Source organism: Simochromis diagramma, unplaced genomic scaffold (genome assembly GCF_900408965.1).
Source record: "Simochromis diagramma unplaced genomic scaffold, fSimDia1.1 OVJJ01000602.1, whole genome shotgun sequence".
Classification (NCBI taxonomy): Eukaryota; Metazoa; Chordata; class Actinopteri; order Cichliformes; family Cichlidae; genus Simochromis; species Simochromis diagramma.
In genome coordinates, this window is record NW_024387040.1 from 3,708,062 (window position 1) to 3,936,018 (window position 227,957).

A 227,957-nucleotide genomic window follows, 5' to 3' on the forward strand; every position below is an offset into this window, starting at 1 on the left:
AACAGTAGACCTGGGTTTGTGTTTACCCCCCCTCTACCCGGACAGGCTTACTTTTCCACCAGGGGAGGCACAATGTTCTTGTGTTTTACAATAAACTGCAGGCTGGCCAAGACAAGCATGTGCAGCAGTTTTTCCCCTGCTCTCCTCCCCCCAACACTAAGCAAATCCCCTTGTTTCTATGACTCCTTGATGTTTTTAGCACTTACACATCAGGTGTATCAAGCACTACACAGAAAACTCAGCTATGTGTGGATGCCTATGAATTTGAAGTTGTAAGATTTATAATCTGTGCCAAATTTCACAACTGATGTATTATAAACAAATGTAACGCTGGGCAGGATACACGTTTGTGTATTAATAAGGTGTGGCATTGCACTCAAAGCTATAAACAGTCTGGCTTTCAAGAAACAACTTGTCAGTGGACTAAAGTATCATTTTAATGAAACTATGAAGTTATGAAACCCACAATTAGCTTAAAAGAGTTATAAGTGCAGTTTATCTTTGCATAGAAATGGGCCTGTGGCTGGTGTATTATTATTGTTATTATCATTATTATTAAATTGTATTGTTAATGTGTAAGGAGTAGCTTTTCAGAGGTACAGCTCATGATTTTACCTTTAAACTTTGAAATACATTTTTTTATGGAAACTGCAACAGAAGCATCTCGTAGTCATGTTGTGAAACAAGCCAAGCTGACTGTGCACGTCTGGTTCAATCCTAAAAAATGCATTTTGTTAGCTGTCAAATAAATAGTGCAATAGAAACAAAACAAATAAATGTGTGCTTGAGTTCCTTTACTTTCTTCCACCACAGCCCCCAGCTGATGAGCTATCAGTGGGAACTGAGAACAAGACGTATATAAAAGCCTTTCTTCCAGGCTGCCTCTGCTTGTCTAACCTACTTCATTAAATGTGATACAGAGCTCACTTTGGTGACTCACTCTGAACTTCCATAAACCTGGGGTTCACTGTCTGCTTCCCGGGTCAGTTGCGAGGGGTCCTCGACCACGGCTCCAGCGTCAGCCACCTCTCCGCTGTCAGACCCAACAGGACTTTCCCAAGTCCTCATCACAGCAGCTGAAATAGCAATGTTCTTCCTTTGCTCACCGCTCCCAGGAGGGATCGCAACTCTGAAAACACTCATTCATCTGCAGCAGAATAAAATGCTGCACTACATTTAGATAAAACATGTGCCTTGAAGGAAGAGAGCTCAGTGGGTGTGTGTTTGTCTCTGTTTAACAGGAGGAGAGTGAGAGGTGAGGCGGCAAAGTGGTGGCGTCGTCCGTTCATCTGTGCGTGAGTGCGTGTGTGTGTGTGTGTGTGTCTTGGCACAGATGCCTTCACAACTTAAATATGAGCCGATACATAAAACATACAATTATTTTAAAGACTCAAAATAAGTTTTATGGGCCGAGGGTGTGAAAGGACCTAAATCACATGAAAGTTGCAGCTGAGTTACACAAAGTCTGACTGTGAAAGGATGCCTCTGACCTCGAGTATGAACATTAAACTGTGTGGATAAAGGAAATATTTACCAACTGTTCAGGGATTTCTATGATTTATAGTGTGGTAATTTAGGTCGGGCCATCTGTAACACGCAAGTCACTCTCTGATTAATGTTATTACAATGCCTGCCAGTAAATATACACTATTTGTGCCAGCAGTAGAGCAATATAAATGATTTCATGCCTAGGCGTCTTGTGTTAGCAGCCTTTCTTTCTTTTTTTATTTTCTTTCTTCTTGCATCTGCTATCTTGTACCTGTTACTGGGTTGTTTTTCTTATGATTTCATATTTTTTCCCCTGTTTTTGTTACCTCTGCTTTCTCTACCTGAAGTTTCTGCCTGCCTTTGTTTTCACGCCAAAACATTCACTTTCTCCACCTATGCTTGCTCCTCTCTCTCCTCGCACTTTCTGTCTTACCCACACAGCCATTGTGAAGCCATGTGGGCCCAGATGCTCCATTCTGTACCTCCTCCATTCAGCATGTGGTCTTGCGAGAAACCCCGTGAACCCAGGAGAATGCATCGGTCGTGCCAGGCCCCGCATCTACACAACAGTAGCCTCTGGACACAGCAGCAAACCACACAAAGAGACTCGAAGAACACTTTTTGTTGGCCCATGTTATCTGGCACATTGCTCTCTAATGGTTCTGGTTGGGCTCAATTGAGGTCAGAGTGTTGGAACGGTCTTGGGGTGAAAGTGGGAGTAAAGAGCATCAAGGTCATTTGGCTGCTGTTCTACATCATTGCTTTTGTGACATTATCAGCAGCGTTCAGCAGAAGGCTGCCTAAGATATCGCCTGCAGGCCAGCTTGGGATTAGTTTGTCTGTGTCTACCCTCTTGTGGTCAAGAGATGCCAATGCATCTGTGAGTGGTGCACAAACTGTTCTCTGTTTTCCTGCCAGGTCTTTTTGCAGGGTTGTAATCAGGGATTTTGCTAGAATGTGTCCAACTGAAATACGAAGCCGTTAATACACAAATGTTGAACGATCTGTTTTAAATCCACTAGTCTTCTGTTGGTGTTGGATTCAAACTTCTTTTCTGCGAGATGTAATTTTATTTTTCCTGTAACTTTCACAAAGATGACCATTTTTAATTTCTGTTGTATTTTTTTCCTCTTCCATCCCTTCCTCTGTTTCACTTTCCATTTTCATTTACAGGAAACTGTGTTAAACCACGCTGCCAAACTTCACAGCCCAGGACATGTCCAATTTACCGCACAAAAGTAAAAGTAATATAAAACAGTGTCACTTAAGTCAAAGAGCAGAAATACTGTCAACAGCGTGTCAAAAGTACTCATTATGTGTAATTTCAGCTCGGAGCCTTTCGCTGCTTTTTAATGGTTTTTAAGAGCCCTGAAAGTCTGAAACCTTGCATCATCTTTGCTTGTGTCTGTAATGTGTTATTGGTTTACAGTACACCCAGTACACTCTCCTGTAATACTATACTAAGCAAAAATCTTGAGCCAGTTATTCATGTTTTGCTCGGAAAATAGGAAATAGGTCCAGTGATTTATTAAAACGTGCAAACATTCATGGAAATACAGTAAATTAGGCAAAAGCAGCGTCTGTACAGTTCTTCAAAAGTCTAAATTTGGTATGACCACCTTTATTCTTCAACACAGCCTTAACTCTCTTGGGAAGCTTTCTTGTAATTTCTTTAAGTAGTCTTCAGGAATACTTATCCAGGTTTTCTGTAGGACATCCAAAGCTCTTCTCTGGATGTTGGCTGCCTTTTATTCCATTCTCAGGGAATAGTGAACGGATCAACTGAAGGGCTCAGGTGCTGTATCAGGTCTTTATTTGATTTGTTCTTGTTTCTTTTTTGACATGACTTTCAGATGCTACTGCCACTTCTTCTTTTGGGACAAACTGCACACAATGCCAAGATATGCCAGGCTTTCAGCTAATTTGGGAATTTACTTGTTGGTGCAAAAATACTGTTATGTGTAGACACAACGTTGATTGATTGAGTTAGGTTCCTTTTTATGCTTGAATCTTTGAGAGATCAGTGATAAGTGGCTTAACGAAGAAAGACCACTCATCTGAAAATGGGGAGGTACAAGGCATGGACCAAAAATGTCAGAAAAAGCAGCCAATGTCCAAAGAAAAACTTGGAAATGCTTTAGAAAGCCTGGAGAGCTACTGCACATTAAAACATCATAAGAAAGCCTGGCTCCTTGGAAGCAAAATATAAAGACACAAAGTCTTTTGCAGAGTAGTGAACATTTAATTTGCTTTGTGGGTGTTTTCTTAAGTCACTTGTGTGTGACAACTTGAAAAAAAACCACCATGCCTTGTTCCATAGGTTGCTCCATATGCTTTCATGCATGCAGAAAAATGAATGCTGCTTTGAAATGCAGTGAGCAATAATATAGAGCAGTTTAAAAAGCCAAAATTGAGAAACTCTGTATGTCACACATCACTACACACAGTATTATTCAAGCTTTAAATTGCAATCTGTAAACATCCTGTAACTGCCATTTAAAAAGATACTGAGGTGACACCGAGCAGGCTTTTGAATCACAAGTGTGTGTTGCCTCCTGAACAATGCTGGCTCTTTCTATAATATGTAGTATCTACAAACATTTTGACTTGCTTGTAGGGAAATGCATGACAAATATCAAATCTTCCCTTAACCACCAGGTGTCAGTATCTTTTTATATACAATGTGGATCTCTCAGTCAACCTCAGTTCCTGATGACAGGCTAAAATGCTTCAGCTCCCCCGCTGTAACACCACAAAAGGAGCTCTGGGTAAACTGAGGCACTTATCCATCGCTCAGGCTATTAGGGTAAAATCCTGAGCAAACAAAAAACCTAAAGTGATGATGTAGAGACAATAGACGCTGGGGAATTGTGGGTATCTAAATACACCCTTGATTCATGTCAGATTTCACGATGTTACCGAGTAATCCTAGCAGAAATGTGGCTCCCTTGAACTGAATGTTTGCAGATTACTGCTTTTGCCCACAAACCGACTGAAACCAAAAGAAACTCAACACAGTGATGCCAAATACACTGCGGTCTAATGTCACCTTATATTCTCCTCGGGAGAGAATCCCATAATCATGCAGTTTCTTGCGTTTGAAGCGAAAGTTGGTTTGCCACATTGGATGTCGAAACCCTTTCTCAGTGACCAACTCAGTAATACAAAAAAAGAACAGTTGACAGGGTTATTTTTATGAATTTAGAGGGTTTGGGGTTTATTTAACCCTGAATAGAAAATGCGACGCATAATGTGGGAGCAAAAGGGTCAGTGTACCATGAATTGATATCAGCATCAAAGCCACGCTGAGCTTGTTTGGCTGAGTGTGTAAAAAAGAGTTGAGAGTGAAGGAGGAAGCCCATCTGATTAGGCAGCACTTTCCCAGCACTGTGCTTCTGGGAGGACATTGATTTTGGCCCGTGTTTTGCAGCTGCAGGATGTCGCTTGTCTGAAGTCCCTGCTAGGCCCTGCGAGGAGGCTAACTCGGCCCCATCCAAAACAAAGACTACAATAGGATATGGAAGGCAAACACCAAACGCGGGCAACCTTTGCCTCAGTTTGTGTTCCTAGACTAAGCGAGATGGGTCAAGTGAAGCTTGTTTCAACATTAGACATGTTGTAGATTCAATGTTATGGCCACTGCGGGTCTGAGATGTCAGTTTGAAAGTATATAATTACTTTAAATGTTGCATATGGTGAATATAGACTATACAGTTTTATGACAAGACCCTGCTTATGCGCTTTGTTGTAAAATTGAATATCTATGCTGAAGTATGCCAGATATGCTTTATTTATATTTTACTAGTCCATGTTAGAAACTTACTTTGCCAAGGAAAAGTCACCAGACAAGAAAAGTGACCGTAACACAAGCCAGCTCGAGCTGAACTGGTGTCTTATTTCATTGCGGCTGATTGCGAGAAACATCAGCATTCGCTTGGGTACTTCTAGCGTGGTGAGCATGTTTAAACCCAGCCATGAAAACCTTCTGTGAAATGAAATGTTTCCCACCCATATTATGACAGCTTTGTCTTGAATATAGACAAAAATAGATGCCTGAGACACCGCAAATGATTTGTGTACCTGAAATGCTTTATTTTTTACTCCTTGTTTGAAGTAAGGGCATCCAGCAGAAAAGAAGAAGTCACCCTGCATTTAACTCCCCAAGACATTTATGGACACAATGGGGTTTCAGCACGGACATGACAGCGTCTGAGGAGAGCCAAAAACATACTTCGAGTAGCTGATGTCAGTCTTTGGGAAACAGGTATGTCAACAGGCTCATCCCTGACCTGTCGGAGGTGTGAATATGTACTTGTGGGTGATTATTTGATTGATAAGGATGTTCAAATTTGACCTTTGAAGCAGCTGAATAAACAAAAATTCCACGAGTTTGTAAAACTGAGTCTATCGTCTATTTGCAAGACGATAGACTCAACCCTTCTGTAGATGGTGAAGTAGAGTACAAATGATGACTGATGCACACTTTGGTTGCAGCAGCCTGAAGAAGGTAGATGGCAGATGGCTCACTGGAAAAGTACTCAGTCACTTACTCACTCATTCACAAAAGGTTTTGGAATCCAGCTGATGAAAAGCATCTTATTAATTTAAGCCAGTCTCTCCTTCAAGGTCAACACCTTGTGAAGCAATGCACCACCACATATCCTTGCTATGTCTGGGTTGCTCTTTGGAAGATTTGCTTGCAAATGTTTTCACATTTGCAAAGAATTCATTCCCCAGGGTAACATCCTGACATGTGTACCTGAGTTATGGTCCATGTCTGCACTGAAGGAGTTTTTTTGCTCACCATCCGCCATCCTGGCCTGACTCCCTTCTTCCTAAAAACTACAAATGCACAAGTGCAAGTGGGCAAAAGAGAACTTCTACCAGGAAAAGTCTTGGATGTGGTGCAGAGCTGCATAAGAAAATGACCTTGAAGGGAGCCAAATTTAAATCAAGTTCCATTACTTTTTCATTTCACCTTGTAAAGAGGAACTGAGAATGAACGTGAGCAAACAGAGCATGAGCTTGACTCTTGTCTGCAGGTTTTATGAAGCTCAAAATTAGAGAGGCTGTTTCTATTGCATTATTTTATCGTTCCTGTTTAAGCCAACATAAACAATAAAATCACTGTCTTCTGACCAATCGAATCCCAATGAGCCGATTTCATGATGGGCCTTTCATTGAGTTGAAGGACAAAGTCAAGCATCAAGGTAGTCTGTCAGTTTTAATTTCTGATAATTTATATGCAAAACTTTCCTTATCATCCAAAACACTTGTCTATAGGGCTTTCTGGATTAGCTGCATTAGCTTTGTAGTGAGTGTGGTTCTCAAAGATAATGATGTGTCTATCTCAGCCTACAGCAGCCTAACGTCTAAGCTCCTGAGGGTGACAGATCTTTATTTGGCAATAAAACTCTGCTGACTTATTTATTTTCCCCTCGCCCCATGAGCACAAGGAAGTAAAAAATCTATGCAGACACTCTTCCTCTCTCTAAGCTCACTAAAAGCCAGTTTCACCCAACCTGTTTATGCTTGCATTACAAGGTGATTTATGATCTTGTGCGTAACAGAATTTACACTGCTGGTTTTTTAAATTCACTGAGCCCTTATTTTAGCTTTTTCTTTCCTAATAGCAGCTCCATTTTGATGTCCTCAAGCTGCTCTGCTGCTATGCCAGTAAAGGATTTTTTGGGAGGTTTGCAGACAGAGCGAGGCTTGGACAGGGCACGGGGTGCATTTCCGATGGTTGACCTGCAAGGGGAACAAACTAAACATAGTTGTTGTGCTTCGGGGGGACTGAAGAACAAGGAAAAATACACTGAATAAAAACGAAGTCTCTCCCAATATCCCCTCTGAGGCAAAACGAAGCCAAGTTTTCAACCATTCTGTGCAGTCAGGGAGGGCACAGAGGTTGTAGAGTACAGAGACGATAAAGTGGAGGAGACTTTTTCTACAGCTGTGCACCAAATATATATTTAAAAAAAAACCTTCTAACCATCCACACAAAAGATTTATCCCTCTTCTTCGTTATTATACTCAAACTGTGACAAAGTCTTTCTCATACTTCTCGCCATTATTAGATTTGGATGGCTCTTTGCACATTTGGAAACTGACTCCTCGCGCTCACCCGCTCCTGGTTCATAATCTATCAACCTGCCAAGGTCCTTATGAAGTCTCCATCCTCTTTGTAAATAAACATTTCACCACCTTCACACTTGAGGGAGACTTAAATGTTTCAGCAGTTACAGTTTATCCGACAGGTCGGTAATTCACATGTGTTATTAGGAAAAGTGGTGCACCTTCAGACGAGATTGCAGATGCATCATCATCGCCTCGGTAGATGCTGGCACAGGCCGACAGTGTAAGCCAGTTGAAGTGGATTTATTGCTGCAGCATCTGGGGACTGAACATCTGTTTTACTTCTCCAGCTTTCTGATTGTGTTTAACTCGTTTTTTGGGGAAGTCTTTGAGTGGGTCCTCATAAGATTTTATTCTTCTTGCTTAACTACCACGTGCTGGGTGAGGGATTAGCAGCATCATACTAAAAAAAAATTCTTGCTGGTTAAAAATCTGAATCTAAATATAAAAACAGTTGAAGCTTATTTTCCTGAATGAAGTCAACTGAAAGACCACGTGTGGGTTGTTATGATCATGAGCCCTAAAAAATCACAGGAGAAACGTAGTTTTAACCAAAATGTACCAATTTATTAACCAAAAATAAGCACAAAAAAAACCCCAGTCATGTTAGTTAAAGTGTCAGCAGCTTTTTGGCTGTTTGAATGTAAGGTGTATGGTGTTGTATAAAATAAAACCTAAAATAACCAGGCTGAAGCCATCAAAAGAAAAAGTATTTAAAGAGTCAGCAGTTAGACTGGCCAGGTGCACTGACAAAGTTTGGCTACCAGAAACCTGCAGGCTTTCCTGGTAAAGCACTAAAAAGCACTAAACATGCCTCTGTTATACCTTTCTATACTCTCTGATCATCATCATCAGAGAGCAACTTGTAGACTGGAAGAGCCAGTGAACTGAACCTTTAGGATAGTAGGCAACCTGCTCAACCACCCAAGGTACAGCCATCCCTACTAGAGTGAGGGCTGCCGTTAAATAGATGTTACCACAACACCCTGACACAGAATCAAATTGTTTACAAGTTATTTAGCACCAGATTCTCGATTGGGGAGAGGTGACCATCATTCAGCCGTCCTCCAGCCCCGTCACAAACAGCTGTCCTTTACCGGCAGGCCAGCTATCTGAGACAAACCGAAGATCCACAGCGATACAGTATCAATGCATCTAGACATCATTCTGACTTAGAGGCTTTCATTTAAGATCCCACAGATGGTAGCTTTGCATGTTTGGCTCCTCAGCCAAGCACACGCACCAAATTTCTGATCTTAAATTGGCATTTGAAGAGTAACAAATGGGCCAGTATTTATAAAGCACCTTTCAGTTTGAGTACTCAAAATGCTTTCTACTACAAGCCTCGTTCACGTTTTTTTCTATACTTACAATAACATACTCACACAAAAGCAGTGGGGACAATTCCAACTTGAGTATCTTTCCCAAGGATACATCAAGGTACAGACTAGATAAGTTGGGACTGAACTACTGACCTTCCCGTTAGTAGATGACCTACTCAACCTCTTGAGCAACAGCTGCCCACAGAAGCAGCTAAAATGTCATTTGATGTGTCACTGCTAAAAGGAGTTGAGGGGTCACGTTAAGACTAGCCAGTCTGTTTTGTGGAACTAGCAAGCTGATAACAGTGTCCTTCAGAGTACTGGGTCTGCACAACGATGTCAAATTAGAAATCTGAAAAAAGCTTAAAAAGCGTCACTACAGGGAAAAAAAATGACATAAATGACAAACTCCAACAAACGCATCAGGTTTCAAGTGTAAATCAACTGTCAAGTAGAATTTTTCAAAGTGTTTCCACTCATTCATTAGTAAGAAGAAGGGGGAAAAAAGCTGAATTAAGTCCAAACTCACGAATGTTATGGACATATTTGTTCCCTTTCCAATTTACACTTCATTTGCAGGTGTTTTCTTGCTCATGCCCTCGAGCCATCACAAGCTGCTTTCATCCCAGCCCAAACCCATGTCCTTAACCTCTGCTCTGCTTCAATCATTGATGGATAACATCCACAGCACACTGTCTAACTGGTCGTCGCATCGCGCTCCGCATCCTGATGATGTGACTTTTTAAACACTCACTATCATCTGTTTGGCGCAGGACCTGGCATTTACACAGACGGGAGATTTTTTTCCCATGCATACTAATGTGTTCCTCAAAAACTCTCTGCTGTTTAGTTCCAGGGAATGGGCTGCTCTTTCTGGCTGCAAAAATGTGCAGGAAGTGGTTTGCAATTGTCACGCTAAGCAAAGGTTATCATGAAAGTGTTTAATAGTGCAATGCTGCTGTGCACACCAGCGCCTTTACATCCTGACTTCTCTCCCTGTGTTTCTACCTCTTACAAATTTTTCTGCATCCACTCTTTAAACCATCTCATTCTTACAATTTGGCTACGTCTCCGATGACACACCTCTTTCTACATCCAGCATTCTTGCTGCTCCTTGCTTCTCCCCCTCAGTAAGGTCAATGGTTTCATTGGAGAAACCCAAACATGACAGTCCCCTGAAACCCTATCAGTTATCTGTTCATTTATGTAGACACAGACCGTCGGGGCCAAAGTCAACCTTCTCTTATTAGGATTCGGTTGTAGCCTGAAGATGTTTTCTTTTCTCCTCGTTTTTGCTGTTGATATGCAGGATGTGGGGCTTTTCAAGGGCACTCTTTAATTGAGAATCAAAGAGTCAGAAAGATAATCAATTTAAGACAACACAGAGCAGACGCTGGATAATGATACTGCTTTTAGCCAGAGGGACGACATGAGCTGTCCAAAACATACAACGGAACAAACAAACAATCAAAATAGAACATTTTATTACAAGTACAAAACACAAACGGAGAAAAGGTTCACAATCAGTGCTGAAAATGTTAATTTCTTTTGTTTTTTTAACTCTTTTTTTTCTGATTGATTAAAAATGATTTCATTGCACTCCAATCCTTTTACAAAACAAAAATTAATATCACTTAAATATATATATATATATTTAATATAAAAATGAATAACTTACAGTATATTTGAAGATAATCAAAGTATAATGATTATCTACATATACAAAAAAATAATAATTTTTGAGTATTTTGGAAATTTACAAACAATTAAGGTGCACTCAAGTGCCTAAAGCTTGGCTACATCAGTGATTATAACGAAATACATAAACAACATCAATAGACTGTATATAGTGGTAATATACAGTAGGATACCAATAACAAATATGACTATATAACAGATATCTGGGTCAAATGATTTTATGTGCTTCTTAGAATACAAAATGACATGAACACTGTATGAAACCTGTGAAATGCCCAAACGGATGAAGTCTCTGTAATGGTACACAGAGAAAATGCATTGTTTTGCACTTTAAACAAACGTCCAACCACTGAGGTGTTGTGTAACTTGACAAGTTGCTTTCCCACTCTAACTGATGTATATTCTGCACTTTTGTCAACAAACTTGCTGCCGGACACAAGCTGGAACTGCAGCACACTTGAGCTTATAAGCTGCTGACACTGTCAGTGTTGGGGGTTTCCCCTCTGAGGTCAAAAGCTTTGATCCTTATATCAGAGCATTCCTGTGAAGGCAGAGCACACAGCATGGTGGTGTGATGCCCGTAGCACCAAAGTGAGCAGCTATGAGAAGTTGTGATGGTAGTAATGTCCTTTATTACCACACTGTCAGCTGTAAACTGGTATAGTAAAAACCACGCACTGTACAGTCTGCGCCGTTAAAAGGACCCATTTTACATTTAAATATATTGCATCAGTTAAAATAGTCTTTGCAGTTTTGGTATAAAACAAATTAATTTACAGATTATTTACAAGTGATCAAAGCTAAAATTTTACGCTGCCTTTAAATGCATGTTTCTGTCTTTAAATAAGCCCATATATACAAATTAGCGTGGTCCACGTCTATTGTGCAAATCCTTACTGGATTAAAATAATGTCTCTGTGGTACTGTAGGTTGTCAGCTTATGTTGAGAGGAAACCTTTGTTTATTTGAACCAGTGCAGGTAGTTTGTCTTGAGAGCGGGGAAGCACATGTTGTTGCTGCACGAGCCCCCGTAGCTGGGAGGGCATGCGGAGCAGGGTACGCCTACTTTGTAGGGAGCCTCTCCGATCCAGTTACCCCTGGAAGACAGTAACATCTAGTGTGAATGAACCACAAAAATAACCACAGAGCTAGAAAGGAAGTAGCAGTTGCCTAACCGATAGATTTTCAGCCATTTTTTCAGTCATTCTGTGGTCTTCATTAGCAGAAAGACTACCTGGTGTAGAAGATCTTTGGGTATATGACTGAAACATTGAGTACGATCCCTAAATGGAAATGGGTGTGAAATAGCTTTTTTACATGTGTAAAAAACATAAGGTTCAGATTTCAGTGACTATTGCATATTCCAGAGCCAGCTGGCATCATGCACAGAACTTCTCGTTGTAGACCGTGACAACAGTGACCTCTGCAGGACCGCACAAGAGCACGGAGACCACATTCCCAGTTAGCAAGCTAAAAGTGGGTCATGAGCCAGTTCTTCTCACACGTATGTCTCAAACTAGTGAGATTAAAGAACCTTGGGTCACAAGTCAGTCACAAGTCTGGGTGTTCTTTGATTCTCTGAAATATTTAGAGACTTTTTCTTTTGGTTCGTGGCCCTCCGGTGCTTTGGTGCTCCTACCATAATGGGTGGCATTTCGCAGCTAAGCACAGAACAGAGCAAACTGTGTCAGGATTAAGCCTGTCGTCAGCGCGTCGTCATCAGGTTAACAAGTTCATTAGAAATAAAAGGTTTCCTTTCAGCGTGAAAGCTACACTACGTGAGATTGTGTAACATGAACCACACAGTTAACTGTCAGGTTAGCAAGTACACTTACTTAGGAGAGTAGTTGCAAACTAAATATGTCGCCCTCTTCCACACCGCACCCCACACATTCATGTTGTGGCACGTGTGCACGGCACAGCCGACTTTGTTGGATGTTGCCCAGACCATCTGCATATTAAAAAGAGCAGCTGTTACTTGAAGTCCCCCCAGCAGCATTTCTACTGTAGCCTGAGTAAGTGTGCGACTACTACCTGTGTGTAATGGGTACACATGGGTCCGTAGCATCTGAGTGGGCACCGAGGGTTGCAGTCACGGGGGTAGGGGAAGGCGTAATCTTTCACCTCATCATACCACGGCTTCACCAGCTGAAGAATGGATCGATATCTGTGAACAGAACACTTAAAGTTCAGCAAGACTCATATTATCAGTTGTGACTTGTGTCATTATAATTTTTTCAAGCAAATGGGAGATCACAGCATTTGCAATTACTAGCAGCAGGGGAAATGATGGGAAAATTATGAAAATCTGTTATTTTGTTTGGCAAACTGGAAGAAGATTAAAGAACTGTTTACTATAGCCCTGATCTAGTTTTGTCCAGGTATGTGTGAAGATATTTTAGTTTCCTCCATCGGCTGACATCTCATATCTTAAACCCTTTAGTTTTCCAGTTTAGTCACTCACCTCGGTATGACTATAATAACTGACTTTCAATGGTTTCCATGGTTTTCAATGGTTCAGTGCCACATAAACAGGAATCGTGAATAAAGCACCTTGATATATTGTGATATATATAAGTGTCAGTATAATGATTTTAAAAATCTTCTTCTTCACATTGAGTTTTAGATATGTTTGTATCCTATACACTAAGATACTGGCAAAAAAAGTAAAAAAACAAAACAAAAAGGGTTTTCACCAATTTTTGTGGCTCCACAAGAAACATCAGTTTCCTTGTTTTTTTTTTTAGAGATGTATTAATGAGTTCAGAAGGACATGTTCAAATAGCTTGTACTCCATGTGGCTCATCAATAAAATCTAAAAGTAGGAACACATGAAGGTGCCCTCTGTTTCCAAATGGAAAATCAAGACCCAGTAAAAGGGACAGGCTTTTGTCCTCATGGGTCATGGCAGAAAGCAAGGTTTTTGTGTTTATTTGAAGGGTCACAGGAGCATTCCTTAGCCAGTCACCAGGTCACAGTGGAAAAACCTTAAGGGGAAAGAAGAAGGGGGCAACAAGGCAACAACCATGACTGCTGAGAGAGGGTCAGCAGATGTCAGGGAGGGGGGGGGGGGGGGGTGGAGTCAAAGGTCACTCACCGTCCTGTCCTGACTGAGAGGTTTTGACCCAGGAACCTGAGGAGGTGAGGCGGCCCATGCTCCCACAGGCAGGCATGAGCCCAGTCCTCGGCCGTCTTTGCCAGTGTGTCGTCCCACACCTAAAAACACACAGAGATTAGGTGGAAGCAAGAAAACCCATTACATAACCAAGGGGAAAATATCAGCACAAGATCTTCATTTAGCAGCGCGATATGAGATAAGAGTTGGCACACTGAGCTCTTAGCAATGTTGCAGGCGTTACTATGGCAAAACACAAAAATCATCCATCGAATTAGTTGCATAAGAGGAGACACTTTGTTTCCTAGTCACCCTTACTGAGTGACCCTTTCGAGGAATACATTTTTTATTATAATGAATGAAGCCTGAACAGCTTGTTGTACACTTGCACACAAGGGTGCCATTAGGAATGGATCATGACTGCAGCCCTTTAAGAAAAAGTAGTCAACTGATTTTTTAGAGGAAAAGGACAGCACTAATAATATTTTACTGATAACACAACGTAAGAGCTGGAAATGGCAGTTTTAAATCGAAACACATCAGTCTAAGCGCTTATGTTTGTCAGCCAAAACAGCATATGTCCAAATGAACAAAATGCAAGCATCAAGTCTGTTTTTGGACTTGAAACTCTTTAAAATCTAACAGGTCAACTGGATGTTTCCATTACAGCAGGCTTCTGGTATCATACATGACCCCTCTTCTTTTGGAAGTGACTACCTTGGTGGTCTGCTGCAGCATGATCTGCTAAACAGCTGATGATGTCAAGTAGACCCTAAAAACGCTTCCTAAATAAAGTAGTGCGACTATTAAAATGAGCTAGCATTACTTTCATAGCTCTTATATTTCATTGGTGCATGTTGGAGGTGAAATATCCTGTTCATGGAACACATGGCTGCAGTAAAATCGTGCAATAAATATATGTATATATATTTTTAAATCAAAATCTGTCACCTACCATGTATTCCATATTGGATGCCGGAGGAAACACTTTGCCTCTCACTTTGTTGTGGTAATCAAGAATTGCGAGCATGTCGTTCTGACTAATGTACCGCTTCCTCCTGGTTTTTGAAAAAGTCACAGTGTCTGTTCCAAAGTCGAGCGCTGCGCCAAGGCTGGTGATATTGGCGGCTGGCGGGGACGTGGACACAACAGGAATAGTCACTGCCAGTGCACTTGCTCCGCAAGATATGCACAAGAGTACTAAGTCTAAGGTAAATAGCTGAGGTTTCATGTTTGCTCTTTAGCAAACCGCAGAAGAGAATATCCCACGTCCTGGAGGACTCTGAAAAATTAAAAAAGAAAGAGAGAGAGAGAGAGAGAGAGAGAGAGACTTAATGGATTGTCGTTTAAAAATGCGATGCACTACAATCCAGGTACGCTTACATCAAGTTTAAAACCTCCCTCTTTGTAACAATACAGTACAGCAACACCGGTCGCATTCCTCTTACTTTTCCTTGCGCGGTGGTACCTTGTCCCTGCGTTGCCAAGGCGGTATCACCTCTAAAGCCTCTGTGAGGGATCGGAGAGAGGGAGGGCTGCAAGTGGGTAGTTTTTGCGCTTTGCAAACTTTGTGAGTGTTTCAGGAGAAGTCCGTTTTTTCGGGCTTATATATGGTAATGGGGAATGCAGGAAGTGAGCCTGCCTCGGAGGTAGACGAGCCCCTCCTTGACACCTGAAACAGAACATCACCGAGAGGCGTTGTGTTTGTTTCCTCTTAATCCTTTCCCTGTAGAATTTGCCTAATTTCCTAAAAGCGTTAATAAAGTAAAACGACAAGGAAAAACAAGCTGTGGCACAGGTCTTTATCATGCACGTGCTTTAATGTGATTTATCTACAGATTTATTGGAGGGAGAGGAGGTTATCTTACTAATACCGAGTAAATGGACTGGACAAGAGGGTTAAGTTGTTCTTAATAACCAAACTGGCACTTTAGCTCCACATTCAGGTGACAGATTGCCACTGATCACATATTCAGCACAAATGCAGCACTTTTATCAGTGAAATCAGTGTGAGAGCTGGGTCTCGTCCTATCAGCCTTCTTTGTGGTATTCATCATACTATAAAGATTACACTTGTTCAGAGTGTGCCTCCAGCTATGTGTTTTGCCAGTGCAGATTCAGTGCCAAGAGAGAGGAAGAAAAAGAAAAAAAAACCTTCTGCAGGTCATCATTTTCATTGGCAGCTGGTGAACAAATTAAAGCAACGTGACGCAGGAACACTTTTTCTCCCCCTTCTCACTCTCTTTCTCTCCCCCTCGTCTGCAGTCGGCAACTGGTGCTTTCCCCAAAAAAAATCTTCTTGGAAGTGATGTCCTTTTCAGGTGGTGCAGTTGGTGGAAGGGATATATCATTCAAGCGGGTTGCACGGCAAAGACTTTCTCCTTCATTTCACTCCATCCATACATTTCTGCTCCTGCTCTCCACCGCTGTGGTTTCACTGGGATGGAAAATCGTCAGAGTAAGAGGGTGAATCATGACAGATTAGTTTAATTACTTCCCAGCACAGATCCAGCACTTTGTTTAATACTCAGATGTGAACCCATTTTTTTTCTCAGAAATAAATCAGATTTTTTTAAGAAGGCTATGACAGGTTTTGAGATGTGAGATTGACTCTAGTAACTCAATGAGACCTGTACTTACCTTTGAGTGAACTGTAGAAGCTAGTCAAAGACGAAAAAGTACATTTAACCCCAAAAATATTTTCCATGCACATATTTTAAAGCCATTGTGTTGGAATTATATCAGTCTACATATAATTCTATTTAGCCAATTCAGTACCTTTTGAGATAAAATGTAATTAGGTTTCCTTTTTTCCTGTTGTGACTCTGCACCGTCACATCTGCTCAGTATTTTGACTCATCCTCTCATATGGTATCAATAGTCAGGCCACTCTCCAGCCAGCTCAGCCCACCGGCCAAAGATTCTAATCAACACAGTGCTGAGATCTTATCCTTGGGTTTATTGCCATATTATAATCCATATCATCAGATTATCTTAAGATACACCTGCTTCGCTGAATTTCACACTGTTTAATCAGCTGTGTGCCTCTGATCCAAGACTAAATAACAGAGTCAAAAGTTCAGTTTCAATGTGCAAAAGCTGGCAATGGGATTGAATAGAATACTGTACTTCTACAGTAAGTCTATCCCCCTTGCTCTGTTTCCCATACAAGCACACACACACTGCAAGCACACACACACACACATACACACACACAACTCCTTCATGTGCAGCTCCTCAAGGCCCCAGATGATATTCCCTCAGTCTCAGAGTGCTGGTCCTTGTTTGCGCAGTGAACCCAGTGACTTCGAAAGAGGTTGAAGTATATTATCATATTATCAGTAGAGTAATTGGGGCATTATTTGGGGCACATGCTTCTTCAAGGGGGCCTGGGTATGTTTTGAAAAGGCATTCTTTTTTAGACAGCGCATTTATTTACCTACAACATATTGTTCCAAGTTTCCCTCATGCTTTTCCCCCTCTCCAGAGGCCTCCTGAATCCTAGAGCTGATGCCAGTACTGCAGAGGGGATGAGGTGCACTAGTGAGGAAAAGGGAAAGCAAGAAAGAATAGCCTGCAGACCATAGAAAGACTCAACAAGTGTTTCATTACGTTTCTAGATGGCAGAAGGTTTCAAAACTCAAGTACAGAGAGGAAAATGAGTAAATAGAATTTGCATGAATAGTGCAGAGCCTCACGTACAACTATGCACTCTCTGTTCATAAAAGTTTAAGCAAATTAGTCTTGTTGGACACTTTTTGACCCATGGTCTGGAGTACATCGCTCTGACTTGGACAGTTCAATAAGTAACACAATCTCCTGAGGATGCCTCTTTGCTCTGTCCATGATTCCAGCAATCAAAGCACGTGCTGTAGACTCCAGCTCAGCTGTGCACTCCACCCAAGGTTATTGTTACTTCGCTGGCAGAATCCACCATGCATGGGAAAGAGATCGGCAGCATGTGAATAGGAGGACGTATGAAAAAGAGGCATAATGACTTAAAAGACCAACACTTTTCAGAGCAGTTTGAAAAGCTTTATAGCAGTGCCTATGTGTATAATTTTTTAACAGGGCTATCCTGAGAGTTTACATTTGGGTAAGGAGTTACGCTCTTAACTCTTAAATGTAATGTGAATTATGGCTCGAAAAATATGCATATTTGCTTTCTTTCCCATAGTTAGATTCAAAGATTAATACTACCTTTCATTTCTTTTTCGATATAGAGCTGTGTAACAGATAGCACAAAGTGGGTTGGATAAGCATAGAATCAACAAAGCAATAAATTCAGATTAATATCAAAATGTATATAATGTTTGTTTATTTAATGAAAAAAAAAAGCAAAAATGTCGATGTCTCTAAAGCGGGACTAACTGAGCTGTCCTCTCCCAGCTCATAGGTTATCATCTTAAAATTCCCAACTTTACAGCATTAGAAGCATTAAAGCATATTACAAAAAAGGTTTTGACCTCTCTGGATAGTTTCTCACATCATGAAAGCTCTACATGGGTGATTTAATAACTTATACCAGCACAGGCAGTATTTGTGTCTGTTAAGACCAAGTCGCCAAACTCACATTAGCTCCTTTTGAAACTTTTAAATGGGCATATCTGCCTAATATCATGATTTTGTTTGGTAAATAACATCCAAGAAATTGGTGCTTCTGTTTGCTCAGCCTGTTTCATAGCACTACTTAGTAGTTATGTGTCTGTGCAGTTTGTGAATGTAGCACGCTAACCAAGCTAGCTAGCTGGAGGTAGCTGATGACTTAGGTCTGCACCTTCTTCAAATATGGTAACTTCTGGATTGAGAATACAAGCAGAGAGTAACACTGAGGATTTAAATTTTAGAGTCCAGAACCAATAGGTGACCTAACATTGGTTATATCTAAGTTTTATACAGTCTATGTTCTCAGTTTATGGGCATCATGCTAACCTAAGTTAACAATCTGCAAGCTCTCGCCTCGATATCAAATTCCTCAGAAAGTCAAGTTATTCGTTTCAATCAACCATGTAGACTAATACATGTGACTGAAGAGGTCATATTAAAACCTCTATACTCTGAGTTTTATAAAAGAAACTTTAAATAAACCAACAACTTTATGCTAAACATTACCTTTTTGCCATTGGGGCAGTACAAGGGTGGGGAAGTTGTGATGTCATGAGTTGGTTTTTGTTGGCTATGGGGCAGAAAGAAATAGTGACATTTCAAGACTAGTTTACATTGGTAAAGAGCCCAGCCTCTAACTCCAAGCTGTCTCGGCTGCTTTCTTCCACACGCAGCTGTTAAACATTGTATCAGTGGAATATACAGTTACATAGCAAATAGTATACGTTTCACACAGTCTGGTACCTTTAACAGCAGTTGTTACAGTGAAAAAAATCCCAAAGGGTGAGAAAACTTCAACCCAGTGTCCTCATCAGAAGTTCAGGGGTGGATTATTACTCCTTTGCTGTCCAAAGGGAAACAAGCACAGTAATTAAGTCAATAAATAATTCAGTCTTCTGTTCAGAGAGCCCTTACTGAGCTCTAGTTTGATTTTAAATTAAATCCCTGCTTTGTTTAGACTGTGTATACATCGTGGTGTTATAATATCACTGATAAAGTAACTTTTTATGGTGTCTAACCCACAAGAGGATTGTTGCAGTGCTAGTTGGTACTGAAACCACTTATTTCTGAGAGATAACCCAATTTAACAAAGTCATAGCCCTTTTCTTTGACTTCTCAATGAAATCTAAAGTGATTTTGTCCTATCCCAGAAGGGAAACAGACTATAAAGGCCATCCAGGTAAGTTAAAGACTATACGTCAAGTAACGCAGAGAGCACCTGAGGTTAAGATCAGCAGCATTTAAAGACCAGTGTGATCCCACGTAAAATAGGTAATAAACCTGAGAGGCATGAGAGACAATACACAAGCTAGCAAGTTGCTGTACTAGCGACTTTGGTCAATGGCCTATAAAGTACTAGAGACAAACTTAGCAAACATTATGTCAGCAGAGCATACAGAATTAAACACCCCTTTTCCCGTAACACTGTTTAGAGTGTGGGAAAAACCTGGCGATTGCTCGAGCGGAGGGGATTCTTCAGGAATAAGCCACTCAGCTTGTGTATCTATTTTTGACATGTTACATTCCTTTGCCCCCAGATATTCTCACCCATCTATTAGACATCTACAGCCATTTTTGATGCCTGGGCCTTGTCAAACTGGACAGAGACATGGCTGTGGTCACAGACAGATTTCTCACGAGGTTCAGATGTCAGCTGAGAGCGAGACAGGCAAACATGAAAAACTCCTGCAAGAGCTAAATTTAGAGCTGAGATTTTCTATGATGTATCTTGACAGCAGCCACAAAAAACTATCACTTTGAACTCAGCCGTGACCTGGCAAAAATCAAAACGACCAATATTTCTTCTTCGAGACATCGCCTAATGGTAAATTTTGTGAATATTTTTTGACAAGAGTATTTCAGCGTTGTGTTGGCATCCGTGATTTTTTTTCCAACAAAGTCTGCCTTTTATTTTTTAATATTTTCAGAAGTTGTTCAGGTATTTGTTAATTTAGTTTCTTGCTAAATTAGATGAGATAAATGCTAGCAGTGTTGTCTGTATTTTATGATGTGTTGAGGTTTTGCAGATATGTGACAACTAATCATGTGAACTTGTCCACCATTTCGTAACAATCACAGTGACAATGTTGGATCAAGTAAATAAGGCCTCCATGGTCACACAGGCCTAGACACTGGTCAGTGACCATCTGGCAACCAGCTGTCCCAAGGAAAAAATTAGTATTCCCTGTCCAGCTGTGAGTGGTTGCTGGATGTTGATGGCAGTTACTGGAAAATGACGCGAAAGCCCCAGTTACGCAGACCTACAGACCAGTCAGTGATTCCCTGGCAACCACTTGTAACCAGGGAAAAATTAGTATTCTCCAAAGGTTTGCAAAACCCCCTTGTTGTCACGGTTGAGGATAGAGTGGACTCAGGCAGGTCGACCGGTCGGGGCACCATCCGACCCTGACACTTGTGATTGCTTTGGTCACTAGCATAGTGGTGCAGTCACAGTTTGAATGGAAGTGATGGAGTTGTCTATTAACACTGTCCTGCTTCTCCACACAGTGAAACTGACATGTTCAACAACACAGGAAACAGTTTGCCTTTAAAGTAAAACGCTTTCAAAAGTGTTGGCTGTAGCTTTGAGGCACAACTTTTACTTTGAAGGTGAAGCTTCCTAGTGAAGTTTTTTTGAGTTGAACTACCACTTGGCTAGGAGTTAGCAAGTGTTTGCAGAAATGCATAAAAACTACAGGCAACTGCTGTCATTAGCTATAAACCAAAGCAATCTGTAGGAGGTTTTTGGTGAAGCAGTTTCTTTCTCCTAGCACCAATGGCAACCGGTCAAGGAATACACATTTCCAGTGAGTGGTTGGCTCAAATCTCTTACAGCAGACAGTATGTATGAGGTCAGGGGAGAAACCTCAATAGGTAATTAGAAAGTATCCACGATGTGGCTACTGGCACCATGTTTTACCGTGAGCTGAATCCAGCATAAAGATTAAGTTGTAGCACTATAAGAAGTATAAGAGCCAAACTGTTTCCTGCTGCTATAGCTTTTATAGCTTTTAAAATCGCCCCTTTAATAAAGTTCAGCCACTAACCTGTTAAATCTAGTAAAATCTGTTGTCTCAAAGTAATGGGAATGAAATTTATTCTGATGAACCTACATATCGTACAGTAGCTTTTATAGAGATGAAAAGCAAGAACAAATACCTACCACCTGCATGCCTTACTGAAATTATGTGCTGCAGTTCATACAGTTATAATGTTGCTTAGGATTTGTAATCATCTAACAGTCCTAAAGAAATGCTTTTTCTCAAAAAAGAAAAAAAACTGCTGAAAAGGCTTGAGTATCAGAACCTACGTGGGTGGTGAAAGACTTGATCCTTGCTTATTTGGCACCTGGAAAGAGCTTTTATGTGGCTGGGAAGCACGGGCCTGCAGCTTGGAGAATTCCTGTTCAGAGTGCAGCGGTGACATCTGGTGAACTGTACCATTCATCATTAAAGAATATGCAAATTGTTATGTGGGATTATTTTTTATGTCAGATTTTCTTCCTTGATCCTATTAGAGGCCGTTCAACTAGCTACCTGCCAGCAAACTCGTGCAACAAAGTACAATAACACCAGTGATACCATTGTTACACTCTTGATTGCTCCGATCTTAGTTGTTATGTAAGCTTTCCCTTTACAGTGGTTAAGTTTAGGTTCTGTATTAGATATTTAACCCAACAGAATCATCAAGATGCTACTAAACTGTAAGCTTGTTTAATGCTGAAGTGCTGATTTTTTTTCTTTTCAAGCCACAGAGTCCGAGGAGAGTTCAGGAGGTTGTGTACTAAAAGAACTCAAAACCTGGAATTCAGCCTCTCAGCTTCTCACATTTGTGCGTAAAAAGATATCGTAAAAGAAACGTAAGAATTCAGTATCAGACAGGCTTCTTGGGGTTTTATCTCACTTAAGCTTGGGCCAGTGACGTTGAATGAATAATCATCAATCCATCATTAGCAAGGTCTTGCCAAGGCCGTATTTATGATGACATCAGTGCTTGTATTGGCTCCAGCTTATCTGTAAAGCTTGAGCTTTCTTGTGCTCTGTGTTCCATGAAAGTGATGGATTTTCAGTAAAGATCGAGCAAAGTCTCTGTGGATTTCTGGGAGTCCCCTCTTTTGGCCCCATATCTCCGTCATCCTTGCAGTAGACTTTATGTTGTTTCTAGGTTTTTCAAAGTTCTCCAAAGCACAGTTTGGACCGGTTACAGTGTCTCATACTTTACTGAGTATTTCCCAAAAACGTAGCCAGAACCCAGTTGTTTTTAGGGGTCAGTGATGGGAATATGTTGGAAAATATCCATTTAGAGGAAGAGTCAAGGTTTAATGCTGGATGCCCACTCTTAGTCATTTCTCCAAAACTCTCTGTATGTAATTAAGGCAGCCTCTGATGTATTTCAGCACTCATTTTATAAGGTTTAAACGCTCTATGGCAGGTGGCATCCCATGTAAGAATTTACGGTTTGGTTCTTCAGGTCAGTGCAAACGAGGCAAGTTTTATGAAGCAAATACTGAGCAGTTGTGGTCACCACCATGATAGAGAAACATTGCTTTAATTATTCTGTGGTAACTGTGATATGTTTTTGGAAAATATGAAACTCAGGGAAAAGCAGTTCTACAATTTCCCACCTACTGGTCAATCAAACAGTGTTTATTGCCACAGATCAACTCATTTCCATTCTTCATAATTCATAATTACATCACAAAGCTTTGAGTGGATCTATAGAAAGTCAAAAATAAAGTTACAGTGTGAGCAACAATTTTTTTACCACCTCCTACATGGGAAAGGATTGTACTTTACCTTATGTTGAACTGCTGGTTTTTGTAAAGTTACAGAAATTGTCAATGATGGATGCCAAGTCCATTAAGACCCCAGTCGCACAGGCCTAGAGATTGATTGGTGACCTCCCCAACAACAGCCATTCACAAGGGAAATGTATGTTGCCCAATCAGTTGGTAAGTGGTTGATGGAGAATGCTGGTTTTAGCTATGAAATTAGTCATAAAGGTAGCCCAACTGATAATCACAGGTTGATAATGAAAAATGTGGAAAAACTGGAAAAAGTACAACACAAACTGGATGCAGAGAGTGTTCACCTTCAAAGGAAAAGTTTCGCCTATCCAGCAACACATCACAAGTTTTACTTTGAAGTCAAACATTCTCAGTTGCCAGTTTGAGTCGTACTTTTTCAAGTGAGTGGCATCATCTATGCAAACTTTGAGCAACTACAGCAATCTACTAACAACCAAAACAAACAAAATTGGGTTTTGGTGCAGTACCCTCTTTGCAACTTTGCCAACCAATCAGGAATACAAAGCTTCCCTTAGAGACCAAAGGTTGCCAAGGGGTTTCTGAACAGTCTTTGAAAACATGTTGTTCTACAGGCGAGAGCTAAGAGTTCATAGTGTCATTTTTCCCTTCCTCATAAATAAAAATCCCCATGTTTTTGTAGACATGTTCCTTATGTCTTTCCACTTATCCCGTTAGTAGAATATGACGAAAATCTTCTTGAGCCCAGGTGAAAAAATTCCAATATTAATGAGTTCTGTCAAACTTTAATTCAAAACTTCACATCATGCAAGGGATGTTTTTGTAATTCTACTCTTTTGACTTGCTTCACATAGTAAACTTTGTCTTTGTTTCCATAAACCTCTAGCCAATGCGGTGTAAAAATAAGAGTGTAAATCTGACTGTTGTGGATTGTGGTGGTGGTTTTAACCTGTATTGCATCAGCAAGTGTTTTGACTTTCATGCACATCTTGGTAGCATTCCCATTTTCTTTCTTCTTCTGGCGCTGCTTCTCATGATAATCCCATGTGCCAAATAGTTTCACACGTTAGAGCTCAACTGGCTCAAACCATTGGGCCAATTCCGAGTCTTCCTATGCATACACATGTAAACACGATCAGAAGATTGACAATACTACTGACATACACTCTAACGTCTGCCAATGGATTTGATCAGTCAGATTCTAAAAAACAACAAATTACTACTTCACTTCCTGTGATGACTTTCCATTGTACTGGCGGCAGATCTTCTCATGTTTCTCCACAGCAATGGTGCACATTCAAAGTTCAGCATATCAGAAAAGATGAAAACTAAGCCAGGTTACTTCAGGGACAATCCAAAGGTCACTGTTATTTTTCATGACTGTGTAATTGAAGACCGCTCCTTTTACGTAGCCCTGCGCCTGATCTGAGGAACGTGTTCACTTGTGCGTAATGTTTTGATGCGATTGGCAGCAGTTTAAGCCTTTTATGTTATCACTGTTGTGATTGTCATTCAATCTGTATGGTGTTATTCATAAAAGTTAGAAAAACTAAAGCTTTCACACACTCATAAAGTCATGCGAAAGTGTTCACTTTTATACGAAACTAGACACCGATCATTCAGAAGCTTGTTGTAACTAGTAACTAATTTATATGTTTTGACTTTATCAGTCTCTCACAGCCTTATGGAGGAAATTTGGCCCACTGTTCTTCAGAACATTGCTTTAGCTTACTGAGATTTGTGGCCATTCATTTGCACAGTTCTCTTAAGGACCACAGCATTTCAGTAGGTTCAGATCTGAACTTTGACTCAGTCATTGCAACACACTGATTCTTATTTTCTTTTTCAGTCACTCTGGCCTCACATTTGACTCTAAAACACTAAAGGAGTTCATAGTCAACTGCAAGGTGGCCGTCTTGTGGGTATAAAACAAGCTCAAACCATCACCCCTCCACCACTATGTTTGACAGTTGGTATGAGGTGTTTGTGCTGATATGCAGCATTTGGTTCTCACCAAAGACGGCACTGTGTATTATGGCCAGACATCATCACTTTGAAATTGAACTTTGCAAACATAAACCATGATGCAATGTCCTTTGTTGAGATGAGTGAAGAGGCTTTCTCCTGGCAACCCTTCCAAACAAATCAAACTTGTTCAGTCTTTTTCCTGCTGTACTATCATGAACTTTAACATTACCATACTTTTTTTCCCCAGTTTCTCTGAGCATTGCATGGCCCGGCTGCAGGGTGAATTTGCTGGAACGTCCAATCCTACGAGGACTATAGCATTGCGTTAACACACACCTGAATGCTCCAGACCAGAAAACAGTCAAAACCTCTCCAGGTACTCACTTCATCAGCTAATGAGGTACATTTGATTAGCAGCACCTGGTTGCTACTTACCATCTTAATTCCTATGGAAGCATTGACCGTATACTTAGTTTTTACCATGACTGAATTTTTCGTTTTTTGCATGACTGTATATAAATTTGGGCTGATAGAACTTTTAGAACTGTGGCAGAAACTGTTTGTTATCAGTGAGGACATTTGTCTAGGTCTTGGTAGGCCCTGAGTTGGTCAGCCCTGGGCCAAAACAAATCCAACCAGCTGCTGGATTTCTGTTCTAGCTTGTTCAGCAGTGAGTCCAATGTATCCCAGCGTTGCAAAGCCAGTGCACATTTCCTGTCCCTGTTTCCTGTTGAATATCAAACTGCTATAGAGACTCATCAAGACACACGGCTGCTGCACGTGCAGCTACAGCTCCCACCAGCTGCACATGGTTGCAATTAATGCAAGAACTTGTCTTAATATCTGTTTTTACTGCTTTTAAGCAGATGAGCAGCACCTCAGGATATAAGACTGCAGTGTAGGCCATAAGAGAAATGAAAATAAAGCAAACCTAAACTGCAGATACTTTGGTTTCTGGAATTGTTGGCAAAAGAAACCAAAGAATTTACAGCTCTTGGAGCAGCTGTGTGAATGTATTGAAAAACCTACAGCTGTCGGTTCAATGAAAGAAAATTCACAGTGGCAGGGTCCAATGAAATATGAAAAGGCATGGAATTCAAAGCCATACTCATTTTTCAATGCACTAAATCAAACCATGTCTGTCCTTTTTCAGTTGATATTTGTCCAAAAATGACAAAAAACGGGGGGGAAAGTAATGTTGATTTCACTGACAGATGTGAAATGGTGATTTCCCTTCCTCCAGGCCAGACTATCCACAACCGTCCTTGCAGCTCATCAGGGAGTCTGAAATGTCCATCGCTGTCCCACCCTAACACACAAAAACACAGATAGACACATGCACACAAATGAATAACTTATTATATAGTTTGTCTCTTTATCAACCACTATTTTTATTGTAAGTTTAGAAAGTGAGATTTTTTTTAAGAGCTCAGGCAACTTTTGAGAAAAAAATATCAGCTGTCATTTTAAAGCTGACTTTTAAGGCTTGTTCTTTTCTTTTCTTTTTCTTCTTCGATGTCCTTCACATACATTATGAAAATCAGGACAGTGAAGGATATATGTCTGTCATGTATTCTGCTGGTTTATCCTTCTCAGTTTTAGTTCATTCCCTTATTTTTTCAGCCTGAAGTTATCTGACACTTTAGACACGCTACAAAATTCCCAATGCACTCAACCTTCCCTTTAACCCCTAGCTCACCTGCCCCCTTGAATTTGATCACATTTGAGCATTTTCAGAATTTTTATTTTAGCAATTTAACTACATGTTGCACGGTGGGATTATCATTTTGCTTGTGTTTTTTTTTCACCTGGGTCATCCATCCACTGTGTGCTTCTGTTAAACTAGTGTCACTGTTGAAGGCTTCTAAAGCCCACTGGTACTTATGCAATATGATAATGGGCTGCAAATAAACTTTGCTGTCCTTGACATGAAATTAAATTAAAATTTAGACATGTTGGAACATCTCCTTCTTCCATTAAAGTACTTCTAGTAATACTTCATGACATAAGTGGTTAATATATAGCTTTTCCAGTGACTCAACCGGGTAACAGATGATGCCATCATGCTGTTGCACTAACACTTGGACCCGTAGAGGTTTACAGCAGTTTCAGTTTTTTCATGTGTGTGTGTGTGTGTGTGTGTGTTAGGGTTTCTCTAGCTTTCAAGTGACAAGACTTGATAAAACCATGGACCTTGTTACTAGTGGATGTCCTTTCTACTTTCTGAACATCGGCCAGTTTCAAAGGACTTCTAGAAGGACCATTTGAAATATTGATCATCAAGAGCGCACAACGCAAACATGTGTACAGGTGTCAAATTCAAATTTTAAGTAAGCACAGCCTTCTAGCTTAAGCTGAAGAACTTGGCAAAAATCTTTCAACGTCAAACTGTAAACATCACACAAGCAGGTCAAACATCCAAGAGAACTAACAACCAGCGGGAAAACATCTGTAAAACTTCTACAACCACTCCCGTCATCTAACATTACACCTCGCCTTCTATGTCTGTTGTTATTATTGGCTGGGCCACGTTTCAGAAGAGTAGCAGTGTCCTTCCGAGGTATTTCTCAACACTCTTTTAATGACAAACCTTTCCATGTCCTCTGACCCAAACAGCTCAGTCCCCAGATACACAGTAGCGGAGTGATTCCAGATGGATGGAGTCTATGGTTGGAAATTCTGTCACTGTTAGAGCATCATCGCTACAATTTCCTGTATTAATTTCTTTCCAAAACTAGCAAGCTTCAGTCAAACCAGTCACTAAAGAGTGCGGGTGCTATTTGCCCAAATTTGCCTTGAACTGTTTTATTCATGACCATATTTACTGTGACCTATTTGATTGATGCAGACTAGCAGACAATCGAGTCCATTACCAAACCAGAACCAGGTGTTCTATGTAAAAGAGCCAACTTCACTTTTCTTCTCTGAAAGCTTTTATAGCATCTGTAAAAGTCATTCCTATCAATATGCAATGCACAATGCATTTAAGCAGGGATAGTGTGTCTGCTATCAAATAACTTCTCACCCAGTTACATTTCCCCTGTGCCAATAACACAGTCTGTGAACTTTATTCAGAATCTGTCCAACAAGTGTGGATATGCTACTGGTATAAACACGGCCGTCAATAAGAAAAACAGGTGTTCTTTTAAGCGCTCTCCATTCACATATCAGCATCCACTCAGCTGCATGATTGCGGATGGTGGGAGAATAAGGTGGTCCGAACTCTGTGTTGGACACAGAACCCGGTGGTGTCAACTGCTGTGAGGACGCATATGCTCAACAAATTATGTAATATTACCTACTCATAAAATTCGACAGTGAGATCAGCTGGCAAAATTTTCTTTCTTTTTTTCACTGGCTTTTCTTGATGCATGGTAAGACACTGAGCTTTGAATGTTTCCATGAATCATACAGCAGCTGGACTACTTTTTGCTTCCACGCTGGGTGGGATGACCAGATATTTGAAGTCTTTGAAAAAAGCACATTGTTGCCAAGATATTGCAAATTAACTATCTTGAAAATGTTGGCGTGAGCTGAGCCTATCTAGTGTGGTAATAGAGGAAGAGGAAATGGGGATGTGGTGTGAAGCAGAGCATGCACTAAATGCTAAAATGGCCCAACTAAAATACACTCACCAGCCACGTTGTTAGGTACACCTTGCTAATATCAGATGCCTTTTTGCCTTCAGAACTGCCTCAATTCTTCACAGCATTGATTCAGCAAGGGGCTGGAAACATTCCTCACTGATAGTTGGTCCATATTGACACGATAGCATCACACTGTTACTTGAAGCACTCATCAGAAGATGGGTACACTGTGTTCATAAAGTGATGGATGTCAGCAATGATACTCAGGCAGGCTGTGCTCAGCTGGTTACAAGGAGCCCAAAGTGAGCCAGGAAAATATCATCCACATCATCACCCCAACACAAGCTCTAACAGCTGATACAAGGCAGGATGGATGCTTTTATGTTATTCATGCCAAATTCTGACCCTGACATGTGACAGAAATTGAGACTCATCAGACCAGTCAACGTGAGCACCTGATAATAATAATTACAGTTTCCAGCTCTTAGCTAACAGGAGGTGCACTCAGTGTGATCTTCCACTCACTGTTTCATGGTCAGAAATAATGTGCATTCAGAGATGCTCTGCTTCAAACAATGGTTGGAATGATTGGCTATTTGAGTTAGTGCTGTCTTCCTAGCAGCTTGGCACAGTTTGACTCTTCTCCTCTGACCTCTGAACTGCCTGGCATCAATAGGGCATTTTTGCCCAGAGAACTGCAGCCCAGTTGATATTTTCTCTTTGTCACACCATTTTCTGTAAAGATGGTTGCGTGGGAAAATCCCAGTTTCTGGAATACTCAGAAACTCAGGCACTTAAATCACTTTTATTCCCATTCTGACGCTCAGTTTGAACTTCAGCTGGTCATTGTGACCATTTCTACAAACCTAATGCTGACTGGTTGATTAGACGTTTGCATGAACAAGCAGTGGAATATGAGCGACTGATTAAGTTTCCAGAATTCATGATAGCAGCGGCTGCATACTAATAATTATCTGGTAGAAAGTTTAAAATGAGCTGCAACTTGGTTCAAATATCAATATCCACATTCACATATCAGCGGATCATCAAGTTGTGTGGATAAACGCCATAACCAATACTAGTTATTTTATTGCTAGTATTGAGACATCAGTGTCAGTAGTTAAGTTTTGTATCCTTATACTGTATCAGTGTTAAAGGATTTTTCAAATGAGAAAATCTGCAGTTGCTATCTGCAAGAACACCTACTTCTGGGATTAGCTGATCCTTCAAATGTGGTCAAAAGTCTGGAAAGTGCAAATACCACAGTATGTAAATAGAGGCCAAGTGTACATAAATATTTCAATTTAGCATTCAGCTGCATCCAAGTGGCATCTAAGTGGGAATCCACAGGCTGCTTCATTCTGTTTTAACTGGAAGGCTTTGAGCTTCAGATTTGCCTCAAATCCTCTGCAGCTGGATGCAGAGACAGCCTTTACACCAAGAACCACCGGGTGTGAAATGGATTATTTAATGAAGATATCTTTACTTTGCATATGCCACCTATCCAGACTTTTTTCAGCATCGCAGATATTGCTATAATATGGGAATGAGGCAGATTCTGGCTAACAAAGTGTCAAAGTGTTAGTGTGGATTTGATTTAAAGCCCACTAAATTGGGGATTTCCACCCTTCAGAAAGGGTCGAGTTTTATTTTGATAGTGTCCCTCATTCTGGGATTTGCGGTATTTTTTACAGAGAGTATAGTGAAGGAAAAAAAGAGGCATCTAGCCAATGAAAGTTAAGTCATTTATACTGCTTGTCTTCTTACATCTCTTGTGTTTGTCTACCTGTCATGGGGGGAAAAAAGCCAAAATGACATCAGACAGCTACTGTGACATTATTGCCTAAAAGATTCAAGACCACCTTGACATTTAGAGAAATTGTTTTATTTGCTTTGTAATCAAGAGCTGAGAGAGGATACCTCTCTCTTGCCTCTAGGGTAATTGGAAACTCTAGCAAGGAAAAAGCTACTAAGCAACTAAGGGTGATGAGGGTAAAGTGGAGACACATTGAAACTGGACACAATGAAGTAAACTACAGACCCATGACTATCAAAATAAAACAGGAAGTCATGAAACAGGGACTCACTAACATTGAGACAGAGAATTAACTTTATATTGGAAATTCAGGGAAGGCTAGGAATACCACAAACACAACAGTAACTGTCACAAAAGGAACAAGGCTGAAAACACAATATGCAACCAAAGAATCAAAGTGAAGACGATTATTAAAAAGGAGAACAAAAACACAAAAACCCTGTGTCAAAATCGAGGACCATAACAGAAATGACACACAAGAAGTGCACAGATAACGTGTTTTTTATTCCTTTATTCCATCATTAACTGTTGCTTTATATGTTGATATTTTACAGGCTATGCAAATGAGACATAATGTTTGATTTGTGTACTGGGAGGCAGATTTTGTTGCTTGTGTTACCTTTTCCTTGTGTGAAGTGCTGTTAGCTCTCATACCCAGTATATGAAAGGAAGCAATCTTTAAGCTCAAAGCAAAAAAATAAAATAAAAAATAAGAGTGACTAAGCCTATTTGCTTTTGATGATTCTGCCACCTTGCCAGAAAACATCTGGTTTTTTTACAGGCATTAAATATAATGCGCTAAAACCACCACTAAAACCAGAGTAAAAGCTCTTAGCTTTGAAAGTTCATGTGCATCGATCTTTAAGCCTTTTTACTTCTTTTTTATTGAAGATTAGGACATAATCCAACACTAAAGCCAACAGTCACCCTCCAAGTGTTCTAAGCCTTGAGCTGTTAGTCCATCTCTCCTCAGCATGTGCAGTGTCAGTGATGTGACCCATGTCATCAAGAACAGGCTGAGGAAACAGATTCCTGGAACCTCACCATATGTGGAGGAAAAGCTGTGGGTGGTAGTGACGTAAAACACACTCAAAGGACATACTATTAAGACCCTCAAAACAACATTCCTTTCTTTTCTGCTTTCCCTTTCAACCAGGTAGACCTATCTGCAGCATTTAGAGCATAAATGTTTACCTCCAAGTACTGGTAAATAGCAAAGAAATGTTAGTTGGCATTATAGAAAAATCAAATGCTAAAAATTCTCTCATTGTTGTTCAGCACTGGTTTCAGGGCTGACTTCAGAAAACTAAACAAAAATGATGTCATGCAGGAGAAAACTGATGCTGTTTCTTTGTATTAATGCTACAACAGCCACACAATTACTAGTTAATGTGCTTTTACTGAACCCAAGTGTGTTCATGACTGGTCCTTTGCCCATATCTTTGTAAATAATGATTCATGTAACGTAACGCTGCCAATGTGAAAGCACGGAGCCATTAGAGAAATGACGTAGCCTGGCAGAAAGACCGTAAAATGCACCCAATTCAGAGTTCACACAGTGACGCACACACACACACTCGCACACGCAAACACACGCACACATGTAGGAGCATATGATATGAAGTTTGAGGGAGGGAGATTGTTAAATAGGCCTGTGGGGATTGTTGGCAGAACTCCATCCAGCAGAGCAGGGATTAAAAAAAGTGTGCACATGCCCATATTTGGCTGTACATGCACCTGTTATGCATTTTATACTTCTTTCTTTTTGTGAGTCTCACACAGAGACCAACTGTAGCTTCTCTAACTCAATGCAGTTGCTTTTTCTGAAAAGAAAAAACCTGGACTTTCTATTTTTCAGCACAAATCATCATCCTCTACACCCTGATTCAGTCCACCCAATGCTTTCACTCACTGTATGTGCAAACTGTCTGGTTATGATACCCAGTAACACTTCAACGAGTTACCAATACAACGCAAACAAAATGAATTTGTCTTGAAAGGTGCTGTATAAATAAAACTGTACTTTTACTTACTTTCTTTACTCACTTTGTATGTTATTGCAATAATACTTCTTTTTTTTTTTACAAAAATAACAGGGATTGAAACTTTATTGGTAATTTTCCAAGTAAAAAAATTATCCTCATTCAAAAGTCATGTAAGAACCTCATTGGCTTACAGAATGTTGATGTTATTTAAAAAACAATTCATACAAAAATATGACCTTATTGGCTTATGGAATTCTGATGTCACAGGCTTCTAAAGCATTGATCCTTTGAAGCTTTGATCCTCATGAATTCTTAAGTAGGGGTGAGGATGTAGAACTTTTAGTCCGTTATTTGCAGCACTTGTGTTAGCAGCATTCAAACGTTCACCAGTAAAGCATTTTCAAACATTTGGATCCTTCTCGTACTCACGGTATACAGACTCCAACATGTCTCAGAAACAGCAAGAAAGACAAGAAGTTGACCCCAGCTCTATTCCATGGTATGAGTCCCTAGACCCTTATATCAGCTCTCTTCCTTGGGATGAACAGGTAGAGTTAGAGGAAAAGCGACTGGAAGAAATGGAGAAAGAAAATCTCATGAACAGAGAAAAGATTAAGATCCTGACGGAAGAAAATGAGAGAAAGAGCGCTGAATTAGAAGAATTATCCTACCAGCTTCAAGAAAAACAGGGTATTATTGAGGAGAAACAATGGGCTCTCCAAGACGAGAAGAATCAGGAGCTCCAAGAAAAGCTTGATGGAGCTCTGGAAAAAATTAAAGATCTGCTCCAAAGGGAGAAAAAAGAGAGCATTAAAGGGGATAAAATGCTCAAGAAGAATCAGGAGCTCCAAGAAAAGCTCGACGGAGCTCTGGAAAAAAATAAAGATCTGCTCCAAAAGGAGAAAAAAGAGAGCATAAAACAGGAAAACATGCTCAAGAAGAATCAGGAGCTCCAAGAGAAGCTTGACGAAGCTCTGGAAAAACTGAAAGAAATCCACCAAGAAGAGAAACAACAGTCCACACAGCAGAGAGACATGCAGCGCAAACTCCAAGCCATGGAGGAAAAATACAAAGCGCTGCAGGTGAAACATGATAAAACTCTGCACAAAAATCAACAGTTGCTTCAAGACAAGAAGCAAATGGAAATTAAACTGAAAGAAATGGACTCCAATGTTGACGAGATGGAGGAAAAACACAGATTGCTCCAAATCAGGCTCGAGAAAACAATGCACAGAAATAAAGAGTTCATTCAAGAGAGAGAGGAACAAGAAATGCTCGAGAAAGAAACGGACTCCAAGCTTGAAGTCTTGGAGGAAGAACTGAAAATGGTGCAAATAACTCTTGAGGAAACACTGCTCAAAAATAAAGAGTTGCTTCACGAGAAAGACCAACAGAAAATACATCAGGAAGAAATGGTTTGCAAGCTGAGGGACATCGAGAAACAAAATGAAGGCTTGCAAGTAATTCTTGATGAAGCTCTGGAGAGAAATAAGGAGATCCTCCAAGACAAGAAACAAGAGCCCGTAGAGCAGAGAGACATGCAGAGCAAACTCCAAGCCATGGAGGAAAAATACAAAGCTCTGCAGGTGAAACATGACAAAACTCTGCACAAAAATCAACAGTTGCTTCAAAACAAGAAGCAAATGGAAATTAAACTTAAACAAATGGGCTCCAATGTTGACGAGATGGAGGAAAAACACAGATTGCTCCAAATCAGGCTCGATAAAAAAGTGCACAGAAATAACCAGCTGCTTCAAGAAAAAGACCAACAGAAAATACAACAGGAAGAAGAAAAACTTATTCTTCAGAGAAAAAATGAAGAACTCCAAGAATTGTATAATAAAACAAAGTACAAAACAACTGTACTGGAAGGAGAAAAGAAAAAATGGGAAAATCAATGCTCAGCGATGCAGAGTAGCATCAATGAAATGCTGAGAAAAAATACAGAACTTGAAGAACTTTCTAAGACCTTGAAGCACAAAAACACTGAAATCCAGGCGCAAAAGCAAGAACAACAGAAAACACATAAAGACCTGCAGTGTAGACTTCAAGATATCCAGAAGAGAAACCAGCAGCTGGAAGACATGCACACAGATGTGCACAAGGCAAAGCAAATAGAGGAGGCAACAGTTAAAGAACTGAAAGACCATCTTAAAGAAAAACAAGAACAATTAGAAGACATGGTGAAAAGATGCAACAAACTTGAGAAAGAAAACACAGAAACAATGGATGAGCTGAAAACCCTCATCATTGAGAAAAAAGTGCTGGTGGAAGAATATCTGAAAAAGAAGAGAAAACGTTTCCACTGGTTCTGGAGGAGGGACACTGCTGCTTCTCACCTGATGTAACCTCGTCTTCTTCCACCTCTATTCCATCTTCATTTTCCCCCTTCCCCTCCCTCCTTTTTCTTTTTTCACCCTCACCCCCCGACCAGTCCCGGCAGTTGACTGCCCCCTCCTGAGCCTGGTTCTGCCATAGGTTTCTCCTTTAGGTTTCTTTCACTTCAAAGGAGTTTTTCCTATCCACTGTCGCCTGGTGCTTGCTCAGAGGGGATAGTTGGGGTTTTCTCTCCTCTCTCTTTCCTTCTTTCTATCCTCCCTTTTCCCCCTTCTACCTTTTCCTTTACCCAATAAACACAATTGGCCACATTTTACATGTGTTTGAAAAATGTCTTCATTCAACAATAATTCATCTTAGGTATAAAAACAAGAAATGGGTAATAGCAGCATGTGTGTTTGTGTGTGTGCATAATATACATACTTGTATACCAGAAGGAATTAATACTAGATGGGTAGAGACAGGTTTTAAAGACTAGAAATGAAAACATGTGAGTCCTGTCTTTAAATAAAAATATAGAATTCCCTATATTCCTATCTATTCCAAACAACGGTAGTAAGTAACAAAGTTTCAAATTTGTCTTTCCCTTTGACTCTTAATTTATTAACCATGAACAAGAGGTCAGAGGTCAAATGTGGCACGATACCTTAAATCTTTCTATGATACTTTCTGTATTTGGACCAGAGATGGGCAACACCGCATAGTCTGATTACTTTTTTCAAGTAACAAGTAAATTAAGGGATTACTATTGCAAAAAAGGTAATTAGATTACTGTTACTTTCCCATAAGCAGGCTACATTACTGCGTTACTAATCCTCGTCATTTTCTTCGCGAGAGTGTCTCATGACAATGACGTACAAGCGTGCGACGTCCGTGGCAGCAACAGACGTGTGTAAATCAACAAAGGATAATATGGAGTGCAGGAGAGAGTACGACCATGCAGGGTTTAAAGCTTGGAAGTACTGACATTACTTTGACTTTGATTCTGTAAAAAGTGACAAAAACATTGAAAACATACGGTAGTGAAGTCGAGTTTTTGTGATTAAGTTCTTAGCTCCCTGTTTTAGTTTTGTTGTTGTCCTCCCCGGTGTTCCCCTGACACTCTTGGTATTTGATGCATGAAGGCTTCCTCGGCTCAGCTCCCGTCTCCACACCCTGCCGTCACTTTTTTAAATACTTCCATCACACCAACAGGCACTTTAGAATCACCAATTGACAAGCATGTCTTTGGACAGGCTCAAACCGGAGAGGTGATCAATCGACTACAGCGCTGCACACCCCTGGCAACTTTGGGGGTAAAGCCACTGGTTTGTGGTGGTTGCCAGGTGAAATCAGGGTCTGCTGCACCAAAAACATAATTGTGATTGCTTTGGTTGCAATCAGATTGCCATAGTCATCTGCAGTTTGCATGTAGGATGCCAACTACTCACCAAGCGGGAAGATTTAATAACATTGCATGTTTCATTTCAAGACTCTGTAGTCACAGAGCAGAGAGTAGAAAAGGTGATAATAAAATGTTTTTTGGAGCTTTACTACCAAGTAATCAACATCAGACTTGTGAACAATTAAAAGCAAACCCAACATTTAGAGTCTTAGGAAGATAATCACAGAGACAGAAACTTTCCACTGTATCATCTCAGGTTTCTTAAAACGAAGTATTCAAAGTCTGAGGTAGGGTTGTTATTTGAGGTATTCCTGGGGAAATCTTTGAGGTCTATTTTAAAGCTCCGGATTCTTTAGATTGACTGTCTCATACTTTAATTGTGAATATAGAGGATTGTAGCTCAAGTTAACATGGAAAGATACAGGTCTAAAGTCGCTAAAACATTTGGATGCTCTAGGAAATAAAACATTAAAGGCTTTCAACCGTTTTCTTAATTGAAAGACCATCTTTACACTCAATGGACACTTTATTAGGTACACCCTACTAGTACAGGATTGGGCCCCCCTTTGCATTCAGAACTGCTTTCGTTCATCATGGCACAGATTCATAGACTTTTCACTGGAGTCTAACATTCTGGCACTGGTGACCAGTAACAAAAGACAAAAGTGGAACAAACAAAAAAAAGAAAATATTCCCAGAACAACTGGGGATATTTCTGAAATCACAATCCTACTGAGGCTTTGCAGACACTTTGCCAAATTAGTCATCATTTGGAGCAGTTCAGCAGCCCTTACAGAAGTCTTTTTAGTGTACAAACCAAAATACTTTAGATGGAAAGCATGATTCTGTTTACAGTCCAAACCAGTTTATTGCATATTTATGGAGTTTGGAGGCATCCAGCAGCAAAGTTGCTCAGATAATTATTTGGATTTGGTTAAATAGAGAGGCTTTCTTTCAACATGAAGCCTTGAGGCAGAAACATTTTTATTAAAACCCATTATACTTAATGTGGCAGGCTCTTTACACAGTGTAGTCCCTGTGACCTTATTAATCTGGTCGTTAAGTGATGACGTGACGAATCCTACTTCCGGGCCTAAAGTAGTCTGCGTTTAATACGGCTTTTGTGTTGTTAACATGTTTAATGTTTTGTATTTTCTTCTATTTAATCTCAAAAAGCTCCTAAAACAGTCAGTGATCACTGTTGACCTCCCTCGGCTTTTATTACCACTAATCATTTATTTAAGCTCAGTTTTTAAAACCTTAGGATGTAACTACAGCCCAGCCCATGCAGCAGTATATGAATGACTAACCTCGTATTGTGGATGGATTATCTCAGTTGTTCTCCTGGCTGAAGTTTGGTCCTTTTACAGCATCCTGCCATGCGATTACATTTGTTCCTGACCACCGAGAACACTCACGTTAACTTTTATCGAGTGGAAAAAAAGTTAGCTTGTTTATATTATGCTAACATAGCTGTGTCGCTAGCGGTCACGTAGCACATCATTATATACCAGCTAGCCAAACTTCAGTAACCCTACAAACGTCACTGCTGTTTAGTTTTCTGTCTTCATTTATTTTGGAAGTGATAACAGAGCTGTACGTTTTAATTTGTTTCCAAAACCCCGCAGTCAGGACATGCTATATTGTATTTAGATAGAAGCTAGCGAGCTAACTTTCTGCTAACTTCTAACTCCGTTAAATGTCATAAATTCCGTTTTCATGGATGTCTGGATGTTAAACCCAATTGTTACACCTGGTAGAGCAGAATGCTGATCATTTTATTAAAGATGAAAGACTTTAGACAGTTTTTCAACTCTCAGTAATGCCATAGTGATCGTTTGATATATGGACTATTGTACAGCAGTAATCCGTTCACCATAAGCCAATATAACTGAGTAAAATACACCAGATAGCACTAACCACAATTGTAACTCCCTGATATACTGTCCCTTCCTACCTTCATTTTACACTTTGGAAGTTCAGCCTTATTTTCCTCAATAGGTTGCAGATTCCCTCTTAGACAAAAATACTCTCCAGCTGTGTAGGAGTTTTTCTTTGTTTATGTGGAGCATTTGAGTTTCAACTCATGCATGTGATGATGGAATTTATTTTGATTTGCCTAAAGCCCCTTTTCATTTCTGTGGCCACAGCCTGAACTTCTGGTCAGTGTGGTCAGCTTGGTGTGGCTGTCTATTAGGTGAGCTGCAGAACGCATGACCTGTGGTAATGTGGGGCTCTGCTTGGCTGAGCCTAGTCTGAATTGCTTTTGGATTGACAGAGAAGAGCAGGGCAGGGACAAGCAGTGGTCAAACTCTCTAGCTGAATATGTCTGCATAAGTGAACTTAAAAGTCAGAGGTGTGGGTGAGGGTTTTATAGTGGATAGTTCCAGCTTCTTTGTTCCTCCCATGTCTGTCTGCCTCTGCTCTCTGTTATATACTTTTTATTCTGAAATACTCTGAGTACTCTGTCTGAGGTAGTCTGAGGCATGCGTTAAGTGTAAAGGAAGAAAGCTAAACACATAACCTATAACCTATCATATACAACTGCTGAACATTTCATTATGTACACCTTTGCTAGTACCAAGTTGGACCCCCTTTCACCTTCAGAACTGCATAAACTCTTCATGGCACAGATTGAACAAGGTGCTGGAAACATTCCTCTGATATTTTGGTTCATATTTATAAGATAGCATCACGCAGTTCCACCACATCCCGAAAGTGCTCTACTGGATTATGATCTGTTGACTATGGAGGCCATTTGAGTATAGTGAACTCAATGTTATGTTCGCGAAATCAGTTTGAGATCATTTGTATTTTATACCACGGTGTGTTATCCTGCTGGAAGCAGCCATCAGAAGATGGACAAAGTGTTCCCTGAAAATATTTCCCCCACCATTACACAATAAAGCAGCCTGAAGCATTGATAAAAGGCAGGACAAATCTATGCTTTCATGGTACTTAAGAAAAATTGGCAGCAAAAATCAAGATTTAGGCAGGTAAAGGAGGCAGGTAAGACACCTGTAATTTTCGTTTGGGGTTTTCTGTGAAGGTAAGCCAGCTGCATTTCATTTCTAGAGTTTTTGTTTGTTGTTTTGGCCATGCTCACCCTGATGCCTGCTACCTTTTGGGACTCAATAAACTGACCGGCTGTTGTGAAATCCGTGGTAGCTGTTTTTTGTTGGTTCATCCTCCTTGAGAGCAGGGAGTGTGGGGGCATTTTTCCTTATTTTTATTTTCCTTATGTCACACGCCGGTTCCCTGGGCTGGGGTGTAACACATTGTAGCCCACAATATGTCAGATCTTGAAGCAGTTACCTTTCTGCACCATTCTGATGCTCAGTTTGAGCTTCAGCAGGTTGTCTTGCTCGTGTCTATGTGTCTAAATGCACTGAGAGCAGCTCAACAGGTAGAGCTAACAATGCAGCTAGTGAGTGTGTAAGTTTTAAAGGTCTATAATCAGTATGACAAGGCTCCTTTCAAATAAGTCCTTGGTAGCATTTGTAATGAACCAATAGATTATCACCATCCAGCTTCACTATGTCTAGTTTTAACACAGCTTTTAACTGAAGTCAGTTCAGAGTACATTTAAATGTAATACTTCCAACTTTAAAGATAATACACTATTACGTAAGTGTAACATTTGACTTGCAAAGAATGGAAAAGGCTGTTTGTTAGGAGTTATTATGATAAACTTTGAGGAGAGTGGGCATGAGTGGTCAGGAGTGATGATCAATCCATGTCATCCAGGACGTATAATAATTCATACTCAACACAACAAACAGCAGGGAATCACTCAGATGGCATCATCTTCAGAGAGGTTGCACTCAAAGGAACGAAACTAAGCATTTACAGTTTGTTGGTGTGAGTAGACTTCCATATCAGTGCAAATGTTTGTTAGTACAGAACTGCCATCCAGAAATGGAGTCTTCACACCAATCCTCCAAAAGCATGAAGCCCACGATGCAGTTCCACTTCGCATCTTGAATGCCATGGTAATAAAACAAGAAAACACAAGAAAACACGAGAAAACGTGACTAATTCATTTTACTCGTGTTGCTCTGAACACCATTTTTTTTAAAGATAATTTGTTGCCTGAACTAAACAGCTGAATTCAGCATCAGATTGGCATGACTGGAACTTATATCTCAAAATGACTATATTGTATCAGTGTGTGGCACATTTTCCAGTTGTGGCCCTCACCTCACCGGCTCAACAGTTTTGAGTATCGGAAACATCCGTGTGGCAGATAAGAGTGTAAAAATACAAAGTATAACTGTAAAAGGTAGATGTCCCTGCGCCATGCAATTTCAAACACAACCCCAATTCCAAACTTCAGCGCTGGATAAAGTGTAAATAAAAATGTAAATAAATACATTTTTAAAAAGTACAGTCATTTGTAGACAGTTTTTAAAAAATATATTCAATTTACAATGAAACATAGAAAACATAGCAAATGCTCGATTTCAGAAATGAACCATCTTAAAAAAAAAAAAAACTCCCAAAAAGTTGGGACAGGATCATGTTTACTGACTTCTGGACAAGCAATGTTCTGTCATTCAAGTATAGCAAAATTACAGGTTTAAAGCTGTTGTAATAGATGCAAAGTGCAGTTTGGCGTTGTCTTACTGAAAAATGCAAGGCCTTAACTAAAAAAAATATGTCTGGATGTTGCTCTAAAACCTGTGTGTACCTTTCAGGATTGATGGTATCAATACCACAGGTACTAACACACCTCCGTACCATCAGAGAAGCAGGCATTTGAACTGAGTACAAGGTGGATAGTCTGTCTTCTCTTTAGTCTCTTTAGTCAAGCCATCTGACATATATATACATATATATATATATATATATATATATATATATATATATATATATATATATATATATATATATATATATATATATATATATATATATATTAGGGGTGCAACGATACACAAAATTCACGGTTCGGTTCGGTTCGATACTTTGGTGTCACGGTTCGATATTTTTTCGATACAAAAAAATGTTCATGCCGTTTTAATTTGTCATTTATTAAAATTATAAATATATATTTTAACTCAAAAGTACAGTTTTTAAATTTAATGTTGCTGAAACAAAAGTAATTAAAAAAATAAATATATCTCAGGGCTCTCAAAATTTCAAAATCCCTGGTAGCCCTTCGGGCAGGGACTTTTGGTAGCCCAAAATAAATGTAAGTAGCCCGAATAAAAAAGAGAGGAATTTTTGATTGATGTTTTGTTTCCTGTTTTGTTTCCTTTACAATATTATACATTAAAGTATAACATTGTAAAGGAAACAAAACATTAATCAAAAAAATTGTTGAAAAACAAATTACAACATTGTATAAAAATTACAATCATCAACTCAAATACTTGGTTCTAATTTAACAGAAAGTTCTATGAACTTGTAAGAACTGTGTAGGACATGAATCAGTCTGTGTCAGATCCTGAATTTGAAATTTCCGCTGAAGTCACGGGTAAGAGACAAGTGGAACCAAGATCTAGGACATTTGCTTTTTGAAGTTTGCAGACTGCTAAATTGTGCCAGTGGTAGTTCACTCTTTGCAACATAGTATGCTGATCTAAACAGATTTTTCAGGTTTATTTTTAGTATGTTATTTGCAATTGGTGTTTGTTCTGGGAAAGATATTGCAGACTGAGCAATAATGCGTTTCTTGCATTTCTCATGGGTTCTAATGGGGGCCTTTCTTAAAATGACTGGTCCCAGTAACAAAGGCGCTTGTCGACTCAGAAATCGAGAGAAAACCAACAACACACCCGGCAGAACATTATGTTATTTACACGGGTGCACATAAGTGGTCCGCATGTGCGCATTCGCTGTCAAAATAAAAGACGCGCACCAGATAAGAAGTTGCAACGTGCGTTTGCGTCCATATAAAAGGCAGTGTTTTTGTCCGCTAGAGTGGGATTTTCACGGCACATTCCGCACCACATCTCTGTGCGTTCATCATTTGTTTGAAGCCAGCTCACCTCCTGCAACCACTTTTCCGAGAATACGCGCTTCTTTTGTGGTTCAGACTCCTTCTGACATTTGTTTGGGCTAGCGATTTTGCGAGCGCTGTATCTGATTGAGGAATCACTCATCTTTGGAAAAGAGAGTTTATTACAGAGAAATGGCTCTTTCCAAAATAAAAGCTATACTATACGCTTCTTCTGGGCTATATTCTCAGCAGCATATTGTAGCGGGTCAGGGCTGTTCGGGGTTCTGTTTGTACAGTTATGTTTTGTTTATGTTGTCATAGTGACGGGTGACGCCCTCTCGCTGCGATGGTGTGTCCTTCCGGGGTCAGAGGGCGCCCTGTGTGTTGTTGTTGTTGTTGCTGTGCGGTTGCCGCGCTGAGCAATTAGCTAGCGGCAGTGTTCTTCTGCAGATGTCAATAAACGGCTGTGCTCCCTGGCTAGCTCACGTGAAGCAAGACCAAACGACACCTCCGTCTCCTCCTTGTCTGAGCTCGTCACACTGGTGTCAGAAGTGGGATGATGGTGGCACCCCATGTTCTGACCCGAGTGACTTTTCCCCCGCCGGTCGCGACCGGCCGGTGCGCCAAAAGAAGGCACCTGGACATTTGCAGGACTTTGTGTGGGGTAATGGGGTCGTCGGGGACGATTGACCCCTTAGGTGGGGGCTATGTAGCGGGTCAGGGCTGTTCGGGGTTCTGTTTGTACAGTTATGTTTTGTTTATGTTGCCATAGTGACCGGTGACCCCCTCTCGCTGCGACAGTGTGTCCTTCCGGGGTCAGAGGGCGCTCTGTGTGTTGTTGTTGCTGTGCGGTTGCCCCGCTGAGCAGTTAGCTAGCGGCAGTGTTCTTCTGCAGATGTCAATAAACGGCTGTGCTCCCTGGCTAGCTCACGTGAAGCAAGACCAAACGACACCTCCGTCTCCTCCTTGTCTGAGCTCGCCACACTGGTGTCAGAAGTGGGATGATGGTGGCACCCCATGTTCTGACCCGAGTGACTTTTCCCCCGCCGGTCGTGACCGGCCGGTGCGCCAAAAGAAGGCACCTGGACATTTGCAAAGTGAAAGCAAAAAACAAGCGCAAATTCAAACGCGATTTCAATATGTCACATATTGACAGTGGCTCGCAGATGCTAATGACATAATTACCCAGCTACATTTCCGAAAGAATGCAAAAGCATTGACATATATTTTTCCTTCCTATGATAGTCCGACGGGCAGGGCAGAGATAGATTTTGGTAGCCCGACTGGAAAAATCGCTAGACCCGGGACGTCGGGCTAGCAATTTTGCGAGCCCTGTGTTACAGGCATGGCCCTTTAAGGATGAAGCCTGATGGGAAATGTATTCGGGATGTGTGTAGCGGGACTGCCTGGTGTGTGTGTGAAGAGAGAGAGCGGAGAAGGGGGAAAAGTAACGGTTAGCTACAGAAGAGACGAAAAGAAAAGAAATAAAAGGAATATAATAGCTCCCTCGACAGCCAGAGTTGTGTCGGCGATGCTCGCTGTGAGTAAACTGTTTCAGCCCACTGTACGCGGTGTTCGTGCCTTAGAGAAGAAATAAAGTTCGGTGAAGCAGTTTCCTATGCCTCCTTCGATCTTTTTGCTAGCGAAGTTGACCTGTATAGTAAGCTGTTGCCGGCTACGAGTCAGTTACGGAACCTTCAAGTAACTGCCAGAGGTTTCCTTACTACGGTTCGGGGCCGCGGATCTGGCGCGGTAACACCTGTATCTGATTGAGGAATCACTCATCTTTGGAAAAGAGAGTTTATTACAGAGAAATGGCTCTTTCCAAAATAAAAGCTATACTATACGCTTCTTCTGGGCTATATTCTCAGCAGCATATTGTAGCGGGTCAGGGCTGTTCGGGGTTCTGTTTGTACAGTTATGTTTTGTTTATGTTGCCATAGTGACGGGTGACGCCCTCTCGCTGCGACGGTGTGTCCTTCCGGGGTCAGAGGGCGCTCTGTGTGTTGTTGTTGCTGAGCAGTTAGCTAGCGTTCTTCTGCAGATGTCAATAAACGGCTGTGCTCCCTGGCTAGCTCACGGGAAGCAAGACCAAACGATACCTCCGTCTCCTCCTTGTCTGAGCTCGCCACAATATTAAACATATCAGGTCCCCATAAGGAGAATCATGTGCTAACGGCTGTCTAAATGACTCGGGTAAAGGTTGTAGCATGCATGCTTGTTGTTTTTGTCTGCTTCCACTTGTCTTTGCACTAGGATGATGTCAGCGTAAATGTGCAGTTATATTCGTTGTGTTCCCACTAGTGCTGTCAGCGTTAATCTCGTTGAAATGACGTTAACGCCACAACACGGCAAATCTCCGTTAACGAGCTACCCCTGCCTGGGGCTAGACGGCCAACATGTTAACGAGCTAACTGCGCTAACACACTAGTTCCCACCCATGTAATTGAGCATTGCGTGGCACATCCAACTTACTGTTTTACTTTAGTCCATGACACGCTTACCTTCAGGGTCATACCTCACATGAAAACCAAAATAATTCCAAACGCCAGATCTGAATGAGGGTGGGAGAGGTTCAATTTGCCATGTTGCAAGGAGAGCTTAACTTCTGTCTTGCTAGCTTGCCCTGCGCTCTTCCTTCTGACGATGCTGTCTGTGTTGAACGCTCAGTGGATCTGCGCTCGACAGTGCAGCCTAGGCGGAGTAGTCGAACGCAGATTCACTGAGCGCTCAACACAGACAGCATCGTCAGAAGGAAAGTTGATAAAATAAATTACAAATTTTGTATTGTTCGATACATATGCGCACCGAACCGAAAGCACTGTATCGAACGGTTCAATATCGATACGAGTATCGTTGCACCCCTAATATATATATATATATATATATATATATATATATATATATATATGTAAGCGTGTATGTGGAAATGTGTGTGTACGTATGTATGCATGTATATATGTATGCATATATACATATATGTATGTATGTGCGTGTCTGTATGTATGGTTGCATCCGTATGTATGCAGGTGTATGTATAACTTGTACATATCTTTCTTGTGTAAATGTAAATTTGTCTGTGTTATTGTGTAAATACTTACGCTATTGTGTACACACATGGGGAGATGCTGAACTGCCTTTCAGTGTTTTTGTAACAATGACAATAAAGAGCTATTCTATTCTATTCTATTCTATTCTATTCTAAATACTAGCCTAAACCAATAACAACTGGATTTAGAAGAGGTTGACGCCAAACTACCTGCCAAAAAAGTAGGCCTTGATGAAATGAGACTAATAAGAATAATTCAAAAGCATTTTGCATTTTGGAGTCATTAAAGTGCAAAAAGAGTTTTTCAGTTATTAGAAATGAAAACATGACCATGTTAACTTGACCTATCAAAGATGCACGCTTTGTGCAGTGACTGCAGTGGTTGATCGTACATGTCAGGCTATGGGTCAGATTCTGTGGTTAAAACTGAAGTCATCATAATGCAGTCCATACCAAACCACCATGTACTTTGTCCTTCTTCCAGAGGCTATAACTAACAATTACTACAGCTGGGCAGTGCTGTGAGTTCTTGCTAACGCTAGTGTTTTGTGACAGATAAAGAAACATGTCTCATTTATTTCTTGCCCATAAACCAAAGGAGGTGCAGGAGCTTCAAAATATAATAATAATGGATTGCATTTATATAGCGCTTTTCAGGAACCTCAAAGCGCGTTACAATTCCACTATTCATTCACACACTGGTGGAGGCAAGCTACAGTTTTAGCCACAGCTGCCCTGGGGCAGACTGACAGAAGCGAGGCTGCTATATCGCGCCATCGGCCCCTCTGGCCAACACCAGTAGGCAGTAGGTGAAGTGTCTTGCCCAAGGACACAACGACCAAGACTGTCCGAGCTGGGGCTCAAACCGGCAACCTTCTGGTTACAAGACAAACTGCCAACTCTTTGAGCCACGATATAAGACCTTCATTCCCCAAAGTGTAGCTTGACAATTGGGAACTCGGAGCAATGGGGGGGAAAAAATGGCTCTCCACTTGGCTAATGTTAGTGGGTTCAGGCTAGTCAGAGAAAACAGACCTCTCCAATCCTCCATGAATACAGCCGTGTCAATAAAACCCTCTGCCATTTAATTCTTCTCTTTGTATCGCACTGCTGAGATACACAGCTAAATAAGAAAATTTTAAAGCTCATTTTGTTTTCAGTTTTGCTTTTTTTTTTTTTAAACAACAGAATTGAAATGGGCTTCAAATAAACAGACACGGGAGGATTGTGTATGGGTCTCTTTGTTTCTGGTTGAAGGATTATTGCCATGCAGTTTTCCTCATCCCTACCCAACAGATGCATTCACTTTAAAATCCCAGTGGTGTAGTTACAGTACTGTTTCATAAGAGATGGAAAGAAGAGCATTAACCTTTGGCATCACAGAAACCCCCTGATAGACTGACTGTCCTTTAGCTATTTCTCCTCTTTTTCATATTCAACATGCGGAGGGTTTTGTGATTAGAAAGAAGAAGCTGTCATTTTATTATGGCTTTTTTTAAATGTTTCATTTGTTTCGCTTGGACAACATTTGGTCACACAGAAACACATTGTTTATTCATTTGTTCTTTCAGTAACAGTATCTTGTGTTAGATGGGCTCCACAAGACAAAGTATTCATCGTAAGACAGCAATAAAAAGAAAAGCCAGTTTCCTGTGAAGCAGTTATGAATATGGTTTGTGTTGCAGCCCTTTCTCTTCATTTCCTTTGAAATGTTTTGTTTCCTCCTCAAAAATGCTCTACCGTATAGACTACCTCCTGTGTGCCACTTGCGATCTACACCTCGAGGGCATTTATAAAGCCATATATTTTTATAGGAGTTGTCACATTGGGATAACTCTGCGGCTGCGAGCCAAGGCCACCGAAAATAATCAGTGTTAATGACACACAGTAAAACACGAGCTCGCTCGGTTCCTTTCGAATGCTGTGCGGCTTGGTGGATTGTTCATGCCGAAACAAGTGTTTCTCATTATGTCGAGTATTGTGCTTGGCAAAGAGGCCGCAAAAATCCTGCCAATGCATAATCTGCTTTTCCAGTGCCTGCTTAGAATACCATATATAGTTTCACCTGTTATCCTGCTCACTTCTCAGAGATAATCCACAGAGTCAGCATGTTTTCATGTCTTTGTTAAGTTTTTAGGGGTATGTTATGGCTGACATCCTGTGAAACTAAGTGTGTCACGCATGTGTTTAATTTTGATGCCGGTTACAACGTGTTCTTTTTGTTGTTTCAGTTTCATAGCATAATCCTCTGAGCTTCTTGGTTTGTCCCCTGTGACCTCAAGAGTCCGATGGTAGTACCTCCTTAATTGGCCTTTTGTACAAAAAAACAAAAAAGAAATGCATAGTTGATACGGTGGAAAAGAGAAGAACCTTATTAAGATTATGAAGTATTCTTTTAAAGAACAAAAGCAGATGTTTTGTGGCAGCAGCAGCAATTTGCATTCACTGTCAGCAGTGAATCACCTTGAGCTTGAAGCTTGCTCAAGTCTCAGCGCACTCCCAGTAAGGCTCCTTTCCTGGCAGCCATCTTGAAAATAGCATGTTGGTTTGTAACAGAGATGTGGAATTTGGGACACAAATGGAACGTCTGTGTGAAGATAAGTGGACATTTAAAGAACTATACCACCAGTTCAAAGGTTGCAAGATCAAATATAACCCCAAATCCCAAAGGCTTCTGTCCCAGTGAGAATCAGATGCCCACAAAAAACATCCCACCCGCCCCCTTCATCCCCCTCAAAGAGGATTTGTTTTCAAATCTTCACTTTGTCAAAGGAAATTCCCCTCAGGAAAAGAGTTTTTGCAACAACAGTCAGATTGTATTATTGTGCTCAGTCATTGCCTTTACAAGTTCAGAGAGGACAAGCTGCCATCAGAGCGCTCCAGCTCAGCTGATTTCACTTGGATTTTTCTCGTTGCCTTACGTGTAGCATTCACAGCTATCAGTATGAGGAAAGGCTAATCGAGATCGCATTGATAGGGCAATATATAACTTCATTACAATCTCATTGGCATAACAGAAGGAGACAATTACAATCACATTATAAATTAATGACTAATAATGGCATTCTAAACAGAAAGGAGAAATCAGACAAAGACCAATGGGCAACACATTAGTGTTTGTGTGTGCTTGCTTTATAGACTGCAACATAAAAGGATGTTTGTGTGTGTTGTTGGTGTGTGAAAGGCAAAGCCGAAGCAGAAGCGTGTTTTTTTTAATGGTCTGCTAGTAGGAAGTCATCAGGTCCTCCTTCAACTGATCTATGATTGCAATATAAAAACTTTCCTGGTGGGTGAAATAATTTTGTTCTATTAAATTAAACAACTGAATATAACATGATGGGCTTTTTGGTGTTTTTTAAATTACGGTACCTGTTACAATGATGATAAAGCAGACAATGTTTTAGGGCGGGCCTACAGTGTCACTCGGATTTTCAGTTGAAGCTACTCATCCCTCATCATGTCCAATTTCAAACCAGCAAGATGGCATTGAACGCTCACCTTGAGGATATAAATGTGCTTTTACTAACCGAAGTGGTCATGCCCATCTTTTATTTACAGTGTATGGCTGTGTGCACAGAAAACTGTTAATGTGGTCATGCTAAGTTGTTGTGCTCATAGACTGGAAGGTTTTGAATATGCCAAGCAATGCTCTCTTTTGCTGTTTATATAATCATATAATTTCATATCATATGACATCATTACCTGGTGGATCCATAGTGTAGTCGTTTACACACATTTGTGTAACAAATAAGAGATGCCCAGTTTCAGATGAAAAGGGCATCTGGTGTAAAAAGTCTTCTAATCTGAACATTGTGAAGGGAGCAGGCAAGTGTAGGTTTATTGTATGATATCATTGCAACTGCATGCATCTGACATCTTTACAGTCAGTGTTACAACCACTAACAGTTCAATAAAATTTCACAGCAAGTGAAACCATTAATATTTCTGATATTTCTTCTGTGTGCTGACAGTCAGTAAAAATATCTGGAATGATCCTTTCCACTTTAATTTATGTTTCTGCATTACTGTTTTATGTTTGTCACCAGTCCGAGGCATGGCTAAGAGCGAACCCAAATTAACACTTATGGTCAATTTAGTATCACCAGTTTGCACTGCGTGTCTTTGAACTGTGGGAGGAAGCCAGAGTGCTCGGAGAGAACCCAAGCAAACACGGGGGGAACTAGTGCAGAGTGCAGAAACATGGTCTTGTGTGAGATGTTGCTAGTTCACTGGCTTGCTTAAGTCACAGTTGTAAAACCAAACTGAGAACCTCAGAGTTGAGGGATGTGTGTAAACCTCACATCTTCTTTCAGAGTTGAGGACTCATGTCTGGCTGTAGCATGCATCCAAACCACAGGCTGCCAGGTAATGCAAGGTTATACGTTTTATTTACAGAAGATGAACACACACGTGTGGGAGTTGTGGGTTATTTAAGGGCACCTTTGAGGGAACTGAAGGGATAAATAATACACTATGCGCCACCTGTCACAGAACCCATAAGCATAGAGTAGTTCTTATTCAGCAGTTCATGCTCATTACTTTACTGTCTTTCACTGATTCTGATATCTAAGGACAATTTCAAGTCTTTTCTTTGTTGTGGCATATGATAGGTGTTATATAGCATTTTAAATCCCTTCGGGTAAGGTCACACCCTATCGCCAAGGGGGGATCATGGGAGTGGAAGTGTTCTCTGTGTGAAAGATGGACTCCTCATGGACTCCTTGTGTTGCTCCTCATAGAGTTTTTTCACAGGCACAGACTGCAGGTGTAGCGACCTCTGTTGCAGTATACTGTGTCCATTTGACTCATGGATGTTTTACCACTTCAAACCAACTAACTCCAACACCGCCACAGCTGCACTGAAAATGCTGCTGAGAAATAATTTCCCACATCACCTTAGATCTCCACTGAAAGCAGTAGTTTTTCCTGGAAATGGCAACCTCATGATACACAGAAAATTCATTTGCACAATAAAAACCTGATGGTGTGTTTGACCTGGCCACATCTGGCCAATTGAACCGAGATTTATAATGCGGCAGGTCGGCTCCAAAAGGCGTCGGGTACCATCTCCCCTGCACAGCAGTGTTTATGTAGGCCAAGTTTAAATATTTGAGGAGCACATGTGGGGATGAATAGTGGCACAGGGTTTCATCATAAAGCTGTGAAGGGCGAGCCAGCGGGGGGTCATTTTAACAGTAGTGTCAACATCATGAGGTCCCACCTCTGTCGACTCAGCAAACAGTATATCGCAGATGCTCTAAAAGAGGTGGTGCCGGCTGCTTTCTGGAAAAGGTTGGTGGTTTTTTAGAACGTTATTGATAGCGCCAGCAAACCCTGGACATCTCTCCCCATTGGTTCTAAACTGTGTGTCCAAAGTAACCATCAGAGAATGAAATAGAAGACAGGAGGACTGACGTGTGATGCAACAATAGTGATAGAATTGCGGTTGCACAAAGAGCGAAATAGCTGCTGTTCTATTGACTGAGGTAGTCTTTCTTGGCCTTGTCTACAGTATTATTATGTAATCTCACTGTATATACAAGGAACAAATGGAGGTCATCATCTTCTCCAACATCTTCGACATTTGTCTGGACTAATCAGAGAGCAAGACACGTTTTGTTGCTCTGGTTTTGCAGATGTGATGGAGGGTTTGATGATTAGATGATTCCACTTTTCTGATTACTTCACTAGTTTCTGGAAAACAGTTACAAAGAAGTTTATATCACCACTTTTTCTTTGCTGTCATGACATTTCCTTCTGCATCCCACATTTCCCCAAATCTAATGTTACCCCAGCTCACAGTCTCTTGCTTTAAAAAGTCATGATCCCACTCTCTCAGTTGGCAGTGAAGGAGTCACGGGGAAGTCAGCTCAGCTGCGAGCTACTGCTGCGTGGGTTGCTGTTTACCCAGTCTGCCTGTCTGCGGACATCCAGCACAGCTCTCACTTCAACACCCCAACTGTCCACCTGTCTCCTGTTTCTGCACAGACACTTGCAATCCTGCAAGCAAATCCCTGCTCTAGCAAGAATAATTATCACTCTTATCTCTTTTTTTTTTTTTTTTTTTTTTACTGCTTTCGATTTTGACAACCCTAATTTCAGGTCATTCTGCAGCTTTCACATTGCTCCGTGGTCTGTTTTCCAAGTCGTTTTAGCCCTGAGGTCAGCAATGTTCTTGACCCCTCCCTTGTCTTGCATCACCAAGCCTCTGGTTTCCATCCATCACTTTCAGCCACCCAGATGCACTGTACCGCAAGCCTCTATTGCGCTCATTTCTGCTCGTCTTTATGTCTGCTGGGGGTTTCCATGCAACTTTCCGTTTCCAAAACAGACACCTGCTCTACTCCCTCCCAACACACAGACGTTCCCTACTGAGAAGAGCAACAGAAAAGAGAGCGAGAAGAACTATGTTGAGAGAAAAGTGATTTCATGGAAGAAAGGGGGATGAAGAGCTAGTGGGAGCTGGTGATGCAGTTAATTTTGTTTATTTGAAAGGCAGCAAAGAGGCTCCATACAGCTCTGCTTTAGTGGTCTGATTTGATGCCAGTCACCATCTTTAAAGTATCCCAAAGAGGTTTAAAGAGGCACTAAACAGAGATTCAAATAATCTACGGGTCTACGTATTACAGCACAAAGGAACCACCAGGTCAAAGCAGCTTCCACTGCAGTGCCACATCATCAAGGACATCAGCCACAGCATGGTGCCTTATTTTTTCTATCCGTAATAGTCTTCTGCCAGGTAGATGCATGAAACCTTACATGGATTCTGCTCACCTCACAACCCCTGTCAGTCCCTGACCTTACACAGCCTCCAATCATTAGGTGGTACCATTAAAGGCATCAGTGCACTTGAAAAGGAGGTGTTTATTTTAAATGAAAGGGTTGTGTCTGACCACTTTTCAGCCTTATGTTTGGTTCGTCGGGTATTCAGAGGTAGGGAAGTATGCAAAATCTGACCTTCTCTCTAAATAATGTTTCATTCTTCACGCAGTTTGCATTTTGGTGGGCATGTGGTGCAAAGTAATGGAAGCTGTTACCTTCAAGGCCCGACTAGCTTAAAGTGTGTGTGTGTGTGTGTCAGCTTGTGAAAAGAATCTTATCCTTGAGTGTGATTCAGTTCACCTACAGTTAAAGCCTTTTAATACTCTTAGAAACCCCCCTTGTGCTCAGACAAGACTTCTCTCGCATTTATTAAGCAGGTAAATGCAATGCAGTTCAAGAAGGAAACTATTTTATCTAAAGTTTTGACAGAAAACAACCGCATACTATTAAAAGCCAGGGAAGAGAACATTTACAATAAAATACTGGAAACAGTTCATTTAAATGCACCTGCTAATTTGTCAAATCCAGTGCCTATAAACACATGACCCTGTGTTTGGAGCAATCCAAATATTTTGGTGCACATGTCTGGGTGCTGAGGGTTGAGCGATACACTCGTATACTCACTGCTCATAATATATCATAATGAGTCTGCAACAAAGAAAACAGTCACCATTGTTGAAAAGTGCAGAGCTGATTCTTGTGAACCACCTGCTGGATTTTAAACAAAGGAATGCCGAGATGTCAGGACCAATCGTTTGAACAACCTGTGATCACAACCAGCACCAGAAAGGGGTTTATTTGGTCAGTGGGCTGAATCACATTTGGCTTCAAATATTGCCCTTGTATATAGAAGTCCTTAAGAAAAAAAAATATCAATGTATCTGAACGCATTCCACCACATATGTACAAAGTAGCAGTGTTATGTGTATTTTGGAACAAACAGAAGTTTACTGAGCATGCCCCACTTCCTGATGACTGTTCTGTGTAGTATCATGAAGTTGGCTTCTTGGGTCTGCAAGGCTGCATTTGGACTCTTCCCATAAGAGTCACTGGCATGAGTAGGTTTTTGACAAAACACTGCCCTCTAGTGGTAAATATGCATGCTTATAGGGTCAGAGTACTGCAGTTTTGTTGCAGAATCAGGGTTAATGATACCATCTTCTATTTAATAAATAATATGTATAATCTGGCATGCTTTTGTTTGGAAAGCAGTCTTTTTACTCTTCCTTTGTTAGTGTTTCCTGTAATCAAATGAAAATTTTAATTTTAATATGGCACAAAAATCTTGTAGGTCACTCACTTTGCTAAATGTTAGCAGAATGTATGCATTCAGAGCTCCCAAGAGAACCCATCTGCACTCTGAAACAAAAATGATGATGTCATTATGGTTGCCATTCAAAAGAGCAGCATTTTCCAGACTTGTACACTAGTCCTCACTTAAGTCTTTTGACATCTTTGCTCACATGTGGCTTTAACACGTGTGAGGCATGTCTTTGACAGCTACACTACCCAGCTCCGTGCAACAAAGGCCAGACTTTGTTGAAAGGTCTAGCATGTGTCTGTTTTATGTGGGGGCTGAGCTCACGTGAGGAGGAGTTTAAATCAAAGGGGAGCATATGTTAAATGTCAGCGTTGGCCTGGAGGTTGCGACTGGGCAAACAGATTACTGTAGATGTTGACTTGCATCCAGGTTCTGGGAAATGCGAGTGGTTTCTAGCTGTTTTCTCTTTGAATAAACCTGTAGGATATACGATAGCTTATTAAGCGATGGTGTGCCGTGAATTTTTAATGGCACTCCTAATTATATTTGAATGACAGGGAACACCGGAGGTTGTTTGGGAGCAGTTTAATTTTAGACAGATGTTGAAAAGGATGGTCTGCATATTGACTGTAACGGTACTCATTCGACCATCGTTACATGGTGAATCTATCAAACACAGAAGCATCATTTATACAGAAAAACATATGCAGATGTGAAGGCTGGGGATACAGTGAAAATGTAGGTCAGCTTCCTATGTAAATTTGAAAAAGTTGCTCACAGAGATTTTCATTTATTTTATTTTCCTAACATGCAAATATTGCCATTGATTAAACAGCAAATGAAAAGCACACGTTAAGCAAAACTGATCCTTAATTTAAAAAAATACACACAATGATGCCTTTATTCAGCGCTTGTGCACATCTTAGTTCATTAATATATATCAAGTATGCCTTTTGTGCAGGATTTATAAATATGTTGCTTTCAGATAGTAATTGCTTTCATCACTTTAGCTACAGTATGAAAGTCTACTCGTATTTCCTAATATTTGCGTCACTGCTGTGTTATGATTGGATGGTCCAGATTCTTCCAAAGAGGGATGGCGCATTCATGTGCAGCCACATGTGCTGTAAAAACAATCTGCCTATTAAAATGGCCTTTTTGATGCAAGACCCAATCATATTTCCATTATTATCTGTTTCAGGCCAACTACTTTAGCATTTGTATATGTTGGCATACTTTTCATACTGCCTACCAAATCGTTGCTGGTGAATATGCACAGTGCTATCCAGATGCATACTCATCAGATGTGGCACCTTTGATTAATGGCAAAACATGCAAAAGCACTGGCTGGACTTTCTAATCAATCCTTTGGTGCGTGATGCAGCAGTGTGTTTTGTGCAACCAGCATCCCAAAAAAACAATTTCGGGCAACATATGTTTATTAATTGCTCGTATGCTGGGTGTTATAGCGTTAGACACTTTGAGTTTGTTTAAACCCCTCTTTGGTCTCAAACCAATTCAGTTTCCCTCAGCTGAAGGCAGTCAGCCTCTTCTTCATGTAAAGAAAAGCGAGGTATGTGGCTCCTCCTAGAACGCCTATCAACAAAGTGGTACCAACAATAGCCGGTGCATTCTTCCTGGCCACGCGAAAGGCCACAGGAAGGACAGCAGAGATCAGGATGTTGTTGACGTGGCCCAGTACTCTCCTGAAGGCTGGGCGCTCCACCACACGTTCATAGTATGTTTCCACGTTCACGCGGTTACCGTTGCCCCAGTAGCGACGAGAGAGGCCGAGAAACTTCAGCCGGTGTAAGGTGACTGCCAGGGAGACGTCAGCCAAGCTGAAGAAGTCACCGCACAACCAGGGCTGGCTGCCTTCTTCTGCAAGTGGAAGAGGAAGGAGAAGATAAGAATATACAAGAAGATAAGAAATACAAGAAGATAAGAAAAGCATCCTACATGTTATTTAAAAAGCTACAGCTCTCAAATTTTGACTGATTAATACAGTATCTGCTATGTGACAAACAGCTGTGGCTACCTGGTGTTTCTTCCACCCTTCTCTGTAGCTCTGTCTCAACCTGATCCATCACGCTTTCCAGTTCATCAAGAAGCTTCTTCAGGTACTTCATGTTGTCATGGTCAAATAACTTGGACTACAGAAAATATAAACACATAGCGTATATTTACTTCAAGTGGACGTACAGAAAGTGACTAAAATGATCAGATAGGCCGCTACAACACAGAATGATTGTAATGTCTTCATTTTGGTACAACTCCAAGTCCAAAACAGCTGGGATGCTGTAAACGTTAAATAAAAACAGAATAAATTAGAACTGTAACTATCGTTGACTAAATATTTTATTCATAAGAGAATATATAAAACATAGTAAATATTTAAACTGAGACATTTTACTATTTTATGAAAAATATTAACTAATTTAAAATTTGACGCCAGCAACGGATCTCAAAAAAGTTGTGACAGGGGCAAGAAAAGACTAACTAATCAGGTTAACTGGCAGAAGGTCAATAACATGAATGGCTATAAAAGTAATGTGTCATTATTATCATCATTTACAGTGAATAACATCATCAAAATATTCCGAGAATCAGGAAAAAAGCTTTAAATCAATTTTTTGATGCCTGCGATCTTCAGGTCCTCGGGCAGCACTGCATTAAGAACTGGGGTGATTCTGTCATGGAAAGAGAAATCACTGTGTTCATTGTGACATTCCCAAATGCATATTAAAGCTCTATTATGAAAAGAAGAAGCCATATGTGAACATAATCCAGAAATACCGCCATCTTCTTTGAGGCAAAATGGAAAACTGTTATTTGGTCAGATGAATGAAAATGTGAAGTTCTTTTTGGCAAACACAGACACCGTGTCCTTCAGACTAAAGAGGTGAGAGACCTCCTGGATTGTGATCAGCGCTCGGTTCAAAAGTTTGCATCTATGATGGCATGGGGGTGCATAATGGCAGCTTCGCATCTGGAAAAGCACCACCAATGCTGAAAGACATATATAGCTTTAAAGCAACATATGATCCCATCCAGATAATATTTTTTCAGGGATGGGCTTGCAAACTTCAGCAAGACAACATTAAACCAAATACTGTGTCTATTACAAAAGCATGGCTTTGTAGTAGAAGAGTCTGGGTGCTGAATTGGCCTGCCTGCAGTCCAGATCTTTCCGTGATTAGATATATTTGATGTATAGTGAAATGAAAAATATGATGAAGAAGATCTAGGATTGCTGAGAAGCTATAATCCTCTGTAGGACAAAAATGGGACAACATTCCTCGCCTAAAGGTCCAGCAGCTGTACATATCAATTCCCAGACATTTACATACTGTTATTAAAAAGAGTGGATGACACACACAGTTTTCTGTTTACGTGTTGCTGCGATCAAATTCAAAATTGGCCAGTATTCTTCTTTTTCATTTTTAACAATTGCTATGTTTTTTGTGTTCTGATGAAAATATGGGTTTATAAAATTTGCAAAACATTTCATTCTGTTTTTACTTATATTTTACACAGTGTCACTGCATTTTTTGAAATGTTAATTTTTTTGGTCTATCTAGTTTTTTGGTTTATCTGTTTTGTTTTGGGTTTATTTGTTTTTTTGTTCTAACTGAAACTTGTGCTACTGCGGAAGTTAGCTACATCTGCCTAGTGATTAAAAGAACATGATTAGCAAGGAGGTTGGTTCCTCAAAAATGAAAGGCCTCTGCTGCAGATAATACTGCATGTGTGGGGGGGAAAAGTAAGTTTTTACATTTTACATTTACATTTCACATATTTACATTAGGAGTCTACTAACAGCAGTATTGCTAAAGCTAGCTAGCTAGCTACCACTTCTTTAGCTTATTAGTTAGCTTCTGTTTACTTTATGGTTTACTACATTTGATGTGCACTATTTTGTTTGTCTGAATTCTTTAACTTATATTTCAGAATCTGAATACTTTATTAACCCCTAAGAAAATTATGTGGTTACAGTTGCTCCAAAACAATAAGAACCGTGACAGGCTAAACTAAAGTAAATAACACAATATATTACCAAATTACAAAATATAAGAAATGGCTCTAATATATATGAATAGCTCAATTATAAATATCCAGGTTTATTTGATATGTGTTCACTAAAGTTTTATTAAAAATTGCAAAATGGAACAAAAATAAAGTTGTACACTTCTTGCAATGCAAGACCAGATGGCATAATGACACTCACTAAATTACAGAGGATTAGTAGGTGTCTGAAATCTCACTACTCAGTGTACTTCTGAGTGACTCTTACATAATTTGTAGTAAATTACTTAACAAAAATATGCTGTGGACAGTGTGTCTCTATAGCCAAGGCTCATTTGGACACTTGATAAAGACATTTGGCTCTCTGGTAATTAGAGTAACTTACTTTCAGGCGCTTTTGTTTTGCTATATAAGCGTCTTTGAGCTCTGGGTTCTGCTCTGCCAGTTTCATCAGCTCTGACTGTGTGCTTCCGATCTGTGCTGTCACCACAAAAAATAGTAATAAGAAAAATATTAGACATGATGAGGCACAAAATTAATCCCACTATTACAGAGTTTTACAGTGAAATAAGAAATGCCAGTATCAACATGTGCGAATGAGAGGTTTTAATCTAAATCATAAAAAAGGTTACATTGCACATCAATGTAAAGTTACAAAATATATATTTTTAGCTTTTATCTGATTTTAAGTACAATGATTCAGAAGGCAGAAATTGATTTAGAATAACTAAGGGTATAGTGTACAGTCTCTTTGATATTCAGTTGAAAATTGTACAGCTATGAGGCTCAGATCGTCTTACTTCGTACACATGTGGCAGCATATGCTGGTATATGGGAGTCCACAGTGATTTCAGGGTGGAGTAGGCAGCCATGGGTGTAGGCATCCATGGGTAGTGAGTCCAGCAGCTCTCTGTAGTGCTGCACTCTTAGGTAGTAGGTACTGCCCTCTTCTGGGACCAGCCTCGGAGTGCCCTCTGGAGACAAACAAGTCATGGAAAAGGATCAAATTTTGGAATTTAATATTTTTGTTTCTTATGGGTTTTTTTTTATGGGTTTATACACTACTGACTTAGGTTAGGGAGAAGACATGATGACAGCAAAGCCTTTATGTTCACTTTCCTCCCTGAGGATTTAAAAACATTTGGGTATCTCCTTAAATGACTTCATGCTTACCAGATGTCCTTTCCTTCTAAGGTGATTTGATGCAGACCCTTAGCTATTATGGATCAGTGCACACCAAGGGAAAATAAAAATTTAGAAAAAAAACAATGAAATTATTGAAAAATCAACAAATGTTTGATACAAGGAAATGCATAAAAGCAGACAGAAAATACAATGAAATGAACCCTTTTAAGGTTCTAAGAAGCTGAAGCTTGATATAATATTTTAGTTTTGGTGTCATAAATGAGAGCTTTGGGCTGCAGCTCCTCTAGAGACTAGCAGCTACATCTGCATCAATCTCACCATCATTGAAGTTCTGCTCCAGGTAGTCCATGATCTGCGTTGGGTCACAGATGACATTGTCGTTGTGAACTAAGACTGGAACCTCACCACCCGGATTCAGACGCATGAACCACGGCTCATTGTGCTCGCTGAGAGGAAGGCTCACGTCGTACTCTTCACAGTGCAAACTTTTCTCTGCTATGGCGAGACGCACCTGGAAAACAACAACTTATTGTGACTGGGACTGTGGAGGAAGCTTGTTTTTATTTCCCTGCCAATAAAATCTTGCTCTCTTTTCTCCTCCCACAATTTTCAAATAAATCATTGGCTTCTCTTTTATCCAGTCAGCACCTGCCTTTAATTAAAAATTACAGATGCATTTTTTACACCAATAGTGCATGAATAGTTAGGTGGGTGGATTGAGAGGAAGCTGAACCTCCTTATGATTCTGTTAAGAAGTAATGGAAATGAGAAGTGAAAATAAGCTTGTCTGAAAACCTGCTGTATTTCTGAGAAACACCCTGAAGGATGCAAAACTCATGTCTATACACTGAAATGTGCTGCTGAGCTGCTGTTACACGTGACAGAGCTGAAAGGCAGTCAAGCTACTAACTGTTTTAATTATTTAAAAAAACAAAGAGGAACGGGTTTATACAAAGCCTAAACCATCTACAGCAGCAGGGCTGTTTTTGCAGTCCTACAGTGTCATAATTAACCCTGTTATGGGGAGCTGTCCACTAAACTGTGGTGCTGAAAGACTAATGACACTCACCTTCTGAGAGTTGAACGACTGCGTCCAGTGATACAGCGTCAGTTTGGATTCGCGCTGTTTTGCGACTGTGCCGCACTCCTGATGAACATCTTCCTCTGAGTCCGGGTTTATAAGAGCTGCTTTCTCATCTTGAGATTCAGAGCTGTTTTCGGACGCCATTTTATCCGTTACTGTTGTAGGAGGGGGCGTCGCGGTCGACAAAGTACTCCCCCCTCTGGCTCGGAGTGTAACGCGAAATTATTGTTTTATGTATTTATTTTAAATTAAAAGATAAAAGTAATTATTTTTTTAAATACATTCTCGCATTCACGTGTTGGTATTCATGTGAAACCTGCGCTTTTCCTTCTTTTTGTATACCTGCGCTCTCTTGCACCCTTACCCCCCTCCCTGCTAGTTCACGTTCTTACTCCTTATTGTTGAGACTAGCAAAGTAGAAAGTCAGACAACAAATAACACCCTTTAAAGTGCACAGTTCAATCCTTTACTACGTCACAGGCCACCCTTCCTCATCTGAGGCAGTGCAATGAATACGCTGGTACAGCAGAGGTCGCTGTTATCTAACACTGTGGCTGCTACTGGTGCACTCGAGTCTGAATATTATCAGCCTGATACAAAAACTGATGTGTGTTTTTTGTTTTGTTTTTAAGTCAGTGCTATAATATAAAGCGATACTGGTTCTTACTCATTAAACGCAGGTAAATTAAACTGGTTTCTTTCATGTTCTACATAATACATTGAACCATTTTTATTAGAATTGATTTTTTAATACTTATGAAATCAGGAGTTGTTGCCTGAAATGCATGCCCAGCGTATGATTGATCTTTTTTAAATAATATAATAAGTATAATAATATTAATATTTAATTTAGAAAATCAAAGTATATGGCTACTTAATCCAGGATGCGTATCGAATACAAGAGAAAAGTGATGGGTGTGTTAAAGAATGAATGTCTAAAACAGCATCAGACCATCGCCTCACAAAATAGGCCATATAATAATATTATGTAATATGGGTGAGGATTTAATCATATGTGGCCGAGCTTATATTTTTGTAATGGGGGCATTATGGGAAGTGATAATTGAGGAATTTAGTCTGTGTAAAGCGAGGCGGGTCTTTCAAATGTAAAGTTTGGCAGTGGCGCGTTATTTTGGCGAAGTTGAGGCGTTCGGGCGCTTTGCGGAGGGGGGAGAGGAGGAGAGTGGGAGGTCCCTGTGGCGTGACGTTGCGATTGGCCCAGCGCCTTTCTTCAACAGGGGCTCGGTACATCTCTCTCTCTCTCCCTCCTTTGATCAGTGGGTGAGAGGGGGGAGACGAGCAACACACAGCGGAGAGTCCAGCGTGCGCCTCCGGTAAATGACGCCCACCATTCATACCTTTACACTTACCGTTACGCATGCCTTTTGTATTACATGTCAGTGTCTGGAAGCGCCAGTCCACCATCCTCACCTTCCTATTTTTTGCTCTTGTAGTCATCATCTTGTTGGCTCATCCTTTCATCACACCACCGGTCCTGGATCCTCCAGCCCAGGTCCTGGAGAATCCTGAGTCTGCAGCAGCGCACCATCTGCTTTATTTCCAGTCTATATCTGAATGACGGGCGGAAGGTTTGACTTCGACGATGGTGGCACATACTGCGGGGGGTGGGAGGATGGCAAAGCCCACGGACATGGGATCTGCACCGGACCCAAGGGCCAAGGCGAGTACGCCGGGTCCTGGTCGCACGGCTTTGAAATAGTTGGCGTGTACACCTGGCCCAGCGGGAATACCTACAAGGGTTACTGGTCCCAGGGGAAGCGCCATGGGCTGGGTGTGGAGAATAAAGGAAAGTGGATCTATCGAGGAGAGTGGAGTCATGGTTTTAAGGGTCGGTACGGCGTCCGGCAAAGCCACAACACACCTGCTAGATACGACGGGACCTGGAGCAACGGTCTACAGGATGGATATGGGATCGAAACCTATGGAGATGGCGGTAAGGCACCAGGTTTTAATAGATATGGCACATCGCTTGTTTAGCGTGCGTGTCGCTTTAACGGCGGTGAGTGGTAATGTGTTATGTAGCTCGTGTGTAGGATGCTCAGACTCAAACTGAGGAAGGCTCACTGTAACACACCAGCGCGTGAATCTCCATCCGATATGAGCTGAGTATAAGCTGAGATTGCGCACTGCGCATCGTGGTCAGTCACCTCGTCGTTTACCCAGCATAACTGACTCTTTACCCCGGTGGTAACGTTAACTTTTTGAATACCGTTTAAGATCACGGTTCCTATTTTATTCCAAGGGACATCTCTTTTGGCAACTACCGGTTGCTCCTCATATGACAGTGGGAGGAGAGTGACTGCTCCTCACTGGAAACATGCCTCCCGGAGAAGGAGTTTGGAAAGCAAATCAGTCCATTTAAAGTCAATTAAAGACTCAAACTCAAATCACTTGCTTCACTGTCATTTTCTCCCTTTGAACCTTAACTATAGAAACACATGTCCTGAAGGGTGCACATGCTCCCCTTTTAAATGAAGTGTAATGTGTATAAAGCACGAGAAGGTGCTCATTTTTGGTAGCATTTAAAGTTATTCTTCATGTGTCTAGACTAAAGAACTCACACATCTGTAGTGGAAAGAGCTAAGTCCCACACAGGACTTGTACTTGCTGAAAATGAGAGGTCAGTCATCTCACTAATCATTGGTGTGTTCACAGATTGCGTTTATGTAAGGACCTGTGTCTGATGAGGGAGACAAGATCGCAGGAAGCCTAAAAAACAAGCGCTTGCCTGTTGTTCAGGCCTCTCCTGTTATAAAACAAGCAAGTCTTTGGGTGATTTGTGAGCATCATCCTCCCCTAATGGAGGCCTTATGGTGCAGAATAAATGCCTCACATATGATGTTACAGAGGGCTGGGCTTTGGGAATCAGCTGATCCTAGAGGATCTACAGAACATCTGGCTGTCTGACTCCGCAACATCCTGATAACTTGATCTGCAGGGTCACCAAATTGAACTGCAGCACAGAGCCAGCCTGTTAATCTCACCCTGTTTATCCATCTAAATTCCTCCCCTGACTAGTATATCATTTTCTGTTAGAATCTGACTGTTATGGCTTATTTCATTGCATTGGTGAATGAGATTCAGGCACTGGATTAACAAGCCTTTCTTATTATTAGGCTTAGGATTGTAATATGACACTTTGAAGAAGCAACAGTAGGGTAGGCCGACAACCTGCTCATTGGGCTCAGCAGCACCAAATGGGATTAATGAAGTATTCTCCTCATTATGTGACTCATAGCAATTCCCTGTCGTCACAGACAAACGGATGGTGGTGAATGTGCCTACTGTCAGTGGGGGAGTTAGTGGCTGCCTGAAAATAGGCCCCTGGCTAAGTGATTCACATTCATCCCAAGCGATCTTTAGTATCTGTACCTTAATCAAATCTCTGTGATTGGGTTAGCTATGCTCACAGTCCCATATCTGAGTGGAAGGAGAAAAAACATTTCATTAGCTGACATACTCCTGCACCAACAAAGCAAGGCTTCAAGGTCTTGTTGCTGATATAGAAAGTTACTGGTCAACAACACGCAGGTTGTGCATGAGGAGCACAGAGGAGCTTTCTTCTGACCATGAGTAGCCTATTAAAATTTTTTTACCCTGCTTTGGCTTTAAAGTTGTTGTAAAACAAAATGAGCTTTTCAGGCATGTATATAATCACAGATTATCATCGGTTTTATTGCAAGCAATAGAAAATGGACATAACCAGCTTGTTGTCACCCCACTGGTTTGTGGAGGTTATCATCTAATGTTAGTGTTAGTTAGCCAGCTTGGTTAGCAAATTAAATATAGGCAAACTGAAGTATTAGCTGAAAACACATTGCGCATGAGGCAAACTTTGAAGATGACAACACAATGCTCTAATCAAATTTAGGGATATTTATAGTAAATGCATGTCGTTGCTATACTTGTGCCCTATTGACCAGTCACAACTTACCAATCACAAGGTCACCTCAGCTTAAAGCATTATCTTATAGTTAATATTAGTTTACAAAGTCATGAAGAATTATAGGCTCGAAGTAGCGATTGAGACTAAGTGTTTACTCATTGATCTATACCTTCCTCTTACTCAGGAACTTATCAAGGCCAATGGATGGGTGGTATGCGACACGGCTATGGTGTGCGTCAGAGTGTTCCCTATGGCATGGCCACTGTCATCCGTTCTCCACTCCGTACGTCTATGGCCTCCCTGCGCTCTGAGCAGAGCAATGGTGCAGTGCTCCAGGACCTCTCCTCCCCAGCAGACACTCCAACGGGCAGCCGCGGTGGCTTCGTCCTCAACTTCCACTCGGACAGCGAAGTTGTCACCGGCAAGAAGAAGGGCCTGTTCCGCCGCGGCTCGCTCTTTGGCAGCCTGCGACAGTTGCGCAAGTCTGACTCTCGGACCTCAATCTCCAGCAAGCGCAGCTCTGCAAGAAGTGACGCCACCATGAGCCGCATCAGTTCAAGCGATGCCAACTCTACCATATCCATCGGTGATGGCGAGCTGCCAGATGAGGACCTACCTCAGGAGGACCATGTGGACGCCACCACAACTGAGACGTACATGGGCGAGTGGAAGAATGACAAGCGCAATGGATTTGGTGTATCAGAGAGATCCAACGGGATGAAATATGAAGGAGAATGGCTTAACAATAAGCGCCATGGTTACGGGTGCACGGTTTTCCCAGACGGCACCAAAGAAGAAGGGAAGTACAAAAATAATGTGCTGGTGCGTGGAATAAGAAAGCAGTTGATTCCTCTTAAGAACCCCAAAACCAAAGAGAAGGTAGATCGGGCTGTGGAGGGGGCACAGAGGGCTGCAGCCATTGCGAGGAGTAAAGTGGAAATAGCAGCATCCAGGTACTGTGTTTATGTGTGGGTGTGTGTTCATTCATGCTCCTGCATGTACCTGTGGGTGTATACTGTGTAAATACAAAAAAAAAAGCCCACACAGGATGAAAATCCTCAGGCATTTATTTTCACCACTGAGGAGTCACAGCAGTGTCCTGTTTGACAAATATCTCCTGGTCTGATTGAAGGTTCAGTCTTGTATAAGTGAAGTCCCATGACAACAGCTCCGACCTTTATGCAACATCAACAGTCGAGGCTTTTGTGTTGCCAGTGTGATCATCCCTGGAAAAGGTTCTGTTTCTATTCTCTGCCCGTGTCTTTCATTCCTAGGGAGAGGGGTCAGGCATCTTGCACGCGTGTCTTTGTGTGTGTGTGTATTTGCGTTGTAGCCGAGTGTCTGTGAGTTCATGTGCGTGAGCTTTATAGCCATACCTGCTCCTATGCCAAGCTCATCTTGTGCGCCCAGTACCAATACCTGCTCCCACTGCCAAGCATTGCTCTGATGTGGCATCTGCTCTTTAACAGGTGGATGAGATGTGACCTTTTCATTTAAAGCCTCCCTCCTACTGGGACACAGTTCAGGGTATGCGGCATCGCTTTGACATCCTCTGGTTTCATTGCATCAGGGAATTATTAGACTGAAGACTGAGGGGATGTGTACAAGCTGTGAAAAGGTCTCTCTGCAATCAACCATGTTTTGATTTCTCCCTCCCCCACTCTTCCCCACCACCGAACCCCTTTTCAAGTCGTGTGCATGAATTTGCATCCCTGAAAACACATCAACAAGCATTTTAAAAACTTAAAAGCACATGTGGGTTTCTTAGTTCACAGCATAATGAACCATCATTTGACTTTTACCTTGATGTACCAGTCAGTTCAGTTGTGAGGGTTTTTTTCCTGCTGGGCACAGGTTCACAATTTTGCAGATTTTATGTTTTAGGTGATTAAATAAGTTTAAAATGCCCATGTTTTATAAATACGCTAACTACAAAGTAGCAGTAGAGGGTGTGGGGAATGTAATTTTTATTTGGATATAAAGTAAAATATTAGATAACCTATTACTCCTGTTTATCCATGAACATTTCCATTGGATTTCATGGGCTAGAACCCCTCCACAGGGATTGCTTTCCAGTTTAAAACACCTGTTGGCATTGGGCTAATAAGCATTTTTTTAACTTACTAATCTATTAAAAATAATTTCACCTGAAGGTTGCTTGACTCCCACAGCTTGTGTTGAGGTTTACTCGTGTTTGGCTTTTTGTTTCTATCTCCCCTCCCTCTTTTTTGTCTTGCCTCCTACACCAACCAGACTCTTTTGCTTTTACCGGGTCGTTTCCACAGCTACTGCTGTGCTCCAGCGTCTACCAGATTGGTGTTCAAAGCTACTGACCAGAGAAAACAAAAGCACTGTACTCATCTCGTTTTGGTTGCAGAATCAGATCTTCCTTCTTATTTCATTAACGTGAGCTTATTATGCTCACGAGCTTCACATTTTTATTCTTGGACTGAAACCTTTGTTAACTACCTTCAGTCATCTCTTAAATCATATAAGAATACATTATTTCTTTGACTTAACTAACATTAATAAACACACTCCCAGATTCCTTAATCCTGCTCAGTCTGGATTCCCAGCCACCTCCTCTGACGATACACAAATTCCTACATTTCTTTGTCTACAGCATCAGTGGTATCAGATTGGACTTCAGCCCTGGAAATGATCTTTTTTTCACCAAGCTAGTCATCCTGCTCAGTTTTCTGAGTTTCTGAGCTAGCCTCTCATTTCCTTGCTTCCATTCATTGCCTTCCAGTGAAATCCACAGGTGTTCATTTTAATATTTTAGAAATCATGCAAAAACCCGTGCAATTCCTTTCCAGTGCTATAACAGAATTGCCAGCCGTCAGTCTAATCAATCATCTAATCAAGCATTTTTTTTTAACTGTTCAACACTCCTATTTTAAAATCAGAACCAGCCACACATTTGGCGTTGTAGCAGCAGCCTTCCTCAGCTCATCAGTGAACTAAATCAGTGGTTCATTTTGTGTGTCTAGTGAAAACTCATTTTTATAGCTGTGGCTATGGCTCACACTAGCGCTTGCATGAGCTGTGTAGTGGGATATCCATGCTTCGCTTTAATGTGTGTATTTTGAGAAAAAGCTCTTTGTAGCACTGTGTTTATTAAATCATTAATTATTGTTTTTACCTTTTACTGAGCCTTGTCTTACAAAAGGACTTCCTGATTGGCTATCCCTTACAAATAGAAGGTTTGAACTCCAGTTGCCTTTGGCTTTTGTGCGAGATGACCCCATCAGTGACATCCTCTCTCTGTGAAGACCAACACAACCTCCCATAAAAGTAGAGACTGACTAAACGACACAGGAACACGGCCACGATTAAAGCCCGACAATTAATCTGGATAAAGATAAATGTTTTTAACATGTTGGGCTGCTCTACAACTATACAGTATTAAACTGTCACCATTGCCTTGACGATTTACAAACATATTCATTATTTCAACATTTTGTGGACTAAATGAATAATCATCAAAAGCTTGTTTTTTAACCAGGAAAAAATTCAATCTTAAGGTTAAAGGTAGAGCATTGCTACTCAAATGTGAACCCAGTCATTCAGAGCGCCACAGTGCACTGAATAGTGCATTCTATGAGCAGCTATTGTTTTTTCCAATACAATAGATCATCTCCTGCGAGCAGGAAGGGAAGATGCTTTATTGTGCTGTTTTCAAGGATATAGAATGCAGAGTACATTAGTTGGATTGAACATACTTTATTTTGAAACTGTGGATATTTGTTAATATGGGACTTCCATCTATGTAAGTGACAGCCAATAAGACTGGGCTTAACCTACAGTGAAAAGATTTAAAAAAAAGGGATAATGTTTTGATAAGAATGAGCCATTTGAGCTCCTGTCCTGTTGCGCATTAGAGCAACAATTTACACAAGGAAGCACATGATCTAATTCATAGCAATAAAGCAACAAGAGCAAAAGCATTCGAGCTTATGCAAAGCGTTTACGGCAGTCAACGAGGTCCCCTGAAGTAAGCGATCAAATTACTGGATGCCATGTGCCACTACTTCATGTGCAACTGGAAATCTCAAAGCAGGTTCCTCTGCGGCCTGGTTGGCATCTGGATTTTTTTTTTCTCTTTCTTTTTAAAAGTGCAGTTGTGTTATAAAGAGCTAGAATGGCAGACTGTCACTGTTGCAAGCAGGTTATGTAAGTATCGTTATACAGTACAGTGCCGGGCAAAAGATGCACTCGTATCGATCCACTTCCAGTCACATGATTCTCTGTCTTTGAATGTGGAGTGTACCCAGCGGATCCACAGGGAATGGGAGGAGATGGGCTCGTAGAGGATACAGGGAGTGAAATGGATGGAAACGAGAAAGCCGGGGATAGATGTTGATTGAATGAAATCGGAAGTGCAGCACATTTGCTGAGCAAGAGGTTTCTGAAGAGTCTGGAGTGGACAGAAATGAAGGGAGAGTATAATAAAAAGGGCATAGAGAGGACACACCGGCCTCTCCCCTGTGGATTACTGTACAGAAGAGCTATCCCATCAGCCTCTGGGGTGGAGCCAATGACCTCATGCTCGTGATCAGCCAGTCAATAGAGAGCTAGTGCGATGTGGTAGAGTGGAGTGGAGTTCTGTGTCTCTCATTCACAGTTGTCATTTGCCCTTATCTGTGTAAAGTGACCTTCTGTACACACACAGCTCTTTCAGTGTGTCCATGCATATATGTGTGTGTGTGTGTTTGTTTGAGTGGTGTGGTCTGGTTGTATCAGGCCTGTGAACTGAGATAAGTGAGTCTATGTGCCACTGAAGAGTTTACCGAGTCATGATGCTTCTCCCATAAATTGTTTTTTTGTTACAGATCAGCAGTTTGGGAACTCAGCAGTTTGTCAGTATATCCACAGAGCAGTCCACCCTGATTACACACCCCTGGCTAAACTGTTACTCTGTAGGCTATCTAATAAAAGCAGAGATGTTAAATTGACCTTACAAAAGCTGCTAAGCACAGAAATTCAATAATGCTTGCATATTAGTTTAATTTGGCTTACTGCCTCTGTAATGCTAAGAATGAGAAATACGAGCAAAAACACAGTGCATTCATAGAGACCTACTTTGTGTGTTATGTTCAATTGCACTGTTTGCTCTGCAGGCTCCAGTAAAAGGTTAACCAACACCTTATATGTACAGATGATATTTTTATATCTGTTTTTTCTTCACACTGGTGAGCAAAACACTCAGACTAACTGTTTTCCACATTACAGTTTCACTTCTGACAGGGTGTTTATAGTGTCCATAGTGCTCTCAAATGCATCTATAGTTTTTCATGAAATTTAATAGATATGAGTCTGGATTTGTACTGGATTTATGGGTGAACTAGCTCTGAGATTGCTGGCAGCAGATCTTTGGATGTATATATCTTTTCTTTCCATGGGTGCAGTCGATCATCAGAACCAATAATTTAGTGGATACTGTTGGATTCAATTCAATTCAATTTTACTTATATAGCGCAAAATCACAACAACAGTTTCCTCAAGGTGCTTTATATTTTAAGGTAATTAATCTACAGTAATACAAATAACACAGAGAAAACCTCAACGATTGTATGAGCCCTTATGAGCAAACGCTTTGGCGACATTGGGAAGGAAAAACTAATTTTTAACAGGAAGAAACCTCCAGTAGAACCAGAGTCAGGGAGGAGCAGACATCTGCTACTTTCGGTTTGGGTTGAGGGGAGGAAGATGGGACAAGGACACGCTGTGGAGAGTCTGATTAATCTAGTGTTATATACAGTGAAAAAGATGGATGTAGCCACCATGACATCACTCATTGCCTCCTTGTATATTTCTCCTGCTGGGAGAAGCTTAGATTTGCAGTGCGTTATGGGATGAGTAGTTCCTTCAGTAATTATGTCCTCACTCTTGTACCTTTGCCGTTTTCTTGGTCATGATCCACGCAGTGCCCAATGGGATTTTTAGAAGAAGTCTTTTTACAACCACAAGGTCAGTCCCCTGGTGGCAAAGAAATAGAATGCATCTGTATGGTAATTCATTGGCTCCAATTTTCCTGGAAAGTGTGCCCAGCTTTGATACCATCTGAGATCATTATAGCTGTAGTCAGTAATAGTAATAGGACTTGGTATAATATAAAAACTAGCCATAATTACTATCATTGATTCAACATATTTAAAATGTTTCAGGATCATTGTGTATAATACTCTGTGGATTATTTGACTGTGCGTGTTAAACTTGCTTAGTTTGTAAAGAGACGTGAGAGACAGAGATAATTGATTTGTTAAAGGTGCAGTATGTAGCATGTCTTACTCCAGTAGTTGCTATTGTTTCGCAATAAACAACCACCAGCTAGTCCGGATTCCAAGTAGCGGTTGGCGATACATCGAATATACTCGATGTATGGCGAGTTTTTCACGTACGATGGTTAAAATAGCTTTATCGTAACCACTGAGTATAAATTGCCATGGCAGTATTAAGCTGTCTGCACGTTATTCACTGTGAGTTTTTTTCCTCCCACATGCTGCAAATGCATCGTTAACCCCTCCCTTGCTCCCAACGGGAAAATTTTCTACCTGGCGCCCTGAGCTGGGCATGCGTGTTTATACCCCCAGATAGGAAAACATATGGCGCCAGCGGGAGTTTCAGATGAGCGAGGGAATGAGACTTGTTTTTGATTTCACATGGATGATGTCGAACAAAACGCGCCAATTTGCAAAACATGTTGTAAATCTATTGCTGCAAAAGGTAGCAGTCGCACAAATTTATTCCACCAGCTGAAAAGGCATCCATTGCAAAATGGGAAAAAAAATATTGAATGGTTGATTATACCAGTAGAGTATACCAGTAGTAATTTAGGCAATTTTAGGCCTCCAAAACCAAAATGACATTTGGTTTTGGAGGTTATTTAATCATATCGTGGTATAAATCGTCTATTGTTATATAGCCAGAAAAAAAAACTGATATTAGATTTTCCTCATATCGCTCAGCCCTAATTCTAAGTGATGCTACTTTTATTTTTTTGCCCTTTAAACTTCTATAATTTCTGCAGTACGTGGACAGAGTAATCTGCACAACCTTAAGAATCCTGGATGTTACACTTTCTCAATATTTTCTTCTACTTGGAGCCTATCCCAGCTGTCATAGCATGAAACGCAGGATACACCCTGGACAGATCGCCACTCTGTTACAGGTTGGCGATCAACTCATAACCCATTCACACCTACAGCCGATTTAGAATCACCAATTAGGTTCCTAGTTGGAGGAAGACAGCTGCTTTTCTTTTTGAGTTTATCAGTTTAGTTCATCTTTTTTAGGCCTTACATATTCTACCTTTAAGCAAAGGAGTTGAAACTAGAGCATGCTACCTAGAATGACAGACTAAAATCAGTGTACTACATATTTTTGATCAAATACATAGCAGATACAGTAGATATGCATGTGCACAGGTATCCATGTAACATCTCACCCTCTGTCCATGTATATCTCTCTCTCAAACACACACACATACACACACACACTTCTGTCTATATGCATTCATACTGGGAGCCTAACTATCGCCCCACAGGAATGCCTCACATACATACTCCAGCTCACATAAACTGCTGGACAAACACATACAGTCAGAGTACAAGCAGCGTGTGCTTCTCTGCTAGTGTGTCAGCAGCGAGCACTGCCTAAATAAGGCAAGGCATCAGTTGGCTTATCAGCACCAGCCAGGAATATATACCCGTCCCAACACTGATATAGCAGCCCACCATCTCACTCACACTATCATTTCTTCCAAATGTGTGTGTGCATGTGTGAGAATGCTGTATGTGTGTCCATACCATATAAATGGGATTTCAAGTAACACGTGTCTGTTTGGGCATAGAGAGATCAGATAAGACGACCATCATTTTGCTAGAGAACAAAGAAAGCGCAATGTGTGCCCCGGCCTGTTTGTTTGTCACCTGCTGTGGGATGACCTCAGCCACTCACCACCTGCCCTTTTTGTAGTGAGTTATAGATCATCCGGTGTTTCAACAAGTGAACAAAATAATCCCAACAGTCAGTACATCATGTAAGATTCATCTTGGCTGTCCCTCAATGCTGCTTCAAATAGTCGCAGTGGTAAAGTTAGGTTGCTTCTTTTTTTCCCCCCCTGTGTCTGCATTCGCATACATTTAATGGGGTACCGGTGCCACCCAGCTTCACACGCCTTTTAAAAAGCAAGTCAAATTTGGCTCTTTACGAAGTGACGGCGTGTACAGTAGCAACTGTAAGCATGTGAGGGGCTGCCAGCGATCCGAATCACGGGTCAGAGTAAAGCGAGCAGGATCATACATTATATTTATCCCACATTAAACCTCTCCCTCTCTTTTATTTATGGCAGTGCGATGGTGTGACGTAACACTGCGTTTTTGTTTGGTTTTTTTGCTGACAGAATCAATGCTCGTGCACTCACACACATAAAATAACCTGCCACGTGTGCCTCAGGTTATCTGCATCGTTATCATTAATGACCGGAGTCATTTCCCAGCTAGAGCTATTAAAGCTCTATAAATAATGTCGCTGAGGCAACGGCACATATATCATGACTTAGTTGAGCAAGTTTCACATGACCCATGGACCAAATCAAATTATACTGTGTAATGCAATATTTGTCTGTACTTCAACACATTACCAATATATTAAGTCACAGTAAGCGCTTCTGAAAGATGCCGGTGGATGAAAAGCATGCGAGCAGTTGAAGCAGGGGCTGAGTTTTTGTTGGCCGGACAACGTGGTTGAAATCATTATCACAGTATTAGTAAGGATATTAATATAGTGGACAATAGAGCGCTCCAGCAATTTCATTTATCAAAGTCAGTTTACTTACTTACTCAAGCTGTAAAAAAACAGCTGTTTGATGTCTTATGTGGCTCGGAGAGCTGAAAAACAATCCTGTGGATGTCATCGGGGTTATGTTGAAGTGGAGTTTGAAAGTTGTGGGTATAAGAAAGAAAAGGAAAAAAGTCAAGAGTGAGAGTTGAAAGCTTCTTTTCTCTCTCTCTCTCTCTACTTCCTTCTTAATATTTTTCCTCCCTGGTGGGAAACAGTAGGAAGGCGAGAAAGAAAGATTTTTGGCACAAAATCAGTCCGCAGCCTCCAAGAACAGGAGTTCGTACCGTTTCCTGGCACCGTGAAGATACATCTTAACAAGAGTAGGAGGAATATGTGTAAATTAGGACTGGGGTAGACTAAATTTGCTGACTTACTGTAAGAAAGCTTTGTTCCACACATAGCAGAGGCTTGTTTTGCAGGATTGGGGTGTTGGGCTGTGTCCACAGCAGTGGCGATAGGATTGGGTTTCACCTACATGCCAGAAGTGTGTGACTGTGTCTTGTAATCTCTTGGAGAATGGCACATATTTCTGCAGCTTCTGGAGGAAGACTGAGATGAGTCAGCCAGCCAGGCAAAGAGGCAGGCAGTAGAAAGGAGTCATGTGGAGGCCGTGGCTGTTAGAGGTTAACTCATGTAGCTGTTCACCTGCGGTCATTAAATATTTAAAAGTACTCCCTGTACAGCTTATTTTTCCCATTCCTCTATTTCCTGTTTAGCTGCTCCTTAATTTAGTTTGTGATGAATGTCCTAGAATACTACATTTGCTTGGTTATTAACCAGCAGATAGATGGACTGCTTCTTCATTGTGGTGCATCATCTTGTCTAATTAATAGTGTATGTAATAGAAGTTAATGAGGGTTGGAATCAGTGGAGTAGGTCAGGTTTTGTATTACACACACACAGAGAAGCAGTGTTTCTGAAAAGTGAGCAACTTCAGAGAATGGCGCACTGTGTGTGTGCGTTAATTTAAATAAGCTTTCCTGGGAAATATGTAAATGGGATCGTATGTAAAATCAGCATCAGTCAGCTGTGGTTTATAATTCTTCGCTAGATTTCAGGAAGGCATCCTGGAGAACTGCTGATTGAGTGTAAATTAATGTTCGTGCAACTGAGTTTAATGCACTGATTTACGGGTTAACATCACCAGCAGGGAATAAACTTAACAGCACCTCAAAATAGTATCCACAGCATGTGGACTGTGACAGTCTCTCCAGTGCATTAATAGACTTTTACTCCGAAAGTTCAATGCTTTTGCCATATTTAGCCTTGCAGTATGTACGATACAGACAGTTCTGACTGTCTCTATTGGATTTTACAGTCAATGATATAAATCCCTGCACATACAATATTTCTTTTACTTATTACATTAGAACACAAAACCAACAACAAAATGCAACGTTGAAAACCAGCACAAAGATGCTTAAAGTGATCCTACTTTTGAAATGTGTACAGGCTACAATGCTACAGGGCTGACTGCTTATCCCTGCCTTGGTTACGAGTTGGAGATTAGGCTGTGGCTGCTGGGCTGGTGTCGGCATGCTTTCAGCTTTGTCATCACTCTGGGTTCTTCGCTAGGTTTGTGTTAGCACGCTGTCTGTGCAGATGCTTGCAAACAGCCAAAGTTTTGTTAGCCACGTAACAGTTGTTTCCCCCTTTGATGCACTTTACCATCATGTTCTAGTTTGGTTGTTTTTTTGTGCAATAAAAATAAAAGTAATGTCTATATCCCGGCTCCTGAAAAGTTTTAGTAGTTTTCCTCCTCTGCACATAAAGTGAAATCAGCTGATTGTACTTTAAGAGCTCTGGAAGAAAAAGGGATGCTTGATGATTTTTTTATTCTATCAGCCCGAGGTGCAGGTACCTGAAGAATGATTGTAACACAAGCAATTACATATTTTGATTAATAATTTTAGTATAACACATCACATGACCGTGTTGCTGAAAAATGTAATGTGATTACAAAACACGTCACTTTGGATCACCTTAAACCGAACCCTGAGTACGAGTGCAGCCACTGATATTCTTAACAGCTTATCCATCAAGGTCGTGTGGATGTTGGAGCCTATCCCAGCTGTGATAGAGTGAGAGGCAGGGGTACAAAAGGAACGGCTGTCATCCTATTACAGGTCCATTCTGGTCACTTTCTTCAACATTTGTATGGATTTTAAAATGACATTAAAATACATTAATCCAAAGTAAGATTTTCAAATGGGTTCAGTTGGCAGTCTAGTTTCATCTTTAAGGAGCTGGAACTAGAAAACAAAAGAATCAAACATCATTTATCAAAACTGCAAGTAATTCATCAGTAGTTTGCATTAAAATTCTAATTTCTGAGAACTCAACTCATTAAGTAACAAGTCAAAGTAATTTACATTACGTTAAAATCCTTAAAATTCAGTCCCCAATTACGTGGGTATGGCTGATATGTTTATATGCCAGACACATTTTCACATGTATTTATATTTACCCTAAAGTCACATAAAAAACAGGAATAAATGCTTTTAATGATAAAGAATGGCAGCAACAAATATTTAACAATAATTGCAAATGTCTGTTTATCTGTGGCACCAAGAACACTACATCTGTCATTTAAGTTTGTCTGAAGCAAATCTCAAAATCTCTAAAAGCATCTTTTTGTCTTTGTACCTACAGCTAACACAGCCATGGGTCTTTAACCTCTGGATACTGATGTGCCCCACTAAATCTGTTCAGCCACTCTGATTGGCTAGCTAGGCTGCTTTCACTCCAGCTGTTCACGGATTGGATTATAGAATTATCACTTCTATTGCTGAATAAGAGTGTTGCTTTTCCACACAGCATCTCTTCCTGAAGCATGCATCCACTGTTGTAATCACATGTAGACATGATGCTGTGTGTGTGGCCATACCCATGATGCATTTCTTTTAGTAGAAGGGAGTCTATAAGGACATTTCATCTGTTTCATCGCACTCTGGGAGATGTCAACAAGTTAAAAATAAGTAGATACTGGGTATTTCATTTATTTGCAAATGTATGATGCATGTGTATTCCCTATATTAAATGACTATGATGATTTAAATTCTGTTAACTTCAATTCAATTCAGTTTTTATATATACCTCCAAATCACAACAGTTGCCTCGAGGTGCTGTATATTGTAAAGTACAAACTGCAATACAAAGAAAACAAAGAACACCCCAACAATCATGTGACCTCTATGAGCAAGCGCTTTGGCGACAGTGGGAAGGAAAAACTCCCTTTTGACAGGAAGACACTTTCAGCAGAAGCAGTCTCGGGGAGGGGTGGCCATCTGCCAAGACCAGTTGGGAAACATTTAACAGGATTTTCACAGAACAGCGTTGCAAGGGTGGGGTTATCGGGGCATGTTTGTAAAACTGCTCCTTATGAGATGAATCATATCAAATCAACCTAAACTATGGCTCCAAATCCCATTCAAGAAGTCAAGGATCTTTAATTTCATTGCACAGCTGCAAGGAGAATAGTATATTTTGCCCTTGAAGGTAGCAGATTTAAATACTTCCTGTAGGATGACATGCTGTGTGAATTATGTGAATTAGTAGAAGCGGAGAATGAATCACATTTTTTTTCTGTACCGTCAATATGATGATTTCAGGTCTACATTTAATGAAATGTCACTGATAATGACAGAACTGGTTGTTTAATCATTGAGATGTTTACAACTTAGCCGCCTACTTTTTCTAATCTGCGAAAAGACGGCAGCATTATCTGTTTACTACCTGGAAGTTATGGTGCTGTTCTGATATCGGTCTGGATAATTGCTACTAGTGTCCTGTGAGCTTCTTTTCATACACTGGGCATACTATTTCATGCGTGGCACGTTGATAAAATCGAATCAGTCAGCCACGTCTGTTTTAATGCACTCAATTAGATGATTTAACTGATGCAGAGATTGACACTTGTAACATTAGCTGTTGTAGTTGCTGATAATGAGACAAGATTGCTGCAATAGGAGACTTTATGTGTCATTATCAGGGTTGGGGTTTTTTTTTGCACAGGTCTTCCGGCTAGTTCATGAAACAGCCAGAACATGCAGATTGCGTGAACCTTACATCACAATTTATTTAGCAGTGGGCAGATGTAACCTAATGCTAATGCTCTGCTTGGCTTGGCTTTGCACTGAAAAGGAAATTGATGGGTGTGTGTGTGTATGTGTGTGTGTGCAGACAGTGGGGTGAATAGTGGCAAGAGATTGGAGGAAAGAGAGAACAGACCATAATTAAAACTATTCCTTAAGCTCAAGTGGTTGCCAGGCAATGTGACCTTTACTCGTGCAGGTTCAGCTTCGGATGTTGAGCGTCGTAGTTAAATTAGACACACCGTGGAGCAGTTGTTTGTTTGTGGGGAGGGGGGTGTTTTGTTTTTTTGTCAGCTATGTTACAAAGCTATGCATTATGCGAGTCAGTTTAAGTGCTTTTATTTCTATAGAGTTTAAAAATAGCTGTGTTGTGTCTGTTTGCACGTGCATAAACGCGTTCCCATACATTAGGCTGTGTGCTCGTTCATTTGCAGATTCATTAATACAGACCAGATGCCTGGTTGGACAGCTCGCTCAAGTGTCTCTGGTGGTTACCATGGTTACTGCCTCACCGCCGTCATCGTCATGTCAGTCATTTGATGATTTTCTTATAAATTAGCCGAGTGAAGAAGCGCCGTTAGTTTAACACAGTCATCCTCCAAGGCTTGTGCAACACGCCTGTTTCCAGTTGGAGATTTACCGTGGACTCCTATCAGCCATGTTTTCTTTAATGCAATAATGCAAGAGCAGTTTATAGTTGCCCTTTCTTTACACTTATTCCCAATAGACCTCATTAGGGCACATCTCATTAATTGGCCTTTAAGTTTTTCTTGCAGGTATAATCTGTGTTTATATGTGAGAGAGGGAGAGAGAGTAAACTGGAGTTAACGCAGTCATTTGTATGGGAGGTTGCTCGTTTTATTTAAGGTGCAGGTCAAAAGCTTTTGCATGTATATGTTTGAATGTGTATATGATTGATGTGTATGCGTGCATAATGTTTGTATAATCGCCATGGCTTGATTTGCATGGGAGCCTTGTATGTGTGTTTACAATGTCAGTGTTGGAGCAGCTTGAATTCATGTTAAGCAACAGGAAAAACTATTCTTATCAGTTCTTATCAGTACTGATTATTCTGTAAAGGTTAATAAATATAGAATACTTTCCTTATTTTATCTCATATTATTTTAATGTGAATTTTAATGTTCAATGCACATTTGTTCTCCTTATATCTAATACAGCAACACAATTTAAATGTCAGCACTAATTCTTATACCAGAATCGTCTTTGTCCTAAATTTAAAATTGTTACACCTACTCTGTAGGACCATAGAAGGTATGTAAACTTTATTTTGTGTCTACTGTTAATTAAGGCAATTGCCTAATCAGCCACTCACATGCCAGCAACTCAGTGCATTTAGGCATTTAAACATGGACAAAATGACCCTGCTGAAGTTCAAAGTGAACATCAGAATGGGGAAAGAAGGTGATTTAAATGACTTTAAACATGGCATTGCATTTCAGAAGATGTCGATCTACTGGGAGTTTTCACACAATCCATCTCTATGGTTTACAGAGAATGGTCTGAGAAAGACAAGATATGCGGTGAGCGTCAGTTCTCTGGGTGAAAAATGGCTTGTTGGTGTCAAAAGTCAGAGTAAAATAGCCAGACTGCTGACAGGCAGCATCTCTGAACAAACAACACTTGAAGCAGTTGGGTTACAGCAGCAGAAGAGCACACTTCTGTAAACTAAGAACAAGAAACTGAAGCTTTGATTCACACAGGCACACTGCGATTGGAAAGAAGATGACTGGAAAATCGCTGCTGATGAGTCTCGATTTTTTTTCTGCGACATTTAGAGGGTAGGGTCAGAATTTGGAATAGAAAGCATGGATTCAACTCACTCTTTATCAATGGTTCAGGCTGGTGCTGGTGGCGGTGTGGTATTGTGTGGGATATTTTCATGACACACTTTGGGCCTTTTAGTACGCGCCATGTCACCAAGCTCCAATCACCATTGGATCACCTTTGGATTGAATATGAAAATACCTCAAACTTTTAAATATCTAACATTTAATTGATATAGTGTAAGATAACCATTAATGAAATAGGATCTTGGTTCCATTGCTAACCTTTTCTAAAGATTGTATGTCATTCTTATATACAGGTTAGCTTGTGAGATATTTAATAACTACTTTGTCTTTTTACTGGAATTTTTTTTAAATTTGATGTCCCAGTATTTATTAGTAACTCATATTATTAGTTCCCGATCTCTTTTATGAGTTACTTGTCACTTTATATGTATATAATATGTATAAAATAAATATTTAGGAACACATAGGTGAACTGAGTGAATCTGAATTGACATATTTGTCAAAAGTCTTTTTTTCGTCATCAAGCCTCTCATATTTTCATTGCTTATATTTGCTTTTGCTCAACTGGAAAAGCAAATATAAGCTGTTTCTCTGCTGCGAATTCTTTAGCCAACATCACTCCCTCCCCCTCTGTGTCATTAGCTGTATCAGCTGTGGCCATGTTTCACCAACAGTGTTGACACAGAGCTGAGGTCTGAATCCCCGCCACTGCCCTTCACCAAAACCAGAGGGATCATCTCGGTAAGAGATTCTGTGTCACTCTCTCAACACGCCCAAGGATTCATAACGGCACGAAGAGCGTATCAGGCCTTCAACATATCAGAGGTCCAAACATGTACCACAGATCAGTGCCGTGTTGAGAAGAACACGATAAAATCCTGATAGATTCACATACCTGCATGTTACGTCCGTTACCCGATGAGGGTTAGGCGAGGTGGAGGGTTCACTTTATAGCTCTTGAGTAGAAAATACCAGCGGGAGATTAGGTCTGTTTGTAATCCACAGCCAAAAATGTTGGCAGAGTTTGGGGATTTTCCTGTTTAATCAAAACTGATTCTACTCATTCTTCTTCCCAGAAATGAAGTCTGTTTGGGAACAGCTTCTCAGTTTGTCTCTACCTGTTAGTTCAACCTCTATGAAAAATACAAAATCTGAGGGGGAGGAAAAAATGATGTCATGATGGCAGAAATCAGAAATTGGCAAATAGTACAGAATCATTGCTATTTTTTCCACACATATTTAACCCCATGTTTACTCGATTAATTGCAGGACTTTATTTTACATACTCCTCTTATTGTACGCATAGTCAACAGGTGTTAAACATTGGTTGCCTAAACACTGTCACATGCTACCTACATATCACACCAACGGGAGCTGCTCTATCATGGAAACCCGTGTCATGAAGCTCCAGGCACACAGTTTTTTTCGCTGATGTTAATTCCAGAGGAGGTTTGAGCCTCTGCAGTCACTGAGTCTTTGTAGACGTGTATGGATAGGTCTGTGCATACTGTGGCATATCAGGGAGTACAAAGCTTTCAGTCTGACAGTGAAATAAAAACAAAGATTTCTTTATTTGTCCTTAAAAAAGAGTAACAGTACAAAAAAAAGGCAATACAAAACAGAAGAAAGGACTGAGCACAGAGCCCATCCCCTCCAAACATCAGTACAATACATGTTATCGGTCAGACATGAGCGTGCATAAATATTTCCATTATACAGCAACACAGCTGTCTCTTCAGCATAATGTTAGCTTATCTCATAATAACAGCCACTCCATCTTTCCCTTTGAACCTAATTTGCAAAAGCTATTGTGTCCCCCACTGCTGCAGCCCTTGGTAATATGAGCCAAGGCCTCAGTCCGAGAATAATTCCTGAATAATTTCAGAGTCGGTTTTAGCTAACCGCTAATGGTGTTAGTCATGCTTGAGTAATCCTGAATTAGCACCAGCCGGGAATTCAATAGCAGCCTTGCATGGATATATGTGCGGGGCAAGCTAAGTGCTAATTTGTGCAGACTGTCTGTGCTGCTGCTTTGGAGTGGGGATTGTTTGGCCAAGATATAGGACAGCAGTTTCTGTTAATTTATTATATCCTTTCATGCACTGATTTGTGCACTCAGAGCAGACAAATGGAACATGACCCTTGTTTTGTAGTAGCAATAGTTTGCTCTTGGTTGTGGGCAAATAAAGAGAGTGATGGAGTTTAAAGGATAGCTGTTGTCTATCACAGACAAGGTAAAGACTCATCTAATATCTTGTACTAGTAAGCATTCCAGTTAAGCTATCAAGCTTGGATTGAGGGGGAAGGGGAATAGGTTAGTGTGGTAAAGAGCAGAAAAATGACAGAAAATAAAAACAGGATGGGTGCAGAGGGGACCGAAAGGCAATAGAGGGGTTCAAAACTATGCCAGCATATGTGAAAGAGATTTCTCAAATAGGCCATAGCCTAGGGAGTGATGGACTGAAGCCTTACTATTGGGAATTTGCACACACACACACACACACACACACACAACAGGCGCATACACACATAATACTGTATTCAGCACGCGACCGAGGCATAACAGCCCTTATAGCGTGATGCACCGTGCTGCCTGTGGCCTGAGGACTGAAATTTAACCCTACAGTAAAATTAGAGGGGCTGAGATGCATACCTCAGCAGTTCTAAATGCCGAAGAGTCTTTAAAGGGGCAGCCTCTCGCCCCCTCTTTCTTTCTCTTGCTCCCACTTTTCTCCTTTGGCTCAGTTATTCTCTCCTTCCCCCCCTTCTTTTTCTCCCCCATGTTTCAAATACACACAGACAGAAAGACCATCCGCCACACTCGCTGCCAAACTGACTCAACTGTTTTCACACTCTTCATTTGTCACATTAATGAAACAGCCAGCCGCAAGGCTTTATCAATATCATCTCACAGATGACGCTCCAGAAGGAGTCACTTCAAGGTTTTGCACCCTTTTAAGGCTTTGTCCAAATGTCTACAAACTGCCAAGTGTGTCTGTGCGTGACAGCCTGCGCGTGTGCAAGCAGGCTCCCCAGCATCCCCGCACAGGTCTGTCTGCACAACCCAAAAGCTAGACGTGAACAGGTGTTGCTTTGTATTCATGGGCAGACTGTCTTACAAGTCGCCGCTCCAAAAACTTTATCCAAGGTCACTCCTGAGTTTGCGTTTGTTTGTTGTTTACCCAGGTTTTTTTTTTTTTTTTCATTTCCTCTACCATGGCAAAGACAGTGCATTTCATTTCATAATGTGTGAAGAGTTTGTTTTCATGCATACTTTGGCTCTCTGTTGGAAGGATTTGCATGCCACTAACTGGCTGGGGTGATGCATGCTGTACAGAGAGCTATCATCTGCTCGGTGAAGCATTTTGCTGTCTTTCTGCTCAGATTTTTATGGCTGCAATTCTCACAGCTCATTACCTCATCGGAGCTCCTATTGGGGAAAACCCTCTAATATATCTACAGGGTGATCTAGATGTTTCCCTCGGAAGCAGGAAGATAAATGAATCCGCAAAAAGTCACATGTAAAAAGTGAACAACAGTGAACTGTCCATGTGTACAGTGCAAGTTTAATTAAGTTGCTATATGTCAGGCAAAAAAAAGAACCATGCATTTCATCTCCGTCTTCTACATGCCCATGTTTTCTCACCTTCCATTTCACTCTCCTCTTGTCCCAGTGCTCTATCACACCTCTACTCCCATCATTCTCCGCCTGTCACCTCCCACCACCAGATATCCTGTCTGGGAACAGTCTGCATCACTTCCTCTGTCTGGCCATTAATTAATGCCCACTCCTCTGTGAAGATCCTTAGGACATGCCATGGGCATGCTGTATACATTCGAGGCACATTCATGCTTCCATTCACATAGCAGGATATTTCACACATTGCAGAAATAGAAGCCTCGGTGTCCTTCTGATAGCATGTGCGGCGAGCAGTATGCATGTCAGTGGTGTGATGTAACTGGAATACTTTATTGTCAATTTTTAGCTGCTGTAGCTTTCCTGAGGAAGACAATGAATGCTACAGTGTGCCTGGTATGAGCCACACCAGTGAAATTCCTGTAGCGCAGCAAGAACCGAGGCATTATGAGTTATACTGTTAAAGATTCTTGAATCCGAATTTTTATCTGCAGCTGGTCAAACATACCCTCAGCATGTCCTTTGTCTGTTTGCTTATTTCTTGGTTCCTCATGAATTTTAATATCTTAATGTTCCTGTCCTCTGAAACAGGACAGCCCCAGAGTCCAAGGACAGAAATAGAGACATCTGTCCGGATGGGGTCACTCTAACAGCAAGACGGGGGGAGGGAGGGGAGGAGTAGGGATGCAGAGGGATGATGGCATGAGCCAATAGGCGGATGAAGCAGGATCGGGGGAAAAAACAAAACAGGAGCATTGATTGAAAGAGAGAACACAGGACAGTGCGAGATAGATGGAGAGGAAGAGGGATGAGTGGGGTTAAGCAGGGCAGCGGGCACAGCTGTCAATTCTTAAAGTGATACTTGAACTTCCCATCTAGATCCTCACGTTCCTCGTTGCACTTGTCTCATATCACTTGAGCATTTTTTTTGTCACTGTCATTTTTATATTTAAGTGAGTAATCAACTTTAATTGATGATCTTTATGTGTTTGTTTGGTGTCTTTATTTTTAAATAACCGCAGTGGTAGAAGAGAGAGAGAGAGACATCTTCATTCCCTGGCACAGAGATACTGCCTATAGCCATGGTTTGCGTGTTTTCACATGTGGACACGCACAATACCTCTCAGCTGAGTTTTTTTTAAGGCTTTGTTAAGCTGGTCACCCTTGGCCTCTCTCTGCTTCATCACAGCACATTTCCATAATACCCCTATATTGATCTCAAAACATGTTGCTCTTCTGTCTCTTGATTTTTTTTATGTTATTTTATGTATAGATCTGAAAAAGGTTTAAATACAAGGTTCTTTGATGATTGATGACAGATAAAGAGCAGCAGGTTACGCTGGCACTGCTCACCAGTGTGCCCGTTATATGTCTGTGTTGTTACTGTGGACATGGTGGAGAGCAGCTCTTCATTGTTTCCATTTTTCTAACGCTTATTTTTGTTTATGCATTAACAGAACAGCCCATGCTAGGACAAAAAGTGAGGCTGCAGACCAGGCCGCGATCTCTGCGGTGCATGAATCTGAAATTGCCAGGGCGGTTGCCCGGGAGCTCTCACCCAACTTCTACCAGCCAGGTAATCTTACTTGTGTCCTTGTTATGCTTCATGTTCCCATCACAGGCTTTTAGAGTGTGTTAATTATCTACCATTACTATTTTATGGTCGGAATAAAAAAACAGACTGCAGGTGTGCTAAACCAGCACTGAATCTGCAGTTAAAGCAAAGACTGTCGCAGGAGCCCAAATGTGATTCACACCCATCGGTGGGACATTGAAAAAATCAAGCTGATCTAAAATCCAACAACTAATTTGTCCATGAAAACACATTTTTGGGACTGGGTAATGGGTAAGGGGTTGGGTACTGTGTGTGAATGATGGTATTTGCATAGTTTTAGGGTTGTTTACACTGACTGTGTGTGAGTCAGTAATGAGCTTGTTCTGGGTGCACAAAAGAGCAGGGACTGGAGTTCTGGGTCTGTAATCGAAGACTAGAGGTACTGAAGATGATTTGTAGCACCACAATGGAGGACTGTGTTTGTGCTTAGACAAAGCACAGTCGGCTACTGTTTTCTGGCCGAAAGCTTTGTCTTAGCCCTCAAAGGCCTGCAGTAACAGCTCAGATATGCCTGCTAAAATTTGCAGTGATAAACTCTGACCAAAAAAAAGTGTGAATGTAAAACATTTCTGTTCTTTGTTTTTTGCATTACATAAACTCGTCCTTTGGTGGAGTGTAGAAATGGCTTATGGGTGGTTGTGAGTTAAATCAATAAAGGTCTTTTGTTCCTAATACCGGACAGGAATATCTTCTATCTACGTGAAGCATGACCAGCTAACCCTTTCACACTATACACTAGTTCACAGTTGAGACGTCAATTCAGCTCTTTATGTAATTTACAAGATAAGCTGAGCTTTAGGGTCATATCCTACTGTATTAATAGTCAGAGAGCGAGGTGTGTTTTTGCTAAAAACCTTGTGGTGCAGGTGGGCTCCAGGTAAAACACTGAATCCCAGAGAGGTGCTATTGCACACCTTTTTATTTTTGTTTTGTTTATTTATATTTACAGTGTAAGACCTATACTATGCTTTCCTCTTCCACTTGGTGTAATATATTTACGCCTATGAGCTAGTGACCTTGGGTGTTTGCCAGAAGCCACCGCAAAATAGAGGGTGAGAAATAGATTGACAATGGGACCCATTCAAGCATGTCCCTTCACTAAGCCGCAGAAATGGCCAGCCAGGGAGCTAGAGACATCGGGAGACTTGTTTGTGTTGTGGAAAACAGTGGTCATGCTTGGCAGGCTGGGTGATCTCCGGGTTCACAAGTCTGTGCGGAGAGTGTCCTTGCCTTATAAGTCAGATCATGAATGAGAGAGTGGCCGATGTCATAATAATGTGCGGCGCAGGGCGACATCTGAGCCGCAGCATTTAAACGTTCAAGTTACGTAAGCGTGTCTGGTAAACCCAGCTGACAGCCAGAGGGGCACCTGCAAAGAGTCAAATCGCGTATTAATTTATATCTTGTTTATGAACAAGCTGGTTTTTGTAGAGTCTAGCTCAGATTTTCTAGGATTGTTGCTGGTTTGTGCTCTGCCCTTTTGCTAATTAGGTCATGTTCGAGTGTAAATAGCTACCCCTATTTGCAGCTTTTTTGTAAGGCAACTACAGCAGTTGTTGCTCTCAATTATGGAAAAAGTTATTTAGAATATTTTTTCTGTTATAACCTTGTTTGTCATGATGTTACAGTGAGGCAAAGATGTTCAAACTCAAATCCTCTAGGGTAGCAACAACGGGCCCAAGCCCCCTGTTGTTCATAACTGGCATTTTGTACTCATAGGAGATTATCACCAAGATTAGGAGTGTGTACTTCAAAAGCAATGTGAGGGTCATAGGGAACGGGACCCTGACCTTTATGATTGATTCACACACAGCACCCTGGAGGGGCAGTAGAGAGGGTTAGCTGGGCGTGGCCTGTGGCGTGACGTTAATTGGGCTATATTTGGTGCCGATGTGTGCTCACTGGTGTCTAATGGAGACATAGCTGAAATCCTTATGCACTGAGACGAGCTCAGTCCCACACTCGCCCCCTCCATTGGGCCGAGGCAGAGCAGCTGTTCCTTCCTTCAATGGGTCGAAGAGGGTGTGGAGTATGGGGGGATGGGGTTGCTGGAGAGTGAGGGGACCAGCAGGGGGTCCTGCTCTGCCCTGTTTGACCCGGTCAAGGTGCACTTGGACCTGGCGGAACCATAGAAGCCTCGACCTGTCAAGGCTGAAAATCAGACGTGGGCAGGTGCTGCTGTTTATTCATAGCAGCAGGTGTGCAGTAAGTTTTACCGCAGTAGCTCATGTGAAGTTTAAAGTAAATCAGAACCTTCTTTTGACTTTCAGGGATACAGGATATAAATTACCTTACGTGACTGACCAGATTTCAAAAACTATTTATGTGTCCCACTTTTTTGAAATGGTCGTAATCAAAAAGTAGAATAAGGCAGACAGGCAGAGACAAAACATTGCATTACGGTGGTGATATATTACTGTCAGTCCCTCCTGTCAGCGTGTGTGCATGTGAGGCCTTCAAGGTTCTTCTTTGCATGTGGGCTTTTGTAAACAAAGCGCAGTCAGACAGTGATCACATTCACCCATTAGCAAATGACAGTAGGGAAATCTTTTATTTACATAATTTCAAATGCATACAGATGGGTAACAAATCAAAAGGGAAAAAAAACCTAAAACATATTAGCAATGTGTTGAGCCTCTCTGGAAACCTACTGAAGGGATTGAACATGATTCGTCTAAAATATATAGAGAGAGTAAAGAGGCTAATATCTGGTGACTGTAAAAACCATAGCATAAAATATTCATCCCTTTTTTATACTCATAAAAGCATTCAGTGACCCCCTTAATGCCCTGTGAATGGGGTTACTGTAATCCTAGAAAAGACCACTTTCTTTATCGGATAGGTGATCACGGAGAAATGCCTTGTATTGATTTGCAGTGATCCTTCCCTCTAAGTGGGGGACAAGTGGATCCAAGCCTTGCCATCAAAATCCCCTCACAGCGTGTCCTCATAGTGCGGGGTCAAGGGTTCAGCTTTTTCTTTAGTTTGTCACTAATTTCTGCATGTGTCTGCGTAGGCTATGTAACCGTAGTGAATGTAATCTGGCCAAACAATAACAGCTCCCTCTGCCCATCTGCCAGTGTGAGTAGGAGGAAGAAAGAGAAAATCTCAAAAGCTGCAAATGGAGTTATGAATCTTAAATCTAACCGAGCAAGCTGAGATCCCAGCACATAGAACAGACTTATACATGTGCAACGCATGTATAACGCAGTATATCCAGTATATCAAACAAAAGCAAATGAGTCGTCAAAGCAGATAAACCAGGAATTTTCATTTAACTACCGTGTGGAAAAATAAAGCTAGGTGGCAAAGTTTACTATGTGGAAGTGTGCATTTCCATGTAGACCTGTCATCATTCATCCAAAAACTCTTGACTCCTATGAGCCTTAAGCTGAGGTGTACTCAGATGCACAATGGCAGCAGATGTGTAATCGCATATACTGTACTCCACCCCCCCCCCCCCCCACCCCCCGCCTCCCCCCTTTACACTTAAACATTGATGCCCACACTTACCCCGGCCCCAGGCTTTTCCCCCTGCTACCGCTGTTCATCTCATATTAAGGACAGGGGTGGTTAGGTCTTAAGCAGCCAATCTGTTGTGTTTTGTGTGTGTGTGATCTTGTGCGTGTGGGTGCCAGAGAGAGGGAAAGAGCGTGTGTTTTGCTAAGAGTGCAGTGGAGCAGAAAATGTGCTGTGGATTAACATAAACTGAACTGGCATCCTGCAGCTTAAACAAAAGCTCACATTCAAATAAACCTCAAAGATACAACAGTCGTGTGAGAAGAAAGTAAAGTGTTTGAGTTATTGAAAATAAATAAGTTGAGGATACAAAAAAAATCTCCCTAATGCTGAAACTTGCATTTTTATCTGTGTTTGTATCTCAAGTATTTTTGTTTTGGTCATGGCTGGGTATCATGGCCTATTTTAATGACCCTCTTTGAGAAGGCTGCAGACTCAGCCCAGTTGATCAATGTTCGCAACGGAAAGAAACACCACAGCCATTTGGGTAACCAGTACATGTTCCAGCTGACCTGGCAGGATTCCTTGGAAGAGCAGCTCTAATAAATCTTCACTAACTTGTCAAGAGGATGCAGACTTCCTGAAATATCTACAAAACAATCATAAATATATCCTGTACATTCACAAGTCTTATTTTGAAACAGGAAAAGCATGATCGGCATAGTTTGGAATTGAGCATGGCTGCAGAAGTGTAGATTTTCCTGACGCCCAGTGTTGTGGTCCTCTATCTGTTTGAGGCTGTGGTGTTGGGGAGGGGGGAGTGTTTAAGTGCCAAGAACCATTCAGAAAATGCCTGGAACCTCTTGAAGGAATCCGTCCCCATCCATAGTGAAATTGCCTGGATCCGCCCACGAGGCCCTAACTCTTGTTGAGCTATGGTGTGAAATTAAGCTCAGCAGATATATTAAGCCCCACAGATGTTCAAATGTCCCCATGTCTGTTTGTAGTGGGTCTTATTGGTTGTGGTGGCTATGAAACAAATTAGGCTGCCACGCAGCTGAAAAGTACTTTGGGCTTAAGAGTACTGAGGCCCGAAAGATTCCCCAGTAAGGCCGATTACACTCATATGAGACTGGATAGACTTGTTACCTTCTGGATTTGCGTAATTGTTCCAAGAACTGATGAGTGGCAAATGAATGTTAACTCTTTGAGACTAAATCGTACTGTGCAAGCTTAATTGGTGTCAGGCATGTATGAGACAAGACTGATCTCTGAGATCAACCATTTTCCAGCTCAGTGAGTCTGTGCTGAACGAGTCAACGTGCAGATAGAGCATAACAGCCAAATTTTTTTTTTTTCTCTATAACGCCTTTATTTATTTCTATCATATGGAATGCAGAGAATCAATTTCTGCTCATACCGCCTGATATACTTCAAACAAAGCAACATTATCCCTCCTCTTAGTCACTCTGACACCATCTAATTCAGGCGAAGGGGAGAAAAACAGGCGAACAAAGAGCTTAATGTCTCTAATAAATGTTAATTCAGCAGGAGAACAGAAGGGACAGATAAGGTGTCACTTTACCCACATGCGAAATTACATTTACATTCAGCTATATTGTCTGCACGTTAAAAAGGATATTAGAGGAGATTTCAACATCTACATAGTTGAAAGAGAAGTATTCATTTAGTCTCAAAGTCCATGAGCGTCCACTAACCCAGGCAGTCCAAAAGCTCTTTCTGTAGTAAAAGGAATGATCTTCCTCGCATCAAAGTGTGTCAGTGCTGTACCTCGGGGTCACCTCTCATTATCTGCGTGGCCATATTGGATGCTAAGAACTGAAAAGACTTTCCAGGAAAGCGACATACTGATAAAAGAGAATGACTGATGATGAAGATGAGCATGCAGGGGAGGCTTTCTTTGTGAAATGGTGTTTGTGACCTTGCATTAATCAGTCCATTTCTTTCTGTCTCCCCGGGACCCTCTTTTCTAGGCTTTGCGGAGTTATTGAATTTCAATATAATGGTGATGAATATTTTATTTGAAAGTTTAACTGCGCTTGAGGGTAGATGTGGTTTAAATTTCATCTGTGTGTTGAAGGCAAACAGTATGTCACGTTAATGCGTTTTACCTGTCTCCCCCATTCAGGTCCCGACTATGTAAAACAGCAGTTAAAGGAGCCAGTGGAGATTAAAGAGGTCCCTGTTGAAAAGAAGAACAGCTCTCCGAGAGATTCTCCCCACTTTTACCGAAAAGGCACAACGCCTCCCCACTCTCCTGCGACCAGCCCTGCAACCACACCGCCCCCCTCACCTCAATCCAGCAAGAAGAAAGGACAGCTCACCAACAACAGCACCAGCCGCAAAACCAGCAAAGAAGAAAAACCTTCCCGCAAGATTAGCAAAGAAGAGAAACTAAGTCAGAAGACCAGCAAGGATGAGCGGTCTAGTAGGAAGCTGAGTAAAGAAGAACGGCAGCCCTGTCACCGATGGGCCCAAAGCTTCTCAGGCCCAAATCGAGGCTCCACCTAAACCCACTAAAGTTCAGCAACCCACCCCAGCATCTGTGCCCCCTTCACAGCCTCCTGCAATTCCAGTCAATGGCCAGCTCCACACTGAATATCACAGTTACTACGTCAAGGCCCCTACAAGGGTCCCTCCACCCCCAGAACCTGAGGATCCAGAAGAAGAGCCTAGTGCCCTGGCTTTGGCACGTATGCCCCCACAACCCCCTAGATCTTTTAGTACACCCACTCCTAAGCCAGCATCTATACGGGAGAGCAAGAGCGACCAGAAACTCAGGAAGCAGGATTCTCTAAAGCCAAAGAGCCTCGCAGACACAAAGAAAGCGAGCATGGAAATTGCAGAAAGCACGGAAGAAACAGTAAGTGACAGGATGGGAAAGTGTGCTTTAAAGCAAAGGTTTTGGAAAAATATCTGACTTAAACACACATTTGTGCGTCTAAAGCAGGTTTAAATATCAGACTCATTCTAGGTAGCTTCTGGAGTAGTTGTCTGATGACTAATTCCAGTTGAAAGTATGAAATAATCACTGATTACCCAAACTTTTAATCTTGTATTGTACTAAGCTAGAACTATAAATCTGAACTGCAACAACTCTTTGAAAGATAAAGGTAGTGTGATACCCTCAATACCACTTTATTCTTTGTATTTTATTGATTCAAATTCATGTTTTGACTTTGAAACATGGCCTGTATATAAAAGATGGATGTCTGCAAACGCGAAAGAGGATGAACTTTTGGAACTTGGAAACTGCAATATGACAGTTTTTCTTCCCACATGAGTTGATGACTTTATGACTTGAATAAACATTTACCTAGGAGTTGATGAGCTCAATTGCTAGTTTAAAGTCTTATTTAATACAGCATGACGTTCATTTAATACTTGTGTAAATCATTTAAAATAAAATAGATGCTAAATCAGGATGTGCTTTAGGGTAGACTTTCCTGGATTTTTTAAAACTTTTTCATTTATGTCACTTGTGACATTTGGTTTGAAAAGTCTTAAATGTCCACAACGCTAGACTCTAGGTTCAGTGAATCAGTGGGTGGTGTCATGGTGGCTACGCCATCTTTTATATACAGGGATGCTAACACGTTACACGTTGAGGTCTCATTACAGTACATTTGATTCCCTACTGTACGATTTTTATATATTTTGTCATTTTTTGCAGGGTCCTAACTCAATCCTTGTTGCTATGGTAATGCTGTTGAATATTGGCCTCGCAATTATATTTGTCCATTTTCTGACATGATGATGCTGTGTCTCAGGTAAGCTGATTTACTGTATTGTTTCATCCCATATTTGCTCTCCAACAGAAATCAATGATCACAGCATGAATTAATGTCTCGTCTCCTTGATGCGCCTCAGCGTGCATCTGAAATGTGACAGGGCTCAATTAAATCCAGAAAGTTACAAACAAACTGTCTTATGTTCCAGTGGAACCATGGCAACTGGTACAGTTGCATCGTCGGCCTTGAAACATGAAAACGCCGCCAGTGAAACACGGGGATGGCCAAAGGAATCAGCATGAAACCGAAGAGAATCGAGAGGAAGGCAACGATAACACCAACCTGACACTGGCCTTGTTAAGGGCCAGCCCCGTGAATTAGCACTCCTTTGGCTTCTCTAAAAGCTAAAGTGAAATGTTGTGTCTAGTGCGATAAAGAAAATGTTTAAAAATTGCAACCAAACATACGCAATCTAAAAAAAAAAATACATAAAATGGAAAAAAAAAAAAGAAGACGTAATTGAAACCCACACATGTGCTGATCCAAGCACGGGTCTCTGTAGCCCACTTCCACTGCCTTGGCAGCGATAGCAGTGGGCTGACGGACTGTGCTGGAAGAGTGTGGAGATGCACTTTTAGATGACGGGAGCAAACAGCTGCCTTTCTATTTTGCCATCTGACGTTTTGATGGGGAGATGTGAGCCCGGCTCGAGGGTTGGGGGAAGGGGTTGAAGAGGGGGGACGGTCGCAGCAGGAGTGCGCTTTGGGTGTTTGGAGAGTTTTCTGGGGTTCTAGCCACTCTTGCAAGAGGAAAGTGGGCATGGCCGCTGCCAGCAGTCAGTGCTAGCACGGTCACTAGCCAGTCTTACTCTGTTAACCCAAACATCACTGCACCTTTCTCAAGCTCCGTCCTTTGTGATCCAGGATACACTGCTTTGAAACACTCCCCGTGCATGGTACAGTTTTGAACACTTTGTTTTTCTTTCTTTTTTGTTCTAACGTAGTTTTTTGTTCATAGATGTTCTATCAATGTTGGTTACCTGCCGTCATTTGCTTGTAGAAATCTGTTCTCTTCTCAGAACTAATAAATACATTTTGCTTTCCCTTTGTTCATTTCCAACAATTGAGCTGTAATTTGACGTTACACAACCACGTAACTGAAAGTGCAATATGTTTATACTTTCAAAAGGTTCGAGTATGGCCATTATGAACATCCTTTTTTATTTCCATTTATTTTGTGAGACTCGCATCTTTTTAATAGGCTGGTTTTGAGAGAAGTGGTAATTGACAGCAGTCATTATGATTAGGAAAGCAGTACTTTAGAAGCTCGCTCACTCTGAGGGTAACAAATGTCTTATTTATGAAATCGGAAGGAAAATTATTTCATTGTACACGCGTAGACCATTTAGCTTGGATTTCGTCATTATTCTTTGCTTTCACTATACCGATAAGATGCAAAAACGCAGCTCGCACAGCTGCTTGTGTAAGCCCAGAAATGCTTGCTTGCTTATGAGACTGGATCGAGACAGTTTTGTGGACAGTTTATTCAGGTCAAGGCCATGGGGAATGTGGCTGCAGGGAGAAGAGAGATGCCTTCAAAAGTCTTTAACAGTACTACTGTTTACCTCAAAAATGATGAGGAAGCGGGGGGGAGGGAAAGAAATGCCATCCTTGTCTTAACTTTGTTGTATGTGGGAAATACTCTGACTGTTGTCATCACCTGAACCATGCTTTTAACTTGCCTCATCGTAGCTGCTTGTAGTCTTTGTTGCAGGTATGGCATGAGTTTCTTTGCTTTTCAAAGTGGTTATTTATATACGGCGGACATTTACTGTCACCTGTACCAAGATTAATTATTTATTCATTGTATAGCTGATGTGTTTGTGAACACTGGTCATCACAGAAAGGGCTTTAAAATGTCTAGATTTTCTTTAATGCAGTCCTTTTTTTTCTTGGTAGGTCAACTTTACTATAATGTCTCTTATGAAACTAGTTGAGCGCTCATCCTCCACTAAGGCCAGCAGCCTGTTTCACAGTTTTAAAGGAAGTGATCCAACCTGCACCAAAAATTCAATAAATTCTTCCTTTGCCCATAGTCCACCTCTCCACCACGTTTCATGAAAATTGGCCTCAGTAGTTATTGCATAACGTTGCTGGCAAACACACAAATGGTATCCATCACATCCTTCTGCCTTGGTGGAGGAATGAGTAGCACGTTACTTTTCGAGAACGCTTCAACCAGTTTGATGTTTGCAAACCGTCCACAGAACTACTGAAAAACTAACTACTGACATTTATTTAAAGAAAACTATGGTGTAGACAAATAAAGGTTAAGGCTGGAGTTTCAGAGGGTTTACCTGAACAGTCTGTTTATGGGATATTTTTTGAATTGCAACATTGCATGTTAGAGACATTTATATAGATTATTATATACTATTTATAAGGATTTTTACAGAGCACAATCCAGAATCTGGTATGAGTTGGTATTTTTCTAACAATTTGCACACCTATTTTGACAATGAATATAACTTGTTTGTAATTGGTAATGTAATGCACATATGATAATGTTTGACAGTGGAAAAAAAATTCTTTATTTCTAATTGGATGTACTGTATGTACCATTGGGGATGTGGAAAGCAGATGTATTTGTTTGAGTATTTTAGGAAATAACAAGAAACTGTGGGAGACTTTTGATATCGCAAGGTTCATATTACCCCACTGATTTGTGCAAAGTCTTTGGAGATGAAGTTATGTGTATAACAATAAAGATGTTATGCCTTGTTAAACAACATTATGCTTTCTTCTTGTATTTTGATCCTCGTTTACCATTCAGTTCACCTTTCAGGTATCATGGTATACACTCAGTGCTATCCCTAAACTGGGATAGCACCATCTCCGGGGTTCAGAGAATGGTCCAAAGATGTGAAAATATCGCCTTAGCAGCCGCTCCTTGGGTAAAAAGGCCTTGTTGAGGCCATGGATCAGAGAAGAATGGCTAGTAACTAAAAAAAAGCTGTAATTACAATCAAAGCATCTTTAAATGTGCCACATGTCAAGCCGTGAAGTAGATGGGCTACAGCAGCAGAAGACCACTAGCTAAGAACAGGAAACTAAGGGTAAGATTTGCAGGGGATCACCAAAACTGTACAGCAGAAGATTGGAAAAATGTTGCCTGGTCTGATGAGCTTCGATTTCTGCTGTGACATTCAAATGGTAGGGTCAAAACAACATGGAAGCATAGATTCATCCTGCCTCGTATTTACAGTTCTGCCTGGTGGTAGTGTAATGGTATGAAGGATATTTTCTTGACACACTTTGGGCCTCTCAGTAACAACTGAGCATCATTTACACGCCACAACCTGCCTCAGTATTGCTCCTGACCATGTCTACTTTTATGACCACAGTGTACCCATCTTCTGAAAGCTGCTTCAAGCAGGATAACACCCGACAAAGCTCAGATCATCTCAGACTTTCTTGAACATGACAGTGAGCTCGCTGTGCTCAAACGGCCTCCACTAGTCACCAGATCTCAATCCAGTCACCAGATCTCAATCCACATTTGAGCACCTTTCAGATGTGATGGAACAGGAGACGGCCATCGTGCATGTGCAGCTGACCAATCAGCAGCAACTGTGTGATGCAAGCATGTCAATATGGACCGGAATCTCTGAGGAATGTTTCCAGCACCTTGTTGAATCTATGCCATGGAGAATTAAGGTGGTTAAGAAGGCAAAACAGGATCAAACCTGATACCAAATGAAATGGCTGGTGAGTATATTATAGAGGACAGCATACATGCAACACAAGTAATTCCAAATAAAATCAACAGATAGATTTCATTGGAAGGATACAAGGATTTCTACTTGTCTTGTAAAAATGTTTTAAATTCTAGTCTCATGTTCACTCCTACCTATCTCCATGCAACAGTGACCTCATGTTGACCTTCTGATAATGAGATCCAGGGGGAAAAACACCAGGCACGAAATCAAAGTATCTTAGTCAGGGTCTCACATTAGCTGTTCAGAAGCACGCAGGTGCCCCAGTTTGTCTCGAGTCAGTTTATACTGTTTCCACCACTGATCAGCCCTGGATTAGTGTCATGTTACGCCAGCAGGGGCACCTGCCTGGAATCAGCAACACCATGTCGTTGCACTTGCCGTGGTCTCTGCCCTGACTCCAAGAGAAAAAAGCAAAACTGGGAGATTTTTTGTTTTGTTTTTAATTTTATGGTTTTACGGTGTCGTATTGCTGTTCAGACTGTGTCCCTCTGGAATATTCTGGAGGGTATATATTCCTGGCAACTAAAACCCCTATGTGAAGCAGAACTTGTCAGTAATAGTATAGAATATCTCTGTTACTATTCTAATAAGGCAGAGCAAGTGGGACAAGATTTGGTTGCACAGGCTGAGTTGGACAAATATAAACCAAAACCTTATAAGCATATCGTACCTTCTTATAGAGGCCATTTAACAAAATTCTTTGACAGCTATAATTTTGAACCAGGGTGGAGATTCTACACCCAGTTTAGTGGATGTGAGGTGAGTGTGCGACTCAGTATGGGAGAGCAGAGAAAATACACAAGCAGACACCTGACATACATTTTTTCCCTTATATTTAGCCTTTCTAAAACAATATTTATATAGTGCTTATAATTATGTTCTAAACAGGTAGCCTTAATAGAAACTAAGGACTTGGGTAGCAAATTGAAATTTGCTGCCGATTGGTCAAACAAACTGAGACCAAGCCTCCACCTTCAGAGCAAAAACCAACTCAGTTCTAAAATTGGATTAATGCTAGTAAGCAGTGAGGAGATATCAGTGGGCAGCGTTTTTCAGAAGTGTTGCTAAGACATCAGTATTAAGCAGATCCCCTTTCCATGCTTGGCATTGCTTGCCTTGCTTAGCATCACCTCATCTGTTCCTCATATTTACACAAACAGAACCAAATAGCAGTTATCAAACTGTAAACTTGTCACTTTTAAGTAAACAATTACCTGCATTATTTAAACACGCAGCAGATTCTTTTTTCACTTGTCGAGCCTCAATGTGCCACTTCTTTGGGACCCTAAGAGAGCAACGCATGCCATTTAAGCACAAGGACCTCCATGTCCTGTTTATTTAGTGACATGTGAGTCATGGTGAAGGTTTTATCACAGGGGTCTGTAGGGTGAGTCATAATAGTTCAAACAAGCAAGCCTCAACACAACGCATTAGCCTCAAGCTACTCAAAGTAAATGGTTGTCACATCCACTTATCTGTGTGCTGAAGCTTTCATTGTGCGTGAACTACATTAAATAAATATATAAACTTGAGGCAAGCCAGAAAAGACTTCTCAAAGATTTGGAGGATGCTATTTTTCCTCATGCATTATTTGCTGCGAATGGCTTCGTCTTAACGGATGCATAAGTTGGGGTTTTACACTCATCGTCACAATGCCAGGAGTGTACCATTAATGCATGGCTCGTGATAATTGTGCTTCACTGACTCGGAGTGCATTGTTTCATCCTACTGCTTTCACCATTAGCTGCAATTTTCAAAGGCATTTTGGCTGAATACTACTATGTCAGCACCTATTTCTCCTCAACCCATTTGTTTGATCAACAGCTCTACCTGCTCACCTATTTATCAAAGGAGCACATAAGAGGACCCCACCATCGTACAAGGTAAACAAAGACAGGATATCAAAAGTGGCACTTTGCCACATATGATACTTTACATTCTCACTAATTTTCTGGTAAATCCAATTACACAAACACAGTTATTGTGGAAGAAATAGAAACAAATCCTTTTATATAAAAAAGTTCATATACAATTTTTATTTCATGGATTTTAAGACTTTTTAAACAATTAGCATAAATTGATATTGAGATGCTTCTGTTTTGAACCATGTCATGGGCTGCTGATGCTGAGCTTCATGGGATTAAGACCAACATGAGAAGTGCAGGGCGCTGTGGCTGGCTGCAGGCTAAAGGAACAGTACACTCAGATTCACTGTGACAAGACTCCCCTTCTTTTCACTGAAGAAGAATTGCCCAAAGACATTCATCCCCCATCTCTCCCTATCATGACTATAATGCTGACCTGGTTTCATTCAGGGCTTCTCTACCAAGGCCATTGTACTGCTCCTAAAATGGTCCTAATGTATTTACATATGACCAACCGATGTGGAATTAAAACTGTGGTATAACGAAGAGGAAATTGTGTGTGCTGGTAAATATAGACAAGTGAGACAGAGTCTTCCCACAACACCATATCCACTTTTGCCATTTATCATTAATGATGGAAAAATCAGCAGATAAATGTTTAAAGTATGCCCACTATTGTCATTTCCATATGCATATTTTCTTTATTGGACTTCATTAGAGTAGCATTGAATTATTCACAGTTCAAACTCATTTTTAATTATCTTATACTCAACTTTGGTGTGGCCACTCAGTTGAAGATCTGTCTGAAAAAAAGTTGCTTTAGCTCTTTTCCTTCTAAGACCACTGCCTCTTTGAGTCTCTACTGATTGGCTATTTAGCAAAGAACCAATTTTAAACTGTATTTTTTAGTCAATTTGTTAATAGCAGTCTCTCACAAAAACACACTGCTTATTCCCATTTCTTTAGTCGATTTTATTAAAAATGGCAAATGTAACACAGTTTGAAGGGTATAAAGTATTTTTGCACCAACAAGGTGATTCACAAAGCACTATTAGCTTAAAAACTAAGGAAACTGTTCTTAAGAAATGGGAATAAAATCCAACAAAGACCCGAGAGACACATCTGGCCCTTTAGTTTATCCATCCACTATTCACTGAAGCTTCATAAGAAATGGCCTCAGTGGAAAATTGGCTGTGAAGAAGCCATTCTTAAGGAAGAAAAACAGGGAGGAAATGCTGAGGTATGCCGAATTTTACAAGAACTTGACTGAAAATCAACGCCGACAGGTCTTTTGGAGTGATGAATTAAACCTGACATGGCTTGAAAATGATTCGAAGCACAAAAGCATGCCTTGATAGGAAAAGTCTGGAGAACTATTCCTGAAGACTACTTCAAGAAATAACAAGAAAGCTTCCTCAACAGAGTTGGCTGTGTTGAAGAAAAAAGCTGTATTTCAAGGTTGTTAGAATTACACAAACTCAGATTTTGCCTTATATACTGTATTTCCATGTATGTTTCCATTTTTCAATAAATAGCTGCAGCCGTTTCTCATTTTCCTAGAAAAATACAAAGAAATAATTGGTGGCTCAAGTTTTTCCATAGCACCAGAGGTGGGTACAAGAAAGTGTGATCTGTATAGAGTTCAGTTGTCACAGGGATGAATGGTATCACTGCACATGACACGAGTGTTTGCATGTGTTCTGCGTGTTTGTGTGGTTTAAGGAAGCCCTGTTGTAAGGGCCCACAGCAGCCTCCCCAAAATAGAGCCGAGAGCAGCTGCAGCCGGGTGGGTCGTATCAGAGGGACATCAAAGAGGCCGCCGCCACCCGCCCTCTCTGATCATAAGCACTAATGGTGTAATGGGGGACTGGAAGGTCAGTGATTGTTTTTGGTTGTGTGTCTGTGTATGTAAGAGAGAGAGAGAGAGAGAGAGAGAGAGAGAGAGAGAGAGAGAGAGAGAGAGAGAGAAAGTCAACAGGCAACAAAGGTGATGGAACCTTCTGGAGCACAAAGCAACAGCATATAATCCTTGCAATAAAAAATAAATATCAGATTTGGTGTTGCCTCTTCGCTGATATCTATGGCAGAACCCAGCACAGCCAATTATAAATAACTGGCTAGTGATGTCTTGGAAAATGGATTCCTTCTCCCACTGGTGAGTGAACCCTGGATCCCTAGATATCAGAATAAGTGGGAAAAAGTATATCACAGTCCCACAATATTATCCGTAAGGAACATACACTTCATCACTCTTGCATCAAACTGTACAGTTTCCAGGCATGCTCAGTATACTACTCTTAGTGTCCCAGCTCAGATAACTCTGCGTCCATTTATGAGCCTCAGATTTCAACAGTCATCACTTTTCCTGCATGAAGACCTCCAGGCAGAGAGGTGCAGGCAAAGACACAGTCTGAATCTGAGCGTACGACATCCCATTTGCTGTAATGTTGTCCTTATGTATTCGATATTCTTATGATATTTTGTATTCTTATAATATTCTGTACTGGCTGGACTTCAGAAGATATAAAAGCACAGAGTACATGTCTCCCCCGCCTCTTCTTTCTTGAATCCAGATTTATGGCCCTATAAAATGTCTCTGTCATGTCCAATCAGCACCTGCTGTCGCTCGTCACAAACCCAGTGGAAACAGTCGGAGAGGTTAAGCTTGAACACAGGCGCTCTCTATAGGATTAACAAGGCATTAACCCGTAAACCAATTTTAGTCATCTGAGCTCTTGATAAAATAATAATAATAATAATAATAATGATAAAATACAATAAAAACCCAGAAAATGTCTTACTTCTTCTGCTTATTTAGCCTTATCTGTTTACCTTAATGTATTATTTCGATATGCTGACTCATATACAATAGCGGACAGTTAAACGCTCATTATCCTGACACGTATTTTGTGATCGTAGAAGACAATATTTTATTTTTAAAAAGAAAAGGTTTCTAGCCATAGTAATATGAATATTATTATTTATTTATTTTTATACACATAACTGGCAAAGAGCCGGGCAGTTTTCTTTTTCGACTCTACGGAACAAATTTACTGCGGACGTGTGTTCGCCCATACTGGTTCCGGGTTTCAACATCCTGGTAGCTAACGTTAGCTGAAACACAATCTTCTCTACGCTAAAAGGTACATAGTGGTAAGAATCCGTGTATCTTTTCCGTTACGTGATTTTATGTATCGCCGTATGTCAAAGTCAACTATGTGGTTTGAGTTTTACATTGTAAAGAAGCGGTAAAATAAAAAAGCTATATCAATTTTTTGGAAAGGTTTTAGCAGGCTAGCCAGAGCTGACTAACCCTGACGGCTGCTTACACGTAAGATAGAGGAATAAATTCACAGCCATTGCTGTGTGATTTAGATATGATGGATGAAGAGGATTTACAGGTGAAGATGTTCATATATCTCTGAAAGGAAGCTAGCTTTGTTTTAACGGGCCTAACTTTACGCGGCGTTTGTGATAAATCATATTCGACGGGATAGCCAGCGTTAACATTTAACAACCTGCAGTTTGACAAACACAGTGGCAACCGTTGTGTAATCTAGCCGATTAAATGTTGAGTTGCAAGTTATGCCCCAAAAAGAGTGATGTTTTAATGTTTTTACTTTTCAGGATTAAAGAAATCCCGGAACAACATGGGTGAGTGATGGCTAGAAATCCACAATTCCCATTTGTCCACATTAAAGTAGCCACACTGAGGTCTCATTTCTTCGTCCCTCTTCAGTAGCTGTTGTCGTACACCTGTTTAAAATTGTTGGTTGTCATCTCTGTTACTTCACAGATGGTGAAGAGAGAACCTATGGTGGCTGCGAAGGGCCAGATGCCATGTATGTGAAGCTGATCTCGTCAGATGGCCACGAGTTCATTGTGAAACGAGAACATGCCTTGACATCTGGGACTATCAAAGCCATGTTAAGCGGGCCAGGTGAGAATTCAGACACTGACATTGTTAAAAAGGAGCAAATTTAACTTTTTAACTTGAATGATTTGTAATCTAATGTTATCATACATACATACATTCATTGGTCATGCTCTCCAGTAATTTTGTTGCACTTTGAAGGTCATGCCAGGTTTTTTTTTACAGTGGTAGCTTGTTTCTGCCAATCTGCTTCAAAAAAAACGAAACTAAAAAAAATTTTGTGTGTGAATTTTGAGGTGTTTTCTTAGTGTTTTGAGTTAGTCTCTGACCAATGCTAACTTGTAGCGCAGCCCCAATTGGATTGCTGTCCACTTTAATCCAGTGTGAGTAGTTATTTGGAATTTGGAACCAAATGTATTTAAACACTGAAGAACATAACGTTTGTTTTGCTGCTGTTTTTACTGGAGGCTATTTTTAAAAAAAAAATCTTTTTGCAATTAAAAAAAACCCCCACATATAGAAATCCCATTGTAGTACCTCAACCACATGATCATCATGTGAACTATTATTTGACTAATTTTGTTAGAGGGTGTGTGAGGTTCTGTAAAATATGTGCATAGTGGTGCTTGTAGAAGATGGTGTTATTGCTTTCAGTCAGGTTAATTCTGTTTCTCCAGTTGATGGCACTGTGCTCCCCCTTTGTTAGCAATACTATTAATAGGATTTCATTGGTGCAAATGCCATTATTCATTGCCTCATTTATCCCTGATCAAAAATATCTTTGTAGGTGCATATAATTACAATTAATTGGACAGTTTAATGCTTTTTTTTTTTAAATTAATGATTGTTATCAATATCCATTATATGGTCTGTTTTCCAATTAACTTGTAAATATTTTTGCCCGACTTTACTTGATTACCTATCCTGCTCTGATCATCATGCAGAATTCTGTTTATTGGCTCCATCTAGGGGTGGGCAATATAAACGATATATGATAGAAACGATATAAATTTGGCCAACGATAGAGATTTTGACTATACCGCTCTACCGCGATAGTGCATGTTGATGATGTCAACATGCGCCTCTTTTGGTCAAAAGCATTGCAGCAGCTACAACCATTATCATCTGCAAATTATGCCGGGCGACAGTAATCGCAAAGAGATGAAGCACTTTTGAAATATGGGGAAAGCCAAAAACTGAGCTTCCACCACTTCCATACCATTGATTCATTAATGTTGAATTCTCTGGCAGCTGTTTTATTCCCATGTTGTTGCAGTGTATTAATAACTAACCTCGTATTGTGGATGAATTATCTGAGTTGTTCTCCTGACTGAAGTTTGGCCCGTGTATAGCATCCTGCCTTGCGATTGCATGTGTCCCTAACCACCAGAATCCCTCACGTTAACTTTCATCGAGTGGAAAAAAGTTGGTGTTCATCCTCCAGTTTCACTGTGCTAATGTTATGCTAACATAGCTGTGTCGCTAGCGATCACGTAGCACAACATTATATACCATTATATTATAACATTATATTCAAAAATCTCTCAGTCAGAACATGTTTAGGTGGAAACTAGTGAGCTAACTTCCTGCTAACTTCTAGCTCTGTTAAATTTAAATAAATTCTGTTTTCATTGATGCCTGCATGTTAAACTTAATTGTTACACCTGGTAAAGCAGCAACGCTGATCATTTTATTGAAGATGAATGAATTTTGACAGTTTTTAACTCTCAGTGTTCGTTTGACTTTTGGACCTGAAGCGGACAGAGATTTGGACCCAGATAATCCGCGAGGCTCCTGACTACAGCAGACGTAATGCTCTGACAGTCCATCAAGCAGTGCGGCTTCGTAGCTTACCAAAGTTGTACTAAAGCATTTTTTGACAGATTTCTGCACGTTGTGTATTACATAAAATCGGTTCGAGGTCAGTAAACGCAACCAGAATTCATACATAAGGCGCACTCTCGATTTTTGAGAAAATTAAAGGATTTTTAGGGTGGAAAATACGTTATACAGAAAAAAAAGAATATATCGCAATATATATCGTTACCGCACATGCTTCAAATTATACTGCGATATGGATTTTAGGTCATATCGCCCAGCCCTATTCCCTACCTCCTGATTTAAGAAATATCTCTTCCTTCTCTCTCTTTAAGTCCCAACTCAAAACTCACTTGTTCAAAATAGCTTAACCCACATAACCTCTCCACTCTGCTATTTTAAATTTATTTATGTCTTGTGCTTTTATGATTGTGTAAACTGCTTGCTTTTATGTTGCTTTTTATTCTACTGTGTACAGTGACCTTGAGTGTTTTAAAAGGCGCTTTCAAATAAAATGTATTATTATTATTATTATTATTACTTGGGCCAGTACACTGGAAAGCTTTCAGAATACTTTTTTGGTTAATAAGGTGTTTTTAGGTGTTATGCTCAGTGCAAGACTTAAATTTATGTTGAAGCTCTTTACTTGACACTGTAGGCTGATGTGCACCTTAACAGAAAAGTAACTACAGTGGCATAGACATGAACCACTGTGATAGGGCTGTTTGGTAGCAGTATCTGGTGTAAACACATTAGCAGGATAATACCTCAGTAATTGTATCTAGCTTGTTCATTATGCTATTCCAGTAGCATCAGTGCAAAGACATGCTGTTTTTCTTTTTTTCCTAAGTCTAGCAATATGTTTATAGATTCAGTTGGCTCCGATATCGTTTCTCCTTTCACAGTTTCTGTAAAAGTAACTGTTTAGTTCCAGATTCATCAAATCCATGACCAATATTAAGAGTTTTGCTCACGATGGCAGAGCAATGGCAGAAATTCAACACAGCCCTATAAATTAAGCTTACATCATTGAGGAAATCCCTGTATATGTTCTTTTAATGTATGAACATGATATTGTCTATCTGCAGGACAATTTGCTGAGAATGAAACCAACGAAGTGAATTTCAGAGAGATTCCATCTCATGTCCTCTCCAAGGTCTGCATGTATTTCACCTACAAGGTCCGTTACACCAACAGCTCCACAGAAATACCCGAATTCCCCATCGCGCCGGAGATCGCACTGGAACTACTCATGGCTGCTAACTTTTTGGATTGCTAAAGTTGCAAAGATAATGGAAAAAAAGCTTAAAACATTTTTAGTTGTTTTTTTTCTTCTTTTTTTTGAGTATTTAACTTGTTTTGCTATTCACTTCATATGAAAAATAATCCTTTTTCTGTGGTTTGCTGTTGTTTCATTAGTATTAAAAGATGACATTTTAACATGTTAAATGGATATAGCAGAATGTGACAAATGTGCCCCCCCAGAAATCTCTCCTCACCACACCATCTTAATAAAGACGTATTTGGTGAGCACTTTGTTTCCAGTCTTTGGTACCTTGTGCCTCATGAAATGAAGTACCATCTCCACAATGAACATGCTTCCTATTTTTATTTTCTTTTGAAGTTTAAAAAAAAGATATTTGAGATAAAGGCAACAGTGGGGATGTTGTATACACTAAAATAGATAATTCAGTGTTTTGTTTTGCTTTTTCACATCAGTAGTTGGAGATCTACTAAAAGGGTTTACTCTTTATACGGATCAGATAAGGATGTTTGGAAAATGAATGAACCTCAGATGTCTGTAATTTAATTAGCATGGCAATGCTGAAATAAAAATGTGTATTGAATCTGAAAATACTGCTTTTTTTTTTTTTTTTTTTTTTTTTTTTTTTTACACTATCGTAGGAGAACTGCAGTAACTGCTGTGGTTTAAACACTCTTAACATACTTATCAAATAACTGAAAGGACTCACTGTGTGCTCGTACTGCTCCAGCGTGACACTGAGTCATCAAGAAGTGAATTTATGACTCTAGGATAAAACAATTGGTACAGACTCCTTAAAGTCCCATAAAGTGGTATGACATAAGGGCTTTGCGTTGCATGTTATAGAAGAAATTTCCGTGTTCATAAAAAAGTCAGTGATCACTTAAACTACATAAAAATGTAAAGCTGATAGATGTGATCTTATTATTCTGAATAAACATTGCCTTGCACATTCAAGTTTCAGAAATTTACGTTGCCTGTGTCCATACATTTGACTGGTGCCTATATGGAGTGCTTACCAGCCATGCCATGTGATACACCCAAGTATTAATTCCCATGGTGAGGCGAGAGCTTATATCACATCTGATGCAACTCTGGCTACCAAGAGACATTTTCTCTGTAGGAAACATTAGGAGGTTAGATCAAATTGCAGTTCAAGTGGATGAAATGTTCAAAAATTTTGCTTACACAGATAAATGAATATGCTTCCTGTGCTTAAGCCACTGACACCTAAAAAAAATGACAGTAAGATAACATAACGAGCTAAAGCAGCTCAAATAATAATAATCATCATCAGGAAAACGAAAAATGTAATTAAATACTCTGATGATCACAGGAGGTCTGTTCTTTGAAGCATTTTGTCATGATGAGTCATTACTCTCACACTTAGAGGTTGTAGAAACCAATGTTATTCTCATTTTTAGGCACGGTTACTCCACCCGAGCGTCTGATCATGTTATACCTCAAAGGTAATAAGTTTCTGTCTTTTAATAACTAAAATACATCCTTTAGCAAAGGTCACTGGAGGTGCCCGAAGTCCCCCATATTTAAAGAATATTTAAAAATATTATGTTGTCTTTATCGCTGGTGAAATGCTGTGATAAATCTGCTAAATGTTACGGACATCTTGGCGTTGACGGTGGCGCGCACACACACACACACACACTTTCGTGTGGATTTGTTTTCTGCTGTCAAAACAACTTAAATCACGTGACCGCCTGACGTACGTTTCTACACTCTGCGCTGAGGCAGGAGGAGGGGGGGGTTTCCATCATGGCGTCGATGCAGGTAAGAACACAATTGACAGCGATCGCTTATTTTGTGATTTTTACCGGACCTCCCGACTATTTTTTTCCTGGCACTTTATCGACCACTTCATTTACCTACGCGTATTTGCCCAAAGTGGTGGTGACGTTACTGTAAAATCGATGACATTTATCCTCAACTGTTCAGGTTTAGCGGCTGCTCTTTGCTAGCAATACAACTAGCCCATCATCATCATCCACAGCAAGTCAAGGCTAGTAGAAGCTAGCTTCCTGGAACTGTATGTCGATGACTTGGCCCGTGTGTAGGTTCTTCTCAGAAAGGCGTGATAATTGAAGGATCTGAGGTGGAAAAATTTCCGATGTTTCCCGTAAATGTTGGCGGTTAAGTGGCCGGGCTCTCACCACAGTGAGCTAAGCAGACGGTGCGCAGATCGAACAGTTGCAGTTTCCTCCTGAACAGCTGAACAGGTGCATCACTTTCACAGAAACTGCGTTGTTCAGTTGACTGGCTGTTAACGTCTAAATAAATCAAACCCGTAAAGCAAATTTCATACATTTTTTTTAAACACTTATTCTTTGAAATCGTTTTGTTTGGGTCACGTTTAACTACTAATAAACATAATAAACGGTAACCCCTCATTGGAATATCATTGATGTATCAGTGTTTTTCCGGGTATGGGCCTCTTAATAAAATTGATGAACACATGTGCTAAATTTCTCAGCCACTACTCTGTTTGATTTTACTTGACTTGATCCAGTATTTCAACTTTTTATTTATTTATTTTTGGGGGGTATAAACCCAATCATGTTTTCTCCCACAGAAAAGGCTACAAAAGGAATTATTAGCCTTGCAAAACGATCCACCCCCAGGAATGACGCTCAATGAAAAAAGTGTACAGAACACCATTACACAGTAAGTCTTTCTCTCTCTCTCTCTCTCTCTCTCTCTCTCTCTTTTTTTTTTTTTTATTTCTTGTGACTCATTTGTTTCAGAGTGGCAGCACTTCTGGGTTTTTATCACCGATATGCCTATCGTGTTTGCTCAAATACCATGTGGCTTTGTGAAATGCCAGGTTTCATCCCTGTAAACGGGTAGCGTGGCAAGCATGCCGCATGCCATACAGGTAGCTGCGGCTGGAGGTAAGACACCACAGCCTCAGCAGTGTGTAGTGGTGAGGAATTGGGGTCATTCCAGCAACTGGCAGCCACAGGCCCTTCGTAGAGTGTCTCTAATGCACAGTGTCACTATTCATCCTTATAAAATATTTAATGGCTGGCATGCAGGAGTTGGGCTAGAAACAGAGGTTGCTTGGCTGACCTTTCTGTCTGGTTGTTGTGATGTATCCCCTTAAACCCCATGACTACTGTTGCTATTTCATATGGTTTCTGATAAGCAGGAAATATGACTTGAATTGTAGTCTTTAAATGGATTTGAGACTAGTTTCTAAGCTGAAGCATGGACTTGTTAAGTTACTAACTTTTCGAGTTGTGTGGCATGGTTTCTGGCCTCCAATGCCATCTGAAAGAGAGGGTGCACATTGGAGTGTTTGTCACTGGTCAGTTATGGTGGCATCTTCCTCATTAGATAACAGTCACCTGGTCTAACAAATGCCTTGCATGACTGCCAAGTCTCCTAACCAGTCCTGCTGGCTTGTGATCCTTGTATATAATTTCTTTGACAAGGCATGTGTAGGTGTGTCTTTTTCTTTTTCTTTTTTTTCTTTTTTAAACGCTCTGCTCTGATGTCACAAGGTGTCTTTATGCTACTTTCTGTTGTCACGATTGACTGTGGTCATGAAATGTCTTTATTATCCTGACTGGAGTATGACATACTCTTGTTCTGCTTGGCATAGAAGCACACAAGCTGGTATGTTACCGCAATAAAGGGTCAGTGTGTTTTCAGCTTTGCACCTTTTGTTTATATAGTACACTTTGTACTGTAACGAGCAACACTGAGAGTCAGTGGTTTTGTTTTGTTTTTTTAAGTGTATTGTGTGCTGGTGCTATATTGGTTAGCTTGATGGTGTAATGAGTCACTTAATGTAAACAGGGAAACTGCTGCTTAAAGGCACTGTTGGGCCTCTCAGGTGTACTCATTTGTCCTTGTCCCTACACTTTCACTAAATGTCTCAGTGTTATTTTTGTTGACTGGATCATATAATCACCAGGCTATAGGGAATTTGAGCACATTGAGCGTGATGTCCTTGAAGTCCCTGACTGTTTTCGGCATGAGTTGGTAGCACAATCAGGCCTCGCTCTGAACTTCTTGAAGGAAAAGTGGAGCTTCGTTTAGACACTGTGACTGACCCTTTCCAAGGGCAACGTTTTAAGGAGAACAGACTTTATATGTAGGTTTAAATGATCATGTGTGCCAGTCTAGATTTGAATGAGGCATGAGGCTATAAACCTGGATAACAGCCACAAGACTCTCTGGTGTCTTGTCTGCACTGCTTGCATGGGAAAAAAATAGGGCAGAGATTGTGATGCTTTTTTCTTCTAAGGATTCTACTATGAGCCCCACAACTGTTCTGCACTCAATTTGTTTTTGCCACCAGTGAAGCTACATTCAGCAGTCTTGAGGTGTGTGTGTGTGTGTGTGTGTGTGTGTGTAAAGAGTGTGCGGTGCAGGTAGGCTTTCTTTCATCCCAGAGGCACAAGGCTCTGTATTTGCAATCATCTGAGCAGGATTGAATTGCTAGCAGCTCAGTCAGCAGAGTTCTGTAGCCTGGCCACCGAAGCGAAAATAGATTTTGTCCAGTAGATCAATAGAATATCACATTATTACTAAAGCACTGTCATAACCCAGATGAATATTGAATGTCACTGAAATGAGTCAGACTGAAAGCTTTTGATTACACACACTTACTGGAGAACCGGCAGCTCACATTGTGTATGATTTATTATTTTTTTTTAATGATAATTACATGTGGTTCTGTACTTGTCTCTAGCTAATCTGCTGCCAAATTATAAAACGGCACATTATTAACAGAAATAATGTCGAAGCTGTCATTGTTTCCCACCTACTCCAGAATTGTAAGATTGAACACAGAGCACATTATCACTCATAAACCAAATTTTGCTTTTATAGAAATGCCATTTTCTCCCAAAGCACTGAAGGTTTATGTTCACTGTCAAGTACACTATGTATGAGGAAAAAGGAAAAAGCCTGAGTAGTTTATCCTGTCAAAAATTTGCAAGATCTTTACTCCAACCCCCCAAAACCACAAATCAACTGATTCTTGCAATTTGGATTTACACACAGGGTGTGTGAGGGTCGCAAAAGTAATTGGTGCACCTCATTCAAACTGTGCTGTTTTTATCTGTATGGGCCCAGGGTCCCTTAAAGGCGCAGGTTCTTCTGCTAATATGGTGAATCGAGGGTAAATTTGCTCATTTCCTCCATGCAAATTGTGGGCAACCTCGCAGGGCTTTGTGGTTCCTTGTGGTTTCCTCTTTCCTCTGATTTGTGTAAATCTCTAAAAATGTGTTTTGTTTTTTCGTGCAAGTTAATGAAATTTTAAGTTTTACGTTATTGTAAGTTGTAATTTAAGAGAGTTAATGTTGAAATTTAATGACATGGGATCTCCCTCCACCAACTCCATAAATTTAAAAGAAAATGGCCTTTTTTCATATTTACATCACTCTGATTTGTAGTCAGAGACTACTAGACCCTGATTATCTCAAGGTGATCTGTGTTATTTTATGTAATTTTTTTTTTGTTTGACATACTTTAATATTGTGCTTTTTATTTTTTAGGTGGATTGTAGATATGGAGGGAGCACCTGGCACACTGTATGAAGGAGAGAAATTTCAGCTGCTTTTCAAATTTAGTAGTCGATATCCTTTTGATTCACCTCAGGTAAGCTCAGCTGTCATTATTGTTTGTGCGTAGGTGTGTGGGTAAATGTTAAACATTTTAAAGCACTTTGTCTGAAGCTATCTATAAGTTCACTTTATTAACCATCTTGTCTTATGGATCTGTTTTGTTTGCACTGTGGGTGCAGGAGATGCAGATGAACAAAGGATACCGTTTGCTACTCTGATCTAATGTCCCACATCCATTCCTAGCTTGATATCAAAGATTGATATTCCTGAGTTCATGGTCCACAGTGGTGTTCCGATTGAAATAAACTGAAGAGCTGTAGAAACAGTCTTTTATATTCATCGGCTAGATACCTGCTGTAATCTCATGAAACATCTTGGCTCTATGGTCATTAGTGCAATGAATCTTGGCTTGGAATCACTGAGAGACAGCAGTGCAGAAGTCTCACTGAAGCCATGTTTGATGGGATTAGTTTGACTCAACAGTCTTGTTTCACTGATTAGGAGCCTGCCCGTCTAAAAATAGGTAGAGAAAATTAGATAAATTGAGCTACTTAGCTGTTACCCTCTCAAATAGGAAGGACACACTATCAGATTTATCCACTGTTGAAGTCCTCTCCTGGGGCCTCGGAGGAACTTCTCTTTCACCTTATATCCTATTATTGTCGTGGAAAAGAAAATAAAGTCTGATCAAAATCACTTGACAATTTTTGCATAACAGCTTCAGTTTCTGTTGAGCCTTTTCACAGCTACATGCGCACAGGAGAAACTCCAGATTTCCTACCAGAACTTTAACCCTGTGCAGCATCTTCTAAAACAAAGATGTCAAATTTTAAATAGTGTTGTGTAATCTTACAGTTTAGATTGTTACAATTGTATAAGGGCTTTTTATTTTTTCATTTACTCATTTTTTGACATGTTTTAGCCATCCAAGCTCTGCACATCACTCCACCAGTCATTTGAACATTCTGTGTCATTCACATGGGGAAAATATAAGCTTTGCAATTAAAACTAATCATCATTAGATTGAAATGTGGAATCAAAGAGTATTCTCTAGAATTTTTTATTTTATTTTTAATGCTTACAAAATTTTTAAGATTAGAATCAGTCTCCAATAATAACTTCAGCTTTAAATAAGACAGAACTGGAAAACTTTGGGCTCGACCTAAAATGTCACATCTGTTTTTTGGCCTTCAGACTTTGCTTTCATCAAAGAACCGTTGCAGACATCGTTGTTTCAAATTTGTTGAGGTAATCTAATGGGTATGGTTGAGATCTGGTGACTGCAGTAACGTCTCCATTAAAGACAGACCCCGAGCTGACCAGTTCTATAAAGAGTTCTTGTGTACTTCGGAGCTGTTCTTTAGATCACTGTCCTGCGTGCGGTCCAGTCATGCCGCTTCCAGCAGATTACAGCATGGCATTTCCAAATAGAGGGCTCACCCTTCTTTATTCGACATCTCGTTTAATCTTATATAAATCTTTTCCTTTACCCACTACAAAACGAACCATCTCAATTTTTGTTGGAAACACTTTAAAGGTGGAATTGTTAGATCTTACCACCATTTTCCAGCCTTTCTCAGTCAAATGCATGCAGCGTTTAGCAGTCTTGGCTTTCTTTTATTGGTTAGTCTCAGATTTGGCCTTTTCCATTGAAGCTCTGCCTAGTGTCATTAAAATCACCTCTTCACTGTCACATTGAGATGGGTATTGTGTTCACTGGAGCTGCATACCTTTTTTTTTTTTTTCTGTTCTGGTTAGAGACACTTTGCTGACAGAATGGTACACACACTAGTATGAAATTTCCTCTGTGTGTTTTTTCCTCATTGAACTTGAACCCACAAAGGCTGATGTTCCAGACACTGAACTGTCAAAAGTTGCTGCTTCTTCACAGAAATGTTCAGTTGTGGTAAAAATGATTGAGAGTTTAATAAAAAGCTTTCAATTTTTATTTTTTGTTTTGTTTTTTGGGGTGATTCCGATTTCTGAGCAGTTGTGCACATGCAAATTAGAGGCCCACCTTATGAAACAAAACAGAGGCTACTTCTGTTATTCTTTTTCTAAAGTTAGAAATATTGAAACTTGTGGTGAGCACAGATTCAGCACTAGAACAAGGCACAGCATGGACCCGAGACTAGATATCTTTGTGAAATAGAAGATTTAGGTTACCTACAGACGCTGTTGGCTTGGTGTGATTTGGAGGTTTGAGTAAATATTTTAAGAGATTTTTTTATTTTATTTTTCTTTGTCTTGATCTTTAGACTATAAAGCTAGCTGTGCTTTCTATTCATATCAGTCACCCCCCCCCTCATGATGTGGAGCCTGCACTCTCCCGTGAGGCCCGGTCTGGTGCCAGACTGACTCAACCCTTCATTACCCTTTTTACCCGCTCCCCCTTCTCTCTGCTTTAGCACTTCTGACTCTAGCTTTTTGCTTCTCACACTTCCCATATCTTCCTGCTTGGCCCTCACTCTTGTGCCTTTTTCAAAGTCAAATGTAGCCCAGTGCTTTTTATAGAACGTGTCTACTTTTTTATAAAACATGCTGTATCTCCTCTCTAGCTCTCCCTACGCTGTTCGCTTTTCCTCTCTCTCTCACCGTGTCCCGGCCCCTCTGTCCTAATCCGAGAGCCTCATATCCCTGTAGCGCAGTGGTGTCAATCATAAGGCCCGGGGGCCAGAATCAGCCCGACAAAGCCTTCAGTCCGACCAACTGGACAGTTTAGTAAGATGTGAAAGAAGGCATAAGTTTTGGACTAACTGTGTTTACACAGTCCTACAGCTTTTTAGTCTTACAGCTTTTCCTACTGATAAGACTTCCCCTGTGCTCTATTATCCAAGTAAGGAAATCCCAGAAAGCTCATGCTGTTTATCTGGACATTGTGTTTTCAGTGGGGGAAACATCTCATTACTTTTTAAGAAGTCACTTGGATAAGTGAAAAAAACGTTTCTCCCACTGAAAACTGGACATCCAGATGAACAGAATCTGCTTTGTGGACTTAAACGACAAGGTTTTGGTTTTTCTTCCATTAAAATATCTGAGATTAAATCCATAATTAAGCATCTTTACATCGACAGAAGTCAAATCGGTGTATTTATATAGCACATTTTAAACAACGTCTGTTGACCAAAGTGCTGTACAAGGTATACAAAATATCCACTATGTAAAACGGTCACTAAAATCAACAATAAAGAAAGGGAGAGCTTCACTGGTCCAGCTCGCTACATGTGGCCCACAAAGTAAAATGAGTTTGCTATCCCTGCAGTAGTGGGTTAACCTGCAGCAAGTCTAATTATTTTGCTGTCATTAATTGATGGGAATGAATGTTTTAGCTTTCTCCAAAGTTCATCCCCGAGCTGGCTCTTTGACCACACACGTAACCCCCAACCACCCCAAAGTTGTTTCTTATGCGTCTTCTTTCTTTAGGATCTTAAAGCTCGCCAGCCTCGTGGGATTTTCATTTGTACATATTCAGTTGTGTTGATGTGGTCTGCTTTGCTTTCATTGTGCAGGTAATGTTCACAGGAGAGAATATACCTGTCCACCCGCATGTGTATAGCAACGGTCACATCTGTCTATCTATCCTAACGGAAGACTGGTCGCCAGCGCTCTCGGTGCAATCAGTTTGTCTTAGCATTATCAGCATGTTGTCAAGCTGCAAAGAAAAGGTAAGTGTGCGACACCCGGTGTGGGCGGTAGCGGTTTGTGGGCACGTGTTAAATGTTAAATCTAATTGCTGCTTTTTGTTTTCTGCAGAGACGACCGCCCGATAACTCATTTTATGTAAGAACGTGTAACAAAAACCCAAAGAAAACAAAATGGTGGTATCACGGTGAGTTTAAAAAAAGAAAAAGGTCTTATTTGTTTTCAGCACTTCCTGAACTTGAAACTTTTTTTTGTCCGTTTCCTGTTGTAATTCTAATCTTCATGCTGTTTTGTTTGCCTTCACAGATGATACATGCTAATGTACAAACTTTGTATTAATGGTAGAAGAGAGAAGTCCTACTGACCTACGTAAAGCACTTTTTAATCATTCAGTCTTTGAACTCTGACCTTTGACTGGAACAATGGACACCATGCGCTGGAGGCTCTTGGCTGCATGTTTTAGTCTGTTGTAAAATAGAAAATAACGGAACGTTTAGCTGCACCCAAGATGGAACTTCTTCCTTTTTTGTGTGTGTTTTTGTTTTGTTTTTGTTTTTTATCCGTTTTTTGGGGGGAGGGCAAAAAGGTCACAATGCAGCGAGCAAGTAAGGCAGACTTGTACTGATACTTATAATTCCTCTTTTAAGATTATTATTGTTACTTTTTTTGTTTGTGTGTGGCTGCATTTTAAGGTCCTTGTGTTGTGCAATAATAACCGGTGGATGCATGCTGGGGCCTACAAAGAGAGATCTAAATCTAACAGTCTTCTGGAAGGGATTTGACCATCAAAACCCCAAGAAAATGCTTCATCTGTTTTTATTATTATTAGTAGTAGTACTACATGCACTGTGATGGTATCTAGTTTAAAAAGGCACTATTACGTTATTCCCAACTTGCAGGTGTACTGTAAGCAGTCCTCGATGCTTATCAGGTTCAAGGGTTTAAGTTTTTTAACCACTGTATCGACAGCACACGCGCTCTTCATCTTCCAACTCTTAAGACCTGGTTGCAGTTCTTCCTGCCATCGGACTGAAATTTGGTACACACGGGAATAGCACAGGCGTGACGGTAGATCCAGGAGTCATCCAGTGACCTCGGCGTTTGTCTCCTCATAAAGTTGGGCTGAACTTTTCTGGTCCAGCCTTTTAAGACGTGCATCAGCCTCTCTTCCATTCAAAGAATGTCATCGCATGATCCATTTGTATTTGTATGATACATATTTTTATTATTATTTCATGCTTTAATCTTCTGAAATGTTTGAATTTTTTTTTTTTTTTGGCATTTTGTTTTCCCAACTAGTTGATACTTTGAAAAGGGGGTGCTTTTGACGGGTCAGTATGTTTTTGAATTTATTTTTTTTTTTGTTATTTAAATCTTCATTTTTATCTCTAGAATGACAAAGTCTTTCTAGAATATATGAAGACAATACGTTTTTTTTTTTCCTTCTCTCTCTCTCTCTTCCCCCTGGTCAGAGTTTTGGCTCAGGTACTTTTTCAATAAAGAGATCACCTCTAAAAAGACACCTATCAGAGATTTTGAATTTAACTATATTTTCACCAAAAGAGACTGTTATGTTGTAAACTTGTAACATGTCTGAAACTATTCTGTACATACATGCGTCTTTAAATTGTTAGATGATGTGCAAGAACCTGGCAAAGGATGCATTAACTTTATAGCAGAATGATGATAGGAGTGCTTTATTTCATTGGAACTTTGCATCTTTTGCCAATTAGGTTGTGTACGGTCAGCAACAAACATGTAAAGCTGGTTTTGGAAAAAAGGAAAAAAAAAAAAAAGGTAGTTTTACAGTAGGGGTGCATGCAGTTTCAAACCCTACTTTTTCTTATTGGCATCTAACATTGTGGCAACTTTTAGTCGTTCCATAACTGAGGTCACGGTTTATAGGATGGATGCTAACAGTGCTCGCCTCCAGAGGCTGTGCTCATTTCAAAGTGTAATCACTCCATTCCTAAAGACATGTTTATCGCCATCCAGTCAGAGATACTTGAATTTTTTCCATCTTGAGTTGTTTGTATCTACTACTTTTTTTTTTCTTTTCTTTATTTCTTTTTTTTCCCTTTTCCAGGGTCTAGCTGAGTTTCTTGAATGAACATGCGTGAATGTGATGATGCTCTATTCTGTAGAGGAGATTACCACAGCACACGGCTATCTGAAGATTTAAAAACAAAAAACTATATTGATAATTTAAGGACATCTATTTAACCAATATTTTTTTTTTTTTTATTAGTTTCATTGTATAAGGTCGTATCTGCTATCACTGCTTCGAGAATAAGACTGACTGAAACACTGATTGTGTAAATGTAGTCACAGCAGCATCAGTGCACAGAGACGCCTAATGGATCAATAAAGGCTTTTTTTTTTTTTTTTTTTTTTTTTTTAAACATGCTTGTGGTTATGTTAAAGGGTTTGGCTGTTCTTTTTTTGTTTTGTTTTTTCCCCCTTAGGTTACTTTTTTTTTAATGTGGTTTGAACTCTTAGCTTGCAAGTTGTTGTGAGTGGTCAACACTAATAAGGGTGTGTTATTTATATTTGAAATTTTGTTCTGGGATGTGCAAGCTCCATGTAATAGGTGCCTGTTCATTTTCATAATCGATAATAAAAACAAAGATTCACTTTTATTCAACCTCAGTCTGAACAGTATGGGTTTTTTTTCTTCTCCTTTTTAAATAGCTTGCAAAAGACTGAGTAGTTCTGCTCTGAAGGCAGAAGGATGATGACCAAATTGAGAAAGAAGATAAATGTGTGACAGTGACACATTACATAAACTGCATATTTCAGAAGCATGTAATTCCATCTGTCTGTAAAAAGTGAATGGCACAGATCTCAGGCGTGCCTGTGAAATTGCACTAGGTTTGTGAAACATGCGCAAAGATAAAGATGTAGTGTGGCAGGAAAACTGATGATCTGACGCTTTTGAAAGCAATGGAGCTTTCATTTGAAGCTTGTGTTTTGTGTTTTGTTTTTTGTTTTTTAACTGGTCCGTTATGGTGTGAGAAATTATTTCAGCCAAAAACAAAGGGGGAAAGGGTAATTTCAGATTGTACAATAGATATACATGCGTTTGGCCAAGTAAAATTACAATCTGTTATCAAGTTACTTCACTTATTTTGCTTGAATTATGTTTTTTATACTGCTCTATTTGTTGTTGGATATTTTTCTGTCTACAATAACACAGGGAGAAGTGGTTTAGTGACGCCCTCTATTGGAGACGCTTTAGCTGTCAAATCTGGGGATTAGCAGTTCGTGATATTTTCCCTTTATGGTTATCTATTCCTTGTTAAATATAAAGTGTATGTAGGTTACCCACCCACCCCTAGCCATCTTTTCTTTTTCTTTTTTTTAAATTTCTCATCTTAGTACAATACCACTGCCCCAGCGTGGACTTTTCCAAATAAAGCTTGATGCAGAATTCTGACTAGATTGTTTGTGAGACACTCATAGTGTTTGTTTCAATTAATTAATCAAATAGAGAAAATTCCCAATGGATGGTTGGGGAAATATTCCAAATAAAACTATATTTTATAGCATTAGCACAAAACCTTAAGTTTCACTGAAACACGGACCTGTAAAATGCAAAACTTACGAATAAGACTAAAAATCCATTTGGTGATACAAATGTGCACAAAACAACTTTGGGAATATTAATTTTGTTTCTGAATCAAAAGTTACACTGTGGGATCCGAGGAAGCGCACCAGGACTGAACCATCCTTACCGCGGCGGGGGTGGCTTCATTCAAAATTCACCTCAAACTCCACTCATAGTACGTTAGCGATATGCGATATGCAGCCACAACAAGGTTAGCTAAACACAAGCTTTATGCGTGAAATATTACATGGATACGCCATGTTGAGTCCAGTGACACGTATTTTCATTTCTTTTTTTACCCAGACAAATAAGGTGGTCGGTTCCTCTTCCATCCAGTTCTCTTTAGTGTTTGCCAATGTTGGAGGTGTAACTGGGGTCTGGCCCTGGATAAAGGTAAAAAAATGTCCTGAAATATTTTTCCCATAGTTGTCGGATACTCTGTGGATTATTTGCCACGTTGTCGCCAACTCGTATATGATATTAGGGTTGACTGAAAATTCCCAGAATTTCGAGAAGGATGGGGCGGTTTGGAGATGCTAGCAAGAAGGGTGCTCGGCCGATCAGCCATGATGAGCTTTAACCGGCTAAAGTATCGCAACTGGGGGTGGCTAGATAGGATTTATTCATCTGGGGAAACCATAAAGGCATATTCATGACAGCATGCATGCTTGCCTATTCTGTCTGCGTGTTTTTAGGAGCTGACATTGGGAAGAAACGGCGTATATCTTGTTGGCAACGTTAGCTTCCTGCTAAGCTGGACACAGTAATAAATGTTCAGGGGTTGCAGACAGCACTGAAGCTCTGCCAGTCAACCCCAACGTAACACAACCCCCATGTTCAACTTGCAGTGAAAGACAGCCGTGCAAACAGGCAGCTGTTTGCCGCTGTATTTGTGCGTGTTGCTGTGAGAGCGTAAAAAGAAAAGCAAGAGGGACTATCACCACAAGTACCCCACGGGCAGGCATGATGCACCTACGAATTAAACAGGAATAACTTCATGACATGCAATGAATAAAAGTCATATTACAGTAAGAGATACATCAGTTGTGGTGCATTTAAACCTTATTAGCTATTTTCTGACCGTGCAAACTTGGCTGATGTTTACACCAGTTCAAACATGGTCCCTAAACAATACAGAGAAGTGACACCTGCAAAATCAGATATGCAATATTTAAAAACCTGAATGTGCCATGTTCAAAGCTAGCATTTCATGCAGTGTCCAAGGGATGACACTGAATTTCTCCAAAACTCCAGGGGTTCAGCTCAGCTTTGACCTTTTGTTTTGACCTCTGTGGGGATGCTCAAAGTATTTCCTTCATTTCCGATCACTGTCTGCCACTTATTTGTGTGACTCAAAAGTGGGAGCCATTTTGGAGCAATTGTTTTTTATCTTATAGACTTTTTTTATCACCTTAATCATGATTTTGTTTTAGACAAAAACACACAGTAGCATATATGCTTATGTTACATAAATTACACAGTCACAGCCTGTGTACTGTGTCTAACTGCATTCTGCTAAATATTGCATGCATATTTTAAGAGATAAATAAATACTACAATTCATTCTGCTGTTTGATATTTGTTGACCCTTATTTGTTTGATAATGGGCTGTGTCCCTCAAAATGTGGTTTAATATAGATTGCATTGTTCAGGCTACAACCAGCGGATTCCTCCTTTTTGCCAGGGAGTTTTTTCAGCCGTAACATGAGCAAAGCTCCTTCAAATAAAGGTTCATTGTCTGGGTGTATTAGCTGCCAGTGGATCAGAATGTGAGATAGGCCTAGGGCTGTTCAGTTTGAAGTCTGTTCTCCAGGCTTAGCCCAGAGAAATCTGTCAAATGACATTTAGCTTTAAACTGTGCAAGTGCATTTGTGCTCAGATTCACAGATGCTTAATGCAGTATTGTGTACTGCTAGTTAATGAATATTGATTTTCTTCTATTTTTAAACTACTCAGTAGTATTTTTAAACTACTCAGTAGTTATTACAGTGTAGTAAGTGTATTTCTAACAAAAGCTTTCAAATTTGTTCTGCTTTCAGGAATAGAGCATGGCTCAAGTGAAAGTACAGACCTCAGCGCCCCTGGCTGGTCCTGGCCTCTCCCCTGGAGTCCCTCCAACGGCCATGGCCAGTCAAGGATCCCTGGGTCTGCAGCCCTCCGTCAATGGCACAGGCCCGGCCCCCACACCCGCCTGCCCTGCTCCTGCAGTCGGATATGGGGACGCCCCTGTGTCTGTCACACCGCCAGGTAGAATTTCCCCCAAGTTTGTCTTTAGGGGAAATTAGTTATTATTTTGCATCATGTGTGGAGTTGCTACTTATCTATGAAAACTAAAAACTGTTACAGTAGGTTAACAATTTTGCAAATAAAATCCCATCACCCACGGCAGTGGTTGGTATTTAACTACTTATCTGTAAAATTGTGTTATTAAATTTCTGCTTATTCAAAAAATAGAGTGTTGAAGGGCTAAAATATTTGATTCCTGGTTTCACTCTTGCAACAGGGGGCAATGTGATTTAAAAAAAACTACACATACGCACACAAACAAAAACACTGACTATTGGCTTTCCATGGCCAGTACATGCTCAGCGATCAATAGTTTCTGCGATTTCCAACAAATGATGGACTACATTTCATTAGTGTGTTTTCATTTTGGGGGATGATTCAGTGAGTTATTCTGTGAAAATTACATAACCTCAGTCATAATATATTATGACTCTATAATACTGATATAGATTTGAGACCTTAACAATGATTCATACAGACAACTGCGTGCATGATGAAGGTTATAGTTGTACCCAAGTGTACAATACAATGTGTGTGTTTGCATAGTTATTCTATAATAAAAAATTGACTTTAGGCAATTAGGTAACTGGCCTAAAGGGCTCTATCTCATGTTCCTTTTACTGCTCATTATTTCTCATGACCTAACCTAAATTCAGAAACGTTTCGGTACCACTGCTTCTTTAATAATGATTTAGGAACTGAATTTCTGCCAACACTTCCTGTCATATGTTAGCTATAATAATAATAATAATAATAATAATGGATTGCATTTATATAACACTTTTCGAGACCCTCAAAGCGCTTTACAATTCCACTATTCATTCACTCTCACATTCACACACTGGTGGAGGCAGCTACAGTTGTAGCCACAGCTGCCCTGGGGCAGACTGACAGAAGCGAGGCTGCCATATCACGCCATCGGCCCCTCTGGCCAACAGAGGGGTAGGTGAAGTATCTTGCCCAAGGACACAACGACTGAGACTGTCCGAGCCGGGGCTCAAACCGGCAACCTTCCGATTACGAGACGAACTGCCAACTCTTGAGCCACGATTGCTGCACTATAAAGCCAGTAGCTCACGGACTGACCACAACACGAAGGAAAAAACACTTTACAATATTGTCCTATAAACAGATTCATTTATTAGTTATTTATTAAGTGCTTGTTTACTGATTTTTCCCCTTAATTACATATAAAAATAAAACAAGTTTGCATTTTATTTGCAAGTTAGAAGTGTTCCAGTGGCTGTATCCGCTGCTAATATCTCATCCCTTGTCACTCAGTGGAAGTATCCAATTCTTATATTAAAAAATGATATTTGTTCATGAATATAGGTGGAAGAAGATGGATAGATGAGTGCTTTAGTTACCATGTTTTTAAATATGTCATCTTCTGATATGATTTAGGCCCGCCCCAGGAGAACATGGCAAACCCTAAAGAGAAAACTCCAATGTGTTTGGTGAATGAGTTAGCCCGTTTCAACAGGATCCAACCACAGTACAAGCTCCTCAATGAGAGAGGCCCTGCACACGCTAAGGTAAAAAAAAAGTTTTTCAGATGTAGCGTTATCATGTCAATATGGAATAATATTTAATAAATCTCAGGAGGTAGTTCAGTGTAATTCTTGTTTTGACACACATCCACATGTGCTAAGTAAATAAAGCATTTGCACTTTTTGTAATTAGTAATTAGTTATTGGCTGTGCTGAGAGCACCGAACTCCTGCCAAAAGTTCTGTAAGAAGGATATTGATAAAAATGTTGGGTAATGTCTTCCTCTCTGGGTGTCACTTCCAGATCTTCACCGTGCAGCTGACTCTTGGGGAGCAGGTGTGGGAGGCAGAGGGCACCAGTATTAAAAAGGCGCAACACTCCACAGCTGCCAAAGCACTGGCTGAGAGTGTCCTTCCCAGGCCAGCGCCCCGCTCCCCTAAAGCTGACATCAACAGTAACCCAGGTACTGCAGCCACAACTGAATTTCTTTTAACTGTTAAAAAAGCAAGTGGCTGGGAAGGATTACAATGAATTGCACCTTTTACTGTTTCTATGGCTATGCGTGTGATAGCTGCTATAGTTTCAAGAAGAATGTTTGAACCATTTGGAAAAAGCTGCAAAACAAGTTGATGCTTGGTTATAATCTGCTAAACTCTTAAAAATGGAGGTGTCTTTTTTTTACAGGAAACATAGACAGCACTCTATTCATATATTATTAGGTATTAAATTAATGATTAACACTGTATGTCTTATAGAAGAACTTAAATGTTAACTTGGGCTGTGGCTCAGCTGTAGCAGCAGAAAGAAGATATTGCCTTTAGATCCAGGGAGAATGAGGCCGCCAAGAAGGAGGTACTTTTACTCCCTGTTCATTAACTAAGAGTGTCAAGATTTCTCAAATCTTTGAGGGCAACAAAGCAGGTTTTCATCCTCCAAAAGTTTTACAGTATTTTTTAACCTTGTTGTAAGGAGGAATTTTTCTCAAGCTAAGCTTGTTTCTTTGGTCCACTGTTATCCTAAAGCACAATCCGGGCCTATCTTAAAGTTAGTTGCTAGCACTATGTCTAACATTTAAAAGCTTAACCTCTTCACTGATACTGTTTGAAGTTGGAATCATAGACCAGCAAATATTAAAGCTATACATTGCTTCTTACTTACTTCTTAGGATTATTGAGAGGCTGGAGCGTATCTGGGCTGTTGAAAGGTGAAAGACAGAGATAGACAGTCACACACACACTTGTAACAAATTTAGAATCACCGGTTAACCAAACAAGCATGTCTTAAGACTATGGGAGGAAGCCAGAGTACCCAGAGACAACCCACGCAGGCATAGTCACTACCATGCTTCCTGGAATAGCAAATACGCGCCAATAATCAAAAAGTTAAGAGTGTAACAGAGTGAAGATCAGATAAAAGGACACATTTTTTTCATCTTTTCTTCATTGGACTTACTGGCAGTTTAAAAGGCTGTAGTGAGTTACTGACTTGTGATGCTAGTGATACATGGATAAAAAGGTTAGGGTCCACATCCTGTGGACAAGAGTATCCAATGGAATAAATGGCAAATAAACAATGGATGAACTTGATAAAGCTGCTGCAGGGTCAGGTCTTGGGATTATACACTCCACTTTACTGTCAAACTGTTAAAATACTTCAGTGGAACAGAGCCATTGTCAAGAATAGGCTCACAGTTTTTAAAGTCTGGTCACCATATGAAACATCTTGTTGTAATTGTTCCATCTATTTTTACTGGTCATGGTAAAATCACTCCCTAGTTTCCACGTAGGAGATGAAAGACAAAATCTACAGTCATCTGTCTGTGCAAACATAAATTTTGCAGTTCATCTGACATAATATTAGACTCCAGCAGTTTACCCTAGATATTTGCAGACACGAATCAATCCTGTGCTTTTTTTTATGGCAGTTTGCTGTGAACAAGATCTAAAATTACGACAGCACTGTGAACATTTTTCAGTTTTTTAACCTGTTTACCAGAAGCAGTTTCATTTTCTTGCAGATGGTTAAAACCAAGTTTGTGCTGTTCATTTCTGTGTGCACACATCTGCAGGAATTTATAGTTAGCATTAAAGCCCATGCATTTACACTTCTAGTAGCTCGCCTTGTCTCATCCTCCTAAAATTGGAAACAATGTTTAGATTTTTTTAATTGAAACTCACTAATGTTCATTCATTTTAAAGTCTGGTGTTAAAATAAAAGTATGGATTGGATGTTAGCACACTGGATAGAACTAAAAAGTCCATTTACAGAGGAAGTTAATTTATACCTGTCTGTACAATCATGAACTTAAAGTGCAATGCATTTATGTACTTAGGGGGCATTTTGGTTTTTCATCTAAGTGACTTTTCTTCCCAGCATTGCTGCCAAGCAACTGGGAATATTCAGATAATTGATGTTCACGGAAACAACAAAAAAACAGTATAAAGTGTCTCAGTAAAACCTAGGAACAGGCTTACAGTTTATCACTAGCCAAATTAATACCACTAGTCTGGACTTACCTCCCTTGCCCTCTGCGACTTTGTAGTGGTAAAAGGCCCCAAAGCCAGGCTTTTAATGGGATTAAGAAAGTCCAAAAAATCCTGTGATAAATTATGCAACATCACTGAGAAGTGGTGGTATTAGTGGTGCATGCATCCTGGGGGTACTTTTTACTTAGAATGCAGTTTCACGTGGCAAATGTTAGGCTGCACAGTGCAGCTTTCTGCCTGTGTGTCTTTTCTAGAAAATATTTTGTTTCCATCTTTTTAGACTGCTTGGACCATTTTAAGCCATTTTGTTTGCTGCTGCCAGAAAAACAAGTTCACATCAGTGTTTATAAAAACCTCCCTGTCTTGGTTTTAATCTTTTCCGTGCTTGCATCTGCAATCTCACTCACACAGGCAGTATAACACCCACAGTCGAGCTGAATGGTCTGGCCATGAAGAGAGGGGAGCCGGCTATCTACAGGCCTTTGGATCCCAAGCCGATGCCCAACTACAGAGCCAATTACAACTTCAGAGGGATGTTTAACCAAAGGTGAGCTCCCAAAAATGAATGATTTGATTGGCTCAGCTGTTATTCATTTTAGTTTCAAAGCTACTTGCTGATTGGTTTATTGTTCAACCTTTAAGGGTGGGGGAAAATTATTCATGACAAGATGAGCTTCTTTTTTTTTAAGTAAAGTCTTTTATACTCACCTTTCGACCTGGAACCCCAACCAAAGTTAGATTTAGGTTTTCTTTGTTTTACCATCACTGCTGCATTGTTTGTAACAACATCACATGCTTGCTGATTCTAATGCAACAGCTTTTGCTTTATCCAACCACCAAGATTAGCATTTCTCTTTGTTGTGGGTGTCGATAATCTGCGGTAATATACAAAGGAAGAGAGGGTCTTTGACATTCATCTGACTTGGTGTGGACATGGTCTTGATAAATTTTAGATGATGTTTCTTTGATCCCAACTGGCTTAAATGTGTGTCAGGCATGGCTCTCCGCTCCATATGTTTTCTAAACTGATGAACGTGGTGCCCTCATGGGTTCCCTGTGCACTCTGTCTCTGTCAACTTTCTTTCGTTGTTTTTTCTGTGCTGGAGCCACCCGACCATTTCCTAAACTCTGTAAAAGTGCCACAGAGGTGCAATTAATGATCTCCTCTCCCCCAGGAGAGAAATGCTATGTAGGTCTGTGAATTTGCTGAGCTAATCCAGGTATACCCTGTTACTCCCAGTTAGGAAAACAATGGGAAATCTGTTTTCTGTTTTGGACAGTGCACAAATAGTTTGTTTGGTTTTTAGTTTTATCCCACAAGCGTATCTTCACAATTTTACTCAACTGTCAGCTTAGGATAAACATTACATTTAGTTATATTAATTAGTCTCCTAAATGCTATATTATTTTAAATACTGACATAGTTTGTGATTACAACTTAACAGAAGTTGAGTTATGCGGCTCCAAAGAGTGCACTGTTCCTAATAAAGTTAGTATTCATCTAGGATTGTTTGACATACTTGGTGTTATTTTCAGGACAAATTATAATCCCCTCAAGGTGGCAGTGTTTCCTCATGTAAAGTCCCATAACACTTCTTTCTAGGTGCCTAGTGAAGGCCTTAGATCCCATTTTGTAACCTGCAAGTTAGGAATGTGGTGAATTTATGAAAGCTTTTCTGTGTGTATGGGTTCAGTGTTGTAATCATAAGGATTTTAAATTAACATCTTCAATATTAAAGCACTAAGCAAAGTGAAATGTCATGAAGAAGAGATTTTTTTTCCATCTATATTTTTGTTCATTAATGTTATTAGGTGCAGCATTCTGCCATCAGTTCTGCTGAGCGCAGTTTATTTTTTAAAAGGTGTCAGTCAATCAGTTGCACTGTTGGGTAACCGAGTGTAGTCAGGAGACAGTCTAGCATCTGGCTCACATCTTCTACTATTTGATCCATGCAGGAGCAAACAGGGGTGAAAGATAAATGGGGTAGAGAAGAAAATCTGTTTTCCAGCATCTGTCTGTCAATGTCATATGTCACAGTGAGGAGACAGGCAGTATCTATTCCTCATGGCCTGTTTTGTTTTCTTATGGCACTGTGTAAAGGAAGCAGAAAGGGGGTTGGAGGACGTGTGTGTCTCAAACAGAAGTGACATAAGAAAGACATTTATTATTCCAAGGTCATTATGTTTCCATGAGGTCTCTTTCTTTCAGTGTAGTCAAGCCCCGATTAATGATAGTAAGACCTTCTGAATATGAATTCTCTTACTTAGATGACTAACTATGTGGCAGAGTGACAGGCCATATCCACAATCGGTCACCTTAATGATGGTGCAGGGAAACGAAGGTTTCCTCATGCCCATGCCCTTACCTATTATGATGAATAAGAGTGATCCAAAGTCATGTTGATGGAAAATCTGACCATTAAAAGGGCAGTCTGGCTATGATCTATCAGCGCGCTAATCACCGCCCAGACCAGTATTGATTCATTCAGAAAGTGCCCTGATGAGAAAATACAGCGATAATATGAAATGTACATTTATCAGAGTCTTAATGAATCTTATTTATGGCGAAGGACTTATGCATAATTCTTTCCCATCCAAGTCCATCTTTAAATCAGTGATTCATCTCTGCTATCATCCAGACGTGACCACACCATTGAACAACAGTGATCAGCTCACTCAGTCAGTTACTGAGCTGCTATGAAACGTGTGGAAATTTAGCCCGAGTGATTATGAAAAAAAATGATCACAGAATTGGAAAATATTTGTGTTATCATGAAATCTGGTTACATCAACCGTTTTCACGGACAACCCCTGTGTTATCATTGGAACACCTGATTCCAGTGAGTCATACTGCGCTCCTCCAGTTTATCCACGACGCTCCCAGCTTTCCTCCTGCTGCTCTGATCTCAGGGGGGCGGGGCGCCTGCATCCTGCATTCTGTCAGAGTTGGAATTTGGATAGGACTTTCCCTGTTAGAGCAAAGCTTAGCGGCCTGAAGCCGCCTACCTCCTCCCAGTCCTCATTTGGTTATGACACCAACATCATGTCTGTTGGAAGAACAGTGGGCTGAAATACTGGGGGTGCTTTGCACTGTGACATTTCCTCCTGTGATGATGTTCAGATACTACGCTGGCCATTACTGCTTTCTCTGTAGGAAACTGAGAGGAAGAGTGACTCACCTTTACTGCTGAAAATTCAGTGCCTGTTTTATATTATATTGGCCAGTCTGCTGTATGTAGGAGAATAAGTAAAGACCCAATTTGCTTTGGTTTGTAAAGCATTTTTAGATCAACTGTGAGAAACATTACTGTTTATTAAATCTCTACTTGTATTGAGAAACCCACAGATACGTTTTAGTGGCCTCTAGCTCATTGGATGGATGTAGTGGTTCGATGTCATTGCTCCTACTGACCTTGGTTCCAGTCACAGCAGGCACTTGTTTTCAGTGGAATAACTTTGATAAATCCACTACATTTTATCCATTTTGCAGTTAGTGAGCATTGAACATAGAGCATTTAGCAGATAAAAGGGGGCTTGAATAATACTGAGCCTACACTGAGGGTTAAATGGGATGTCTCGTGTGTTTGGTTTCAGGGTTGAGTACATGGGTGCACATCAGCAATAATTACAGGGAATGCTTTTACACATAAAGGCCTGCTTTGAATATATTGGTGGACTTATGATAAAAATAATTTGAAGTGTTATACAATACATAAAATTACATGAAATCAGGAAGGGCAGAATATTTATATTCACTATTAATGCCACTGGGTTATTTGTACCAGTGTCCCCCTTTGAATAGTCCCGCAGAGAGTTCACTTATAGCTCAAATATCCCAACTAAACTAATGAACTATTTATAAGGGCAAAACAAAAAAAGAAAAAAAAAACAATTAAGTGAAAATTCTTTATATTCATAAATCATCCAAATAATTTTTATGGTATAATAAAATCCATTTTCATTTTTAATAGGCTGCTTGCTGCTGTGTTTTGTTAGTCACTTTGATGATTAGAGAGGTTACATCTGCATGTTGTTTTTGAAACGCCTCCCTGTACACAATGATGCCACTGCTAAGATGATCTGCGTGGGAGCATAAACAAAAAAGACTAACTCATGGTGAATTAAAAAATCATCCTCAGGATGGTTGCTATAAAAAGATGGTTTATTCTGTGATGCTTTGTATGACGCTAACCTCTTTCGGGTAAAAAGAGTACATCTTCGAGTGTTATTTACTGTTCTTGTTCTTTATGCTGTAAGAACAGTAAGAATGCTGTTGTTCTCACTGTTCTTGATCAGTTGTACCTCCATGTCCACAATTTATTATAAGTAGACTACAGTACTTGAACATATTTAAAATGTATGCAAAACTTTAGCTTTGGAGGTGCTCATATGGATCCTGCTGCTGTATGATGCTTAAAGGTATGTAATTAACACAGAAGAAAGACTCCTACAAACAACTGGAGGGAACAAATTTAACTTTAGGTCCTGTGAAAAATTACATTCAGGGTTTACAAATATATCAGGTATAATTTTATATTTTTTGGTCTATACACAGGCCTCAATAAATGCTGCATATTCCTCAATTGTTGAATGTCACATCATGTAAAGGGTTAATCGCATTACAATTGTGCTCCAGACTTGGTCTGTAGCTGTATGGAAATGTCAGTGTAAAATCACTTTCATGTAAGAACTATAAGAAGAGACAGTTGCAATGGAAGGATATTTGAGTACCCTTCCCATGCCTTCAGGAAAACGGTATAACATCAAACAGCAATGACAGCAGCACAGACACAAAGGGCGCACACAGACACACAGGTGTACTTTGTCATCTACATTTCTAATTGGGGCAACCTGTCCCATTGAAAAGGCAAATCTGCCCATGAGCGCTTTTTTATATTCAACATTTCATGTCATCTCCTCTACTGTGGAGGTATTAGATATCCTCCGAGGTTCCCTTTGCACACACAGTCATCTTTTTTTCACTCACTTTCTCCCACTCAGGTTTATTTTTCTGTAGTGCTCTCTGGCCAATTGGGCTTTGTAGTCTCAAACGGCCTAATCGGGACACTGTGTGCTCTTTTGTCCAGTAAGGCATTACAGATACAGTTTTCTTGCCCATCCAAACCCCCCAAGGTAAACTTCAGAGGAGTTACTCCTATTGCATTATTCCTTAAAAATTTTCCACATATTCGTGTGTGTCTCTAAATCATAAATTACATAAGTAGATAAATTAACATTGGCGGAAATCCAGTCTAAAGGATAACATGTCTTAATTGCATAAATGGGTGTAAACTCATAAAGCAGTGTTTTATTGAAGAGACTGGGGGTGGAGGAGTGAAATACAGATCCAACATAAACAAATGCTTGGAATGATTTGTGCTCAGCAGACTCACTGACAAAGAAGTCTGGGCTCTCCTTTCATCTCCTCTCTTCTGAGTGGATTTTCTTGTTTGTGTATCCCTGTGTGTCCTCCTCTCCTCCTTTTCTTTCTTGATGCATTGAATTTAAAAATGGAACTGAGGCCATGATGTACAAAGTAGGCTAAATCAGTGGAATCACCTTTCATAATGCTGCCTTTTAGGATGTTTGTCAGGGGGAGTCAGAGGACTAAATAGGCATTTTTACAAAGAACTGACGTCTGTGCATTTTTCGCAAAAATAACACTTGAATCTCTCCTCAAGAAATTGTGCACTTTGCTGCAGCACTCAAAGCGATTAGCCTTACCTCCTTAGTTGCTGTGCAATATCAGTACTTTGCAGTAAACATCTGTCAAGAGGAATGGTTGACGTTCCTGGCTGTTTGCTGAGTAATTTGGATCGCTCTTTATTTAGGGCATTAGACACCAGAACCACATAACACGCATCATAACATCTGCACCCATTGTTGGCATGGTTCATCACGGGTTAATGCACATCAGCTCATAGGGACACATTACTGTCCTACTTTCTGGTGCTGCAGAGTATTAACAGCAGCAATTTCATTATGTTCACCCATTATGTCTGTAAATTGGAGTGCACCTAGTGTAGTCTCCAGAAAAACTCCTGTAGTTTTTTGTGATCTCATTTAGACTGTTAGATTATTTCTTAAACATTGCCACCAGGATACGGATTGGCAAATTGCACTTAAAGGTGTTATACCTGTAAGAAGTGTTTCAACCGTTTTGTAGATAGACATTTCCAGTTTAGTTTATATTTCAGGGCTACACCCAGATGTTCTAACCTCAGTCGTTGTAGGCGGATAGGTTCCTGTTTCTGGGAAAACAGATTCAAAAGTTTTTTAAACCACATTTTGAACGAGGTCCACATCACAATCATCATTCTGCTGCAGTTGGATCCGTCACTGGAAGATGTGACGAAGATTACAGAAATATCACAAATCTATTACAAATTTATCCTTGGTTTACTTTGAATTGAATAAAGCCAGCAGCAGACACACGGTTGAAATATGCATCTCCCCCTTTTTAGGAACTGTCATCTTGCATCATTATAATTTTCTTCAGAGCGTGCAAAGTCAAAACAGAGTTTGTTTTTTAAATGATTCTGCATTTCTTCTTTGGTGGTCCTACAAGTGGAATCATATCATCCAGTCTTTATTTTACATCCTGTACAATAAGTAATTGACACTGTGTTTCTTTCTCAGCATAAGCAAACCACAGTTCAGCCAAAAAAAGGGGAAAAAAACACTTTTAAGCACACATCAGCAGGATATTTGCTTGTTTAAACAGCTTTGTTCTCATCTGGTTGAAAGACTCAAAGAGCAGTAAGCAATAAAGAGAAATAAATAGTATTGCCTAGAACATTGCCTTTGTCGATAAATTAACTAGTTAGCCTGCTGCTAAATCACTAAATTTGCTATTTTTTATTTCTTTATTAGTTGTATAGTATGCAAATATTCATACATACTGTCTCCTATCTGATGCCTGGAGCACTCAATTAGAGTGCTTCATTAATTTTTAGATGCATTAAATGGCAAAAATTGTGCTGCATATTGCTTTAGAGATGTTGGTATAAAAATACAAAGTAAAAACTGTGACAGGCATAATGGCTGACACAGAAACCACATCGTAATAATCTGGCCATAAGAAATTCGTAGTATTTATTTTCAGAAAATGGCATGAGATTTTTTTTTTTAAACAAAGCAATTAGTTTTTCCCTTTTAATGACAATGAACATAAAACAGCAGGTCTCAAAGTAATATTCTTAATGAGGACAGAAGGCTCTGATTTTATGCTGATCCTCAGCCAGCCATTCCTCTCAGTCAGCCAAGACTTAACAATTGGCACTAAAAGGGCACAGGGGCTAAGAACTGTTTCTTGCTATGTCACATAAATGCACAAGTGGTATAATTGGTTTGCGCACACTGGCACAGTCTTCTGTGCTTAAGAAGTCAGAATTATTCACGCGATGCCTGTTTTCAGTCAGATTATTAACGAATAGACTATTTTCCAGTGGTTGCTTTTATTACTAACCTAATGAAATCAAGCCTTGTTTTTTGTTTTACTCTAGCACATTAATATTTTTCCCTGGAGTATGCTACCTGTCAGTTTCGCTACTATAAATGATACTATCATGTATGGAAACAGTACTTAATGCACCACTGCAGCTCAGCAATAGAGCGGGCAGGACCTACACACAGCTGTGATGGGAGTACAAGGAGGGCACCAAGACAGCACGCTGATTACAGAGCATGCACAAAGAGAGCTTTAATCTCTTGTAGAAAATGAAAACCACAACAGTAAAAACAATGAACACTGTCATTTTTGACAATTTAATTAAAATAAGTCATGAAAGCTTTGGTTTATGCACAGCGCCTGTTCGTTATTCCAGATTAATATCTTCTGTCCTTAAAGTCGGTGATTTGAGTTGTCCATAAGAGACACCAGCTGTCTGCAGTACAAAGACACAGCCATGCATTACACTGGAGGAATATGAGGGAGGAAATAGATTGCTCCCATGGTGAGCTTTAATGAAAATCTACAGAATGTAAGGTTTAGTTATATTAAATCTCTGATTTAATGCAACGGAGAGACAAACCAGTCGATGAATCTTGAACAAAAATCTATGGGAAAATTTTATGTCACTGAATGTGGCAGTTCTTGTGACATATTCCACCCCTTCCCCCCAAAAGCCAGTCATCTGCAGAACCTAGAAGCACTAGCCAATCATCTTGGCGTCGTGAAGCATTCTACATTCGCAGTAGAAGTTCAACCTATGGGGCAAAAAAGCTTTTTGAACCTTATTGTGATGGAAAGTCACCAAGACTATTAATTGTTTCTTATCAGAGTTTACTGGTGACTCTACATGGACAGCTTTTTCTCTCCCAGTTATAATGAAATCTGCCGTTATGGCTCCGTCAAGGGCTAAGAGTGGCAAGACTAGCTTTTAAGGGATGCTAAATGAACTATAAAATGAGAGCTTCAGTCTTAGGTCGACACTTTATTTTACTAAAGTTCTCTCACTGGACACCTGAGTGATTTGACACGTTGTTGTGTGTTTGATGTTTTTATATTAAAATGCCACGAGATTCTAAATTCTATAACACTAAAGGCTTGACAGCAAATCTGTTTATCTCTGTCACAGTTGCCTAATGGAACCACTCACTGAGTAACACTTATTGTGGCTTTTGTGAAACTGACACAGATCCTACACACACTCTCTCTCTCTCCCATTATTCCTTTCTGTTTCTGTTTGTGCTTTCAAAAACCTCCCTTTGTCTATATAGTATTAAAAACAAAATCTAAAGCCAGACATTGTTTTAAGCTACATTTTCAAGCCCCTTAACCAAAAGCTTATTTTTCATTTGTATAGATTTAGATGGGTTATAAATTGGTGTTAGGGAATAAACAAATGCTTTCCATTGACACTTTCAAAGCTCTGGGTGGTCTTTGGCTGTCACTGTCTTTGTCTAATGATCAACATAACAGAGAGCATTTATGCATACTGGACACTTTAGTGGGTACGCCTTGCTAGGTCTATGTTGGACCTCCTTTTCCTTTCAGAACAGTCTTAATTCTTCATGGCTTCAACAAGGTACTGGAAACAGTCCCCATTTTGCTCCATGTTGATATGATAGCATCACACAAGCACTATTTTACCACATTACCTAGAAGTGCTCTATTTGATTGAGAGGCCAAAATGTTCCAAGAAAATATCCCACTCTACACCACCAGCAGCAACCTGAACCATAAATACAAGGTAGGATGGATCCATGCTTTTATTTTGTTTACGCCAAATTCTAACCCTACCATCTGAATGTTGTGGCAGAAATCAAGACTCGTCAGACCAGGCATCGTTTTTCCAGTCTTTGTCCTGCTGTGCTCTTCTGCTGCTGTAGCCCATCTACATCAAGCTTCAACCTGTTGTGTATTTTGAGATGCTCTTCTGCATACTTTGGTTGTAACAAAGGGTTTTTTGAGTTACTGTTGCCCGTCTTCTGTGGTCAGAGCCTCAGTTGTGTGCCTGATATAACCATATTAATAATAGCCACTCTTAGTGACATCAGACAGAGCCCAAAGTATCAAAACTTGTAGAAACTTTGGCTTCTATATGTTGATCCATTGATCAACATCCATCCATCGCATCCATCTGTATAACAGTATATATGGGAGAAAAAATAACCCTGAATTACCCAGCGGTTTTAGATGCATTGCAGATCCCCCTTAAAGAACTTGAATATATAATAAAAACGTCTGTAGTGTTTCATACAAGTTATTAACAAAAGAAGACATTGGCCATGGACATATTTGAGTTAAGCACCCATAATCTTTGTTTTTGAGTTTCATGTACAGGGGGCTCCAGAAATCATGCTTAATGAGCAATTAGAGCCAAAAAAATACTTTCATTTGGAACCACTCCTCGAACATCACACTGGATCAGCTTCTCCCATGTGGATTAGTGGTTTGTAACCTCAGACAGGGTCCAAAGAAATCTTAATACACAACCTAACACCATGACACTAGATGTTTTGAAAACTGTGTTTACTTGACAACATGGGCTATTTTCCTCACACCGCTTTGTATTTTGCATGTGCAATCGCGTGAGGCTGAAGGGAAGGAGAGCAATCAATGATGGACACAGGGAATGAAGTATGGAAGTTGGGAGGGAGAGAAAACAAGTAAAGGTCTGGCAGGAGTTTGGAAGAAAATGCAGCTGGTGGAAGAATGAGTCTGTCCAAGTTTTTGTATTTTTTTCCCCCCAGATCTCTGTCACCCTTTTGCTTCCAGTGCAGTCCCATCCCCCTTCAAAAGCTTAGTGTGTGTGTGTAAATGTGGTTCCATACATACCGCTATTCATGTTTGTATGTGTGGTTAGCAGATCTTGGTATTAAAGCTCAGTGACCCTGGAAGACAAGTAGGCCAGTACCCTCCCTCATTCATGCTCTGTCATTTATCTGTGTCTGATTAGCCCACTTTTTTCTCATTGCAGCATTTTGTTGTAGCAGAATTGTTACCTTTTCATCCCATGTATAAGAGGAACACATAAACGATGCTTTACTTACTTTAAAGCTTTTGGTAGATGGGCTAAATGGAATGGGTCTCAGTATTTTTCCTTTGTTAAAACAGAGCTTTTTTGATTTTCCTTATTTTCTGTCATGACTCTTATAATCATTAATGCTCAAGTTATAAAAATAACAACATCAATGAACGTGCAAGTGATCTTTGATCTTAAAAATGCTCTAATGTTGAGTTTCAGGAAGTTTTTTCGAACCCTTTCTCCCAGTGATGTCAGTGAGAGTAGAGAGGGCCCATTATGGTCGCCACATTGGTTGTTTTGTGAGCCAACTGTGACATCACCACAGCCCTGCCACCATTTATACAGCCACCGAGGGCGCTCCAGACTTGCCGCTGTGAGCACAGAGGCCCCATCCACCTCCTGTTGAAACCTTCTGTTTGAGAGGGGCATCCAGTCAGATGAAAGCTGGCTAATAAGGAAGGTGAAGGATATAAAAGAGCTGGTTTCAAATAGTGGATGAAGCGAGTGTCTTTGTAAAGATCCACTTTGAGTTAAATAAGGTTTATTTTGAACTGTGAGTGAAGCAAAGCTACATTATTAGAGTCTAAGAATTATTCTGGAAATGAGCGTAATAGATTTCTTTCAAATCTGTAAAGCCCATCTTTGCTCTCACAATAGCTTTAACTCATCATGTCAGAGATTCCACAAGTTGTTGTAAATATTCTTTCTGGTGAATACTGACTTGACAGCGTCACTTCCTTTCTTCGGAGTCATCAGCTGCATTTTCATGCTGTAAATCTTTTTTGTCTGCCATGTCCCAAAGGGCTTCTTTTGGATTCAGATTCTGGACTAAACTCATTGCCTTGTGAAATTTATGACACCGGTGTGAGGAAAACAGTTTTCCTTTCAAGCTGTAGTGCAATTTAATATTAAAAGTAGTAATTTCAAGATGGTAAAGAAGTGAGAAGGTGATGCAACTTCTATTTAAACTCAAAACCATGATGATTGGTATTAAGGGGCTCATAATTTGCCACATAAATATTTCGCTCACCATTAATCACCACTTCCACCATCTTGTATTAATCTTATATTAATGTTTTGTTCTGCACTGTTTCCACTGAAAGTTATGAAGTGTACTTCCTATAAGAGGGCTGGGGGCATGGGGCGCACCAAATTAGGCTTTGTTAGTCAAACATGTTTGAAGAGAGTACGGGTCATCTTGTCTTAGCCGTCGACCAACAGCTGATTTAGAGCTTTTGTAGTAAAAAGACTTTTGTTAGAGAAAAAAATACTCTAATGTGAAATGTGACCTATGACACCATACTGATACTGGCTAAAAATACTTTATCCCATGCAATACATGTTTTTTTAACCATAGTGTAGTGGTTAACACATTCAGTTAACACACAAAGGACGTGTGTCTCCTCCCTGCTTCAAGACCGGCCTAAATATTTATGCCAAATCACTAATATAGATCCATCTACTGTTGCGACCCCTTAGAAATAAGAGACCAGCCAAAGGAAGCTTTTTTAAAAGCATATTTTAAAGAACATGTGTGTTATATTTAAGATGCATAATCAAATGAACCCAGCAGCATAGATCTATGCCCAACTGTAAAAATGTTTTCAGAGCAACAGCTCAACACAGAATCAAATCTGCAAAAAAAACCCAACAAATTCGTCTTTCCACTGTAAATGCGTTCATTTATATGCAACATGCACTTTTATATAACAAATGATATTGTTGCGCTATATTTTCAAATAACTGAAGAACAGTTGAATGACATCATGATAGTGGAGTGTTTCTGAGGTCATGCTTACCTTTTTGTTTTTTCTCTTTCTGCCATCTCTATAAGTCCTTGAGCCATCTTGAATTACATTATTGATAATATTGATTTTTATTTATTTATTTATTTATTTTTACTGACTGTGCAGAATTGATTTGATTAATTTGGATGATGGGTCTCGTATATTTAATGATGCCTAACTTGAAAAATGAAGGCAAGGAAAACTAGCTTTAAGTGTGATACATTTTTATTAAATTTCCTGTGGTAAAGGCTCTCTGACAGTGGTATTTTTCTCTGTGTGAGTGTGTGAACATATCGTTAGTGTAAGAATTTACAGATTTACAGGCAATGAAAACAAGTCTGTTACTGTGAATATAAATATACTGAGAAATAATAAAAATGTCAAGGTAGAGGCTGAGAAATCAGCTCATTTAGGAACATATTTAACATATACGGTAACGATTTAGAAAGGAAATACTTTTCATGCAACTAAAAATGGTTTCCAGCTCACAATGTCACACTGTCATTTTTAGTGATAATTAATACGCCAAATGTCCAATTTCCCAGCAGGCCTGTGTGTGGCCTTGGAAGGAAAAAAACTAGAACCTTTGAGTGTATCTGTCTCTTTGTATGTTCAGACATAAGTCTTTGAATGATTAAGATGAAAAAGTAATATCACATGGCCAACATCAAAGAGAGCCGCAGGGAAGGTTGTGCCTTCAAAGTCAATTTCATTACTCACTGCTAAACATTGATGAGTTACCATTTGATTGAGCTGCAGCATTTGGGTTTTTTTTTCCCTTGAGTCATAACTAGATACGCACATGCACTCATCTGCGTCATCAGCCGACACAATTTTTGTTTTTTTAAATAGTTTTTCTCTTCCTTTTGAGAATTTTCCAAACATTCCCTCAGATGTTCTGGTTCAATTTGCTCTCTGTAGCAGTAATAACAACAAAAATAATGATTGATAACACAGACCATGCTGGTTTAGCTGAGGTGTTTCTCTTTCAAGCACTAATGTGATTTTCCTGCCGTGTGTGTGTAATTTTTTCGGAGTGTATATGTGCTCGCCTGTGTTCTTGGCTTACTTGCTTGTGTGTAAGCCACTACTTTCCCACGTTGTGGAGTCGAGTCTCCCACAGGCATCCCTCCATGTCCCCCTCTCTCTCTTCTCCCTTTCTTTTCTTTCCCTTTCTTCTTCTCTCCTTCAGTCTCACTCCTCTCTCTCTTTCTTACCCCTCTTTCTGTTCTTCTCTGCACCTGTATTCAGCGCTTCAGCCCCAGCTGCTCCCGTCTCAGCTCTGCGCTTTTGGCTGGAGCCCATGTTGCACTTGGCATGTCCTCTGAGACCCTGGGGCCACACTTGACGTGTGAGGGCCAGACAGGCCCCCGCCCAGGGAAGGCCCCTGTGGCCAGAAGTTGAGAGCAAACGAATGAGAGGAGGCCTGTGGGCTGGAGAAAGACCTGCTGGAATTCTGGGAGCAATATGCTGACTCATTCTTAGGCCTGCTGAGCAAGACATTAAGAAAATTCAAGACAAAAAAGGGAAAAAAGGGAGGAGATTTTAAAAAAGAAGCAATGTGTAACTATAACAGATACAGTGGGGCAAAAAAGTATTTAGTCAGCCACCGATTGTGTAAGTTCCCCCACTTAAAATGATGACAGAGGTCAGTAATTTGCACCAGAGGTACACTTCAACTGTGAGAGACAGAATGTGAAAAAAAATTCCATGAATCCACATGGTAGGATTTGTAAAGAATTTATTCGTAAATCAGGGTGGAAAATAAGTATTTGGTCAATAACAAAAATCCAATTCAATACTTTGTAACATAACCTTTGTTGGCAATAACAGAGGTCAAACGTTTACTATAGGTCTTTACCAGGTTTGCACACACAGTAGCTGGTATTTTGGCCCATTCCTCCATGCAGATCTTCTCGAGAGCAGTGATGTTTTGGGGCTGTCGCCGAGCAACACGGACTTTCAACTCCCGCCACAGATTTTCTATGGGGTTGAGGTCTGGAGACTGGCTAGGCCACTCCAGGACTTTCAAATGCTTCTCACGGAGCCACTCCTTTGTTGCCCGGGCGGTGTGTTTTGGATCATTGTCATGTTGGAAGACCCAGCCTCGTTTCATCTTCAAAGTTCTCACTGATGGAAGGAGGTTTTGGCTCAAAATCTCACGATACATGGCCCCATTCATTCTGTCCTTAACACGGATCAGTCGTCCTGTCCCCTTGGCAGAAAAACAGCCCCATAGCATGATGTTTCCACCCCCATGCTTCACAGTAGGTATGGTGTTCTTGGGATACAACTCAGTATTCTTCTTCCTCCAAACACGACGAGTTGAGTTTATACCAAAAAGTTCTACTTTGGTTTCATCTGACCACATGACATTCTCCCAATCCTCTGCTGTATCATCCATGTGCTCTCTGGCAAACTTCAGACGGGCCTGGACATGCACTGGCTTCAGCAGCGGTACACGTCTGGCACTGCGGGATTTGATTCCCTGCCGTTGTAGTGTGTTACTGATGGTGACCTTTGTTACTTTGGTCCCAGCTCTCTGCAGGTCATTCACCAGGTCCCCCCGTGTGGTTCTGGGATCTTTGCTCACCGTTCTCATGATCATTTTGACCCCACGGGATGAGATCTTGCGTGGAGCCCCAGATCGAGGGAGATTATCAGTGGTCTTGTATGTCTTCCATTTTCTGATGATTGCTCCCACAGTTGATTTTTTCACACCAAGCTGCTTGCCTATTGTAGATTCACTCTTCCCAGTCTGGTGCAGGTCTACAATACTTTTCCTGGTGTCCTTCGAAAGCTCTTTGGTCTTGGCCATGGCGGAGTTTGGAGTCTGACTGTTTGAGGCTGTGGACAGGTGTCTTTTATACAGATGATGAGTTCAAACAGGTGCCATTCATACAGGTAACGAGTGGGGGACAGAAAAGCTTCTTACAGAAGACGTTACAGGTCTGTGAGAGCCAGAGATTTTCCTTGTTTGAGGTGACCAAATACTTATTTTCCACCCTGATTTACGAATAAATTCTTTACAAATCCTACCATGTGAATTCATGGATTTTTTTTCATATTCTGTCTCTCACAGTTGAAGTGTACCTCTGGTGCAAATTACTGACCTCTGTCATCATTTTAAGTGGGGGAACTTGCACAATCGGTGGCTGACTAAATACTTTTTTGCCCCACTGTATGTTATCTTTAATCATTTTGAAAAGAAATTCATGGGGAAAAGGTGTAATGCCAAGTGAGTCATGTTGTTACACAAAGAGGTTCATGATTGTGACATTTGTTCAGATGCTTTGGATTGAGCTGTAATGTCAACAAACTCCAGGAACCTGTAACAGAAGTCTAACTTGTGAGTGTATAAAATGTTTTTTAAACCCTAATCTGTGGCACAATCAGCCAAATATTTATACATTTTATCAAGTTTCATTGGTGAGTCGTGAAGTGTTGAAGTCAAAGTTATGCCTCTCCCACTCATTTCTTGTTAACTTGAACTAATCTCTCTGAAATGTTACCAAGATGGTTGCCAAATGGCTCGAATTTCTTCTAGGAGACCTTTGTGATGCTGTAAGTAATGAACGAATGTTTTTATTGAACACTGTAAAACAATTATCAGTGTTAATCTTAATGAAGTCTTCAAGTTAGATTTTATTGTTGATTCTTAATTACATAGGCACTTGATGCAGTTTCCATCAGTTATGGCAAAATTGGAATTTCCAAAGTAATAACATCTTGGAACAAGGCAGGAGTCGATGAAGAATTTAAAAGTAAGAGCATGTTTGTCACTACGTCAAACACTTGGCCACAACTGTCCACAGTGAATTGTTTTTGACTAAGAAGGTACTTACGGTTACTCCCATGTTTCCCCAAGAGATCACCAACGTGGATGGATCCTAATATTTAATTTGGCACAGGTTTTGATGCCAGTTGCTCTTCCTCACCAAACCCAACCATTTATTCGAGCTACTGGCACTAGCACAGTAACTTTTTAAAAAATGTGTCTCCTCCCTATCTTAAACTGGGGAACGTTTGCAAGTAAGGTGAATTTTTAATGATGACACGGTGGAGCCACTGTAATTTTTGAGATTAAATCCCTGAAAAATATCTAATCCCCAAAAGAAACTGAAATAAAAATGAACTGAACTGAACTGAACTGAGGCCATGATCCCCATATTGTGAACCCCAACTCATATTGTGTATATGGTAAATTTCAGTATGTTGTTAGCATTGTGATGTTATCATTAGCTTAGTGCTCCACTGTTGGAAGCTGCTAGCATGGCAGCTCTTTGTGTTGTTGTACTGTACGACACTAGATAATAAATTAATGATAACATAAGGCCTTGATACCTTTTCATTTAATAACGTGCATGTGTGCAGTTTGTTGAGACAGAAACTGCAAAAGTTTCCATTGCACGCTGATTTTCCTGTCCAGCATCATCAAGCTTCTTGGGTTTCCCCAAATTCCCACACGCACCCAATCAGTTATTTGGACTATGACACCAAGTGGGATGTTGCTCTATAGAAATGTGAACACAGAAAAAAGGAAAGCTGTATATCTCTAAAGGCAGTTTCAGTTTTCTACAACTAGTCGTTGTACAAGACAAAGATGTCACTGTATTTACTTAGTATAGATATAAAAGGTTACGAAAAAATTAAATACAGTTTGGGAACCAGACTCGAGTCAAGACCCATTTCCATAAATCTTAACTGCTGCTATCCATTTGTGTCGACCACATATGGTGTCTGTATGTCCTCATGAGTATAAGTGTAAATTGGCAGAGAAGAAAGTGAACAGCGCGGCGGATATTAAAAAAAAACGTCTCTCTTCTCTTATTAGTTTTCCCACTATTTCTCTTTCCTTGTCCTCAGTCCAGCAGACGTTCTCAGCCCTTCTCCTACTGACCCGGGAGGGGGGTATCACACACGCAGACCTCTAAATCTGCTCAGTGACAGCTCAGTCCCACTCTGTCAGGACCCAAAGAAAGAGAGAATAATCTATGTTTGGGGCAAGAAGAAAGAAGAGAGGATATATGTCCCTGCGCTTTGTTTTGCATGCCTGAGCTGAGATTCAATAGCACTGCATTTTTCAAGTGGTTGGCCAACAGGCTATTGTGTAGTAATTGACCCTGATGAAGTGGTGGGCCTTTAATTTGGAAATGGTGTAAACGGTGAGAATTGATAACTTGGCTCATTATGTTAGAGCCAGTTCTTTCCCTAGCATCTGTTTTTAAAGCGGATGTAAACCTTCGCTTAAGGTTAAGACGACATATTGATCGTTTAATGTCCTTTAATGTGCACTCCTGATCTGCCATATTTTGCACTACTAGTTTCGTGATACATCTTCTCTTCTTGCTAATGTTTTTTTGTGGGTTTTTTTTTTTTTTAATTCCAGGTACCATTATCCTGTTCCTAAGATCTTCTATGTGCAGCTGTCTGTAGGGAGTCATGAGTTTATTGGTGAGGGACGCACTCGCCAAGCAGCCAGACACAACGCTGCCATGAAGGCCCTGCAAGCCCTCCGCAATGAACCCATCCCTGAGCGGCCACCACAGGTAAACACGCGGAAACACATAAAAACAGAAAGGTTACAATAACATTGCATATTTCCCAATGTTTAACCTGCACTTACTAAGTTCTACTGACTTCTGACTGAGTCTTATTGACTTCCGGACAATTTTGGACAACCAAACTTGTGAATGTGATAACTTGAGAACAAGTTGATGGAAGATTTTTAATTCATTCCATAGATGCATCTACTGAAAGTCTCAGACAAGTTCCACTCTCAGTGACCTCGACCTCAAGGTCATAGGTCAGAGGTCATGTTTTCAGAAAATCTTCTGAATGTGATAACTCAAGAAGGAAGTCACCTAGGATTGGTAAATGGACTGGTTCTCATATAGGGCTCCTCTTCTCTGAGAATTCAGAGCGATTTTATGCAACTTGCCTCATTCACCCATTCATACAAGCACTTTTTTTCTACACTTTTCCTATGTAAGTGCTTTCGAACATTCACACACTGATGCACGCTCCGGATGCATCAGAGAACAACTTGGGGTTTGTATTTTACCCAAGAATATTTGAAAATCGATACTAGTGGTGCATCGAATGGAAGGCTGATGGGTAGCATCTGAACATTCTGTGATTGTCTTACCTGGATGACCGAGCATGCATCAAGACAGTTGTACTGCCAGGTACACGCACAGAAAATCATGTTAACTGCTGACATCCAGAGTCCATCCAGGACCTCATAGATTTGAAACAGATTCAGAAATTCCTCTACAAATAGTGACGTAGTTCTCAGAGTTCATATTGAAATTTTTAGAAAGCGACATTGAACTTTACTTTGATTTGGTTCACAAGTAGGATTGACTAGAGTTCAATGACTGGACAGTAGTCCTGTTGGTCTCGTCACTTTTTCTGAGAAAGTGTTTTCATTATCCAGTGTACTTTCTTTACAGTCTTTATCCTTATTCTGGGGAGTGTACACACATGGAGTTGGCTCGTACTTATATTTGGGCATGTTCAAATACACTGAAAAAGAATTGAAACTAGTGGTGTTCAGTACCATGAGTTTCCTACTAAACCGATACCAAATAAAAGCCCTGGCTGCTATTCATGATATAAATCTGATACCTGTTCTGTACAACAAGTATCACTGTCAGTATCAACGTGACGGGTATTGCTTTCACCTAGTGTAGCAGGACCTACTACAAAGGCAGTTTTGAGTACTTTAGTGGGTCTTTAAATGACTCTCTGGAGGTCTGGATGGATTTTAACATATAGATTCACAAAACCTTGCAGCTTTGAGAATCCTCAAGTTATAAATATTTCTTCTGCATCAAAGTAATCCAGTGGTAGCTGTCAGTCCATCCGATTATAGACAACTTAAGGGGAACATTCGGTTAAACTGGCAAACGTAATTTTCTAAAATGTACACAAATACAACACAAATCAACAGAATTCAGCTTTGAGAGCTTTGTACATGCTTTCCAGCACCCACGAGCACACAGTCTTGGACATCTTATGGCTGCTTTCTAAGCTTTGGCAAAGCTAATAAACACTTAGATTGTTCCTCTGTTCTTTGGAGCCTCATCTGCAGCTTTCATCCTACCCACTGTTATAAACGCCTTCATTAATTAAAGGTGGAAGGATTTTTTCTTTATTTTGATTTGGTGTTGCTTAGAGGATGCCTCTAAATCATGTTTTGTAATATTTCTGCAGTTGCTAAGATGATTGCATATTCACCTTTCATCAGATTGAATCCAGATTCAACTCAGCTCTAATTACTCCAATGTATAATTTAAGCCCTGCAATCTCCATAGTTTTAGTTTGCACCTGGCACAGGGTTATTTTCTCTTCCCCTGTTTCTTTTTTCTTGTGCTTTTCTTTCTGCCTACTCCCAGTGTCATTGTACCTTTCCAGAGTTTCCCTCGGGCATAGCTGTTAACTGTTGTTATCATCTCCCACCGGAAATCAAATTACCCCATATCCTCACAGCCTGGCATCGCTGATGGTTATTCAAAACGCTTTGGCTCTTCTCACTTGCCTGCCTTGCTGTCTTGTGGCGTCGGCCTCCATAAATGAGCTCTTTGTTTGCTGCTGCTTCTGAGTCTTGATTTACAAATTGAGGAACATTCTGTCTACAGTATACGTCTTTCATTCTGTCTCTGCATGAGTCTGTGTGATCCTACATGTGTAAGTGGGCGCCCTCCGGCATAAAATGTTTCTTTTCACCACGGGCTGTCAAACCTTTATTTTGAGGAAGACCGCAGGTAAATATCAATGACACTGTAATTATACTGTTTATACACCAGTGGGGCAACAAGATATATTCCCGGGAATCATAAAACACCTGCAATTTTAATGATTAAATGCTTAAATGAATGACTATATCCCCACTAGTGAGTTTCGCTTTGAGCTAGCCTTCGTTTCTTTATACTGTGGTGGGAAATTGGGAAATAGGTGCAGTGACCTATTAGAACATGCAAACATGCAGGCCTGAACTCTCTTAGAAAAGCTTTCTTGTCATTTCTTTAAAGGCACAGTAAGTAATTTTTTTAGTTTCTTAATAGAAAAAACAGATACTATACTCATAAATATATGTTACCATATAAGTTACCTCTTTCAAAAAAATGATGCATTCTCATAAACGTACTAGCCTCGAACCATGACAGAGACTCCACTGTGACTGTAGACCTCTCTCCTGACTCCCTCCATACATATTGACAGTGATGATAGGCCTGATGACTGTTCTTTTGTCCTCCACTTTATCAGTTTCCTCACATTTTTTTAAGGAGATACTGCACAACATCCTGGAGTTGGGACAAGTGTTTGGTTAGAAGTTATTTGTTGGTGCAAAAAGACATGGGAAGAGGAAGTGTTTTTTGCGTCAGGCTGCTCATAACAAATTGTTTCTTTGCTAAATTGTATGTTATGTGTAGATGCACATGCACTCATTCTTCCTTTGATTTAGGTACCAAATTAATTACACCTGAATGATCCATAGGTCAATGTTAAGCGTCTTAACAAACAAAATATTCTCTGAATAGGTCAGGTAAATTGTAAAAGCAGGTAATGTCCAAAGAAAAACTTTGAATTCATCAAGACTGCTTTCAAAAATTACAAGAAAGCCTGGCTCCTTGAAACAAAGTTTAAAGAAATAATAGCTAGGTCAAGATTTTTGCACAGTTCTGTATATGCATGTTGCTCTGGGAAAAGTTAAAAGCTCAAGGTGCAAGCTCTGTGAAACAAACAAGCTTGCCTTTAATTTTACTGAATTTCATTTTCATCCTCTGGGAGCCCCTTCTTCCTATCCTTCGATGATCCCTTTTAAAATCAGTTGACCTAAATATAAAAATGAAATGTTTTTCTTCTTTTCACTGACAATAGCTACTTCAAGGTGATTGTTAATATCTGAGAGTTCTGTATGGGTTCTTCTTATACTTATATTTATATACTATTATATAAATAGATGAATTGCTGGAATCAGAGTTAGCCCTCTATTTGTCTTTGTCACTGGAAGGTTGCCAGGTCTGCTTAGTCATTCCGGTTTGCACCCAAACTTATCGAGCAGCTTGTTAATGCAGCTTTGAGATTAATTCATGCTATTAATCAAATATATCAGTGAAACAGAAACATGTGATCATGATAAATATGAATCCAAATTAGAACTGAAATGAGAGCAGTGGGAAAAAAATGAGATGTGCTCTGAGTCACTTTCAAGTTTCTCTCATGTCCGTGTCTATACAGGGCATTAAGCACATTAGATATGTATTGTATAGTATAGCAGTGCTTATTTATTAGTTAGCCATAGTTGTGACAAATAAAAAATAAATACCAAACAAATCATTGTCACCACCTTTTATTTTTTTAAACCTAACCAGCTCTCTAAGGTTCTCTTGAGGGAGTAAAACTGTGTCTTTAAAATGCTATTAATAATAATAATGGCATAAAAAAAAGCATTAAATTGCCTTAAATTAAATTCTGATCCGTTTTAAATGTTTTTTGTTTGTGTAGAGGGAGAATAAGTAGCATCATTGTGTGCTACTTATGCCCTCTCTACATATTTAGATCACGGGAAGAGTGTCCATCCTTAAGGCCATGTTATTTTTTTAACAGCCTTTACTCCAATCAGCAGCAAGTTAGCTTTGTTTTGTTTTCACATTAAATTTATTTCACATTTCTGTTCTGAAACTTAATTAATACTATGTAACACAATTGTTGCTGTTTCAGCCTCAAGTTTAGTCCTCATTCTGTTTGAAAGGTCTAAAAAAGACTTTTTTACCTGCTTGCAGGTATAAACAATTTTCTACAGTTTCCAAGTTCTTTCTCTTATCCCTGAGTTGAGTTCTTCACCCTGCTATGTCTCCAGTTGCTAGTCCCCGACCAATTGGCAAGTAGTTGCTGAAGGTTGCTGGCAATTGCTAGGCAGCAACAGCTGATTCATAAACCTGTGACCTTGTTTTTATGTTTATGATCAATATCACACTAATGTTACTGTGTGATTAATGCCAATCTAAGTGTCTTAGACCAAATTAGAATATGGCGTATATCTCAGCATAAGTTAGTCACACATGCCTCTTACCATCTGTATGTCTTTAACCCAGTGGGGTAGGTGCAGTAGGACTCCTTCCTGTGAATTTTAAGAGACCTCACAGTGTTAGTCATGTGCCATCAGGTCATGTACTGAGGCAGGAAAAGGAAAGGAGTCCAAAGGGAAAGACTGCAGTCATTCAGAGTTAATCAGACAAAAAGTGAGACGGCTACATTCATCAACAGATAGCACCAAAAAGCCCCTTGTTGTGTGCCTGGTGACGTGATATCTGTGTTGCAAACTAGGTTTTATCATCAGCAGAGGATACTGTGATGACAAATTGAAAGATTTCAATTCAAACATTAATGGGAACGAATTTAAGAATTACTGTAAGTTGCTCTTATCACTAGCTTCGTAATTTCAACCGTAAGTTCAACCCAGAGCCGTCATATGTTAAGTCCAGAATTGCTTCATAGGTTAATTAGTTTTTGCTTTTGTGGGAGACAGAAAATAGTTTTAATTTTTAACGGTGAAATGGCATCGAGCCTGTCTCTTAGATATAAATGTGTGATTCTCCCCGTGAGCGCTGATCCTTTGATCTTAAGCTTTTCTTGTTCTCTAGTTTGTTTTAAGGAGGACACAGTTTACGATGTTCACAAATTATAACCGATAATTTAAGCTGGAACAGTTTGTCACTATAAAAATTTCAAATTTAATAGAAAATCAATTTAAGAGGCCTTCCAGTGCAGACAGAGGACCACCAGTCGTGTCCATGTAACCAAGTTTTTAATTCCATATCAGATAAGGATTGTCTCCAGAATACAGACAAGCTTCTTGTTGTGGCAGGTTGGCCGACGTCCACACTGCTGGTGTGCAGTTCAGTATTGTCCATGTTTGATGACATGTCAAACATTGAGTCACTGTTCATTGGAAATTGTGAAAATAAAAAAAAAATATTCGTTATCATTTTACCATTGTATCAAATGACAGACCTTTGTTAAACATTTCCCTCTTTTGAATCTTGTATTTGTTTTCCAGAATCCAGAGGAAAAGGGGGAGACGGAGGAAGGCGCTGATGCCAGTAAATCAGAGATCAGCCTGGTCTATGAAATTGCCCTCAAGAGGAACTTGTCTGTTAATTTTGAGGTGAGAACAATATGAGAAATACCCACAAGGATATGTTCGTGCAATGTTATTATTATTGGTACCAAGGGGAATTGCAAGTTATGATCTTCCTTGAAGTAATTTCAGAAGGAATGCAGAATGAAGATAAACTGTGCAGTGAGATGATGTGTAAATAGTCGTGGTGTCCGGGGTTTGTGTAATGTCAAAATGTGGGAAGTGTTTCTAAAATTGTTTTCATCAGTAGCCGTGTGAAAAGATAACATGCTGGAATTTGAAGGAGTCACGGTGGGAATCCTTCATTAATAATGCATTTTTTTTATTATTATAAGGACGGACGTTTCCTTTACTTATGCGTCAGTGAGCTCTGTTATCTTAGTGAGACACATTACATATGAGAGTGTGTTTCAGTGCGGTTATGGAATTGATTAAGCATGTGGGAATGGATTCAGTGGTGTGGTGTTGTGACTGGTGACTCAGCTTAGCTGGTGCTAATCGAGTACAAACCCCTAAAAGACACTTTACTTTATTAAATCACATTTCAATCTAGACACCCATCCCTGCCCAGAAGGCAAAACGGTTACACAGCACAAGACTGCAGAGCTTTGTTCCATTATTTGAGTGCTGCGCTCTCTGAGTAGGCTTTATTTGTACAAACTTACTGTTAAATTTAACTATGATGACAAAATCACACCATTCAAAAATCTGCCTCCTAACTCGTTTGTTTTATGCTTAACTAACTTAAATTCGGTTCCTGAGTCAAGCTCATTATACTGACTTTACATTGTATCTGATTGTTAATAGACTCATTTAATAAGGCTTTAAAACCAGGCTTATTTATGAATGAACTTTACTTACTAGCATCATCTGCTAAACCAAGCTTCAATATGTTATCAGAATTCTGCCTTTTGCCATTAAAACAGGGATTACATGTGTTTCTCAAAACCTGAGCAAAGGCACTTGGTAATTCTGTGCATTTGGCTCACTTTTGGTTTTACAGTTAAGGATGTGTAATCATTGTATTCAGGGATTTTCGTTTTTGTGAAGTACATTGTCTGTCATGTCTAATGCCACCTCAGGATGGGCTTTCTTGGCATACAATAGTTTCTGTTTCTTAATCACGGCTGCTTCTGGGAAAAGCTTTTTGCATCAGCTGGTAAAACCCGACATCCAAAACTTAAAACATAGTTTCCCCTCACATGGTCCACTGGATATGACCAGGATTAAGTTCCTTACTAGCTTTGCCTGGCAAGATTCCTTTGGATTCTACAGGGAATCCTACCACATCTTTTCTGACCATTAGAGTCACAACACAACTTTTTTTTTTTTAGTCCATGAAATCTAGTGTGTCCTTGTATGACCCGCTGGTTCAGTGCTCCTTGGCTTTCACCATATCTCAGCTGACTCATCCAATATTCTCTCCCTCATCGCTCCCCACTTCTTCTTCTGCACTCAGCAAGGTGCCAAAAACAAGAGAGGCTCAGTTTACAATGTGTGCCCCCTCCCTTCCTCCACAGAGTTCCTCCCTTCCACCTCTCTTACATCAGTCCCAAAATTACAGAGGGCAGTTCCTCACAGACACTAGGGGGATGTGAAGATGGGCTGAGAGGAAATGAACTGTAAGGAGAGGAAGGGAGGTAAAATCTTCTCACTGTGTTTACTTTGCTTGTTAATAAGAGTTTACACAACAGTGGAAAAATTATCTGCAAAGCTATCCAATCCTCCCTTTTTCCTTCCACCTTTCAACTTCTTTGTTAACAAAATGTATTTACTCACTAGGGTATGGAATGGCTACCCTGTGAGTCCTACCTTGCGTTGAACCAGAGGAATTACACTTACCTTCCTGGAACTGCTATTAATAATTTCATCCAGCTAAGTCTGGATTGACATGATTCATTATCTGTTATGTCTTTGTCACTGGCAGCAGTCATTTCACTTTCATTTTCAGTCCCTCCAAACTGGAGGCTGAGAGCAGCAGTTTTTAAAAGAAGAACATAGCCACATTCCTCCGAGCGGTCTCTCCTCTGCTCACTGTCAGTCTGGAGACAGACTGTTCATTACTGCTGTCTGATGAGCAGTAAATCAGTAAATATTCTCCATGTGCTTTCTCTCACAACACTTATTCTCTTTCACCATCTCCCTACATTTCTGTCAACAGTTCATTTTCTTTGACTATTTCACAAGTTACGAGTTGTGTGCGCTTTTTGACAGCAGCGTTTAGCTTGGTTTGTTTGGTCTACCCTCTACTGTAAAAGGATATAATTATTTAAATCAGAGGGATCAGGTTCATTTTTTTTCTGCGCTACATCAAGCAAGTGTTGAAGTGTCAGATGGCAACAAACAATAATCAACAAATTATTTCTTTTTAAATAAATGAATAATAAATAATTGGCAAAGCATGTGATTACATATAACAAGGCATTTGAATCAAGCGGCAACCTCTAGGGATTAAACATTAATGCAGAAATACAAAACTTTTCAGTCCCTCCAGTGGCCTCCTGATAGCTACCCCCCACCCCTCCCATCACAGACTCCCATTTGTCTTTGGTAATTCAATGTTGAACGTCTTTGTTTTATTTTCAGCCATGAAAATAAAACAAAGACAAATGGCCACACACATTTAAAAAAGAAGAAGAAAAAATTACTTTAAAAAAGGGAAATCAAAGAAATAAGTAAATGAAGGGAAAAAAGAAACATCCGTCCATCAATTTTCTTAACTGCTTATCCAGTTGCTGGAGCTGCCATTTGGCGATGAATGGAAAGAGGACTGAAAAGAAAACCCGGATACAGTTAATCGAGTTGAATCACTTTACAATAGAGTTACCTTCTATTTGTGTCACTTACATGTGAGAATTAAATGATCCTGAAGCACTTGAACCCCATTTTCCTTATAAAAAGACAATCATATTCTCACTAGTTTACATTTTTCGGTAACACACTGATGAAGTGTCACTAAGTAAAAGGATAAACTACTAATGGAATTGTGAATGTAACCCAATTATTTAAGAATTGCACAATAAGATATCACACTCAGTATTTTTTTTTGAGAAACAAAAATAGAGAGCACTTTTTGATGGATCTCCCCTCATTAAGAAGTCATTTGTTAAACTGCCGCTAAATTAAATGATTGTTCCACTGACAAGTTGACTTGAACCGGCAATTTTCTTCAGAGTAGTCACTGGTGGCAAGACTGTTAGCGTTTGATCTGTTAAGATTGACGGCAGTCTTTCTGGACGTGGAACTCCATAAACCAACATACTAGATAATAATTAAAGATAAAACTAAAGAAAAATTTACAAGCACAGAGATTGAAATCTATCCTCTCCCTCTCCTTGCATAACATACATTTCTCTTTCCCTCATAGCTTTCATTTCTCTTGAGCAGATTCACTTTAATCCCCACTCTTAGATGCAGTATGTTCTCGCTCTGCCAGTATGCTGTGGTTGGAGATCAAGTGTGAATTACTGAATTACTTGTTTTTATGGATTTCATTTTGCACACTCAGTCCATTAAATTCCAACTAAGTTGACAAAGTTTAGCTTTATGTCTTTCCTCTTTACTGAATCTTCTTTGATGCACACCCTCGTCTAACACACATAGATGCGTCCCACATAAAACAGTAATGGTCATCTCTCATGTGAATGCCTTTCACAGAAACCATGTTTTCACATCAGCTCATCCCTGCCCTTACTGTTGCATGAAATTACCCGTGAGTCACTGTTAGCGAGTGTCTGCTTTCCCATCCCTCTGCAGCGATGAGGGTCGTTGCCACCCTGAGAGCCAGTTGGCTCATTTAATCCCCCCGTCAGGCAATATCAAACAGATGTCAGCATCAAAGAGGAACCAATCTATAAATCACGGCTTGTGTGTTGGATCGGAGGCTCCTTTTCCAAGGAGGACACAAGAGAAGAGGGTCCGAGCCAAGAACCACCCATCTTACAAGAATCAGCTTCCCTCAGGGCTTGTCCATCCACCACTCATCACAAAAGAGCCTTTCTTCCCTTTACCAGTCCCTACTATTGTCCTACCCTGCTCCCATAGCCTCCTCTTCTAGAGTACCTGAGTTCTCGCATGCTCAAATCCTCAGACTGCTCAGGGTATTAATGTCTCCACGCGAAGCTGGAGACATGATTGAATAAGAACAAATAAAGAGACAAGAATAGATGGGATTTTTAAAAAAAATTCAACATTGAATTACCAAAGGTTTCCTGTATACAATCTGATCCTTGTCATTAGGTGGCAGACGGGTGTGTTTGTCTATTTGTTTGCATGTATGTGTGCCTGACTGTGCGTGTAAATGAATGGAAGTGCTGAAATCCCATCGGTGTGGCGCAGATCCCGTGTCGTCTGCCAGGAGACTGACTGCAGCTTGTCTGCCGCCATCGTGTGCCAAGAGTAGGTGACATTGAATGCGTAGATATATACGCATTGTCTCATACTTTTTGTTGACTTGCCATATGTCCATGTAGGCCACATTTGATCTCGTTCTTCCCATTGGTGACTTTATGTTTTCAATTTAAACAGCACAGATGAATTATAAGCAAGTGGAACACTTCTGGAGGGCTCATGCTCCGGTATTTGTGTGAGTCTGTCACTCTGAAAAGCCTGTTATGGTAAAAAAAAAAAAACCCCACAAAAACACCTTCCTGAATGACAAAGAGGATGAATGTAGTTACAGAACATTGACTTTTCTCTGTTAATTAATGTAACTGCTGTACACATTCAAAACAAGAAATAGTAGATTTCTCACCAAGAGTTAGATGTAAAGATCAATGCCCCTGTAAGATGTGTAAATGCTAAATGGACTAGTTCTATCTGCTTTTTCTACTGCTCTACCTCCTGAGCTACAGTCATCCCTAAAGAAGAGTCAAACATTTAACTTGGCTCTGTCCAATAGTGACAAATTCTGCCTGCCAAAAACAGCTCATTAATTAATTGATGTCATACCTAATTTAATCAGTATGAAAACCAAAATATTGTCTCTTTCTTTTAAGTTTTCTGTTTATGGAGATTATGTGCCAGAACATTTCTTGACTGAGTCTCTGCTTATTCACTAAATGTTAAAGACTTGATGTTCGGTGTGATTAACAAGGAGACACAGAAGGTTTGAGTGACAATAGAACTGAGAAGAGGTTAAAAGGTTTCCTGTCTTGCACATCTGATTATTTGTTACAACAGCATCAAAGATTTGCCTTTTACATATAGGTCCTTGGGTATTTGTAAAAATATGCTAAAGGTGAATTGACAGTCACTTTTGAGCCCTGTTCCCTTGTTTAATCATGTCATACTAACCAGATAAAAAGTCATTATTGAACTTGCATTTGGTAACTGTTAAAGATAAACCTTCAATAATAAAACTCTACGAGTGACAAGTCCCCAATCTGGTACTTCTGAAAAACAAGCACTGACCATCTTGGCAACACCCAAAGATCTGAAAGACTGCAGAAGACAACTTAAGGAGATGATTGCAGAATATTTTCAGTGTTTATAAAAATCTAGCCAAGTTAAGAACACTGTTGAGGAGGCAGGCTTATCGTTGTCAAAGTGAATGAGTAAATAAATGGATAATGGCCCAAGAGTTTCTCAGGGCAAAGAAATAGGATATTCTTGAATTGACCGAGTCAGCCACCGGATGTCAACCCAAGATTTATATTTAATTTGTATTTAATACTTTAATACCTGATTTATATTTAATACTTTTTAGTTATTAAATGCAAAACTGAAGACAAAGAGACCCACAAACAAGACACAAGTGAAGATGGCTACAATAAAGGCCTAGCAGAGCGTTGCAAAAGAGGAAACAGCATTAGGTGATGTCAAAGGGCTCCAGACTTCAGACGTTAAGTCATAGATTTTACAGTAATTTAGGGCTTTTAATGGTGTCGTTGAACTTCTCTCTTTCTAAGGTAAAGTGACTGTAGAGCATGCAGTACATCTTTTATTACTTTAAAAATATGAATTGGGTGCACAAGTTTATTTATTTATTTCGGATTTTCTGTAATCCACACAGGGTCAGAAATAGACATACATAGTCAGATATGTACCTGCCCCCACCCCCCCCCCCCCAGTAAGTTTTGGTTAAATGTCACTTAGCAAGTTGGACCTTGACTAGATACTTTTAGTAACCATCAACAAGCTTCTGGCATAGTTCTGTCTGGACATTTGACGACTCTTCTTGGCAGAATTGGCAGAGTTCATTTAAATTGGTTTAGTTTCCTGGCACGTGCCCTGCTTTGAAGCATAGTCCACAAACTTTCAAAAGGGTTGAGGTCGAGGCTGGAACGCCGTTAGAGAAGCTCAATTTTAGCCATCTTTATCCATTCCAAAACCAGTTTTGATGTGGGTTTGGGATCGTTGCAGGAACAGCTATCTAGTTAATTTGATTTGAGGTGAAGTTTAAGAATTTGAGGTTGTCCTTTTCTTGATTATTCCATCCACTTTTTTGCAATATACCAATACAAGTGGCAACAAAACAGCCCTGGAGCATGATGGTTCCACTATCATTCTTGCCAGCTGGTACATTGTTCTTAAATTTTGAAAGCCTCACCTTTACTCCTCCAAACATCCTCTTGTCATTGTGGTCAAATCTACTGCCATCATAGCTCAGTCTTTGTCTCGTCTGACTATAAAACCTTTCATCCAGACCTTTGCAAAGTGGTGACACATCTGAATAACTTGTATTTATGTTTTTTGTTTTTTTTTAATTTATGATGATCTTGGAATCTGCAGTTGTTTAGAAAATGGCTCCCAACTTGTATAAAGCTCCCGTTCTCAGAACTACTGAGTTGCCTGGACTTTCCCATTGTTCTAAGTATTGGTCAATCTAATGAGTGCTGTACAACAACTTCTTTTTTTTATGCGGAAAGAAGAAAAGCTACCAGTTGTAGTCAATCATGATCACAAACAGTAAGTTAGTAGGGCTTAGCCTTGTTAAAAGATTTAATAAGTGGATTTGTATTTTTACTCGGTTGTATATCGCATTTGTATTCTATTTTTATCCTATTGTATATACTATTTTATTTTATTCTACTCTAGTCTGTACAGTTTTGCACAGTATCTTATTCTTATTGTATTCCTGTGTTCTCTAATTTTTGGTATATAACTTTTAGGGGTGCAACGATACACAAAATTCACGGTTCGATATTTTTTCGATACAAAAAAAAATGTTCATGCCGTTTTAATTTGTCATTTATTAAAATTATAAATATATATTTTAACTCAAAAGTACAGTTTTTAAATTTAATGTTGCTGAAACAAAAGTAATTAAAAAAATAAATATATCTCAGGGCTCTCAAAATTTCAAAATCCCTGGTAGCCCTTCGGGCAGGGACTTTTGGTAGCCCAAAATAAATGTAAGTAACCCGAATAAAAAAAGAGAGCAATTTTTTGATTGATGTTTTGTTTCCTGTTTTGTTTCCTTTACAATATTATACATTAAAGTATAATATTGTAAAGGAAACAAAACATTAATCAAAAAATTGTTGAAAAACAAATTACAACATTGTATAAAAATTACAATCATCAACTCAAATACTTGGTTCTAATTGAACAGAAAGTTCTATGAACTTGTAAGAACTGTGTAGGACATGAATCAGTCTGTGTCAGATCCTGAATTTGAAATTTCCGCTGAAGTCACGGGTAAGAGACAAGTGGAACCAAGATCTAGGCCATTTGCTTTTTGAAGTTTGCAGACTGCTAAATTGTGCCAGTGGTAGTTCACTCTTTGCAACATAGTACGCTGTTCTAAACAGATTTTTCAGGTTTATTTTTAGTATGTTATTTGCAATTGGTGTTTGTTCTGGGAAAGATATTGCAGACTGAGCAATAATGCGTTTCTTGCATTTCTCATGGGTTCTAATGGGGGCCTTTCTTAAAATGACTGGTCCCAGTAACAAAGGCGCTTGTCGACTCAGAAATCGAGAGAAAACCAACAACACACCCGTGTATGTTATTTACACGGGTGCACATGTGCGCATTCGCTGTCAAAATAAAAGACGCGCACCAGATAAGAAGTTGCAACGCGCGTTTGCGTCCATATAAAAGGCAGTGTTTTTGTCCGCTAGAGTGGGATTTTCACGGCACATTCCGCACCACATCTCTGTGCGTTCATCATTTGTTTGAAGCCAGCTCACCTCCTGCAACCACTTTTCCGAGAATACGCGCTTCTTTTGTGGTTCGGACTCCTTCTGACATTTGTTTGGAGGTAGAGGAACACCAAAGTAATTGCTTAAAGGAGCTTCTTCGACATCTTTAAGAGTTTTAAACAAATGTCTGTCCTCCTCCAGAAAATCTTATGTATGCAAACACGCGTTGCAACTTCATATCTTGTGCGCGTTTTATTTTTTATTTTGACAGCGAATGCGCACCTGCGGACCACTTATGTGCAGCCCCGGTTATATAGCTCGTCATATTGCAGCCACAGAAATTCTTTTGTCCATGAAACCATAAAGCTGCACTTTCTTTTTGCCTTATAGTCTGATTTGTCATAACTTTTCCGTTTTGTGGTAAGCTTTTCTTTGGCTGTCACTTCTTCACCCTGACCTGTCTTATTTGGCTCAGCAGAACTAAAATATATATCCTGCTGCTTTTACACACACACACACACACACACACACACACACACACATAACGATCAGCGATTCTCTGCGCGATCAACCTCTCATATGTTTAAGCTTGCTGCGGGAGATTTCACTTGTCATGTTTGCATAGTAAGCTAACGATTGATAAGACGATGTCAGAGGAATTGGTGCGCAAATTATCATCACTCACCAATCAGTGCTGTCACTCTCTATACACAGTTGCAAAGTGAAAGTGAAAGCAAAAAACAAGCGCAAATTCAAACGCGATTTCAATATGTCACATATTGACAGTGGCTCACCGATGCCAATGACATAATTACCCAGCTACATTTCCGAAAGAATGCAAAAGCATTGACATATATTTTTCCTTCCTACAATAGATTTTGGTAGCCTGACTGGAAAAATCGCTAGCCCCAGGACGTCGGGTTAGCAATTTTGCGAGCCATGTGTTACAGGCATGGCCCTTTAAGGATGAAGCCTGATGGGAAATGTATTCGGGATGTGTGTAGCGGGACTGCCTGGTGTGTGTGTGTGTGAAGAGAGAGAGCGGAGAAGGGGAAAAAGTAACGGTTAGCTACAGAAGAGACGAAAAGAAAAGAAATAAAAGGAATATAATAACTCCCTCGACAGCCAGAGTTGTGTCGGCGATGCTCGCTGTGAGTAAACTGTTTCAGCCCACTGTACGCGGTGTTCGTGCCTTAGAGAAGAAATAAAGTTCGGTGAAGCAGTTTCCTAGGCCTCCTTCGATCTTTTTGCTAGCGAAGTTGACCTGTATAGTAAGCTGTTGCCGGCTACGAGTCAGTTACGGAACCTTCAAGTAACTGCCAGAGGTTTCCTTACTATGGTTCGGGCCGCGGATCTGGCGCGGTAAACACTGTATCTGATTGAGGAATCACTCATCTTTGGAAAAGAGAGTTTATTACAGAGAAATGGCTCTTTCCAAAATAAAAGCTATACTATACGCTTCTTCTGGGCTATATTCTCAGCAGCATATTGTAGCGGGTCAGGGCTGTTCCGGGTTCTGTTTGTACAGTTATGTTTTGTTTATGTTGCCATAGTGACGGGTGACGCCCTCTCGCTGCGACGGTGTGTCCTTCCGGGGTCAGAGGGCGCCCTGTGTGTTGTCGTTGTTGCTGTGCGGTTGTCGCGCTGTGAGCAGTTAGCTAGCGGCAGTGTTCTTCTGCAGATGTCAATAAACGGCTGTGCTCCCTGGCTAGCTCACGTGAAGCAAGACCAAACGACACCTCCGTCTCCTCCTTGTCTGAGCTCGCCACACTGGTGTCAGAAGTGGGATGATGGTGGCACCCCATGTTCTGACCCGAGTGACTTTTCCCCCGCCGGTCGTGACCAGCCGGTGCGCCAAAAGAAGGCACCTGGACATTTGCAAAGTGAAAGCAAAAAACAAGAGCAAATTCAAACGCGATTTCAATATGTCACATATTGACAGTGGCTCACCGATGCCAATGACATAATTACCCAGCTACATATCCGAAAGAATGCAAAAGCATTGACATATATTTTTCCTTCCTATGATAGTCCAACGGGCAGGGCAGAGATAGATTTTGGTAGCCCGACTGGAAAAATCGCTAGACCCGGGACGTCGGGTTAGCAATTTTGCGAGCCATGTGTTACAGGCATGGCCCTTTAAGGATGAAGCCTGATGGGAAATGTATTCGGGATGTGTGTAGCGGGACTGCCTGGTGTGTGTGTGAAGAGAGAGAGCGGATAAGGGGAAAAAGTAACGGTTAGCTACAGAAGAGACGAAAAGAAAAGAAATAAAAGGAATATAATAACTCCCTCGACAGCCAGAGTTGTGTCGGCGATGCTCGCTGTGAGTAAACTGTTTCAGCCCACTGTACGCGGTGTTCGTGCCTTAGAGAAGAAATAAAGTTCGGTGAAGCAGTTTCCTAGGCCTCCTTCGATCTTTTTGCTAGCGAAGTTGACCTGTATAGTAAGCTGTTGCCGGCTACGAGTCAGTTACGGAACCTTCAAGTAACTGCCAGAGGTTTCCTTACTACGGTTCGGGGCCGCGGATCTGGCGGTAACACCTGTATCTGATTGAGGAATCACTCATCTTTGGAAAAGAGACTTTATTACAGAGAAATGGCTCTTTCCAAAATAAAAGCTATACTATACGCTTCTTCTGGGCTATATTCTCAGCAGCATATTGTAGCGGGTCAGGGCTGTTCGGGGTTCTGTTTGTACAGTTATGTTTTGTTTATGTTGCCATAGTGACGGGTGACGCCCTCTCGCTGCGACGGTGTGTCCTTCCGGGGTCAGAGGGCGCCCTGTGTGTTGTTGTTGTTGTTGCTGTGCGGTTGCCGCGCTGAGCAGTTAGCTAGCGGCAGTGTTCTTCTGCAGATGTCAATAAACGGCTGTGCTCCCTGGTTAGCTCACGGGAAGCAAGACCAAACGACACCTCCGTCTCCTCGTTGTCCGAGCTCGCCACATTGTGTCAGAAGTGGGATGATGGTGGCACCCCATGTTCTGACCCGAGTGACTTTTCCCCCGCCGGTCATGACCAGCCGGTGCGCCAAAAGAAGGCACCTGGACATTTGCAGGACTTTGTGTGGGGTAATGGGGTCGTCGGGGACGACTGACCCCTTAGGTGGGGGGCTATGTAGCGGGTCAGGGCTGTTCAGGGTTCTGTTTGTACAGTTATGTTTTGTTTATGTTGCCATAGTGACGGGTGACGCCCTCTCGCTGCGACGGTGTGTCCTTCCGGGGTCAGAGGGCGCCCTGTGTGTTGTTGTTGTTGTTGCTGTGCGGTTGCCACGCTGAGCAGTTAGCTAGCGGCAGTGTTCTTCTGCAGATGTCAATAAACGGCTGTGCTCCCTGGCTAGCTTACGGGAAGCAAGACCAAACGATACCTCCGTCTCCTCCTTGTCTGAGCTCGCCACAATATTAAACATATCAGGTCCCCATAAGGAGAATCATGTGCTAACGGCTGCCTAAATGACTCGGGTAAAGGTTGTAGCATGCATGCTTGTTGTTTTTGTCTGCTTCCACTTGTCTTTGCACTAGGATGATGTCAGCGTAAATGTGCAGTCATATTCGTTGTGTTCCCACTAGTGCTGTCAGCGTTAATCTCGTTGAAATGACGTTAACGCCACAACATGGCCAATCTCCATTAACGAGCTACCCCTGCATGGGGCTAGACGGCCAACATGTTAATGAGCTAACTGCGCTAACACACTAGTTCCCACCCATGTAATTGAGCATTGCGTGGCACATCCAACATACTGTTTTACTTTAGTCCATGACGCGCTTACCTTCAGGGTCATACCTCACATGAAAACCAAAATAATTCCAAACGCCAGATCTGAATGAGGGTGGGAGAGGTTCAATTTGCCATGTTGCAAGGGGAGCTTAACTTCTGTCTCGCTAGCTTGCCCTGCGCTCTTCCTTCTGACAATGCTGTCTGTGTTGAACGCTCAGTGGATCTGCGCTCGACAGTGCAGCCTAGGCAGAGTAGTCGAACGCAGATTCACTGAGCGCTCAACACAGACAGCATCATCAGAAGGAAAGTTGATAAAATAAATTACAAATTTTGTATTGTTCGATACATATGCGTACCGAACCGAAAGCACTGTATCGAACGGTTCAATATCGATACGAGTATCGTTGCACCCCTAATAACTTTGCACTGTCCACTTTCTGCTGTGACAAAACAAATTTCCCACGTGTGGGACTAATAAAGATTATCTTATCTCATCTTATCTTATTTAAGTGAGTGTATGCATATGTTTATGTTTATTAGAGAAATAACTTTAGCAACCAATTCTTCTTTTTTAATGTCATTAAAGATGTGTGCTGTACAATCATTCCATCCTAGAAAAAGAACTTTTTTGATAAGGCCAGAATTACTGTGACATTCACATCCAGGATCAGTATATGTGAAGTTCTGTATAAAAATGAATAAAAATGGCTGTAATTCCTTTATGCAGTACTTTTGTTAAGTCTCCTGAAGTAAGGCTGAAAGTCAGTCACATGTTGATTGTTTGATTCAAAATCTTTTTGCAAAAATGTTATTATCTAGATATTTATGGCCCCAAATACACATTTCACTGTTAATCCATTTCTATTTCCTCAAAGTGACATAATCTTAGCTGAGTGCGGCCGGTGATGTGCGACGTCATCGTCAGCACTATGCCTTAAAAAACTAAAGCTGACTCGGGATGCTTCCAGTCCCACTGAATGTTGTAACATACAAGAAGCTGCCATGTTACATTTCCCTTTTCTGGTGATGAGCAAGACCAGAGTTAGATCCCTTGGGTGGGAGTAAGTTTGCCTGATGTCTTGGACAGCTAGTGCTTCAAGGCTTCACTACAGCGCACATGCTAACCTACTGTATACTTGAATTCCTTGTGCAGGACTGCCCACAGGCTGACAGGTTAACAGTGATGGGAAACATGGGGGCCAGTGTATCCTCTGTTATGAAAATGTTGGAGTCAGTTGAGTAGGAAGAGAAAAGAAGTGATCATGTATGTGATAAAAGGTGTTAGTTGCATTAACATTATGCGTGTCTGCTCTGAGTATCGGTATCTGTCTAAACATTCACTAACTGATTTCTATTTGTTTAGATTTCATGCACAGGACTTGCCTTGTCACTTGAGTTTAATTGAACTAAAATGTTTGTTTTTTTGGGTGTCGTGTAGATTGAAGAGGGGGTATGGACACATTATCCTTTGTTTCCCCAAAGGTCTGGTATTAGTCTGTGTTGATGTGTGAAGTATTTGAGGAATGCTCTAGGTTCCGCTTATCAGTTTAATCTGTTTTATCGGTCACTGAGTTCAAATCAACTGTTGCTAGATTGCATCTGATTACTACAATTTGTGCTGTCTGCACCGCAAATTAAGCTCAAAAGAAGAAAATCAGGAGAGAGCGTGGGAGGGGGCTGAAAAAATCCAAAGCAGCACACAGCTGCTGCAGCAAAAAAACAAAAAAAAGCAGGGAAAGCAAGGGAGAAAGCCATCGAGCTAGGAACCGATCCACGTTCACCGAACATGTAGAGCTGGACTCAGTAAGTGTGTGAAACTTAATTCTTCCTCCAGCATGTTTTCCTATATAAGAACCCCACCTGCTACACACACATCCACACACTCGCACACTGTGGTTGGACTTGAAGTAGATGTGATTGCAGAAGCATGACCTAACGCCAGCCGGTGTTTGTTTTAGGTCTCCCAGGTGACCAGAGGCTAGAGGAAGGAAACTGAGCCTTCATCACTAGAGACTGTCATCTAGGAACATGTTACTTTTCATATGTGTGTTTGTGCGTCAGTGTTGTTCAGTTTGGAGTGTTTTGTATATGGATAACACACCCACATGTGGGTGGGTAGCAGTGTGTGACCATTGAGAGCAGATGTTTTGGACCACCTGGTGTAGTTGCTCACAGAGAGCTTTGCACACACTCCTTTATACATATTCCACACAGGAGAAAAAACCCACACATATATAAATTCAGATTTTGTACTATCATTTTTATTTAATTTCTCTTTTATGAAAAAAAACCCCTCCCATCTGTGTTTCTCCAAAAACCTTTCCAGGTGTTGAAGGAGAGTGGGCCCCCACACATGAAAAGCTTCCTGACCCGTGTCACCGTGGGGGAGTTCTCTGCCGAGGGTGAGGGCAACAGCAAGAAGCTGTCCAAGAAACGTGCCGCTCTGTCCATCCTGCAGGACCTGAAGAAGCTTCCCTCCATACCCACTGTGGAAAAACCCAAGACACACTACAAGAAACGAACCAAGACCATCCTCAAGGTACTTTAATAAAGTGAACCAACACACACACACAGGGATGCACGGCAGAATAAATGATTATGGTTATTACAAGAGATCATCACTGGCTTTTTTTCCTTGTAGACAGGACCAGATTATGGACAGGGCATGAACCCGATCAGCCGTCTAGCCCAGATCCAGCAGGCCAAAAAGGAGAAGGAGCCCGAGTACCTGCTGCTCTCAGAGAGAGGGATGCCCCGACGTCGGGAGTTCATCATGCAGGTACATTCCTGGTCACAGAATATGCTACTACAAGAAAAGACATTCTCAACTATATGATGTCCTGCAAATACTAGACCACTTTCTCATATTAAAGTAGGGATTAACAGCAGACCATACACAAAGAACACATTGTACTCATCAAACCCACCTTGTCTCAGTCAACTAAGTCCACTTTCCAATTTGCGCTTCTGAATGTTAGATGTTTAGCAAATTAGGCTTTTATTTTTTATGATGTCACTGTTACTAATAAACTGGATTTTATCCTTCTAACAAAACCCTGGCTTGATAAGAGTGATTGAACAGCTGATTGAAATATCGACGAGTAATTGTAGTTTTGAATGCTGCATGCGTGCGAGCAGGAGGTGGTGTGATCGTTGTATAGAATCATTTTTAGCTGCAAATTTTTGCCATTTGACAGTTAACTGAGTTTTGAATATAATCAGTTTATTGGCGTGTTTTTGGATGATATTACTGACCCACATATACAAATGTTTTAGACTTTGATATCTCTGATTATTATTGCATATTTTCAGAAGTATTTCATTCACCTGCCAAAACAAAAAGGAAAGTAAAAAGTACACATTACCAGTACTGTTGTCATGTGATGAAATGATGGACAATTATCGATTGAGCACCTTGGAGAAATAGTGAAAACGTAAAGATGGCTGAAAGAACCTGCTGTAGATCTGAGAGAAATCATAGAAAAATAAACTATAAATTGACTTTAAAATCTTTAAGAACTAAAAGAAATACACAAAATGGAAATATTTGTTGTTGCTCCAGAAAGAGACAGAGACAGAAAATATATTCATACTTATAATCTCTTTCTCTCAAACACAGTGAGCAAGTCAGGAACTGTGGCATAATTTTGGGCAGTGATCTCAATTTGACAATTATTTTATTAAAGTCACCAGGACTGCTCTTATCTCAAACTAAGACATTGCCCCCTGCGTTCATATCAAACAGGATAGAGTAGTCTAACGCTTTATTTACGGGATTATCTAAATCATCAGTAGGACGTCTTCAGCTTGTCCACATTGTAGCAGCCTTACACGTATGTAAGTAACGTCATTGGTTGCCAGTTCAATACAAGATTACCTTTAAAATCCTTCTGTTAGTTCATAAATCTCTCAGTGGTTTGGCCCTCCAGTGCATCTCTGACTTGCTCAGTGTCTATAACCCAGTTACAGCTCTCTGGTCATCAGGTACCGATCTTTCAACTATTCTCAGTTAGATCTGAGTGTGCTGAGGGTGCTTTCAGTTACTTCTTTGGAAGAAACTGCCGGCTGACCTGATGTCAATTCCATTTGTGTCCGCATTCAAAAACAAGTTAAAACCTTTTTATTCTCACAGACGTACACTTAATAACTGTGTGTGCCTCAAGGTATCATAGTCCTACATAGCTAGGTCTTTATTGTTGTGTTATTTTACCGTTTTTTAAGCACATTGAGTTTACTTGTAATGAAATGTGCTGTGTAAATAAATAAATTGCCATTGCCAATGTGGCCTGCTAAGTAGTCCTAAGGAAGTAAAAGGGTTATAGACAAGGAGCTTAGCTCATATCTGCTGAATCTCAGGCTACTACATACACGGAGGATGGCTATATGTGGATAATGGACATGGGTGCGAGGTTTCTTAGGTTTCCACAGGGATTATGATCCCTAACTGTGTTAGCATGACAAGCTCCCCTTTGTTCAAACAAGATCGTTTTTGAACAGCCTGCTAATGTGCAGAAAAAAAATCTATTCCCCTCCTGCACCACTGACCAGCTTTGTTCTTTTAAGTGTGGAACCTACTTCCAGTTTTGCAGTATTTATTATTTACTATGTCAAAGAACAGGAAAAAATGTTGTTGGTTAATGTTTAGTCACCAGAAGACATGTAAATAATTTAATGCATTTGGTGCAAACATGGTTATTTTGTCAGGAACATGTGGTAGAATAACTGAACATTAAAGTCTGTTTTCATTTACTGCATTTCAACGTTGGATTAAAATGATTTGGGCCTCCTCATGTTTCCTTTCACCGTTTTCTCTTCTCTTTGTCTCTCATGCTCGGCATTCCTTTCTGAAACATTCTGTTTAGCATTTATTATGTTTATAGATGCAGTTAAAGCTTAGAATAGATGAACATCCATCTTTACAGCCCTGTTTCCATCACTGGAGCAGCCAACTTTTTTTTATGCTATTACATTTCAAGTTGTCGGTGGCACGAAGTCTGTTTTCTGTACCACAGGATGATACTGGAATTAAGGAGCTAGTATTCATAAAATGTCATGTTCCTCTGTCAGCTGCAACCTTTAGTTCCGGGTGTTTTGGTGTTTATTATTAGTCCAGTAAACAGAGTAGGATCTTTGTATGAGGAAATCTCATCAGATACCACAGTTATCTCTTTCAGAGTTGTTTAGCCTATTTGAGGTCATGCATGAAAAACCACAGGAGAAAAAAATAATCTGTGTCTGCAAGTTGAAATTAAGTTTATTAACTGAAGCCAAGTTGAAATTGGCTTCAGTTAATAAACTGTGCACTTTAAACTTGGAATTTGCCCTCTTTAATTTACCTGCCCTACTTTTACAAGTTAAAGCTAAACTACTGTTTCTGCCAAATGTGTTTCTTTAATTACCCACGTGTTAAAATTAATTTGCAATTAAGATTAAAGGACAATCTTGAGAAATGCTTTGTTGATTTTAAAAGAACTTGTCAGGTAAATGCCGATGACATTTATGTAAATCAGATCATTACATGATTTTGAAAATGTTTTATTAAGCTCTAACAAATCAGTCAAGCTCATTGTGTAAAGTAGGGAATCCATACAGTGCTATAGTTCAATAACTATTCAATTATGAACTCAATAAATATTCACAACACAGTGATTCTGCAGTATACAGTCTTTAGCAGTATGCTGCAATAGTTTTATAACAGAAGAAGAGAAAATTGAATCTTTGTGTATTATTGCTCCTCACTTTTAATTAATTGATTCAATGAATTAGCTCTTTGATTTGCTTTCCCCTGCTAGCCGTGTTGTCTGGTACTTTCCCTCTGAGTTTCTTCCTAACTTCATCTCTTGAGAAATTGTACCAGCCAGTTTACAGTTGGTTTAGAGTTTTAATAAGAATATTGATATTTGGCATCAGTGTGTATTGAAAGTATTTCACATGAGGAAGTGATTAGTTATGTTGCTGCTTTGATATTCTGTCACACCCTTCATGTGAAAAAAAAAATGTCTTTAGATGTTGGACTTAGTGTGCTGCTTGTAATTCACTTATGTTTCAGCAGAGATGACAAAAAGCTGTGTTTTAAAATTTTCTGTGACAGCCACACCTTCACATAATTTGTATCTCTAAAACATTTCTAAATTTTTTCAGGTACAACAATATTAATGAATCACTGATTAGCATGTGAAACATTCATATGTATCGTAAACAGCAAACCAAAAAAAGAGATGCTCAGAATACAGGTAAAGAAAATGAAATACCAAATGAAAAGGCGATTGCTGAGTGTCATATACAGTTCTTGGTACTGTTCCATGGATACCGGGGAATCTAGATTTCTTTTTTCCATTGAACTAAGTTTCTCATCTTGGAGTGACCAATCTGGTTGCTCCTTGTGCTTGATCTTTTTTTTCTTTTTCTTTTAGTCTTTTAGTGCTTTATTTTATTTTTTATGTATCAATTCGGATTTCCAAACTGTTTTTTTTTTTCTTTTTTAAAAAAAATTGAGCCACAATGAGTTTCTTGGGTAGAGATATTTTAGCCCTTTTAACCTCATATTTTAACCTCAATTATTTCAGCCTGAGCTAGTGTCTTCAGTTGGACTTTCACCCACGTGCAGGATTCTCTCATAGATCTCTTTCTCTACGTCACCTGGCATCAAACATCTTTCTTTATATAAAGAAATTAGCTAATGGCAGTGAATTTGATAGTCATTTTGTGTACGTGATTGTTTTTTGCACAGGGTAAGAATGTTTCCATGAAAATACTCATGAATGAGCCTCATTGATCCAGAGAGCTTGTGGTTTGTTCTTTGCAAACCTAAGCCATGCGGTCATGTTCTTTTTAGAGAGAAGAGGCTTTCTCCTCGCAGCCCTTCCAAACAAACCACACTTGTTCAGTCTTTTTCTAATCGTGCTGTCATGAACTTTAAAATTCAACATGCTAACTGAGGCCTTTTTTTGTTTGATTGTTTATTCGTTTGTTTGGTTTTTTGCAAATTCTTTGACCATATTTTGGGGTGAATTTTCTGGGACATATACTCCTGGAAAGATTGTGGCATTGTACTAACCCACGCCGCTTCACATCGTAAAATTGCTAAACGTGTGCATTTAGAGGTGTTATTTATGCTCGCCATTTTAACAGCAGTCTGTCTTTTTCTCTTCCTATTCATCTTTCCCTGGCTGCCTCTCCTAGTCAAATTCTCCCACTTAGTCTCTCGTTCCATAATCCTTTTCTTTCATGTGAAGAACAGAGCTTCTCTTAGCATCAGGCGGTAATTCAGCCTCAAACCTATTCTCCATGCCTCTTTGATGCACACATTAGTCCCCGTGAGTGTGTGTGTTCTTTTGTGCAGTCCACTCCATCTTCTAAAATTTCCACATTGTTTCCTTTGGTAGGCAGCAGGGCTCAAATGAGTCTCTGTTTTCGTATCGTTTGTCTGAAGCCATCACTTCAGAAAGGGCTCCACCTTTTTGTCAAACGCTTTCTGAGGAGCTGATCATCGTTTAAATTTTGATAAAAGAGTGATTGTGTTTGTTTAGTGATTGGGGAATTTATTGAGGCCTTCCTTCCTTCTCCTTCTGTTGTGACCTTCGTGATATATTCAGATGAGTACTTAGCGAGCATGTCAGACCACTTTGACTGAGTGCGCTGAGGCCTGGCAGTTCACAGGCTTTGGCTCCCAGAATGTTATTTGTACAGTGTAATTGTCTGTTTGGATAACATAACGACGTCTGATATTCTCTTGGAAATTTCTGCTTACATTCTGTATAGACAGATTTAATGTTTTGGGATTACTGAAAAACAAACACTTCACTCAGATTCTTTTTGTGCAATGTGCACTGCATGGCTGCCTCAGCTCTGAAAAAGAGAGAAAAGAAACTTTTTTAAAAAAAACTAAGGAACAGTTAGCCATTATCACAACAGGATGCATCAGCAAAACCAGAATGTTCAGTTGTGAACCAGAAAATATTGCTAGTGTCTTTATCTCACTTGTGTGTACTGGTTTCTTTATATGCGTGTTTTCCTCCATTCCCATACAGGTGAAGGTGAATAATGAGGTTGCCACGGGAACAGGGCCCAACAAGAAGGTTGCCAAGCGGAATGCAGCTGAGGCTATGCTGCTACAGCTGGGATACAAGGCCTCCACAGTCCCTCAGAACCCGGCTGAGGTAAAAACGCCTTCGCCAGCTTGTATATTTCATATCTGTTTTATATACAAGCCTCCCACTTTGCTGCTCAACTGTTTATTTATCTTACTTCCTGACTGGTAGTAGTTGTATATTGTTGAATGTTATTTGAAGTTTTAAAAGATTCTACATAATGGGGGGAGGAATAAATCACACAATTAATTATACAGAAGGTTTTGTTCACAGCCGTTTTAGAAATGTAAACTTTCCCAGCACTGGTTTCTTATACTGCATCTATAAATTACCTCATTTGTTTCATAATGATATGAATATATCAATATGATCCACAGATTACGTTTGGTTCCGATTTCTTGTAGCTGCTAAAGTGAAAACATGTTAAAACTGTTGAAGAGGTGAACACTTTATTAGTTATACCTTGATAGCACTAAGCTGGCCCCCCTTTTGCCTTCAGAACTGCAATAGTTCTTTGTGGCACAGATTAATTAAAGTGCTGGAAACATTCCTCAGAGATTTTGAACCACATTGACATGACGTCGTCACTCAGTTGCTGCAGATGTTGTCAGTTGCACATCCATAATGTGAATCACATCCCAAAGGTGCTCTGTTGGATTGATTGTGAGGCCATTTGAGTACACTGAACTCATTGTGATGTTCAAGAAATACATTTGTGATTTTTTGAGCCTTGTGACATGGGGTAATATCCTGCTGGAAGTAGCCATCAGAAGATGGATATTGTGTGGTCATAAAGAGGTGGACATTGTCAACAACAGCTCACCTTCCTAGTCAAGTAGGGTGTGGCATTAAAAAGATGCTCAGCTGGTACCAAAGGACCTATGAAAGTATGGAAATGCTAAAAAATATCACCCACACCATTATACCACCAGCAGCAGCGTGAACCATTGAAACAACCCAGGGTTGATCGGTGTTTTCATGTTGTTTACATGAAATTATGATCCTGCCACTTTTCCAATCTTCTGTTCTGCAATTTTGGTGAGCCCTTGTGAATTGTAGCACCTGTTTCCTGTTCTTATCTGACAAGAGTGGCACCCAGTGTGGTCTTCTGCTGCTGTAGCCCATCTGCACCAAGGTTTGAAGATGCTGTTCTGCATACCTTTGTTGTATCAAGTAATTATTTGAGTTACTGTTGCCCTCCTAGAGAACTGGTACTCATTTTCTCTTTTTTGGACCATTCTCGGGTTTACAGAGAATGGTCAGAAGTTTCTGGAATACTTAGATACTTAGACCACCCTGTGTGGCACCAACAACCATGCTACGTTCAAAGTCACATAAATGTCCTTTCGGGTACCTAATATAATGGCTAATGAGTGCAACATAAATGTATAGTATGTAGGTTGCTTTAGGTTACTTAATTACAGACACTCATGAGTTATTCCAATGGGTTTTTATTGCCTCTGTCACTTTTCTGTTTGCCTATCAAGGTCGGGGCTGCAGGGGGCAGCAGTCTAAGCAGAGACACCCAAATAATAACACTTTGCAATTGTTATTAGCATCAGAGCTATAAGAATGGTGATAACGGATGGTACCTATAAAGCTGTATGCCAAAGAACTAATTAGGAAACTTCATGCACTGCCCTGACTTTATCTCATCTCTACAACCCCGCACAGTAATTCTGATACTCAATTCCCAGATTTATCTCAAATCCCAGTGCTGCTGACCTATTATACAACCCGTTCAGCTTCTCTGAACCTTGTGTGTTTTGCAAGCAACCATTGATCACCAACATCTTTATTCACCTCGTTGGTTTTTAAGCTCAAGGGAGCAGAATCAGATAGAGTTACATAACCAGTCTCTCTGTAGAATGTTAATTGTTCCCCAGACAGCTCATTAGTTTGATATATGATGCTGCATATACTGTATGTATACTATTCAGAAAACCAAATCTTAGAACTACAGGAGAGTTAAACATGACATGCTCCGAAGAAAGCGCATCTCAGTTTGCAGCCAGTAATTTCCTTCCTTTTAGTTTGATTTCCTCAGCTCTGACATTAATTACCTTGATCTTCTGTGTAGTTACTGCTACTGAGACTTCAGCAGAGGAGTTTTTGAAAGTTTTAAACGCTCTGCACACTGAATGCCCCACACGAGTCTCCAGGGGAATGTCAAACGTTACAGACATGTAATCAAATCACATCATTGGATGTTTCATTCTTTAGTCCTATAAACCACTGTGTTTTGTTTTCTAAGGTTTCAGATATGTGAGTCTGCTGTTATGGAAATAAGCAGTGAGTATCCCTGTTTAAGCTAATTTCTGGCAAGAGGTGAGACCTGTCTGGTTACACTCAAGAAACAATATTTAGACAGAACAAAGTTATTGGCCGATACGTGACTCTGCAATAGCTCGACAACTCCGACAACGTCTCTGTACGAATTAGTTAAACGCCTTACTTTTCTTTTGATCTCAGACAACCCAGAGCTCTGTAGCTTTTGTAAGATAGGTTGTCTTTCTTTTGAGTGCTTTCTCTCACTCCGTCCTTCCATTCCTCCTTTCTCTCTGTGAGCTGTGAGCTCTCTTGCACTGAAATTCCACTGTAGCGTGGGTGAATTTGTTTACAGCAATGTCATCTCCTCAGCTGTCACACATGTGAGAAATGATTTGTTTGTGTTTCACATGTGTTTGTGGCTGTGTGTGTTTGTGCAAGCAGACGCACGCACCACAGCAGAAGTAACACATTGAATAGGAGCCTCTTTTTTTTGTTACTAAACATTGACAACCCCCCTAATTAAGTAGCTGGCCTAGAGACACTAGGCTCCTTAAGCATCCCCTCCTGTGAGCACTCGTCTCTTTGTTGACCAAACAGTAGGAAGGAACTTGTCTGACATGCGTGAAGAAGCTGTCTGTTCAAGAATCTACATCTCTCTTACCTCCCCCTTCTCTCCTTCTCTCCACATCACTACAGATGGACAACAAAGGCTGGAATGGACAAAAGGCGTCTTTTACTGAAGCGACAAGCAACAGTGAGTATCGGCACGTCTCCCCGTGTTTCTTTCCATTTCCTTCTCCTCCTCCTCTCTGGCTCTCCATCATTCCCTCCATCCTGCAGGTGGTTTTAGCCACCGAGATGGCCCGGCGTTTAATCTCTGTGACTGGTCAATGGGCCTCTGACTGTCAGCTTAATTGGCCGTGCGTCCTCGTGGGGAGCCTGCGAATTCAGGCTCATTCACACAGGCTTACAGGGCCGGCACACAGAGGCCCTCCGGGGAGTCCCTCCGCTGCCTTCCTGTGCAGAAAACATAGCCTTTCACTCAGGATTAACACACAAGTGCACAGGAGTATAGGGTATGTGCACATACACACACCCTTAATCCTCAACACATAGAGACACTGCAACTGTCATACATGTTTACAAGGTTTATCACATCAGTGGTTAAAGTAGTTAGCAGATTTCTCAAACTGATGAGACCAAAAACAAAATAGTAAATAAAATGTACACAATGCTAATTACACAAGGCTAGTTTGCTATAAAAGATTTTTAGACTATTTACTTGAGAAATGTTTTGCAGTTGAGTAGTGATCTCGTAAAGGTATTTCCATGTGTGCTCATGCGGTTGCACTCTGATCGGACCTTAAACATTAAATAGAGCGGGTAACTGCCTGGTTTCCAGTGGATTGGGTAGATGTGACCTGCCTTGAGTATGCTCTACCTAGCCAACACCACATGATAAAAATTGAGTAATTTTCAGGTAGACTATCACCTGTTGTTCGTTAAATGTATGAAAGGAAACTGTTATACTCTAATCTGATTCCCCTGACATTGTCTGGCTTACATTATCCAGAAGGCCACGAGTGCATCAGATAGCGGACTACCTGTGACTCTCATGCTACAGGTTCTGGCTCAGCTTCCTTAGTAAAGTTTGTGTTGTAACTAGTTGCTGAAACAGAATAAGTAATTAATAAATCATTACAACTAGTATTACAGAATGTCAAACTAGTGCTAAAAAGGACCAAAGTAGTGGAAAAAACAGAAGTGGTGATATCCATGCTCTGGAATAAATGTTCAAAAAGGCATTCGGTAGTTAAAATGTGCATTGAGCACACAAGATTAGTAGTAGGTCTTTACTAGATATTAAGCTATTTTTTTTATTTCAATTTGGATCTCTGTGCAGGTTTTTAGCAGCATGGTTGTGAAAATCACAATACCAGTCAATTAACTGGTCCAGTGTGTAGGTCCAGCATGAACTACAATGAATGAATACACTTGTGGCTTATGGACTAAAGTCTTCTTCTAAATTTCTCACTAGTGGGATAATCAAGTACAAAAAGGAATACATGGCTTTGACTTTGGTTTATAGTGAAAGACCAAAGCTAATGGCATCGCTCACTATAATTAGCAAATGTTAGCATGCTAACAGTCTAAACTATGATGGTAAATATAGTTAACCTCCTAAACATCACCATGTTAGCCTTGCCATTGCTGTTATATCTGGACAATACCCAAGCCTGTTAATATACAAACAGATACAAAGGAGAAACAGATCATTATCTCACCTTATGGATATCTTCAAAAGGTCAGCAAATGCAAAATACATTCCCTGTCTGGATTTATGTAAGATCTTACATAGGAATGTGATGGCCTTAAAGGGCATTTTATTTATAGAAGAGGCTTTGTCTCAAAGGACTCTTCACTGAGAACCTTAAGGGTGTAATTTTAAAACAGCTGGCCTCCATCATTGTCTCTTGTTAAGTTGGTTGTCTTGTCTGTAATCAAAATAAAAAATAATGCCGAAAATCTCACATTAAAGTCAAGAAGCTATTTCAAGAATTCACATTCTATTTTTAGTTGTTTTGTTGTCTCCGGAGCCTGGCGGTGGTGTTATTTTTCTAGTCGTGCCACATGTGGCATAAGTTTTTTTTGTTGTTTTTTTAATATTACGTGTGAAAGAAGTTTCTAAAGAATTAATTGTCATGGTGTTGCTTAAGCATGTAAGTATCTGAGCTTGATTATATTTTTGTGATGTTCTAGATTGAGTTTTTAAAAAAGCAGATGTAAGCAGTTTTAAACTAGGAAAGTAAATGCCAGCAGCTTGAGAAAGAGCAGTTTGTGACTCAAATGAACAATCTGTGAGATGTCGAGCAGCAGAGGGGAAAACAGATAGCTTTAATAGATTCAAATGTGCTGTCGTCACTTTGGTCTAATGAAGGGTTTTGGCAGAGCTCCGGCTCCCTGACATGGGGCATCCAGCTTCACTCTGGAGAGGAGAATGGATGTCATGCTTAGCACACTTATGTTGAGAGAGTAATCGCCCAGATTTGTTGCATTGCTCACTGCTGGTTTAGACTTGATAGGCAGGACCCAGATGAGAACTGAGCCTGTGCCACAATTTTTATAGCACTCAAATCTGTGATTTAGTCGAGTTTCTGAAAGATATATTATCTAAATTATATTTGTAGATAAATGATTGTTCTCTTGGAAAAACTATTTTGGTGGTTGTGGTTTCTATGGAAGCCCGAGCTTCAGTCATTGCCCAATACCTCCAGAGTAGAGCCTCTTGGGAAACAAAATCTTCCTTTTTTCGATGACTGTTCCTATTGTTGGCTTGGAGTGTGCCTTTGGTCCATTGCCATTTCCACTTAGTTTATCTCACACTCAGCATGAGGCTTAACTATCTGCTAATTAGCTCTTTAAAGTTGCCCAAACCGCACAACGCTCACACGACACTAATGTCTGAATAATATTTATTTCATAAACACCATTTACAACTCATTCAAACAGATACAGCTGGTCTCAGTTTTCTGTGTGTGTGTGTCTGTCAGTGCTGAATGGAAGATGTTTCTTGTTTGTCTTTTGTTTTGACGTATAGTGTGAATAAGTAGAAGTCTGGCTGGGGGGTAAAAAAAAAAAGGGGGGGGGGGGGTGAAAATCTTTTCTTTTCCTCGCAGCTGTTCAAACTTTGCGAGTGTTTAAACAGGGCCCGTGTTTATTGGTGAATAAAATTAAAACTTTTAAACTTATAATCCTCAATATTTTAGCCATCTTTGTTGATGTAGCAACATCTGTTTTCGACTCTTTATAACGGCAGTGTTACTTATTGTGCGGATCTTTTCTGAATGAGACTTTTTTTTTCAGAAGCACTTTAATCATATGAGTAAGAGTCCAAGAATAACTCACCGTGCAATACTATCACAGTGTGTCACCCACAGTGATGATATATCACAACACATTTTTCCGTAGTGATTACACCCCCACCCCCCCAAAAAAGCATAAATTCTCTACATTCACTACTACACTGTGTAGTCAGGATGGGTTTTATTTATATTTTTTATGTTAAATTTTAATATATTTCAGTTAATTTGCTTTCTTCCACTGTTCAAATAATGCCACGAGAGAAAGCAATATGTTTGATTCCACCCCGTATTTTATATCATACAGATTTTTAGTGCAAAATGTGTAAAAATGTTAGAAAGCCCAGCCCTGAGTCTGAACCAAAGGAAGGTTACCGTAGAAAAAACTGCTTCAAATCTGTCTTCCTCAATGAATTTAGAATTGGCTCAGTCACACTAGAGTAAAACAAGGGCGGCAGTCTCTGTGCTGCTAAGAAAAATCACATTCAATATCAAGTGCAGGTAGCTGCAGCAGTCAGCTGCAATCAGAGGTTAAATGCCTGTAATGACTTCAATTCTAAGGTGTTTGCACCGGTCGTCTGGTGAAAGGCAACCTGTCTCTAAACAATCATGGCCTAACTGCACGTACTCTCAGATTTGTGAGCTGCCATGTAATTTGTAAACGCAGACAGACTGCCATTTTGCTATCAGTCTGAGTCACCAATGAGTGCAGCACATCTGCAAGAGTGCCTGTGTCATTTTACAAATTGCTTTCCTGCAGCAACTACATCACTATTTGTGGAGGAAAGCAACAGATTTACTACAGTTTCTCACAGTTAATAAGCATATTTTTACTAACAGTGACAGATTGTGTGTAATTGCCAGCTTCACCCCATTCAGCTGCAAACTGATAGCACACTGAGTCAGTCTTATTGCTGTTTTTCACCATCATGACGCACCAAAGTCACCTTGAAGACAGCAACTGAATCTGAGTGGTCTCAGACCTGGTCTCTGTCTTTGAAGCAAATGTTATAAAAACAAAAAAACACAAAAGCCTAAGTTCACGTGGTTGCAATCATTTGGTTGTGCCATGCTCTTCCCTTGTCTCACTGTACCGTATGTGGATATACCTATTTTCTCAAATTAACTCCAAACAGCACAGGGAGAATGAAGTCATCTCCAAAGTCCCTTATTACCTCAAGTGTTGCATGCTTGAGGTAATAATCAGTTTCAGAGACATTCTCACTATTGGAAATGTTTAGGCAAGGGAGCTGCTTTGATAAATTGTGCAGGAGGACAGACACAGAACCCCAGCTTGTACACTGTAAAGTCACCAAAGAATTATGAATTTACAAATTAGACTTTATACTATGGAGCAAGAAGGTCTCTAGTACCTAGGCCCCTGGCTAGTATCCACTCTGACAGTATCCCATATTTGCACTTGCTTCTTTCAGATGCCTAGAAAAGTAAACAATTTGTTTACTCCCAACCCTATTGGCTAGTTTAGTACACTTTCAAAAGAAAAAGAAAACAACTCTAACCCAAAATGATCTTAGCCATGAACAAAGCCTGCAACAAAGGTCCGGACCATCAAAGTCCGGACTTGAATCCTATCCAAAGTTTTCGTGTGACGTCAGAGCTACTGGGACACGCCCACCTGACAGTATTGCAGTTCTTTACCCTCCAGCTATACTTTCAACATTTTCAAGTTTAACTCAGCCAAAATGCCAGATAGTTGCTGTGCTATTGGATGCACTAATCAATGCACTAATGAACGTTTATTTATAGCTGCCAGAATGGTGTAGAAAATGGCACCAACATGTGAGCAAACCTCACCTAAACCTGCCAAATGAGGACAAATTGCATCAATCCCTGCTTCTTAACAGCAACTCAGGCTGTCAGTGGCGTCTCATTTAAACTGCAGGGATGATTTACCTGACATTAGAAAAATACTCGCTCAACTTTACTCTTATGACACAACAGTAATGTGATGATTAATACTACCAGAACTTTTCTGGTCCTACACTGTGAATGTCCAAGTCAACAAAACTAAAGATTTACATATAGTAGTTTGTTTGAGTTAGTTGGTAACACTTACAATTACCTCCAGATCGAAAATTCATGTAGCTATCCTTACTTTAAAAGCTTTCATCCAGGCGGCAGTGTAGGGTGAATTTTCTTTTTACATACACATACAGATACAGGTAGACATGACCAAATGGGTACTCTGGGAAAGACAATGCCACTTTTAGGGATTCAATAAACCTGCCAGGTTAAAGTATGGATGTAGTTTCTCTTCATATCTTTGTTTTTCCTCCATGGATAGATAATAATTGACGGCTAGGATAATGAGTCGGTCACATGACTGAAAATTTTGAATTGAGATGCTTTGACATGACCTTAAGCAGTTCATTCATGCTCAAAAACCCGCCAGTGTAGCTGAATTAAAAGTTTTGCAAAGAAGAATTCAATGTGAAAGGCTAATTTCCAATTATTGCTTGATTGCAGTTCCTACTACAAAGGGTGGAACAACCAGGTATAAGGGTCATGGAACAATTACTTTTTCTGACTGCCACGTTTACAAGTCTTTTTTTTTTGTTGTGTCTTCAGGGTTGGTATTTGCACCTTGGTCTTTTCTCATTGACGCCTATCCCCTAAAGTAGCATACTGTGGTTTATTTTAATGTAGATGATAACAGTAGATCATATCCTACTATCAGCCACAGTCATTCCTGTTGTCTGTCTTAAAAGACTGTTGGTCACAATTAACACAGTGTCACAATTTAAGAAAAAGAAACTTATGCAAAAATATAAATCTGTTGCTGCTGAAATTTTAATTTAGTGCCAAAGGGTATACAGTCCTGTTATTAGTTACCAAGCGGTGGTAAAATGATACTAAGACTTACATAGAAAGTTACATTTATAGGCTATCAGGAAAAAGGTTTTCTAGCATTTCCTAAATCTACACTTATAATAATGGCATTGCATTTACAATCAGGCCGTGCATTTTTATTGCAGTCTGCACTGTTATGGCATAAAAACAGGATATTCAAGTTTTTAGATTGATTGTTAATAGAAATTCTAGAGAGACTTTACTGTGTGATTTAATTATTGCTTCTAGTGAGTGGATACCTCAGGTCAAACAAATTTTAAATGGTTTGTTTTTGGCTCAATCCTGAAATTAGAGCAATTAGAGTTCCTGCTGGAGGTTATCATTGGCATTTTATTCATTGTGTGTCTGCTAGGTTAGTAGAAACTAGGCTAGGTTAGAGGCGAAAACTAAAAATCACAGGCAAAGGAAGAACCACAGTCCACATTTTAGGTGTAGCTCGAGATATGTGTTTAAAACATTACCCACAGGCCTCTCCGTGGGGCTCAAAAGTGTTAGAGGGCCACAGAAGGCTGGCAAACTTCACTCTTTTCCCCCCAAACAACAAGTGAACCATTTGCAATGGCATCTTAGTTGGAAAACTCACTACAGGGGCCCCATGTAGGGATGTGTGCAAAGGACACCAGCTGCTTCAAAATGTGAGGATGATATAGAGGCCTAATAAGCATTATTGTCAGCTGATTTTTTAATGTTTTATGTATGTAACTGACGTGGCAAATATCATGTCCTTTGATCCATTTTCAGGTAGTTATAGCAGAAAAGGACATAAAGCAGGAAGGAACCCTTGAAAAGGTTTCAAAAACTCAGTTCTGTCGAAGCCTTTTTTTTAATTTAGCTTTAAAAGCTGTTGCATATTGGCAAAATGGGTTAACTCTATTTTTGATCTTCTTCCATTTACTAGCCTGAGGTAACACAAACGCAATTTCCTACACATAACCAATGCTGTCATTGACGAGCTATGCTCCACACAAAGAATGTTTCTGCGTTATATAAGGCATAGTGGGAGAAAGTAGGTAAATATGTCAAGGGCTGTCCATTTATCCCTCTGTCTTTCTGTTCTTTCCATTCCCAGACAAAACACCCACACACGCACCTCAGGCACCTACAACCCTCATTTTACTCTTTGTGTGTGTGCGCGTCAGTGTCCTTTGCCCTATGTAAGCTCTGGAAGGCATTGCTACAACAAACAGGGTGGCTTAGAGACAGGAAGAGAGCATAAAAAGAAAGCCTAAGTAAAAGAAGTAAGAGGGTGATTTTTCTCCCTTCTATTCCCATGGGTCTTGCAGCACGGCTTTTCACTTGAGTTGCCACATTTCATTTCCTGCTGTTCATATGTGTGTGTGTGTGTGTGTGTGCATTGTGTGCATGTGTAAGCTATGTGAAGGTCTTGCTCCACAGTGGTGATTTATAGCGGCGGGCTTCGGCCCTATCTGTTTTCGATCAGTCTCATGCTTGGCTCTGGCTTTCCTCCAATGCTCCCCTGGCCCACCGGACACCGAGTCTGGGTGGGACCCCTCTGCAACTGCCTGGAACCGGTACCACAAATAAGCTCTCCCTACTCCTCCGTTCACCACTTCTCAGGCTCAGCCTGCTTTTCTCCCGCTCTCCCCTTTCACTAACTTTCTCCCACTTTATGTACACAATTTCACAATCACTGTCCAGCATCACGCGCAAACACATCCAGCCACTCTTGCTTATTCACTCCCACTGTCTCTCGTCCATTGTCTCACTCTTGTTGTTTCTTGCTCTCACGCTCTCGCTTACCATCTGACACCAGCTTTAAGTACTCAATCACATGCAAACATGCAAACACTCTCACATGCACTGGGCAGTCACTGAAACTCACATGGATCACATTGACTGCCTCCCCCCTCCTATTCTCTTTGTCCACTGCTGATGTCATGTTGGCTAACACCTTTCATTTTTTATGATGCTGCATTCAGAATGTGCAGGCCTGCAAGTTTTACTTGTGTAAATTCAAATTAAAGTTGTCATCATGATTGGGAGGAGGGGGGAAAAGTCCTAGCATTTGTGTCATTGTTGGCAAGGGGCCACTTGTTGTAGTACGAGCAATAAGTTCTGGATTTCATTTGTTTCCTTCAGCTTTTCTGCTGCTCTGGAAAGGAATGCAAACTTCATTGTTCATTATGGGAAATACTGTCAGCAGGTTCCCAGAAACCTTACACTAGAGTAAGCTACAATTGTACAAAACTCTGTCCTTGTTTGTGTATTTCTGTCTGTGATTGTAAATGTTAACTGAAACAGGAAGTGACCTGTCAGTCAAGTGCTCGCTCCAGCGCTTTCTCCCAGCTGTTGGTCCATATGCACACACAAACAAGCCCACAGACATGTGCACAGACACACAGACAGCTGGTCTTCCTGTCTCTGGTGACCTTGGCTGGGCTTGGAGGCTCCTCATGGGTTTCACATTCACTCATCCCCACATCCTCTTCCATCTGAACGAGCTGCCAGCTCATCCTCCTTCTTTTATCCTCTCTTTACAATTCCTTGCATTCTTTTAATGCCTTGTACTCCTTCCTTTCACTTTCACCACGGCCACAGAGTAACAAACGTATTGAATCCCAACCCACGGGCATTTCCTGCTTCCGCAACACTTTCAGGTCAGTGATATCAGAGTCCAGAAAGCTTTAAAATGGTGCTGTTGTGTTCAGCTGGCTAGAACTACAGCAAGTATTGTCCAGTTTCACTTGTTAGACCACAAAGGTGCCTCGGCCAGGCCATTTGGGACATTTCCTCATTATTTTCAAAATAATATAACAAGAACCTTTTTTCTGTGACTAAACTTCCTTTGAGGTTCGGGTGGGTCTATGTTTGAAGACATAAAAACTGGAGCAGGATACCAGTGAAGTGACGGTGCTGTTTTCCATCAAAGATGAAGTCATAGACACTCTGTTGATATTGGTGGATGCTCCGTTTGTGTCTCTGTGTTTGTGTTTGAGAGTGAGAAAGAAAGAGGCTGTGTGTGTGTTTCCCAGCAGACGCTTTGATAGTGCTTGGACCTGCCAAAACACAAGTAACTGTCAACTATGTTTGGTGATGAAATGCCAGTTTAGGAGCTCACACTTGTAGGCACACAAATGGACACAGTTGGGCACCCACATAGACAAACACTCCTTGGTATTGTCTTAATGTAAGTGGCTAAGGAATCTGTATTCATGAGATTTCAACGCTTAATTATGAGATCCATAATAACCTTTTTCTCTGTTCTCTTTCCTAATGTCATTCCTTTATTCTGTTTTGCCTCTTTTAACTCTTTATACTTTTCTTTGTGTCCATTTATCTATTCATACTAACATCTTTTTTTTTTAATCTTCACCTCCCTCCCTTCCTCCCGCCCTTCTTGACCCCTCCAGCCCAAAAGGGTCTGCTCCACCTAAGCCCAGATGTCTATCAGGAGATGGAGGCCAGTAGAAAGCAAGGTGGCAGTGCTCCAGGCCCCGGGAGCACCAGTAGCAACTCCGTTAACTACATGGCATCAAAAGACATGGGGCCCTGCTCTGCCCCGCTACCCCCAGGACACCCTTCTTATTACAGTGGCTCATCCTCCTCACCCAGCCCAACCGCTACCATGGCCAGGGAGCTGCTGCTGAACGGTCAGTCACCCACAGCCGAAGCCTCACTGCCCATGAAGGGGAAGAACCTGGCCTGTGGTGTCTCGGTGCAGCCAGCACAGCAGCTGGACTACCTGGCTCGCATCCAGGGCTTCCAGGTAAGATGCAAAAGAGGTGAACCTCTAAAATTTCTGTACATCTAAAAAATAATTTTTGTTACATGGTAAGTGGCCTGTTATGCCCTACTTTTGCAGTCTTACCAAACATTTTTAATTGGCAGTAATATAGGTGAATTCATTAAATGTGTCACTCTGTCACTGGAAGTACCTCAGCATAGTTAGTACAAAGTTCATATAAGCCTTAATAAGTGAGTGGCATGATATAACAACATTCTGTTTACAGCTTCATTGGTTGTCTGACAGATTTTGTTTCATTTCCATTGGACACACTCTCAGATCTCAACATGCAGTTTGTTATTGGCGCAGAATAAAATAGGATGTTGACATCTTTGCTCCTAGGAAACATTGGTGCTTGCCCATTGATTACATTAAAATCTTTAGCATTTTTGAGGCAACCAACTGATTGCCCAGAGAATATAACACTCTCAACCTCTGGGCAACTACTTTTGATAGCAAGGTGATTGCACAGGTCACCTAGTAGGACGAAGCCTGTCTCCAAATAAAACACCTGAGTCAGCAACCCAGTATCACACCAACATGTGTAATAGACACGCTGGTCCACCGTGTCCATTTCATGCTTTGCCTCTCCAAAACATGAAATGGAAACGCATGCAGATGTTGCATTTCCAGCAGGGGAAGATAATATCTTTAAAGCCAACAAGTTGCTAGTGAGCAAAAATCATATAAAGTGTGTTCCAGGGTCCTTAATCATCAGAAATGATTAAGCTAGGCGGCTAATATGTATATACATGTAAATATGTTATTAATATCTGTTTAAACACTTTCCCGTGATTTTTTTGTATGTTGGCTTGAAATAAAATATCTCTCTCTGCTGTTACTGCAACTTCTGCATACATGTCCATTTCACATTTTTGAGTGGAATGGACACTGTGGACCAGCATGTCTATTACACCCTTTGCTGGATATCTGGTTGGAGTCGGTTTCTACCAGTGAGCATAACTAGTTTCTGTCTTTCTTTGCAATAGGGGACTCGATTCAACTGGTTACCAGCTGGTTTTGTTCTGGTTATATTCCTATCAAAAAGGAAGGTTGTCACCCATGTCATTTTGTTGCTAAATCGTCATCCTGTAGCTACTGCACCGCTATATATAGAGGAATTTCTGCTCCAGATCTATGAGGTTCTGGCTGGACTCCAAATGCAAGTTGTTAATATGAAATTCTGTTTAATGTGAATTTCTGCATATGTAGATGCCAACAGATTTGAGGTTTTCACAGATTTTTCACAGTTAATCGCCATATCATTACAAACAGATTGATGCATCAAGACAGCAGCAATTAGACAGAGTCGGTCTGCTGCTATCAGTCTGCAGTTAAATGGGATCGAGATGACAATTACATGCAATATGTTTGTGATAATATGGCAATTAACTGTGATAAATCAGTTAAAAATCTCAAATCTTTTGGCATCTACATATACAGAAATTCACAAGTCGATTTGACGATGCCAACTGAACACAAGCGAATTTGATCAGCATCTTTGAAGCAAATGTTTCAAAGTTTTAAAAAAAAAGTTAAAAAATCTGAATTTTCCTGTTTTGCTCAGTGAACTTTCTTGCTGCTTTAACCTTTATTATTCTTGTGGAATAAAGTCTTGTCATTTAAACTGGATTCAATTATGTCATAAATTTTATAATTCCAACTAAAAAAAGTTAAAGACACCCCCCCCCCTTCTCCTCCAGCACTACACCCATACAGTAATCACATATGACATGACAGATGTTAGCATGACCATGCATAAATATGATCAACAACTGTGTCCAAATTCTTCTCCCTCTAGAACAGTGCTGCAAATAAAAATGTGTTCTTCATCAGCCGTGTGTTTATAAAGAAGATATTTGGACAGTTAAAAAGAAAAATGAAAATACACATTTAAAGTATGTGCTAGAGGTTGCCGAGTCTACAGTATCTTAGAGTCATCACAGCGGTTGTCCTACAGCACAGTGGGACTTGTGTGTGGAGCGTACAACCTAGAACTGCTCGATAACACCCTATCCATTTTCTGTTTCTCACATTATTGGCACGCCGAGGATTTAAAGCTGGAACTAAACCTCACAGGTGTTTCTGTCAGTACTAGACTGGACGCACACATACACTTGCTCTTAGGTCTCTGTGCGTCCAAGAGGGAGACAACCCGCTGTCTGTTTTAATCTGTCCCGGCCGATCTGCTGCACATACCTCGCCACTGATACCAGCGCCTGCTCATTTAAGCTGCAGATGCTTTTTATCAGTTTGAGCGAAAACATTTTATCTTAACCTGCTGAGGGTTCCTTTGAAAGGCCTTTGTTATTGCTCTGAGCCTTCCTGTGTGTGTGTAACCTGAGAGAGCTCTGCTGCCTGGCCAAGCCCAGACACACTTGTACATATGCGCAAATACACACACACACACAGCAGGTTCTGTTTAGTGGAAATGGAAGAGCTGGGCAAAGCCTGTGTGTAAAGTTTAAGTTGGTGTTGTTGCCAAACATTACAAACTGTAACCCATTTCACATTGCTGCACATATATTTGTCTGTTCATCCTCCCATGCGTTTCTGTGAATAAATACACAAACCATAATCGGTGTACTCACATATTCCCGTGTGCTTGTGTGTGTGTGTGCATGTGTGTGTGCGCATTTCTTAAGTGAGGAATTCAGGCTGTAATTGAGACACGCAGACAATATGTGTTCTATTGAGGGGATGTTTCATATCATGTGGGTTTGTAATGAGAACCTCTGGTTGCTTACAGAGCCATGCTAGGCAGGCTTTTTAAGGCTTATGTATTCTTATGTGTTTTTGCGGCCAAATCACCACAGATTTCAAATGTTTTTGCCAAAAGCTGCACTTGTCTGCTTTTCCAGTGGTCACGTAATGTGCTGCTTTGTGTTGAGCCGTCTTCCTGTCAGCCATACTCAACAGCAAACGAGTAGTCAAATCCACACTAAGATCTTTTTAGCAATTTAATATTAATCTGCTTGTCTGATGTATAATTATTAAAAAAATGTAATTATGTCATCCAAGTGAGCGGATTACAGAGACCCCCTAGTGGTGGATTAAAGGAACAAATCAAAAACGAAGGACATTCTCATAGTGTCTGTTTCATCCATCCAGCGCTGCAAACAAAAGCCGGGGCCTACCTGCTAAGCCCCACTTTGATTTGATTGGAAAATGGCCTCTAGTGGAAGCTCCGATTGGATAAGCAACAGTGTGTTGTACTCATGCCAGTTTGGAGCAAAGATGCTGTCACTTATTCCAGTGTTTTTGTACGTATGTGTGTCTTTGTGTATTTGCTATTAATTTGGCTAGTGTGTTGTTGGCACGCTGGGTATGTGTGCTGGAAGTGGGGCAGCAGAAACAAAACAAAGCAGGAGGTAATAGACAACACATGGAACAGGATGAAGAAGTGAATGAAAGCTACGTAACAGATTCTCAGTTTCTGTGTCCACGTACCTTTTTTCTGGCCTACTACTTCTATCATGTTTCTGTATGTTATGTCCATTTCTACGTGTTTGACTCTGGTAGTCACCAGTCAGTTATTGCTGACCGCCTCATATTATTAAATGTTACCTCAGTAAGAAATGAGCAGGGGAAAAAGTTTATATAAGATATCGGTGATTGATGGAATGCTAATGATATTTTTTCCCATCAGCTCCACATGGTGCTATGGTACACATCTGGACCACAACAGATCTGCTGCTGTGGACCTGATTTATTCCTCCTCATGCCTTCATACCTGAATTTTATTTTTTAAAACTAAGCAGGCATTTATCAGAGCGGCACTTTCTGCTTGGCAGGATTTCACATATTTAAAAGTCGATAAATGGAAAAAGAAGGGAGTATAAATGTTATCAAAAGTAGTCACATATGTGTGCACCAATATTGAGTGTTTCAGCAGAAAATTCCTTTTCTTTATAAAATGTTTTCAGTCTACTTGCAGATTTATTTTCAAGATACTCACTTAATGCATTCCTGGTACTGGGATGTTTGTGAACAGGTTATGGAGTCACTAAGCATTCAGTCTACAGCAGTATTTTCCTTGAATTTTGCACATTTTAGATACTCCACAAGCTACTGGTCAAACTCTCAGCTCATGTCACACTTGGCAGAATGTGTTGGGGCACAATATCGCGCTTTCAGGTTGGCCCCATTTGTATTTATGTGCAAGCGCTTCAGGTCATGTTTCATGATTGTGTAGCAGGAGTAAAATGCAAGCCATTACTCTGCCTCTCCAGACAGTTGGGTCGTTAAAATATGAGAATATCTGTTCGGTCAGGTGCAAACAACACAAGGCTGTACTGGGAGAAACTGGGTTTTACTACTTAAAAAAATCAAATTTTTCAGTTTGAAGTGTAAGAATGGGCTTCTCTGTAAATAAGGCCCACTATAATGGCAATGGTAATAGTGTTTTGCTCTTCATACTCTTAAAACCCTAAGCTATATCGGCAGATAGAGTGAAAGGGGTAACTTTTTTTCAGCAAAAGTTAGAATTTACACCCTTCCTGAGTTTGTATCTTGGATTTGCAGTGGGACACATGACAGAATCACTTTCTTAAGTGTAACCTAGTTTTCAACAAACCTGCAGAATTCTTACATTAAAGCATAACATATTAGATTACTTGATGTTTCCCAAACCATTCACAGAATCACAGTAAAAGGTGCACAATGAAATGTACAAATATGTAACCACTTATTGGATTAAAAAAACTGATAAGGTCTACTTACTTGGGTATGCATTACAGTGGACAGAGATCAGCACACTGCACTGTCATTCCAGTCTGTGTCTAGAGGAGTTGATTTGTATCTACTGTGTCTATCAGTTCTGTCCAAAGCAATAACACAGCAGAGATATTAATCAGCTGAGTTATTTTAACTAGTCACGGCAGGCTTAACTTGGAAGATGGATTTGGAGAAAATGGAGGGATGTAGTTGTTGCCATGCTGGAGGCAGAACTTTTGTGGGGGGAAATCCCATGTTAATGAAAACACTATCCTTGGCGAGTGACTGGTGTTGATATCCATTCAGTGCAGTTCCCAGGATTTCTCACACTTATACGGTATTTGTTCTTCTCTCTACGCTTCCCTCTTTGGCTTTGCAGAAAAACCACTTCAAATGGTGCCGTCTCCACCTCGTACCCACCCTGGCACTTTCTACACCACTCCCTTTCCACCTTTCCCTCTTCTCCAATCTCCATTGCTCACTCTCATCTCTCTGTATTAACATCAAACGCCTGATCTGGTACAAACGTTCAAAGACTCTAACAGTTTGTTTCCAACTTCCTTGTCATCATCTCATCCCTCTATTCTCTGTTTACTCTGGGATTTGCATTAGAAAATACATTTTGGGATGGCTAATCCTTCCACGTTTGATTTCCGCGGCAGGGTGATGGCTTCCAGCTGCGCTCTGCGGCATATTTGTGTGAAGAGCGATCTTCGAAAACAAGTTTTGTCGGTGGTATAAATCAGACCACTAATGCTGTGCTGGCTCGGCGCGCAGTCTCTGCTTACATGGTGGCCCTCCGTATGCGTGTTAGTGGATATGCCTGCGTCTGTGTGCTTGGCAAAACTGAGTGATGATGTTTTTACACCACAATCAAGCCCATTTGCAAACCTTTAAATCATATACCCTCAAGTGCGAGCGCAGCATATTGCAAATTTGAATATGCAGCATAATCGTTTTTTACTCGCCTTTGTTCTCTTGTATTTTGATAGTATTGATCATATTTCATGTAATTCTCAAAACTACACTGTGATTGCAGTTTTGTGTCAGTGCAGGCTTAGCATTAGGAGACCGAGGGCGTGTTAACCAACCACTTTGATTCCCAAACAGTTATTTATTTTTATTTTCTTCACATAAGCCGCCGTTCTCAGAAAGTCTCCAGCCTGGATGCTTCTATTCATTGCGACTCCTTCTCAACTGAGTGAGCTGTTTCACAAGCTGCAGACAAAGTCACAAGTGATCTGTTGACAATTTAATGATATAAAATCACAGAATGAAAATGCCCCCTTTGTGTTGTTTTCTGTCCCCAAATCTCTCTGGATATTTGGTTCGTACTATGATAACTGTGACCACAGAACAGCGTAATGTTACAATAGCAATTTCATGAATGTTTTCTTTTACCACTTAAAAAAATTCTGCACGACTTGTGGGCATTTTATTTTAGCACTGAGAAAACAAACACTATCCATTTTTACCTCACCGACCCTGACGATCCAATACCCGGTTGCAAAGACTTGTCTTAGGATTGGTGGGACTTCAGCAGAGATGCAGCTGCTGGCCTGATCTGTTGCGGTGAAGAGACGGTGGTGGTGGTCGTGAGAGCAGAGCTGCTGATTTAAGTTAATAGATGCTTCCATCCTCATCCACGGCCACGAGCTGTGGGCAGCGACTTAAAGAATGAGATTACAATAAAGTGATCATTTTTGAAGTTGTAAAAAAAACATTGGCTTTTACAAAAGTTACAGAAATACCCATAATATGAAACCACAGTAAGTGACAGAGTAGTCGTGGACTGTTGACTATAGTTTCATTCTTACATTTGAGTGGTATCAGTCTCTTGAAGGGAGGTAAGGGTATTTCCAAAAGTGTCTGCTATCTCTTTACTAAATGAAGGTGTGTCTGTGTGTGTGTGTCTGTGTGTATCTAGTTGTTTTGGTGTATTGGTGGGGACCTGATAAGCTGAAGTGTTAAGTTTGGAGTTCTATTTAATAGACCCTTGTAAATGTATTGCTGTACAGTTATTCTGTCTTTTCAAAAGCAGTAATGGTGCGTGTGTGTACATTTGTGCTCCTCTATTTGACTTTGGTGTTTGTGTTTTTATTATAGAGACACACACACTGAGCTCAACATAGATGCTGGCCTCTGCAGATCGCACTAGATAATGTCATATTTCTGGATTTCAGTTCAAGACCAGCGTTGTTGAATTACTGCAGCTAAATTTTGGCACCCTGAATCAGCTGTGTGTTTTGCTGACACACCCCATTCCTCCTGCCATGATAGACTTCACTCACTCCTGCTGCAGAGTTTAAAGGGCCCTGCACTGGTTTCTATAAATCGCAATTCCGAAAGAGTAATCAAGAGGATCGTTCTAGGCAGAAATAGCTTTTATGGACTATAGGAGATATTAAAATGTTCGTATCTGTTTAAACACACAGTAATGTTTTTCTAGCTGTTGAAAAAAAGTGGATAATTGCTCTGATCTTCGAATCAGTAACTGCTCTGCTGCTACTTTGGACCTTTGGCTCCTTACATTTGTAATTTTAACCTCAGTTATTGTCTCTTTGCATTATTGCTTGCTTAAAGGTACAGTGTGTAAAATCCCACCACTAGATGTCAGTCTATTAGAGATTGCAGTCAACTTAATTCTGTGTTTTTTACCCCTCACAATTCAAGTACATAATCCTAGCTATGGTGGCCACAGTAGGACAAACAGGCAGATTGTAGGCTGTCAATCCACTGTTTACCGCAGCTGTCAATATAGCTAGAGTTTCGATATGCTGTGTTGATCTTTAGGATGTTCGAGCCTAACATTAGCTAGCATATTGTTAGCTTTTAAACAGCTGATCTGAGATGCGAGGCTCACATGTCTAATCTGCTGACAATAAATAACTGTGACAATTTTAGGAATAAATGAGCAATTTTATGCATGTTTTGTATGTTACAGCTCTGACTTCATATAAAGTTTTAAAGAACTATTTGTGATCTTTAAATTACAAGTAACTTATTAGCCGCAGTATGTATGTAGCCTGTCTCTAGTTACATGCAAAAAAAAATGAGCCACGGTGTTCAAGATGGTGCTTGCTCCTATATATTCCTAATGGGTTATTACCTAAAAAGTTTGTTTATTTTGTTAGAAGATGTAATTGCACACCAATCTATGTATATGTCTGATTACATCATTCTTTTTTTCTCTTCAATAACCTCAAAAAATAACTTTTTGTACCAATCAAAATACGATCTTATCTGTTTTGCTAAAACAGCAGCCTTCGGACTGTGTCAGCAGTTGAAACAGATACCTTTTACAAATTTTGAAAAGGCTTGCATGCCTGACATGTGTGATTGCAGTAAAATATTCCATTGTTAATTTTTCTCATGTCACTCATTGCACTTATTTTAGCAAACTCCTCTGGGAAGTTTCTGATAATGGACTGGTTTCAATAGAAGGTCGAACTTGCTTTGTTCTTTTTCTTAGGACATCTCTCTGTGATTCAGGCAAAGTGCACTTAAAGTTTTTAAGAGCAGCCACTTTGTTTGCCTTCAACCTCCTGCCCATTATAGAAGCCAAAGGTATATTAACAGAGTCCTTCGAACACTCACAGGCCTTTGAGTCCTCACTGAAGTTGCTCAACATGGACTTCTAATTGGTTCTCACCAACAATGCCAGCCTGGGAGACTTTATTGTGAAGTCCAAGTTATTTCTGCGATTTTTGACTGTGTGCCACTCACACTCAGTTTAGTGTGCAGTCACATGGAGAACGTGACTACACAGATATTTGTATTCATAGTTACCTTAACAGCGTTGTGTAGCACAATCCTCATTGTGGATTGCTTGAATTTGGATATTTTACCTGTATTTTTGTCTGTGGACGTGCATATTTGTGCACTAAAGATAAATTCTTAGCATGGCTGCAAGAGCGATGACTGCAGTTGTGTTTCAGTTTGTGCATGTTCATGTTTGTTCAAATGAGGAGGAGCACTGGAGCTATCCAGCTTTAGAAGCCAGATGTCAAAGGTCGTTCCACATTAGTGCCGCCGATCAATCGCAGGCCTTGCATAACTCTCCTGCCTCTTTGTCTCTGAAGGAAGTGGATTAGAGGCTGTTTTCTGTGATGGGACCTGGGATGATTAGTTTGGCCTGTTTAGAATGCATGCGCTCACAGATGCATGCAAACATGCACTCAAAACAGACGGCCTGGATGGTAGAATAGACCTTTGTTTTTAAGATGCTCATTTATTTTAGTTTCCAACAAATCATCATAAATCAGAGGATGCCATTATGTTCTTTGATGCTGGGAGATCACGAAAATTTCTGTCCTTCCTCTAGGTCACAGTCTCTGGTAAATACTCATAATCAGGCACTTTTATCAAAAAGCCACCAAGAAAGAAAACCCTCCTGTTGATGTTTGGTGACTTGCCAACTTTGCTATTTTAGCTGCAATTTTGCTGTTAGCTTGACTACGTCATGTGTACTTTTATGATCCAGTATCATACAGCGTGTCAGGGGCATTACAGTCTTAAAGAGGAAGTGTTTCCAGCTCCAGATCTCAGAGGGGGGACTGAAACATATACCCCAAAGAAAACAAAGCATAATCGACCAAGAGCTGTGCTAGGGGATAGCCAAATTCATTAGGATACTTTGGATATGATCCAGTAGTTGTTAAGATATTTAAGTGTAGGAAATCTCAGGGGGAGGTCAGAAAGAAACCCTACTCCTTACATAGTTTTGCAGCTAAATGGTAATGACAAATAATGAACAGAATGCAATGCTACATAGAAGAAAAACTATGACATCAGGAACCACTGTTCCTTCATAATAGGTTTAACAGTTTCTTTATTCTGGGAAATGGATCACACACAAAACTGCAGTCATGCCATATCCCTCCTGTTACAAAATGTTAGCTCAGATAGGATACAGCCCTGTAGTTGGATAAGCGGTTCACAAAATAGATGGAATCAACACCTTTACCCGGTGCTGTAGAGATCCCAGGAGCTACTTTGTTGGTGGGAGTTTGCCCCAGTATTGTGTCTCAAGGCAAATTGGTCCTGGGTAGGGAACCAGATGAAAAGCGATTCAAAACACCACTATGAAGAGAAAACGAACAAGGGCTGATTGATCCATGATCGACTGATCTACGTTGCTATTCTCACCCCTGGCCATGACCAAAGTGACCAAAACAATGAGATTTCTGATGCAAGCGTCATTAGAACCTTCCATCAGAGAGTATCTGGAATCAGCCTTTGAAATAGGATCCAGAGGGACTTGGAGTAGACCCACTACTCCTCCACAATGAAAGTGGGCAGTTGAGGTGGTCTGGAGATCTGACTAGGATGCTTCCTGGGTGAGGTGTTTCAGGAATGCCCTCTCCTGAGGCAGATCCAAGACACCGTGGAAAGATTCCATCTTTTGGCTATTTTAGGAATATCTTGGTGTCCCCCTGAAGATCTGGACAAATTGGCCAGGACAAAGGAGGTCTGGGTGTCTGCTTACACTGCCGACTCAGACTCAGATAAGCAGTGGATGGATGGATGAAAACAAGTTTATAGTTAATAATTTTGTCATGACCAAAGGCAACAGAGCTGCCACTTACCTTACTCTGTGTATGAGAGCTCCTGATCTCTGCCCGTTCAAAGTCAGCATACTGACTTTGTAATTTGTACTCACTATTAGCTAAAAATATACACGTGTACCCTCGCAGACAATGGCAGAAGTTGTGAATTATAAGAAATCTGATATGCATATAAGTGTATATCTCCTTCCAGTGAACGACTTTAAAAGAACGCCTGTTTCCTCCAGCACCATTAAGGGCCTCACCCTCAGCTGGAGTCCTGACAGCTTATGACAGACGAACCGTGCAGAGTACACGCTGATCAGACAGCGTGATTACACCATACATCACAGGTTCCTAAACACAGGCCTCCATCCTGCCTAAACGCACCAGCATACGGGGCAGTTAAACACATACAAAGATTTGTATGTGTCTCTGTGTTCAGACGCTGAAGTATAACTGTGTAGTCTAAACTTAGTCACACATGGTTATTGCTCAAGAATATGAGTATTTTTAGCTCATTTGCAAACTTTGTGCCATAGGATTACTGTTGCAAAACCTTTTTTTTCTTACCCCAAAAAGTACCTCTTTTTTTCACCCCTCCTTTCTGTCTTTTCATCTCTTTAATGTTGAAGTCTAGACAATTTATTGGAGAATAACTTGTCAGGGAATGCTTTTTTCTGTGGCTCACTTTACTGCATTAATGATTCATACACATTTAAAATAGCTTTCCACAGTTTATCACCGTGGCCCCATCTCTTCATCAGCAGGTTTGCATGAATTTTCCCACAAGTGTGTGCATGTTTTGGATGTAACATGACGAGCGCACACAAACATATCTTTGTGTGCGCATATTCATATCTCTGTGTGAGTATATGTTATGATGGGTGTGTGGGTATGTGAGTGTGTGTGTGTCACGATGGGTCTGTGTCTTTAGGCAGACTTCAGTGTGTCTGGCTGGCTGATCGTAACTCACTGGGAGGGAAAGGCACACATCTCGTTCTGGAAGCTTTCAGTCACAGATCGTATACAGCCACTTTGGTGTGCATACCCTCTCACACACACACACACACACACACACACACACACACACACACACACACACACCTACACACACGTTCAGCTTGTACGACCACTGAATTAAGGTCTAGATAAGATGAAACTTTGATCCAGTCGGATAGTTGGTGCACAGAGGAGCACACACAGGCTTGTGCTTATAACACACATTTTCTGTTAATTGGCATGAAATGATTCTACTCAGACAACTAAAATATGACGAAGCTCACTGCACACTTGTTGTTTAGAGATTTTGCAGTTACTGATATCAAAATATTTGCTAGAATACATGCTGTAATGTAAGTGATGCATAAGATTGTGTGTGATTAGGCTTATATATGATGAGAGTTTGAAGCTTGTGCCCTTTTGTACTGCAGAAGCTTGAAGCTGTGTTACAGTGATAATCTTCCATACCTGATTACTTGTTTTTTTACCCTTTTTCTCACTCAAATGTGAAGTCACTGTCTTGTTCCTTCTGTCCTGTTGTCTTTCTGCATCAGTCAGATATTTTACTCCTTTCGGTTACCTCACAGTTATTGAGAAACCTACTTTTTATTCAGATGCCTGCAGCTGTCTTGGACCGAAGTAGGGCAGGCTAGTACGCAGATGAACCAATGCAAATACAGATACATGCGCAGAGTGAGAGCTAGTGAGAAGTAGGGCAGACAAGCAGGCAGTATTACCAAAAGCCCTTGGATATCAGGGGCAGGCTGTCCCAGAGGAGCATCATGTCATAACAGTCCTGATTGCACACCATTTAGGAATGCCTGCAGAGTTAACCTTTCAGTGATGAGGGGTCACCAGTGATGTGATCACTAACCCCTCTGATGCTTCCCTGCCAACTGCATATACACACTCTTGCATTCATTCTCCCCTAATGCCATCTCTGTACGGTGTGGGATAATTGCCCACAAATGCTCCTTGGTGGCTATTAGACATGGAAGATTTACTCTCAAGCCAACCACTTCAAAAAATATTGTATCCCACTAAAAGCTTGAGATGCTTCAGTTCCCTTGTGTTTTCTGCGTTGATTTCTTTTTCCTGCATTATCTGAGGTAACTCACTTTATCTGCCTGCCTCTGTCCAGGTGCAGTACAGCGATGCGCAGAGTGGTAAGGATTTTGTGACCTATCTGACTCTCTCCCCTGTGCAAATGACTTTCCACGGCACTGGGAGCACCCTCCAAGCCAGCCATGACCAGGTGAGTCTGCTTAGATGCATTCAGTATTGTGTAAAAGTTGTATACAATAACAGTAAAGTGAGGATGCTTTTAAAAAATATGCCCATTTTGGGTTTTTTTGGTTTTTGTGGTTATCAATGAACTGAATGTAAAGTACACTAAACAAAAAACCCACAACATTCATGCTTTATTAAAGCACAAGTTAGCAGTTTACCTCTGGAGTCGATTACTTTATGACTTTTTTAAGGGTCCAGTGTAATGTGTTAAAACATCAAAGTCAAACTCAGTGTTTCAAACAAACTAACAATCAAGGCCATTGACTACCAGCTTCAGTGTTCTGCAGAGAAAGTCATGTCAGTCAAAGAAGTCCAGTCGCTTTGAGGAGACTGATAACATGATGTAACAAATCCATAACAGACCCTGCCATGTTTTCATGCTCTCCAGCGTACTTCTTTTATTAACCGGTTGCTGTTACAAACACATGGCTGCAGCTTTTCGGCTCGCAGCCGAACATACACACCAACAACAACAACAACAACAACAACAACACACTCAGGACACAGCACAGATTTTAATGCACGGGAGGCGTGATGAGCTGATGCAGCTCTGGTGTGTCAGCCTCCCTGCAGCAGTGCTACAGAGCACACCCCGCCACATACCCCCATCACCCGACTGAGTCTTTTTTAAGTCGCCTAAAATGTATTTTGATGCATCCACAGCAGTATGACGCTTCTGTGCTGATCCTTGTGTTTACTTTTTCAAACTGGGGGGTTTCCTACCATAATATATTTTAAGAAGTACATTGACTATAGATATATCCGCTTTAAAAAAACTGAAATATATTTCTTCCTACGTTTATATATTTATAAAGCGCTCTGAGTTGACCAAATCTTCCTGTGGACTGTAATCAATGATCCTTCATGGCAATTAAATTGGATTTTTATGGCTCCATAACAGTGACAGCCGTGGCCCGAGCGTTTATGCTTTTGGTTGCCTGTCCATCCAAATCTGGTGAACATGATATCTCTTGGATGGCCTTGATGTATTTTAGTCACATTTGGCTCAGATGGTCACTTGGACTAAAGTCAGGGCTGAATAGATTTTGGTGGTCAAAGTCCAAGGTCACTGTGATCTCAAGTCTACCCCTTGTGAAGGGGATATCTAAGACACCTGCAGAGTGTTCATTACAAATGACACTACATCTGGCAAAAATGTGTACTTGGACTCATGGAAAAACAGATTTTTAAATCTGGTGGTCATTGGTAATGGTTACAGTGACCTGACAAAAAAAAATGTTTTTTCCAATTTAAGAATTAATTTGACAATTGCAAAAACATTTCACAGAAATATGAAATAGCAAGAAATGAAATAATGATATTTTATAGTTAGTTAGCTGGTTAGCAGTGCTACAGAATCAGTACAATCAAGTTGGTTTTTCCAGTTGAATCTAATACTGATAGTCATGCTTGTGAAAGATAACATATCAAATATTATAAACAGATACTTGTAATAATCAGGTATCTTATTAAAGACATTTGACAGTTAAATCAAAGACTTTATCCATCCAAAAATCGGACCAAGAAGTTGAGTACATATTACATAACTGTAAATATCATTAGCTAATCTTGATTTTATATTATATTTTGCAATAATAATAAAAAATAAACTGCAACTGTCCCACTATGTTATCAGATGGGCTTCCTTTCCTGGTGCAGTCAAGTGTACCGTATGCTGTATATGGTGTACTATATAGGACGTATTGTGAGACTTTGACAGGTCTCATCCTCTAATTAACAGAGAATCTCTGCTTTTATTATTAATCACCAGGGTGTTAGACCCGCCCGTGTTAATATTCACTCACTGCATTTCTTCCCGACAGCTTTAGTTTTTCTATCCATCAAAAATAATCCTCATCCACAAATCTGATTAAATTTATGGCAGACCCTGTCATTCTCTCTCCCTCCCTCCCTCTCTAGTTTTCTCGCTCACTCTCTTTCGCATACTCACTGCATTCAGAAGGAGGTTCTTTGTCTTGTGTTGCCCAAGCAGAAAACCAGTTGCTTACAATCTATCATCTAAACATAGGACGCCTCTTTGTTCAGCAGTCTTCAAAGCTTTAATAAAGGGCCTGGTCGGCCCCGATTGGGCCAGCTGACAGGGGGCTAGTGTCGCCACCGCTAACTGAGAGCCAAGCCAATATAGGCCAGGCAGGTCTGCGTCCTTGGGACCTGTTGTTGCCAGGAGCACTGGGGCATGACCGACTGTTAGAGAAAGCCTTTCTTTTCCTCTTCTCAGTACAGTGAAGAGTATGACCACAAAGGGAGCACCTAACAATAAGGGGTTACCCCCAGCAGCCCTTCAGTCCACAACACTTTAACAATTCTGAAGGCATCACACATTTGGATGGCTTTACCATAGACCATTTTCCATCACAGGAACTAGCAGGTCATATTAGGGTGTCATGCTCCTTTTTTACATGTTCCAACCATGGAAGCTATCCCTGTTTGACCTCTTTATGGGCTGTTTCCGTGGTGGCAAAAAGTATAAATTCCAGGATAAGTAGCTCTGAGCGCCCCTGAAGTACTACTAGGCAAGACTCAATGCTGAGACAGCACTTTAAAAAAAAAAAACAGTAAGGCAATGCAACAATCAGCAACACAACAACTATATTTGTTCCCTCAGTCATCCTGTTTTTATGGACTCACAGTTCCATACTTACATCAATGACGTCAAATTATTTAAATGTTAGTTAAAGCAAAATTATGACGTCACATGTGTGTCTTGTTGAAGCCCTGTTACAATTGAAGCAGAAAAGCTGAAAGAGCCAATTAGTCAGTTCCTGTAAACGTGCATGTCACTTAGTGGCTGCACCTGACTTACTTATAAGTTATTGTAAAAGGTCTCCTAGTTCATTTTAGGCATGCGCTTTCATAAATTCAGATTGATTTGCCAATTACTAAGTGAGTGAGTGAGCTATGTGTCCCCTAGGCCAAATGCCTCAGCACCCACTCACAGGCACTCTCATCTCACAATTTAATATGTACATTTAAAGATTGTAAATCTGATGAGATGGAACTGGGAATCTCAGCGCTAAGACCTGATAAAAAACTTTTCCTGGAGCCTCTCTCTGTTGCTGCACACACAAAATTACCACAGTGACATGCGGCGACTCAATTTATGATCTCGCTGGGAATTTCCTGCAGTGTTATCCGCACTCTGGTGGAGGTTTATGTCTACTAGGCCAGAGTAACTGATAAAGATCCACAGCCAGAGGAAATCCTCTCCATACTTCTCTGCCCATGATGTTAAAGGAAAGATATGCATGATACAGAGTACAGTTATGAAGGAGTTTGCAAACACAAAATAGAGTTGAATAAACCCCATAGTACTCATTTTCTATTTGTGTTTGCATGGTTCTGGCATTTCAGGCTTTACTTAGGTTTTTGAACAAGCGCATGTCCATAAATGAGGTGTTAAATAAAAGGAAGATTAGTGATTAGGGTTTAATGATAGATTCCTTTATTTAATATGGAGGAACAGCTTAGGCACACATGAGCTGAGAAATCAGATATAATGTATTCTTTTAAAAGTACCATAACCCTGTTTTCTAAGTCACATAAAAGCAAGGATAAATTAACATGTTATTAAGATTAGGTGTATCAGGTGATCCTGAACCCTCCCTTAGTTACTCTGTAATAGCCTAGGCTGCTGGGGGCTTCCCATGATGCACTGTTTCTTCTTCTCTCACCTCTTTTCAGTCTCTGTGTTTGTTCACCACTCTGCATTTAATCATTAGGTAATTTTAATCCCTCTCTCTTCCTTGGTGTGTCTTTTGTCCTTTCTCACTCCCAGCTAGTTGTAGGAGATAGGTGCCCCTTCGTGAGCCTGTTTCTGAAAAAGGTTGCTTCCTGTTAAAAGGGAGTTTTTCCTTCCTACTGTTGCCAAGTGCTTGCTCACAGGGGTCATTGGATTGTTGGGGTTTCTCTTTATTGTTCTATAGTCTTTACATGATCAAAAAAGCACTGTGAGGAGACTGTTGTTGTGTTGTGGTTTTATACTGTATTAATTCATTTTAGTTAAATTAGATTTGCTTGGTTAAATTCACATTCAAACAGCTTTTATCTCACTTCCAAAAACAAATAACAGGCTCCGTAACATACTGTATTTAGACATATTTTTGATAGGACTACATGCTTTCTGGACAGGCTGATTCCTGTGTTTGTTCTTCAGAGCTGAACTAACTCTTCTGGCAGTCCCTCTGTGGCGGCAGTGGGACACCAGGGGGGCCGAGGCCCTCTGGTCTGAGTGTAAGGTGTCGCTGGTCCAACATGAGTGGCCTGCAATCGAAGATGACAGGGTGACTGTTGTCTGCCACCAGACTCTTGTGTGTGTCTATGTGCATTTGGTTGTGTGTGGGATTGCTTTGCGTGCAGTAATGTCCTCAGCTGAGCCACCCTAGGTCCCAGGAGCCCTGTCTCCCAGATTGTCAGCTGTGACTGCTTGGGTTTCCTGCAGCAAAGGCACTTTTTGGCTGATTTGATGTGACACATTGACTATAATCTGTTAGGATTAAAATCTGTTGCAGACATTCTTTCAGGTAATGAGGGCCACTTTTTTCTGGATTTGTTTGGTTATTAAGTTGTACCAGGTTTTCCAGGTATTCCTTAACAATTTATCATGAAGCTGTGAGGCAAAGTTTTGCATAAGTGGTTCATTATTTGCTGAGCCAGTGCTATTATTCCCAATTCATTCCACGCCAGGGTTACAGTAGGTAAACACTGTTTACTTGCTCTCTTGACCATTTTTGTTCGTTTATACCACAGAAAATGTAACAGTTCTGGTAAAATTGACTGGGAATCTGATCGTGCTCTGGCAGAGCAATGATATTGGAACAAAGGATGAAAGGGCAGAGCTATAAGGAGCCCGTTTAGGGACTCTAAATGTTACACACATTCCTGTCTTTGTTTACATGAAATGTGTTGAAAAGGCTTGGATTCATGTTTGACCCAAGTGAGTTTGGAATAGGCTACAGCATGACCACTGCAGATGCCTGAAACCTCTACTTTGATTTATATTTTTAAAATGTATATATTTAAAAAGGAAGTTGCCTTTTAAGGCAGTGAATACAACACTTACTACAGTGCTAGTGGATAGTTTCTTGGTTGCATTTAAGGGCTGGTAATCACTATTATAAACCCATGTTTACTGTGTTTAAGTTAGGAGAAAAAAGCTGAAAGTAACGAAGTATAGTGGAAGATAGTAGGATAACTGCTGGCATGGTCTTCAGAGATCCCCCGTGGAGCTCAGGGGAACAGCAGGAGAGGGAGCTGCAGAGGGCCAGAGGTTGTACAAGCCTTGTGTTTGAAGTCTTCCTCCCTGACTGCAGTGCAGACGTTACCCCAAGCTGTGCTCCTCTCAGGGGGTCCTCTGGAGTGTTACCCAACCAGGCTGGCAGCTGTTGAACAGCTTCTTCTCCCTGCTTATCTGTCTTAGCTGTCTCCTCTTTATGTGCCAGTGTTTTGTAACCAAAACCAGCACCTGGACATATCCTAAATCACTGAATGTGGAGAACACAGGGCACACTGGTCTGTCACTCAGACATCGAAACACCAATCACCTGAATGAGGACTGGAGACAGTTTTTAATTAAACGTATTAAATGTGTATAGTAACTGATTGCCTGCATGGAGGGTTTTTTTTTGGTGGAACTAAAGAAAAGGAGATTTTTATTTGCGGTTTCACTTGTGACGTGATCAAAAATGACAGGAAGATAGATAAATTTCAATCAGCTGGAGTAACACAGTGTCCTGCCCTGATTCTATACTTACATGCCAGTCGCCCATCAAGGACCAGTTTCTGAGCCAGGAAGACCCTGGTTCGATTGTGTTTTTGTCGCTTTTTCTGGCAAACAACATCCTGACACAAAATTTGGGTCATTTCAGAACAAAATAAATGACGCCATAAATATTTGGCTGATATCAAGTCACGGCTGAGTGTAATGATCCAAAAATTTGGCTTGCAAGAGAATTGGTCTGTTGCTTCTGTTAACTGGGTCAGTTGAAGAACTCATCAGCTAGAAATGCAAGTATTGTTTACACTACGTTATTGCGAGTCACTGCAGACCACTATTGCATATTTGGGTTGGATGTCTTTTTCTTTATATAGTACATAATGAGACCTGGACTTTGTTTAGTCTTAAGCTCTACATTGTTGTGCCTAGCCAAAAACAGCAAGTAGAAAATAAACTTATTGCAGTTGCTGGTTTATAAAAAAATTACCTGTCTTAGCAGTCACCAACATCAAGCAATACAACCCTCACCCAGAAGCTACCTGAACATTTAGAGATTACTACAGGTGGTGCCCGTAGGTTCCTCTAAAGGTTCTGTAGAACCTAAATCCTGCTAAGGAAAAGCTCATACCTTACATTCACACTGTCAGACGTATCCAAACCATGATTATCCCCTTACCCATCACCACCCTTTCCCTACCCCAGAGAGAGACAAAGCGAAGTATCTATAGAGCGATCCATCATTCCTGCCTGTCTTCCCACTTGCCCTCCTCAGGAAACACCTTTCAGACCAGGAGATTAGAGTGTGACGGGAAGAGAGAAGAGCAGTGAAAGAATGACGGAGGAGGAAGAGGAAGGTGTAAATGATTAAGAGGGAAAGGCTAGAGAAGAACTGCAGAGAAACTGATTAATTGGGCAAACAAAAGACTGCTGAGGCAAGGAATGAGAAAATGGGAGATACAAGTGTCTTTTTTCGCTACCTAGAGAACGGCAGTAGGAATAAACATGAACTTGCCCATTAGGGGACTTGTTGATATCTCCTAGTGGCCTCTTGGAACATTAGCAAAGCTTTTAAGGGTTGACATCAGCCATTTTCACACATGCACTATAACCTTGAACCTTTCTAGACATTATGTGAGAAAGTTGTATGTATGTGTAAACAATACAAGTCTGCTCCAGTAGACTTGTATCATTTACAAACTCATTTGCCACAACAGTTAATGTGTGATAAGTCTTTTTAACATGGAAGATTTTGCTGGGAGACCTTGACACGTACCACCAATGTAAACATTGTAGTTCAAGCTCCCCCAGACACACACCAAACCACAAAGCTGCTCTGTATTGGCTTGGAAAATGGCCCCAAGGCAATGGCTTAGACCCATTTCCCCTTGTGGGACTAATAAAGGTATATCAAATCAAATCAACTCCTCGGATTCCAATTCGATTGTGCATCCCACAGATTTGCCAAAACAAGCTAATCTGTTTTGATTTTTGATTTTTTTTTTTTTTGGTCAATTGATTAGTCCATTATTTAGCAAATTGTTTTTGTTCCACTACAGTGGAGAAGAATGTACTCAAAAACCTGCACTATGGTTCTCGGGCCAATCAGATTTTCACTTCAAAGTAATCTAAGTAAAAAAGAATGGACTGCCATTAATAGAGCAATTTTCTAGTAATAGAGACCATATTTGTACTATATGTTTTAAAACATTTTATCTACCTCATGTCCACAGCCAGTTTAAAATCGCTATTTCACCTAACACCAATGTCTTTGGGCTGCCCACACAGAACACCCCACTCAGGGTTAGAACCAAGAACCATCTTGCTGTGAGGCAATAGTGCTAACCACAAAATCTGTTAGCTACTCACTTATCCACAAGGGGTCGCCACAGCAGATGCATTTGATTTGGCCAATTTTTTACGCCAGATGCCCTTCGTTACATAGCCTGTCCGGGAATTTGAGTGTTTTCCTAGTGACCATCACTGAACTAACCGTCATCCATGCTTTGGGAATATATGAGCCTGGTTCTGGTTTCACCAAGTGCTTGCTAAAAAGGAGTCGTCTGTGTTATCGTAGGGTTTTTACCTTTGCAAATACAAAGCATCTCGAGGCAACTATTGTGATTTGACACTATATAAATAAAATTGAATTGAATAATTAATATGTACTAGTAATAACACATTTATGGATGACTGCACATCCAGAAACACAGTTTACCCACAAGTGCTAGCAAAACATATGATAACTTCTGTTCCAAAACTAAAATTAAAAAGGCCTGCGTTTCAGGCTGTCAGCACGTGTTGGTAAGGTATGAGCTACAAAGTAATTTGACACGTTTTAGTACAATTTTTAGACACTCACATACAGGCATTAGTGCAATTTTCGCTCGCAGATAGTGTTACTGTGCCTGCCAATCTGGATTACGTTCCATTGCTTGGAGTGTCTCTGAAGCTGGAGTTTTGGAGATGTAATACACTTTGAGAGCAAATAACGTTAAGAGTGAGATCCTTTCTCTTAGCCGATTTGTCATTCTGTCATATATTGGCTTTTTTTGCGCAAATAACTCCTTTTTAATCAAAATTCTGTCAAAAAGAATAATTTATGTTTTTATTGAAATGAATTGTTCTCCCAGACCAGTGTGACTACTTTAGAACAAGCAAAGGTGCCGGATTCATTATCACATTCACGGTGAGAGGAGCAAGATGTTTTGGCAGTGACTTTGCAGCCTTCAGGGGCGTCAGGTTTTGCGCGTGATTTCTCACGCACACAAATTAGGTGCGGATAAAGGTTTGTAAAGCAGTCGCACCTTCTTTCAGTCTGCACCTCTGTGGGAGGTAAAGGAGAGCTGGGCTACCCACTGCTCTTTGTAGCGTCTTTTGCTCATTAGCTTCATGTCATTTGATACTGAGTGATAGCTCGCCTTGCTGAAAAGGTCCCCAAGATAAGGACCATGCATTTAATCTTTTCCTCTGCTCTGCAATCTTTCAGTAACAATGTGTGAGATGTGTCATCTGAGGGGAAATCACCTTTTTCTAATGGCAGCACAGTGATGTTTTACTCCTCAAAGGTTAATATTTCTCCTCTGTTTAATAATCTGTGTTATGCAAGCTGTTTCACCGAATCCACTTATGCTTTGTTGACCTAATATACAAGCCACACAGCAGCAGAGTGATGCCAAGAAGACATTTTCAGAGCTTCAGCCTTCCTCTGTCTATTTGAGCTCTTTGGAAATAATCCATTTGGTGCACAGTTGTGACAGTGATGTGCATTAATCATCCTAATCTCTTCATCCACTGCCATCCAGGCCAATGTCTTACGACATAGATAAAACACAAACCAACATTGAAACTGTCAGTCTCATCCTGTTCTTGGAAAGTTGCAAAATATACCAAACTCCTATTGTTCAAGGAAAATCTCTGGATTTAAAATAAAATCCTTTGACTTGATATGGAACGACACTTCTTGTGGTTAAAAAGACTTAAAGAAAAAAAGAATTAATCATCGCAGGACTGCTCCAAAACCATATCACACCCTGACAGTAATTGCAGGCATACATGTCTATCTCACAAGCATAAATACAATCACACACACACATAGACAAACACACATGCTGCACAATGACCTGTATTATGAGTTGTAATTATGCTCTTTGTTGCTTTCCTGACTTGATGAAATCTGATCTCCGAGATGCGTACACCCTATTTGTTTGCAACGGTTGTTTTTGATTCCCACTGAATACTGTGTCATTATTTACCGAAATTACTGGCATTCAGGTTTTGCTGACAGCTTCTTGGGGGGGGAGCAGAAGTCGAGGTTCCTCCTGCCTTATACAGAATTACCAGTGATTTGTTTTATCCAATCTACTTAAGTGTTCAGCTGCAAATAACTAAACCTCTAGCGGTGATCAGTGTGTCTGGATGTGTACTGAGTTATGGAAATGACCGTAGCAATTGGGGAATGTTATTCTGTCTGTCTGAGTCCCACCACCACAGCCACCTCCCCCTCATCCCGATGTGAACAAATTCTCAGGCCTCTAGCAACAGACATTTTGAAACACTCAAAACAACAGTCCCATAGGAGGTTAACACCACTTACAATTAAGGTGTCACTTACCCCTGCGGTTTAACACTTTCTGTGTGTGTGTGTGTGTGTGTGTGTGTGTGTGCCTGCCCGCCTCCTAACAGTATCTTCGTGATCTACTAAATCTCCTCTGTAAATAAAGTCACAAGTGACAACTTGTGTTCTGTTTTATATGCAAATTCAGCCCAGCCCTTTGCATTTAAAGGAGATAAGGAAAGATTAAGCAAACCACACTGTCACTACATAAATGTGAGAGGAAGAGGCTACAGTGGCAAGTGAAACATGGGCATTTGCTCTTTTTTGTTAAGGTTGATGAGCCCCTATTTTGCACATATTAGCAACCAATGTGCCTCCTCTTTTCTCTTCAATATGACTTCTATCATATGCTCTGCATCCTGCACCAAGTTAAATATCTGATTGATCAAATACTTACGTGATTCTGATCTACTGGTAATTCAAATGACTCTATACTGAATTGTTTGAAAGTCACAAATAATGGGTAACGGGCACAACTGCTGTCCAATATTGAAAGGGCTGAGACTACAAGATTACTTTGGTTAATATGTTTGTCACTGTGTCAGATTAGGCAATTATAGAACCATAAACATTACCGACATTACTGAATACACACTGCTCCCCTACAGGGCTGCTAGTCTTTTTTTTATGATTTTATTTTGTCATTCTTTTATTTGTTGGAGATAATGACACGATTTTCTTGTAGACAACTGCTATGTTCTTGTTTTGAAAGTGTAGTTGCTGTCTTTTCCTATCACTGCCTGCTCTAAAGAGCGTCTGCGAGCTGGAAAGCTTCTTGCCTATAACAGGCTCTGGTTAGAGAAACCTTCCAGGTTGACCTGGTTCATGTGTTGCTACACCAAGAGCAAAACAAGGACTGCTGTCAGCTGTGGTAGAGCGTTGGCAGTCTGTGAATGGTCCATATACCTGTAGAGTCGATGGAGGCAGTGTACAAAGTCTGTGGTACCAGTCTTTGGGCTAGTCTTGCTCGTGCTGCTGTCAAGCCATCAGCCAGTTGCTGAGTAGAGCGGAGTTATAATGTTCAAAGAGCTGAAGTTGAGCTGGGTGTTAAAAACAATGGAAAATGCAGCATGCAACACTGCAGCCACTGTCTGGGCTTTTCATGCTGTATTTTTTCTTTTTTGGATGTTTTGTTGTGCTTTTTTTCACACAGTTTTTTCTCCATTAAAATCCGCTGTAGCACTCTTTCCTTTTCCAGTCTAGTTGTCAACCAATCAAGCACAGTGTCATCCACATCCAGCATTATGCACTTGGGATTTTGGGGGACTGCATGGGAACATGTTAGCGTTAGGTGAAAACCCCTTTCTTTAGGTTTTTGCTGGGGAAAAGCTTATATGTCTTTGTGTATGCATATGCAAAGGAACATAATTGCAGGGCAATGAATTACATATATACAGCAGCTTTTATTGATTTTATGGGGACTGAGATTAAAGATAAAAAAAACCCATCTACCATCATTTCTTAATCTCACTCATTAACAACTTATATCATAATTAAATTGTTAAAGCTTCCTTTTTATGGATTGCGCTGTATGATTGCATGATGGCAGGGACCTTAAATTTCCCACAGGCATGTCATCTCCTTGAAATTGCTTTTCTGCTCTAGAGATGCTACTAGGTAATTTTTATTACGTGTGAAGAGCATTGATTCCCCATGTTCCAGTGTTTTTGTTTGTTTTTTTTTACTAAGCTAGGTTAATCACTGACTCTGGTTATATAAAGCCATTTTCACACATGCAATGCAGCTCTGGACTTCACTAGAGGTCACACAATGTAGCTGCATGTGAGAAAGAAAATGTCAGTTTGATACTCTCATGTATCATCTTTGTGATGTCTGTTGGACCCCTTGGGAGACTACACATTTAATTGTTCGTATTTCTAGCAACATGAAGTGAACTATATCCTGTTGTGTGTTATATGTTAGAAATGACTACTTCAGATAGTGTACTATGCTTGGAGGATGTTCACAGATATGATAGAAAATGTTATTTAATTGCTGAACAGTCTGGCTTATTGAAGCATAACTCAAACAGGTTGATTTTTTTTAAATGATTTTAATTTATGGCATTTTTTAAGAGGAAAAAATTGTTTTAAATCAAAGCTTAATATGCAAAATAGTCCGATGTTAAAAGTGTGTGTTTGCATATCTTAAGAAGCTGTTGCACCTGATCGATTTAATGGAAGAACAGCCCCAACAAGAGAGCTGTCAGCTGAAATGCTCAAAGGGTTGTACAACTCTTTTAAGATGGAAACCCAGCAGAGTGTGGCAAGAGATGCTGGTTGTTCCCAGTCAGCTGTGTCTAAAACATGGTACAGGCAAAACGGGAAGATTACGAAAGGAAGATCTCAAAGCAATATGTCCTGAAAATGGAAAATTGCACAACAAAAGAAATGAAAAGCAAATGGTCAGAAACAGGAGACAGTGCCTGTGACAAAAACAGTGCTAACAACAGAAGAAAAAAAGGTTTTAGTGGGCTAAAGAGAAACAGTCATTGACTGTGATTTGATGAGGCACTATTCAGTGATGAATTACAGATCTGCGTTATCCAGAGAGTTGATGCTAGAGCTTTTAACTTGTGCTTTTCCAGTGAAATATATAAGATGCAAAGAAGAAGTAGCTAATTTCCCCTTTCAATTATATTATTGGGTTGCTTATATGGCTGGTAAAAGGGGAGATATGGCAAGCGTGACCTCAAGGGATAAGGCATAACCGCTGGTTACCAAGGGGTTAGTGACAGCTCTGTGAATGAGGCTTCAGCAACCACGAGCAACCAGTTAGGGAATGCTAATTTTTCTGTAGTGACTGGTGGTTGCCAGGCGGTTGCAACTGGTCTGTAGGACTGTGTGACTGGAGAATTATGTTTTTTTAAGGAGTAGACTCCATACCTCAAACAGTTTAGCCCATTATGAAAGAAAGTGCTAATTGTAATCTTTTTGTTGATTAGTTTTAAAGTTTGATATTCTCGCTTTACAAATGTGTGTCTCTTTAGAAACCATATTATTTCATTGTTTCCTTTTATGATGTTTATGAATGCTTACTACAACAATAAGCTGCAGTCCAGAAAAAATTATTTTAAATCCATATGTTACTCATCTGTGTTTGCTGTGATTACTTCCACTAAAGGAAACCGCAGTGTTATTATCTCAGCGATTGCATGTACTTTTGCAGAATGTACACCTTGATTTACCACAAGGGAGGGAATTATGTTTTGATTGCAGTTCTATAAGTGCATTGTAAACTGTGTGTGTTCAGTAGAGGAAGTTGTTTTATCTATTTCATTTGCAAATGCCCACATGCACATATATGCACGCATCTTGTTTGAGTGATGCAGTTAATGGCTTTCCCCAAACTGGTGTGGTTTATTGGAGATGCTTTCAAATAGGAGCTTTAATTCAGCACAGTTGGTACATAAACCTTTGTTTTTTGGTTCCCACTTTCCCTCAGGGACCCCTTCCAATGTTCTATTCCTGATTTCCCTCTCCTTCTCTCTGAACCCAAACTCGTTCCCTTTTTTTTTTTTTGCTCTCTGCTTCTCTGTCTGTCTTTCTCTCTTTGAGTCTCACACTGACTCCCACGTACACTTCTCCCTTGTGTCCAGTGAGTAAACGTGGAACCGTGTGAGCTTTCAGAAGGACTTTGAAATGAGACATGGCTAGGACATCAGAGGACCCTGACACTCTCAATGAAGCCTACTTGATTTATAAGTGAGCAGAGAGTGTTGCTGGTGGTGGTGGAGGGGGGAAGTGTTTCCAGAGGCACACAAGGCCACAAGGTCCTCCATTAGTACCTTGACCCCTGCTTCATGGGACCAACCACTGCACAGGAGAAGACAGAAGTAGAAGAATAGAGGGATAGGGGTACTTGGTGAAGGGGGTGGAGGGGTCTTTTTTACATAAGAAAGTCTGTTATTTACATTTTCACCACAGAGAAGGCAGCACAAATGAGAAACCCTACCTCGATCATTTGTCAGTGGCCTGCTGTGTCCTGACTCTGACGTCTGTTACTTGTACCTGATCCCTCACTCAGACCTGTCTCTGCTCCCTGTTTTACGATTCTACTCACTGTTTTACTGTTCACCATCTAATTAGCTGTGTCTTAATACACATAAAAACACAGCACAGTCTTGGTGTTTACTGTCTGTTTGCCATGCTGTAAAAATGTGTGAGTTTGCTCATAAAAACTTGCCCACAGATAAATCCTCACTTTCATTTTAAGTGTTAATGGGCAAGATCAAAGTGTTGATAACGAATAACAGATTATAGCCTTTGTATTGTGCAGCTGCATAAAAGTTAACACTGATAGACTTATTTAGTTTGGCTATACCAGGCAATGCTTTTAATTGTGTTCTTTATTTTATGAAAAGCTTCATTTTAAGGAAGTTTGTGACTAAGCAAAACATTTACAGTGTTCACATTTTAACCAAATTACATTCTAGTGTTGTACTTATCCACCAAGTATTGATGCAATACACAGGCATGGGAAAAAAGCACACAGATCTGAGGTTTTCACTAATAAAAATTATCTTATTATTATTTATTTACCGTTGGTGTGAGGTGTTAATGCAGATTTGCTGTGGTTGCATGATTTATGCCCAGAGTGGCCAGACATTTCTACTTTGGTCTCATCTTTTCAAAAGACATTTTGTAGTTTCTTCAGACACAACTTTACCAACCCTAGCCGTTCTGCTTCTTTTTAGAGAAAAAAGGCTTTTTCCTGGCAACCCTTCTAAGCAAGCCATACTTATCTTTAACATTTAACATGCTCAATGAGGCCTGTAAAGTCTAAGATCTAGTTCCTGGGTCTTTTGCAATTTCTCTAAGCATTGCACTGTCTGATCTAGCAGCACCTTGCATCTGCTTACCATAATTTCTATTGAAGCAGTAAAGGTGTGCTTAGTTTTTCACCTACAGCTGCATTTTAGCTTAGTTTTTTGTCAAATAATGTCAAAGTGCAGTGCATGTTGTTGTTCAGCTGAAGTATTTACCCAACTTTAACTTGTAAAGACCAGACAATATTTTTATTATGTCCTGACACATAAAACCTTAGAAATGAAGGAGGGTGTACTTTCTTTTTACCATGGCAGTATACTATACATATACAGATAGGGATAAACAGAGACATAGAAATCCCTTCCCTTTGGAAAACATTGTGTCATGCTGCTTTTATGTTGTGTGTAAGGCTATTCTATGTTTGCTTATTACGTCACCTACTCTGTGTTTGGCTTTTGCTCATGTATGTGCTTGCAATTGGAGTCCATAACATTGGTTTCTTTCTGTAGAGGTCGGTTTCATGTTGTTTGTGACAGGCCTGCCAGCTATATGCTAACTTGGCAGATGCATTAGGCTAACATTTAAAAGTCTTTTATTCTCTTCTAGTTCCATCTTTGGCTAGTTTATGTGGCCCCTCAACCAATTCATCAGAAAACCAGCCTTTTAGGGAAAGCCTGCCTCTTGATATAAGCATGCTGGAATTTATTGTTTTCTGTAAACATGCCTTATACATAATCTGTCTTCTCAATACACACTGCCAGTTGCCATAGGAACAAAGTAGGGTTTTCATAACACATGAAGGGCTAAGGCATGATGGGTCTCAGTCGCTCCTGTCACACAGTGAGTTTCAGGCCCAGCTCAGTATTTCTTTGGATTTTAGTGTAAGATAAAAATGTCTGTCTTCTTCTTATGATTCTAATGAAAAACACTCACCAGCTTTGTGGGGATCCATTGCAAATTATAAAGCAGCACAACAGGTTTTAAAAGATGGGTCCCTTGTGTGTAGTAGGTGATTAAAGTCCAAAAAGGAGCTGAGGGAGCAACAAAGCACAAGAGACAAGAGGAAGAATGTGTAAAACGCTGTCTGACTCCATGTCCTCTCTTGTTACCGGATGTCCTTGTCCAGCAAACATGTATTCGCATACACACTGCTGTCTCTAACACAAAAATATAAAAAGGCTCATGATGGAGGGTCGAGGATTATTACATACAGCTGGTTTCTGTCACTATATAGCCTAAGCACATCTTCTACTCTGTATCTTAACCCTTTCATATACTGCTTTCAGAGGCTCCTTTTTTTTAAATATTCACGCCTACAAGCTTCTCCTGAAAAGGCAGCAAGTTATAAAGCTTAAAAATCATTTTTTTTCTAATGTATGTAGCACCATTTCAGAACAATTTCCTGTATACAACCACTGAGAAAGCCTCATCAATGACTGGCTATCTGTGAACTATTGGGAATTTTTGGTAATATTAAATATCAGTGTGTCAGTTTTGTCACAATCGACAGTTTTCAGCATCATTTTAAAGTTTTGATTATACTCTGACACACCAACAGCTTGACACATGACGGCCAAAGTTGTTGGCAGGGGCACATGCGCAGTTGGTGCGTTGTAAAGTCTCTACGATCGAGTCCACACAATCCCCCCCCCAAAAATGGCAGACACGCAGACATCAACACGGATCCTCATATTCACCAACTAATGACAAAATGTATGTCACTTGGATTCAGTTGTAGTAAGTGATTTGCTTTATTTTGGTCTCTTACATAAATAAACTATATGGGCAAAAGTACTGGGCCACCTAGTCGTTACGACTACAGGAGATGCTCATTCATGGAAACTGGGGGTGAGCCTCAAAATTATATCACAATATTTCAAGAACATTTGCGATAATAGTATTTCTTACGATGTGGTCAGGGGTGGGGGTGCAGGCAGCAACATTTAAAGTGAGAGTAAATGAGCTTCTGTCACTGATGACTCACTGGCTATTTCAAAATGGGAATTTGTTGCCACATGGTGCCGGTAGCAGTAAGCAGTATAAAGCAGTAAACTTTATAGTGCAGTAGTAGTGACTCAACAATATATCTAGTGATACAGCAGAAGTCAAAAGTAGCACAGTTACTGTTTGCCCCAGACATTTTACGTAGTAAATATAAGAATAACTGCTTAATGCTTTAGTTCAGCGGTCCCCAATCCCCGGCCCACGGAGTCGTTTGGTACCAGGCCGCGTGAGTTGAGGCTCGGGTGTGAAATTCATGGTTTTCAGGGTTTTTATCAGGTTTTAGCGTTATTTTTGAAATAGTTTTTAGCGTTAACTCTGTTTCCCTGTGTCTTTTCCCGTGTGTTATGAATAAATCGTCCTTTATTTTGGTACTGGTTTTATTTTGTTGTATTTATCAGCGACCCCAAAGGCCGGTCCGTGAAAATATTGTCGGACATAAACCGGTCCGTGGCGCCAAAAAGTGTGGGGACCGCTGCTTTAGTTAAGTAACTAAAGTAACTTAACCTTGTGACTCGTCAGGAGCCTGTGCAATGTTTTCAATCATAACACTGAAAAATAATTCGTATCTTCTGTCAGACTTTTTAGCCAGCTGCTTAAAGCTGTGCTTTTTTACAATCTTAACTGCATCAGTAATTTCCCTGCACTGGTTACTCTTCCTAAATGATGTCCACCTAGCAAGTGAAGCTAGTGATGCTTGGTTGAGTCATTTGTTTACTTTTGAGTCGCTCATCAGTAGCTCCTAGTGTGGCCTCCTTCATAGCCTGGTTGTAGTTGACAGTTTGTTTTTGCCTCAATTGTTGTTGATTCCACTTTTAGAGGAAATTTTGCAAAGCATTGTCTGTTGGAGGTTGTTAAATTAGCTCACACACTGGGGGACTTAAACACTGAAGGTGATATGATACTTTTATATCATGTAAAAATTTATACCAGTATTATCACAGTCAATATAATATGGCATAGCCCTTATGGAAAACCACACTATGAAGCTCCCAGCCCACAGGTTTTGTGCTGATGTTAATGCCAGACAAGGTTGTTGAGTCAGCATGACAACTTTTAGATGCTGTGGGTCTGAGCGTTTGGACTGTAACTTTACATGGTCTGCCGCTATGTGGCTTAGTAGCTGTGGCTCCTAAACTCTTCTGTTTCACAATAATACAGTTGATCATGGAAGCTCTACAAATGAAGAAATTTTATAGACTGGCTTATTGCAATGAAAGCATCCTGTTACAATACTTCAGTGGAATTCAGTGACCTTTTTAGAAAGACCTATTCTTTCACAAATGTTTCACAACATTGTGTCTGCATAGCAGTGGAAGCTATTCGCTAATAATTTTGCCAAAATGAAGCTTGTATAACATGAAAACTCGTGGTGCTAGCACAGAGACCTGTAAACCTCAATTTATGTGTTTCAACAAACGATCATTTACATGAACTAATTGGAATCTGAATTTCATAAATTTGACTTAAATTAGCATAGTACCAGTTTATTTAATCCTACTGATGTGTTCTGGTCTTTGAAATCTAGGACAAGTTATTGACCATTGCTGTTTGTGTGCTACAGTACAACATGCTATAAATCCGAACTGAAAACACTCAAATAATTTCTGCGTAAGTGTTCATGTAATTCATTCGTTTAGTTTAAAGATTTCATGTAGTAAGTTAGATGTAATGCTATACTGTTGGAGTTTTTAAGTAAAGATTAAATTCTAACATTTTTCAAATCCTGCAGCACCTTTTCACAAATATAGATGGGTTACATGTAAATGACACTGGAACATCCTTGACCAGTGTACTTGGTATGGTGTATAAAATACAAATAGGCATTATCGATATTTCTGAAGCTCCTGTACTTGTCAATGCAGCTGTTAGATTTGAGGGAACGTTTTTTATTGACTTGTTTTGGGGTGATCGTGGCTCAAGAGTTGGCAGTTTGTCTTGTAATCAGAAGGTTGCCGGTTCGAGCCCCGGCTCGGACAGTCTCGGTCGTTGTGTCCTTGGGCAAGACACTTTACCCGTTGCCTACCGGTGGTGGTCAGAGGGCCCGGTGGCGCCAGTGTTTGGCAGCCTCGCCTCTGTCAGTGTGGCGACAATGTAGCTGCCATCACCAGTGTGTGAATGGGTGGATGACTGATTGTGTAAAGCGCTTTGGGGTCCTTAGGGACTAGTAAAGCGCTATACAAATACAGGCCATTTACCATTTGTTTTCTCTAATAGTTTTTGTATTTCTAAAGAGCTCATGTAGTCAAGTAAATGGATGCAATGCTCAACAAACCTTTATCTCCTATATCCCTACAAAAAAAACTTGGAGTTGTTTTCCTGCATTAACAGTTAACTATTAACTGTCCCGACCGATCTGCGTCGGAACAAAATAGATAGTGTGATTAACAGCAATGACCAGGTTCATTGACAAGTCAAATGAGTGTAATAATAAACTAAACTAAACCTGCATGCTTGTTAGTCAACTACTATAATCACTTTATGTGTGCCAAGCATTCAGTTAGATAAAAATGTAAAGCCAGTAAATTAAAAAAGGGGGAGGTGGATAACAAACACAATGAATATAACCTTTTAATGTTTTGGGTGTAAATTCAAAGAGTAATGCTTTAGAATGAGTCACAGTATAACTATATTTAGGTTTTGGGATGATTAATAACTTTAAGTCTCTATCAGTCTTGCACTCAAGTTCTCTTTTTGTTCCTAAACTGTTAAAAAAATTTCGTAACTCAAGACAATCACATTGGTATAGGAGTTTTTAACTTGCATGAAGTTACTGTCCTGATGACTCATCTTACCCAACTTCTCATTTGTCTGAACCATTTTTAATACAAACAGGATATTAGCTTCTATCACTTATCCCACAATGAAGAAATAATTGGACTACAATTTAAATTGGGAGGGCTGATAACAGCGAGCAATGCTCTTTGACATCCACCCTGATATCCTCATTAGAGATTGATTTGTTTCATGTGGTATCTCTGCTAAGGTTATTATCTATGCAAATTGTGGATGCGATTAAGACCTTGGATCCTACCTCTTGTGTTTGAGCTTCCACCCTGCACGTAGGAAAGGTCTTTTTCCTTTGGTTGTGTAGCAACAACCACAACTATTACATTTGCATCCCCACCCTCGTACCACTGCCCACTTTAACTTGTCTGTGCACTTCATCACCAAGCAAACAGTGTGAGTTTGTCATTTTAAAACCCACACACTGAGAATTGGCAGGGAGACAGCTGTTGAAAGGATCCATCTTTGACAGTCAGATCGAAAGGAAAGGTAGATTAGCCCGCAGAAAAGAGAGAAATGGGACGTCTCTTGGGGCCGATCACTATCTCTGCGTTGATAAGAGAGCGAGTGCCTGAAGGCTGGCTTTCCTTCCCACCGCTTTTTGTGCCTTCCCCAGAGCAATTTGAGTCCAATTGTCCAGGATTATAGAAGCTGCTCCCTCTGGCATAGAAAGGTGGATCCCTGCAGGTGGAGACGGGGTGATGTAACTCTGTTTTGCAGTCAGCGGGGAAACCTGATAGAAATGGATGGTTAGGTGCTGTTTTCCAAACCTCCCACCATGACTTTACTATAATCTCAGAGAAGGAACTTGAGAAAGACATTTTATGAAAATCTCAACTTCCCAGTACTTTGAAAGACTTACAATCAGAGGTTTTTTTTATTTGTGTCATCCACATAGGCATGCCATTAACATTATGAATCAAATAATCTCAGTTCATTGAATGAATCATAAAAGAATAGTCCATCCAGATGGTCTCATTATCCAGGTTGTGTCTGTATGGTGGTTTTTTCTCCATAAAAATTCAAGGCATCTACGTTTTAGGGAACTTTCAGCTTAGTCAGTGGTCAGGTTGGTGAGTCACCGGCCTTGAGGCTGTTTTTTTGACAGACTGAGTATCTTCACAGGCAGTAGTCCCATCACTAATGCATTCCACACGCTCTGTGTCTCATCCAAAGGAGAATTTAGTCAGTGTTTCATTAACAATCATTGAGTAATTTGGCAGGCGTACACAGGTTCTCTTGAGTAAATCCATTCTCACTGAAAATGTGTCCCTACCTTCATTTTATTGGAAATGTAAGTTTCTCTGCTGTGTCAGAGACTCTTGATGGCAGTTGCTTATCATTGACCTAGACTGGATTATAGTGAAGGCAAAGGACTGGTATACTACACACAGCAGCACAGAAATGCAACTGACTGGTGTTTTTATGTTTTTAAGGAAAATTGTGACTTCCAGTTAAAATTTAAATCTGTTCTCTATTTATATGTATGTATGCATACACAATGTTAGAATAAAGAATTCTAGCAGAATACTAAATAATATAGTATTCTGCAAGCCATATATACTGAACGGTTCATACAGGCTGGATAGTGCTAACAGTTTAAAAATAGTGCTAGCAGTTTTATCTGCTTCATGCGGCTTCTGCTGATGTAATGTTATCGTATCAAAAATAACTGAGCCCAGTGATAAAATTCCTTGAAAAGTTATATCGTGGCAAAGTTAACTCAGTCTTATCACAGAGCCCGTCTGTATCTGCTTATCCTCTAAGATGCTTTGCTGACAAGGCAGAAGTATGGTATGCTGAGGTGATTCTGCCCCTCGCCCTTTGCCCATATGTTTTGTATTTACGCCCTAGGAGGTGCCATGCTCAGCAGCGCGGTGGTGGAAGGGGATAAAGCAGGCCTCTCTGGCCCAAATGACGCATGACATGGTGCTGCGCCCCGGGCCCTTATTTATGGCTTCCCATGTCAGCGGAGGCTTGCTCCCCTGGGGAGCCCCACAGCCGTTATCCGCTAACTTAGCTCAGCCAGTCCTCAGGGCTAATATCACGCCTGGAAGATGCACAAAGGGAAACACTATCCACTCCCGGAATTCAGATCAGCATAATGTGGAAGCATGCACATGTGACCGAGTCGTACGGAGAAATCAAATTGAATTCCTCATAGAGAAGGTTTTTTTTAGCTGTCACATCACAATTGCTACACTGTTGGAAAGAAGCAAACCCACATACATGAAGTGCTACTTCAGAGGAATTAACGTCATATCAGGCTGAAGCTAGGCCACTGCCAGGCACACACTGCCTCTTTTATTCATGCCTCTGATGTGGGAAAGGATGTGAAATCTGGAGAGAGAGTGAGGAAGAGGTTTGGTGTGTGGATCTGAATACATTTTCTCTGTAGTTACTCAAGAATCCATGTACATATCACACCGCATTAACAAATAGAAGCATACACTGCCAGCCCTCATGCACACACAGGTGTTCTGCACGAGCTGTCCCGGAATGTTCCAGTGATCCCTGTCCAGGGTTTTGATGTGGGTAGAGGAAAAAGGAAAGAATTTAGCGGAAAACGAAAGCCAAGGGATGAGATGAAGCCGAGGAGTAGATGGCAGATATTTAAGAAAAAGAGAAGAGAGGGTCTGCAAAGTATATCTGACAGAATTTATTGGAGATCAGAGGAAGGTTTGACGTGATGACATGATGGTAACAACAGGGTTAACAAAGGACAAAAAAAGATGGCTGGGGTTTTCTCTTCCCGGGTATCTCATATTTCTTTCTGCTTTGAGGAATGAGCGCAAAAAAGGGAGCACTGTCAAGGTTTTATGTGGCCTTTTGAAAACAGAACAAACCCTCTACAGAACAATATATCCAGCCTCAGAACTTCTCCGACATGAGCGCACTCATTTTCTCAACTTCCCAGGTCCTCCCTGTAAAACACCCTGTTTGATATCCACTCTGGTCATTGTTTAGTCTAGTGGATATCCCTTAGATCATCTTCATCAGCAGCTGTCCTGCATCCCCTTCATGTTCTTTGCGTCCCCATCTCATAGCAGCCCCAGAACAGTCACCTGTCGTCAATTTTGAAGCATTACTAAGATTGGGCATGTTTTTTTGCGGGATGAGAGGATGAAGGGTTATTGCACTATTGAACAAACAAAAGCGAACAGTTTGAGTTACAATTCGTCCACCCCATCGCAGTCTCAAGTTCTTCAATGAAACTGGAAGTGCTTGTGTAACAATGCTGTGGTTTGTGTATAACAGGGGTGTGTGTAGTGGTACTTGGTAGAAGTGAGGAAGTGTGTCTTGGCTAATATTATTCCTGTAAGCGATGCAGCGCTCCAATTTCTGCCCATAATTATTATTATTTGTCGAGCAGCTCATGAATGATTTCAGTTTTGGTTTCATTTCAGGTTAGTCTCTCACGCTTAATGGGTTTTATTTTGGTATGCATGTTGGCGTAGCAGCTTGGGGTGGATTGTAGTCTTAAGAACAGGAAGAATTTGTGTTTTTTCCTTTTAAATGACACATGGTTTAGACCAGGGGTCCCCAATCCCAGTCCACGAGGGCCGGTGTCCCTGCAGGTTTTAGATGCGTCCTTGATCCATCACAGCTGATTTAAATGGATAAATTACCTTCTCAACATGTCTTGAAGTTCTCCAGAGGCATGATAATGAGCTAATCATGTGATTCAGGTGTGTTGACCCAGGGTGAGATCTAAAACCTGCAGGGACACCGGCCCTCGTGGACTGGGATTGGGGACCCCTGGTTTAGATAATGAAGCCTGATCAAAGTGAGAATGGGTGTGTGGTGGGGTGTGGTTTGTGGCTCAGCTGCAGGGGAGGGGTGGTTGCCTCTGATTCTCATAGAATGGACTTGAGATTAGAAAAGGGTTATTTGTGCTGGACTGCACAGAACCAGAACAAAGCCTTTTCTTGGTTAAAAGGGAGACACTTCAGTACTCTGTGGATTATCCCAGAGTGTACTGATGACTGGACTGTCATCTTGCCTTCTGTAGAGCATAAACAGGATCTTATCTGATAACCCAACAGAATGAAAAAAACTAGGCAAATGTTTTCTTTCAGAATACGTGCAGAAAGCAAACATGCAAGACTGAATGATATGCTGGTGGTCTTCACCTAATTGGGGCCTCCTTGGTGTCTTTGATGGCTGCTAAAGGTCAGAGAATGAAGTGATGGAGATTCAAAGTCTGAAAATGCTGATCCCTGGTTCTCAGCATTCTGCTGTGTCTTCTCTTTGTTCCCCAGATTGTCTATATTGCTTCTCTGAAACTCAGTTGTCTAGTAGTGAGAGCTGATACAGGGGTCTGATTTGTCAGGGTCAATGTGATCCAACGATCCATCAGATCTGACATGCTGATGCGGTATACTCCTCTGGGACTTGAACTTTGTTTGGCTAAGCCGCTGATGGAAGCGTAGCCTCTGTCGGTGAAGCTATTAAGAGCGCAGCAGGCCCAGAAAAATGAGCCACCCTTGTCACTCCACATCAGGAGCTCAGCCACGGTTACAGATCCTCCTCAGACCTGTCACATTCAACCAGTGTTTGTCTAAGCCTTTGAACTCGGGACTGCTAGATAGATAGATGGATGAGCTCATGTGTGAAGTGCTTTTGGGGTTCTTCAGGTTGGCTACCAGGCTTGCATTAATGATGGGTGCTGGTTTGTTATCTAAAGCTAGAGCAAATAAAGAGGAATAACTGGAATAACTGGAGTGGTTTCCCTGTAGATTCGACAAACTGTGCTTCAAGCGTCCAAACATTTGAAGAATTGGAAATACACACACAAATGCACAGGATGTTTAGTAATTGCAGAAAGTACACAGGAGACACCAGTGTTTTACATCTCTATGACTGTGAGGTAAAAAGAGTATAATGCTGTTTTCTTGGGATTGTTAATTTACCCAGTTAGCCAATGTCATAAATAAATATACGATTAAAACTCTTTAAGCTCTTTTTCAAACCATCTTATAACATCTTACCAGCCAAAAATGGATATGACACAACAAACAGTTACCAGGCACCAATGCAGTACGTGTCCTCTGATTTTCAGATCAGCCCAACCCAACTGAAGTTGGGCTGATCCGTGCATCGTTACTAGAATTGTACATGTTATAACAAAAGGTAAACTTGTATGTAGAACTTCATGCTTGTTGCTTCCTGCTGGGGGGCTCTGTGTCAGCACGTTGCTTTTGCAAAAACTGTGATCTTGTTTTTGGCTTTTGTTTGTTTGTTTTAAAGTTGGCTACACAACATGGCGTATTAAACATTTCATATGTGAGGTTCGGCTCGGGTCTAAGGGATGAAAATTTCCTCATCATGTTTTTTTAAATTTCTGACACTACATTCCTGAATATATAGGCACCGTTGTCCATTTGTCCAAGCAGACCAGGGCATAGTTTAATAACAACAACTAATAGTTTGTGTTGTCCATGATCATATGTAATCCTGTTCTTATGCTATACTCAGAAATGCTTGTCAGGGGATCTCACCGTTTCAGACAAACTGCCTTTCCCACACCTTTTCGTTTTTGGATTTAGACCTGGCTCTATCTTTCTCAAACTCACAACCAAATATTTACACCACTGAAGCTATTGCGAGGTATGTGGGAGTGGGAAAAGGCAGGATCCATTCTCGACGCGGGTGAGGGGGGGCGCTGAATCCAGTCATAGGCGAGAGGGGGGTACACCTGGACAGCCAGTCTGTGCAGGCCACGTGGGACAGAACCTTCGCACTCATTTCATTCGCACATTCACAGACATTTGGGTATCCAATTAACCTATCCAATAGAGGATATTAAACAATTTTCTAGTTAGTTAGTTTTAAGCTTCAAATTCAAAAATCATTGCTTTCCTCTTCCATTTGTCAACGGCTTGGGGCACAGCATCCTCCTCATTGTCTCCTCACCCGCCTCTCACTGTCTCTTTGCTCCATGGCAGAGATGGAACACCTCCACCTTGCGTTTCCCGGCCTCAGACTAAACACACTCTCCTTGTGTTGATGCATCAGTGTAGCGACTGACTCTAACGATGGTCAACTTATCACATTAGAAAAATAATGATTTCACTGGCTGCCATTCCCACAGATAGGCCCAGTGTTTGTCTTAGGCTCCGTGTCCTTCACTGTGCTGCTGTGCCTTATGCCTGCCTGTCGTATATCAGCAACGCTGCCACTGTCAAGCACCCTGATTTATGGCTGTTTATCTCTAGCCCCTACCCCACCACCAGCACCCCTCCCACTCCAACAGATGGTCTCTAGCTATTTACTCAGGGAGAAAATGGTCCCAATCTGGTTGCTTAAATACAACAAAAAAGAAGTTTATGGGAAGGCTGATTTCAAGTTATTTGTCATGTGAGAAAACAGGATCTCTGCCCCTGTTTTTGTGATCAGGAATGATACTGATAATATCTGCTAGATGAATCTGACTGGTTACCTTCTTATCTTGATGACTTCCCACTTCAGTATGTGGACAACCTTGACCATTGTAAAATGACATGTAACTGCATATTTATAAAACAAATCATCACAAGCATTACAGCAGCGTTCCCCTGGTATCATCTGTGGTTATTAAAAGTGTAATTGTGAAAAAATCCCATCATCTGTCATGTTCTGGGCGGTTTTCGCCTTAAATCTCTTCAAGTATATTCTACCTCTAAATCTTTGTTGGCTGTCAGATGCTCACAGAGTAAAAAAAACACACATAGCCCAACCCGAACCATAAATTATCTGCTACAGACTCAGAAGGGCTTCACTTGAATTCTGTGTCTCTGGAGAAAGGGCCTATAAGTAGTAACTCAGCAGTATCAATTTTTTACATCAGTTCAGCTATTAGCGTTGTAGATTTTTTAGTAGCTGTACGCATCACAGATTTTTTTCCCCTCAATTTGATGGATACAAACCAGATTTTGACCCTTGCACCTGTCAGTCATAAATTACAGTTCCTGGTTTATGTTTCTCATAGATTGAAGTGAAACACTTTTAAAATTATTTTGGACACAAGCACACAGATAATAGTTTGTAACAGCCTTCTGGGCATATTGCATTCCATGGAGACATAGTGATATGGCATGTACTGGGATTCATATTTTCTCAGGATTAAAGCATGATTAATGTTTCCTCTCGCTTGCATATGGCTTAAATACAAATGGGTATTCACATGGAGACGTCTCTGTCTGTCTATTCTGGACTATCAGAGAAAATGCCTCTCAGTCAGATATCCTTGTGAGGAGAATGGCTAATTTATTATGAGAATAAAGTACTGAGTGACGTTGGTGGGCTTCATAATGAGGTAAACTCAGCCAGTCATCACATCTCACTCATCTAGAGCGCAAAACCACTTGTGTCTTATCTCGACTCTGATTAACCAGTGATGAAGTGTAACGGGTCCTGGCTAGCTTAGGCCACTGTCATAGCAGATGTGTGTTGAATAATAAAGTGAAACTGTTGGGATTTTTCCTCTTTGTTACAATGAGTTGTTAAAGTATATGAAAGAAGTGTAACTGGATATACTGGGTGATGAAATTTGCTGAATTATCAGGGACATTAAAATTCACTTGATCTGATTCCACTACGCAGTACTACAATCACACTAAGGAAAACAATGGTTGGAGACAACAAGTTTGTGGTCTCGTTGCCTTTGAAATGGCTGCTACGAGGTCGATGATGATTCACAGTCAGATGCTGTCTTCAAACCAACTTTTAAGCAGGAAGTTGGCAATAAAATGGGAAACTCGGTCTGCTATCAGTTGGCAATCGGATAGTATCAAGTTGGCAACTACATGCAATCTGTTACATGCAATTTGTTGCATTGGACATACACAGAAAATCAAATAAACTCCTTACACTCGGAGTCCAGCCTGAACCTCACAGATTTGCAGCAGAAATCGACAACTATTGCTGTCTGAGAGCAAATGCAGCCAGTTCAAGTGGAGCCGCGATTATTTGCACACAGGTTGCCTCCCAAAAGGTGTCATATATAATCACCTTTCAATTAATAGTCACCTCAACTACTTTTTAGTTGATAGATGCAAAAAAGTTCAATGTAATCACCAGGCAACCATTGATTTTTCCTACTCATAACGGAGCTGCCTTTCAAGTTTTACTCAAGTGTAACTGAGCTATAAGGTGGTGGAGTGAGTCAGCTGACTTCCATCCCATTTGGTTTTGTTGTGTTTGGCCTGTCTTTATATTTCTTTTCATTTTAGGTATGTAAATCTAATTATATAAAACTAATTCAGTTTTAATTGTATCCCGCGGTCTTTCTTCATCTCTCTAGCACCATCACAGATACTGTAATTGCTCAGAGACAAAACAGTAGAACAAGTTCCTCCTCAGACAGATAATATGTGTACTTTTAGACACAAAGTGTTAGTATCTCCAACAGTGATCACTCGTGTAGACATATAGATTGATATTTTTTCCTTAGGCAGTGTTATTAGAAAACATAGCATGCATTTTCATTACTATGCAGATGATATCCAGCTTTATCTATACGTGAAGCCAGAAAACACAGACCAATTTGTTTAATTACAGGCAGGTCTTAAAGACATAAAGACCTGGATGATCTATGATTTCCTGCTTCTAAATTCATATAAAACAGAGGTTATTGTACTAGGCCCAAGAAACACGATATCTAACCATATTACTTGGTCTGGATGACCGCAGACCACGGCCTCTCTGTGTGAGGATCTAAACGTATTCTACGCTAGATTCGACACAGCGAACACCATGAGACCGGACAGTGTGCGCACCGCGGATGACGTCAGTGCACACACTGTGTCTGAGGAGGATGTGCGGAGGTGCTTCAGGAAGGTGAACGCACGCAAAGCTACTGGTCCGGACGGGATTCCCGGCCGCGTCCTCAAGTCATGCGCGGCTCAGCTGGCTGGAGTGTTCACGCACATCTTCAACCTTTCCCTCTCTCTGTCTGTAGTCCCAGCCTGCTTCAAAATGGCCACCATCGTCCCTGTACCCAAATCCTCCACCATCTCCTCATTGAACGACTGGCGACCTGTAGCCCTGACCCCCATCGTAAGCAAATGCTTCGAGAAGCTGGTCAGGGACTTCATCTGCTCTGCACTACCCGACTCACTGGACCCTCTACAGTTCGCATACCGCCACAACAGGTCCACTGATGATGCCATAGCCCTGACACTACACACTGCCCTGTCACACCTGGAGAAGAGAGACACGTATGTGAGAATGCTGTTTGTAGATTACAGCTCAGCATTCAATACCATCGTTCCCTCGAAGCTGGATAGGAAACTGCAGGATCTAGGACTGAGCAGCTCCCTCTGCAGCTGGATCCTTAGCTTCCTGTCTGACAGACGCCAAGTGGTCAGACTGGGCAGCATCACCTCATCCCCCATCACACTGAACACTGGTGCTCCACAGGGGTGTGTACTGAGCCCTCTCCTGTACTCACTCTACACCTACGACTGCACAGCCACTAACAACTCCAACATCATTGTGAAGTTTGCGGACGACACTACAGTGGTGGGTCTTATCACCAACAGTGATGAGACAGCTTACAGGGAGGAGGTCAGCGCCCTGACCCACTGGTGTCAAGACAACCATCTCACCCTCAACGTCGCAAAGACAAAGGAGTTGATAGTGGACTTCCGGAGGTGCAGAGAAGTACACACCCCCATCACCATCAGCGGCGCTGCTGTGGAGAGAGTGAGCAGCTTCCGGTTCCTTGGTGTACACCTGGCTGAGGATCTTACGTGGTCAGTACACACAAACAAAACAGTGAAGAAGGCGCAGCAGCGCCTCTTCTTTCTCAGGAGACTGAAAAGATTCGGCATGAGCCCCCGCATCCTCAGGACCTTCTATCACTGTGCCATTGAGAGCATCCTCACTGGATGCATCACCACCTGGTATGGCAACAGCACCGCCTACAACTGCAAAGCTCTCCAGCGAGTAGTGCGGTGCTCTGAACGGATAATTGGAGGTGAGCTTCCCTCCCTCCAAGACATCTACAGGAAGCGGTGCCTGAGGAAAGCGGGGAGGATCATCAAGGACTCCAGTCACCCCAGCCATAAACTGTTCAGACTGCTTCCATCAGGAAGGAGGTTCTGCAGCATCCGGTCCCGTACCAGCAGACTGAGAGACAGCTTTTTCCATCAGGCCATCAGACTGCTGAACACTTCATAGACACCTCAGCTTCACTACTGGAACTTTAACATTATGCACTCCATACTGTACAGTAATGCCACTGTTTTGCACATGTGTCACTCTGTATATTTTATTTTATTTATTTTAAATATTCTACTTATTGTTTACTCTATTTAATTTGTAAAATATGGCATAAACTTGAGGAATTTCTCACATTCCTCTGTGAGGAATCTTGGAGTCGTTTTTTGACCAGGATATGTGCTTCAATGCACATATTACACAAGTATGTAGGGCTGCTTTCTTCCATTTGCGCAACATCTCTAACATTAGAAACATCCTGTCCCTCTGTGATGCTGAGAAACATTATGTTTATGGATTTATCATTTCTAAACTGGACTACTGTATCCCTGAAAAGCTTTAAGTTGATCCAAAACGCTGTAGTGAGAGTACTGACAGGCTAGAAAGAGAGAGGATATTTCTCCCATATTGGATTCTCTTCACTGGCTCCCTGTTAAATCCAGAATTAAATTTAAAATCATTCTGCTCACATACAAGTCTTGAAAGTCTTTCACTCACAGACTGCTAGTTTACTTGTGTCTCCTCGGAAAAGTAAAATGAGATTTCAGGTCCCACTCCCAGTTTGGATTCACGAGATGGATACCCTCTCTACTTTTAAGATTATCCTTAAAGCTTTCTTTTTTGATATGACGTATTGTTAGGGCTGGATCAGGTGACCCTGTAGATATCTGCCCCTTCCTGAGCCAGAGCCTGATTCTGCTGGAGTTGTCTTCCTGTTAAAAGGGAGTTTTTCTTTCCCACTGTCGCCAAGTGCTTCCTCGTTAGGGGGTCATTTGTGTTGATACCAGTGGTATTAATTCTGCTGTTGGATATATTCCCCACCTACCCTGTATCCTCAATCTGTATCAAGAGGAACAAAAGTGCTAAACACATCCAAGATGAAGGTTAAGAATAATGGAAGGATCTATGATTTTTCCTTCACACTTGTCAAGATCAGGTTGAACAGTTCATATTGGGACATGTAAACAGCTGTTATATCAAACTGTGGTCAGTGGTTGTAAACTTTTAATGTCACAGTACAAATGTTAAGAAAACACTGGTGAAAAAACTCGCTTGTTGTTGTTGTTGCCTTCCAGGCCCAAGTTGCATTGTGTGTGTGTGTGTGTCTATGCTGCACCCCTTGACTCCCACACATGTTGTATATGTTATGATAGCAGGCGGGACCCTTCTCACTTCACTAGCAGCCCCTCGAGCTGCCACAGGCAGGCAATGAGCAGGAAGGAAATGACTTCATGGGATTTTTGGTCCAAGTTTGAAAATATAGATAGCATGTAGTGCCGTTTTTTAATGACATCGCATCGGATTGCTTCAAGTGGCTGGTTGTGATTATGAGCTAAATGTGGCAGACACGGTAAATTCTAAGATAAATACTCTGTCGAGCACATGAGGCTGCACTACAGTTTTCTTTCTCGGCCACAAATTAACCCTAATTAAGTCATTACACAATTAACAATAAAAATGTTACATACACACTTGTCTGTCTTTAGTATGTTTTTTAGGCTAGACTGATTGGATTTTTCTGCGCACTGTGCGCCGAAAACTTTATGATTTATTCCGACCTGCTGCTTTTGTTTAGCTACGGTCGCCACGAATACAGATGTCACTCTGGATTGACGTAGGAAAATGCGGAGCAGCCAAAACATAAAGTGGAAATGTTAACCCAATAACGCTAGATAAACAGTGAGAGGAGAGAGGCCAAAGACAACAGAGAGTGAAGGGAAAGTGTCCTGCTGGCATCAGGTTTCCCAGACTAAGTGTTATTTGAAAAGCAGCTGAAGGGTGACACTCTCTCTCTTCCCACCCAAATCTCCCTTCCTTTTCTTCCCTCCCTCCCCACTCACTCGACCATCTGTTGTTCCTTCTCTTCTCAGGCTGCTCTAAGTGCCTTGAAACAGCTGTCGGAGCAGGGACTGGACCCAGTGGATGGCCCCATCAAGGTACAGTAAGACCTGAATGATGCCCACATGGCTGCTGGGTTTATTAACCAGCTCCAGCCAGTGATGGTGGGCTTAGATCAGCTCCGTGTACACCCACGCACACACGTCCATCACTTCCGCTCGACATTTTTCTTCCATAGGAAAGCAGCGGTAGGCGTATGTATTTACATGCACTACGTTCCTGTCAGTGCCGAATACTTTGCATGATCGCTATCACTATTAAGGCTCAGTCATGACAGACACAAGGGCTTCCCTTCATTCATTCTTTCCTCCACGATGAGGAAGGAAGGGAAGGAAGGAGGAAGGCCGACAACGGAGAATCAAGTGGGAAAGCAGGAGCACCGCAGGGGGTTTTTTGGAAACCGGGGAGGAAATTACTGTCAAGCGCCTGTGGTGTATTTTCATAGTAGGTGTGCCCTGGAAGAAAAAAAAGAAGAAGAAGAAGAAGAAGAAGAAAAAAGGGTTTTTACAGCCCCGTGTCTCCTTTAGAAGAAAAAAAGGGGAAAGGAACAAAAGGGAGGAAAAACAACTGCAGTGTTGCAACAGCTTTATTTACGTCACCAACAGAAATGAGGAGCAAATATGGCAGCAATTACTCTTTCACCTGAGCAGTTAATCACTCCTTTCTCTTTCCAGTCTTTCCCCTTGTGGTCCTCAGACTCATTAAGTCACCCATACTTTTCTATTAGCACATTCTCAGTTGTTGTTTTCAGATGGTTGCCGTTGCCAAGATGAAAACACAAAGCAGTACAAATTTGAACCTACTGTCTTATCATTGTCAGTGCTATCAGAGATGATTATGTCCTCCTAATAAAACAGCCCGAGAACAGGAGCCACAGCTGATCAGTTAGTGTGAAACAGACTGAGGTCAAGGGCTTGATAAGTGTCTTGACTCATAGCTGAAGCACTTTCAGTCTGTCTGCTTGGACGTTCTTTTACAACAACAATCACCTGTTTTTCTTTTTGACAAAGTATTACTCATTAAAGACTGATGGAATCTTTTCATGAGAAACCCGTAGAGTAAACTTCCCAGTACAGGAGTAATTATTGGCAGCATTCCCCTCCTAACTCACAGTTTCACTTTTCGTTTCAGACCACTGAACCATGTGGGAGGGAGGACGGACATTAAACAGACTAACTCAGGCACCACCACTCAGGTCTGCAAGGATTCAAAGGCTGTCGTCTAGGAGCTGACAACCCCCCGAACCTCTCCTTCAACATACACACTCCCACCCCCACCTCCTATAACCCTGATCCCACATAACCTCCAGCCACCACCTGCAGTCCCCACCCTACCCTCTCTACCCCTCACGATCGCCACTGTATCCTGCAAAACCTGTCAACATGCAATAGGGTGGATGTGCACCGAGAAATGACCGACTAAAACACCATTACCCGAGTCTATGTGAAGACAACGCTATCTTAACACGTTTATTGATGATTTCAGTCAAAATTTAGAGGACAAGATAAATGAATAAATACAATACAAGCTAATGATAAATGCATGGTACTGTGTAAAATCAAGGGAAGTCCAAAGCGATACCCTGCATAGACAATTTTCCCTTTGGATAGATGTTGGTATGGTTAAAACAAATAATGTACATCATGCCATTGAAATACAAAAGAAACACATTAGGGGAGAAAACCAACTTCCATACAGTAGCTTTTCTTTTTTTTTTCTTCGGGGGTTTTATATTTCCTTTTAATTTTTTATTTTGTTTTTTATTTGATCTTATTTGATTTTATCAATCTAACAATGCTTGAGTACTGTATTTAAAATTAACCAATGCCAGTGCTGTGAAAGTTGTAGTTGTTGTCTTCATATATAGTCACCCAGCTTACCTTGTATGCTGACATAAAAAAAGAGTTGATCTATCTATATGGATGTGTATGACTTTGCAAGAGTATCATATTCCAAAAAATAACACAGAAAAGTTTTTTTCATGTGGACAAAAAGGACAAAACTGGTGTTAGCAGTAATCAGTAGAAGTGTTGACCCCCCAGGAGGAAAGGTTGGGTTAACCTTTTCACATCCTGAGGGGGCCTACCTGTTTTAACATGACCCCGCACTGGCATAGCATCACTGGAGCATCACCTGATCAACGGCGGTGAATGGGCCGCCCCATATGTACTTTTTAGGTCATAAAATAGGCCAGTTCTCCTCAACAGTGGCTAGGTTTTTCATTTTTTTGCACACATCCTCCAGTGCCAGTAAGCTTTCAGAATAACTCCAGAGAGGTTTTTTTTGTACGGTCTGCATGAAAAGTTCTCTCCATTCCAGTGATTTTATGTCAGTGGATCGTCCCCCCTTCCTCCCCCCTCAGCCCCACAGTTTTGTCGATCACATCTACACCCATTGTGTGTGTTGTATTGACCCACCAAGGCATCAACTGGGTGCTTTTAATGCCTGCATTCTGGAGTGCAGCTTTTGATTGAAGAGAGCCTGTAGCTCTAACCTGCAGGCTCTCTCTCCCTAAAGGCCACTTTGGATCACTTTGTCCACTGACATTGAGGATGTGTCTTCTTCTTCGCTGTGAGTGCGATGTGTAATAAGGCTGTGTCTGTTACTGAAATGCAGTAAAAACACCTCAGTTCATGTGGAAAAAAACTGTTTCTTTGTCTCTTCTTTGCTTCTTCAAACAGGTGTAAAAAACCAATATCTCAGTGAATTAAAATAATGCCATTTTCTTTCTAAAAAAGCCACTTTTCTTTGGCACATTTTTAAAGGAGACAATGTGAGCTTAGATTAGCTGTAGAGCCTAGCGCTGGCGAATGAACACTGATGGGATGTTACCTGCTGCTATTTAAATGGATTTTCATCAATTTTCCTTAAAAACTTCCTCCATCATACTAAACCAAAGTAAAAGCTGTTCATTTCTTTATCATGTAGAAAAACTCGTAATTGCGCTTGTTTTTTCTATATTGAGAAATCTCAGGGATTAAATGTGGAGGTAAACTATGTTACAGTGACAGGAAGGGGGTGTTTCACAGGTGTAGCCCACTATCCCTCAAAGTGGGAGATGTGGTCCTGCTGGGGAAGACTGCTGCCATCGGGGAGCGCCATTGGGCCGTCACTCACCAGTCCTGGATGGTATTCACATGAATCCCAGAACCCAAATTTTCTTAGCATTATTATGATTACAATGATTTTAAGTTTTTGGCTGTCAAAATTAGTCATCAGTAAAATGTTGATGTCCAAAATTAACATCCCAAACTGCCCTGCAACAGATTGGCGACCTTTCCAGGGTTTATGTCCCGCCTCTTGCCATATGGTACCAGGGATAAGCTCCAGCCCGCCCACAACCCTGATAAGGACAAGCAGAAGACAATGGATGGATGAACTCCCCAAACTGCTGTTTCTCAGTTACATGAAAAAGTTAGTGAGTCCTCTGGAATTGTCTGTATCCGTGTGTAAGTCACACAAATCCTTCTGTCTGATAAAGATCTTCCAGTGTGGGATGTTGGTGGATTTTCTTATGACATATTCACACATTCTTATTGGATCAGCATCATGGATTTCACTCAGCTGTTCTAAAACACTACTCTTCTCCTACCTTTCTTTGGTAGATTTGAATTGATTCCTGAAAATGTAAATCTTTGAGAAATTGAGTAATTTCATAGCTAAATTTTGCACTTGTTGAGGACAAATTTCAGCTGCTTCCTTAATAAGTAACAGTTTAATTTCCTGAAGTGTCTTTGAGGGAAACAGCACGTCCACATTGACCTGCTTATTTGCCAAAAAGTTCCCAGATGTCCTTCACTTTCACTTTACTTTACAAATGAATAACTACAAAATCTCCGCATCATTCCAGCTAGTTAATCTCTACCACAAGCAAACCTACTTCTTTTATTTTTCTTCCTTGTCATGAAGGACACAGTTGTGTGCTCTCCTCGTAGATTATCAGCACAGGGGTGTATTATATCCACCTTATCGATCTCACACTTCTGTTGCCGTTCTGTCACTTTTACTTGCCTCCTTCATGTAACTCCACCACCTGTGCCGTTCTCCAGAAATCCAACAGTCTCTGCATCACTAGACCCGCTGTGCTCTCCCCCATTAGAGAAATGGATGAGCGAATGGGACAGTGGCGCTCTAATTCAGCTTCACTGACTAATGGACTCAGCTGGCAGCTACATCTGCTAGCTATTGAGGAGCGCCAAAGCTGTTCACATACATTAGCAGCAGATCTCTGTTCCAGAAGCTTGTTCAGGTAGTGGCGGACCAGCTTGAGGCCATGTTAGACCCAAGATGAATGGCCTCACTTTGAACCAACCAATATGGGAAGTGAGCCTCACGTCCCAAAATAGAACAAAATCAATGGGACTGTGAAGCCTGTCTGTGCCATGCAAAAGGAAATGCCAGAGTCATTGATTTTTCCGTCTGAATTATGTCTCATTGACCCCCCCTTCCTGAAGTCCTCCTACTTAACACCAGGATTTTAAAAAAAGGGAGGGGAATCCTGTAGAAGTTGATGAATGTCCAAGAAACGCTACAAGGCAAAAACCTAATAGTTTTCTTGTATTTTGTGTACTTCACCACTCTATGTAAAGGGTTGTTTCACATACTTACTGAGCTCCACTCAGTCCCAACAGTAGCTGGAAATGGCTGCGCTCGGTGCTGATTGCCTCTGTACACAGAGGGATTGAGACTGTCAGTACAACGCTCCCTCCTATAAGAAGTAATTTGCCACCGAGCAACTTTATCCAGCCCCGATTAGTCACAGCAGAGGAGCGCTGTACGAAGAGGTTCGATAGAAACTCGCAGGGACCGATCAGCAGTGTCTGAAGGACGGCTGTGTTGTCTGTGGCGGACAAAAGGAATCGATTTGCTCTGTGGGGAGATAAGTGTCCGCGATCACACTGATAGCTGTTAGGAAGATTAACGCCAAGACTTTCCAGTTTAACAACTTAAGCATTTTTGGACATGACATTGATTAGCTGAGTCCAGACAAGGGGGAAAAGAAATCAGCGTCTGGTAATGAGTTTTATTCAATTGGGTTTTTGTAATCAGATTTTTGTAATCTGTTTATGGGAAATTAGATTCTAATGAACCCTGATCACATTTAAACATGTGTTATTAGTTAGAGTGACGAGAATTATTTGATTTTCATAACTACTATAAAATATGGTTGTTAAAATGTTTAAAATACTTTTTTTTTTAAAGATAACTCATAAAAAGTGCACAGGACCTGCAGTGAGTATGTACTGCAGTGCTGTTTTTGAGTCATTTTACTAATTCTTAACATGAAAGATGCTTAAAGAGAAAAATGTATTTGCAGATTTGTATTATGCCAGTGCTTGGTGATAATCCAGTACATGAAAAATACAAATGCTTGCTTATTATGAAGTATTTCAGTGTCATTTTGTTTTTGGTAGCTACTATATTTTGAGATAGTTTAACCCTGCTTAACTCACATTTACAAATGTTTCTAATTTCAGCTCGAAGAA

At 40.5% G+C, this 227,957-nt stretch overlaps 7 protein-coding genes across 10 annotated transcripts; 5 read left to right on the forward strand and 2 right to left on the reverse strand.

The window, feature by feature from the left end:
- Positions 1-10,415: 10,415 nt before the first annotated feature.
- Positions 10,416-15,431, reverse strand: pi15a (peptidase inhibitor 15a). Of its 2 annotated transcripts, none has more exons than XM_040044460.1 (6): positions 15,145-15,431; positions 14,717-15,043; positions 13,744-13,862; positions 12,681-12,813; positions 12,482-12,597; positions 10,416-11,743 (listed from the first exon to the last, which is right to left on the reverse strand). In XM_040044460.1, exons 2-6 carry the CDS (start codon positions 14,990-14,992, stop codon positions 11,608-11,610), a joined length of 780 nt encoding a protein of 259 aa, XP_039900394.1. In that variant the 5' UTR covers positions 14,993-15,043; positions 15,145-15,431; the 3' UTR covers positions 10,416-11,607. The 2 variants fall into 2 exon arrangements, with proteins under 2 accessions (XP_039900394.1, XP_039900393.1); XM_040044459.1 differs by having other exon boundaries at positions 15,210-15,424.
- Positions 15,432-32,780: 17,349 nt separating this feature from the next.
- On the forward strand, positions 32,781-40,975 carry LOC120741528 (trichohyalin-like). Its single transcript, XM_040044508.1, has 2 exons — positions 32,781-34,321; positions 40,906-40,975. The coding sequence occupies exons 1-2, from the start codon at positions 32,934-32,936 to the stop codon at positions 40,973-40,975; spliced, it is 1,458 nt and encodes a 485-aa protein (XP_039900442.1). The 5' UTR covers positions 32,781-32,933.
- A 12,886-nt stretch (positions 40,976-53,861) lies between these two features.
- On the reverse strand, positions 53,862-59,718 carry gdap1 (ganglioside induced differentiation associated protein 1). The gene is made up of 6 exons (XM_040044462.1): positions 59,526-59,718; positions 58,775-58,967; positions 58,111-58,284; positions 57,696-57,790; positions 55,323-55,437; positions 53,862-55,165 (listed from the first exon to the last, which is right to left on the reverse strand). Exons 1-6 carry the CDS (start codon positions 59,682-59,684, stop codon positions 54,813-54,815), a joined length of 1,089 nt encoding a protein of 362 aa, XP_039900396.1. The 5' UTR covers positions 59,685-59,718; the 3' UTR covers positions 53,862-54,812.
- Positions 59,719-60,742: 1,024 nt separating this feature from the next.
- Positions 60,743-93,452, forward strand: jph1a (junctophilin 1a). Its single transcript, XM_040044085.1, is given in 8 exon segments — positions 60,743-60,874; positions 60,995-61,494; positions 63,632-64,400; positions 83,294-83,412; positions 89,060-89,385; positions 89,387-89,794; positions 90,605-90,701; positions 90,871-93,452. Coding segments are annotated over 6 exon segments (2,082 nt in total). The 5' UTR covers positions 60,743-60,874; positions 60,995-61,115; the 3' UTR covers positions 90,686-90,701; positions 90,871-93,452.
- Positions 93,453-99,334: 5,882 nt separating this feature from the next.
- Positions 99,335-103,852, forward strand: eloca (elongin C paralog a). Of its 2 annotated transcripts, none has more exons than XM_040044353.1 (4): positions 99,335-99,448; positions 99,933-99,959; positions 100,102-100,245; positions 103,086-103,852. In XM_040044353.1, the coding sequence occupies exons 2-4, from the start codon at positions 99,956-99,958 to the stop codon at positions 103,274-103,276; spliced, it is 339 nt and encodes a 112-aa protein (XP_039900287.1). In that variant the 5' UTR covers positions 99,335-99,448; positions 99,933-99,955; the 3' UTR covers positions 103,277-103,852. The 2 variants fall into 2 exon arrangements, with proteins under 2 accessions (XP_039900287.1, XP_039900288.1); XM_040044354.1 differs by having other exon boundaries at positions 99,349-99,458.
- Positions 103,853-104,946: 1,094 nt separating this feature from the next.
- On the forward strand, positions 104,947-115,143 carry ube2wb (ubiquitin conjugating enzyme E2 Wb). 2 transcript variants are annotated; one of them, XM_040044351.1, is made up of 6 exons: positions 104,947-105,049; positions 105,849-105,940; positions 108,784-108,886; positions 112,362-112,517; positions 112,606-112,681; positions 112,801-115,143. In XM_040044351.1, the coding sequence occupies exons 1-6, from the start codon at positions 105,035-105,037 to the stop codon at positions 112,812-112,814; spliced, it is 456 nt and encodes a 151-aa protein (XP_039900285.1). In that variant the 5' UTR covers positions 104,947-105,034; the 3' UTR covers positions 112,815-115,143. The 2 variants fall into 2 exon arrangements, with proteins under 2 accessions (XP_039900285.1, XP_039900286.1); XM_040044352.1 differs by lacking the exon at positions 104,947-105,049 and adding an exon at positions 105,059-105,495.
- Positions 115,144-116,369: 1,226 nt separating this feature from the next.
- On the forward strand, positions 116,370-225,120 carry stau2 (staufen double-stranded RNA binding protein 2). Its single transcript, XM_040044346.1, has 15 exons — positions 116,370-116,494; positions 118,141-118,348; positions 119,792-119,922; positions 120,181-120,340; positions 122,775-122,910; positions 140,012-140,171; positions 145,691-145,798; positions 159,900-160,112; positions 160,215-160,352; positions 165,604-165,732; positions 168,631-168,688; positions 178,037-178,392; positions 190,816-190,929; positions 222,444-222,509; positions 223,603-225,120. The coding sequence occupies exons 2-15, from the start codon at positions 118,150-118,152 to the stop codon at positions 223,636-223,638; spliced, it is 2,004 nt and encodes a 667-aa protein (XP_039900280.1). The 5' UTR covers positions 116,370-116,494; positions 118,141-118,149; the 3' UTR covers positions 223,639-225,120.
- Positions 225,121-227,957: the final 2,837 nt, after the last annotated feature.

Coding starts and splice junctions, on each gene's coding strand:
- LOC120741528 (XM_040044508.1), top strand. CDS start 32,934: ATGTCTCAGAAACAGCAAGAAAGACAAGAAGTTGACCCCAGCTCTATT. Junction 34,322..40,905: donor AATGAAGAACTCCAAGAATT/GTATAATAAAAC, acceptor TGTACCTTTCAG/GATTGATGGTATCAATACCA.
- ube2wb (XM_040044351.1), top strand. Junction 105,941..108,783: donor GTACAGAACACCATTACACA/GTAAGTCTTTCT, acceptor TTTATTTTTTAG/GTGGATTGTAGATATGGAGG. Junction 108,887..112,361: donor ATCCTTTTGATTCACCTCAG/GTAAGCTCAGCT, acceptor TTCATTGTGCAG/GTAATGTTCACAGGAGAGAA.
- stau2 (XM_040044346.1), top strand. CDS start 118,150: ATGGCTCAAGTGAAAGTACAGACCTCAGCGCCCCTGGCTGGTCCTGGC. Junction 119,923..120,180: donor GAGGCCCTGCACACGCTAAG/GTAAAAAAAAAG, acceptor TGTCACTTCCAG/ATCTTCACCGTGCAGCTGAC. Junction 178,393..190,815: donor CTCGCATCCAGGGCTTCCAG/GTAAGATGCAAA, acceptor GCCTCTGTCCAG/GTGCAGTACAGCGATGCGCA.
- pi15a (XM_040044460.1), bottom strand. CDS start 14,992: ATGAAACCTCAGCTATTTACCTTAGACTTAGTACTCTTGTGCATATCT. Junction 13,863..14,716: donor CATCCAATATGGAATACATG/GTAGGTGACAGA, acceptor GTGTGTTTTTAG/GTGTGGGACGACACACTGGC. Junction 12,814..13,743: donor CTCTCAGTCAGGACAGGACG/GTGAGTGACCTT, acceptor TTCTGTTCACAG/ATATCGATCCATTCTTCAGC.
- gdap1 (XM_040044462.1), bottom strand. CDS start 59,684: ATGGCGTCCGAAAACAGCTCTGAATCTCAAGATGAGAAAGCAGCTCTT. Junction 55,438..57,695: donor CAAAACAAAAGCGCCTGAAA/GTAAGTTACTCT, acceptor TATTTTCTGTAG/TCCAAGTTATTTGACCATGA. Junction 55,166..55,322: donor AAGGGTGGAAGAAACACCAG/GTAGCCACAGCT, acceptor TTCCACTTGCAG/AAGAAGGCAGCCAGCCCTGG.
- eloca (XM_040044353.1), top strand. Junction 100,246..103,085: donor AGCCATGTTAAGCGGGCCAG/GTGAGAATTCAG, acceptor GTCTATCTGCAG/GACAATTTGCTGAGAATGAA.